Genomic DNA, 229011 nt, shown 5'->3' with positions numbered 1-229011 from the left:
ACCTTTTTTTTTATCTAAAAAAACATATATACAACAAAAAAATAACTAAAATAAAAATGAAAAAAATAAAAAATATGTAAAATATTAACTAACAAAAATAGAAATCCACATTTTTTTTTTAATGATGATGATTATAATAATTATATATGCATAACCTACACTACCTACTATATTAAATATAAGACTCCTTTCACCTTATCTTCTCGTACATATTATATAATGTATATTTCTATGAATTGAATAAAAGATACAAGTAATAAAAATGAATTTTTTTTTGAATAAAAATAAAGAAAATTGAGTGAAAACACAACTTCTAACTGACTTGAAAAAAAAAAAAATTATAAAATTGTGCTTTTTTTTTTGTTTATATTTGTAAAAAATTTCATTTTTATTTTTATGTAGATGCCTTTTAAATATATGTAATAAATATATATATATTAATTAAATAATAATAAAAAAAAATAAAAGAAATCTTGCGATATACATTTTTAAATATTTCTTTTCTTTTTTTTTTTTAATTTCTCTTATAAACAAAAAAATAAAACATTGTATAAATATTAAAATGAATATATTTGAATCAGCGATAAAATAAATAATAAGAAACTAAAAAATATTATAACCTTATAATATAAAATAAAAATGTGTATAAATGAAAAATTTACAGTTCCTTTTTGTATAAAAAAAACATTATTAATTAAAACGAAAAATAAAAGAAAATCAAAAAAAAAAAAATCTATGCCATCTAGTTTTTTTTTTGTTTTCCCAAAAAATGAAGTTGAAAAAAATTGCGTAGAATATTTTTGTTTAATTATTATTTTTGTATTCTATAAATAAAATATAAGTGTATTTTTGATTAATACCTGATAAAAAGAAAACGAAACTAGTTTGATAGGGAAGACGACAAAAATAGGTTCCAAACCAAAATTGTTAAACAAAAAAAAAAAATCGTTATCCCTCTCAAAAGATATAAGTGAGAGACATAGGATGAAAAATAAAGAGCTAGTTTAGGGTGTTTTGATTATGGTACCTTACTAAAAATGAAAATAATGTTTATAAAAATAAGTTCACACTAATATTAAATTTATGTAGTAGAAATGACTGCGTTGAATTCTCAATTTTTTGTCTTTTTTTGGTGTATGTTGTTGTTTATACACACAAACAAAAATAATTACATAAATATAAAAAATATATTCAAAATATGAACTTAAACATAAAAATAATAATAATTTAAACAAAACAAAAAAATCAGGGGTAATTGTTCTTATGCAGTCTTTTTTTCTCGTGAAACTAATAAAATAAACGAATGCTTTGAAATATATAAATAAAATAAAAAAATAAATAATATTTAACCAAATATTTACTAAATAAAATAAAAACAGAATATATTGTATACACAAATTATTATAACAAAATAAAGAGTTTTTTGATGAAAACAACCATGAAAAATTAAAAAAAAAAAAGATATTGGTTAAACGAACTTACAAGTATAATATATTATGAGTAAATATAAAAAAATACAAAATGTTATATTTACAAATTGAAAATAAAAAAATTCTTTATTCGCTCTTCCCATTTATATATATCTATTTTTTTTTTTTTTTTTATAACAATAAGTATTTTTTTTATTTTAAGTTATTTTTCAATAGTCTTAAAAATAAAATGTTTTTTTTTCTCTATATATTTACTTAAAGTTTATTAAATAATACGTTGTTAAGTAACTTTATGTAAAATTTAATAAAACAAAATTATTAAATTACAAAAAAAAAATTAATAAAAACAACTGTTGATAATAAATTTTAAGTTTATTTCGTTTTATATATTCAGTGTAATTAGAGCTTCATTATAACCTTAAATAGTAACAAACAAACAAAAAAAAAGATGAAAAATAAATAAAATTAAATGAAACACAGCATAACATGGTAATTTATATGTTTACTTTTTTTTTTTAATATTTTTTCTTTTATTTCATATATTTTTTTAAAAACTTTTTTTGTGTAAACATTTGCCCAAATATCCTGAAGACACATTTATTCACAATTTCAGTGAGTTTGGCAATTTAAAAATGAGGATACATCTTTTTTGACAAAATGTGTGTCAAAGTGACCTTTAGAAAGAAATACATACATAAATATTACTACAAGCTGCTTTTTTTTAAAAAATGATTTATCAGGAGCACACACAGACACATGAAATATTGTTACATGTTATTAAAAAAAAAAAAAATAACATTAAACTGAATAAGAAAAAAAAAAAAAATAAAACAAAAAATCAATGCAAATCTTAAGACTTCAAATTTTGTTTTTCTTTTTTTTTTATGTTTATTTAATTATATACAAAAAATATATACAAAAATTTTTTATTTAAAATAGAAAACAAAACAAAAATATTTTGAATTAAAAGAAGGAAATCCATTTTAATTGTAAAAATTTAAAATACAATAAAAATGTACAAAGTTATACATACATACAAAAAATTTAATAAAAATGGAAATAGAATATTAGATCTTCCAAACAAGTTCATAGCAAAAATAAAACAAAAAATTGAAAAAAAAGAAAGCAGAATTGTGCCTTTTGAAAACACGTTTGTATCCTTTTAATTTTATAATATACAACAATCAATTTTTTTGTTTGTGACAATAAAAAAAAAAAATAATAAATGTATGAAATGTTTTTTTTGTATTTGCTCCCAGGTGTTTATTTTTTTTTTTACTTTTTTTATTTGTTAAATGTTAAATTGATAGACAAACATTAGCAATACAATTGTGCTGTTTCTTGGTTATCATTTTATTTTTTTTTTGTATTTAGTTACATATTTTTTTTATACCTCGCAGGTGATGATAATATTAATAAACAAAACAAAAAGAAAAAAAATTAAAATAAAACTAAAAAAATGGGCTGCAAAACCGCAACAAAATTAATTTTATTTGTCGTTAATTATAAAAACTTACATTTTATTATTATAAAAATATATGTAAGCACATTTGTTATTACTGAGATGTTTTTTTTTTTATATATATATATAAACTTTATATACATTATAAATAATATTATTATTTTTTTGGTTTTATATTGATGAATTCCTAAGTGATGAAGAGAAAAATAAAATGGAAACTTTAAGAAACCGGATATTTTGTTGTTATTTTTTGTGGAATTTTCAGTTTTGTGAAATTATTTTGGGATGGCAATTCTTTTTTTTTTTTCTTAATTTCAGAGAACTTCGTAAGATTATGAGAACAGAAACTTAAAGGTTTGCAAGAATGAAATCTAAAAAAAAAGTGAAGGTCACAAAAAAGATTGGAAGAAATAATCACCCTTATCATGAATTCCATTGCTATGGGAATGTTCTATGTGTTTACTAGCGCTGGTTATTTTTGACATGGAATTAGTGCGCTTTTTTATGGAAAGATGAAAGTAGGGAGCTTCACCCGCGCTGTCATGGGTGGGACACTTGTAAAAGAAATATAGAAATTTGTCTTGCAGACGAATTCTATACACCGATTACAGAAAGGGGCTTTTTCGGCATTTGTTGATAATGAAATGAAAGTAGTGGAAGTGGATTTTGACAGCGAATAACCCCAAAACAAATTCGATCCACTGCGTTTTCTGAAATCGGCTTACTGTGACCTTTTTTACTTGCGATATAGGTACTATATATCAAGTTATGCATTCGTACAAAAAAAAAAGTTGAGATAATATTTTTCCATGACATTACGATGGTAGACAATGCCAAAAAAGTGGGTCCCGGAAGTCCGTCTGTCTGTCTGTCTGTCAGTCTGTCTGTCTGTCTGTATAAGGAGCTACAGCCTAAACGTATGGACCGATTAATGTCAAACTTGGTATGTAGCGTTATTTGGCGACTCTCCAGAGGGGTTTTTGGAATTAATTTTTTTGGACCAAAAATAACGGTACTTGTCATATACCGATTATAGTAAAATTGAAATATCTCGAAAACGGCTCTAACGATTTTGTTTAAAAAATTCAAGTGTTAGTTTTAAGCTAAGGTCTATCTTTCAATGAAAAATTTTTTTTTTTGAGAATCGTTATTAACGGTACCTGCCATAGAACCGTTTTTTTCAAATCCGATTATCTCCGAAACTACTTATTCGATTTCAACGAAACTTTTTGTGAAGAAGCATTTATATAATTTAAATATAAGCCAAAAATAAGATTTTGAAAAAAATAATTTTTGGATTTTTAAAAAAATTTTGAAAATTTTTTTTTGAAAAATCAAATTTTTGAAAACGGGACATTGAATTTTCTTGAAATTTTGTTTTTAGATGTTGATAAGTGATTTCTAAAGAATGGCATACCAATTTTATTTTAAAACTTTTTTTCCAAAAAATTATTTATAAAAAATTAGTTTTTTAAAAAACGGCTCTAACGATTTTGAAAATTTTTTTTCTAAAAATGCATGTTAATATATCAATCAAAACTGCATACTTGTTTTGCAGGGCAATTTAATTTTAGATTTTATTTTATTTTTTTTTTAAACGAATTTTATTTTTTTTCCAAATTTCTATATAAAAAGTCTTAAAAATTTAAGCAACTTTAACTCTAAGAGCAAGTTCGTGCGACCCAGTCGTGCATTTTATTTTTTTGAGGATTCGTTAAGACGATGAAATTCGTGATGAGACTGATTTTTCTAACTATAATGAATTTTTTTTTTTCAATAGATAGATAAAAGAAAACAAAGTTATACAAATTTTATTTGCGAGTGGAATTAGTAAAATTAATTCATTAACGCATAGTTGCAGATATTATGCTCAATAATTCTCGTCAAACATTCAGCAAGACAGTATAATGCCTGTGTTCAATATCTTTTACTGTATTATTGAATAATAACAAATAAAAGTTGACACCAAACTTCTCCACGACATGAATTGACAAACGGATATATCTTTAATTTCCATAAGATTCACCCATCATGTCGCATGTCATTTGAGTAAAGCTGTGTGTCACTTCTATTTGAAATTAATCAATGCTTTGAACAGATGCACATTGCACAAGTCTTAGCAAAAAGTAAACCAAGAAAAATGTAAAGTGTATAGTTGGTGATGCATCGCACCGGTGTATTAAGCTGGATTGCAAATTAGCATTAGCATCGCAATAAAGTAGTGATGTACAAACGGATAAATTGTTAAATTAGTTCTTACAACAAGTCTCTATTCAATTTAAGAGCTGCAAATTATTGCTTTTAATCAAATCTTTATGTTTCAAATCATTAAAATTGATATTCTTTTTATTTTTTTTTTTATGTTTTAAATCATTAAAATTACTAGTTTTTATGTTGCAAATCATTAAAATTGCTCAAACGTTTCTCGGTCTCCCATAATTTAATTTAATTAAAAAAAAAAAATTTTTAATTTAAAAAAACTTAAAAAATTTAAAAAATTTTAAAAAATATTAAAAATTTAAAATTTTAAAATTTAAAATTTAATATTTAATACTTAAAATTTAAAATTATATACAAATTTATTCCTCATATCTATGTTAATATAAACTTTTGTCTAATATTTTGTGTAATATTTATTTATGTAATTTATTATTTCAAATTTATTGTAAATCTTTTTGATACATAGGGCCGGTTAATTTTGAAAAAATTTCCTCCACATCTATCGAATAAGACATCAAAATAGAGTTTTTTTTTATATCTGTTTGCCGAAATTCTGCAAATAAAGTAGGTATGTATTTTGTTTCTAACATTCGGAAGCAGTTATTTTTGGATTAAAGCCTCGAAACACATTTTGGTGTATGGATATGAGTTCTTAGTGAACAGGCCTATGCATTTAGCTAAAAAATTACAAATCAATTTTTTTTTTTTAGATTTTCGAAAAAATCCAAGGGGTACACCCCTTGTCGGTAAAAAATTAATTTTAAAAAAATTTCTCCAAATACATCGGGATAGATATCTGAAGTAAGGTCTTTTAATCATGAATGAAAACCAAAAGATTCTTCGAGGTTTGGTTGCGGCAAAAGAGATCTGTTTTTTGTTTTTTTACAATCGGAACCAAAAATATTTGAGCCAGTCTCATGGTGATCAGGCATATGTCTGCTTACTTAATTACTTAGGGCTTAGGGTTACCAGTAAACGAGGGTGAGTAGGTAAACGATTTTGCTCATTGAAAGGCTCATAAGTTAATTTAAGTCATATTTTTTTTTCAAAGTTAGCTATCGAAGCTTAAAAATGGTTAAACCAATCAAATAAGTTGTATTAATAATATGGTGTTGTATTGTATTAGTGTGATGAATAGGCTCTTATAAGCCTCTTAACCTTAAGTTATGACTCATAAAATTTGAGCTGAGCTGAAATGTGAGCTTTTTGCAACCCTGGATTAAAGAATACCGGCTTAAATGCATCATATTCACAGTGAAATACAGTCAAGAAGTTATTGACGCTGCTCTGAATGTAATTCACTTTTGACATGCACCTGATGACCAACCAAAATGTCAGACTTCAAAACTACCGCTTTCTAGTAGGTAAGATTAAAATTTATGTGTAGATGAGTAGGTAGGTCCCAAAACCCAACATATATTTTTATAGTTTTTTTTTTTTGTCTCCAAAATAAATGTAATGCAATCTTAAAAGATACTAAACATTAATAATTATTTCACTATCTCTTCTTTATATGAGGTCGGGGGTCTTATCAACTTTGACTGATAAACCTTTTCTAGACTAAATAGATGTTTAAAAATAAATAAAAAAAAGAAATATAATTAACTTTCTCTACTTGGATGTGCACAACATTTCTTTGTAATAAGTAATAACCTTTGGACAGTGTCGGATACAATGGTAAATGATCAAAGTAGCTAATTAAGGCATCAAGTTTTAGAGGGCCGCACAGTGGTGCTTTTTATTAATTTCAGTGTCAAAATTAATTTGCATGGCCATTTCTTGAAAAAAAATTCATCAAATCTCTATTCAATTTAAGAAGAGTGACAACTTTTTTTTTTAAATGGATGCTTGAAAAAAGAGATCAGAATGAAGAATTTGTTGATTAGGCCTTGCCACGAATTCTATTTATATCGGAAATTTTCTACGATTTCCGAAAAAACAATCACAAAATCTGATTGTAGTGTCGATTTGTATGAAAGATTCCATTACGAACGGATTCCATGATTGTTTTTTTCGGAAATCGTAGCAAATTTCCGATACGAATGGAATTCGTTATAGAACCGATTAACTGGGTAAGGTTTGGAGCAAATATTCAAACTTCATGCAATTCTTACGGATTTAAAGTCTAAAAAGAAGAGAATCTTCATACGTATTCTATATCTGTACCTACAACCCTAATCCAGCACTGATTTCTTCATATGAAGATTATGATGGTAATAAATTTATGATTTTTTTTTTTTTTATCTACGATAAAGTCTTGCCAAGATGTCATCCTAATTTTATGTGTCTATCCCCACAATAACTATCCCATAAAAACCAACATTATCCGTTGTCACATCTAACATGTTATAGTTCAAATTATGTAAGCCAGTAGCTTTTGTCAGTGCGTCTACAACATACAGTAACTGTTGATTCTTTAAGTTTCATAAACTAATTAACAAAATGAGTTAATAATCTTGATAATGGTTGTACACATCCGTATTTTTTCTAATTAAACTACTTCCCTCTTAAATTATGCGTAAATGACATTTTACTTAAAAGATTTTTATTCTAATCGTCGCATCGCATAATTTTTTTTTTCGTGTACGAGAGTGGTTGGAAGATACCCACCACTTTATCTATGCAAGCAAATCTAATTCCCTTTATAGTGGAGGAAACTGTTTGATGAAATCCGAAATACGACGAACTATGACATTGTGACAGTGCACCTGAAATAGGAGTAGGAGCCAGCACTTATGACCATTAAGTTATTTTGTTTGACTTTGATGTCAGGTAGAAGAGAAGAGGTGATGCACAGTGCACACATCTGTTGATCTGTTGTAGGTAGTTCATATTTTTTTTTGAACTCATTCAAATGCGGATTTAAATTCTGAGAAGAAAAAAACTATAATCTTTAGGAAAATTTTTAGTTGCTAGGGAAGGCATAATTCGACTTATGTTTGTATGTGTAAAATGTAAGGTACCTAACTAGGTAAAGATAGACAGGTGATGCTAGGTACTTATTTCATGAAAAAGGATGAGATACATTTCATATGGATGCACTTATGTCAAAAAAGGTAAAAACAATTCGCTCATTCATGTCTTGAAATGCATTGTCAAAAGAGCAGATGCAATGAGTGCAACAACATTTACGTTTTTCAATAGAATAAATTAAACAAACAAATTTGTCACGTTTGCTTTTTCTCTTTGCTGTTTGTTTGTTTGTTTATTTATGTTTCTTCATGTGGAATTTCTTAATACATTTTAAATAATTTACCAATAAGCTGGAGACTTTGAATGTAATTCAGAAACGGTAAGTTTGATTTTTTTTTTTGCGAATCCTAAACTTGCTCTATGGTATCTAATACTTCAAGTAAAAACATAAATTTGGTTTGAAAATCACTTAGCAACCAAACCTTAGAGAAACTTTTGGATTTCATTCATGAATAGAGCTTTAAGAGACATTTCTTTTGATTTCTCATTCGATGGGTTTGGATACAATTTTTTGAAATCGATATTTTTTTCGAAAATCTGAAAAAAATAGATTTGAGATTTTTGTACCTAAATGCATAAGCCTGTTGACTATGAACTCGTATCTATTAAAAAAGATATCCGCTTCGGAAGTAAGAAAAAGAAAAAAAGTTGGATTCGAAATATCTGAGGAACCTCGATGAAACTTTTAGTTTTTAGTTATCAGTTATGAATAGAGTTTGAAGAGACCTTTTTATTGATGCCTATATCGACGCACTCGGAGGAAATTTAAAAAAATGGAATTATTTTTGGCAAGGGGTTAACCTTGATTTTTTTTCAAAAATCTCAAAAAAATAAATTTGTAATTTTTTTATCGGAATGCATACATGTTCACTGTGAACTCATATCTGTAAACCAAAACTTGTTTCGAGACTTTGGTCAAAAGATATCGGTTCGGAATGTAAGGAAGAAAAAAAAAACTTTGATTGGAAATATCTCAGGAACTAGACTTCGAAATAACTTTTAGTTTTCCGTTATGAATAGAGTTTAAAAAGACATTTCTTTTGATGTCTCACTCGATAAGTTTGGATACAATTTTTTGAAATCGATTTTTTTTCGACTAGGGGTACCCCTTGGATTTTTTCGAAAATGTGAAAAAAATAGATTTGTGATTTTTGTACCTAAATGCATAAGCCTGTTGACTATGAACTCATATCTATTGGAAAAAAACTTATTTCGAGACTTTCGTTTGAAGATAAAAAAATACTACTAGGTACCTACATACATATGTATTTCTATTGCAAATAACTTATGTAGCAGTCAGTCATGGAAGAAACTTTTCGGTTTCATTCATAAATAGAGCTTTAAGAGACATTTCTTTTGATGTCTCACTCGATGTTTTTGGATGAAATTTTTCAAAATCCATATTTTTCGACAAGGGATTTGGATTTTTCGATTTTTTTCGAAAATCTAAAAAAAAACCTCTAGTTTTTGTATGAACTCATATCCTTAAACCAAAACTCTCAGTATTCCGTTTTCGAAAACTGAAAAAAAAAAATCATCGAAAAATTGAAATTTACAATTGCAAAAAATATGTTTTTTTTTAGAAAATGTAGCTTAATTTTGAAACGGTTACTAAAACTCAAATTTTTTTCCATCAATTGGATTTCGGTACAGCTCCTCATTATTGAAGCCAATTTGTTGGGACAAACGGAGCTAGGGAAAAGCCGCCAGTTTGATTATAAGATTTGCTCGATTTCGAATCACCCATTATAAAATTTGTAGACAGTAAAATTATCTATTAAATGAGTTATCAATTATGTATAGTTAGGGCTCAGTTATAGCTATCAGTAAAATCCATCAGTAAAAATTTTGTTTTGCTATTTTGAATACTTTAAACTTTTATTTTGAGCAAAATATTGATGAAATAGGTTGAAAATATATTTCAACTATTTTTTTCAAAAAGAAACATAGCATTTAGTGCTAAATTTTATTCACAAATCCATTTTATATATTTTACTGATGAAATTTCATTTTACTGAGCAACTGACTGCCAAATTCCAAACAAAATTCCATTTCGTTTTACTGATGGCGTTTCATTTTTTTACTGTTCCGGTGCATCATTAAAAAAATTATTGATGCAATGATCAGTAAAAAAATTGTTTGTTGACGGAATGTAAAATAAGCATTTAGTTTAATGACGTAAATTTACTGGTTGCTATAAACGCTCATCAGTAAAACATTTCAGATTCCTGATGTTTCAATTTTTACTGATGGATTTAACTGATAGCTATAACTAAGGCCTAAGCTGACTGAACTTAAAGTTATTTTGAATCAAAGTAGAGCTTTTTTTGCTTTGTGAACTTTTTTTCAAATTATAAGCACCTTAAATCGATAGAATTATTGTTTCAAAGAATAATGCACTATACAACTCTTCCATGGTTATCAGGAATTCAATTTTTTTTATGTTTTTCAGAAAATCAATCATTTTTATAGTCTTCAAGTAAAGGAATTTCATATAGTATCTAACTAGGCGAAGTGACATTCCGCATTCAATTTACCAAGAAAGTAGAATAGTATGTTCTTATTTGCAAGTAACAAAAACTATTTTGTAATAACAGATGTGTCTCTAAATGTAATTTGTTTACGTTAATTCCAATAAATTGTTTACGTATCTATATTGTTCACGTAATTTGCATTACAAAAATTTGATTAACATACCACAAACCAGTTTATTAGAATCTTGATCTTCGTGATAAAGCACAAAGCTGTGTAACCCATATTATATTAATTTTTCACATAAGTAACTTTCATTTCTATATAATTCTTTATCGAATCGATAGTTTAAAATATTTTCCTCAATCAAAATATCTAGGTAACACCCTTATTGACAATTTGATCGAAATTCTTACGTTTTTCTATGAATCATTATTTTTTCAGGATATAAAAAATAGGTGCAGTTTCTATATAGTTGAGTGCAAAATAAAAAATACGCTATTTCCACGAATTTCGATTAAGCAAAAATTCCCCTGAAATTTCACTTAACACTAACTAACGTATAAGAAAGATAGTTGCAATGTGTAGGGTATCTACAACGTTGGGAATTCCAAACAATCATTAAGATATTTTTTTTTTTTTATTTAACAGAAACTGCACTTTATGCAAATATTTATACTTTGAGTAAAGATATCTACCTACTTTATATGTTGGTACCACTTATTTGTAATTTATCAATGAATTTGTATGCAAGGCGGGTATAAATAAGTTTATTATTTGTTGTTTAACAAAAATGTTTATTACTTTCTGCGGGGAAATAATTATTATGTTCTATAAATAAATTGAAGCCGTAGTGTTGATTAATGGAAATAATTTTAAAAGAACAAAAAATAAGCCACTGAAATGCCTACCAGTATGAATAAACTAAAAAAAAAACCGGTCTAGTAAATAAAAGTTATGGTTGAACCTTTATAAATGTTGCTGTTTAGATATTTAAAATTGAATAAGTGTAATAATAGAAGTTTTTATTAACCACAAATTTATCAAATTTAATTTAAATTAAAAGTCATGAAAATTAAATAAAAAAAAACTAGAGATCAATAAAATTAAATTTAAAGCCCAAAATCTAAATATATTATAACTTAGCAGTATTTTTTATATTCGTCTATCTGGTATTTCAATATTTATGTTCGAATGATAAAATAACGAATCGCAATATCTTCTGGTTACGCCTCAAATCAACAGCTTTCAAGCTATGCTATATGGATGCTACATGCTAATTGGTGCGGCTTAATGCTTAGCAACAAAATATAAAAATTTAAATTTGTGGCTATACAATTTCCGTCTTATAGAAAAGTTTATATATATTTTTTTTGTATTGTATAAAATCAATTTGAAATTTGAATCGCTTTTGCCAATCAATAATGAAAAAAAAGAAAAAAATTAAAGACTGGTATTATGATATTTTTTGTATCATATTTTTTTTTCAACATAATTAAAAATGGCAAAGATTTAGCAAAAGAGTGCTAAATTTTGTATACCTTTGCAAAATTAAACAACACAATCAAATCGATTAGCAAAAGTTAATTAAAAGGCCTAAATCTTTGCTTGTTCATCAATAGTTTATCGTTGATCGTGACTTAGAGAAATTTTATTAATATGGTCACATGCATATTTATTGATATATTGATAAAACAAAATTAATTTAATTAAAATTTGCCGACAAAGAAGGGGCGTAACAATTTGATTGGGTGAAGGAAATAGTTAATTATCGGCTATCAACACCTTAAAAAAAAAACATCAAACTACACTACAAAAACTAGTGATGGGAACTATCGAATGATTTGAACTATCGATAGTTAGTAACTGAATGATTTGAATTATCGAATAGTTCATTCATTCATTCATTTATTCATTCGAATAAAAACTATCGAATAAAACTATCGAATAAAAACTATCGAATAAACTATCGAATAAAAACTATCGTATAAAAAACTATTCAAATGAAAAAACTATCGTTTAAGAAAACTATTTGAATGAAAAAACAATCGTGTAAAAAAACTATTCAAATGAAAAAACTATCGTTTAAGAAAACTATTTAAATGAAAAAAACTATCGTATTAAAAAACTATCGTTTAAGAAAACTATTTGAATGAAAAAACTATCGTATAAAAAAACTATTGGAATGAAAAAACTATCGTATAAAAAAAATATTCGAATGAAAATAGTAACTAAACTATCGAATGAAAAAAACTTTTTTTTGTACAAAAATTAAAATTGAATATTCAATTCAATTCAATTTAGTTTATTGAACTTGTTATTTACAATTGACTTAAAATTAACTTATTTCTAAGATACATTGGTTGATATAAAATTTTGTTGGCACAGAAACGGCCTAACCTTATACAATGACTAAGTTATAAAATATAAATAAATATTATACATGGATAAACTTAATTTAAAAAGTCTGCTGACTAGGTTGTCCTCGGGGTGTTCAGACCCGGATGTCCAGTTGTGGGGTTGGTTGAGTTGGTTTGATTGGCGTTTAGCCACGATAGTATGCCGACTGGGTGTCGGCGTAAAAGTTAACTGCTTCGTTGTCCATTGAAATTATGTGCTCATCCAGTATATCCAAAGCGCAAAGGTACCTAGGTTCCGGATGTCGTTGTTGGGCTATCATTCTTCTCATCAGCTGATTGGGGTGGTTGGCGATATTTCCTACAAGTATCTTCGCCGATCGCAGTAGATACTTGTCCAATGGTATGATTTTTGCTTCCTCGTAGAGTCGCTTGTTGCTGTAGTATTTTTGTCGCTGTCGATCGAAGTAAAGTCCGGTGCACATCCTCAGTATTTTTCTCTCGAACATTTGTAGTTCCTTCATGGCTGTCTTGGAGATGGTATACCATACCAGAAAGCTGTAGGCAATGACAGGTCGCAGAAGCTGCTTGTAGATCAAGAGTTTCGTTGGGTTGACTTAATCCTGTTCTTTTTTTTTATCAGAGGGTGAAGGCGATGGAAGGCAAAGTTGGCTTTTTTGAGGACCAAACGGGAGTGATTGTTGAATCTGAGGAGCTCGTTAAAGTTGATTCCTAAGTACTTGGCGCTGCGTTTGGCTGGCAATCTAGTTCCATCTGGAAGTGTCAATGTGATGCTTCTGCAGCTTCCAGCCGATCGACTGCCTCTTCCTCCTGATCGTCTAAGGCACAATAGTTCCGACTTGGATGAGTTGATCCGGATACCCCATTTACTGTAGAACTCATACAGTTTCCGAATGTGAGCTTCGACTTTCCTGGCAGCTATGTTTGGCGAGATGGACTTGCAGTATGTGAGTGAATCGTCCGCGTAAAGCAGGTTCTCGCACTCACTTGCAGGCGGTTGGTCTGATGTCAGGATGCTGTATAGAAAGGGGCCAAGTTTGGATCCTTGAGCAACTCCAGCTCGAATGACTTTCATTGGTGATTTCCGATCCTCCACTTGCACAAAAAAGTTTCTGGAAGAGAGAAAAGAAAAAATAATTTTAATTAGTGCCAAAGGAAAGCTTAGTAAATGAAGTTTATGGATAAGGGCATCGATCCATACGCTGTCAAATGCTTTCTCGACATCCAGAAAGCATGCGACAGTAACTTGATTGTTGTTTAAAGCTGAGGTGATGTCTTGGTGGAACTTCATGAGCGGATGCAGTGTGGAGTGCTTCTCCCGAAAACCGAACTGCATGTCTGGGATGATGTTGTTATCGCTGCAAAACTTCTTCAGCTTCCTGAGTGTCAGCTCTTCCAAGAGCTTACTAAGATTGTTGAGAAGAGAGATTGGTCTGTAATTGGAGATGATGTTCCTAGCACCTTTCTTAGGAATCGCCACAATTCTTGCAGTTTTCCATTTCTGTGGGAAGTAGCAGTTGTTTATGCAGTTGTTGAGGATGATAGCCAAGAAGATTATCACTGTTTGCGGGAGCCTCTTTATGATGAAGTTGGAGATGCCATGAGATGAATGAAAAAAACTATTCGAATGAAAATAGTAACTAAATAAATGAATGATTTAAAACTATCGAATGAATGAATAATTTACAACTATCGATAGTTTGATAGTTTTTATTCGATAGTTCCCATCACTAACAAACATGCACAATGCTCAGCTCATACGATGTAATTGATGGGTTCAAGTTTATACAAAATAGTATTTATGAATTTATAAAATCAAAATGATTTAAATGTTGTCATTCCAATTGAAATAGAAAATGAACTAGGAATTTCGATCACTTTTGACGGTGTTCATTTTGGAACAGTTTTAATGTAAAAATAGTTTGAAAATAGATTTATTTCCGACTTTTAGACAACAGAAACAGGATTTTAAAAAATCCTGGAAATTTTATTGGTGTTTTCTGAAAGTTTTTTTTTGCGTTTTTTGACAATGTTGAGTTTTTACATTTTTTCGGCAAGGGTCACCTTTTGGATATTTTTTCGAAAATCTAAAAAAAATAGATTTGCAATTTTTTGTACAGGCCTTTTCACTATGAACTCATATTCATAAACCAAAACCTGTTTCGAGAATTTGGTCCGAAGATACCTACCTACTGTTTTCAAATGTAAGAAAATAAAAAACTCAAAGAAACTTTTTGGTTTCATTCATGAGTATGTCTTAAAGAGTCCTGTCTTTTGATGTCTCTCTCGATAGATTTGGAAGTCATTTTTGAAAATGCATATTTTTCGGCAAGGGGTAGGTTAGGTACCCCTTCAATTTTTTTTTTCGAAAATCAGATGTATGTATAGGCGTGGGCACTGTGAATTCATATCCTTAAAGCTTAAACCAAAACTTATTTTTAAATCTCAAAGACTAGAAGTGATGCTAGAAGTCAACAAGAAGTATCTCTGCACTTTGGTTTTTCTTGAGAAAACAAAAAAATCAATAGGTTCTAATTTTGTGCAAATTCGATGTGCAACCAAAGACGAATTTTCTCCTTAATTTGTTTTGAAATTAAAAAAAAAATGGGAAATAAAATGGCGATCCCAAAACAAACATGAAAACAAAAGAAACGTTTTGAACTTATTTCTAAGAACTTGTATTAAAACAAAACAACAAAAAAAAACATGAATAATTAAAATGATCTCCATTTCATTGAAATTAAAAGGAGCCTTTATTACAATTGTTCAAACCTAAACTTCCATTAAATTACCTGCTCAAAAAGTGTGACGAAGGACAAATTTATAATCTTATAGAAATATGTATGTGCGCAGAAATAATTCTGAAGTAGGCTTCTTTCTAACATAAGTATATCTATATTCTATAGGGTACAAATACAAAGCATAAAATTAAAATGGTAAAGAAATTACGGTCTTTCTAAACAAAAGAAAAAGCAAAAACAAAATAAAATTCTTTTTAAACGAAGATGTATGAAAAAAGGTAGGTAGGTTCCTATAGTTTGAAGGTATACCTACAAATGTACGAATCTTATTTAAAATCGTCTTATTTTTCTACCGCATTTCCTTTGAAAAATAAATATACCTAAAATTTGCCCATGACCCCGAAAATGAGAAAAAGAATAAAAGAAGTAGAAGAGGAAAAAAGGATCAAATATCGCGAATCTTTTTCGCCATTCATAATGCGACACAAAAAAAAGTCCTTGAAAAACGCTTGTTTACCATTTCGTCTGTACAAAAATAAATATCTTTTGCCAACCTACAAAAAAAACTGAGAGATGGGTTCAACTACCTCATCCTGGCGTATCCATTCCATATAGGACCTAATGTTGTTTTCTGGTTTTCTATTATGTGTGTATTTGCACTTGAAAAGGATTCAAAACATCATGTACCCTTTTTTGTTTTGCAAAAAAAAAAAAAACCTAAGCCTTCATTCATTCAATGCTGTCCATGAAGGAGACATTATACAAAAAAAAAAAAGTAAATGATTTTGGTAGGATGCGTAAAAATTGCATATATATTCCTTAATTCAATGACGCAGCGCAATCGATGCTATGTTGCACCAAGAATAAAAGAGTGTTTGTTTAATCCGGAAGGGGGATGATTCCAATTTTTTTTTTCTGCATTGTTAACATCATAACAATGTCTGTCTGTCTGTAGAGAATAATAGCTTTAAATAAACAAGTTTTAAAAGTAACAATAAATATGATTTCCGGAAACATTTAAAATATACCTTATGGTGAGTTTCCACTTTTAAAAAATCATCGAGAAAATATTTTTAAACTTGCAACTTACTTGCGATTAAAATAAAAACATGACATTATGATGATAGGGAAAGTGAAATAAGTAGGTTGCGAAAGTCCATCTGTCTCTCAGTCTGTATAAGGAAGTACAGCCTACGGATGAGTTTATCCACTTCAAACTTGGTATGTTTTTATGGGTTTTGGAATTATTTTTTTTAGAACCAAAAATTGCGTTAGGCCGGTAGGTAGGTATCTCTGTCGCTGCCATACACAATTTTAGAAAAATGTAATTTCCCCAAATAGCAGCTACTAAGATACTGTATCAAAAAAAACTTCAAAACAAGGTCTATCTTTTATATAAATCACAATAAAACTTTTATTTAACTTTAAAAAATCGAATTTTCGAAAACGTGACACTATTTTTTTGTATATTTTGGATTTAGACGTTGCGTTGATTAATTTAAACAATAAACACCTTTTTTTATAAAAAAAAAATAGATTTTAAAAAATCGGCTCCAATGATTTTGATTCTTTTTAAATATAAAATTACATATTACTCCAAATCTATCGAGTGAGACATCAACAAAAAATTCTCCTATTTTTTTTTCATTTGGAAAAGTTATCGCCGCGCCGCGTCGGACCAAAGTCTAAAGATCGGATTACTGATATAAAGATACTAAAGTGCAAGTTAAGGACTCGTAAAATCGAACTGGAGCTACTAAATCAGGTATGATAGAGAATGGTAAAAAGTGTGTCTGGTGTTATTCTCTATCTGTATATATTCTAAACGGTGTGGAACGGAACGATACTCTTCAAATTTGATAACAGTTTCGAGCGATTCATCCAGAATAGAAATTTTAATTGAAATTTAATTTTAAGGACCAAAACTTAAGTTATCTGTCATAATAGGTAACGAAAATAGAAAAGATTTTTTATTTAAAAAACGGCTGTAACGATTTTCAATTAATTTATTTGAGTGGTATTTTGTGGCAAAAAAAAAAAAATATTATTTGAACTGTTTTAAACAATAGGGACCTGAGACCGACAGAAACATTTTTTTCATTTCTGAATTTATCGTAAATGATTTGACGGATTTCAACAAAAAAAAAAATTGTAACGAAAGCTTAATAGCTTGTTTTTACTAGAGCCCTAGGCTTTAAAAGAAAATAACCATAAAATTAAAACTTTAAAAATTTCAGAAAATATACATACATATTTTTGGATTAAGAAAATCAAAATTCTTTTTTCAAAAATTCAAAACTAGTTTATTATTATTTTTTTAATTTTTGAGTGTGTGATATTATTTTCTTTTTTTTTCAAAATGTTAATAAATAATAAATTTTAATAAATAGACACATAGCATGCAGCTTAGGGCTTCTAAGAAAGACTGGAGTTCATCCTATACAAATAACATTGGATAAACCCCAGTCTAAGATTAACAGGAGTCTAAAAACGTCTATGAATATGTCCCATTTTGCTGTGTTTTATTTTCCTCGTGATCCGGATCAGATCATTGTTTTTTTAGCTTTACAACAAAAGCCGGATTTTGTTTTGCTATTGTTTCGCAAATAAATCAATGATCTGATCTGAATCACGAGGAAAATAAATTACAACTAATGTTAAAATTTCTTTTCTAAAAATTTCTTTCTATACAAGAAATCAAAAAGCATAGGTACTTTGTTTTGTGGTCAGTCACTTAATATGGTATTTGCGTTGTTATAAAAAACAAACTTCATATATTTTTACAATTCTCATGAAATTCCTCACACAAAAGTAGTATTACCTACTTATTCTTATTCTTTATCATTAGAGTTATTTTTTTTTTTTTTCAAAAACTTTATGGAAATCGGTTCTTAATAATGTTCAAATCAATTCAAAAATTATTTCACATTTATTTTTAAACTTAAAGCTTTATTATTCCTAGAAACATGAACTATTAAATCCCAAAAAATGGGCAGCCTAGAGTCATTCATTTTATTTTTAATATTTTTTTTTATATTTCTGGATTCGGTCTGGAAGATAAATAAATATTTAGTTTAAATGTTTTTTCAAGCAAAAGCAACAAAATCTGTGTGGTTATTATCGTAAAAACAAAAATAAAAGTAGGTATAGAGGAAGATGCATGGAAAAGTTTGTGGACGAAAAAAAAAAACAAAAACTGACGCTGCTTTATTAATATATTTTTGGAGAATCAATTAGGGCTATTCTTATGAGTCAACGTTTTTTTGTTCTCTTAAACTCCCTATGGGATCGATAAATTGAAGTCTTGTTTAAAAGATCACATACCGTCATATCTACTCATATCTTGCAAAAAAACTAGAAAGGTCAAGAAAAAAAATGATTTCAGCATTGGACGTTCATTCACACATAAAGTTGGAATATGAGTCTCACATAAGTTGAGGCATCTTTAAAGATTCAATATTATTTATTATTTTAATCTCTTTTTGATTAAAACCACAGTCAAATGGAATGGAAAGAAGCACTGAACAATTTTATATATATTTTTTTTTTTTTCATTTCATGAGAAACCCTTCACAAATCTCCAGACTACCAATTTAAAGAACCGGAAGCTGTCAATTATAACTTCCAAAGCGAACTTTTTTTTAGGCAGATATCCAATGCAAAACATGTCGCCACAATTTTAAACAATATCTACACTATGTGCCATAAAGAACCTAAACTAAGAGATTTAATGAAGGTACTTATCTTTATTTCAATAAACAAAAAAAAAAAAACAAAAAGATAATAATAATAAAAACAAAGTCACTGGGCTGGCGTATTAATTAAAAAAAGGCATTTGCCAAAGGCGATTCAGAAAAAGGGGCGCTGAAAATACGTTGTTTAATAGTGGGTACAAGACAAATTTTTATAATTAAATTTGATTTTTGCAGACAAGCTTCTGATGTAAAAGATTTGTACATAAGCAAGCCTCCATTCCAATATCAAATTACCGAATTAGAAGATAAAATATGTGTCTTGAAGATACATTCATTGGTGGTTAGTCCTAGGTATGAAAAAATTTGATTATAAATTTTAAAGGCGGCGAGCTTCATTCATACGGCTCTGATACTTTTAGCCATTTCTGATAACATCCGAACTTTTATTCAGCTGTCAAATCCACCAATATTAAGTGCCTCATTATTATACATCGTCTCATAACCTTCACCAGGTAGTTAGGTAACTATACATAAAAATTTTCTGAAAACCTTCATAACACCGGCCGGTGTAGTGTTTGGTGGTGGCCGGTTAATTTTTTTTTCTGTTTGATACCTCAACTTTGCGACTTCATAGTTGCTTAATCAAAAATCCAAGAAATAAAATTCACACACATAAGTTATAGTACCTGCAAGTTCAACAAAAGCCACCATCATCGTCATTTTATACCATCGCGTCGTCGTCGCACCGCACGCTGCCGATATGATGGTCGATCGCAAAAGCCAAGCACGTAGATACTAAGAAAATGAAGAAAATAACAAAAAAAAACTGAATTTTATTTGTTTATCAACTTATTCGTTATTTACCAACATAAAACAAAAAAAAAATACATATAAAGCTTGAGTAACAAAAAAAAACAAAAGTCTTCAAAAACTTCCCTAGCAAGCATTTTACACAACACCGAGGCGTCGCTATTTTTTTGTCTTCGTTTGTTTTTTGTTGTTATTTGTTTTGAAGTTCAAGTTCAAGTTTTAGCACACTAGAACAGTGGGGTTTAACATGACCATGAACCGAGCTTTTGATAGTATTGATGTGAAAAAGTAGGTTTTGTCATGTCAGTATTTTGGTTTTGAAGGAATACATAAACATACGATCCGTCGTCGTCGTTTCGTCGCGTCCGCTAAAGGCATACTTTCCATTTTCAAAAAAGCTAAGCATATACCTTTACCCTCTAATGGAAACACAAAACACTTACTCATCAACTTCTTCATTCAGCTCTTTTTACGACGGGTTTTACATTAAATTCTTATAAATGCTTTGGCTTGGCATATTCATTTGTATAGACATACCTACCTATTAGGTTTTGTATATCCGTTTGCGTTTATAGGAATCCATAATTCAAAATCTCAGCATTTTTTTTTTTCAAACCTACGGATATACATTTACAATTATTGTTAGTGAAGAATTTATACAAAAAAAAAAAAGCTAAACAAAGTTTGTTTAAGGTAGGTATAGAATAGGTATAGGTATAGAAGAGACGACTTAAAATAATGTGCCTTCATAAGCAAGTCCGTAGTCAAGGTATAATCGTAGGGTAGGGGTAGGGTTATGTAATCACTCTCACTCCCCACTGAATTTGCCTTTTTTCATAGATGCACTTGCACATTGGGTACTTTAAAGGCGTGAATCATTGTCATTTCTCTTACGAACATTATATCCTCTCACCGGGCTAGAGGTTTGTTATATACATATGTCAAGTCAGTTTTTAGAAAATACCCAAGATTAAATCAAATTAACGCAAAAATTGCGCAAATACATATTTTCGGGGTGAAACATTCAAGAACCCAATAGCAATTTTTGCTAGATAACCTAAAATTAGAAAATCCCAAACCTCCAGAAAACCCATGATCCAGTAGCTACCTACCTTAGAAAGTAAAAAAACCCTTAAGACCCAAAATCCAGAAATTAGCTAGGATAGCCAAAATATAGAAATGTCAAAATCCGCATAGTTTTAAATTTTCGGATTCAGAATCCAGAAACCCGTCAATCTTCAACTCACGAACTCCAATAACTCAAAAACTATACTCCAGAAAAACCAATTTACTCAAATACATAATCATAACCCGAAAATGAAAATTCCCATGCCTAAAATACAAAAAAAAAGCCATGATTAAGAACATTTAAAAACCGGAAAACCCAAGGAAAACATCGTTAAAAAAATCTTGAAACTATTGTCGGAAAAACTCAAAATCCAAAATTCAGAAAACAAAAAATTTCAAAAATCTAGATACCCAAAAATCCATGAAGGTCGATTAACCATGATCCTAATTTAGCAAGAAAGAAAATCTAGAAATCTCACATTTCAAAGTCAGGGAAACCCAAATCTAGCAATAAAATATCACAAGGACCTTAAAAGTAGATACTGAACACTCATAATTCCAATGCATTGGAAACTCAAAACCCAAAAATGAATCTGCATGAGAAGTTATCATCCTCAAACCGTATATTCAAATAATCATTTTTATCAAAAAAACAAAACCGACTTCCATGGATCAAAACTGTTTTTTTTTTTTTTTTGATTTTATCATAGTTTCTGTAGCCATAACTAAATTGAAATGGGACCACACTTTCCAATACAAAAAGAATTATCAAAATTGGTTCACTTAGTCCAAAGTTTTGAGGTAACAAACACAAAAAGACGAATTAAATACCTTTTCCTTTTGGAAGTCGGTAAAAATCAATGTTCAAAGTCTATTAGAAAAGTATAATTTGGTTTCTATGGCATAATCCGGCTGGCCAATATTAGGTACTGTCATTAACTTAAAAATCGATCTTAAAAAATTGTTTTTTTTTTTATTTTCTGATATAAAAAAAAACGACATACCAAACTTTTCAAAAACCAAACGTTTTTTTCGGTTACTTTTTTATTTAAAAATATAGGCTTTTTTTAAATTAAATTCGTCAAAAATAAAAAAAAAAAAATATTTTGTTGAAATTAAAATAAAAATAAGTAAAAAAACATAAAAAAGTAAGTTCTTACCAAGTTTTATTAAAATAAAAAAAATATCACTATTTTTGAGGTTATACATATACACTTCGCGTCACTTGAATAAAAACAACATTTTTTCTTTAGAAAATAGCGATTGGCGCTTTGGTGAAGTAACTTAGTAGATTTTTGGTTTTGCATTTTCAAAGAGGAACTTTTAACAAACAATGTTGTAAAAACAAAAAACCCAAAACAGAAACCGTATGGCTTCTAGTTGCGTTTTTTCGCATTACCTCACAAAAAACAGTGTTTTTTTTTGCGTCACTTGAATAGAAACAATCTCTTAAATTAGATAAAAATGATGAAAAATCATGGAAAACACTAATTATAGTAAAGCAATATTAAGCTTTGACATTATTTGCACATTATAACCAATTATGGGCTACGAGCTACCAATAGGCACCACAGAAAATGCATAAATAGCAGCTAACATTGGAAATGCACCTGCACTATGCAAAATCGAGAAAGATATTGGAAAATTTGCCAAATTTGGATGAGATAATTTTTATAATATCGTAAACTAGTGATCAAATCAAAAAATAAGACAGGTGAGACCCAAGTCACGAGCAGAGAAAAAAATAACTTAAAAACTAGCTGCAATTTTCTTCACTTTGCCGCTAAAATCGGTCAAAAACGTGGTGTTAGTGCGATGGAAACGTGTTAGTTTGTTCCATCCTGGAAGTTATAAAAGGTGCACAACATTAAAAAAGCCTCAAAATGCTAAATAACAAAATTTTAAGTTCTACTAAGATTACAAAAAAGTTAACTATTTTATAGTTGCATTCGAACTGAAAAGTAGTGAGGTAAAGAGTGGTTTTTTAAAGGAAAACATACCAACTCAGATGGACCACGTTAATATTAGTCCTATTTCATTGGTTTATGAAAGAATAACTTTTATCGCATCGCCACCAAAGGGCACTTAAATGTGTTCTAGTAATACGCTTTTTTTTATGATGTGCAATAGCAAAATTGAAGCTTCATGCTTCAAAAACAGATGCTAACTTTTACAAAGAAATAATGGTAGAAGCTCTTGGCAAGTTTAGGAACGTGGAAGAACAACCGTCTTAGAGATTGCACAAGGATAGTTCAAGAAAAAACAACGCAATAAAAACAAAACAGATGCATTCCGGATAAAAACGAAAGTTTATTTCACTTATTCAATCCTTAAATTGTAGAAAATGTCATTTTCTTAATTTGTAAGAAGTTACCAAACACTTTTATCACTTTCTCCAAATAGGTCCACGATTGTGTACAGTAGAAGTGCATTTTCAATGTTAAATTCTATTTATGCATTTTCTGTGGTACCTATTGGTAGCTCGTAGCCCATAATTGGTTATAATGTGCAAATAATGTCAAAGCTTAATATATATTGCTTTACTATAATTAGTGTTTTCCATGATTTTTCATAATTTTTATCTAATTTAAGAGATTGTTTCTATTCAAGTGACGCAAAAAAAACTGTTTTTTGTGAGGTAATGCGAAAAAACGCAACTAGAAGCCATACGGTTTCTGTTTTGGGTTTTTTGTTTTTACAACATTGTTTGTTAAAAGTTCCTCTTTGAAAAAGCAAAACCAAAAATCTACTAAGTTACCTCACCAAAGCGCCAATCGCTATTTTCTAAAGAAAAAATGTTGTTTCTATTCAAGTGACGCGAAGTGTATATTAAATTATTTGTGTAATAGTTTTAAATCTTTTTACTATAGAGAGCTTTTGTATTTTTAATAAGAAGTCTTTTTTTTTACGGGAAACACTGTTTTTGACACCCACCGTCTTTCCCAATTTGTTTTTGGGCAATTTATAATTTCCATTTCATGTACCATTAATTCTAGATTTTTAAACTTATGTTGCAAATGATTTTTTTTCAACTTTTGCCCTCTAAAAACCGGATTGGCACTGGTCTATAAAGTGAAATCAAAATTCAAAATCCCGAAAAACTACGAAAAATGTTACCTACACAGGAAAAAAAAAATGCAAGATCATAATAAGTTTTCGCGATCTCAATTTTTTGACATTTTGACCCGAATTCTTATAAGAACTTATGACATTTTTGGGTTTGTTGAATTTGAATTTTCAAGATAAAAAATATTCAAGATTTTTTGTATGGTTTTTTTTTTTAAATTTCTGAGACACAAAAATCTAAAGAAAACTGTTTTTTGATTATTAGGTTTTCTGATTTTGGGAGTTTCTAATTTCTATACGGGTTTTCTATAGACCTAATTTTAGATTAGCATATTTTTTTTAGGTCAAAACTATGTAAATAAAACGTCTTCTCACCCCCTTCTCTTTCATTATGAGGTTTAATAAAAAAAAAAATACGTATACGCCACAGTGTATCCGGACAATGTGTAAATAACGTGAATTACCTACAACTTTTGCATAAATTCTAACACACCCTAACCGAAATTTAACAAATACTTCAACTCAATTATCGCACAAAATGTTCATCTTCTTAACCTATAGAATGAGACCCTATACGATCAGTAAAACGTTTATTAAATCCTTTCTATAAAAAGATGAATAATTTTAAGTAAGAATTATCGGGCTATCTACCTCAGTTGCAAATTTGAAAGGAAGTTCTTAGAGTGCATCGTTTTTTTTTAAGTTTCTGACAACATTAAGCTTATGAAATCAGTTTTTTGATTATTAGGTTTTCTGGTTTTTGCGAGTTTCAATACGGGTTTTCTATAGACCTAATTTTAGATGAGCATAGTTTTTTTGTTAGCTTTCCAAAGTATTAGGTAAAAACTAGTTTCCCAGACCTTTGAAGATCCCCGCTTTTAGAACATTTTTTGTATCACTTACTCTGTGTATCTTAGAAAGGCAAAGAAAAGCTTTAAGACTATGATAAAGAAAATTACCCCTACAAATGATTTTCCAAAGCTACGGACTTGGTCATACGTTGTAGCCAAAGTCCAAGAAGGCTTAGTTAATTGGTAATTCTAAGTGACTATAGATACTTTGGGCTAAGACTGAAACCTGTACGCAAAGAGACAGGTGATTGTGCGTATATATGTAAGTGTGTATGCCTATGGTATGGTCTGGTTCAACGATCGCCAAAATTCTGAAGGCCAAAACAATACGTCTATGACTTTTGCTTTCCACGCTGTTTTTTTCTTTTTCTTTTTTTGTTCTTTACTTTTGTATATTTTTGTTTAGATCGTCTATTCAAATCCATTATTTATGTATTTTTGTAAAAAAAAAAAAAAAAGAATTCTAGCTTTGACGATTTTATTGATGGCAAACCATTTCTGATTTAAACGAAGAATAAGATTGAAAAAAAAAAAATATTTTAACACTTAGATCATAACAAAACAAAATATACCCATTTGTATCTCTCTATCTGAGAATTCAAAGCTTAATGGTTTAAAATGTTTTACAATGTGTCTTATATCTTCACATCAATTTAGAATGTAGATAGATATTTCATTTTTTTTTTTTTGGTTTAATTGTATCTAATTAATTTATTCATTCATTGTTGCAGAAAATATGTGTGTGTGTATGTTTTTTTCTTTGCTGTTAATTAGTAAATATGGCATTTATAGTAACATTAATTATATCAATGTCTGAACGTGCGTATGTACATGTGATTACATTAATAAGCCTTATTGTATATTTATTAGATAACTTACTGTAACATAACACGAATGGTTTGCTATTTCTATTAACTTCTATAAATAATGTTAGATAATAATAATTAAAAAAATCTACCATCAGGAAAATTTCAAAATCAAAGACTTATTTATAAATCTATAGCCAGACTTGACAATACGTCATTAATTAAAAAAAAAATGAAATTTTAAACTAACTCAGTTTACTTACTTCTAGAAATAAACAAAAATATAATTGCTCATCGTAAATTATTAACGTGTTGAACGAGGGTGTAATTTTTTTATCAAAATGTTCGATTAGGTTGGTTAATACCTGTTAATTACACTTGTTTGAAAACAAACATTCGTAGGGTGAACTCAGGTAATAATGCACATAGGGTTGTTTGAAATCTCAAAAAATCCCTGAAAACAATTTTTTGATTACTGAATTACCAAAAATTTAATAAAAATGTTATTTATATTTTTTTTATTTTTATTGGTTTTAAGTTTATTTTGTATCTATTATTTTTTCGTTTTCTTATTTTAAAAAAGCAGAATTAGAAAGTTGAAGAAATATTTTTAATTATTATTTTACCTTAATAAATTCAGCAATACAAAAAAAAAAACGAAATATAACTATTTTTAAATTTTGGAAGGATTTTGCTTTTCTGTTTGTTTACAAACACTGGCGAAAAGAAGATGTTTATTTCCTTCAATTATTGAGTGCAAGTGTTTATTTAATTTCGATTACAGTGTGTTTACATCCAGGTCAAAGTTATAATTCACGTTATTTGCCCGATGTTCTTGTGCACTGTGGTGTATACGTACTTTTTTTTAACCGCATATGTAAAAGTAGAGCCGAGAAGACGGTTGATTTCGGTTTATGCAATCTAACCACATGACTCATTATGTAAAACTATTTTATAATTATGAATGAAGTGAGACCAAACATGACCATGACCCAGTCTAAAAAAGTGTATTTAATCATTTTTATAAAAAAGATGAATATTTTTGCGAAAGGAACAGCTTAAACAAACAATGTTCGTACAATTAAGAATTCCGTGAAACAGGTATCAGCCCATATCCTTCAGTTGCAAATAAGATAATAAGGAAGTTCTTAGCGTGGAACAGTGCGTCGCGTGTGTGGGGGATGTGGACAAAAATCAGAATATAAAAAATTTTTGTTTCTTTGAATAAGAAAACCTTCAGAAACACATATTTATGGTATATTTCATCAAAGTAATGATAAATTTCCCAAAAAAGTTATAAATATTTAAATAATATCGAATGAGAGCCAACTCTGCAGGCAAAATTCCTTAAAAAAATCCAACTTTTTTAAATTCAATGTTAAGACTGTTTTTTTTTTTATAATGCTTGATTCCAAAAAAAAAAAAAAAAAAAAAAAAAAAACAAAAGAAAAGAAAAGAAAACATATAAAATAGAAAAAAAACGACGTAAGAAAATTGTCGAAAAAATGACAAAAGTGCAATTAAATTCCCCGATATTTTGGAACAAAATATTTTGAAAGGCACTTTAGTATCCACAGCTTTTTGTTTTACTTAAAACAAACTCATAAAGCACAATTATGTTTGAAAATTTTACAATTAAAGCCAATTTTTCTAAAAAGTCCTTGTTTTTAATACTGAAAATGAGTCTAGGTACCTACAAAAATGTAAATATTCTGAAGATGAGCAAGTATGAGCAAAAAAGGCGAGCATGAAAAGAAAGTAGAAATATAAGGGAACCTTGTGGCATACAAGATTCCGCTACAGCTTGCTACAGTCTGATATAAATTTAGTTTTTGAGTTAACAAAAAAAAAAGTCAAGAACATTTGTTTAAACTTAAAACAAAAATGATAAACATCAATTTGAACCTAAGCTTGAATATTCAAAATATCATGAAAAACACCACTAATCTTTTTGAATCTTGTATTTAAGCAATGAAAAACTGTGTTTTATTATTGTCGAATGTAAGCCCTTCATGTGAAGCACCGGTTTTTCTTCATATAATAAACTTGATTTTTTATTTTTGTCCACTGGTCAACGCTCTGTGTGTGGTGCCAAAAATTAGGTCTGTCAAAAACCCACACCCACACCACGAAGTTTTCAAAACCTGAGCATGCAGGAATTTGTTGCTACTTTTTTAGTTTGGAAACAAACTTTATAATACAAATGACATACATACATTACATACAAATAAATAAATAAATAAATAAATAATAATAAAAAGTTATTAACTTTTTAATTGAATTACATTACATACATATATTATAGCCCATAGTAAAAATTATTTCAATTTTAATTTAATCTTAAATAATTAAAAAAAAAAACATAAATTTGCTTTTTTATATTGTGAAAACATCACTTTTGATATCAAAACCTTGTTTGCCCATTAGTATATTACAAAAAATTTTTAGAAAAAACTTTTCAAAATCTTTGGAAGTGTTTAAAACAAAATATTTTTAAACATTTTTCAAGAGGAAATTTGGTATGAAATTCTATGGAAAGACAAATAAAACAATAAAATTGTAATTTTTTTTTTTTAATCCAAAAATGAGTTTTTATGCGTTTTTATAAAAAAAAAAAACCGGTTGAATCGTTGACGAGTAAGTCAAAGAAAATGGTACCGTCAATTACGGTTCAATAAATATTTGTTTCTTCTTATATTAATATAATATTCGTCACAGTAGGGGAGAAGGGGGTATATTTGACACTTAGTTTTTAAAGATCTGTATTTTCGAAAACTGTTAATGTTTTCCAATGTTTTCTTTTGTATTTGATTTATTGACTATTCAAGATTATACTAACAGTAATTTTTTTTGTTTTACAACATTACAGCATTTAAAAAAATAATGTTTTCTAAAAAAAGTCATTTTGTCAAAAGTGCCCCGGGACCGGGGCACATTTGACTTTATAAGGGGTACAATTGACAATAGTGGATTAAACCCCACATCGTGTGCATTATATTTTTAAAACTATCAGCGGATCTTGCTCGTTTATTGTTTAGTTAGAAAAAAAATAAATTTTTGGTTTTAAACAATCTACTAAACAATATAATGAAAAAAATAAATCAGAAAATTTATTTTCTAAAAAGAAGAAGAAAAAACAAAAAACCATAAAATGTTTCAAAAAATCTTTCCATTTAAATCTTAATCAAAATTAATCGATGTTGATTTATTTTTAAATAATTTATTATATATATAAATCCGTCATAACTGTTTTTCTTTTTTTTTCAATAACTAATACTATTTTTTATTTAATTTACTTAACTTTAAGCATAGTGCTATCAAAATATTGATTCACCATTAAAAAAACTTTTTTATTAGGTTCAGAAATCGCTTACATACCGGTGGTCAAAAATTAGATCAGAAATACAGAAAACACGAAAAACGTGTTACTCCGCGAAAAGTTAATGAAAAACTACGAAATTTCGCAAACATTTTTTAAATCAAACTTAGCTTCTTTCTTCATCCAAACTATTATTGAGTAAGGGCACGATCATACCGAAAAACGCAAAGTCAAATGTGCCCCGGTGTCAAATGCACCCCCACTTACCCTATTCACACACAAAATTAAAAAAAAAAGTTAAAACCATTTTCGAGAAAGTAAGTTTTTTCATTTTGGTTATATGGCAGGTACCGTTAGTTTTGGTCCTTAAAATAAAAATCATAATTTAACTCTTAAAATATTTTAAATTTAATTAAAAACCATAATATTCTACTCTCCACAAAGTTTGTAAATGTTTTAGTTTATTTAAAAAAGGAAACATTACTGACAATTACCAATTATTTTGATCTTGCAACTATAATATGTATTTTAATTTTAAATAAACAAATTGAGGTTTTGAAATATGTAGTATTTTCGTTTCTTTTTATAATTATATTTTATCCATTCCACTAATGTTAAAGAAATAGAGAACCATAAAACCTTTTTAACTAAAATTCTCCATTCCTTAAAAATTTCTTTTTTTTTTCACATCCCATCTAATTTAAATTTTGCAATTTGGCTAGATATTTAAAAATGTAAAACTTAAAAGATTACTCAATAATTCACTTAAAATTTCTTTATGCTTATTAGTTGAAATATATAACAATTTTATGACTTCCTGTATCTGTATAACAAGAGAACAACCAGAAATCTCCAAATTAACCAACTTAAGTTCGTCGTAAAAAAAAAATTCGGTTTGGACCACAACATCATGTCAAGTTGATTTGAAAAAAAAAAAATTATTATTCATCACAAAAAAAAAAATTAAAAAAATTAAATTCTCGTCTTAGATTGACCGGTTCTTTCATCATTTTTTTTTTTTTTTAGAAATAAAAAAAAAAATTGATAATAAATATTTTACTTCGCCTCAAGTAAGATGTACCTACGTCAAATTTGTATTTAATTAATTTTGCTACTTTTCCTCTTCACAATCAAAACTATCTTCTAACAATATTATGATAACAGATACATTTAATCAAAATAAATAAATGTTTAACAAACAAATTTAAACTGTACATTTTTTTGTTTAATCACACTTTAAATTTATGTAGGTAAAGAAGTACTGAGATAATTTATTTTCATGGGTAAACTACGCATTTTATTAAGTTTTATTTTTCTTTAAATTTGAAATAAAAACAAAAAGCAAAAAAAAAAGTCTTTATAGATCACCTTTTATAAAACACAAATTTCAAATTAAAACGCAAAAAAAAAAGTTTTATTGCCTCAGTGGCATTTGAATAAAAAAGTAGTCTTCATCTTTATAAAACAAAAAAACAGTTTGAAGAATAAATCGAATAGATTCAGCACTTTTTGCCTGTGGGCGGATGAATGGGGTTGAATATTTTATTAATAAGTTTAAAATGATCTCAATTTGAATATTTAATCTAAACAATAATTTTGCGCATCTTCATCTTTTTGTTTGTGTTGTCTATGCAAGTTGAACAAGTTATATAGTGTTAATCCTATTTGAAGCAGGTTTAAGGAAACTTTTACAGGTTGCATTAATTTATTTTTATGAATTTAGTTTTGAGATTCTAAAATCTGGTATAATGTGCCCAAACTTTGATGCACTATGTTTATGTTCATAGATAAGGATTATAGTTTCGATTATCATAATTAGGGATTTAAAAAAAAAGTTTAATTAGACTTTGAAGTTTTATGAAATGGGTTAACGGGATGGGTTTAAAATATTGATTAAAAAAACTCAACACAAAAAAAAAAACGCTCCACTGGGTTGCACGAACTTGCTCTTTTAGTTACAGTAACTCCAATGGCCAAACATTTTGTGAACAAAAGTTAAGTGAACAAAGATTAAGGAATTTCAAACACCAATTTAAATGATTGTCTCACTTGTTGGATTGGAGGTAGGTACCTTTTTAAAATGCATTTTTTTCAGCAAAGGATTTTATATATTTTTTTTTTCGAAAGCCTAAAAAAAAACAGATTTGTAATATTTGTTTCTAAATGCATAGGTCTGTTTGCATGCATAAACCAAAACTTGTTTCGATACTTTGTTCTGAAGATAACTGTTTTCGAATGTAGGAACAAAAATATTTCAATTGCAGTTAACTCAGCAACTAGAGCTCAAGGAGACATTTCTTTTCGTGTCACTCGATTGATTTGGAAGAAATTTTTTTAAATAATTTTTTTGGCAAGGGATTATTTCGAAAGTTTGAGAAAAATAAAACATTTTCACATGTCTGTTTGTATTAACCTCGAGCTACAGCCTAAACGAGTGAAGTAAATTTCTTCAAACTTGGTAGTTAGCAGTTTTAGGTCATTCCCTAGAACCTAGAATTTGTATTTGTATTTGTATTTGAATAATTTTTACATGATACAATAAGATTTACATCTTTTGCTAGTATCTAGAGATGCTTACCAAGTGTTTAAAATTAACAGTTATTTAATTATGATCAAAAAGAAAAATATAAATATGTATAATAAAAATATAAATATAAATTATGTACAATTCAATATGAACATATGAGAAATGAAAAAAATTTATAGTAAAAAAGAGAGAAAATTATAAAAACTAATTTTGATTTGAAAGGTATACGAAAAACTTCTTCCTAAAAATGGTTGGTGAGGTAATTCGCTGCATATCGAATGGAAGACCATTCCACAATCGTATAGCAGCTACAAAAAAAGATCGCTCCTCAACGGTATATGCAAAACGCGGCAGAATCAATCGCAAGCCTCTCTGTGACTGGGCATATTGAAGAAATTCCTCCAAATACTCCGGACATTTTTTATTAATAATGTTGTGAAGATTTATGACACTGCGAAACTGAAGATATTTGTCAAGGCTCAGTCCGCACAAAGAAAACTGAATGTTAGATACGCTAACAAATCTTGGGATGTTGTGGATGAAGCGCAAACAATCATTAAATGCAATATTAAGCTTACGCTTGCATTCAAAATCTAATGCTGGATAGACAGAGCAGTTAAAGGTAAAAAAGGGCAAGAGAAGGCTTTTCACAAGATGTTGCTTTAATGCAGGATTCAAAATACGTGATGACGATCTTAAAGAGCGAAGACCAAAATAAATTCGTCTGATAGATTCCGAAACCGCATCACAACAAGTTAATCTATCATTAATTACAAAGCCTAAATACTTTACTTTATTAACATATTCAATTAATTGCCTGTTCAAAATTATTTTTGGGAACCCAGAAAGATTAACCTTGCCTCGACAACAAACCATACTTAACGTTTTCGAGGGATTAAGGTTTAACTTATTAAGGTCAGCCCATTTTTGTATATTAAGTAGGTCTTCATTAATTTCAGCAACACAGTCTGCCATCGAACCCATTTCACGAAAAGAATAAATTAAAACATCATCCGCATACATGTGTACAAGGCAATTAAGAACGATCTCAGGAAGATCGTTAATAAATAACGAAAATAGAAGGGGTCCAAGAACAGATCCTTGTGGAACCCCGCAATTAACAATGTATGGATTAGAAGTACCTTGATCCGTTGTAACTCGTTGCACTCGATTAACAAGATAGTTCCGCAAAAGACAGAGAGAAGTTTTCGAAAAATTAAATTTGTTTCCTAATTTGGAAATCAGAATTTGGTGGTCAATATTGTCAAAGGCTTTGGAAAAATCTAATAGAACCATTATACCTAACTGATTTTTATCAAGAGCACAGCGAAAATCTGAAGTTACTTTTATAACTGCAGATTCGCAACTGTGCTTGTTGCGAAAACCTGACTGCCATTTAGATAGCTTATTACTACTTTGTAGATAGCGTTGAATTTGATCAGCCATCAGCCGCTCAAAAACTTTGCCAAAAAAGGGCAGCAAACTAATAGGCCTAAAATCAGATGGCTCTGAAGGGTTATTTCTTTTTGGAATAGGAATGACAGTTGCGTTTTTCCATTGTTCAGGGAATTCACTGCTATAAAAACAAGTATTCATGATATGCTTCAATGGTGGTAGAATAAAAGGTAAGATTAAACGAATAAATTTTGGCGAGATGTTGTCGGAGCCAATAGCATTTGATTTTACTAAACGTATTGCATTTAAAATCTCGGTTTCATCAACGCAGTTAAATGAAAATACACCGTCATTACCTGAAGTAACAGGAGGCAAGCAGGTATGCGACTGAGATGAAGCATAAAATGACTGCATTATCTGCGGGCTTAGAGAACATTTTGAAATATTTTTACTTCCAGTGACACCAACTTCATTCAAATTTTTCCAAAGTACTTTAGTACCCAGAGAAATATCTAATTTTTGAAGAAAATAAGCTTTCTTACTTGAGCGTATCAGAGATGTAACTTTATTGCGAGCGTAAACGTATTGACGCCTATTGTATACCGAAGGATTTCTTTTATGTTTTCTAAAAAAACGTTCTCTTTCCCGAATAAGGGCTTCAATATCCTTGCTGTACCAAGGGCAAAACTTTGAATTTTTAATTTGTTTATTAACAATTGGGACATATTCATTGTAAAGTCTATCAAGTAAGCTATTCATAATTAAGACCTTACTATTAACATCAACGGTATACAAAATATCATTCCAGTAGTTATTTCCAACATTATTTTGCATATATGAGCAATTGAATGAACGAAACGATCTATAGCTAATAGTTTTGGAACCATTAGTGGGACTTACATAAAACTGGAAAGAACAAAATATAAAGTCATGTATAAAGTCAGATGTAGGTCTGACCTGATCATTATATAATACTTTACTGCTTGAACTAGTTAAAAACAAGTCAATGAGTGAAGGATTGACCACCGATTGAAAACAGGTTGGCCAAAACTTGTTTACAACAGTTAAACTCAATCTTTCACAAAAATAATGAAAAAGACGTGTAGTGGTATTGTTATCAAGCAAGTTCACATTAAAGTCCCCACCAATCAAAATATCCGCGTATTCTGAACCTAATCTAAGGAAAGTGTCTTCCAGCTCTTTTAAATGTTCTTCTTTAAATGTACACGGTGGGCAATACACGACCACTAAGAGGCATTTATCATTACCATTGTAAAGTTCGATACACAAGAATTCTAAGATTGAATTAGTTGACGAATGAATGATTTTTGTTTGTATATTTTCTCTGATGTACATGCAAACCCCTCCACCACGACTGCTACGATCGTTCCTATACAGTTTAAACCCAGGGAAATTAACTAGTTGAGAAGAAATATTTTCATTTAACCACGATTCTGACACCATGATAACATCCAGTTTTGACCCGCTCAACATTTGATATAAAACAGTAAATTTCGAACGAATACTTCCAGCATTAAGATGACACACATTGAGACCATCATACGCATTACACAACACATTGCAAATCGATCTTACATTATCAGGATTTGTACCCATAACGAAAATAAGAACCATAAAAACTCACCCACCATTTAGAAGAAGAAGTCAGTGTATAGCTACAACCTAATGTTAAAAGATAATATAATAAAGAAACTAAAGATAAAAAAAATTTTAAAAATATGTTTGAAAATGAAGAAAATATTAAAAAATTTAAAGAATATTGCAATATAAAAAATAATAAAATTAATATAAGAGAAGGAAGAATACAAATTTCAAAAATAATTAAGTTAATTTCGGACATAATTTAGCATTAAGTGTCATGAACATCCACAAAAAATTCAAAAGTTTAATTCAAGAATATCTATAGCTAACAAAATATTAGAAAAAGTGCGATTAAATGAATTTAGGTAATCATACTTGGTAAGCTTTTTACAAATTAAAATTCGTTAACAACATTGCCTTCAGCAATAACTCCAGCAACACCTCCATCAACAGCAACATCCGGATCACCAGCATCTTCTACGGCAACAACCTCTTCACCAGCAGCAACAACAACAGGAACATTTGTATCAACTTCTAACGCAACAGCATTATCTTTTTCCGATGAATGATTTCCTCTATCTTCACCCTCATCACAATCATTTATCAAAGAGCAGGTCGATTGTAGATGAAACATGTTAGTTACATAGATAGGCCTCTTATCCACACTTACTCTAACAAAAACTCTCCCATATCTAGTAAAAACTGAATGCAGAAGTTTTTGTCTCCGAAAATAATTGGCTTTTCGAAAGAGAGCATGATTTTGTTTAGTTAGGCTTTCATATACTCTTACAAATTGATTACTGTGTGCAAATCCAAGGTCATGCAGAGTAATTGATCGAGAATGTGTTTTGTAGTATTCGTTTACCTTCTTAAGCACAATGTTTTTGTCGTTTTCATGCGGAAGTCTAACGATGATAGCACTAGTGGTAGCGTTGTTTTGTGGTTTCGTGCGAAGAATATAATTTGGCCGAATCGGATAAGTGTTAATTTTAGTGCATAAATTGTTAAAAATTTCACCAAGGTTTTCGTTTTGAACAAAAGGAATTCCATGGAGAACAAGATCCGCAGCAATATTTTTTCTAGCAAGTGCATCAATTTGTTGTTTTAATTGAGTGTTGTCGTTTTCAAGCATTTGTGCTTTAAAGATTGAAAGCTCTTCGGTCAAAGAGTCGATTTCATGGCAGCGGTCATCGAAGCTTACCAACTTGCTTTCACAATTAAAAACCAAGTGATTAATAGATCCACATCTTTCAATGAAATCTTTTTCAAGTGATTTATACTGTTTTTGAAACTTATTATCAATTTCATCCAATCGTTTATCAAAAGTGCGTGTGATTTCACTTAATTCCCTCCTAAAAGTTGATTCAATTGAATTTGTTATTGTTTTAGCAAGAACGTCCAAGCGAGTCTCTATTTTCTCCCAGAGTTTTAACGAAGAAGAAGTGGTTAAAGGGGAGCACGATGGAGAGCCAGGCGGGGAAGAAACATCAACTAGATTGGAACGTAAGCCCTTTCTTCCAAATTTGAGGTTAGTGTTTGGCATTTTCACTTTTAGGGACTTATAGTTATTATATTTTATTTTTACTTTTCAAAGTCTTATTAAGTATTGATGCACAAAATTAAACCAAAATTTAAATGGAAAAATGAGTGCAAATCAAATGAAAGAACTTTTCACAATTAATATTAATTTTTACTAAGAATTAAGTGAATTTAATGTGGAGCCAAATTCTACACTACACTCTGTATAACATTTGCTCTCTAGAAATAAGGGAAATTGAAATTTTTTTTCTATAACCAAAACTAACGGTATCTGCCATATAAAGTTAATTTTTTTCAAAAACGGTTGTAACGATTTTATTTAAAATTTTGGTGTGTAATTTTACACAAAAGAGCAAACTTTTGAAATAAAAAAAAATATTTTTTGTACAGTTATTAACGGCCATAGAACGGTTTTTTTGGTATCTGAATATCTCGTACAAGATTAACCGGATTCCAACAAATTTTTTTTATAAAAAAGCATTTAGGTAAAGGTAATATTAAAATTTTAGAAAATTTTGAAAAAAAAAACACATTTTTGGAAAATTTTTTTTTGAAAAATCAATTTTTTGAAAACGGGTTGGTGAAAAATTTTGAAATTTCGCTTTTATGTTATGTTAATCATTTCTTTAAAATGGCTCACCAACTATATTTATACAGGAAATCAAATGTGATACTTGATTTTGCATATAAGATCATTTAAAACGTTGTTTAGTCAATTATAAAAACAGATTTTTTTCACTACTTATGAAATTCCTTAAAAATATCAAATTTTCCCTAATTTAGTTAACATTAGAATAATTTTTACCATAAGAGGAAGTACATGGTGCGACCCCAGTCGTGCATTTTTTGTTTTGTTTTTTACTTTCAACCATAGAACGTATACTTGCCATAAACCATTTTTGAAGTACTTTGCAATTTTCTAGAGTCAATTTTTTATGAAAAAATCATTAGGTACTATCGTCAACTGCAACAGAATGGTTTTTAATATGTTATTTTTTCTCAAACAAAATCAAAAATAAAATTAAAAAAAAAATTTTTTGGATGTAAGAAAAAAAAAAAAAGATTTTTATTGAAAAAAAAAATAAATAAATAATAAAATAATTTTTTAACGATTTTGAATTTTTCTTCTTAAAAAAATTACATCTTGATCACGGAATCGCTGATTTTTTTTGGAGCTCAAATTCTTACGCGAATTTAAATTTTATACCTAAGACCTCAAGGAACAATAAAATGCAAAGAAAGACCTGTTAATATTTTTTTTTATTTCAAAATCTAATTTGACTGTACTAATAACTTAATTTTGGTCCTAAAGATCAATCTATTTTCTTAACATAGCATGTCTAATTTGAATTTTTTTCCTAATACACGGATGAGCAAAATGCGTACCCAAATGTATCGCAATTTACATCATGAAAAAGTTTGATTGTTATCTGGAGTTCAATTTTTACACGAATTCTTATAAAAAAACTTGCCCTTTAATATGCAATTAAGCACTTATGTCACAATTAGATAACTTCCGAAAATTTTAATCATTATTATGATTTTAGTTTTGATGCCTTTTCATACACCGACACTCATCAAGAAAGGTAAATGCACTATCGTCTTGCTTGTTGCTTTATTTAATTTATTTCCTAAAAAAATTATTATCACCACCGCCGCCGTTCATATTGGATGGGTACAGAAAAAAAAATATGAACCGGAAATAAAATAATATTATATATCTTAACGAATAAAATTAATGCATTTATGATTGCCGGCCGCAGTTCAAATAAATTTTTAATCAATTTGTGTGTGTGGTATGAGCCTAAGCACACCCTTTTAAATGGATATCATTAAAGAAGGTATTTGTTAATGTGAATACATTATACCTTATAGCTTCCAAACGAGACAATTTGTGGTGCCCCATATAAGAATGAGCGACTCATCCATTTGTTACAGGCTGTTAGGGAAAAATGTGAACGTTGAAAAAGTCGACAGAGCGAGAAATTGTTAGGGTTTATGATGATAACAAGGAAATAATTTGCAACTGAAATATTTAAATTCAATTGAACTTTCGATAAGAAGGGATATTCTTTTGAATATTTTTTTTTTTCAAGAGTTTGATAAATTTAGTTTTTGTCTCAATTTGTTTGTATTCTATTTCTTCTAGTTCGAAAAGAATCTACTGAATCTCAGGGCCTCCATCTTCCTAAAATCGGTCCAGGTTTAAAGACGATTGTAGCTATTATTTTATTAATATTTTTACTGAACGTATGACTAATAAAGTTCTGAGGCCAAAAGATTAAACGCCGTCAGTCATCACCGCTAATTTCCTCAAACGTATATACCTGATGACGTTAATTCGGTTAATCAAAGTGTTAGAAATGTTTGTTTATAGAAATACAAAAAAAGAAAACAAAATTTAAAAATTTTATTCGATATTTGTCAACAATCCATATACTAAACACAAAAGTAAAAAAAAGTGTATAAAAATTTAATTTTATAGTAAACATTATCAATAAATAAATCCATTCAAGATATTTTTGTCCTTGTTCAAATAAAAATTTAAAAAGAAAAATATCAAATACAACCCACGAACCAACCATGCAGTCTCCCAGATTGATTGAAGCTCTCTAAGCTGCTAGCTTCCTCATTTAACTCAACAATCATAAATTCTGTGTTTTTATTGCCTATTAGTGTTAAATCGGTTTTCTTTTGGAATCTCCTTGAGACTAAAGAATATAAGAAACGAAATTAGTTTTGAAAAAAAAATCTGATGTTTAGAATAAAATTGTCAATTCGAATTATGTTTTGAATCTATTTTTATAAAAAAGAAATTTTGAAAAGATTTTGAAGATATCTTTAGTCGATTTTATCTTTCTTTTTTGAAAGTGTCTCCAAAGTTTTGTTTTGGTTTTACTTTTATTACATTTATTTATTCTTAAAAAATACGTTCTTTCTTATATTTGGATTAAGAAGAATGAAACCAAAAAAGTTTTAATTTAAATCTCAACAGTCAACAGTCAGTAAAATTGAATTATAAATGGATTGTCCGAATGCAAATACGTGAAGACTAATACAGCGACTCATGATGTAGTATGCTAACTATATTGATTTAACAATAAAGGCATATAATATAAAATGTTTAAAAATTTATAGAAGATGTTCCTGAAGAATCTTTGAAGTCGATTCCATTATTGATGAATTTGACATTTTGTTCTTTACTTTGCGAATAATTTTGCAAACTATTATCGCAAAGCATTCAAAATTCATTCGTAAACCATATCGTGCTAAAGTTAGTCTGAATAAGTAAGAAGCGACTAAATCTGAACTGGTTGAAAAAAATAAGTTTGGCTGGCATCCGAATTTGAGGCTTTGAACTAAAATTGGTTCACCAAAAGAACCTACAAACTAAATTTTTGCTCAAAATCTCCACATTTCCTTACCCCGAAAAACACCTCTTTCATTCAAAATAATTTTATAGCATCCTAACATTCTTGGCTCCTATGCTAATGCCACATTAATACTAGATTACAATTGGGTTAAATTTTTGTTTTGTTCTTATCCCAAAACCCAAATGTAATGTTATAATACTCTTGACTTTGACTATCAATATCTAAAAACAACGGATTACTTTACAGAAAATTCAAGGTTACATTTAAAAATTTCATTCAATTCTCTACAAAAAAAATTAAGTTTACTTCGTTAAAAAAATGTTTTCTTACATTTGAGATTAATTTAGGAAATCTATCAAAATAGGCATTCATACGGTTTTTTTTATAAAATGTACCGCAAGCTTATAACTATGGGTGATGAGATTAAAATGAGAATCAATTTTTAAAGCTAAAGATACCTGAAATAAATCTACACTGTTACAAATATATCATCAAAAAATGTTTCTGTTCTGCGTTCTTCAATTTTTTTTTTTAATTTTTTGGGCTAGTGTATTTACTAATTATTGGTTTTTTGTTTTGTTTTTGCAATAAGTTCACATTTTCGTTTCACCTAAAAAACCTCCCTTTCATTTAAACAAAATGTATAAACTCATTTAATTCGTAATGCCCATGTCTAATGTCCTATTTTTAATGGAGTTCATGAGGATACCAACTACCAACTATACAATTGGTTTTTTGGAACTTATCACGGATTTTACATACCTATGGGTTTACCAAAAAAAAAAAAAACACGCTTTCACCTAAAATAGACTGCCAGATTGTATGATTCTTGCTGGCGAAAAGACACCCTTTTGATCTCTTATTAAAGCCTAGTACGCAACTGAAACGAAAAATTTGTGTGTCAAAGTCAACAGCGAACATGTATATCAGGCATGTCAAACTCAATGGTTATTAGGGGCCATAATAGCGAGATCTTAATTTTTAGGGGCCGCAAAATAGAATTTTTATAAACAGATTTATAAAAATTAAAAGAATTGTAACAATAATGTTTTCTTTCTGATACCTATAGAATCTCTTCTTTAACAAAGCGCTGTAAAGTTATGAACTGCATTCTCCTGATTGTCCAATAGAATTTTCTTTAACAACCTTCTTTTCAAACTCTATATTTTTAAAGAGAAAAAAAAACATTAATGTTGGCTTCGATAAGTGGTATTTAATTTTCCCGTAACCGGCATAAACCAAGCTTAGACATACATATGTCATACAAATTGCTTTACAACATTAGTGATTTTGACTTCCCATCATACTCTATTGGTTGCATGAAAATGTCTGATTTTGTGACAAATACTAGTCATTTGGGACAGGTGCATATGAGCTTAAAAAAAAATTAAGGTAGATGCTATAACATTATGCATGTCGTTGTTACCATGTTGACGACCGTCTACAATAAAAGGTCAAAATTCCTCGAAGGCGCTGAATTCGAGGTATTGCTCGTTGAGAATATGTGTCAAACTCAACAAGAGCTTGATTCAGCAATTCCACCTACTCGCAAAGTCATTTCGAAGTAATTGAATGCGTTGGGAAAAGATAAAAAAAAAAAACGAAACATTTAAAAATGTTTTAACATTCTTATTGGAACTTTTTGTACATGATCAAGTTAATGCAAAAAAAGTCCAGTATTTTATTTTATTTATGAGGACTATAAGCTAAGATTCTTCGAAAGTCAATAGTCAAAAGAGCTTCATATATTTTATAAATCTGTTAATTAGAAAAGACAATACCGCTACATTTTTCAATGTAGCTCAGTTGTAAGAATTCCCTCTACATCAGGCATGTCAAACTCTTTGGTGACAAGGGGCCAAAACAGCGAGATAAAAATTTGTGTGGGCCGCAGAACATGTTAAGCTACAATGATGAAACTATTTTTTTTTTCATTTACCATTTTTTTCTCAGACCAAAGTTAGTTATTCAGGATTTTATAGGTAACTTATTCCTCTTAATGACTGAAACAACTGCTCGCTTCGACAGGTACCTACTGTGAAATTTGCAAACGATTTTATATGGCAGTTTTCAAGTGCACAAAAATACTTATAAAATCGGGCATTTCAACGAATTTGGAACTTACTTCGGAGTCAAATTAGAAATCGCTTTCCTCCATTTTCACATGATTCGGCATTAACTCTATGTTTATGGAACAAATCGAAAAAAATCAAGCGAACTTGTCTTTCAAGAAATATTCTGCAAGCCTTTTTCGTATTCAATTTTATAGTTTAGATTTTTTGCGTAGTATTTTTGATACGTCAAATTCTAGTTTATCTTCTGATGTTCCAAAAGAGCTAGGTTGCATTTGAATGCACATTTGCATTTGTTCACATATTCGTTATATTATGAATTTTCTTCGCAGTTTTGAGTTTAACTCAGATAAATGTTTTGCTACATCTTGGTAGGTATCGTGAATTATTATAAAAAAATTCCCAAGCCCCAGAATCGTTGGTAGGTTAACTCAGAATATTCGCTTCCTAGTTCACTTTAAGAAATCAGATTTAACCCACGAGATCTTATACAATTTTTTATTTTTTTTTGGTTTTGTCCCATATTTATTTGTTGATAAGAAAAAAAGGAGGTGCATGTGTGTCGAACGCTGTGAACATAAAATCTAAATTATAATTTAAAACTCAAAATTAATAAAAATGTGGACTGGGCCGCAAAGTTATTCGTTGTGGGCCGCATGCGGCCCGCGGGCCGCAAGTTTGACATGCCTGATGTATATGAAAAAATACCATCGAGTACTATGTTAAAGTTAAAATAGTAAATATACAAATGAAGTAAATAAAAAAAAACGTCAAAAAATAAGTTTTAAAACAAAAACAAAAAAAGTTAAATTTCCTTTTAGATTTCGTTATGTTATTTATATTTATTGAAAATTTCAACTCGCTTCAGGCTTCTAGGCTTAAAGTAAAAAAAGGCAACGATACTTTTTCGTTATTTTGGTTTTTTTTTTTGAGAAAAATTAAAAATGTAGTTTAACTGCAATTGTTTTGGTCGATGTTCCAATCAACATTTAATATATACTTTTCGCCGGAAGTATCATGGGTGTAGATTCAAGGCTTTAAGCCATACAAATTTATCTGCAACACCTTAAAAGTTTTTTTCATTATTCAGTAAAACCTTATCTATATTTTCCTATATGATTCACAAAATTTATGTTAGAGAAAAGACGGAAAAGTTTTACATACTAAGAATACAAAATAACAAGCTTCTATTTAACAAAACTAGAAATAGAACTCTCCGACTTTTAACTTACAATTATAATTATGTAAGAATGCGCAGTAGTTTATGCAAACTGCATTTCGGCTGGAGTTCAGTGGTCCATATTAGTAAAGTGGTCCATATATGCCGGATGGTTAGTTTTTTTTTTTTTAAATATGTTCATAAACATATCCCAACAATACATAGATGTGATTTATTTTCCTTCTGATCCAGATCAGATCATGAATTTATTTACGAAACAAATAACAAAACAAAATCCTTCTTTTGTTGTAAAGCTAATAAAAACAATTATCTGATCTGGATCGCGAGGAAAATAAAACACAGCTAATAAAGCGAAATATATATACAACATGATACATGAATATTTGATTATTTTTTCAAGTTCAACATTTTTGTTTTGCGAATCCTTAACTTTTGCTAATTGTAGTATTGTAGCTGTATTTCCAACATGTATCCCAATTGAAAATGGAATAAAAATGATAGTAGGTAAAAAATTTGGTCATTCAAGGCAAAACTTTTTTTACGCGAATTTTATGACTTCTCAGATCTCACCAAAGTTTTGCGGAAAAGTGTTAACCATATAAAGCGTTTTATATTTCTACACACCTATCGTAATTCTCTAAACATAAAAATCGCCTGTTAAACTACTTTTTTATGCAAATAAAATCTGTACTCCTCTGTACACTCCGCTCACGCTGATATTATGTTAAAATGACTAATTTTTTAAGTCAATCTCTGATACATTTTACTTTAAACTTCTAGAAATTTTATTTTAATGCAATAGTTTCAAAGCTATATGCGTACTTTTTAAAAATGGCTTAAGCGAATTTGTTTGCATAATTACACTGAACTCGATAAAAGTTTTAATTTTTTTTTTAAATCTCTTCTTAGAAGAACAAATTTCAATCGACTGATTTGGAGTGTTTAAGCTGTGCGAACAAATTGCGTACAAAATATCTAGTTTTTTTTTTATTTCGGTTGAATTACCAAAACATTGTTTGAATTTAGAAAGCACAACAATTATGCGTTGCGCAGGCCCAATAACAGTGTCAGACCTATAGGCAAATCACTTCAAATTCAACCTCTAAGAAAATGGTTTTGAATTTAAATTTTAATCGCATACCTGGTGGATCATAAAACCGAAATGAGTTTAGAACGCAGAATAAAAAAAAAATAAACTAAAAAGACAAGAAACCCTTATGGTCGGTACGCACTTAAAACACATAGCACTTTATTACGTTTTGGTTTTTTTTTTTTTTTGATTTTATTTTTGTCGCATAAAAAAACGCCTAGCACTAAATCCGTCATTGAAGCGTTTATCTTTTATTTTTTTAATACTTTCGGTTAATTTATTCTGGATTGTATCAATGTCATTTTGTTTCGAGGTAGATGGCCTCTTCTGACGATGGCAGGTTCCAACCAGAACAATACTTTTTCTTCCGGCATTGCCTAATGGGAGAAAACAGAGAAAATACTGGAAAAGTCTGCTTGCAGAGTTTATGAAGGTAGTTTTCAAAGTTCATTCTGAGGCACTCTCAGATTAAACGCCAATTAGCTACACCTTCACGTAGTATCATTGTCGGTACTCGTTATTTTCTATCATTTCAAATACTTCTCACATATACGATGGCAATTGATCGGTTTTTATCTACAATAGACAGACTGGGACATCAGAGAAACTATCGGCCTATCGCACACACCATGGTGGCCTTTCTTGGAATTGAAAATGTAACTTAAACCCAACCTTGTGGTTACCTAATGTTGGTAGATTTTAAACGAACTAAGGAAATAGAATTTATTAAATTTTATTTTTGTAAATCCTGATTGTCTGTCGCATATCGATATCCTCCTACATTAGAAATAAGTCAACATAAAATTAGTCATGAGGTTAGTCTTGAAGTGATATTTTCGATAATTTGATTTTTTCTTATATTTAAAAACAATCAGACCAAAAATGTTGAGTTATTTGTATCCTCCTCAAGAATAATGAAATCTGAGATAAAGGTTTTAAAAAAAATGTGGAAAGAGTTTTTTTTTATTGGACAGCACTCAAAAATTTCAAATTGGTTCACTCCATGCACGACGTTCTTAACAGACAAAGTTAATTATAATTTATTTTTAATCAAAATGTAGAATAGGTGTAAACTCAAAGAAGTTTTACAAGGCGTGATGTAACATTTTATTTTATTTTTGCATTGATAAAAATCGAAGAGAGTCTTAATTCTAATCACTCTTACACAGGATTGTAAAAATATCAATTAAAAAAATGCATTTGAAATTAAAAAAAAAAATTTGTTGCAAATAAAAAAAATGCATTAAAAAAATATTTATTGCAACTGAAAAATATTTCCATTGAAAAAAAAAAATTTTACTGCAACTGAAAAATATTGGCATTGAAAAAAAAATATTCATTGGAAAAAATTAAAAAAAAAAAATTTTAATTTCAAATTTTTACTGCAAATAAAAATATTTTGCATTGAAAAGAAAATTTTATTGCAAATAAAAAAATTTCTGCATTGAAAAAAAAAAATTCAATGCAAAGTGTGTGCATTAAATATTTTTTTTTTAATATTCGTCGAATTTCCTAGAATTTTGAATATTTGACCATACATTAGGTTCAGTGTTATAGTTGAAATAGCTAATAAATTTATGGTCAAATAGTCAAAATTGTAAGAAATTCTACGAATACCTATTAAAAAAATATTTAATGCACATATTTTGCATTTAATTTTTTTTTTTAATACAGAAAACTTTTTTATTTGCAATAAAATTTTTTTTTCAATGCTAAATATTTTTATTTGCAGTAAAAATTTTATTTTCAATGTAGTTTTTTTTTTTTTATTTCAATAAAAGTTTTTTTTTATGCAAAATATTTTAAGTTGCAATTAATATTTTTTTTTCAAGTATTTTTTAATTACAATAAATATTTTTTTTTGTAGACCAAATCCATTAAAAATAAAATGATGAAAAACCCTGATGCTTTTCTTACATAATAAAATCTCTTTTTTTTTGTGAATTTTTAGATTTTGATATCATGTTTTGTTGCACTAATTACAAAACGGTATTTTAAAAATTTCGCCCCATTGCTAACCCCCAAAATCTTTATTAAGGGCAAAAAGGTTTTTTGAAACTTCAACCACTGCAGCGCACTGCAAAAAAAAAAAGAAGTTTCTAAAGATATACCTACAAGTTTTTTTGGTAACAGTATTTATAAAATATAAAATGTTTACTCAGTAAAATACTGAGTTACCAAAAAAACATGGCTAAATAGAACATGTAGTTTGGATAAAAAAAAACAAGACTTTCTATTTTATCTATGTACTTCTTCTTCTTCCTTTTTCTCGGCGCTGTTATGATCTCGATGTCGAGGGGATCATAACTATCCCACGTAACTGCTTCACACTAGTGATCCGCCTGTGGGGTTCGCCGGGTTGACCTCAGAAATCGGCGGCAAGCCTCCCGGTTTTGTATTGTTCCATTTCTAAGGCCAACTGAATGCTGGTGGTTTTGCATTTGCTTGTACCAGGAGTTTTTAGGCCTACCTTTCTTTCTATTTCGTGTTGGAACGTTGTAGATATTGCTTTTTTGACGGGGTTCTCAGGATCTCTCCTTTGAACATGGCAATACCAACTGAGTCGGTCGTGTTCAATTTTTTGGGAGATGGTGTTTTTAACATGAAGGCTTCCTCGGATCTTCGTACTTCTAATTCTATCAAGCTTTGTTACTCCTGCTGTCATACGAAGCATCTTCATCTCAGCTGCCGTTAACTTACTCTCATACTTTTTGTACATTGTCCAACATTGTGAACCGTATGTGAGTGCTGGACGCACAACTGCGGTGTAGAGTCTTCCTTTCAGCTTAGGGGGCATTTTTCGATCACAGAAGATGGCAGAATTTTCCCGCCACTTCATCCACCCTACGCTTACGCGATGATTGATATCGTCGTCACAAGTACCTTCGTTATTTATCATAGACCCCAGATATTTAAACTTTTCACACTTGGGAAGCACTACACCATTCAAATAAATGTCAGGAATAGGCCTGTGTGGATCAGAAAATGGGCAGCATAGGTATTCTACCTTCTAGAACATCCACCCATACATCAAGTGCTCGTTGCAGGGATATCGGGTCTTCACTTATGATGGCTCCATCGTCAGCAAAGAATAACTGATGCACTTTTGGGTCCGTCACTTTGCCTTCAAGCAGGTAATCAAGAACGGTAATAAAGAGCAGAGGACTCAAGACGCTTCCCTGGTGTACACCTACTGTGATTTCTATTTTATCTATGTACTTAAATCCAAGAATTTCAAAAATCATTTTTTTCCCACATTTCTTTTATAAAAACATGATATTCAAGTTCAATGAGTAGGTATTTTTATTTTTAATATCAAAATTCAAAAGCGGTTGAAAATTGGGCACGTTCAGGAAATATTAGGGACTAAATATTTAGGTAACGTCATTTTCTGAACGGAAATTTGAGTAAATTGACTAAATTAGTTTGGATACGCCATTATTGTCAAATTTCGAAATTTACTTGAGAATTTTAGAGATCGCATGCGGCAGACACCAAATAATAATAAATAAATAATATTAATTATAACCGATAATGCACTTTTTACTCATTTTCCATACAAATAAATTTAATTCTGCTACCATAATTCTGTAATTAAAACAATTAGCTGTCATGTTGACAAAAAAAAACTTTCCTAAATATTTAGGGAAAAATTTCTTGCCTAACTTTCCAGTCAGCTTTCCAATAAAATTACCTAAATTGGAAGGATTTTTTTTTGACAGTTGACCAATCAGAGGCCGAGAAATTACCTAAATATTTAGTCCCTAACGTTTCTGAACCTGCCCATTGTCTGAGAAATTTTTTTTCAAACAATCTCAATCAACTGCACAAAAAATAAAAAATTTCAATTAAAAAAAAATATATTTATTGCAAATACAAAATTTTCATTAAAAAAATTGCTGCAAACAAAATAATTTTGCAAAATGTTATTCCAAAAAAAAATTTTTTTGCATGAAAAAATAAAAATAAAATAAATGAAGAATGTGAGCATGGAATATTTTTTTTTAACTTCATCGAATTTCTTACAATTCTATTTGACCATAATTATCTATTTCAACTTAAGGTAATATTGAAATGTACTAAATGCAAAACCAAATAGTCAAAATTTTAAGAAATTCGACGAAAAAATATTTGCATAGCATTTTTTTTCTCAAGGCAAGGCAGAAAATTTTTTACGATAACATTTCTATGCAACAATATTTTTTTTATGCAAACTATTTTTGTTTGCAATACAATTAAAAAAAATTATTTGCAATTAATATTTTTTTTTAATTTTTAACGGAAAGCAAATGCATTAATAAGATGACTAGGTAAGAAGAAAATGATTTTTCACAACCCTGGTCCATAGAATAGTATTATTTTATTTTCTTTTATCACACAATTTACCTAATTAATTTATTATTTTTATTCTCCTCTTTTTAAGAAATTAAAAAAAAAAATTAACCTTTTATAAAATTATTTAACAAAAATAATTTGTATTAAACAATACAAACCACAATCCACAAAACCTGCCCCTCTGAATACAGTCCATGCAAACATACGCTTTACACACAAATACTCACACAATTATATTCCACTATTTTCATATGAAGTTTGACATTTCAACCAGATGTTTGCAACGATAAGTAAAATTGGAAACAACAACGTGGTGGCTGCTGTCGGTTGCGTCGGTTTTTGCAGTGATTTTATTCAATTTTAAATTGAAAACTGGAATTAATTAACAAATTAAACGCATTTAGAAAGTTTAAAATGATTCGCAAAGTTCCATTAATTGTTATTTTGGGATCTACGGGCACAGGAAAAACGAAGTTATCAATCGAATTGGCGGAGCGATTCGGTGGAGAAATTATAAGTGCCGATTCTATGCAGGTTCGCAATGATTTGTGTAGTGCAGAATGGAATGAATTTTGTTTTATTTTTTCTATTAATACGCACGTAATTTAAATAATTACAAAGAAATAAAGTGCAATTCTTTTGTGAAGAAATGTTGTTTATGTCGATTTTTTGTGTGTCAAAACAGAAAACGAAACAGAATATCTACTGAAGTATACCTCTCTCTTTTTGTTATTCATTCACAAATCACAATACACGTGAATGTGCAAAGTGTTTTCTTATCCACTATAGAAGTGTTTGTGTGGTATTTGTTTACTTTTGCCTTGCTCTTGTACAGTGAGTCAGTAGCTTCAATGTTACTCTTCTATTTAAGTTTATTTATTTTATTTTTGGTTTAAATTAAAATTATATACAGCCTAATTCTGCTATTCGAAGCGTTTAAAAGGTGGTTAAAATTAAATTTAGACAATTTTTTTTTTCTTTAGAATTTCTAAAACAGACAGGAACATCACTTTGCTATCCAAAGTAAGAAGTTTTTCAAAGCCAATTTGACATGATTAAGAAAGGGTATCATTCGATTCACGTGAATCGAAGAATAGCAGAATAGGGCTGATAAATCTTAAAAAAAAAAATTCGTTGAAATCGAATTAGTAGTTTCGGAGAAAATCGAAATTAAAAAAAATCGGTTCTATGGCAGGTACCGTACCGTTTTTAATGATTAAAAAAAAAATTCATTAAAAGATAGACCTTGTCTTAAAACTTACATTTGAATTTTTTTAACAAAATCGTTGGAGTCGTTTTCGAGAAATTTCAAGTAAATCAGTCCAACGATTTTGTTAAAAAAATTCAAATGTTAGTTTTTAAACAAGGTCTATCTTTTGATGAAAATTTTTTTTTTAAATCATTATTAAACGATACCTGCCATAGAAACGCTTTTTTCAAATCTGATTTTCTGCCAAACTGCTAAATTGTATTAACGAATTTTTATTTACAAAAGCAATAATATAATTATTTTATTATATGTAAATTAGAAATAAAATTAAAAAAAAATAATTTATGGTTTAAAAAAAAATTTTAATTTTGTTTTTTTTTTTTGAAAAATTAAGTTTTCGAAAACTTATTGAAATTTTAGTTTTAGATGTTGATTAATGATTTGTACTTCGTACCAATTTTATTTTAAAACTTTTTTTCCAAAAAATTATTTATAAAAAATTAGTTTTAAAAAAAAATGGTTCTAACGATTTTGAATTTCTTTTTCTAAAAATGCATCTTAATATATCAAATAAAACTGCAAATTCATATTTGTTTTGGAGGGCAATTTCATTTCAGATGTCGTTTCTTTGAAAAACGAATTTTTTTATTTGTATATGTATACATACCTACATTTCCCAAATTTCTTTATAAAAAGTCTTAAAAATTTAAGTAACTTCAACTCTAAGAGAAAGTTCGTGCAACCCAGTTGTGCATTTTATTTTTTCTAGGAATGCATAACTTGATATATAGAACCTACATATATCGCAACTCGCATGTAAAAATAGGGGTTTTAAATGATTTTGTGCAAAAGTACCCTCCTTTTTACTTGCGATATAGGTACTATATATCAAGTTATGCATTCGTACAAAAAAAAAAAAGTTGAGATAATATTTTTCCATGACATTACGATGGTAGACAATGCCAAAAAAGTGGGTCCCGGAAGTCCGTCTGTCTGTCTGTCTGTCTGTCTGTCTGTCTGTCAGTCTGTCAGTCTGTCTGTCAGTCTGTCTGTCTGTCTGTATAAGGAGCTACAGCCTAAACGGATGGACCGATTAATGTCAAACTTGGTATGTAGCGTTATTCTGCGACTCTCCAGAGTGGTTTTTGGAATTAATTTTTTTGGACCAAAAATAACGGTACTTGTCATATACCGATTTTAGTAAAATTGAAATATCTCAAAAACGGCTCTAACGATTTTGTTTAAAAAATTCAAATGTTAGTTTTAAGCTAAGGTCTATCTTTCAATGAAAAAAATTTTTTTTGAAAATCATTATTAACGGTACCTGCCATAGAACCGTTTTTTTCAAATCCGATTATCTCCGAAACTGCTTATTCGATTTCAACGAAACTTTTTGTGGAGAAGCATTTATATAATTTAAATATAAGCCAAAAATAAAATTTTGAAAAAAAATAATTTTTGGATTTTTAAAAAAAATTTGAAAATTTTTTTTTGAAAAATCAAATTTTCGAAAACGGGACATTGAACTTTTTTGAAATTTTGTTTTTAGATGTTGATTAGTGATTTCTACCTAATGACATACCAATTTTATTTTAAAACTTTTTTTCCAAAAAAATATTTATAAAAAATTAGTTTTTTAAAAAACGGCTCTAACGATTTTAAAAATTATTTTTCTAAAAATGCATGTTAATATATCAATCAAAACTGCATACTTGTTTTGGAGGGCAATTTAATTTCAGATTTTATTTTATTTTTAAAAAAAACGAATTTTGTTTTTTTTTCCAAATTTCTATATAAAAAGTCTTAAAAATTTAAGCAACTTTAACTCTAAGAGCAAGTTCGTGCGACCCAGTCGTGCATTTTATTTATTTTTATTTTTATCTTTAACAAAAATAGTTGGAGTTTGATAAAATTTTGTGAAAATGCACACAATTTTTATGTTTCTAGTAATCTTCAATTTTTGAAAATAAAAGAAAATATACTTAATTTTCACCAACAAATGGATGAAAAAAATCTTTGGTTGAAACATTTGCTCTAAGATGGCGTAGAAAACTAAGCTGCTATTTAAAAATAATAATGTTAAACACGAAAACAAAGAAACAAACATTTTTCACTAAATGCAACTATTGAAGTGTTTTATAATTATTATTTTGATTATGAAATGTTAATTTGTTCTGTTAACTACCTAGTTTATTATTTAAAAAAAGGATTATTTCAGCTGCGTTCCTTTGGAAATATTTATCTACTTTTTAGTACTCAAAGCTGCTTTGAACTACTTTTTCATTATAGCAAAAGTAGTTCAAAGTAGTTTTAAGTACTAAAAGTAGATAAATATTTCCAAAGGAACGCAGCTTTCAATAATTTTTAAACAAAAAAAACAACAAATGAAGCCTAAGGTTACAAAAATCATTGCCACGTCGGAAATTCCTGAATCCATATCCAAAATATTAAAAACTTTCTCTTAAAAACTTTCTTTGCTTGCTTTTCTTTTTGTGTATTCTTTAGGTACGTTATCAATAATAAGTTATTTGTTTTCAATATTTTATTTGTAAAGGTTTATTCTAAATTGGACATTGTGACCGCTAAGGCGACGAAAGCTGAACAATCGCGAGCGAAACATCATCTGCTAGATGTTGTTAAACCAGGAGAGGCTTTTACAGTTCTTAACTTTAGAGATGCTGCAGTGTCAATAGAATCCTTTTCAAATAATTTAAACAAAAATTATCATTAAAAAAAAGAAACAAAAAAACTTATTTTCCTTACATAAAAATAAATAAATTGTAGACAGAGGACCTGATGTCGAAATCAAAACTTCCTATTGTCGTTGGTGGTACAAACTATTATATTGAAAGTCTTCTATGGAATATTTTGGTGGAAAATGATTTCCAAAAAAATGATAAACCAGAAACCAAACCTTCAATCAAAATAACAGAAAATGTAAGTATCAATATTTAAAATAATTTTTTTGAAAACATTTTTTATGTTTTTTTTTATGGGGAAAAATATTGGAAACAGTTTTGCTAATTCTACCTTTATCGTGCAATACTATTAATCAATTAAACTTGTCCAAACCTTATGAACTTACTTATTTAAAAATTACTAATTTTTAGAGGTTAAAATGTTAAATTATAATTTTAAAAAAATCAATATTTGTATAACTCAGCTAATTTGTTATTAATAAATTAATTCAAGTTACTGGAAACAAAATTGACATCTGAGGAACTACATACTTTACTAAAAAAAGTGGATCCAACATCAGCAAACCGTATGCATCCAAACAATAGAAGAAAAATTATAAGGTAAGTTCAATTTATTATTTTTTGTACATAATGTCCCTACACTTGATATTGCGTCAGATCCGATGTTGTAAAAAATGTTATCGCAATATTTTTGAACTATGAAAATTAAAAGTTAAAAAAAAATTGTCAGCTTGTAAAAGTTTTTTTTTTTTTGGTGGATGGTTTTGCAAATAGTTAAGGGTTTTTACATTTAAATAATCTTTAAGTACCTACTTGAATTAACAAAAAAAAAAAAACGATTTTAGATAATATTTAAGTTTCTATATTTTTTTGCTAGATTTGGAAAGGTTCACAGTTTCCTCAAGTGATAAGCGACCAGCGCCAGTTTGGTTTTTGACAACTTTGATAATACAATATACAACATTTTGTTGAATACGCCATTTTATTCCCAAGGTTGATTTTTTTTTTCTTAATTTTTTTATTTTACTATTCTTTAATTTAAACCAAAAACAAAATTATCTGCAAGGTCATTATAAAAATTATTTAGAGACGCATTTTTTTTTTTACATTTTGTTAGTGCTTTTGCTTTTAAAGAAATGTCAATTGATTAGGAATAGAAATATGACAGTTTTAAGTAATTTTTTTTTCAGAGATAATGATTAAAATCTTTTTTAGTTGTGTGGCGTGGAAACGCCTTCCTTTAATATAAAAAAAAACCAAGAAAAAAATAAATATATATATTTTATATTTAAGCTATTGAATGATAGTGTCTCTAATGACAACTCTTTTTGCTTATTAAATATTTAGTAAATTGCTTTTTGTAGATTACCTTAAAAACCAGCAAATTTTACCCTCCAGCCAAAAGTTTAGGTTCATAAAGTTGAAGGTTTGTATGTTATTCGTTAATATCTATAAGCAAGTTTTGTAATCTCAAAAAAATTGCAGCAGGAAGCCCATTTTTAAGAAATAAAGATATTAAAGGGATTTTTTAAAGTTCAAATTAACACAAAATTTCATGGAAATGTAAATCCCAATATGATTCATTGTTTTTTTACTGCATTCATTGTATATATAAACTATAGTACTATCATGAATGTGAATTTATTAGGTCCGCTTCCTTGAACTAGGGTGCGCTGCGGTAGCTTTATTCCAGTTTTGGAAAGTAGAATGAAGGAATAAAATACGTGTGTAAGAGGGAGAAAGGTACTTTCATCTTTTTAAAAGGATAAAGAGAAAAAACCGAAATCATATGTTTGAATTTCGACTGCCTGGAAATAGGGAAGGAGAAATGTAAACAAAATATTTTTTGTTTACAACGCTTTGTTTATTTGTTGTTGCCTAGGTGATAGTAATTTGAGTACAGTAAAACCCGGATAAGTACCTCACCTTAAATGCCCCGTTTTAATAGGCACTAAAGCGGGTTAGGTACTTACAAGAACTCGCTTAAGTGCTCATAGGCACTTATCTCTTTATTTATTCAATAATAAAAAAATAACATGTTTGATAACTAAAAAAATAATCTTCACAAACAAAATTTACTTTGAATGTTTAAAATAGCTAACAAGTTAGTTTCTACCTTTAGTAAAATTTTTGAATTTTAAAGCGCTATAGCAAACGAAGTTTTTCTTATTGTTGAAACTTGTTTCAAATGTGTACTTAAAAGAAATTTCTGCAAGTAAATTCAATTATAAGTATTTGAAATTGCAGGTAATTAAGCGGGGAAGGTAGTTAAGCGAAAGGTACTTAAGAGATGAGTTGTATATGAAAAAAATCCTAAAAATTTTGGTTCTAAAAAAACAAAGGTACTTATGCGGGTTAGGCACTTAAGCGAGAGGCACTTATCCGGGTTTTACTGTATATTTAAATCAAACAATTTATTTTTGCGAATTTGAATAGATTTTTGTTTTGGGACTTTTATTTGATATATTCTAAGGCAATGTTGCAACATTTAACTTATCTTGTATCGCTTATTATTTATTAGGTATAGTTTTTACCTTATAATTAAAATTGTTAATATAAAAATAAGTTTTAAACTGCATCATTTTGAGTTATAAAGTAAGTTAAAAACTAAATCATAAAAGGGAGCGTCAACGAGTCAGATTAAATTCAAAGGAAGGTCATTAGTTTTTGGCATAACAAAATGTTAAATGTTTTCTTAAGTTTTATGATTTTTGTCAAGTTTTAAACCTTTCGTTTTAATTAATAAAAAAGCTCAAAAATTTAACAAAAATCTTAAAATAAAAAAAAATTAAAAACTACATTGTATGTGTTCAATGTACCTACAATTGCATACCTACAAATTTTTAATTATAAAAAATCCACTTTTCTAGAATAATCAGTTGTAGAGCGCCCTGTATTAAGAGGGGAAAGTTTTTGTTTTTATGTATTAAAGTACATAAAATAATAATATAGCATTACTCGCTTTATTATTTCATTAATAAAATAAATTACAGTTAAGTTAAATGTTGCAACATTGCGTAAGAAAATATCAAACAAAAATTCCAAAACAAAAATGTATTCAAGTTTTCAAAACAAAATATTCTATTCGACATCAATCACCTAGGAAACAAGGAAAAAATATTTAAAAAAGAAGAATACAAAAAAAAAAAAAAAACATTTTCAAAGAAGAATACAATTTTAAATTTTATTTCAAACGTGATTGCCACATTAGTCAAATTTAACTAAAATATTTAAGCATATTTTTATAAACGCGAAATACATACACTTAAATACAATCATCTTATGCCACATTCACTGCAAGTATTGATAAAATGTTTCGAGACCATGTTTGAAATTTAATGTTTCATTATTTTCTAAGAAGTTAAAAATGCTTCTCACTTATTAAAGAGAGAAGATTCAAACAAATATTCTACAGAATTTACGTTTTGTTAATTTCGCTGTAAAAAAACTGAATCTAAATGAAATTCAAAAATATTAAATGTTTCTGGACATCATTAATCTGATGGGGGAATTTTATAACTCTTTTACGAAACTTAAATATTTTTGCTATTACTATTTATCATAAGACTTTATATATTTGTCTTGGTTAAAAAACAAATATCTACTATGTATTTATTTACAATTTTTTAAATTTATTTGAAAACAAAATAAGTTCTTAGAATCTAATCTGTTTAACTACATAAAAATAATAATTTTTACTTATGGGCAACCGTGGTTGTACGTTTTAAGTTTTTTTTTTTCAATTTTTAATAAACAATTTCCATTTCTACTTATGCATCTTTCTATCTCCCTCTATCTACAAAGCTAAATAGTGACATTCCCCCCAAATTGAAAATTTAAATAATATTCCAATATTTAAATAATATTCCAATATTTTGGTGACTCCTTCATTATCTGATTATTCTTAGTCCCCCATTCCTGCCTAAATCATTCCAGGATTAGGTCCGCTCCCTTGAACCAGACGGCGCACGGTTGTCCAAAATGACTTATCTCGTTGCAAAAATCATAACTTTTGAACGGATTGAGTTAGCGGTACAATTTTTTTTTTTATTTGAAGGACATTTCTAGGGCTGTTATACCAATGAATTTCAATAAAATTATTTCACAGGGTGTTTCGGAATCATCGGCCAAAAACAGATTTTCTTTAAAAAAAAAGTTTAAATTAAAATTGGTATGCCATTTTGTAGAAATCACTAATCCACATTTAAAAACAAAATTTCAAAAAAATACAATGTCCCGTTTTCGAAAATTTAATTTTTCAAAAAAAAATTTCAAAATTTTTTTAAAAATCCAAAAATTATTTTTTTTGAAATTTTATTTTTGGCTTATATTTGAGTTATATAAGTGCTTCTTCACAAAAAGTTTCGTTGAAATCGAATAAGCCGTTTTGGAGAATATCGGATTTGAAAAAAAACGGTTTTATGGCAGGTACCGTAAAAAATCCATTCGGTTCCATTCATTAAGCCGAATAGGGTATGTGTACCAATCAATTGTTGATTCAAAATAAAAATATTTAGCTGCGCATGCTTGCGCACTGCCGAGATTTTGTACTTTGAAAAAAAATGAAGGCAGAAGGAACAGATTTTCTTTAAAAAAAATGTTTAAATTAAAATTGGTATGCCATTTTGTAGAAATCACTAATCCACATCTAAAAACAAAATTTCAAAAAAATACAATGTCCCGTTTTCGAAAATTTTATTTTTCAAAAAAAAATTTCAAAATTTTTTTAAAAATCCAAAAATTATTTTTTTTGAAATTTTATTTTTGGCTTATATTTGAGTTATATAAGTGCTTCTTCAAAAAAAGTTTCGTTGAAATCGAATAAGCCGTTTCGGAGAATATCGGATTTAAAAAAAACCGTTCTATGGCAGGTACCGTTAATAATGATTTTCCAAAAAAAATTTTTTCATTAGAAGATAGACCTTGTTTTCAAACTTACATTTGAATTTTTTAAACAAAATCGTTGGAGCCGTTTTTGAGCAATTACAGCTTTACTGAAATTGGTGTATGACAAGTACCGTTATTTTTGGCCCAAAAAAATTAATTCCAAAAACACCTCTGGAGGGTCTCCAAAAAATGCTACATACCAAATTTGAAGTCAATCGGTCCATCCGTTTAGGATGTAGATCCTTATACAGACAGACAGACAGACGGACTTCCGGGACCAACTTTTTTGGCATTCTCTATAATCGTAATATCATGGAAAAGTGTAATCTGAACTTTTTTTAGATGTGAATTAGTGATTTCTACAAAATGGCATACCAATTTTAATTTAAATATTTTTTTTTTTAAGAAAATCGGTTTTCGGCCGATGATTCCTAAACACCCTGTAAATTCATTGGTGTAACAGCCCTGGAAATTTCCTTCAAATTAAAAAAAAAACTGTACCGCTACCTCAATCCGTTCAAAAGTTATGATTTTTGCAACGAGATAAGTCATTTTGGACAACAGTGCGGCGTTTCAGTCGATCGAATTCATGATAGTACTAATAAAAGAATGTAAATTTTCTATCTGAAGGCGTGTCCGGTATAGACTGGGAGTTGGTAGCTATTTAGTTGGAATGAAAAGGTAAGCGATACATTTTAATACTTATTGTATTTTTTTTGTGCAATTTGAATTTGTGTCGATAAAAAATATTAGGTAAAGTTTCGTTTATTGCAATTTTATACGCAATTACCTAGACTTTTAAAAATTTCATCTGAAGGCCTTACTCTGTCCATATGAGTCCACACTCTGTCTTTTCCGATCCGAAAACCGATTCAGATCAAACTGGATCTTAATTCACGAATTGACCCACTTAATGTAGGTACCTTTACTTTGAAAAAAAAAATTTTTTTAATCCCTTCTATTCTCAATCAATTTTGTTTGTATTACGCAGATAATATGAAAGAATATTGTAAAATTAAATTATAAAGACTATATACGAACTCTTTTAAACCATTGTTAAAATAAATATGTTAAGCCAGCATCTATTTGGATTTGGAACCATGGTGTGTTGTTTAGAAACTGTCGTCAGCATTTTTTATTTCTTTTTTGTATTTTAATTGATTATTATGGAATATAACTTCTCTGCGTGAGTTCATTTTATATGCGTAGCTTATATTCTTGTTTTATTATAATATTATACGCATAATGAAAATAAATTTGCACATATAAACATTAATAAGCTACCTAACTAGTCACGGTAAACATTCATTTGTATTATAACAAAATAATGAATGAAATAAAAAAAATAATTAAAAAAATCTTATATTCAAATAAAAAATTTTATTCCTACAATTAAAATAAATTAATTAGGAAAATATATTTTAGAAATTCTAGTTTCGAGGTTTATTCCAAGTCAACTTCTGAAATATTTTTTTTTTTTTAGGTTCCCAATTATCTGAACAAAAATAACTAGTTACCAGAAAGTTCTAATGGACTCGTTAGTTTTGAAATATCTACCTACTGGAAATACTTCGAGCATGCCCCCTGGCTCCTGCACCAAACTTTTAAACTTTGGTTTTCATAAAACAGTCTATTGCATACATTTTTTTTATCGTATCCAAACAGACGCCTTTAATAATAATTTTTAACTTAATTTTTGGAACAACAGATCGAGTTTTTGGCATAACAGCTCTAGGATAAAGTATTTACACAATCAACAAATTTGTAGCAAGCTAATTCTCGTAAGCATTCTAGTTTAAGAATAATAGGCAATGAGCCATTTTGAAAATATTTTACTACAGCCAATTTTTTGACTTTTTACCAAATTTTTAAAAATCCATTATTTTTAAAGATGGCTCTAAGAAAAAAAAAATAAATAAAATTTTATAGAAAACCTAAAAAATTCCATTTTTTTTTGTGTTGAAACACTTTTCTATAGCATCTACCGTTTAAGATTAGTATGCGAAAAACCATTATTTTTAACATTTTACTTTTTTCTTTTTCTTACTTTGATCTTAAGAGATCTTTAGCGACGAGTTAAAGAAGTACACCTATTTTTGCCTGGAAAAGGTAATCAACAATCATTATAAGAGCAAACATTTTTGAAAATAAAAGCTGAAAGTCTTTTTTGTACTAGAATGCATTAAAAAATTGCCTTCACCTTGAATGAAATGCTTGTACTAAAGAATTGAAACGTAAAATACGATTTGAATTTCATAATTGGCCACTTCTTTTTTCAACACCGTATTTAGGTACGATTTCAATAAAGGTACTTTCCACATTTTTTGTATGTTAAATAGATCCATTCGTTAACTACTAATCCAATTTTATTTAGTAGTGGTAATTTTAAAATTTCGAAAAATAAAAAAAAAAGAATCGAAGCAAAGAAAACGTTTTTTAAATCAATTGATGAGTTTATTTTTGATGCTTCGTTTAAGATTGATTCAAAAAAATGTAGGAAGGTACTTAAATGAAAAAATAATAAAAATAGAAGTATTTTCAATTTTTAAATAATTGAAAAAGAATAATTTCTTGTAAATATTAAAAAAAAAATGTTTGTTCATTCATTTCAAGTTTTTGTTAAATAAATTTTACTAAAAATATGAAATTTTGCTTAAATAAAAAAAAATACTTTTTGAAACTTTACTTAAATGGAAAAGTAATAAAAATAGTAGTATATTTTCGATTTTTAAATACCTAATTGAAAAAGAATAATTTATTGTAAAAATAAAAAAAAAGAAAACATTTTTGTTCATTTATTTCAAGTTTTTGTAAAATCAATTTTGTAAAATTTTTGTAAAATCAATTTTTTTAAACTTTTCTTTAAATAGGACTTAATCCTTCTGCTTTTATTGCACGATTCATATGTTTAAATTACGCTTTAATGATTTCAATATTCTAACTCCTAGAAATACTAGTACTTGATTATGTTTGCATATGTAGAATATCAGCAATTTGAAATCAATAGACTATTTTTCGTGGTAAAACCAATTTGTTCACTATTCGAATACAGAACTTTATATTGTGAAACTTGATAAGAACGCAGGCGCCTTTTGCTAAAAGATATAATACTAATTCCTGGAACTTTGTTAAAGACGGCGACACTGAAGGTAGATAAAGAACCCCCTTTTAAGCGTCTTCCTTTTTTAAATAGATTATGAAGAGTTTTTTAATCACCTCGGCACCTATGAATAGTTGTCGAACATACCGCCAAACTTGATAAGAATGCATACATATTGTTATAAATTTCATACTAATAAACATCATAACGTCATCGTTATACAATTAAGCTGATTGATTAATCACTTTCACTCATAAATACAAAACGTAGACATGCGTATTTTTTCTACTTTAAACTATGCAACTTTGGCATTTATAAAGTCATAAAATTGCATTTTTATCTTAATACCAACTTAATGGTGATATAGATTCTTGGAATTAAAATATCACACAAATAACGAAATTTCGCTCGCCCCCAATTTGCATTATGATAATAAAGCTTTTATTGTATAGTTTTTTTTTTCTATATCGAAATGGAAGACTTTAAATTGATTTTTGTAGCAAACTAATGAGAAGATATTATCACTGCAAAATGTTAAGTGTCTTTCTGAATTTAAAATAATGATAAATTTTAAAGAATTGTATTTTTATGATTAAACCGTTCTATGAATAATTTGAAAACGTCGGAACACAATAAAAAGTTATATTTTAGAGTTTTGATACCATTATTTTTACTTAAATTGAAAACAAATGTCTTAGGTCTTTAATGTTGTTCTAGATGAAATAAAATGCACGACTGGGTCGCACGAACTTGCTCTTAGAGTTAAAGTTGCTTAAATTTTTAAGACTTTTTATATAGAAATTTGGAAAAAAAAATTGCAGTTTTGATTGATTTATTAAGATGCATTTTTAGAAAAAAAAATTTAAAATCGTTAGAGCCGTTTTTTAAAAAACTAATTTTTTATAAATAATTTTTTGGAAAAAAAGTTTTAAAATAAAATTGGTATGCCATTCTCTGTAAAAATCACTAATCAACATTTAAAAACAAAATTTCAAAAAAATTCAATGTCCCGTTTTAGAAAATTTGATTTTTCAAAAAAAAAATTTCAAAATTTTTTTAAAAATCCAAAAATTATTATCTTCAAAATTTTATTTTTGGCTTATATTAAAATTATATAAATGCTTCTTCACAAAAAGTTTCGTTGAAATCGAATAAGCAGTTTCGGAGATAATCGGATTTGAAAAAAAAAACGGTTCTATGGCAGGTACCGTTAATAATGATTTTCAAAAAAAAAATTTTTTCATTGAAAGATAGACCTTAGCTTAAAACTAACATTTGAATTTTTTTAACAAAATCGTTAGAGCCGTTTTCGAGATATTTCAATTTTACTAAAATCGGTATAAGACAAGTACCGTTATTTTTGGTCCAAAAAAATTTATTCCAAAAACACCTCTGGAGAGTCGCCAAATAACGATACATACCAAGTTTGACATTAATCGGTCCATCCGTTTGGGCTGTAGCTCCTTATACAGACAGACAGACAGACAGACTGACAGACAGACAGACGGACTTCCGGGACCCACTTTTTTGGCATTGTCTACCATCGTAATGTCATGGAAAAATGTTATCTCAACTTTTTTTTTTGTACGAATGCATAACTTGATACATATATAGTACCTATATCGCAAGTAAAAATAAAAGGTTCAGTCTTTGTATAGCATTTTTTTTAAGACTAATATCAAATAGGCCATACATTTTTAAAATCTTGAAATCTCTTAAAATCATTACTTTTCAGCTTGATATTGCTTTTTTTTTATTAATAGATTTTTTAATATATGTACGACACTTTTTTAAAGCTATAAGTCGTTTGCAATAAAAGTTATTAATCAAAATCGTTATTAAGTTAAACGACAATAAAAAAAACTTCAAGCTAAAAGATTTTTTACAACTTTTTTTATCAACTTATTTCGCTTAGTTACGAATATCATCCTTCTAGAGGCCAAATTCATATAAAACCTTTAAGAACTTACAAGGAATTCGGATAGACTATTACATTTAAATTTCTTTGGTGTGATTAAAAAATCCAATTTAATTTTAAATTTTTTGAAATAGTAATGGAAAATTATTCGTTGATAACTAAATTATTATTATTTTTTTCATAAATGCCCTAAATCTTTTTGTTAAAAAATTAGTATTTAATCTTCAATGCTGACGTTCTTTATGCTTTTAATTGCATACAAAAGTTTTAGAACCGTGTGCAAATTAATTTAAAAAAAAATTGATAACCTTGCGCCCATCTGTATATTTCTTGACATACAACTTTCTATCTTCCGCATTCACTTAGATTTCCAAAAATAAAACTCGCATTTTTACTCCTCATATATTTATGTATGTACATATATAGTGTGTTGTCATTTTTTTAACACCCGATATCTGTTTTTTTTTTTTGCGAGCTTGAAAATTCGATTATAATTTGTACCTATTTAATTTACAATTATAGAATACTTTTGCTTTGTTTCAATATTTTAATCAATTTTACATTCAGACATTCAATTATCTAATACCTTGCTTGATAGAATCATTTATTAACAATTTAAATTAAAATCGCAATTTATAGATTGACTAGGGCACATACATAACTGCACATGCAATAACATACAATGTTTATGAAATTAGTACAAATTTTACTCGTGTGAACTTTCGCTCTTTAAAAAAAAAATTTCATTCAAAGTTTTATGTCATAGAAATTGAATCAAATCAGTTTCTCTATCGGGAAGTATAACGGCGCCTCACGCTTTGGTTATCAACAAAAGGATTAATATTAATCAGATCATTTAAAAGTATTAGTAATGGGTTTATTTTTTTTTTGGAATGAACTTTGAATGGAAATTTCATCAATCAGATGGTAAACTATGGATCTTTTTAGTTGGTTTTGACAATATATAATGATACAGCATACACTATTAAATTGCTACTTTATAAGTGCTTCATCACCAGTGCTAGAGTCAAAAATTTGAAAAACTATTAGCAGAATTAATATGAGTGATAAGAATATTTAGGATTAATGGCAAAGATAAGGGAATCTATTGGATCAAAATAGATGGCCGCAGAAGGGTGAGAGGGGAAAAAAGGGTGACAAACGTGTTTTTTTTTTTGCGATTTCTGGCAAAAGTTAATTTCTTATCCAAAATATATGTATACAGGGTATTCCGTAAAAATATAAGAAAAATTCAGTGGTGATTCTTGGGAATATTCAAAATTTAAGATAACGCTTACCTACCTTGGTTAACCTTTACTCATGTTAATGATAATTTCTCTAGTAATACGAATGGTTGAAACTTGATAGATGTTAAGGTATCATTTACAAAAAAAATTAGAACTTTTTGACATTTTTGGTGAAGATATCGTATATCTTCGTCAAATTGGTGTACATATAAGCAAGAAACTTTTTGGGAACGGGTCGTTATTCTGTATTCCAAAATTCATTATCTGAATTAAAAATTCAGTATGAATTCTGTATGAATTCTGTATTCCATTATTCTGCTTTTCTCTTATCTTATTCTGTATTTCAAAATTCTGCAAATCCATTATTCTGCTTTTTGGAATTCTGTATATTCCAAACCTATTCATTTTAATCTTGCATGTTAAACAATTTGTATTCAACTAACAAATTAAGTATACCTAACAGTGTATAAGAGCCGTTTGGTCAAAGAAAACTTAAGGCTTTATGTTCTACATAAGACCTAATTGTGGCAGAGGAAAAATTAGGGAATAAGAGTTTATGTTCTACATAAATGGCCTTAAAAGACCTTACAAAAAAAAACACAAAAACAAATTAAAAATAACAAAAAACAAAATGATGAAATATGTATATGAAGATTCTTGGTTAAATATAACTAGTATTTTGGTTGTATGTCCTTCAAAGTCAATCCAATAGCTGTAAGCCATATGCAAATTATTTGGGGAGGTACTTTACTTAAAAGTATTTTTTGCAAAGAAAATACCAAAAATCTTACTCCAAAATTTACAGAATTTTGAAATCCAGAATTTTGTTTTTACAGAATTTTACATAGAATACAAAATTTTGAATTTAAAAAATGTTAATACAGAATTTTGGAATCCAAATTTAGGCACATACAGAATTTTGATCCCAACCCAAACTTTTCGTACTTAAAATTTACCAACTTCAGAAATTGTTCATGTTTTTCTTTGTTTGTTGTTGCAAGCAAAAATTCCTAGTGACGGCAGACTAGTTTTACAAAATGCTTTTATATTAAAGATATAGGAATCCTAATTTGTTTTATTACACTGGTCTGCAAAATTTATCTTTTTTTTTCTCCTTAAAATAATTTTTTGAAACTATGAATCTAAATCTGGTTTCAGAAAAATTCTAGCAAGTACCATTTTTTTTAAAAATGATTTTTTAAAAATATGAGTAGTTTGTAGAAAATAACCCTTTTAGATTCGGTTGACCTATAGTACAAAAATAAAACTATTATTCTTATTAAGCTCAAATTTGGAGAACTTATTTCTCATAACATGATCTTTCATATGACACCAAATTTGTATTTATTAACAATGTATACTTTTCTTACAGTTTTTGATGTGCTGAGTTAGAATCCGAAGTCAAAAAAATTCTATCACGTCAGGATTTAGAGATATACGCATTAAAGGATCACAAAATCAAGTTTTTCCTTAGAAAATCTCAAAAAAACTACTATATCTCAAAAACCAGAGCTGTCCGAAATTTTCTGAGTTTGGTCAAAATATTGCTTAGAAAAAAAAACTGCAAAAAAATTGGTCCCTGAGATTTTCTAACGGGAATATCTAAAAAACGTGACGTGCTAGGCAAATTCTGACCTCGGATTCGCATACAAAAATCCTTTAGAAAAATATAGTTTTATTAAAGGGAGGATTTCCTTGCAGACTAGTGTTATCAGTACCTATTGTAATTCTTAACACTTTGTATGATGTGAAATTAAAGATATAAGAAATTCGACGAATATTAAAAAAAAATATTTAATGCAAATGTATTAGAAAGAAAAATATTTTTTTACAACCCTGAAAACTACACATTTTATCATTTAAAAGGGTAAAATAACATTTATTTCATTTTTTTACTACACCGGTCACTGAGGCGTATGTGCAACTTTTTTTTATTAAGAAAAAGTTTTTTCTTACTATTTTTATTTTTGTGGCGGGTTTTCTGATGATCAAATAAATGAAGTGGTCAGTCTAAAACTTTTAAAATAAATGGTCTTTGTAAACTTCTCAGGATTAGGATCATATTGATTGATATAGCAAAACCATTTGAAAAATAATACCTACTCTTTCCTAAATATAAGTGAACATGGATTTGTTTTCAATAGTGGAAAATTAACGTGGTTAACTAAGTTAAATTTTTAAAATCCGATTGATTGCTTTATGCTTAATAGTTGATTGTTAAACACTTGTTCAATAAAACGAATACGCGGCGTATAAAACGCTCTCTGTATGACGAGGCTCTAAAATAATTAAGTTTTTATAAAAAAAAAAAAAAAATACTTATAAAAACTTATCATTTTCATCAACATTACCTTCTCAAATCTAGAGTTTTAAATGTTAATAAACCATTAAAGAAACACCCTTTATAATGATGAAACTATAACAAAAATCGAATGTGTTCTGTGCCTAATCATGAATCTTTAGCTCTCTCCCGTTTTACGCTTTTATTAGCAACAAATATTAATAATTAGTATAGGTATACCTCAGCAAAATTTGATAAGTCACAGAAAGTGAGTAATTTATAATTACAATCTACTTGACTTTCATTATCAGGGATTGCTACTTTATATACTTTCCATGCTTGCTTTAGCCAATAAATATTATTCCCGCTCGCTATTACCGTGCCAGAGCCGGTGTTGGTGCTATATAACTAAATTGCGCTTCAATCATTTGACCTATTTTCTTGATAAGACTTTTGTTTATAAATTGAAAAATCATATATAAAAAATATAAACACGATAGTAAGGAGCACGTGTGCGCAATATTTATTCTCTGTTTATTTTTTTTTTGTTTTTACTTTCAAACTTTGAAAGTCAAGCGTTAAATTTCACATATTGAACAGAACTACACAAAAAAAAAAGTTGACAAGTAATTCACGTTATCGCGTCATTTTTTGCATCAAATAATTTTTGAAAAAAAAAATCCATTAGCCATGTATTTGATAATCGTGAGAACTTGTTGCACGAGCTATGATAAGAGCTATATACAGAAGAGACGACTACGACGACGCGACGCACTAAGACGATTATACACCACAATTTTTCTTTGAACATTGTTGCCGGGTGGGAACCAAAGTATATTTGCCGATTGCAGGGGTGCATTTGATATTGATCACATTGTGGTACCTATTTTAATTTTGATTTATTTGTAGAATGCAAAACAGAACATAAAACACACAGAGATTTACTAAGTTGAGTGTTGTCCATGCGCTCCACATGAAACTTTACACGTTTAACCTTGTGTCCTTGCAATATCCGTAGACTTTGTTCTATCTTCTTCTAAAATGCAGACTAGACTGTTTTTTATATAGGAATTTTTAATTTCCTTCGGGCAACTATCTTAGTCAGTGCTAAATAAGTCATTATTAATTTCCTCCAGAAAATAAAATCGAACAAGTATGGTTTTTCGATGCCAGATTTAAATTGAGGTAAAACCAATTTCGACGATTGTATGGCCAAACCTTATCTGAAATTTTTTTGACTAAACACAAAAATATTTAGGAAGAAATGCAATAATGAACACCTCCACCAAGATTAAGCTTTTAAAAAATATATTTCTATATCATCAGAAACTAATTACATTAATAAACATTGCTTAAAATTATATTGGGTTTATCGAGATAAAATGATAGACAAGGTAACTTTCAAAATATTACAGAACTGTTCTTTAGAGAAAAAATTTACAAAAACTGAAAAAGAGTACAAAATATCCTTGTTTTTTTTTACTTGCGATATAGGTACTATAGGTACGGTGACCATATTTCTGGAAGCCAAACCCGGGACAGATACAAAATTCATTGGATCGTTTTGAAAATATTGATTTTTCAAACAAATTTCAATTTTTTTAAATGAGTTTTCATAATTTTTCCTTATTTTGATATCAAGAACGATTTTTTGGGAGCTTTTTTGTTGAAATCATTTAAGTCGTTTACGAAATCAGAAATCAAAAAAAATGGTTTTATAAAAATGTCTATTAATAACTTCTGAAAAAATATTTTTTAATCAAAATCGGGAAAGCTGCTTTTTAAATGATTTTGAAATTGTATGATCTTTAACACAACTTTTAACATGTCCTTGAAAGTCTTGAAACTATTCTGGGTTATTTACTCTTCCATGTGTTGTTCTTTATTCAAATACATTTTTTCAATCGTTTGTCACCTCCATTTATTTGTCCAGGCAATTTTTCTTGCAGCAAAAGTTTTTTTGACTTTGGAGACTTTTCTTTTTGCTTCAGCAGCGTACTAGGCCTAGGCTTAGGGCCGGGTTGTTCACAATCGATTATCTTTTAATCAAGGATTTTTCTATGAAATAATCCTTGATTAAAAGATAATCGACTGTGAACAAACTGGTCCTTAATGCTTTATCCAAAAAATTTGAAGAATTTTAATTTCCAACCACCGTTTTCTTGTTTTCCGTACAAAGTATTTAAAATATTGAATACAAAAATCAGAAATTGTGTAAATACGGGACAATCACGAGACAAATTACAAAATACGGGACACTTATACGTCCCGGGTTTCTTAAATAAAAACCTGGGACAAGCTGTAGACATACGCGACAGTCCCGGGTAAACCGGGACGGATGGTCACCGTAACTATAGGGCAAGTTTAGGATTCGTAAAAAAAATCGAACTCGAGATAAAAATTTTACATGACATTACGATGATGGAGAATGCCAAAAAAGTGGGTCGGGCAATTCTGTCTGTCTGCCTGTGTGTCTGTCTCTATCTGGAGCTGCAGCCTAAACAAGTTAAGTGATTTTCTTCAAACTTGGTAGTTAGCAGTTTTTGGTGATTCCCTAGAGGGCAAATTGAAATTTTTTTTTATGAGCAAAACTAACGGTACCTGCGATATAACGAAAATACAAAAGTTAATTTTTTTCAAAAACGGCTCTAACGATTTTGATTAAAATTTTTGTTTGTAGTATTACACATAAGAGTCAACTTTTAAAATAAAAAAAAATTTTTTTGTACCGTTATTAACGGTACCTGTCATAGAACGTTTTTTTTCGTTTCTGAATATCTTGTACAACATTAACCTGATTTTAATGAAAATTTTTATACAAAAGTGTTTAAGTAAAGGTAATATAAAAATTTTAGAAAATTTTCAAAAAACGCATTTTTGGATTTTTAAAAAATATATCAAGATTTTTTTCTTTGAAAATCAATTTTTTGAAAACGGATTAATGAAAAGTTTTGAAATTTAGTTTTTATGTGTAAATTAATTATTTCTTCAAAATGGCATACCAACTATTTTTTTGAAAAATGTTAGAATTTTTTTATATATAAAAAATTATTTAAAAAAAAAACCGCTCCTACGATTTTCGAAATTTTTTTTTCTAAAAATACCTTTTTATACAAGTAATAAAATTGCATACTTGGTTTTTTTTTTCAAAACATCATTTAAAACGGTGTTTAATTAATTATAAAAACAGATTTTATTTTTTTACACTACCTTTGAAATTTCTTGAAAATATCAAATTTTTTCTAATTTTCTTAAATAAAAAGCTTTAAAATTAGAGTGACTTTAAGCATAAGAGCAAGTACGTGCGACCCCAGTCGTGCATTTTATTTTTACTTCTTAGGGAAAACATAAGTTTATGCATATTTTACCCAAAAATTTGGTAGTAACAGCTCAAAACAACGTTTAAGGGTTGAAAAAAAAAAGAAATCGTTAAAATCGGTCAAGTCGAGTTCAATTTAAAACACGGAAAAACGATGTTTATTGGAAATTATTTTGATGAGAAAATTAATTTTGAATAAACTAGCACCGATTTAAATAGTTGGCCTATTAAAAAAAATCGTGTATAAAAATTAGTTGACTAGAGTAAGGGTGGCATATATGGATCATGCGTCTAATATGGACCACCAGATTTTCTCCACACACTCAAATGCAATCAATGTGACAATCGTTTGCATTTACTTATGCGCAAACGCTCTCTGTGTGATCTCACCAGCCAAAGGGGACGCGTAGACTCTTAGATCGTAGTGCGATCAAAACTGAAATCAAGTGTGGTGATTATTTTTTTTGTAAGTGTTTTTATTTTTCTCGGCAACATGCCATTTGATATTTAGCAACTTCTTCTTTTGCTAAACAAAAAAAGTGAATATGTCATTTCAATTTCACAGTAAGAAAATTACTCTAAGCATTACCATTTTCTTTTTAAATAATTTTATTTTTAAACATTGTACTGTGGGAAATATGGACCACCATGAGCTTTATGAATTATGTTATAGAATTTATGGATTATATTACTTCATATTACCGCAGTTATATTAAAATCCATATTTTCTATTTTACATAAAGAAAATGTGCTTGAAAACAAATGAAAATAAGAGGCTATGAAAAGAGCAATTTAGAGGGTTTTGGTCCAAATGTTGTGGCTTTTTAAAAGCAAAAACTACGTTTATAAGATTATACAACATTGAAAACTGGAAGTTTAGTTAACTTTAAGTTAGTTTTCCCTTTGAGAAAATACCTAGGTGGTCCAAATTACCTCCTACTTTTTATTTTAAACGTTTTTGAGTTTCTTCAGTTTTTGTAATTTTTGTATAAAGTGAATTTTTATTTACGTTGTTAATAATTATTCATAAGAATGAGCTATTATTTTGTTTTAAATAAATATCAATGGTAAAATCTTAAAAATATGATTGGCGGTCCATATTCACCGACCTTGCTCTAGGTACTCCGGCTGGTGTGTCGCTAAATTATAGCGACAAGCAGTTCTCCCCTTCCCAAGTGCAGCAGATTTTTTTAATTAAAAATATTTAAACAAATCTGATATCAGTTAGCCATGAGATAACCTTGTTTACTCCTCCATTTCGCACTCATTCAAAGGTGCTTCATTTGAGAAGCCATCATTTGGGGTTGCAAAGGTATTTTTGCTCAGTTATGAATAGATTTTTGTTCAACAATCGCGCCTTTAACTTTTAAATAAAACTACTCTGCCCCTGGAAAGGTTATGTTGAAAAACCAAATCATGGAATTAAAACCGCAATACTCGATAAAGCTGCTTGGGAATAAATAGATATTCTATTCTTTGTATTTTTTACCATTTAAACAAAACTGCGATGTGATCGAACGGAAGTTCAAATTGCTAAACTAAAAGTTCTGTCCATGAAGAGTGAGAACCTTTATATTCTTGAAGAAAACGTTTCACCATAATTTTTAGTATTTTAATGTACCTATTTAAAATTTTCAGTTAAGAATAAATGGATGACTTAATTTTTGACAGCGAACTATAAACTTTTGTATTTATGTTTATCGAAACAAGATTTATCGACTCACGTCAAAATATTTTGGTAATCTTTCACACCTACACATCGATTATAAACTCGCGATCTATAAGTTTTTTGAGTGCACTTTCTGAAGAAAAGTTGATCTAGATTTGTTAAATATTTGATATAATCTCTAGAAACCGGAAATTTCAACAAAAAGCCCACCACAATTTGTACTTTTTCGATTGTCATTCAAACATCTTCAAATCAAAATTAATACAAAACCAAATTTCAAAACCCTACAAATTGCATCTGTAAAAATGAACAAGTAATTTGAACTTTTCACTTTAGAAAGAATTTCTAAAAGTTACACGCAAAAAAAAAAAAAATAAAACATAAATAAATAAATAAATGTTTCTCATTCTTTCACACGCAACAAATTCATATACAGATGCGACAACTTATCTATTTTCGACTTGGTTGCCTAAAACATACAATTTCAATAGTTTTATAATTTGTTTTAAACGAAGTTCATTGTCCTAAAGCATTTATATATTTTGTCGTTGTGTTCTTTTTATCTCGCACCTACAAAAAACATTTTTTCGTCTTCATGGGGTTCATTTTTATCTAGGGAGGCAACTAAATTTAGATGTTTTAAAAATCAAATATCTTTGAACGAGACCTATTTTGTTGTCCATTGCATAGGTAGGCTTTTTTTTCGGTGACAGTTTAATTTTCTATTTTTAGATAATGAATATAAAATGAATGCAGTGGCAATTTAAAAATTTTGACTCTGTGAATGTGTGTGACAGACAAAAATAATTCAAAGTTAAAAGGGCTATTTGAATTCGATAATTTGTAAAGCTAAAAACTTACATTGTGGATTTTATATTAGAACAAGAGAATAGATGTGTGATGTTCTGTTTATATTTGAATACAGATTTTTTGTTTGATAATAAAACGAATTTCAACACAAACTGATTTAAAAAAATTAAAATAAAACTTGACAGATGCAGTGGCAGTTTTGTATTTTATTAATTGTGACTTTACCAACTTTTACCTCAATTTTTTTTTGTGACTTCAGCAACAACTCTATTTATTTAGGTAAATAAAATAAAGTAAAAAACGGATAAAAAAAAAACGAAATTAAAAGTTTTCTTCTTCTTAGAAAGCATGTAATTTACGTCCATGTATTTTGCACGGAAAAAACTGAAGGTATAGTTAAAAAACAATTGTTTCTTAAACGAAAAACAGAAGAAGTTTTAAAAGCATCCTTATTGTATATCCAAATGTTTACCAAAATTGAAAACTACATGTCTTTTGTATAGAAATTTTAAAATCAAAACGCGTCGAGTAAACCTAAAAATTCAATTATGTTAAAAATGAGGGACATCCAAATTTAATATTAAAGCGTAAAATCTGTTTAGTAAAAATACAGAGTTTTGGAATCCGAATTTTGGTACATAGAAAATTTGGACCCCAAACCAATTGATTAAGAAATACATTGAAGAAATATCTACATCCATCTCAAAAATATTGATAAAAATGAAAAAAATCAAAAGTACATTTTTAATTTTCGACTTATTTGAAGACACAGGCTAAAAAAAATAAATGAGAATAAATCGGAGAAAATGCTCTAACTCCAAATATCGTCGGCCTCATAAGGAAACCTCGTAGGATATAACTCCCAAAATCAAAATTTTACAGGAGAGACAAAAGAGTAGAGAAACAACAGAGTAGTTTGGGAGTAAAGTGCTTTACAAAATTTGAATTTAAGTCTATTTAGAGGAGAGACAAAAGAGTAGAGAAACAACAGAGTAGTTTGGGAGTAAAGTGCTTTACAAAATTTGAATTTAAGTCTATTTAGAGTTTTCGGAATGACTTCAAATTTTCTGGGTAGCTCCGCTGACATATTTTCTAAAAAATGGCATCCAAAAGTCATTTTCGAAAAAAGGTTGAGTTACAGGGTTTCCTTATGGGACCGACACAAAAATGATGTTAGAACCAAATTTACAGTTCCATCATAAGGAATCAGTACAGTCTTTTATTCTGACATTGATGAGAGTGGTCCGAAAAAAACTGTAAATTTGGAACGAAATCCTATTTTTTTTTTGTATGAACTTTGTTTCGATTCAAAATATTTCTTGATCACTTTTCATAAAGACTTTAGCTAAAAATTGCCACGTCATGGACCAGGAAATAAAAATCTCTCATTTTTAATGATGATAAAAAAAAAAAATACAATCTAGACGGTTCCTACAGTTTTAACTTTTGACATTGTGTTTTGAGAGACAAAAAAAGTAGTGCAAATGAGTAAAAACTCTAATTCACACGGGCTGGAACCTTATTGTTATACTTATCACAACAAAAACATTACTGTTAAAAAAAGAGCCAAGTTCTCCTATGTTGAAGTTATGCTGTCACAAAAAGTACTGAAATGTAAAAGTGTACCAAGTTCTAAAGCTTGGATTTATAGTACAGGAAAGATAGACTTTTTCGTGGAACGAAATACAGGACGGCTGATTTTTTCAAATCTGAAAGAAGGGTATTGGAAAAGCTTAAGTCCTGGTTTTCGGGACGCCAACCCCCTGGCGAAATCCGCCATTTTGAAAAACGCGAATGTGTCTATATCTCCCAAACTATTGGCTTGATCGAATAAGTTACTTAACCAAAAATGTAGGTAATATAAATATCTTTTTTAGTGCATTCACTGTTTTTCAGCGAGAACAACACTTTTGAGGTTATGTCGTTTTATTTTTTAGTTTTTCGGTTTTATTAATTTTTCTCAGTCTCTATGATAGTTACATAATTTTTTTAACAGTAAAGTTATAGACCATCAAATTTCCAATAATTTAGTATTTTTTTGAAAGTCAGGCGATGAATAAGTTGAAAGTTATTCTGCCGTACTAAGCAAAATGGGCGTATGAGCCAAAAACCCAAAATTGAGTTAAGGGTATTTTTGACATCCTGAAACAATGCCTCATTTATATGTTAACTAAAAATATCGCATTTCCAATTTCAGGTGGCTTAAAATAGTCAATGAAGATGAGCACAACGATATTAATCCGCTGTATTCTCTAATAGAAAAATGCATTTTTCTAACACTAGGAATTAAAAAAAAATATTTTTTTTACACATTTGGGAAGCTTGAATATTATATTATTATTGTGTAAAATAAAAAATATATATTTCCTACTACAAGTTGCTTAAAATCCCTTTGAAACTGAGCACATTAACAATTCTCAACTCTTTCCTTATTCAGTAAAATGCATTTATCTCAAAACTACAAAAATGGATATGCGCCCTTTTTGCTTAGCACGGCAGTATTGATCTGAAAACTATTTTTGTAGTACTGGAAAGTTAGTATAAAGACAGGCATTTTGTGGAACGAAATATAGGAAGGCTGATTTTTTCAAATCTGAAAGAAAGGTATTAGAAAAGCTTAAGTACTAGTTTTCGGGACGCCAACTCCCTGGTGAAATCCGCTATAATGAAAAACGCGAATTGGTCTATATCTACTAAACTTTTGGCTTTACCGAATAAGTTACTTATCCAAATTTGTAGGTATTATAAATATCTTTTCTTGTACATTCACTGTTTTCAGCGAGAACAACGCTTTTGAGGTTATGTCGTTTTATTTTTTCGGTTTTTTTAATTTTTCTCAGTCTATATGATGGTACCATAATTTTTAAGCATCGTAAAAGTTGGATGTTTGACTTAAAATAAAATATGTATACCACAAGTCCACAATAATGTAAGTTTTACCATTATTTTTTTGTTTTTTTAATTTTAAATTAATATTTAGAGGAAACTGCCGGACCCACCTTAATAATGGGAAATACACTCCCTCTCATATCATATTTTTCTTGTTTTTTACATAAAGTACACGATTTAGCCTTTTTTTCATACCTTATGCAAAAATAAATTAGTATATCTATTGAAAATATTGAGAGGGATTGTTCGTTCAAGTTCAGTATTTTTGGTTTGAAAAGTCATAAAGTCTTCAAAAGTATACCAAATTAATGGAAATTTGATGCTCTACAACTTTTGTTATGATAAAAAATTATGTAACTATCATAGAGACTGAGAAAAATTAATAAAACCGAAAAACAAAAAAATTAAACGACATAACCTCAAAAGTGTTGTCCTCGCTGAAAAACAGTGAATGCACTAGAAAAGATATTTATATTACCTACATTTTTGGTTAAGTAGCTTATTCGATCAAGCCAATAGTTTGGGAGATATAGACATATACGCGTTTTTCAAAATGGCGGATTTCGCCAGGGGGTTGGCGTCCCGAAAACCAGGACTTAAGCTTTTCCAATACCCTTCTTTCAGATTTGAAAAAATCAGCCGTCCTGTATTTCGTTCCACAAAATGCCTGTTTTTTTACTAACTTTCCTGTACTATTAAATATAATACTAAATAAAATGTTTATTGTTTGCTTGGCAATTTTTCAATTAGCTTTAAAAATCGGTAATATTAAGAAAAATTGTCAAGAGAACAATCAACCTTTTATTTATACAAATTTTAAGCCAAGCTTTAGAACTTGGTACACTTTTACATTTCAGTACTTTTTGTGCCAGCATAACTTCAACATAGGAGAACTTGGCTCTTTTTTTAACAGTAATGTTTTTGTTGTGATTTCACTACTTTTTGCAATGTATTGCTGTAGAACTTAAAATCTCTATAATTGATGAACACTCAGAGAAAATGGGCGGTTACCACGCCCCTTGTCTAAAATTCTAAAATTCTCAAATTTTAAATTTTTTCTTTTGTTTAAACTACCAGGTCTACCATTCTACCAAATTTTAAGGTTCTGCGACAGGTAGAAATGCTCTATAATATTTGATGAAAATTCAGCAGAAATGGGCGGTTGCCACACCCCCTATCCAAAATTCTCAAATTTTAAATTTTTTATTTGGTATAACTTAATAGCTTTACCATTCTACCAAGTTTCAAGATTCTACGATAATCAGAAGTGCTCTAAAAAATTTAATAAAATATAGTGAAAATGGGTGGTTACCACGCCCCCTGGCTAAAATTCTCAAATATATTTTTTTTTCTTTATATAAACCACCAGCTACCATTCTACCAAATTTCAAGATTCTACGATAATCAGAAGTGCTCTATAATAAATTGATGAAAATTCGGCGAAAATGGGCGGTTACCACGCCCCCTAGCTGAAATTATCAGATTTTAATTTTTTTTTGTTTGTATAACCTACCAGCTCTACCATTCTATCAAATTTCAAGATTCTACGACAGTCAGAAGGCGTTTATAATAATTGATGAAAATTCGGCGGAAATGGGCGGTTACCAAGCCCCCTGAATTGAAAATCTCAAATTTTTCGATTTTTTCCTTTGTATACAAGTCCTATCACCATGTAAAATTTCAAGTTTCTACCATAGCGGGAAGTTCTCCATAATTTTGATGATCTGTCAGTGAGTCAGTTACGGTTTTCGCGATTTTTGAAGTCCTATATCTCAGAAACTACTCATCTTAAGAAGCTTTGTGAGGAATTTGGGTTCGGCCAGCTCAACAAATGTAGCGAGTTTGAATATTCTGGCATCTTTGGTGTGGAAGTTAGAGGGGGGTCGAAAATGGCCTGAATTGTTTCCTGTAAATAAGGGTGTAGTGCCAAAGTTGCTAGAGAACTTGGCTGGGCACTACCGTGCCCCTTGATTTCGTTTATTGTATTGTAAAGTCAAAAACATAAAAGTGCTTTGTTGAAAAGAAAAGTCTTTTCTCAAACTTAATAACTGTTCTAATATTCGGAATAAATCTTCATTCACTGCTTTAAAGCTATAAAGTCATTAGAGTAAAATTTGAAATTATTTAGTAAAATGATAAAGTCATTTTAGTAATTTACTAAGTTAAAAGCAGACTGATTTTTAACTTAGTAAATTTCAAAAATGGTTTTAGCATTTTACTAAATAGTTTAAAAATTAACGCCATATTCTTTTTATATTTGTCCTTAATTTCATTTCCGAAATCATGGAAAATATCGAAATTTTTATCGAAAAGTAGATTACACTTTCGTGTACCTTCAAATTTGCGAATAAATTTATTTTATTCTTTTCGACATTGATTAAATTCGAAAGTTTTTTTCTATACGAAACCAATAATTGACCATTGGTAAAACCGAAAATACAAACTAATTTTTTGAACCTAGTCGTATAGATTTTCTTTGGATAACACACCACACTAATATAAACATTGTTATCAAAATTTAATTTAGACAAGGAAAGTTTTGATTTTGATAATTTAATATCCATACTTAGTAGGTACTGGCTACATATATTTTAATTTAGGTCAAGTATGTAAGAATATTATATAAAGGATCTGATAATAACGTTTGGATAGTTAATTGATAACTTACGTACTTTGAAATTAAATGCAATGAGTCTTACGTTTTAGATCCTATAAAGTGATTTCGATTCGAATTTATACCTACATAATACCAAAACATGTCAAATCAATTGGGGGAATAAAAAATCAATGAAATACTAATTCAATACGTTTCAAATAATCATAGAGTTTATTTCAAAAGCTATACATTATTTAACTTCAAACATTGGACACATATCAGCACTTTAAGTGAATCATTTTCAGGGTTATTATTTTCCAATTACTGTTTCCAATATCATTTATCCATTTTAAGTTTGGTGCACTTATTTTTTTCGTGTTAGGAATATTTTTTCTTAAAACTTTTTGACATTTTTGTTAAAATATTTTAATTCGCTAAATTTACACTTTCCCAAATTTAAATATTAAAGAAAAAAAAAGTAGAACTGTTAACATTTAACAAAGTGGAGTTGATTATGTTAATTCTTTTCTTCTCAAAAGCAATTTTGTCTACGCTGTCATCATATAATGTTGAGTTCGTCAATGATGTTTCTTTGATATCTGAATGTCATATTGAGAATATTTTATTCAAAAAGAAACTTGTTTCTTCGTACATTGAACCATACAACCTGTCGATATTTGAGGGGAGTGTTAAACGAGTTATTTTTTATTTCATAAATTTTTTTTTTTTTTTTTGAGCCATCAGAAGAGAGGTCAATATAGACGACATCAAACTACACATCATTGAAGTTCAGTGAAAGGCATTGGATATGTATGTAAGCTGATAATATCTTTAACCAAATTCCAAATATCAAATATTCCAATAAGAAATATAAAACCAAAACGAAGAATCAACCTGTTCCTTCTTTTTTTTTTCATTTTATTATTATTTTTTTTTTTTCAACTCACGATTTTATGCGCATGTAAATCAGATCAAAACAAAACTAATCAAGCTATTTATGTTTATTTATTCGAAAACGTCTATTCATCTAAGATATAAAATAAATTGGTATTTTATTGAAGAAAAAAAAAAACAGCATACAGTTTTTTTCCGAAAAGAAACGAGATTTAGAAAAATTTTTTGAGAAGACGAAGAACTCATACTGTCTGGAATTTTTTTTTTTTTTTCTTAATTTTCTTAATTACTCTGAAGTAATCTAAATTAATTTCGTTTTAATTTAAAGCACTCTGGTAATATTTAACATGTTTGAGATTTGCGCAAGTTTTTGCAAATACATATTTCATGTTTAAATTTTTTGTTTCACCCTTTTGTTTGTATTGTTTAGAGTCGAAAAATTTCAGGGTTCCCTATTTTTCAAAAATTGAAAATTTTAAATATGCCTACTTTAAAGGTTTTATTGCTCAGAACATAAGAATCACCAAAAACAAAATATTATTCAAAGCAGAGTCTCTCTATAGATATCTTTTTGATAATCTTAATATTTAGGGTAACTTTTTAAAAACGATATCCATTAATTGCCTGATTTTGTTTGGGCCTTATTAACCTTGAAACCTTTTATACACAAACCAAGTTACACTTTAAGAATGAGCGTGGAGGTGACTTGGGTTTTGTACACAAAGTGTTTTTAGCTTATCTACCGCTTATCGTGTCGGCGACTTTGGTTCAATTGGGTTATGTCTAATTGGGAATGAAAGATAGGATCAAAAAAGGGAACCTTTTTCTGATAGTTGAATTATGAGTTTACTTCTGATAGTCAAAGCGAACTTACACTTTATATATTGACCAGCTTACAAAGGTTCTGGCTTTGTAATTTTTAAGTAGAAAAGAAAGGTGGCATGAGTTACAGAAAAAAAAGGAACTACTGGATCACACGTAGATCACACTTGCTTTCACAATTAAAATTAGTAAGAAGGTTTAGGTTTTAAAATAAAATCAAAAGCAATATTCTTCAAAGTAATGTAATTATGTACTTTTATACCCTTAAATATTGAGTTTGGAAAAAAGTCTAAAACTGTAAATATTTTATAGCCGATCACCTTTTCGGCTACCTTTAGTGTAGCACCAAATTGCTTGAAATTAAAAATCTTAGAAGCTGCGAAGTATACAACCTGAAAAATCTACAGTAGGTACCATTAAACAAAAAGAAAAAAAAAAAAAAAAAAACAGAAAATATACAGTTTCTTCAAGGTTTTATTTGGTAAGCCAAAATTTCGAAAGAATATTCATCGAAAAATGTATTTTTCAAATAAAAATTTTGAATACCTTTTAAAAAAAAAATGATTTCTTGAAATTTTTCAAAATTTTATAATTACGTCTATTCAAAAGCTTCAAGAAAATGATACCGTTAATATTGGTTCAAAAAATATTTTTTTTTAATTTCAAAAGTAGGACCTTAGTAAGCAAAACCTGCCGATTTGTTGTAATCAAAATTATAAGAGCTGTTCTTGAGAAAACAAGCTTGTTCGAAATATCTTATATATAAAAAAGAGTTCGTTTAGTGTGTGTGGCCGATAAACTCGCGTTTGGCTGGTCCGATTTTGGTAATTTTTTTTTTGTTTGAAAGGTATTAATATGTAGATGGTTTGCATCAAAAAAAATAATACCTTTTCTCGCATCTTTACATAGCTGTCAATTTGTACGAGTAAAGAAACACTCTCGCTTTTTAAAAATTTTAACTAAGCTTAATTTGTAAACAAATTTATTAAGACAAGCTTTCAAAATAATTACAAAAGCCTGATTTTGAGTGAAATAAATAATTATTCGTCTTGTGACATTAAATCCACGTTTGGACTGCACAAATAAAATGTACAATCAATCTCTGATCTTCATTGAGGACACGTGTTTGATTATTGCGAATAAAGAATTGGCACAGTTAGGATTGGTTGCTCCAAATCGTGGAGACCAAGATGTTCTTGATCAGAAATACTACGTGACAGGCAATACAATTACATTGAATCAATTAAGAATATTTGTGCAAACCAATGTGCCGAATTGAAACGATCAACAAAAGTATGTGTATGACACCATTATGCAAGGTGTCATCAATCAGAGTGGTGGTTTGTATTTCTTAGGGCTCTGTTAAAGCTTTCTGTAAATTTCATCAGTAAAAATTTTGTTCAGCTATTTTTAATAGGTACCTTAAACTTTTATTTTGAGCAAAATATTGATGAAATAAGTTGGGAGTTTATTTTAACTATTTTTTTCAAAAAGAAGCAATGCATTTGGCGTAAATTTTTTTTCACAAATTCATTTTCTAAATTTTACTCTTCAGTAAAATGAAATTTTATCAAATGAATTTGTGACCAAAATATAACACCAAATGAATTGCTTCTTTTTCAAAAAGTTAGTGAAAATGTGTTTTCAATCTTTAATCTTAAAGTATTCAAAATAACAAAACAGAATTTTTACTGATGGATTTTACTGCTAGCAATGGCAAAAGTATTGCAACAGTGTCAGATTATTGTCTGGGATGAGAGCACAATGGCGCACAAAAAGTCACTTGAACCCTTAGATCGCATCTTGAAGGATTTGCGAGGAAATCAAAAAATATTGTACGGTACCGTGTGACTTTCGAAAAACTTTGCCGGTTATATACCAAGTTGCACTGCTGCAGAAGAATTAAATGCCTGTTTAAAATCTTCGATTTTGTTGACCACAAATGTTCGTGTAAAATTTTGTAATGTAAATTCAAAAAATGAGTTGATTCAAAGTGTATTTCAAAGTATAAAGATAAATTACAAAAATCACGCTTGGCTGAGTGAACATGCAATAATGGCTGGTACAAATAAAAATATTTCTAAAATCAATGCAACAATTTTGAACGAGATAAATGCACAATATTTTGCCTACAAATCGGTTGACACAATCACAAATGAAAGCGATGTAGTAAATTAACCAACGGAGTTTTTTAATTCGTTGGATATAACAGGTTAAATTTTTCTTAAAAGTGCACTCAGCGAAGCGGGTGGGGTTTAGCTAGTAGTCATATAAAAGGTGTCCGTAATTTGGTTCCTAAAAAAAAAACCGCAATTCCCATCTATGTATTTTGAACTAGCTAATCAACTAACTATTAGTCAACAGCTAGAAATAAAATACCCAAAGCATAATAAGGTGATTTTTTTTTTATCAAAATCTGATATGAATGAATACAGAAAGTACACCCAATATTTTTTATTTTTTTAACTTATACTTTTAGCATTCAAAAATCTATACTTGCAATTTTCATGTTCATGATAGTTAAAATTCGCGGAAGCGTGACCATCATATGCAATAAGAAATCTTAAATTTTTCTTAAGTGAGGCTTAACCTTACAACCAAATTAGGTAGAGTATAACTTAAAAAAGGTTTTAAGTAATTTTCAACAAATCATATGAGACAAATGATGTCAATATCTTATAATGTTATAGGGATCTTGTTTTATTTTGTTTTAATGAACTCAAATACGCACTTAAATTTTTCATATAGGATTTGGAACAGGTTTGAAATACTTCATTAAACTAAACACACAAAATTAAAGAAATAGAACCAGTTTGAAGAATTTTTTTTGTATATTTAAAAACAGCTACCAACAGCTTTAAACTCTTTTTTTTTTTTTTAGGTTCAAACAAATAATTTGTTCTTGTTATCAAATATGATATGACTATGTATGTATAGAGCTTAGACATGTATCTTTCTTTAATATTGTCAGTGTGAAACTTAGGGGTAACAAAAACTTATGTGTAAACATTAGTTTATGTTTATTTAACAAATAATAAAAGAAAATTAAAAAAAGCCACATATCTATAAACTGGAATGATGTGTGTAGTGTCACTTCCAGATATTTTATATCGTGGCATATTATATTATGCTTTAAAGAGTTTGATACATCACCTCTTATCTCAAACAAAACATCAGAGATAGTAAAAGACAATTGTTTGGGTTTTTTTTTCTTACAATCATAAAAAAAAAAGAATACACATTTTTTCACGGAATAAAAAAATTAATGGGATAAGAAAAAAACAAACAAACAAACGAAATTGTCTGCTTGAACAATTAAATGTTAAATAATTTTAAGAAGCTTAGCGAGAGTAAGAGTTGGGTTAAATGTAAAACGTAAACGTGTAAGCTGTTTTGAGACTAAACCCATTCAAATGCTTGAAGAAAACTTTATAATATTTAATTTTGTTTAACATTTTTATGATTTCGAATGGTATAACAGTTGTTTTTTGTATATTTATGCTTATAAATTCTACAAAACTATTTCAATTTTTTATACATACCAATTTTTATTCTGGAAAATCAAAAATTTCAAAAACTGGTCAATGAATGTTTATGTTTTTTGTATATTATAAGTACATTAAGCCTGCTTTTTATTTGAATTTTGAAACTATAAAACAAAAATTAACTGACCTTGGGTCAGCTAGATTTGTTACGATTTGTTTTTATATCAAAGCATAAATCAATTTAAGAACAGCCAATGATTCATTTAATTAAAGAAATATAGAACCCTAAAAGGAGTCAATTTCTTGGAAATTTTAAGTTTGTTGACTCCACATAATTACATAAAAAATAAAGTAATAAAAATATATAAGAGGCGTTAAAGGAACACCATTTTTATATCTGAACTCCTTCTTTAGACCTCATTACTTCTACTTCATAATTCATATAGTCTAAGCGCTGACCGTCAATTTACATAGCTCATAACATAAGATTAGAGGTTAAAATTGGTATCAAATGATAGAATAAGTTTTCCACCGGTATGGCACACCTATTCAAACGTAAAAAACACTATTTTTCTTACATAAAAATTCAATTTTCTTAGAATCACTGAGATAATTACATACACCAAATTTATCGAAATTGTAAGAGTCGTTTGCCGGAAAATTCCAATATATTTCAATCGTTATATTGGAGTTTTTTGTTTAAATAGATACTAAAAACTACAAAATAGTTAATCTTGAAGATTTAAAAAAAAAGAAAAAACATTTTTGGTTGAGCTGGCTTTGATCAAAACCTCGATTTTTTATTCTACACAAAACGAATACTTTTACCATATTTGCTAACAGTGGCGTACGTTGAGTAGCCGGGGCCCCGGGGCAAGACTAAATTTTGGGGCCAATTTGATATTTGGGGGCCACTTAGATACAAAAAAAGTACGTATACGCCATACATTTTTTTTGTAGGGCTTATTTATTTTTTAGGTTTATTTTAATGTTTTAATATGTTCGTAATGCACAAAATGCCTCTGTTCTGAAGTAATACATATGTACACATTTGATTTTCCATCATCAAACATAGTTTATTTCTTTCGGGGCCCCTGAAAAATTATTTTTGGAGCCAAAAAATTAAGTGTTTAGAGGATCCTAAAATATAATATAATTTTTTTGGAGCCAAGAATTAATAGGTATTAGGGCCTCTGTTCTGAAGTAATATTCGGAATGCCACCAATAACGTAATATTTTTATTTTGGGCCCTGATGTATTTATGTTGGGGCCCCTGAATTGATATTTAATTTTCCATTTGACTGTTTTGAACCACTGAAGTAATAGCTTTTGAGCATCCTCAAATAATATTTGTCATGCCATCAGAAAATTTGATGAATATTTTTGGGCTCCCAAATTAATATTTGATTGCCTCTCAACTAACGGAGTTCCTGAAAAATTATTTTTTGGAACCCTTCATATAATATTTTTTGAGCCCCGAAGTCATATTTTTTGGGGCTCCTAAAGAAATATTTAGTAATCCATCAACAAATGTAATTTAATTTAAAAAAACAACTTTTTTTATTTTAATTTTTGTTGACGCCCTGAAGTAAAGGCTTTTGAGGCCCCTGGCCTGAAGTTGTTTTTTGCTTTTTGGGGCCCCTTATGTATTATTAGTGGTTGCAAAGATTTTTCAAGTAATATTTTTTGGGGCTCTTAGATAAAATTATAATTTTTCTTTTAAAAAGGCAGTTTATTTTTTTTGGGCCCCTGTATATTCATTTTTATTAAATGAATATATATTGTGTGGCTACCAATGCATTATACACTACACTGAATGACATAATTTGTCTCCCTTGTATCCGAAGTGATTTAAATACATTTTAATTTACTTTGTAACTCAATTTATGCTAACAGTTTCCTTCTCTGCATTGTCTCCAGTGGGGGCCCTAGGGTCGGTCGGGGGCCCCGGGGCTCCGCCCCGCTTGCCCCAAGGGAGTGTACGCCCCTGTTTGCTTATAAGTTTTTAGGTATGGTTATGTACAAACCAACTTATAATAAAAAAATCTCTTTTCAACTGATCTAAATGAATTCTAATATTGTACATCAGTTGACATGTAATTTGTAAAACCTTTACAAGAAAAATTGAGAGAACGGTTCAAAGTTTGAGGAGAAGAATACTTAGATATAGATTTACCTCTTTTATGGTGAGTTTGATTTCTAGTACAATAAAAAAGTGAATGGCAAATGAACGCTTTAACTGATTTTATAATTCAAAATCGGTTCGCAGTTTTTTCATAATGTTTCGTAATAATAATACCTAATTAATTTCTTTTCAATTCATGTCAATTCATGAAACATGACTCTTCAGTATGTTTTTTTTTTTGGCGTGGATAATCAAATTTGATTATTCTGATGGCGCTATAATTTAAATTAATTCAAGTTCTTATCACACTTGAAATTTTTATTTGCCGCCGCGCCATACTTCCCGGTTTGATATGGGATAAGATTATAATGATGTCACGTTTTTAAATCGTAGATTTATTAAATAATAATAATTAAAAGAAATTATCAGTTTGCATTTTGACAAGCAAAAAAAAAAAAACCTGTGTTTATTTATGTATTTTTATATTTTGATTTGTTTTGTTTAGTTTTTTTTTTATATCAATTTTGTTTATATAAACATGTTAATATGAACTGAACATGTACATACTTTTTACATGTCTAACTACATGTATGTATATGTAAAGATACATATGTATAATGATATTTTTTAATTGCACACATTACAAGTAGACAACCTAACTCGATTAAAACAATCTTTCACACTTTGGTTAATCAATCTATTTAATATTTTAAAATAGAATCTATGTTTGAAGAGTTTATATCTTCTTAAATACAAACATATGATGTAAAGAAATAAGATTGTTTTGTATTAAATATTTCAACATTAATGAAGAAATGTCTGATAATTATATGAAATACGGCCAAAGCAAAGCAAAATCACATTCATGTTTTAGGTTTTTCTACAGGAAATAGATTGCAAAATTCATTCAAAATAGTCCAAACTTTGATCTGATAACACATTTTAATACAAATATTTATGTAAATTAATTACACCGTGATGTTTTTTTTTTTTTTGTAGCAGAAATGATATTAATTTACTGTAGTCAATTCGGGTCTGCAAAATTTGGTGGTAGCAACTTGGCTCAGATGAAATTTCAAAAAAAAAAATCGTCGTTTATCGTTATAATATTCGTTAAAAAGGTTATCAGCTCTCGGCTGTGATTAAAAAAAAAAATATTAAACAAAAGCTTTTGAAACAATATACGCACGACCTCTAAAATAGTCAAAAAAAGAGTTTTGATTTTGGATTTTTTAACAGTGACAAAAGAAAAACTTCCTTTTTTTCGCATACCACTTGAAAAATAGTGCAGAAAAAGAGGCTTTTTCGGAATCTTTTTTTATTTTACACTCAAGATAGTGCATTAAATCCAGCTGCTACAGTTTGTAGCTGACTTTTTGTCAACAAATGTTAAATGCTCAGCGTTTAAAATTTTTCAATAGTAAAAAAGTTCCACATACACCACAGTGAACCAAAGTAGGTACCTGCCATAGAACGGTTTTCTGATTTATAAATTTCTCGTTAGCGAAAAAGCCGATTTCAAACTAAAATTTTTATACAAAAGCGTTTAAAAAATATTTTTATTATATATACAAAATTTTCAAAAAACACATTTTTGGATTTAAAAACAAATATTTCAAAAATTTATTTTGAAAAATAAATTTTTGAAAAAGGGTTTATGAATTTTATCAAATTTTTTTTAAATGTGTTGAATAATATTTTCATTGCATTTTAATACCAACTTTTTTTTTTTTAATGTAAGAAAATTTTTATACGTAAAAAATAATTAAAAAAAAAAAAAAAAACGATTTAACGATTTTCGAAATTTTTTTTTTTCTAAAAATTCCGTTTTATGTAAGAACACAAATGGCATAGGTATTTGGTTTTGTGTAAAAGAACATTTTAAAAGGTGTTAAAAACACATTTTATTTTTTTTTTTTACATTTCTTATGAAATTCCTTAACAAATCATATTTTAAATTTTCTTTAATTTTGTTCAATGATTGTGCATTTTATTTTTAAATGAAGTAAGTAATTTTTACAATTTTTCTATACTGGGGTCATAAGTAAAACTGCATGATCAAGGCCATTTTAATGACTAAGAAATCAACAAAGAATTTTATCTCTTCTAATAAAATGATGAAAAATAGAACAATTTGCCTTAAAGTTTAATATTTGTAAAAACAAAAAAGTTACACATACACCACAGTGACCCGCGTAGTTCCTATATAACAAGTATGTAATTCAATTCCTAAAAATATAAAATCTCTAAATTTAGATCACTTAGAAACATACAAGGATATAGTTTATTTTATCCAATGCATAGATGATATTGGTACTAATACATTTGATTTTCAAAACTGAAGAATGCAGCAAGCTTTTAAGTTTTAAAAATATGTACAATTTGTTTAAAATTAGAAACTCATCAAATCCTTCCATTATCTTTAATGTGGATAATTTCGATTCACTTAAAGGTCCTAATCAGATCGGTACCTATGATTTATACCTGCTAACATTTCCTTGCAAATTCTTTTGAAATACTTCATATATTATCTAGACCTGTTTTTTCGTCGTTTTTTAAAACAACTCCCAGTAATTACCTCCTCAAGCGTTTAAAATTTGAATTCGAAGCCCCCGAAAACCGTTGAGATTCTTTTTTTTTTTTTTTTTTGAATTCATGTCGGTTTCTTAATTCGACAAAGAGCTGCAAATTCCAAGAATACACATCAGTTAGTATAAGAGCGGATGAGAATTGAAAGCGCTGCCGGAAATTCCTTAATCAAAAAAAAAAAAAACAACCAAAGTTTGCTTCTTCCATAGAACCATAATCACCGTGCCGCTACCGGCCGTGTTGTTGGGCCGCAGCAAGCCAACCTTTTCTGTCGTTTCATTCTTCGATTTTGCAGTCAGTTCTTTTTTTTTAAATACTATCTTCGAGTTTCGCATTCGCACGCTTCACTTGGCTGAGCCGGAGCCATAGCCGTAGTCTCTTCTTTAACACCATTCACATATCACATTCTCGCTCTCTGTTGATATTTCGTATAATTCGTACAGTTGAGTATATTTTGAGTATGGCTATAGTTGTGTAATCTTTGGCATTGGCCTATAGAGAACTGTACATCGCGGGCCGCGATCAGGCCACCACATTCGTACTCACATACAACATCGTTTTCGTTATCGAAGCTCAACCGGCTTCAATACATACATATATATGACGTGTTTACAAATAAAAAAAAAAACCACTCACATGACCAAATACACTTTAAAGCTATTTTCTTTTGGCAATCGGAGAACGGGCTAGAAGAAGGGGGCCTGTCTGTGCTTTGTTGTGCTGTGACACCGCCACCATATCACCATGTGCACGTAACCGGCTTGCAAGTTAATGATTAATACATAAATATATGAAATCAGAGAGAGAGAGAGCCACTCTTATATTGAGATACCATCTGAGAGAAACTAATACTTGCGAGAATCGAGTGGATCGCGTATTTTTGGGGGCATTTTTGGCGCCAAAAACGAGCGCGTAGGAATACATTATTTTTTCTGTATTATGCTTTAAGTTTCTTATTATCAATTCTCTCTCAGAGTTGGCGATCGTTTTTGCTCCCCCACATCTCACCACCCGCCCCCAATCGTAAAACCACCAACAGCAACAGCAAAGCAAAATAGCATAAACATTGAGTTTGTTTATTTATGTATTGACGGTTGGCGCTGATGTCGCCTTAGCTGGAATTGCTGCTGGTGGTGAGAGTTGATTTTCTTGAGGAAATGCTATTAACATGTGTCAACGTCTAGATTAAGTTTTGGGATTGGGTTTATGGGATTTAGGGGAGGTGGATAAAAAGGGGATCATTATTGCGTGAGTAATGATAAATGAAATACGATGTGTGCAGGCGAATTGAGTGTGATTCAAATTTGAGCAGACCGTTGAGTATTAATTAATTTAGTTATGTGAGTTGGTTTGTTTTGTTTATTATGATTTGCTAAGTCATTTGATTTGTTTAGTGTTGCCATTGGAAGGAAATTTTTGAATGTGATATATGAGCGGCTCTATGTTTTGTGCGCAGAAAAAACTTATTTTACTATTGCCTTTTTTGGGGAATCGGAAATAAGTTTTTTTTATTGCAAATTTGTGGGAGAAAAACATAGACATAGGCAATTTTAAATTCCATAATAGTTTGATGTCTATCTATGAGTTAATTGCCTACGTATGAATAGCAAGATTTGAATGTTTTTTTTTTTTATTATTAATGACGAAGGAATTTTCCGAACACCATTTAGGTATATGTAATTTTTAGTTTTTATCTGACTTTTTGGAACGATCATTTAATATGTGGGTAGGTACATATGTCGTATAGGTATTCCTAAACAAATGATCGATCCTATTCTGGAAACCTTTTTTTTGAATCAAAACCGAAAAAATGTAGTTTTTCGCACAAACGATTTATTTTTTTATTTTTAATTTTTATAATATATTTTTAAATATTAAAAAAATTTTAAAAGCAACTGTTCTATTTTTTTTGTTGAAGAGAAAAATGCAACGGATATCCGGTATGCTAGCATTCGCTCGTGTCTGTTCGCCTATTTGGCACTTTTTGAGATAACGCTCAGAACTAAATTTAATCTTGTAATGAAAACAGAAAACAGCTCCGGTTAAACGTCTACGGGTCTGTTCAAATATTAGTGGCACTTTGGCAATCGATTTATAGACTTAACTACTATTAACTATTTTTCTGATATAAGTGATGAAGTCCCAATTTTCATGAAAATGTTAGCCGCGAAAAGTTGTGCTAAAATTCCTGTTTAGGTTAGAGCAGGAGAAGTGGGGGCAAGACCGCCCCTTTAGTGTTTGACTGTCTTAAAAACCAATAACAAACATCTGTTAACTTAAATAAAGTCTTTATTTATTAATTTTAATATGTTTTTCAGGAAATCTTATTTCTATTAAAAAAAAAAAATAAATAAAACATACATATAACAAAATTCAGTTGGTAGTAAAACCGTTTCTTTCTTTAAAAAGGGAAATCTGTTTGCTTTTTCATCGGTTTATTATAAAAACGAAAAAGCTAAAACTTTTAATTATCTCATTGTTAAAAGTACAACTTACTTCTCACATGCACGATATAATAAGTTGATGGTTGATTGAAAAATCTCAAAATTTGGCATTACTTTTCGGGGTTTCAAACCAACTTGCAGATATAAACGATCATACCAGAAACCATTTATTTTATGCTATACAAATGTTGTCAATTTAATATTTTTTTTTATACAACGTAGTAAAAAAACAGTCTTTCCTCCATAGGCGGTTCTGCTCCCACTTCCCCTACAAATAACAATTAATTTTTTAATCAATTGGTCTTATTACTCAACAATAAGCTCGCAGAGATAGAGTGAAAGATTTCGATCCCTATCTAGATTATCTCCCTCTCTATTCAACTTAGATATATTAAATGAATGTGCTGTTTTACTAAAAGTCGGAAAGGCGACCGTCGAGTTACTTAGCTCATAAGGTTAGAGGTTAAAATTAGTGTCAAATGAAAGATAAGTTGATACTGAAAATAAAAAAATAGGGTTGCCACTTCTAAAATGGGAACTTCCATGTGGTAACCCTATTTTAAAGGAAAAACATAACTAATACATTCATACCTTTATTGTTTGACCGGATAAAATTTTTGAAATGCCAAACGAAAGTAACCCTACAAATGTGGCAACCCCTTTCAAATGAAAACAACACTGACAAAAAACTTCTTGGAACAAAACAGTATAACTTTTTATGCACTAGAAATCTAAACTATACAACATATTTTAGATAATACTCCCTTCTATCTAAAAAAAAATTTGGGTGCCACCTCGCAAATGCAGACAAGTACTTGGCAACCCTACTCAAATGCTAAAAAACACTAAAATCACTTGTTTTTTGGCCAAAGTGTATAATAATTGATAAAGTAAAAGGCTATAACATACATAATATTTTAGCTAAGACTCTCATCTACCTAGAAAATATCGGGTGCCACCTCGCAAATTCAGACAAGTACTCGGCAACCCTACTCAAATACTAAAAAACACTAAAATCACTTGTTTTTTTGCCAAAGTGTATAATGGCTGTGTTCCTTTGGGCTCAGCAAAGTACTTTTTAGTACTTCTGAACTGAATCCATTCAAAGACATTTTTTCTATTGAATAAATGGAATTGAACACAACCAGAAGTACTTAGCAGTAGATACTTAAACCCAAAGGAACACTAACACAGCTAATATTTGATAGAGTTAAAGGCTCTATTATTAACTCTATCAATTATTATACACTCTTAAATATGGTGTTACGTTCTTTATATTATTATTATTTTTTTTCTGCTATTTTGACTTTCGTTTGACATTTCTAAAATTTTTATATCCAGCCAAACGACAAAGATATGAATGTATTAGTTATGTTACAATTTTTCCTTTAAAATAGGGTTGCCACATGGAAGTTCCCATTTTAGAAGTGGCAACCCTATTTTTTTTTTTTTTCCTGCATCAACTTATCTTTCATTTGACACCAGTTTTAAACTCTCACCTTATGAGCTAAGTAACTCGACGGTCGCCGCTTGGACATAAGTATGTCCACGATTGCTCGATTTTTTAAATTTTTTGTCACACAGTGTAATTACTAACTAGTAACTACATATTATACTAATCAACAACTCTCATTTCTTGATTGTATTCGCAAAACAAAAACAAAACAAATACTTACTTGAGCATTTTGTTTTTGTAAAAATAGTAAAATAAGGAGCTTCTGAGTTTAAAAAAAAAACACTGCTTTTGTAATTTTTGTAAACCCATTTCATTTCAAATATTTTTCTTTTATTTCAGAGCACTAGAGGTGTATCAAAAATCTGGTGAAACATTAACTTCGATTTTTGAAAATCAAAGAAGTGCTTCCGGTGGCAATCGGCTAGGAGGACCGTTAAGATATCCAAATACAATCCTTTTTTGGCTTAGATGTAATCAGGTAACTAGCAATGAAAAACTTTATAGAAAAGAATAAAATTTAATTTAACATATTAATTAGTAAACCATGGCAAAAAATGCAGATTTGCATTTAGCATGAGAACTAAGAACGAATCAAATCTTAAATAAAGATCTTTTGTTCTGCTATTGAGGATACATTTTTCCGTCAACCCGATTTTTTTTTAAATTCACGATTTTAAGTCTTTATTATTTTGTACTTTTTGTATTTTATATACCTACTATAGTGAATAATTTAATCAAGTTTGATATTTTCTTCTCTGGTGTATGAGATCTTAGTCTTTTTTAACTGACCAAAAAAAAAACCGAAGGAAGATATTTTCATCAAAAGATAAAATATCAACCTATTTTTATCAATATTGAGTACGCATGGAATACAGTTTGTTTTTTTTTTATTTTATAGAAAACTGCAGAGGAAAATTAAAAATAATATGTTTTTATTGTTACCTAATGTTGGGTATGCAAAATTCATGTACCTACGCCAATCTAACAATATAATACAATTATAGTTTAAAATCTAACAAATTGTTAGTAACAATAAGTACAAAACCAAGTACGTGCCTATACGCGCATTTTTACATTACAATTGCCAATCAATTATTATATTTGGCTTAGTTACAATAGCTTTTAAACTGCAACACGAAACGGTATCGCATTCTTTGTTATCATCAGCTTTATTTTTTTGAATTTAAAATTTTCCATTCAATAACAATTTTACAGATTTATTCATTATATTCATGTCAATAAATAAATCATATAGATACAACAAAATGTTTCTTTCTTCCTTCTTGCATAAAATATACTGCTGTGAAATGTCAACAAGAGGATAAAATTTTACGTCTTGCAATAAAATTCTCATACTAAAAACATAATATATGACAAAATTTAGATCTAAAACATTTAAAAAAGATTAGGGTGTGAAAATTATCTCAACAGCAAGTTGTATTTTACTATATGGTTTAATTGCCAATAAGAAGACTGTTTTTCATCAAAATCTTTTTAGAATTTAAACAAGGAATTTGTTTCATTTTTCTATTAGTAACTTTCGCAATAAGTTAAGTTAAAAATTAAACGTGCCATAAATTTGTACTTTAATCACTTTGAAATCAACAGGTTTGTATCGTATTTATCATTGTTTGAATGACAAGAACTTATAAAAGTCTTCAGCAATTTGTCTTATTCATTTTATTTACACTTTACACAACAATAAAAAGAATTTAATTAATAAATTCAATTGGATAATCCATCTTAAACCATCATACCTACAACATTCTTCCCACACCCACATTCTAATTTCAAATAGTCAAAATGCCAAAAACTTTTGCTTGAAGCCAGATAATAAAAAAAAAAATTAATTCTAATCAAAGGCCAAGGCTGAGGCGATTATCAAATAGAATAGAAAAAAAAAAAACCTACTCATTTGTCACCCAAAGCGTGAAATTCAGTCTTTTGAATTTTAAATATTTCAACTTGATGAAGTTCGCTTTAAGTACATATACGCATGATCTGAAGTTGAATTGTTTAAATCAAAATGAAAAACTGGAATACGTGTCCAATTAAAATCAATGATCCAATAAAATACCTACAAGAAAAAGTGGTAGAAACTTCTATCTCTATTAATACTATAATATGCGCAGTTTATTAAAGACTATTTTTTTTTTTTTATGAAAGAACTGAAAGCTTTCAACTTGAAACAATTCAATGGGAAGGGTCCCTTTAGGCTAAAATTGGCAAAATTCTAGAAAAAGGGGTAGTTTTTGACAGATATGGAATTTTGACAATGTTGAAAACTTAATATAAAAAAAAACTTTGAAGGCTAAGATTTAGATTACCTTTCTGTCATGTGAAATATTCTACTTAGTTAAATAATATGCATACAGTCAGATAAATAATGAAAAATCATAAGGTTACCTATCAAAAACTTCATATACGCAGTTTGTTACTGTTTATTATCGAGACTTAAAAACTGCTTTTGATTTCAAGGTGAAAACAAACAAAATTTAAAATGTATCAATAAATAAATTCTAAAATTAATCTTTAAGGTAATTGAACCATAAACTGATCCGATTAAAAATGATCAAGGTTTAAAGGGGGATATGTCAAAATTATTACATAATAATCTAGTTTAAGATTTGATATGTATCCCACATCTAGTATTTAAGAATATTATGTCGAAATGTTAGAGGACAAAATTGATTTGTTTTTTTTTTTGTATTTTTGCTTCGGATAAAGATTTATGTACAGTTACTTGTTTATTACGTAGTAATTTTATGGCTTATGGTTTTGTATTAGCTGCCATACAAAAATGTAAGCCCAAAATCTTAAGTTAAGAGGCCTTTTTGCGTCTTTCAATCCTGTTATACATATACACATGCTGTTAACAGCGTTACCGCTAAGCGACTTTAGTCGCTATTAGCGACCTTTTTGAAGCCTTAGCGACCAAGCGACGACTTTTTATTCCAAGCGACCTTTTCACCAATTTCTTTATAGCGACTTTTTTTCTAAAAATTGTATTTCTTTTTTACCTCTCAACATTTAGAGCTTCAATTTCTTTTTTCGTTCTGAACGTATTCTGAGCTTGTTCAGAGCGCGATCGATGGACTCAGAATAAGTTATCGCTCTCTGAGCAGACCGAGTTGAATGCTGAACAAGCACTTAGCAAATAGAAAAAAATTTCAAACAAATAAAATAATGGTACAAGAGTGCAGCAGTCGGTCTAGTTTTTTTATTTTAATTTAAAAAAATTTATTTAAGGGCTTGAGAAGATAAAAAAGATTGATATTTTTGCTTTTTTTTTATGAAAACTGATTGGGTTCAAAAAATTCTAGCTCTTTTCGTAGATGTCGTTCAGACATGGTTGATATAAATATTTACAGCGGAAACAATAGGCTTTCAGATGGTATAAAATTTATATAATAAAAATGGATTTTTTACCTTTTCTTTAGAAAAAATATTAAACTTTTTAATGGCGTAATTTTTTTGTAAGTTTTTCATATACCTACAAAAATTGATATTATGAGAAAAGAAAAAAAAGGTATTTGATTTAACTTTTTCTTGTAAATTATGATAGGATTCAAAAAGTTATTCCGTTTTTCCACAAATCATACAGTTATACACATATATGTTAGGTCTTAATTTTTAGTTTAAGTAGGTACTTTACTATAAGATTTATTATGTATATTTTATAATTTTTCTTACAAGAAAGTTGGCAAATACATGATTTTTAGATCATTTTTTTAACAAAAGCACACGACCTGTTTTCTTATGACGTTATCACGCAAAATCATCGTCCGTAAACCAACTTTACAGACAACCACTTTTTAGTTTCTAATTTTGTTATTTTTTTTATTGTTAATAAAAACTTTGTTTCAAGACCACTTGTGTTTATTTTTCTATTTAAAAACATATGAAAACGGTTTAGCGACCTTTTTTTTCTCATATAGCGACTTTTTCGACAAAAAAGCGACTTTTTTTCAATTTTTTAGATTAGCGACCTTTTTTTCTGAAAGCGACTTTTTTAGCGACCTTTCAAAAATGTTCAACGGTAACGCTGGCTGTTAATAGTCATTTGAAATTTTCCTCAAGTTAGCCGACTACTTAGGTAAGCAGGTTTTGTTTTGCTATATTTGAGTTCTAAGTAAGTTCTAGTTAAAAGACGAAAAGTAACAAAAAGCATATAAAACTACTAGAAGAAAAAAAATTACGTAATGAATCAACAATTTCTGACTTTTTTTTGAAAATCTTGATTAACAAAATTTCACAGTAAACTCCTTGTCCTTGGGCACCTCGAACTTACTCTTAGACTTAAAGTTAATGTTTTTGAGAAAAAAATAATTCGTTCTTCAAAGAAACCTCCAAAAACATGTATGCAATTTGATTTCCTTGAATTAAGGTAGGTACATTTTGGAAAAAAAAATCAAAATTGTTTTTTAAAAAATGAATTTTTTCAAAATTTTATTTTTGATTTATTTTTGATTTATTTTTATTATTTATTTATTATTTTTGATTTACTAACTTTCAAAATGCGTTTAAATAAAAAAAATCAATAAAATTGAACAAGTCGTTTGGGAGACTAGTGGCAGGAACCGTTAAAAATGATAAAAACATAAAAAAAAAACACTTGCATTTTTATTAACAAAATTGTTGCAGTGACTACTAGATGAAGATAGTTTTAAACCAATTTTTATTGTTTTTAAAAATCTTGCCAACGCGTTTAAAATTGAAATTTAAATCCAACAAATTTTGTATTTAAGTTGTTTTCAAAAGAATTAGAGCATTGAAACAACTTCTTCCTTTTAAAAACTGTATCTGGTTATTCAATTTTTCTCAACATTATGTCTTCCCTACACAAACAACAGGATAATTATTTACAATTTTATCAATACAAAGTAGTCAGTTGATTTTAATTAAATTTTTACAATGAAGTCTTTTGAATGCATCAATCATTTTAAATAAAAAAAAAACATAATTAGATTTAATTTTTTAAAAAATTAGATTTATTTGGATTTAGATCCGGTAAATCTACTGAAGATGCTATTTTATAAGTGTGCTGTAATTTATACAATGGTTTGAACAAAATCAATCAAACATGGAACTTTTCCTTGATATGGGCAAAGCGTTCGACATGGTAAACCATAATTTGCTATTAGTCAAACTTTATAATGCAGGTTTTATAAGTTCCATTTATGAGTGGTTTAAAACTTATTTGGTAGTAGGTAGAGAGCAAAAGGTACTTGTTAATGGAGTTTTTAGTAGATCGCTTGTTATACAGAATGGTGTTCCACAGGGATCTGTATTGGGTCCATTATTGTTTCTTATTTATATGAACTCCCTATTTCATCAAAAATTTAACGGTAAACAAATCGCTTTTGCTGACGACATAGCTTTCACGTACACGGAAAAAACACCTTTCGAGTGCATAGTTAGGATAAATGAGGACCTTCAAACGCTCAGAGTCTGGTTTGCAGTTCACAAGTTAATAATGAGTGAAAAAACTAAAATGATTCATTTTGAAATATCAGGATGCACCTTTAAAGGTGTAATCCAACAAAACAGGGTCTTTCAGGGAAAAATAACAAAGAAAAATAAACAAATTTTCTCGACTGTTGTTTGTTTATTTCTTTCTGAATAAAAGCCTCGATTTTTGTTTGTTATTTTGCTCTGAAAACCTCTGTTTCTTTGCATTCAAATTGTAATATCTTTCGTTCTAATTTCATCTTCGGAAACTTTTATACATTTTTGAAATCTGCAATAACACGGCAAGTTTTCAAAATAATAGACCAGGGTGACACCATAAAAATTTTGTTCAGGGTGTTGCTCTGAAATAAAAGTGAGAAATTGAGTTTTCATAAAACATGGAACTGTTAATTCATTTGCAGCAAAATGGCGAATGAAATAAAAAATATTTTGATTAATTAATTATTTCTTATTATTAGGCACTGTTTTTGTGAAAGAATTGTAAAAAAAAACAAAAATCAATTATGAGCGGAGGAAGCAAAATACTATTGCAAAGTCGGGATTTATCGAAATTTCACAAAAACTGCATTAAATCGAAAACCGTAAAGATTTGGGATGAACAATTTACCAAATTCTGAGAGCCTATCAGCATATTTCGTTTGATCCATTACTTTTGGGACACCCTGTATTAGAAAAGCTGATAGTACCCCATGTCAGTTTTTCTCAGTTAAAAATTATTTGTTGGATCAATCAACACTAACTTTACTAGTTATAGATTGTTTCTTGTTATAGTATTCTTTTTTCATAATTTAATTATATCATTGTATTATATAAAATTTTTGTTAATTAGATTTAAGTGAAAATGAATGCTGAATAAAAATTGAAATTGAAAAAATTGTCATTTTCCCTGACCCTGAAGACATTGATCTTGAAAATCCGACCAATAGAACAAGAATAGACAACAACACAGAGGAATAGATGGATGACTTCAGAGCCAGACATCGTGGGTTCAAACCCAGCGGTCGGCTCAGAAGTTTTTTCTAAATCGCCAGCTTAACTGAAGCCACCTGTGCGATAACATGAGACAATTTTCAACTATGTCTCCTCCTCTGTGCCACGTAGTTCAGTGTTGTATGTTCTTCTCTCGTTCTTTCTCTCTTTGTCTTTCTGTGTTGTATTAATGTCTTGTGTTGTATCAGCAAAATGGACCTAGATTCCGAAGCTGCAGTGTTTCTAGTCCGGAGATTTATCTTCAGACTAGTTTAATATGTAATGTAATGTAATGTTTTTTTTCGACAGTTTTTCAATCTATTCAAACTAACAAAAAATTGAACAACAAAACTCTCAAAATAGGCTTGAAATTGTTGTTTAAAATCGCTAATAGTTTGGGTTCTAGTGGTTGGATATTCAAAATTAAGGTCTTCAGAGTCAGGGAAAACGACAGAATATCATAATATGCATTAAAAAAAAAAAAAAGAATTAGTTCTTTAAAATGCTGTATGAAACCATTTTTTCAAAAAATTAACAATCGGAAAAATATTCATACAAATAAAATTAATTTTTTTCCAATTCCCAATGTTTTTCGACATCATGGTGTCGTTACATTTGAAAGTTTCAAATTAACCACAGTTAAACAGATAAATTGAATTTTTTTGAGAAGAATACAAAATTAATATGAATTATCTCACTTTCAAATTATAACGACTCATATTTTGATGCGAGCATCACCAGAATTTTTGTAAATTTAAAAAATTAAATTCATCTATATACATTAGGGTGGGTCAAAAAAATCGAAATTTTTTTTTTTGATTTGGTACTCCGAAAAATCGATTGCTAGACCCCTCTAGAATATACACACCAAATATGAGCTCTTTATATTAATGGGAAGGTCCTCCGCTTTGCAATTTTCCATTTTTACATCAAGCTTCTGCTAAAAAAAAATAATTTTTTTATTAATTGACTTTTTAGCAAATTTCTTTTCATATTCTTGTAGGAAATTGAACGCTCTACAAAAAAGGCCTTATAAACTTTTTTCGTTTATCTAACCGTTGAATAGATATTTGAGGTCCAAAAATCGAGAAAATCTTTAGAAATTCGTTTTTTGTTCTTAATTTTTTAACAAATTGAAAAATTATAATGATCAAACGCGCAAGACATATTCTTGTTGGAAATTGATTGTTCCACAAAAAAGGTCTTATTAACTTTTTTCATTAATCTAACCATTCTAAAGATATTCGAGGTCAAAGTTAAAAAAAAATATAAAAACATTATATATTTTTAAAAAATTTCTAATTCACTGAAACTTCATTATTTTCAAATTAGCAAGATATATTCTTGTAGGGGCTTAAACGTTCTACAAAAAATTACTTGGAATGAAATTGATTGCTTTAACCGTTTAGAAGATATTCGTATCCAAATCGCAATGCATACGGGTCATAAGAAAACTATTGAAATCAGTGAGCATTGGTTTGGATACGAATATCTTCTAAACGGTTAAAGCAATCAATTTCATTCCAAGGAATCTTTTGTAGAACGTTTAAGCCCCTACAAGAATATATCTTGCTAATTTGAAAATAATGAAGTTTCAGTGAATTAGAAATTTTTTAAAAATATAAAATGTTTTTATATTTTTTTTTAACTTTGACCTCGAATATCTTTAGAATGGTTAGATTAATGAAAAAAGTTATTAAGACCTTTTTTGTGGAGCAATCAATTTCCAACAAGAATATGTCTTGCGCGTTTGATCATTATAATTTTTCAATTTGTTACAAAATTAAGAACAAAAAACGAATTTTTAAAAATTTTCCCGATTTTTGGACCTCAAATATCTATTCAACGGTTAGATAAACGAAAAAAGTGTATAAGGCCTTTTTTGTAGAGCGTTTAATTTCCTACAAGAATATGAAAAGAAATTTGCTAAAAAGTCAATTAATAAAAAAATTATTTTTTTTTAGCAGAAGCTTGATGTAAAAATGGAAAATTGCAAAGCGGAGGACCTTCCCATTAATATAAAGAGCTCATATTTGGTGTGTATATTCTAGAGGGGTCTAGCAATCGATTTTTCGGAGTACCAAATCAAAAAAAAAAATTTCGATTTTTTTGACCCACCCTAATATACATACATTTAAGTCTGCGTAGAAAAAATAAGTGAGTTAAGCCATTCAAAAAGTTAAAAATCTCCCCTTTAGTTTTTTTGTTGCATTCAAAAGTAAAAATTTGTTGTTTAATTTTTTTTGTCATTCCAAGAACGACTCGACGACTATTCATTTCAAAAAGTCAATATGTTTTCGGCATTCGGCAACACGACTTGCATATAAATCAGAAGCACAGCAGTCAATAGATTTGATGGCGCTTCATATATTTTGCAATTCAAAAATAAAAAACTCTGTTTCATTGAGATCTATACGAAAGCTTTATCATTTCAGGATAAAAATATTTAGGTCCTTAACACATTTTGCACATATTTACTCACATATATATGTACATTTGTTTGCAATGCGGCCACCATCAAAAATCAATTTACCGTTGATAAAAAAAAAACAGAACCTTGTTTGTCCCTTTGCTCTATTTTTTTTTTTTTTTTTTTTGTTAATTCCTTCATCCCACATACCAAAACGAGTTCAGATCAATAAATTCGTGAGAAAATTAATTCATTTCAAGCCTTGTCTTTTATACAAGATATATTTGAACACAAAAAATAAGGTCCTCGACGGGGTCGCATTAATTTACTCTCCTGTAGAATTTCGTAATATTTTTGAGGCTTGTAAGGAAATCGATTTGATCTTCAAACGGAAATCTAATGCTATTCAGAAAATCTAATTTACAATGTTTGAAAACCCGATTTTTAATCGAAGGCTATTAAAAAAAAAATTCTTCAAAAGCCATGATAACATACCAATTTATGACCTAATAAGGAATGAATTAAAAAGCAATACGGAACTTATACTATTCTGTGCTACTTCGAAAAGGGAAATCATTCCTTCAAAAAAGGGATTCACATCCTTAGATTCCTAAAAGTAAACCATCATCTTTTGATTAAAAAAAAGAGTTATAAAGTAGTCGTCTGTCTAGTGACTAAAAATACCTTAAACCAGATCAACAAAGTTGCGTGAGAGGAACTTATTGAATTTTATATTAATTTTTTTTTTTCAAATCCATGACTTGCCTTTTTTATTTCAAGCACAAAAAAAATTAAAGGAAAATATATTTTTTCTTAATTTGTTGTATCCTCCTCTCACTTAAATAGTTTAACTTCTTTTTTTTTTTTTTTTTTTTTATTTTGTTATTTGAAAGACAACTCAACAATGTGTTATGTGTGTCGTTATGTTCACAAACACACATTATAAATAATATGGTATATCTTTATAATCCTTTTTTTTTTTTAATTTTGTATTTTCTTCTTTGCAGCGCAGAAAAAAAAAAGTAAGGCGCTGCTCATAAATTTCCAGTTTTTATTCTCAGATTGTTGTGCGACTCCTTTCACTTCGCATACCAAAACCTCTCTGTTGGACTGCAATGAACCTGAACTCGCTTGGAATGCTAATTCTTTTCTTCGTTTGATGTAATCTTTCTTTTCGTCGTGTGTGCTTTTTATGGATATAAGGTAGTGTTCCTGCTTCAGCTCCATTCACTTATTTCGCATCTAACTCAATGGTTTTTGATGGTGGAATTGTCTTTAAACAACCACCGCCATTAATAAGGGAGACTTGGGTGAAGTCGAGTAAGAACAAACACTTTTTTTTAATACTTAAAGGCTATGCTTTCAGTGTTTGCGAAATTAGTTGTCACTTTTGCCTAAATTTTGATTTTAGCCAAAACTGATAAATTTAACGAGATATTTTTGAATAAAATATTGAATTTTAGTGTAAGCGATAAATTTAAACCAAACAGAGCTAATTTCGGTCGAACTTGGTTTCATGCAAATCCCTTTCAACTATTGAAAGGAATTCTTCCTCTAAGAAATTTTAGTTTTAGAAAGATTTAGTCAAGACATGCTCTTCTCAGTTTCTAAGCATTTTGCTTAATTTTTTTTTTGTCAAATTGGATGTGAACTATAAGACGGGTTGGGGTCAAAATTCTGCCGGGGTCAAAATTCTTTTTTCAAAATTCTGCATTCAAAATTCTGCTTTACAAAATTCTGCTTTCAACATTCTGCTTTTAAAAATTCTGTTTTTCAAAATTCTGCTTTTCATAATTCTGTTTTACAAAATTCTGCAAAAAATTAAAAAATGGTTTGGAAAATGTTTAAAAGCGCGCGCTTTTATTTTTTTGCAGAATTTGGTAAAATTATCTCCTTGCTGCTAATTTGATTACTTTACTCACTTTGTCAGTTTTTTTTATGTTCATTGTTTATTTGATAAATCAATAAATTAAAAAATATTAAGCGAAGATTTTTAATGTTAAATAATTTTGAAAAATAATTAGAAATTTATTAATTTATCAAATAAAAGTGAATGTTCGGAAAATTGACTAAGAAAGGAATATGTTGTATCTTTTTTTTTTAGTTTCTAATAGTTTTCAACGGTTCATAATGGATTAATGAGATGTAAACGCATATGCTATGAAAACAAAAAAACAGAATTAGCAGAATTTTTCTGTTCAAAAAATATGCTGGCAGAATTTTGAAAAGCAGAATTTTTAAAAGCAGAATTTTGAAAGACAGAATAGAAAAAAAGCAGAATTTTGAAAAACAGAATTTTCATACAAAAAGCAGAATTTTGAAAAACAGAATTTTGAAGCCAGAATTTTGACCCGATCCCCTATAAGACTTCAAAAAGTAATTTTCTATTTTCTTTTCCGTTTTTCATTATCAGCTGAAAGGTATTCGGTATTGATAAGAATAAAAATCCAAAATTTATTAATGGATTTTATCCAACGTCTAAGTCGACTTTAACTTTTCTTCGGAAATCACCTCTTTTTTCCAGCCAAATTTTCCGACATTACCCCAAATTCCCCTTTTTATCCTCTGCGGTATGTGCTTGTTTGGACCACATTCTCTTTCAGAGCTTACTTGGCTATCACATGAGGAATTGTTTGCCCCGTGATACTTCTTCTTAAAAGGAAACATAAACGATCTCGCGAAAAATAAAAATTATAATTCTCCGAAATTTTGATGATGCTTTTTTCTTCCCCACTTTGCTGCTTGTCATGTTTTGGTTTTGTTGGTTAGTTGGTTCAAGTGGTAACCTAGACATAGCAAAAAAATCATACCAAAAAAAAAAACTAACCACTAATAGATTGGCGATGTGTATAAATCTTTTAAATTTGAATAAAACTCGTTTTTCTGATCACGCATGGATTTATGTTTAAGAAGAGCCAAAAAGGCAACGATTTTTTGTATCTGGAATTTTTAAAGAAATAATCGTTTTGGCATCGAAGAGCAATGGATGGATGATGATGGTTATACAAAAAAAAAAAAAAAAACTGGCAATTAGACAACTTGTTTCTGCGGTTGATTTTCAATAGTGTTTCAATATTTATGCGCTATCTATATAAATGTATCTATCTTCATATTTGACATAATCGAAGCAATGAACTCTGGAATGAAGTAAAGCGCAGAAATGTTGTTTTGTTGTTTATTGTTTACTTTTTATTTATTGTTTTTTTTTTTTGCAATAAAGTTTTTTATTTTCTTTTTGCCAATTTTTTTGTGTTTGATGTTGATTCTAAATTATATAATCAGCTAGTAATCGTTGAGGATCGGCCAGATATTTTATAGCGTTTGTTAAAATAATTTTATGTTACAGCTGCTGTTGAAAATAAACGATTTAGAAATATTTTTTTAACTTTATTCAAAATACAAACCTGAGTAGTAAAAAAATAACTTTATAATAAATAAAAGCAAATAATAATGTAAAATTTTAATGATTTGAACTGTTGCCTTTTTTTCAAATCCTTTGTTATTTACAAAAATCTAAAACACTTATGACTTATGAAAAATATCCGAAATCTCGAAAACTCTAAATCTCGAAAATCGAAAATCTCGAAAATCTAGAATAACGCAAACCCAGAAAGCCGAAAACCTCGAAGACCAAAAATATTGAAACCCCAAAATCCCTAAATCCTAAATTCATAATCCTAAAAATTTTATTTTATTTGCGCAAATTTTTCATTTTGTATAGTTTAATTTATCGGAATTTCGATTTCAGAAAATAATAATTCTTACTACATTTCTAACAGGCTCTGGTGGAACGTCAGCATGAGTCACGCTTTTTTGTACATGCACCCGACGTTCATCAATTTGTAGACGTTATCACGTCAAAAAGTAACAATTGCTTACCTACTTATTCATAACAATTAAACTTAATTTAACAAACAAATAAGTACAAAAATTCAAAAAAAAACTTCAGTTTTTTGACAAAATAAAAAATATGATTTTTTTCAAAAAATCATCAAATTTGTAATCTAAATTCGGAATTTTTTCCGACATTTTGTTTAATTTTAATTTCTTTTTTTTTCAGCGGTGTCAAATCACAACTTAAATTTTGGTGCTATCGACATTCATCTAGTGTCATTAGTTTGCAAGTTAGCTTAAGATCTCTTTTCTAAATCTCTCCCATTTCCCGAAAAAAGGTGTAAAACAAAAACTTTAAACGACGATTACTCAAAACTACAAATTTGGCACTTAACCCCTTCTTCATCCGAAAGCTTCGTATAATTTAATTCCAATTTAATATTTTAACATTTTTATAGTACGCATACGCCCGAGTGTACCAATTTTGAAAATTAATTTTAAGTAATGTATGGTCTTGCTATTGTGTTGGTTTTATAAACAAAAAAAAAAACATTCATTCATTTACCTTTCTATAAGTATTTTTGTAAACTTATCAAAACATATTCTAAAACATGTTGGTATTCCTATTTCGTTATGAAGAACAAAAAAAAATCTTTTTATCTGTTTATAAATATTATTTTTCATTTTTATTTATAGGATGTACTTAACGAACGTCTTGAGAAACGAGTTGATTCAATGTTGGAACTTGGTTTGCTACCAGAAATAAGAAATTTCTACAAGGAAAACTTAATGAATTCATGGTAACAATATACCTGTTTTATGTACAAAATATCTTTCTTCATACAGACTCATTAACCTCTTGTTCTTAGTGAAAACAAATACACCAAAGGCATACTTCAATCGATCGGATTGAAAGAGTTCATTCCATATTTGGAACAATTTAATGAAGAGGATGATCAGAAAAATGAAGCTTATTTAAAGTTGAATAATTATAAACTCCCAGGTAGGTTAAAGCTTTAACACCTTTTATGATTTTTGTTTTTAATTAATTTGTTCTCACTAGATTCTAATGGTATAGATAGTGTTAATGATCGCCCGAAGGGTTTAGATGTTTTAATAAGTTGCTTGGATAGACTTAAACTTGTCACAAATAGATATTCAAAAAAGCAGATAAAATGGATAAAAAATCGATTTTTAGCCAGCGTCGATCGACAAGTACCAGATCTTTATAAACTTGATACATCAGATGTGAGCCAATGGAATTCAGAAGTATATGAGCCGGCAGTTGATGTAATTGAATCGATCATTAATGATGTAAGACCTGAGTTGAAACCACTGGAAAAACTGGACCATCCAGGAAAGGGATTAAATGAAGAGGTTGTTTTATTGTTTGAATAAATTAATTCAGATAAATTATTAAATAAATTGTTTGTTTATTTTTTAGACCTCAAATTACTGCCCCACGTGTGAAAGAGTTTTCATTGGTGAATTTCAATGGAATCTTCATTTAACATCCAATAAACATAAAAAAAGAAAGGAAAGTTTAAAGAAAAAAGAAAAAGCTGCTGCTGCTACTGCAGCTCTTGAAAATCCAAACGAAGAAAGCAAGAAAACACATGATGCGTAGTACGTATAAGATCTTTTTCTTTGTTTATTAAATACATTAAGATAGTTTATACAATTTTTTAATTAATTCAATAAACTTAATAAAACAATTTTCAATGTATGTATTTATATTTTTTGTTTTCATTTTTTTTTAACACATTTAGAACATGGTTAATGGTTAGAGATTATTATCTATCATTTTCTTTATAAATGATTTATATACAATAACACATATGTATAACTATATGTTTTAAAAATTTTAACAATAATTAGGTAGTTATATAAATGATTAAGGTGAAATATATAACCGATTTAATTTAATATACATTTTTCTAATTTGTATTCAGCCTTACCTTTTTATCACCCAATTGTTTTAGAATTTTACTGGTGAGGACTTTTTGGATACGAAGTATTTTAATAATTATGTATTTACATTTTTAAAAATGACTTGTATTGAAATTGCCTGCAATCGAGCTATAATAAATATAACATAATAAAATAAATAAAAATAAAATATTGAAAATCCTCATGATTAAAACTTTTTTTTACAAACTTTACAGAATTATTAATTTTTGTCAAGTAACTGGTTAAAATAAAAAAAAAGAAATCATTTATGACAAAAAAGAAATAATCGTTGCGAAAATACAACAACAAAAAAAGAAAGAAATTATAGAAAATACACCTCGAAAATTATTCTATGTATTTTTTTTTTTTTTTTTCGAATTTTGGATGGTTCTCGATAAGGCTGAATGTATGTACTAATGCATTGTTTTTTTAGTTTTTAATTTCCACCATGTTATTTTTTACAATATCCTAATTAATTTTGTATATAATATCTCTTTAAATATATTATTTAAAAAAAAAATTGTCAAAACCACTAATAAAATCAAACGAAAAATCGTAGGGTGTTATGTTTTAAAGAATCGGTGTTTTTGTTTCAGATAAGTTACTCATAAATAAAAACAATTTATCAAAGTCAACTGCGGCGGGAACAGTTCTAAGTTTGGATAAATATTAATTTATTGATGGTACTATTTATATATTTTGTCTTTGTTTTTAATAAAGTTGGATAATGAATTCGAGAAAATAATGTAAACTACAACTATTGCCACCTTATATTTGGAACCAAAGTATTTCATTGTATTTGTAGTTTGTATCTTTCGGGATTTGGGTTCTGTCCTATCTGTTTGGATATTTGTTCTATTTTTGAAACACTGCATGCGAATTGCAAAACTACTGTAATTTAATATTCTGTTTTTCAAAATCCTGGTTGATAAAAATTCTGCATTCTGAAATTCCTGTATTTTTAAATTTTGTAAAAAGGTTAAAAAAAACAAGTAGGCTACTTTAAATTTATAGAACTTTGGAATCCAGTTTGAAAAAATTTTTTGTTTTTTAATGTTAAAGAGTGCCAATAATTGGAATATGCAAATCAAAATCTAGTCAAGTTTTCGTAGTCAAAATATTATACTTTTAGTTATTGAATCAAAAAACTTTTAATTACATAACATTTTGTATGGTCAACTTAATTGCACTTTATTAATTGAAACTAAGTTGTACTTAAAAAAATAGAGGCTGATACATCATTAAACAAACAAAAATAATTTACAGGGACATGTACATATATCTTATAAATGATTTTATTGTATTAGTTATGGCGCTATAGTTAATTTTTGTTCAAGCAAAATTTATATGCAGGTACTATACATTTTTAATTCGTTAAAATTAAAAGATGTTTTATACCAATCTAAATAACATTTCTCTTTTAAACCTTTCTATCCGGATACATTTTTACAGTACATTTAACACTTAATTTAAAATTTTATACTATAATCTGGTATCATTTTTGGACGTTAATAATGTCACATACTGTTTTGTGTGCCTTTTTTATTGAGGCAGGATTTTTAATTATTGATAGTAATTATTTTAAACTTTTGTTTATCAGACATGGATTACAAAGATATGTGTTTTTTTATTTTAAATTTTTTACTCACAAACACAACAAATATCGAAAACATATTCTATAAATCCTTTTAATCTCAGTAACAATTTATTTAACTTTTGATTCATAATGTAATATACGAGTATGTAGTTTAAATTAAACAAATATAAATATTTTTCTTTACTTTACAAAAGGTACATTTGTGAATCCATTAATCATTGTTTTTTTTTTTGTATTTCATTTAGGTATTCAAATTAAGGCTGGATTAATATACGACTGACAAATTAACATTGATTTGTTTATTAAAAAAAAGACAAATTTATTGTAATTGAAAATTATTATGTTTGAAATTATAGTATTTATGCGATTTATGTAGTTTCATTAAATAAATATAAACACAACCATAACACGGAGTATTTACGTAAAATGTATATGATATTTATTATTTTTTATTTTATATAAATCGATTTAAAGACATTAAGAGCAACATGAATCGATAAAAGGATATTTAGGTAGGTACATACATATTATTCAACAATTTTCAACAGGTTCAAACACATTTACATTTAAAAAAAAAATTGGTTTTGTAAATTATTATACGTTTCGGCTGTATGTTACGATTTTTTACTTTCCATAGTTTAATTTTTTCTTTTTTATTAATTTATGTATAATATTAATATTATTTTAATATAATTTTTTTTTATAATTTATGAGCTTAAAAATAATGATCTTAACCTACACGTTTAAAAGGATATGAAGTATGTTAAGTGCGAAATGTTCAGAAGGATTAGGATGATCGTAATTTTTTAAGGAACAGAACTTTATTAATTTGTATGTTGTATTCCATTGTTATATTGGTAGGTATATCTTGCATTTTTTATTTATTTTTTTTTTTTAATTTTGTTTATCAAGAAAGTAACAGTCTTTTATATTTTTTTTTTCTTGATAATAAATAATGCTTCGAATTGTGATATTGCTGTTTTAGGCTATAGTGAAGGTAGGTTATCATAAGAAAAATTTCGTTTTATGTTAACATGCCTATTTTCAATCTAAACACTGAGTATATTGTAACTTAGAAAAAATGTATTTTTGTTAAACAAAATTAAAAAGAAAAGAACTCATAAGCTCATTTTTAAGTTATTGAATCAGTTAAGCCATTATTGGTGTGGTGCAATTAGGTTTCGACCTGGAAAAACTCAAAACTATTACTTAGGTCTTAAGAGCTTTGTTACACAATCTTAATAAAGTGAGACATTATGGTCAATCTCTGCAAAGGCTTTACATGAATTATATTAGAACTTTGTTGTTAATTTTAAAAAAATCTTCCCTTATCTGGCCAGTCTAGGTTTTTTTCTTAAATAGTTTTAGTAGTTTGGTTTTAGTAAATAGACTGTTATAAATTTACTATAACTGCTTAAAACATATACATAAGAGAATGGAAGAGGGTCTGTAGGTAACTATTTATTAAACTAAAATTTGATTCCTTCAAAAATATGTAACAAAGGTATTTAAATCGGTGGTAAAAATACAGAAAAAGGGTGGGTGTAAAAAGGTTTATAGAACTAAGAAATATACTTGTTTTCTTATCTGATATGGAACTCTTATCGATAATTGTATCCGTTTAGCCTTCTATTTCGAACTTTTCAGCCTTTTCTTAAATTTTATTTTATTAATCTTTACTAAAAATTAAAATCGATAATTTTTGGTAAGTAATTATATCAATTCTGTATAACTTTGTTTCAATAATAAATGTGCGCGATTTAAATATGGTGCGATATAATTTAATTATAAATAGTACTTAAGTTGTTATGTTTTTATGTTTAAAATTTATAAACCGATTATATTATTTTATTATAATTATTCTTAAATTAAAATTTAAACAGAAATTCTCATATTTTTCCTAGATTATTGTGCTATATTGTTTTTGTTTTTGAATTATTGTCATTTGAGTACGAATGTATAATTATTGTCTTTTGACCACTTTTTCGGTGGTATTTATGTTATAATATTACAATGTGTTATTGTTTTTTTTAATTATGTAGATACATGTTTTGTATAGGTATAGGAAAATTATTCTTCTTCCTCTAAAGTCTTCTCAGGAAGACCATATGATGGGCAACACATACCCTCCGTTCCATCCATATTAAAACAAAATATACTTCTCTCTAAATCTGTAGGTTCATGTGGAACGATTCCATGGACTTCCCTAAGCTCTTCACTTGGGAACCATGATGGATCAGTGTCTTCAACTATTTTAACACCACATAACCTAAAATATACAACCGATTCGTATACAAAAAAACAAAGTTATATATTTATTTTTTTTACTTACCGACACAATGCTACTAAGGGAATCCATAATATTGAAGACATTATTAGGCAAAGGGCAACAACAATACACCAGTGAGGCCATTCCATTTGTTCAGTGGTACCCAAAGAACTTATCCATGCTGGATAACTACTGCCTTCCGTAATAAGTTGGAAAAACGATGCTGCTAATATCGACACCATTGCAATTGGTGATATATATTTCCAGCATAACATCCAATATAGTGATGGTCTAGATCCAGTCATCATTTCTATATCATCCGAAAATCTAGCAAAAACGGATGATTTTTTTATAGCTCACTTAAATTATTGAACTTATCGAAATATCCTATACATATATACAAAAACTAAACAATTATTACAAACCTTCGCACTCCATAGATGTAACTGATAGAAAGACACTCCGAAAGTGCAATGATGAGAAGTGGAAAATTACCAGCAAAACTGTCCATCAGCTGGAAAATGTAGCTTCCTGCTCCGTTGGCAAAGCACATGGAAATCATACAGCACGTACTGCAGAGAACCTTTAATTTTAAAAGTAAATATTCATAAAAGTCCACAAAAATAATTCAAAAACATACGGCAATTATTTTCTCCTTGGAAAGGTTTGGAAACAATTTCATATCAACAAGTGAAGTAACAACGCCCTCTAGTGTTCCAAACTGTGAATCAATTCCGAGTGTGAATAACATAAGGAAAAATAATACGGCCCAAATCTGAGCTCCAGGAAATTGATTGATAGCTTCTGTGAAGATGATGAATGCTAAGCCAGTTCCAGAAGCACTCTATAAATCACAGAACAAATTATTACAATTTCATTATAATTATACGAAAAAACTTACATTAGCTAATTCCTTTTGCAAATCACATTCGGGCAAAACGATATTGGTTTTATTATTTGATAACAGATGGAGTCTTTCTTCGGTGCAACGATCAAATGTTGCATGTGCCTTGAAACCAATTATCGAAAATACTACGACACCGGCAAACATAGATGTACCACAATTAGTCAGTGACACAAGAATTGCATCTCGATAGCAATTATTATTTGCTGGATTATAGGAACTGAATGCAATTAAGCCACCAAACGCTAGGCCAAGGGAGAAGAAAATTTGCGTTCCTGCTTCCAACCAAACAACTGGATCTAGAAGAGTCTCCCATCGGGGTGTAAAGAGATGCTTGACACCATCTGAAGCACCTATAGTAAAACATAAAAAATAAAATTAATGAGAACAAAGAGCTTTTTGATGTAGTTTAATGTGGACAGCAATTTCTTACTGATCTACAAAAATTTTTCAAATTTCTTAGATCCTAATCGTTAAGCTCATTTATTATTAGAATGCAACTTTGTTTTACCAAAAACGTTTAAAGATCTCGATTTTGATGGTGAATTCAAATGTGTTTTTATTGAATTGATCATATCATATCCTACACTATTCAAAGAAAAAATAAGTCATATATGAACGACACAAGATTTAAAACTGACCCATAAAACCAAAAAAGTACAATTTCAAAATACCACAAAAGTTAGTATACAGAGAAGAAAAAACCATGAAAATCCAAGTTATAAGTTCACTAAATAAGACCGAGTTGTGATTAAGGTCGTTATCTTTATGGAAGCTAAACATTTTTTGACACTCTGGTGCAGGTTGAAGATGAACATTTTGCTCATTTATTGAGTGCAAGTGTTTATTTTATCTCTATAAGTGTGTGTTGGCAATTAGGCCAAATTTGTAATTCAAATTGTTTGCACGTTGTCCACATGCACTGTGGCGTATACTTGCTTTTTTGATTTCGTTTTTTTTTTTTTTTTTTGTTTTTATATGCAAAAGTAGGGGATATGCTAGATATTTTAGGTTTAGGCAATCTGGCCATATGACAAATTATCTTAAAGTGCTTTACAGTGCTGATTGATGGGAGCCGAAACAACCACTCTAAAAAAGTTTGTAATCCTTTTTATGAAAAGATGTATACTATTATTCAATGATACTACAAAACAATTTCTGCATTAGTAGATAATAGCCATCAAAGAAAAAAAAAAGGAAAAGTGGACAAAAGGGGATGTTTTTGCAAGGTATTTATAAAGTTTTTTTTACTAATGTTAAGAATACATGAGGCTTAAAAGAGAATTAATCAGGATTTGAATATTACTATTTACGAAAAATTGATATTTTTCAGTTTTCATGTTTTTTTTTATAAACGGTAGGTACCTTAAACAAAAATCATGAAAACCATTTGTTAAATTTATAACTTCCACATAGTCATAGTCATTTTTTTAAGTTATTTTAACAATAAGGAGTGAAAAACTGGTATTTTCGACACTAGAAACACTTGCAAAACTTGTAAAGTACGTTTCAAATTTATGGGGATTTTATACAGTTGTTAATTTTATACAACTGTTTTATATACCAGTAAACCTACTTATACACCAAATTTTAGCAAGGTCAAAATATATTTTCATAAACACGACTATGACTTTTTTTAGAGTGGTCTCATTAAAAAACACTTAAAAAATAAAATATTTTGCATCACCATACAATTTTTCACCTTGATAAACCATAACATACGCATACCCTCTTCTCGCGATCTTAAAACTTCAATGAAAATGAAAATTTGGACCCGCTATAGAGGGTAAAATTCCAAGTCGATATCATGATCGAAATGTACCTACATACATTAGGGTGGGTCAAAAAAAATGGAAATTCCTTTTTTTGATTTTGTACTCCGAGAACTGGATTGCTCACCAAATATGAGCTCTTTATCTTAATCGGAAGGTCCTCCGCTTTTAAATTTTCCATTTTTACATCAATCTTCTACATCGATTTTTAAGCATATTTCTTTACATATTCTTGTAGGAAATTGAACGCTCTACAAAATATCTTCTAAACGGTTAAAGCAATCAATTTGATGTCACGGACTTTTTTGTACAATATTTAGGTCCATTTTCTTCACTCGGAGTTGAACAAAACTTGAGAATTTTTATATTAAAAATTCTCAAGTTATGTTCAACTCCGAGTGAAGAAAATGGACCTTAAGCCTCTACAAGAATATTATCTTGCTGAATTAGAAAATTTTGAAAAGTTAAAAAATTTTATATTTTTTTAAACTTTGACCTGGAATATCTTTCAAATGGTTAGATTAATAAAAAAAAGTTAGCAAGACTTTTTTTGTGGAGCAATCTGTTTCCTACAAGAATATGTCCTGCCCGTTTGATTTAATATAATTTTTTAATTTGTTACAAAATTAAGAACAAAAAACGAATTTTTAAAGATTTTCCCAATTTTCGGAACTCAAATATCTAAAAAAAAAAAAAAAAGTGAAGAAGGCTTTTTTTTTGTAAAGCGTTCAATTTCCTACAGGAAAAGTGGGGGCAAGACCGCCCCTTTAGTGTTAAACCGTCTTAAAAACCAATAAAAAACATCTTTTAATTAAAATAAAGTGTTTATTCATTAACTTTAATGTTTTTTGGAGGAAATCTCATCATTAAAAAAAAAATTTTACAATACAGAACAAAAGATAGTACGTTCTGAAAAAACATCTAACAAAAAACGGTCTTGCCCCCACATGGTGGCAAGGCCGCCCTATCAACTTCTGTGGATTTCAACCAAACTTGCTAATACTTACAGACGTAATATATCTTACCAGAAGCCATTTATTTTACATAGGTATATTAAAAGTCAAAAGTCCTGCCAATTTAATATTTTTTCATACAAAATAGTACATAAACCGTCTTTACCCCATAGGCGGTCTTGCCCCCACTTCCCCTATATAAAAAAGTAATTTTTGTTAGTAGAACATTGATGTAAAAATGGAAAATTGCAAAGCGGTGGATCTTCCCATTAAGATAAAGAGCTCATATTTGGTGAGTAGGTATATTCTAGCGGTGTCTAGCAATCGAGTTTTCGGAGTACAAAATTCTTTCCTATCTTTCTATTGCTTCTAACTAGTGCCGTGCAGTATGCATTTAAAAGACCTTAGGTCTTACAGGCATATAGTTAAAATTATTATTATTAATAAGAAAAAAACGAATTCCCATTATTTGACGCACCCTAAACTACATAGTTTAATTTATTTTTCCAGTGCTATATTTCCTATCTTTCCTAACTATCTAGTTTCTAGTAAACCATTTATAAAATTCCAACTTACCTTTAAGAGTTATTCCTCGGAAGAAGAAAATGATCAACACTACATATGGGAAGATTGCTGTCATGTAGACGATTTTTCCAGATGATGTGATACCTTGTACCATGCAAATATAGACTAAGAACCATGATACCAGCAGTGCTATGGCCATACTATAATTGAAACTTTCTGGTTCATTGACACTCTCCGAACATTGAAGAGTTGAACGGTACCAATAGTACTGCGTAGGTGATGATGCCTTTTAAGAATAAACAATACACAACAGTAATTAAAAAACATTTCTGTACAAGTATAATAAGTTCTATACAGACCACACATTCTGGCTCATGGTCATAAGTATAATTGCTATACAATCGAGTTGGACACTCAGCCCAAGGTAAAGGCGATTCGAAGCTATGGAGCAAGTAAATTAAACACCAAGCAATAATCGTGTTGTAATACAATGCTACAATGTAGCTGACAACAGCCGATGAGATGCCAATACCAGCCAAATATGGAGATACCTAGAAGACAGACATACAAAAACAAAGAATCTTGTAGAAATCTTAAACAAATAGCTATGTAACAAAGTGTGTAAAGACTCACTTGACTCCAGACACCGATGGCACCTTTACGCAGTCTTTGTCCAATTGCAAGTTCCAGGTAAAACATAGGTATTCCTTGAATGCACAACATGATAAAGTAAGGAACCAGAAACGCTCCTCCGCCGTTTTTCTGCGCCAGATATGGGAATCTCCATACGTTACCTAGACCAACCGCATAGCTTTTTGAAAAAAAAAAAATATATAAAAAAAACACTATGAGTCATTTCCATGGCCATAAATGTTAATAATTTATTCGATTACCCTATTGTAGCTAGTAAGAACATTACTTTATTGTCCCAACTTTCTCTTTCATCTTCGCCTTTTTCCTGGACCATGTCATCGACGACAGCTGCAGGAGGCTTTGCCATCGTACTCGATGCATAATTATTATCTTGTTCATCAGGTTCTGGTTCATCCAGAATAACGTCTGATATGAATGCTTGATTCGTTGCACCATATAATGGTGGATGGCTAGTATGACCATGGCCGTGTTCATTTTTTACTAAGCGTCCTCGAAGTTCCTATAATAGGATAACAATAAATGCAAACAATAACAAGAAGGAACTTTTGTATAAATTCACAGATTTTTCGAAGATTTGACGTATCAATGAGGAAAAATACAAGCACGGAACTTGTTAATCATTTCGTCTGGGATCTTTATTTTTATAATGTAATGCAATTTTCGGTATAAATTTGTGGAACATACATACTTATAACTTATTCAGACTTTAGATCTATAAAGGTCGGTTTAACAGCCTTTGAAGATACTTAAGGATTTTGACATAAAAAGATAGCCCGAACAGGACATGAACTGGAGCCTATTTCAGAGCTTACTACACCAAATACATCAGCGACCGCCAAAAAAGTTGTTATGGTCTAAATAAGTCAAAAGTACCTCGGTATGTCCAATAGGCTGGAAGTATTAATGTTTAAAGTCTTTAATGTAGCTGATATCACTGATGTAGTTTTGCTGTGAAACAGGCCCCTGGTTAATTGATGGTAAATTCTCCAAAAACAGAGAAAGAAATGGACTTCAGATATCTATTGAAGAATTTTGATTCTAGAATCTTTGTATATTGAATTGATACACAAAGCTAGACTTTAAAAAAAAACTGATATAGAATGGGCAGGAGAAAAATGAGATCGAACTAAAATGGGGTCTGGAAGTTCCTCAAGCTCTGGAGCAACTTGAAACATGGAACATCAAAAAAAAAAAAAAAAAGACTTTAAAATTAGACTGTCTTTGGAGTCATTTGGTTATAAATTTTTTACTCACTTTGCATAATTCTCATGAAAACACAGCTATTGTACAAATCAAATAAGATGACTAGGTACCGCGTTGTGAACTTAATTTCGATCATTGATCATGATTCTGTGGTCTTGAAGTAGTTTAAATCGGACTAAAAAGTTCATACCAAAAAAATGGATTTTGTTTCAATTCAAAATGTTTCTCGACCACTTTTCCCTATGTGAGAATGACAGAACCAAGGCCCTTGTCACAGAAGCTCGATCTAAGCAAAGTGAAACTTGTTATGTAAAATCTAAAGTTCAAGCTGTTGGTGTTGATGGCGCCTTGGTAGCAAGCGATGATCTGCAAAAAAAATTAGTTACGAAGAATGATAGATCATCAAATATTTTTCATCGCTTAAAATGTTTTTTTTCGTTCATACTTAAGGAACACCTGAAATTGTTGCTGACTTTTTCTATGGACTGGGTGAGTGGGCCCCATGTCGAACCTATGTAAAACAATTCTTTAGTGCAAAAGGGAAAATGACGGTGCCAACGTAAAGTAAGAGTAAAAGTCAAGAGCGCGCAAAAGTATTCGTAATCCGAACATTCGCTCAAAGAATGTATGGCCTTAAATAGACCTCGGTAGATATTATTTATTATACATAATAATGGGTATATTATTATTAATAAAGGCTGTCTATTAAATGATCGTGTTAAGGTGCTTGAATTAGTCATTAAGTTCTTTAAATTAAAGATAAAATATATTTGAAAAGAAAAGACACAAGAAACTATAGAAGTGCATTTTGAGGAAAAAATCAAACGTATATAAACTTACCCTTAACTCAAGATTATCTATGCTTTTTTGCGTTTTGAGTGGAATGTCCCTTGAACTTTGGCGACGCAGTAGCTGTGCTGTATTAGCCATACCTTATAATTGATTCTTAATTGACCAACAATTGATTTCCCAGTAGATTTTAAATTATTTGCAGTGCGTTTAAAAATTATACAAAAAATTTTGTGCTGATACAACTGGCAGTGCAAATACCAATTAAACGAACATAATAATAATATTGTGCTGCAGAGCTGCTTCGCTATATTATATATAATTAAATCGTAATGCTTCAAATTTCAATATTAAATTGTGAAATGGTAAAAAAGAAGACTTTTAATAAAAATAATTAAATTATTAAGTGTGAAGTTAGATATTTTCTTTAACATGCATTTTAAAATCTACTTACCCTTGATAGTAAAACAAAAAATATAAACTAAAAAAAGTATTTTAGATCTTATTTAATGTGTTTGCAATGTCTTATGATCTACAGATATTTTTAATTTATAAAAACAAAAACATTTATTTAAATGTATTATTTATTTAAAATTGATAGTCAAATCTTATTTATTAATCAATCATTGATACACAAGCTAAGCGTTCACCTACATAAGTTAAAGGTTTTTTTTTCGAATTGCCATTTTTTTTTTTTTTGCATGGTGACTGTTTCAGTTTCATCTTGTTAATTGGAAGGAACATTTTCAACATTGAAATGCAATTAATACTGTTTAGAGGATTCCATTAAAAATGGTAACTTTTTATAATTAGGAAAAAGAGTAATAGATGGGATTTATATTGCAATGAAAAACTTCTTTAGAGGCAAGAGTTAACAAGTGTTTGCGAACTTAAGTCCTAAAATTGATATTTACAATTCACCCATCCAAACTTTTCATCAAGTTTTAAGTAAAAATAAAAGCTTAAACTTGGTTGATTTATGGTAGCTAAATTTGTTAAATTGAAATTTGTGGACGCTTCATTACATAGGAGGGACGATCTTAAATTATTTCTAAATGTTCAAATCGATCTAAAAACTGTTACGGCACTATAAATCTATTTCAAACACCAAAAAACATGCAAAATTTTCATCTACGTTACAATGGAAAGCTCCTGTTTTAGTAAGGTAGCAGCTTTCTATGAAGATGGCAAAGTAGTCTTGAGTACTTGGAAGCAGAATAGTTATTACAAAACTGGGATGCTTTTCTACTATAAGTGTAAGTATACACAAAAGAATCAAGAAAGATTATGTAGCAATATTCTCTTATATTAGAAAAAAAGCCATTAAACCGTTTTTTTTTATCCAATTTTCTCCAAAACTTCCAATTCGATTTCAAAGAATTTTTTTTTAAGCATTATTACATATAATTTTAATATAAATCAAAAATAAAATTTTGAACAAAATAATTTTTGGATTTTTAAAATAATTTTAAAAAATTTTTTATTGAAAAATAAAATTTTCGAAAACAGGACATTTAATTTTTTTGAAATTTTGGTTAAATATGTTGATTAGTGATTTCTACAAAATGGCATACCAATTTTATTTTAAAACTTTTTTCAACAAATCATTTATAAAAAAATAGTTTTTTAAAAAATAGTTCTAAGGATTTTGAAATTTTTTTTCTTGAAATACATCTTAGTAAAACAAATTAAATTGTAAAGTTACTTGTTTTGGAGGTCAATTTGATATCAGATGTTTTTTAGTATATTTTGAAAAACGATTTTTATGTTTTCTTTTTAATTTTTTTTTTTTTTTTTTGCTTTTAGGTATATATGCCATTTACTTAATTTCTGTATAGAAAGTCCTACAAATTCTAGCAACTTCAACCCTTAGAGCAAGTTCGTGTGACCCAGCCGTGCATTTTATTTTTTCATACATACATAATTCTATAGTCTTTTCATTGTTAAATAAAAATATGTATTTAAAAAAAACTGCTGAATATGCACCATTATCCCCTAAATTAATCTTCTTTTTTGTTTCTGACATCCGAGTTGAATGTGATGATACAAATTGTTTACTACAAACATAATTTTAAATGACCACAATTGTATCCTTTCGGTATTATCAATGAATTTTGACATTTGTGTGTTTTTTTTTTATTTACAAAAAAATATATATATAAAAAACATAGTTGAAAGAAAATTTTTTGTCTATGTAAGTTCAAAGATTGAATAAATCAGTCTTCATACAACGTCTTCTAACTGAATAAGTTCTACGTTTGTATTTATCAAAGAAATGGATTAAACATACAAAAACCAATTATGTATCTATGTATGTTTATAATCTGTGCTTTCTATGAATAAGGATATAGCTGCTTCTAATCAAATAAATGTCACTTGTTGACCTCTACCTACGTATAGAACTTATCTCAAATATCTCTTTAAGCAATGTATACCAAGGATTGAAATTTTCATTCATTTTTCTTAATTGTTGATTATTTAACAAAGTTGAAAAAACTAATTAACTTTTTTTCTTCTAAATGGTGCTACAAAATTAAAATAATACATTTAATCACAAAAAAAAAATAATATTTAAAAAAGAAAAATATATGCTTTATGTTATAATATAATCACCCAAAATGTATAATCGCCGTGAAGAGAGTGTTATGCAATCAACTAATTGTAGTTGAAAATTTGAAGTAACATTAACTTGTATTTATTTATTGAAGATGAATTTTGTTTAGAAACAAAATTTGAAAATAATTTACAATTAATAATAATACGATGCTTTTAAATTTGTTTGACTTTTGGTCATTTTCAATGAATACATTTTTTTATGAAAAATATACATTTATCATCGAATGAAAAAAACACGAACACAATTGAGACTTCACAAATAAAATAGCGATAAAAAAAGACGAAACGTATTTAAATAAAGACTCGAAATAAAAACAGCACTTTGAAATTAATTTTAGTTGTTAAATAACGTTTATTTAAGGTTATATTTTTAAGGAATAAGCATTTTTTTAATATTTAATTGAAAAAACACTCGGTGGGAAAACTAATGAATGAACTCTGACGTTTATTGAAACTAATAGGCAATAACATGCAACATGGATAATTTGTACTAAATATTCCTGGCAGGAAGAAATCAATAAAAGCTATGTAGTAAGCTTTTTTTTTTATACCACATCCGGTTTGAGTCCTTGGAACTTTCAAAAAAGTTTTTTTTAACTAGGTTTATTATGTTTGAAATAAATACCATTCATCAAAACAAAATTAAGAGGTGGGTAATTGTTTCTTATTTGAAATAATTTTAACTTTTGCAGATGCTAGCTTAAGAAAAATAGAACTTCTTACATAACGGTGTATCAGATAATGGCTTAAATCAATGTTTAACTTTTTCTAGAAAAATATGTTACGCATACGCCATAGTAACCACAATCTCAACAACAAAGGGATAAAGGAAAATTTCCTATTAATGAAGCCTTTTATATAGGAAAATTTATAAGGAAAAATGGAAATACTTCCATAGGACAATTACGTCAGTTAGCAAACCAACAATCTACCTTCCGTTCTCTTATTCCTGATCAAAATAAAAACGATATAGTTTTTCGTTTGCATCTCTTTCAGTGGAACAGAATACAATTGAACTTCTTATTAGTGGAACGATTTGTCTATTTTGTTTCAAATATCAATCAGCCGACACGAAAAATTAATTTGTACCTTTAACAAGAAAATGATGCCTAAGTTGAAAATTGGGTTTGATAAAAATATCCTTTGAGTTTTTCCCAATGAAAATACAGTAGTAAAAATGAAAATAAAAAAAAAAAAAAAAACGATTCGAACAGTTTTCCTTATAAACTTTTCTGATTGCTATGGGAGTGAAAACACAACTAGCACAAAATAGTATAATTTCGCTATGATCATTCTTTATTCAGTCTTAAATTGGTATGCAACCTATAGCTTCTTTAATAAATATTATTCTTTTCAAGATATTAATTAGGTGTGTTTGCTTTTACTTAAAGCATTCTAAAATATCTTCATCTTTATTTTATCTTAGATCGGTGCTTTTTATTTCTTAAGTACTTCTTTATTCCTTTTTAAAAAGTTATTAATCGTTACTCCAACTCTAGTATCCCGTGGGATTTTGATTAGTGTGATGAACTATCATGCCAAGGGTTTTGGGTTCATATCCAAGTGTCGTTTGTATATTTTATATGCGTCATGAAATCAAGATATGCATTTTCATAATAAAATTCGAACTTTGAGAAAACCATTGGTTTTGATAATACAATGACAGAGAATACGTAAAATGTTGAACCCACAATTTCTGAAAAAGGATTTAGCGGATAAGTCAATTTATTTCAGTGTGATATCAAGCAATTTTTTGAAATTTCTCCAGAAGGATTTTTTTAGTATATCATTGTTCGGGGTTAAAGTAACGGTACCTGATGACCTAATTAAATAAAAGAAAAACTTTTTTAACAATTCCGAATTGGACGTAATAACGTGTTCGTTCCAAAATTTGAGATCAATACCAATTTTTGTTTGAAAATTATTGATTTATTTTTTTATAAAAAAAAAAATTTTTTCTAAACAGCTAACGGTTTCAAAAAAAAATTCTAAAAAAAATGATATAAGAATTTTTGTTAAATACATATTTCGAATAGAGGTCAAAACCGCTTAAAAAAAAGTTTTTGCAATTTTAAAAGCAAATTTTACATTATTTTTGTAAGCTTTTAATAAGCAACTATTACCATAAGAGCAATTTTGTCCGACTTAGTTGTGCATTTTATTTTTTCCCCCTCCTTGATAACTAACCATATACCACATAGGATTAACCAACTTTACTAAATATAAAATGATGATATAGAATTCAAAATTCTATACCAAAATTATAAAAAAGAAGCATGCAAAACTCTCTACTGTTCAAAACAACATTTTTTTATTTTATTGTAACATAATAAAATATAACTCATTCATTGAAATAACACCAAGCTGAAACGCTTACGGCCGATTTCTTCACAGAGTCCTAACGCTAATACCGGTCCTAGTCCTAAAGTTAGTACTCAAATCAGTACCAACTCATTTCTTCACCCAAGTACTAGGTCCTAAAACTGTCAATTTAGGACCGAGTACTAGTTAGGACCTGGTCCTAGCTAGCTCCTCAAAATCGACTAGTACCTGGTTATTATAAAAATCGTTAGTACTTAGATCGGTACCAAGTGATTTCTTCACAAAAGTCCTAAGCCTTAGTACTGTCAAATTGGTACCGAGTATTAGTTAGGACTCGGTATTTATTAGGACCTCAAAATCGGTAGTCTAGCGGTTAGTACTTCAATGAAAGCAATGAATTTAATTATTTTTAAGAGATATCTGGCAGATTTCTTAATTTCTTGGGTGTTGTTGCGCTTGAAAATTGCGTTTCTATTGATTTTAATGATTTGCATGATTTTGTTTTTATTTACCAAAAACATAATAATCGATTTTTTGCATTAGATATAATTCATGAATAATAACGACAAAGCAACTTTTGAATAAATTATTATGAAAAAAAAATCGTTGGAACTGCATTTCTGATAGGAAAACCATGGTTAAGTATAAATATAAATGGAGTCACCTACATACAATATTCACTCAAAATATCACCTTTCGGTACCATTTTACGGGCAGAGGACAGGTTTTAGAATTTGTGATGGCCGTGTGAAAACCATCTTCCAATTTCCAAAGCAAAATGTATTTGCAAAAGGATTCTATTTACAAATAGCATTGAAGATTATGCTCAAACTTGTCTTCATTCTGTTCGTCCTATGACTGCTATAAAAAAAACTCCACCAAAACAACAAAGCCGCAGTTTTTCAAAAACGTTATTTTTTTAGATATGAATTTACATTATGAACAAACATCCGCATAGTTAACGTCTTTTTTATTACTTATTTTAAAATGATTTTTTTTTTTTGGTCTTCGGACTTTCCCAGGCAATGGCCAATCTATATTCGTTGGTGAACTAGTTACCAGTCTTGCCGATACTTTTGTATACGATCCAGACGTTATCTTCATTCTTGATTGTGACAATTCTTAATAGAATTTATCTTCTGTTCTTGTTGGCCTCTTTTTTAATCTTTACAATATTTAATATTTCATTAATTTACTGTTTTTTTTATATTTTTCATTTGGTTTAATCTGCTGAAATATCAAAATAAAATATTTAAAACATCAAAATATTGTCAGAATGACAGTTAGACCAGTTTTATACGTATTAATTCTTAGGACCACGTTGTGAATTTAGATCAGGTCCTATATATGTGAAGAAATGCTCAGGTCCTAACTTTTCCTTAGGACCGAGTACTAGTGCTAGGACCTGGTCTAGCTAGACCGGGTACTAAGCTGACTTAGGACCTATGTGAAGAAATTGGCCGTTAATATTTCTCTTTTTTTAATTCAATCAAACAAAACGATACATGACATTTGTATTTTTTTTATTTTTTTTTTTTTTTCAAAATTAAAATCCTTTAATGTATTTCTTCTTTTTTGCAGATTTTGCAGTTTTCGATCTAACTGGAATATTAGTTTCGTCTAAATCCGTTTCCTCTTGCGCTTGCGCTGTTGTGTTGAGCAAGTCATTAAAGGACATGTCTGTCATATTAAATTGCGAAGAACTGAGTACATCCGCAGGAATAGTTGTCATATTGAGCAAAGTACTATGGCCAATGTTTTCCGAGGCTTCCAGCCAACCGCTAACTTTAGATTCACTCTTTGGATTTTGATAAAGTGAATTTATATTCAAATCCTTCTCCTCGTCAATATCAAAGTCCCAAATCGAAAACAAATCAGCTGCCAATGCATCTTTGTACTGTGATAGTGCTTTAATGGGTTTCTGCCACCGTCCCAAGTGAGTACGCTTTGTTGGTAAATCAAAGTCTTCCCTTTTTTTGCTATCACTTAATTGTGAACACCGAAATACTTTAGAAATACCTTTTAGATCTACAATTTCTGTTGTTTCTAGGGGAGTTTTTCGTACTGATCGGAAGATATTTTCTTCAAATCCACTCATTACCTCAGCAGCTGTGAGTGTATCAGGTTTTACATCTACATTATCAGGATCATAAACATGCCTGGCAAATATATCACCATTACTGGTTGCTGTAACCAAATACGAACTGGGCCCATGATCAATGAAATCAAGTCCGGTTATACAGGCTTTAACACGATCACATATACCAGTGCCTTGTTTTATGCATTTACCTTCCGAACGAACCTCATGGAAAATGCTCTCAATGGACGGTGGCATATACGGAATGCACATGGATTTATAAACATATTTTTCTGGTAAATCCATACGCGCTTTCTTGGACATGTTTCCATTTAATTCTGTTTCAGAATCTTCAGCCAATACCTGCATGTTTTCACATATTCTTAAATCAGCGTTTAAAGGACTTTGCAAAGCGATATATTCTGTATTTAATTGTCTATTTGCAGCCATCATAAGTGGAAAATTACTCATTTGATGCGTCCACGATGCTACTGCTCCATTTTTAGTTTCAATATTTTTGCCCATATAACGCCGATCGACACAATAGGCCTTGTGATTTGATCCGACGTAAAAAAGATGCTCAAATTTACTTCGAGCAAGACTGGAAAAATTGTAACATCCAGTTTCTGGAGTGACTCCACAGCGATTACTTTGCCATTCTGTATCCGGCAATCGTGTGTCAATTAAGCTTACTTTTTTACACGCCGCGTATAAGTATACATGGCTGTCTAGAGATTTTATCATGTTCCAATTGTTTTCTGTTTTTATCTCTTCTTTGGGCATCATTTTAAAGGTTTTTACTGGAACTCCTTTCTCAATGTCACACACCCGAACTTTGTGCATAAGATCCGATATAGTCAAGTGATGGACATTGACTGGGTCCTGTGTGAAGCTTATGAATGGCACATCTTTGGTTCTGAAATTTTGTAAAACACTGAGTTTGCCATTTCGGAAATTTTGAATGGAAACACAGTGTTTTTGTCGAAGGAAGATATAATCATCGATAGCTACTGAGAACTGTACTTCGAAGATCTCGCTTTCTTCCCTGATGTCGCTCTTAAAATCAACGTGGGTTATCCTGTGGAGTTTTGGAATGTTTTGGTCCACATTTATAACTGAAAGAACTAATAAAGGAAATCAAAGAATGAGTCAATTGAAGATCATGTTAGATTGATAAAACTAATGTCGAATTCCTTTCAAAAAAAGAATCGATTTGTAAGTGATATTTTTTTCAGTAAATCATGCTCGGCACATTGTTTACGAAACGTAAATCGCATCAAGATCAATTTTAATTTGATTTTTTTTTTTTCGTCTAAAGGAATTCGATATTAATTTGTTCTTCTTTGTAGGCTACAGGTCTGTTTTGATAAATTACTTGTTATTTTGTACAATAATAATTAAAAATGCTAATATATACATATAAAATATTATTTTTAACTTTTTTTTTAATTTCAAAAGTTTTTTTTTATAATTCGGAATCAATTTCTTGTCATTGTTTTTTTTTTTTGTTGGCTTAAATATATCAAAACATCAATAAAAATTAAAAACTATTCCAGCCTTTCAAAATTAAATTTCTTAATATTTCCATATTACGATTTTGTGAAATAGATAATAACTATATACAATTTGATAAAGTATTTTATCATCAAAAACAAGGAGCTACGATGGGCAGCTTCTCAAATAAGGGCTGATATAGTAATGGAAGCTATATTGGATAATGTTTTTGATAATATTCGTTAAAAACCTAAAATTATTACAATAAATGACGATGACATTTTTGTTATACTTAAATCTAGTCATGTTAATTCAATTTGAGAATCTAGATGCACTCATCCAAAACTTCAGCTTATAGTTGAATATGAACATAATAAAAAACTTCCATACCCTGATATGCTCGTTTCATATTTGATTGGTATAAAAAACTAATTCATCGGGTCGCTTATTCATTATAATTCTTAACAGTCAACACAGATTGTTAATACAGCCAAAATTTTTATTAGCAGAGTATTAGTTATTAGTGACATTTCCTTTTGTCAGAATTACATGTTAACAATGGGCAGGTGCAGAAACGTTAGGGCCTAAATATTTAGGTAATTTCTCGCTCTCTGATTGGTCAACTGTCAAAAAAAATCATTCCAATTTAGGTAATTTTATTGGAAAGCTGACTGGAAAGTTAGGCAAGAAAATTTTACCTAAACATTTAGGAAAGTTTTTTTTTGTCAACATGACAGCTGATTATTTTCAATAAATGAATTACGTTGGCAAAATTAATGGCGTTTTCGATTGGCAGTCCGGAAGCGTCCGGAATCATTCTGAAAAAATTTTATTCACACAAAACTGTCAGTTTTGTACGAATAAAACGCTTTCAGAATGATTCCGGACGCTTCCGGACTGCCAATCGAAAACGCCATAAATCTATTTGTTTGAAAAACGAATAAAAAGTGCTTTATCGGTTATAATTAATATTATTTGTTTATTAAAGAATAGTGAAATTTGGTGTCTGACCCATGCGATCTGTAAAAATCTTAAGTAAATTTCGATATTTGACAATGATGAAACATCCAAACAAATTTAGTCAATTCACCTTTATTTCCGTTCAGAAAATGACGTTGCCTAAATATCTAGTCCCTAATATTTCCTGAACGTGCCCAATATTAACAATATCATGGAAATTCAGGTTTCAAATTCTTTTCCCATATTTTTTTTTTCGGCTTTAGCTGCCATTAGCTTTAATCTTATTTGATCAACTTTATTTCTTAAAGTCAAATTTGAATAAAAAAAATTTTAAATTTCTTATCAAATAATAAAAAAGTTATTACATATACATATTTTAAAATTTCGATATTTTTAAGACATTTTTATTGAAGTTTTGGAATATTTAAGCGAATAAAAAAATCATTGCAAGAAATTGATTGAGAATTATAAGAAAGCTCTTAAGATTAAAAAAGTTAAAGATAAATGTTTATTTTATATATGTTCATACATACATAATATAAGAATTTTTTAGAATTATTATAATTGAGGCTATGAGAACAATAGTGGCGTAAGTCATAAAATTCAGTTTTGAGCTACGAGAGATTTAAGAAACAGGGTTTTTTAAAACAATATTTTTTGAGTGCCATCTAGTTTTGAATGTAGCTAACTGCATAAATCTATTTTTTGTATTAAAATAGATACATATATTAAGAGACCCATTTTTATGAAAAACTAATTTTTGAAAAAAAGACTCTACTTGTTCTCATAGCCTAAATTACACTAATCGGCAACGAAAATAGAGCTTTAACCCTCTACTGCATGAATTAATATTAGCGGACCAAAAAATTAAAAAATGCTTTACATGGGTTCTTTGGGTTGTTTCAAAACGGTTTTCATTAAAAAAAATTGTTTAAATTAATTTGTTTAAAAAATTTGTTTATAAGCCATATATATAGGCTTCGTATGCATTAAGGGGTAAGAAATTTTACTAATTTTATTTATTCAGATTATGTAAAAAATACAATTAAAAATATCAAAAGATAAATATTTATCATTTAAAAGCAAAACAAAGTAAAATAAATACGTTGCATTACAAAAGGTTAAGAATTAATTCAAATTTGGCTCATTTTAAGGCATGGAACCGAGGAAAGCAATTTGTTTTTGTCCGTTATATATATTTTTTCTGGTTCACATTCTTTCCACTGTCGAAGTTAGTCTTGCTTAAACATTATAGGTGAGCCCCCCTCCCACTAAAATGTTTGTGGTTACGCCGCTGGAAATTGGGTTAACATAAGAAAAATGTCTCTAAAAGCGAAGGGGTTCCATTTCTGAAGTAAAACATAGCTTCCAAGCAAAATAACAATGTAAAAAAACAAAGTTTTCCAACAGAAAAATGTAACAAATTGTGTAGGTTTACAACCCCTTAATGCATACGAAGCCAAATATGGCTTCCGTACTTTTTGCCCTTCCAAGACCAGGCCCATAAATTTTTTTTCAATAAAAATTGCTTCATAGCATACACAATTAGACAATCGATCAAAAATAAATTTTTAATTCCACTTTACTTTACAAACAAACGCAGTAATTAACATTTAAAGTATGAATATATTCTACACTTTCGATTTCAATGCACAAGACTGATCGACTCACCTGTGATCATAAAATACACCTTTATCTTGTGTCTGACACACGAAAAAACTATCTCTATGGGTTCTCAGAAACACAAAGAAGAGGTTTGTATTTAATCTTAACCATTTTTTTGTGACAGAAAAGAGAAAAGTGCATACAAACAGACAAAACCATATTTGGCTTCGTATGCAGTAGAGGGTTAACCAAAACCTACTTTTCAAAAGGATTTTTGTGTTCTGAATCCGAAGTCAAAATATCACTGTTTTTGAAATACTTGAATATTAACAGATCAAAAACGTGTTTTTTGGGTACATTTGAAGTTGAATTATGTAGGTACATCTCTGTTAAGTTTTTTTTTTCAAGACTACTTATGCAGCCTCATTATAACGCCATATTAAAACGTCCTAAAAGATATTGGAAAAAAAATTTATAATACATATCTCAAAATCTTGATTGTTTTTTTTTTTTTTCTAAGTAATGAATGGTTTTTTATACTTGATTGTAGTTTGCGTCTTCTGATTTGGACTAACAAAAAGCAATATATTATGGAAAAAATATATATTTTTGACTAAACATCAAAAAGAAATTAATTGGAAATTGGTTTTTGGGATTATAGCGAAAATAGTGATGTGTGTAGCTCAAAAACTGGACGTGATAGAATAAATCTGTAACGCTTTTGAATTTAGCGCACTAAAGTCTAATAAAATCACATAACAAAGTTTTTACTCACAACTTTTTTTTTTTTTTGCCGAGCAGTGTTATTAGTCCTGAAGAAGCATGTAACCACACGTGAAACGCCGACAAAATAACAATTGATCAAAATAGATCCATAGCGTACGAAGAAGAACAAATAAAGTTTCAACAAACTCACGAAGATACGAATAATAAATTTAATCGATTGATAGAACTTCCAGAACAGGAAACTTACATAAAGTATTCATGTGCGTTCCACCAACATGTGCAATTTGACTTGATCTATTGTTGACACTCAAATTTCCGCCTGTATAGTAAAAGTCATAATCCCGTCCAAAATACTTGTCGGGATGAAATTCGCGCCTCTCTGCAAAGTCTATTAGTGGCCTGACAAATATTCCTTTCTTTTCATCTTTTCGAACTTTTTTATTTTCTGGAAATAAAAAAAATGAAAACTAACAAATATAGAATATAATAAAAAGTAAATTACTATTTCTAGCAGTGTTATAAGCTGTTTTAACAGCTTTCAGTCGTAACATGTAACTATGTAAAGCAATTGTCCGTCGATGGCAGAAATCAATGTCCTCGGGAAACTTGGAATTCACAAAGACCGATTGTGGCAAGGATATTTGCACTTGTGGGAATGGTTTAACATCTTTTAGATTGTATGGCTCAAGTAATACATTGAATGATGGTAAAATATAGTGAGAAATCTTGTTCAGCTTCCAAAGTTTGTCTTTGTTAAATTTTTGGAATTTGCCATATTTTTTATCATCATTGTCGTCGTCGTCGTATTTGGTTTCGCACTTATCAAAGCTGTCTTCATCTTCTTCATTTGCTTCTTGGTCTTCTTCATGTTGAGAATGTTCTTCATTTGCTTCATCTTCATTTGGATTATATTCATCTTCTGTAACCTTATAGTAAAATTTATTCATGGAGGAAGGATTTGAAGTTCACAAAAACAAACCTCTAAATCTTCATCATCGCTGGATTCCCTTTTTCTTTTGTTAGCTGTTTGGGTTGTTGGTTTTTCTTTTTTTGTACTTAAAGGACGACCCATGGCTATCCCAATCCCAATATTTTTTTAAATAATTTATTTATTTAACTGTAGGTTAAGGAATATTTAAAAATATTTCCAACCATAAAAAGTGTAACTACAAAAGCCGTGTTGATATTAAACTGTCAGCTGTAAAATGTGTTCGATTTTGACACATAGGTTAGTTTGTTTGTCCTATTTAGTCCGGATTTATACAATGCGATTTTTGCCCCCGAAATAAAAAAGTAGCAGTGTTCTTTTATCAAATTTTAAAGGAAACGTTTCACAACACCAATGTAGGAAATGAAAGGGTCATTCATGTGAAAAAATGCTCAACATAGTACACGGATGGTTTGTCTAAATTTAAGAAAATTTTTCTTTGTTCTGTCAAATTTTGTTTTTTTTTTTTAAAGAACAAATTAGGTAGAACTAAATTACCGGATGTTAAAAAATAGACGTGTTTTTGTATGAAAAAAAAAATAAATAAATGAATGTTGACGTTCAGGTCAGAGTCGTTTGTAGTCGTCGTCAGTGTGTGAGAGAAAAAAATTTAGCGCTATCGGCATACTGTGCTTAAAACCACAAGCATTATTTTTTTGTGGAAATAGGGTATTTAACGACGGTTCTCTGCAACTCGCCACAGCTGTGAACCAAAATGGAAAAATTTGTATTCCCCATGATTTTTTTTCTCGCAAAACAATGTGCAGACCATTGTTTTTGCGGAAAAAAACTTACAATTGTCATCTGTTTACCACAGATATTTTTTTCAACAAAAAATTTTTTTCAAAAAGAACTGGGGTCGAATTACGGCATACGTTCGTTAACGTATGGTTGCTATGTGTCCCTATCTTCTTCTACTAATTAAATAGAGAGAGCAATAAACAAAACGTTAACGTATGATCGTAATCGTGTGCGGTAATTCGACCTATCAATAAAATCTATAAAAACAATACCCCATTAAAATGAACAAGGCTTATTTATGAAATTCACAAATCGAAAACTTGAAAATAATTTTGAAATCAAACTTACCCACGAACAACTTAAGTTGTAAACAATGGCTGCGTTCACGTACCGATCCAAGGGTATCCGGATACCTTTGTGTTGTAATCCCATATAAAATCTCAGCTGATCGTAAACATGTGTTGACAAGCAAAAAAATCTAAAGGTATCCTAAAAATTTCTGGATTCTCGTGTATCTTATGGGAGATTTGAAGAACAGCTGATTCGTGTTCACAAAGGTATCGGATACTAAGGTATCTTGGATAGGGTATCTGTGCGTACGTGAACGCACCCAATTGTTTAATTTATGTCGAATTCCTTTCAATGCAAAAATCGAATTTTCGGCGATCTCGAAGCGAATTTTTTCTGAAAATCATGTTCCATAGAAAAAAAATTCGCCTCAAACGAAGCAGAATTCGAATTTTTTTTAATCCCTCTCTTTTGAGAGATTTACACGGATTCACACACACACTTGGAACATTTGACATTTCTCAAACGTCAAGCTGAAAGATTCCTTCGTGTTGTTTGTTTATTTGAGAATACCAACTTCAAATATAGAGTAAATTATAATGGAATATCGTGTTTTTATTGCGGAAAAATATGAAATAAATAAAAAAAAACTATGTGCGATCAAAATATAATTTTTCTTGGCATAGTTCTTGTGAAAAAGTCAAATTACTGTGACTTTTCTTCTCGTGATTATCTTCAGGAAAGTTTTTTCTCTGTAAAACCACAGCATACGGCCAAATAATTAACCTTTTACTTCATCTTCACTCAGATCTTAATAATAGGGGTATTCACGATCCGATGCAACTGGTCTAGTATCATTGCAAAAGTGCAAAAGTGTAAAATCTTACAACACTACAACAACAAAAATATATGGATTGAAATTTTACAATGGTCTTGCACTTTTGCTATACCCTAACCCTATTGCAAAATAAAAATACAATGGAGTAAAATTATTTTTGACAGATGGCAGCTCACCATCGCGTCGCCCATGATAAACAGTTTGTGTTTTTTATTCTGTTTATAATGGTTGTCGCTACGCATGTCCCGTAATTTAGTTTCCTTGATGTTAAATAATTAGTGAAAATTAAAAAATTAATTAACCCGAACAAAACAAAGAATTAAATTATAAAAAATGGAAAAAAAGAAGAAGCAACGGTGGAGGAAAACAAAACATTATTCATGCTTCAATATTTACTATAGATAAGAAGAGGGGCGTTCACGATCTATTGTAAAAAAATAAAATTTTACATTTTTACTAGGCCTGTTGCACCAGATCGTGAATACCCCTAATATCTGCAATTTCCTATTGATTTGGATTAAATTAAATTAATATTACCGAAGCAAATAAACAAAATAATTGATCAAAGGAACCTTTGGTTTTATTTTACAGAAATTGTTTTGATTTCAGCTTGACGTTCGTGTAAAATTTGTTGTCAAATGACACACACACAATCGCAAAAAGAATTCGGTTTGTTTTCATGTTCCTTTTTAACACCAAAAATTCCATTTTTTTGAGGCGATTCTAAAAATTGAAAGGAATTCGACATTATTCTCAACATTTCCCAATCTTCAATGGTAAGAAAACTAAAAATACTGGTTACGTCAAAATAACAGCTGTTATTTTGACTTTTCATATTTTTTTCTCGCAAAAAGTCCAACCACAAAAAAATAAATAAGAAAAATTATTTTTAAAAATGTCAATATTAAAGATTACCTCGTTAAGAAATAAATTTTCCATCAAACAACTCACAAAATACTCAACCGCAGTAACAGAAAAACCAACTGTACCAGATCCAGTCAAAACCACAATCTTACAACGATGGAAAATCTATTGGAAATCACTTGTCAACGATTATACGGAAGCTGGCAAAGGTGCCTTCCAAACAGCTAAAGAAAAACCCTTGCGAACATCTATACTAACAACTATTGGACTTGCAATTTACTTCTCTGCTAAGAACAATCCCGATGAACTTTCACTAATGACCGAGATCAAAAACAAGAACGGTGAAATTCTAATGGTTCACGAGTCTTGTCAACGTGCATCGTCGGCCGAACATTTAAGAATGTTAGAACAGTCGATGAATCAAAAAACTCTGCGAGTAACTAATCTAGGTGTCATGACAATAGTGTGGCTCCATGATTTCAGCAGTGATTTGTGCACATACAAAGCCATTTGCAAATGGCTTCAACCAGAATACACCACTTTCCATCAACGAATCATTGATGTGGGATTCTGGAACAAATGGTGGAACCTTGAAAGCAAAATGACTGATTATGACATCGTCGAAACTCAATCTTAGGTTTAGATTAAATAAATAAATACAAATCCAGTTGAATATTATTTAGTTTTAAATATGTAATAGTCTCCAACGTGGGCTTGAGATCAATATTGTTACTTATATATCTTAAGTTCCTAGACGTTTCGTTGGTTATGAAACGATGAAGGTTCTTGAAAGGATGATACATAGTTGGTAAAGTTTGCTACTTCTTAATTTTTTTTTAGGGGCTGTCATAAATACATTGAGCGCTTGGCTGCCAAGCCATGGTGCTTTCAATATGTGAATATTGAAAATTTGCAGTTGGCAAGGGTGCAGTAGATGTAGTGCTTGACTGCTAATCTGGAGGTGTGGGTTCGAGTCCTACCTCAGGCAGCATTCTTTTCTTAATCCCCCAGCTTGGAAGCCGCCCGTGGGATTATATGAGATAATAATCATCATATTCTCAATTCACTGTACCAACACAAATTCTTTCCTATCTTTCTATTCCTTCAAACTAGTGCCGTGCAGTATGCATTTAAAAGACCTAAGGTCTTACAGACATATAGTTGAAAATTATTATTATTATTAAACAGGCATGAAATTTACACGGTAGTGCGGCATGGCAGGCCAAAGAACCCACATCACATCCGGCGAGCTTCAGCAAGCAAACAAGCATGCCTGACCTGGTCCTAGCCTACCGGAAACTCTTCTATCCACATTTTTTTGGTTTAGGATCTGTACCTACTGGATAGAAGAGTTAAAGAAAATTTTCAGCCCTATTCTGCTATTCGATTCACGCGAAATTCTAAAATAAGACGTTTTAAATGTGGTTAAAATTAAGTTTAGACAGTTTTTTTTTTCTATAGAATTTCTAAAACAGACGGGAACAACACTTTGCTATCGAAATTTAGAAGTTTTTTTTTTCAAAAGATTCACGTTAATCAAATAGCAGAATAGGGGTGTTTATACCGTTACAGTTTATTGTTTTCGAATTTAAAAGGTGAACTTAATAAAAGCGAAAAAACTAATGAAGGATCCAGGGTAAAAACAGCACAAGTCCATTCCAACTCATTTCGAGAAAAACGCATTTTAAAATTTTGTTCTCCATACAACTTAGTACTAAAAGCACACAATTTATTTATTTTTTCAGCAAGGCTTAAATTTGTTTTATATCAAAAGTAAGGATGTCATCAGATAGTGCACCGTAAATACTATAAGACCTCATCATTATTTTTGACAAAAAGTGGACATATATGTCGTTTTTCCCCTGGACCCTTCCAATATCGTCTATAAGATAAAATGCGTAGGTGATGTAATAACTAACTGTCCTTCAGTTTATGTAGGAACTTCTATGCAAAAACTTAAAAGTAGTTTGGTCATAGATCAGATAGACATACATAAATAGCCGACATTCACAAAAAACAGCATTAGCCTTACATTGCATAGATGAAGGACATAGACCCAGATTTTAGGATTATTATGGACATATTACAGACAGAAAAACACTATAGCAAACGTATGTTACTAGAAATGTTACATATTTCAAATACAGATAATACGGTAAATAGGAGATCTGATTGCGAAGGGTTGAGCGATATCTAAAGTCAGTTTATTCTACGAAATATGTTAGGCTAATTTTTATATATGACTAAAATTTTAAAGATCATTTTTGATTTTGAGGTTCAAAATTTGAATTTCTTATGAAATGTGAAATTTAGATTGCATTATTTTGAAATTTTGATCGATTGAAACATCTTTTTCAAGACTTCAATAATTGAATTTTAAAATATTAGGTATAAAAATAAAAAAAGAGAATATCCAGCTGCAATTACAAATTTTAAGAAACCTCTTAAAATTTTATACCTACTCAAAAATTAGTCCTGAAGAAGGTTGCAATCAAAACCGAAACGTCGAGGAAATCTTAAGATACATAAGTAACAAAATTGACCTCAAGCCCACTTAGGAGATTATTATTTGTAACAAAAAAGGTCACGAAAATAGAAATCATTATTTAGTTTTCTTTAATACATGTAACTTTGCCATTGATTGGCTGAAATATTCATTGAAATCTACATTTGGTTTGAGAAGCTTTTTGTAGCGCTCCACATATTGCAATCTTTCAGGTTGCATACAAAGTGTATAAAAATGAACATTAGATACCAACTTTATGTGGTATTTGATTAAGTCATCAAGTATTTCAATGCAAGATGAAAATGGAAGCTGAAGAATATTAGCTTTGTCCAAAAGCACAAGATTGTCAGGCCCCATTTCGTCTAAGAATTGTCGAAGCTCCTTGAAGTTATTTGCCACCATCATATGAAATTGGATTAATTTTGCGCTTTTGAAAAATAAGATTAGTTTTATTTTTAATATGTGTTTTGAAATTCATACTTGGATTTTCTAATTAAAAGAAACTTTTCAAAGTATTCAGCTTTTATTTCATCCTCTGGAGAGATATCAGAGGGAAGAATATGTTTCGTTGGTTCTTCTCTAAAAATGGATAAGACTTCTTGGTAAAATGCAACTTATTTTCAAATGAAAAAATTAAACTACCGATCGAGTAAGCAGAATCGTTTGGCAAGCACACAAAGCCTGTCGTGTATGGGTCGTTGAATTTCTATTTCCGATTGAAACAATTGATGATATTCTTTGAGAGAATCTCTAATTGTTATTAAGTTTTTAACCAAGGATTCTCGATAATCTTCTGATGAAACCATAATTTAAACTTTTAAATGAAAATTTATCAGCATGACACAAAACAAAAAAAACATGAGCTCGTTTGCGTTTGTAATTTTAGAACTGTTTGATTGGAATGAGCACTGTTTTGATTTAGATTTGTTTGATTGATATTTTTTTCACCAATTCAAGAAGGATAAAGAAAAATCTGTGCCCCTGTTCTGTAACTTCTATCACTGGTGATAACAATTTTGAATGATTATAAAATTAATTTTATCCCATAAAAATATAAGCAATAAACCTAGTAAAATTGTAAACAAAAGGTCCAACCCATAAAAAATGTTGTCACATTTGCCATTTTTCCAGGTTAACCACCGTTTTATGAATACCCCCTAGTACAAAAAAATCGCAAATCGGAACCGCGACCATCGACAAATTTTTTTTATGTTTTGTTTATGACCTCGACGTTCAAGTGTGGAATTTTTTTTTGTGAAACCACTGTCGGACTGTAAATAATTTTGGTAGGTATTGCCTTTTTTATTCTGGCAAAAAAGAGTTATGATTTGGATTTTATAAACACGACGCCCAAGTAACAATTTTACTTGCATAAGGTCCATTTTGTTCGATTCGACAAGCTATAATTTGTATACGTTTAGTTTAAGGCTTACTTACTCAAGTCATCCATTTTGGAAAGAAAGGAGGTCTCTTTAAGGCTATCTAGAAGTGTTAAGAAGAAGCCTTGTAAATATCAGTTAAAGAAGACCTTTATAAGACCTGTTTGAACCGTTCTAAAGAAGCCTTGTATTTTCAAGTGACAGAAGGCCTCTATAAGACCTGTTCCAAGAGGTTCTTGTAAGTATGCAAAATTTTTATCCTGCAGATATGCAATTTTTGTAACGCATTCGAAAAAAACATTGCATTTCACCTCCCTGGTAAGGCTTGGCTGGCTTGGTATGCAGAGGTACGTGGGATCGATTCCTGGCCGGGCCATGTGATGAAAATAAAAAAATGTGTTCTTTTTCAATTAAAATAATATTCTCATCATTTAAGAACAACAGAAAAAGCAGTGGAATTTCCAAAAAAGGAAAAGAAACAAAATAGGAAAAAATTAAAATAAATAAAATAAAATGTAGAAAATGCAAAACAGAAAAAATCAAAAGAAAATAAATAAAATGAAATAAAATTCAATTAATTCTCATTTTTTATGCATAAATTCAACATTTTCTACAACACCTACAACAACTTCCATAAGGGCCTTATTATAACATCCTACGCAAGTAATCCGGTTTGTGCATTAAGGCCATTTTAAGCTGTTTGTAACAAGCTATCAGCTTGTGGATTACCTGTGAAGGAAAGTCCTATGCAATTTCGGTAAAATGCGCCAAAATGAATTGCATAAGACCTGTCCTTCTTGTTATGAAAGCCAAAAAATAGCTTGCATTGACCCTTATGAAAGCTAAATTGTTACTTGGGCGTTGCTCTGTGTTGTAAAATAAAGAGTCGATCTGTTTCTGGTTGAGCAGAATGCAAACTCGCTTGTAGCAAAGAAAACCGCGGTGGTACAAGATGTCAAATAAAATCGCTCGTAATGTAGAACAGAATATGTAGCGCACTAGTCAAGTGCGTTGAAAAAAAATAATTTTAACTGAGCAACCACATTAGAACGTCAAATAAGTCATTGCGCTTGTAGCTTGAAGTAAAAGTCGACTCGACTTGTACCACAGCGATTTTCCTTACTACAGCCACAGCTACGTATTCTGGCACCATTAGCTGCGTTCCTTTGGAAATATTTATCTACTTTTTAGTACTTAAAGCTGCTTTGAACCACAGTACACATAATAAGGTAATATATTCCGAAAAATGTCAAAATTTGTTTGTCAAAAAATGGGCACCAATCTGTCAGGCCGGCCTTTAATTTTTATATTTCAATCGCAGTAAACAGGAAATTTGTTTTTGTTTTAATTTATAAAATGTCATTTGAAAAAATTATAAATTGAAAAATAACAAATTTTCTGCGTGTTTCGTCTCGGAAAATAGTAAATAACTGTTAAAAAATTAGTTGTGTGCGTGGTTTTTCGGTTTTTGTGCGTTTTTCGTCGGTAATTTAAACAATTAAGAATTACGGTAGTTGACATTGGTCGCCAAATTGTCATGTTTTGACAATTTGGCGACCAATGTCAGTTCGGAATATATTACCTTTTTATGTGTACTGTGCTTTGAACTACTTTTTCAATATAGCAAAAGTAGTTCAAAGTAGTTTTAAGTACTAAAAAGTAGATAAATATTTCCAAAGGAACGCAGCTAATATAAATAGATACTATAAATAGATAATATAAATACATACTTTTAAACTTTGACAGAGCCACAAGACACCAGTAAAAGCCATGGTATAAAAAGAGAAGGTATGATCATTAGAAAAAACTCAGTATCGAGAACTGTCAAAACTTATGGCTACTTAAGGTTTTGACAGCCCAGCCCATTGAAATTGTTGTTGTAAACAAATTTGTCTTGGAAATTGTTGTTGCTTTTGACTTTGCCAAATGCCAAACGTCAAAACCTTACTACCCCATTTTGTAAGATGGCGACTCTAATGATCATACCTTGTCTTTTTGTACCATGAGTAATGTCGTTTTCTATTGACTTTTGAGATTTTTGTGTAAAATTCTCAGATTTTCCACTGCAAATAGAATATGAAATCTAGTTTTGTAATTGTGTGCGAAATCTGTGCGTAGAAAAAAAATAAAACAACAACAAATGTTCAGCCAAATGTCAAACAGAGGAGTGTGTGTGAAAGTGGGTGTGTTTGTATGCGTGAATCTTGATAAAAATCCAGAATCAGATTCTTGAATCTCAGATTCATTTTTTTGTCATTTTTTTGAATCTCAAGACGCAAATAGATCATGGAATCTGAGATTTGTCCACTATTTCCCCTCTTCACCCCCCCTTTCAGCTGTCAAATTCACAAATCTCATTCTGAGATTCGTCAATAGAAAACGACATAAAAGCACCCCAATCCCCAATGAATATGAACTGCATTTCAATTTGTTAACCAAACAAACCGATTAAACGTCAGTTTGAAAATTGTATTTTGAAATCAAAACAAACAAAACTATTTTATTTCCACAGATGCAATTTTAAGAATTTTTATTTCTAAAATTTGTTATTTTCTTTCTATTTTTGAAACGGCAAGTGCAAATTTGACCTATTTTAATAAATACCTAATTTTATAATTGTTTTAAATTAAAATTACTCACATGTTGTCACTTCTAAATGCAATTATTAAGCAATTATTCCCATTATGTAAAATCATAAAACCGGCTCTCAAAGATAGCTGAGAATGATGTTTGTATTTTCTAGAATTCCTAAGAACCTTTTTTAATTTGAATGGTCTTCTGAAGAGGTTTCATGTAGATTACGCATTAAATTCTAATTATTGCGGGAGAAATTGTTCAATTGTGTTCTACTTAAATGCCAATTAGGGGTTTCAGTTCGAGACCATAGCTAGGCAACCTTTTTTATCAATGCCCCAGAAGGGGACTATTCTTGGCCATTTTCAATTTACTGTGCCAACGCAAATTCTTCCTATCATTTTATTACTTCTATAAGACCTTCCTTCCAAAAAAAAACTTAGTTCTTAAAGGCATATTATATTGCCTTTATATACCTATGTAATTAAGCAAAGATTTTTTTTTTTTTTTTTTTTATTTTCTAAAGAATCTTAACAAAATTTTAGGTTAATGTAGACTTTGCTTCACTCTAAACATGGTTTTCAAATGCCAAGAAGACAGTTTTTTAAAAGAGGTAAACCTGCCAGACATTACCAAAAATTAAGAATATTCAACGTATTCATTATTCTAGTTTACCGGAACTATTGTATCTTGCGAACCGGCTAATTTGAAACTCGGTGATTCAGAACTTCAAGGTTTCAATGTCATTTTAGACGACACTATTCTATTTCCAGAAGGTGGTGGTCAAGTAAGATAATCATCTAGTTTCTCACCCCACTTTTAAACCACAAACTTTTATTACAGCCCTGTGACTATGGAACTTTAAATGAAAAACCCGTACGAAGTGTTATTCGTAAAGGCAGTGAAGCCATACACTTTGTTGAACACAAAGATCCATTTGCGACTGGAGAAAGTGTTAAACAAAAAATCGACTGGCAACGCCGATTGGATCATATGCAACAACATTCTGGTCAGCATTTAATAACAGCTCTATTTGCTCGTGATTATAATTACGATACGACATCATGGTGGATGGGAACAGATTCATCATACATTGAATTGTTCACCAATGATGTTACGAAAAAAGAACTAAACGCAATTGAAGAAGCTGCTAATGCTTTGATTGTGGAAGGGAGAAAAGTCAGCGTGACTGTCACCTCACCAGAAGATGGCCTTAAGGTAGGGATATGAATTGGTTTTGATAAAGTTTAAGCAAATTCGATTCTTTAGTTTCAAGATGCTCGTGCACCAAAAGGTCTACCTGCCGACCATGTCGGTCCAGTTCGAGTGGTCAGTATCGAAGGCATTGAGAGTAATATGTGCTGTGGGACACATGTTACCAATCTATCCCAGCTACAAGCCATTAAGCTTCTTCATGCTGAGAAGTCTAAAGGAAAAGTCTACGTGCATTTCGTTGCTGGCAATCGAGTTGTTAAAAAGTTAGGCGAATGCTACGAACGAGAGTTAGCCATGAACAACGTTCTTAAGTGAGTAATCTAGCAGGGTTGTAAATGAATGCAATCTTTGAAATTCAGTTACACAATTCTAAAAAAAAGATTGCATTCATTGACTTATACTTGAGACTTGGACTTCAAATTTTGCAATCACCAGCCATTGTTCGTGAAGTAATTGCAATCTTTTTTTTACCAATCAATTGACTGAATTCAAATGATTGCAGTCTTTTGTGAATGCATGCTGTCTTTGCATTCTTTCCATTCCTTGGCAGTCTTTTGCATTCATATTGGCAGTCTTTGCATTCTCTTTCAAAACAAAAAATCAAATAAATGCAAAAAGAATGCAAAGACTGCCAAGGAATGAAAAGACTGCATGCATTCTCAAAAGACTGCAATCATTTGAATGCAGTCAATTGATTGGTAAAAAAAAAGATTGCAATCATTTTACGGAAAGTGATTGGTGATTGCAAAATTTGATTGGTCATTTAAGATTGCATACAAAAAAGATCTTTTACAACTCTGTAATCTAGTCGAGATGGTCAACATTCAAAACTAAGTTGCTACCTTATTTTTCAGGGGAGGTCCTGCTGTGCATTTAGATTTAATTCAAAAAGTTCAAGCCAACATGAAGACCCTGAACAAGAGCTTCCAGAAGGTGTTAAAAGAAAATGCAACCATGGAAGCAGAGAAACTAAACGCAATGCCTGAGAAACCCAAATACTTTTCAATGCATCGCAAAGATGGAATTGAGCCCGATTTCATAAACACTTTTCTACGAAGTGCTCCAACTGACATATTCTACTTTCTTTCGGTTTCTGACAACACCGGCAAAGGGCATGTTGTATTGAGAGGCGATTCCGAGGTTATTGCAAAGTTCGGTCCTATTTTTATGGAATTGCTCGATGGCAAAGGTTCCAGCAACAAAGAGAATAATCTGCAGGCCAAAGTGAACAATGTAAACAAAATAAAAGATTGTGAAGCTAAACTAAAGCAACACTTTTCTCAATAAAAAAGAAATGCATACTCAAAAAAATTGTGGAAATAAGATTTTGATTTATTTCACACTTATTTCATTCATTTTTTTGATTTTTTATAAAAAAACAAACTTGCCAATCAGCAACCCTCACAAGTGACGATGTTAAATGTCATAGATCTGGAAATGAAAAAAGAAGGAACATCAGAACAATTTCTAGGTTTTTGAACAAATCAAATTAGACTTTACCTCATTCGAAAAGAAATATATAAATTCTTCCTTAACGAAGTCTTCTTGCTTCTCTTTCAGATTCGAGTAGGGTTAAAATATCACCTTCACGCACTGGTCCCTTGACATTGCGGATGATTTGACGGTTTTGTTCTCCAAGGAATTCTACCTTAACTTGGGTACATTGTCCCTGGGAGCCGGTACGACCGAGAACTTTGATAACACGAGCCCAAACAACTGGTTTATCCATATTTATTTAATAAAATTGGTGATTTTCTGCAGCGAAATTCACGTGTGCCAAACACTCAAAGTGACAGCCGGAAGAAGAAAGAGCGAGATGATGGAAGAAAAAATGGCAGCTAATGAGAACTGAACGAAAAGTGAAGTTGGTTGTGGTTTGATATAATTAAAGTTTTACATGGGGAATATTTTTGAGTAGATTTTCGTGCAAAAAATTGGGGTACATTTAACTATAGCAAGTTGTTACTACAGCCCAAATGAGATACATTTTGCAAATTCTCATTTCGAATGTCAAAAAATGGTAGGTATGAAATTATTTTTTCATGTTATTAGAAGAATTTCACATCTGAAAAAAGTATTCATTTATTCATTTCACAACTAGTTTACATGAACGTCATTGAAAAAGGACTTACGTAAAAGTGTGGAAATTAATATGAAAATACATTTTTTTGCTGTTCATAAATGCCAAGAATATAGTAAAAAGTGATTTTATGGGGCAGTCATTTGAAGAAAATGATATTTCATAAATTTATTTATCGGAGTGTATCTTCTGGTTTCCTCATCAAACCTATCCAAACATCAAACGTAGGATACATTTATCTGGGCGTATATTTTGACATTTCGATTCTGAGGAGTAAACAGTAAAAAATTATACCAAACTAAGACAACAGCTTCTGTAAGTTGAAATTTCGCAGGGAATAGCTTTCATAGAACTTGTAAGGAGTTTACTTTAGAACAAAATTGCTATAGAAATTCAAACTTGTTTAAAAATTTCTAATGCATTTATTTTAATACAGAAAATTAACGGAAGAAAGCTTGTTTTTCTCATAAGCTTCGGTTAATGAACGCCCAACTAACATTTTTGCTTCCGGCTTTCGAGCCCAAAGGGCTATTCGCACCTATAAAACTGGTATACTAACCACGGTAAAAAATTATCAGTAAACGCTGATATTTATACTCCTAAGAAATTTCTTAGGGGTATCTTAAGGCTTGGCCACACTGGAGGGTATGCGGTAGCGGTACGGGTAGCGGTGAGGGTACTTGTATGAACAAAATTCCAAACTGACACATCAACGTTCAGGTGTGGAATTTTTTTAGTACAAATATCGTTACCGCTATACCGCATACCCTCCGGTGTGGCCAAGCCTTTATAGTGGGATTATAGGTGCGATGAAAAATTCTCTGTAAGCATTGTATAAAGCTTCGCTGGACTTCTGTTTAGTGTCACACTATAATGATGTTGGGAAGTACTTATAGTGTCACAATATAATAATGTTAGTTGGAAAGTGTTTGAGTTTTATTCACACTTAAAAATTCTCAAGTGCGTTATTGTAATTATTTTTTGTGTTAAATAGTTTAAAATTAAATATAAAAACAGTTAAAATTGGTATAAAGTTTAAAGTATTTCTCTTTTTTACTATTAGTATCAACCTAGCTCCTCAGATAAACTTGGTTTATAAAAATAAATTAATACTAAAATAAAAATCAATATAAATGCAACACAATTTAATTCCTTTTTATTTCTCCTCCTTTTATATCCTCCCTCACTTTTTATTTCTCCTTCACCACTTTCGTTTGTTGATGACAAACTTTACAGTAGTCTTAGGGCCAGTTGTACAAATATTTAATCCGTGGATCAGCAACTTTTATCTTCTGAAATCGATAGCAAGGCTGAAGTTTAGCACTGGTTCATGGTTCATATATGTAGAAATACCCACATTCACGCTTGAACTGAAGTTGACCCGCAGCTAATCCGCCAAAATCGGTGGGTTAAATTCCTGAACCAAGGCTGATCCACGTTTGTACAACTCCCGTCAAACAATTTTGTTGCTATAAAGCTTTACAGATGCAATTGTTGCTTCTGTAAAGCATTATAGAAGCAAAATTGTTAGTAGGGCTGGCACTTACAGGGCTAGTTGTACAAATATTTAATCCGTGGTTCAGCAACTTTTATCTTCTAAAATCGGTGATGAGGTTCCGGTTTAGCACCCGTGCAAGATCCACATATGTAAAAATAGCCAAATCCATGCTTGAACCGAAGTTGATCCGCAGCTAATCCGCCGAAATCGGTGGGTTAAATTCCTGATCCGAGGCTGAACCACATTTGTACAACTGGCCCACAGTGTACTTCTTCCCACACCTATAGGATCGAATACCACTTTCAGCTACTGATGAGAAACTTTACAGGAGTATTTCATTGCACTTCTCATCAGTTTAATAGGAGTGAAAAAAGGGGGCCTTTTTGATGATAAACACGGTTATATGAGTCTTTTAGGTGTGAAATTAGTCATGACGAGAAGCTTCTCACCATCGTTATAAAATCGAAATTGTTAGTTGGGATCTTCCCCCTTCACTCCTCATCCCTACAAACTCACTACTTAGTGCCTGGCTACACGGTGATTTTTCAATCGCCTAAGCAGTCAGTTTGTCGGCAAGAGGGATGAGGAGTGAAGGCTTGGCCACACCGGAGGGTATGCGGTAGAGGTACGGGTAGCGGTAACGATATTTGTATGAAAAAAATTCCACATCTGAACGTTGATATGTCAGTTTGGAATTTTTTTCATACAAGTACCGTTACCTCTACCCGTACCGCTACCGCATACCCTCCGGTGTGGCCAAGCCTTGAAGGGGGAAGATGCTCACGAAATGAATTGAATTTTCTGAGGGTAGTACCATAAACAAAAAATACCAAGACTGCAGTCAACTGACGTTTGCCTACAAGCTGCGAGGAGTGGTGAATGTCGTGAACCTATCGTTGTGTTCGTGTCCGATGAGTGGTGAATGTCGTGAATCTATAAATGTGTGCGTGTTAACGTCATTTACCAACGTGGTAGCTTTCACATCTATTCACAGACAACACTGTACACAACAGGGTTTTGGGGGGAAAGACGTACGAAAGTTTCCAGTCTTGGTATTTTTTGTTTATGGGTAGTACAGTTCCATTGCTAAATTGTTTCTCTTTTTGACGTTTGTTCCTAGAAAATGTAAAAGTGGAACGTGATTGGGCACAACAGTGTTAGCCACCGCATGTGATTTTAAAATCGATTGAAAAATAACTGTGTATCCAGGCACTTAAGCCTACAATGACCTAAAAAGTAAAAAAGTGGGAAATTTACTTAAAATTAAATTTTTTTTATTTCTTTCAACCCCCCTTTTTTTTGGGAAAAACTACAAAAATTGTTTTTTAGGCCAAAATATAAGTTTTCTGCATCACTATTTGTAATTTTGTTGTCGGAAAAACTGTCCAAAATAAGATTAAAAATTTTCACTTTTTGACTTTTTGCAAAAAGTGGGCGTTGTAGTTAAACCTTGCATTTGACAGAATACTCGATGATATTTTTTCGTTAGCATTTTTGTTGTCGACTTGAAAATTTTACGTTTCGCATCAGCAGCGTACTAGGCTTTACCGACAAAAAACGCAAAAAACCACGCACAGCACTAATTTTTTTTAACAATTATTGACAATTTTCCGAAAAGGAAAACGAAGAAAATTTTCTATTTTTCAATATTAGGTGTGTTTTTTTGTTTATCTATATAGATTTTGTGCAAAAAAACGACATCGAGATTTTTGAAATCAAAACAATTTACGTGTTAAAAACAACAAAAACTTTATCTGTATAGATTTTTTAAAAATCCAGATAATTATCCAGATTTTACTTTCTCTCGATAAAAACAGTAGTGCCAAGGTAGTTTAATTGTTGTGTTCATATAGAAATATCTGAAAATATTAACAAAAAAAAAAGCGGAGAAAACGAGGTTTGAAAAAAACTCTCATAGAAAAAAATAATCAAAAATTTGTTTGACATGGTTGCATTGAAATGTTAATATCTCGAGATATACGCAATGCACTTTTCAGATAAAAGTCTTAAATGGATCCTGATAAGATTGTTGAACAGATATGTATATAAAATTACCAAAATTTTTTCGAAAAATTAGAAATAAAAATAAAAAAGTTTTCACATTTGATTTTTAAAAAATCGAAAAAAAATTCAATATGGCTACCTTCAAACGCTTATAACACAAGAACGACGCAACTAATGTTAATGGTCATGGTCTTAAAATGTAGCTAAGAATATACAGATAATTTTTGGTTTTTTGTGAAAAAACAATTTTTTTGAATCCAACATGGATGCCATGGCCATATGAAAATTTTTGTTTGCATCCAACATGGATGTAATGGCCTTCCCACTTCGGAGTTAAAATAAAAAAAAAAAAACAAAAGCAACATTTTTGACAGACAGCTGCCAAAGTATATGTACAGTGGTGCCAAATGTTTGCATGGATTTCAAAAATCCCGATGTCGTTTTTTTGCACAAAATCTATATAGATAAACAAAAAAACACACCTATTATTATAATTTTTTCAAATGACATTTTATAAATTAAAACAAAAACAAATTTCCTGTTTACTGCGATTGAAATATAAAAATTAAAGGCCGACCTGACAGATTGGTGCCCATTTTTGACGAATAGCCCTGTTCCATTGGGAGGTGGCAAAGTACTACTAGCGATTTTCAATGGAACGCACTTTCAACGAATTCAATACAAATCGTATCTACTCGGGAAGAAGAGCATGAGTAGATGACAGTACTAGATTAACCAAAATATCTACTAGTAGTAAACTACCACCTCCAATGGAACAGGGCTATTACCTTATTATGTTTACTGTGAGTGGAAACATAGTATTAGACAGGAAGAGCGTTCTTTAACCGTATTTTACATACGAAAAAATATCCAACCACACACGAGAGATCTATTTTTCATTCGTTTTTGGCATTATTTTTGTTTTCGTTCAAATTCAATTTTAATTTTTCTACACTCAAGCCTGGTACGCTGCTCGAGCTAAATTTTAGCTCCCATACAAATTATCGAAAATTTTTAGCCGAGATAAACTTGTATGGGAATTTTATCTCAGCTAAAATTTAGCGCGAACAGCGTACCAGGCTTCAAAATTAAAAACAAAACTCAACGAATAAAAACATCTACACTCTACGAACACACCCCTACCAACTGTCATCGCGTGGAGACACTTCGGCAAAACGCGGCTCCACGTAATAACAATCTTGTAGAGTTTTCTCTAATGTGACAGTGCCGAGTGAAAGTATCGTCGTTTTTTTCTTACACCACCGCGCATTCACATTGGACACATCGACAGCGCGTTTCAATCTATTTTCGAGGCTTTTCTGTCATTACCGTCTTCGTCTACTAACTACAGTGGTCTCCTGTAAAGAGAATTTATAATTTTAATAAAACAAATTAAATTTTATAAATAAAAATAAAATGAAAAACTATTTCCTTCTGCTGCTGCTTGTCAGCCCACTCATTATTTGCACCTTCAACAGTCGTAAGTACCAATTTTTTTTAACTAATTTATCCACACAAATCTTTTGCTTGGTTCCCCCAAATACGTGGCATGAGTTGTTAGTTGTAATGTGGTACCAATTGAAAGTGGGTTGCAACCGCCCTTTCCCTTTTTTTTCGAATTCTCATCTAAATCGTCTTGATTTTAGCTAAAACATTTTCCGCCTTCGCTGAAGATGACATCGAAGATGACCTTGTTGATGTGGAAGGTGATGATGGAGCAGTCACTGGCGAAGACGTTGAAGTAGATGACGAAGGTGAGACAACAAAGTCTCCAAATGCTGACACTTTCTTGCTCTTTACCAAACCTTTGTACACTCCTGGAGTGCAACTCGATTTGCCTGGTGGCAAACCCGTTGAATTCTTGATTGGATTCTCTAACCAAGGCCAAGATGACTTTGTCATTGAAACTGTCGAAGCTTCTTTCCGTTATCCAATGGATTTCAACTACTACATTCAGAATTTCTCTGCTGTCGCTTACAATCGCGAGGTCAAGTCTGGTTATGAAGGAACCGTCTCGTATTCCTTCCTTCCCTCTGATACCTTTGCTGGTCGTCCATTCGGTTTGAACATTGGTCTTAACTATCGCGACTCGAACGGTGCTCATTTCACTGAGACCGTCTTCAACGAAACTGTCCTCATTTCTGAAGTTGATGAAGGTTTGGATGGGGAAACTTTCTTCTTGTATGTTCTTCTCGGAGGAATCGTGATCCTCCTTCTGGTTCTTGGTCAACAGATGCTTCTTGGAACAGCTGGCAAGAGGAAGCGTTTCACCACAACAAAGAAGACCATCGAAACTGGAACAACCAGTGATGGAAACATCGACTATGACTGGGTTCCAGAGGAGACTCTTCGTGCTCTTCGTAAGTATACTTAAATTTCATTCCCAATAAAACATGAATTAAACTCTTATTATTTTTTGTAGAAAAATCACCACCCAAATCACCAAAATCCAAGACTTCTCCCAAGCCCAAGGCTAGCCAAAGCCCAAAGCAAAGCCAGAGTCCCAAGCAGAGGAAAGTGAAACGCGCAGCTGGCTCTGATGATTAGAAGATAAGAAAGACTGTACGGTAGTGTTCTGTAATTTAAATGAGAATTATGAGTTTTTGTAGAGCTTGAGAAGTTTTTTGTCTTCGTTACTTGAAGACCTTTAAAAAAATAATTTTCTTTATTTTTTCTTTTCTTTTTTTTTTTTGATACTCTTATGTTTATGTTCCATATAATATTTTTTTTTTTTAAATAAATTTCATTTTAAGTTAATCCGTAAAAAAAAACTAAAAAAAAAAAAATTATAATAAAAAAAAGCAATGTTGAGTTTCATCGCCTGTGCGCTACAATAAGATCGACGTGGATATTTGATGTTTTTTTTACTGACGAATTTTTTTGTCCTAGTAGAAACTTATTGTGGCACACAATAAACATTTGATAAAAAGAGAAAAAAATAAAGAAATTCAAAAAGAAAATTTTGAGTTTGTTTTACTTTGAAGGTGGATTTTGTTTGGTAGCAAGATTGGGAAGGTTATTTGAATTTTGTTTGCTATTGAATATTTATACATAAAATTGGTTCAAAATGAATCATCAACTTGAAGAAGAAGTCTATGTAACAAACAATTTGACAGAGCTTAATGGCTTATATGCAAAAAGAATGAGCTTAAACTCTATCTCACTTTTCAGTACATTTCCTAGAGATCTATCTCAAGAAAATGTGATAGATCTCATGAAAGTGTACTGAAAAGTGAGATAAGAGCTTAAGCTCATTCTTATTGCATACGACGCAATGTGTTACTTATTTGAATTTTTTTAATGAATAATAGCGACCAAGTTCATTGGCTATAGTTATAGCTATTTCAAACCGATCATCAGACTCCTTTCAGGGGTGATAAGTCGCTTGTGTTCAAATAATTTTTAAAATTGGCCGAGTGTGGCTTGAACTCACGACCTAGCGATTGGGACTTATTTAGTCTACGTTCTAAAGCAAAGATATTATGTACATTTTTTATAATCTCATTCTTATAGGTACTTTGAGGATCAAATATCCCTCATACATAATTTGATCTTTAAGTTGGTTGTTTATACTAAGAACACTTAAACAGAGTTTTTGTTCAATTAAACTATATGTGAGTATTCTTGCTACCTATAACCGGCTCCTTAAACATTTTTGCAGCAAACATTCAAAAAGTTTCCTATGGAATTATACCTGGGTATCTCTGGAATTAATGTAGGTACTAATGTTTATTTGTAGTGCCACGAATTATGACAATGATAATAATGCAGTTTTCTTTGGACTATGTGGATTTGTCTACGTCTACAGCTTGTATTAAATTGTCATTTTAGAAAATGTGTAGGTACCTACATTAACTTCCTATCACCTGATGACTCAAATTAAAAATTAATTATGACAAACGAAGTAATTACTAATAATGCTGTTTTCTTTTTGCAGTTCAAGAAAATAAAGAATATTGACGGTATCAGGGAAGAAAGGTATTGTATTGCAAACAATTTTGTACTGGTCATAAATTGTTTAACTTCTTTTTTTCCGGAATGGCACTTTTTTTTATAAATACATTAATCATCAGTTTAGAGTGAAAACCTGCTAACTCCACAAACATAAATGATTTCTAAAAATTTAAAATGCAAAAGGCTCAGAAATCTTATCAATTCTTAAATGTTTAGTTAGTATGGAGTCTTAAAACAAATTTATATTGTTTTGAGCAAAAACTTAGAAATGCTTTATTGGTGTTTTATTGATGTCTACTAGGTCTGTTAAACTGGAGTTACATGTTTTGCTCTAGCCGACGATAGGTAGGTATCTATGAATGGACCTGTTTGTAATGGTGATAACAACTGATAACTACTGACTTTTACCCTGCGATCGTATTCAGCGTAACACTATCATATATAACATTGATTTTGGAGGTTAATCATTAATCTTTTTTGTTTATTTAGTGTACAGCTCCCTTAGCCGGACAGCGACACGGTCGCAGCACTTTTGTCCGGCTAACGGAGTTGTCCGTCCATGGGAAAAATTAAAAAATAAGCAATTTTTAAATGGCTTAATAAAGAAATTTTATCTTTATTAACAAAACATAACAAAAACTCAACACTTTGCGTTTTGGTGGTATCCTGAAAAATGATTAAACTAAAATTTACATGAAGACAGAAGAAACAAAATAAAATACAGACCACAGCTGCAGACATATCGACCCCTTCCCACCAAATAATCGTAAGCGTCAAATTAGATTTTGAATTATGGACAAAATTCAATTGAATTTTCGAAAACTAAAGGTATATGTAACTTCAACGGCCACTTTTTGCAAAAAGTGAAAATTTTCAAACTCATTTTGTGACAGTTTTTCCGTCCACAAAATTAAAAATAATGAGGCAGAAAGCTTATTTGTTGGTTTAAAAAACAATTTTTGTAGGTTTTTCCAAAAACAAATAGCGCTAGAAAGAAATAAATAAATCGCACGACTGGGGTCGCACGTACTTGCTCTTATGCTTAAAGTAACTATAATGTTAAAGCTATTTATTCAAGAAATTTAAAATTTGATATTTTGAAGAAATTTCATAAGTAGTATAAAAAAATTAAATCTGTTTTTATAACTAATTAAACTCCGTTTTAAATTATTTTAAAAAAAATAAAAAATATGCCATTTTATTTCTTGTATAAAAAGGTATTTTTAGAAAAAAATTTTCGAAAATTGTACGAGCCGTTTTTTAAAAAAATAAATTTTTATATATACAAATTTTTTAACATTTTTCAAAAAAAAAGTTGGTATGCCATTTTGAAGAAATAATTAATTTACACATAAAAACTAAATTTCAAAATTTTTCATTGATCCGTTTTCAAAAAATTGATTTTTCAAACAAAAATTTTGAAATATTTTTTAAAAATCCAAAAATGCGTTTTTTGAAAATTTTCTAAAATTTTAATATTATCTTTACTTACACACTTTTGTATACAAATTTTCATTTAAATCGGGTTAATGTTGTACGAGATATTCAGAAACGAAAAAAACCGTTCTATGCAGGGGCGTACGTTGAGCTTTCGGGGCCCCGGGGCAAGACCAAATTTTTGGGGCCACTTTGATATAGAAAATAAGAACAAATAAAAAAGTACGTATACGCCCACTTATTTTTTTTTTGGGGCCCCTGATATACCTATCTTTTGTTAGTCACTTAAATTATGTAAGTAATATTTTCTGGGGCCCCAAGATATTATGTAATTTTTATTTCAAAAAAGCAATTTATTTTTTTGGGACCCCTGAGGTAATTCTTTTTTTTAGATGAAATATTATGTGGCTGGCTACCAATTCACTGAAAAATATAATTTGTCTCTCTTGTGTTCGAAGTGATTCATGTCAAGTATCTATAACCAGTTGCCTTCTCTGCATTGTCTCCTTACGGGGTCCTAGCGTATTGGGGGCCCCGGGTCACCGCCCCACTTGCCCCAATGGTGTGTACGCCCCTGGTTCTATGACAGGTACCGTTAATAACGGTACAAAAAATATTTTTTTTTATTTAAAAAGTTGGCTCTTATGTGTAGTACTAAACACAAAAATTTTAATCAAAATCGTTAGAGCCGTTTTTGAAAAAAATTAACTTTTCTATTTCCGTTATATGGCAGGTACCGTTAGTTTTGGTCATAAAAAAAAATTTCAATTTCCCCTCTAGGGAATCACCAAAAACTGCTAACTATCAAGTTTGAAGAAAATCACTTCACTCGTTTAGGGTGCAGCTCCAGATAGAGACAGACACACAGACAGACAGAAAGACAGACAGACAGAATTGCCGGACCCACTTTTTTGGCATTCTCCATCATCGTAATGTCATGTAAAATTGTTATCTTGTATCTCAAGTTCGATTTTTTTTACGAATCCTAAACTTGCCCTATAGTACCTATATCGCAAGTAAAAATTGTTACTTATGTAAATTTCCCACTTTTTAAGTCATTGTAGTTAAGGCGAATAAGATATAACTTTTTTTGTGTTAATGTAATCAGGAATTGTTCAAGAATACATTCACATCGAAATTGTCTCCAATAAGTCTTAAAACCAGAGTTTTTGTCCGCCTAAGAGAATACATTTTACCAAATTGCGGCTGATATGGCAATGGCTGCCCGCGTCCGGGTAAGAGAGTGTCCCTTTAAGGGAACATTAAATATATGAAATTTCAATTCAAGATCCACGGTCGTGAGAAATTGTCCGCTCAAGGGGATTGTCCGTCTAAGGGAGGTGTCCGTTGTAAGAGCTTTCACTGTACATTTGTTTTTGGCTTATCTAAATTCTTTGTCTGTTTTTGAATTTTTAGCTTCAATTAGTTAAAAAAAATCTAAAAGTGTCACTTTGAGTATTGCCCACACCAAATTCAAGCGTTAGAGCCGAATTCGAGAAAATTGTTATTCTCGAAATCATTTTATTGGAGGTGTGGGTTCGGAAGGAGACAGAAAAAAATAATTTTGAAAAAATATTTTTAATTTAATTTTTACAATTACAATTACGAAAACATTCTTGTAAATGGGTTTGACCTAAAAAAAAGTATGCTATTTTCCTACTTGTACATCATAGCATTTTAAAAAAAGTATTAAATCGTAAGATTTTTATATTATTATACAAAAAAAAAAAAACAAGAACTAGCAACTGTCTGTTTATTGCAAAAAAATTAAATGGAAATAAAAAAAAAGTTTTAAAAATGTATCGCAAGTAAAAATATTTTTTATATTGTTGTAAAGGCTGTAAAATAATACTTGCGATAAATATTTTAACTTGTGATCAATTTTCAAACTTTTTCAATTTTCATTTACCTAATTTTTGTTTTGAAATAAAAACACAGAGTGTAAGATTTAACAACACCAATTTATGAAAAAGTTCGAAATTAAAAACTTTTTTTCATACTAGCGCATTGTATTGTGCTTGAAAAAAGAAGAAAACCTAAACATGATTTAAAAAGTTTTCTATTTTGTAATTTTTCTGTATCTACGCCAATGCTGTTAAGGTGAAGTAAAAAAATCCGCCTCCATGAATTTTTTCATTTAAACATTAAACTATACCCTGTAAAAATTCTGTAAAGGACACCTCTCTGTACATAGCTCTTTCCCTGCAAGGGATACAGGCCTATGCTTAATCAACTACAACTGCACTTATCTGTACCTTTCCGATGTTAAAGGTCATTATAAAGTGCCCATTCTTCTTTATAGCACTTTTGTACAAAATCTTTGATGAAAATCTAAAATATCAGCCAAAATTAATAAATGAATTGCAAGTATAAAGATTATAATAAAAAAGAGATTACGTATACACCACAGTGTATGCTAGCGTTGCGACCAAATACATTGCGATTTTTCAAGCGTTTGTATTAAAATTTAAATTATGCATATGATTCATATTTTGTTAAAAAATTGTTTGTTCATTTGTCTCTCAAACAACTGAACGTATTAAAAATATTTATTAACTTTTACAATCAATCTTTTTTTAACTAACATCACTTATTTAATACGAAGAAATTGCATAAAAATTTGATTTAAAGCTTTTTAATAATCGCATGTTGATTGAAAAATGAAAGAAAAACAGGCAGGAACTCAGTTCGTAAGGTTAAATGAAAGTTTGATTGGCGGCTTTTGGAAGGTTATTTTTCACAAACTATGTATAGTTTTTAGGCCTAAAAGTCCTTAAAAGTTCTTAGCAACATTGATCATAAGTGAAGCCATCTTAAAGCAGCCTAACATAATTAAGGGCATTATGCAGATTATTGCAAGCAAATGCATTTTAGGAATTTGTTTCATTTGCTTCAAAAATAAACGAACAAATACATACTAAATAAAATATTAATACAGATATATTATATACCTACAAACGATTTAAATTACTCGCTAGCAAACACTGTGGCGTATACGTAACATTTTTCAAATATCGCTTTTATATCTAGTTTATGTTAAACTAATTATTAACGGTTGGGATTTTTTAAGAAAATCAAACATGGTACATGGTAGACATACCTTTTTTGGTCTTAAAATTTAATTCCAAAAATATTTCTGCACCAGTCTCTGTAAAGATGAATTCAACTACCCGTGCTGTTTCTTTAACAGAAAGATAGACAGACTGAACGACTTTCGGTTTCGGGACCTACTTTATTTGCATCATCTATAATCTGAATGTCCTTATGTACATTACAACGTAACGCAAGTAAAAATAGCGCAAAGTGAAATATGAACAGAATCAAACAATAACCTAATACAAAAAAAAAAAAAACTTCGAATGACAAGAGATATTCAGATCACAACAAAAACATAAATGTAAAAAATGGAGCCAAGTTCTCCCATGCTGAAAATATGATGCCACAAATAGCACTGAAATATAAAAGTGTACCAAGTTCTAAGGTTTGATTTTAAATTTGTATCTGATAAATTTTCATTGTTTTCTTTGCAATTTTTTTTTCTAGTTACCAATTTTTAAAGTTGTTTGAAAACTTATTTTGATTGCCAAAATCACTCTGCGAACAATACTAAAGAGATGACATCTTCTTTTGACTTTTCATATGTCTTCTTCTTCTTCTTCCTTTTTCTCGGCGCTGTTATGATCTCGATGTCGAGGGGATCATAAACTTCCCACGTTACTGCTTCACACTAGTGATCCGCCTGTGGGGTTCGCCGGGTTGACCTCAGAAATCGGCGGCAAGCCTCCCGGTTTTGTATTGTTCCGTTTCTGAGGCCAACTGAATGCTGGTGTTTTTGCATTTGCTTGTACCAGGAGTTTTTAGGCCTACCTTTCTTTTTATTTCGTGTTGGAACGTTATATGATATTGCTTTTTTGACGGGGTTCTCAGGATCTCTCCTTTGAACATGACAATACCAACTGAGTCGGTCGTGTTCAATTTTTTGGGAGATGGTATTTTTAACTTTTAACTTTGACTTTTCATATGTAAGGAGACTAAAGAGTTTATTGAATTGATTTTCAGTACGAATATAATAATTTAAATATATATATATAATTGATATCAATTTAATACGGACAAAATTCTAAAACATCGCGTTTTTTATTTTTTTTTTTTAATGCAAAATTACCAAAAACCTATATAATTTGTAACGTTAGTATTTAACGAAATTAAAATAAAACAGTAAAAATCGTAAAAAATTTTTTTATTTCTTATTTTTTAAATATTCATTAAACCATTAATCCCAACAATGCTTTTATTCGATATGCAGTCTAACCTCTAATGTCTTATCCATTTGTTGTGACAAATTTTGTTGGACAACTTCATATTAATTTTCAGCACCCCAGAAAACATAAATATCGCACTTCTTATCTTCATTCGTTTCAGAGATTGCCTACTTGTAAAAACAATCAAAAAATAGATTTAAAAACAGATGTGAATTTTCATATCACCTTAAAAAAAATCGTACCGTAGTTGATATTTTGTTTTTACTTGCTAGAGTTCACTGTGGCGTATGCGTAACATTTTCTTTACAAATAAAGGTTATACCGCAAAATTGATAGATTTTGGTTGATAATTTAGATCTTCAATTAGATTTTTTTAAATCAAACATCTAGGAAATAACACAAGCGAAATTTAGTATGGAAAACATCTAGACGACTGATTGACGAGAGTGTTTTCAAACAAGATGCTTTCTTTCTTTTTATTTTGGGTGAAATATGATTTTTTTTTCTGACTCGAGTGGGGTTTAAACCTATTAATAAAGAGAGTGTTTTCAAACAAGATGCTTTCTTTCTTTTTTTGGGTGAAATATGATTTTTTTTTCTGACTCGAGTGGGGTTTAAACCTATTAATAAAAAAGGGGCCTTGTACCTCAGAACATCTTTTTAAAATTTAAGAATTTGTATGCCCTCTGCCCTTAATTATCTGCCCTTAATTACCAAGTTTAAACAAAATCGCTTCAAAGGTTTGGGGTGTAGCTCGAAATATAGATAGATGTACAGAAAAATTCCCAGACATTTTATATCACCGTATTGTTATCCCAAGTATGTTTTTTTTACGAATTCTAAATTTCTACTATGTAATATAATAACCCCCTATCGCAATTAAAATTCTCAAATTATGGAAATTTTAAAATTACCCAATTATAGAAAATTCACCAATTTTTAAGTAAAATAAATTTAATTAAAAGTTTGGTATTCTCATATTATCATACTCAAGGTCACCCCAGAGACAAATTCCAAGAAGAAAGGCAAAAAATAATCACAGCTGTACCATGTAGTACCTATTCCAATTGAATTATACATTTTTCTTTTCGTTCGCTAGACTGAGTTTTGAATTTTAAGAACTTATTTAACAGAATATTGTACATACTACATACATTCATCAGTTACAACATATGTAACTGTATAAATACAAATATATTCTCTTACATATAAGCTTTGAAGAGTTTCTCTAAATTTTCATGAAGCCTTTGAGTAAAAAATAAAAATGTTTTTCTAAATCAGTTAATTTTAAATAAAAAAAATCACTCACTTGAGACTTCATATATAAAAATATCATACAATTCAAATAACAGAATCATCAGTCTTCTATATGTGTGAGATATTACCATTGTTTTACCTGGTGCAAAGTACCTATAAATATCAAAAAAGCCTTTTACATACAAATAAGTTCGTAAAATTTGATATATCGTTCAAGTTCATGGTGTTTTGAAAAATTGCATTTTAATATCAAGCCATTCCCATTAAAAGAAAATCCCCTCCTCACATGAACCCATATCGCATCATCCACACAGCTCAAACATATGAAAATGTATACAACAACTTGTAGATATGAATTTCATTTCACATAAGGTACAATGACAAAACCTAGAGTATGGTCTCCTTAGATGGTCTAAAGAGAGAGAGTATAAGGAGTCTCGAGTACGAAGAGGGGTAAAATCTCACTGTCTGTTTTTTGCTTTTGCAGATTTTTCAATCTGAAGGTACATGCAAAATATACGTGCTTATAAGCTATATACCTCCAACTCTATATGTATCATAAATTGTCAAGTTTCATTTAAAAATTTTGAAACTTTACAAATTTTTCCTTTTTTAAGAAATTGAGCTTTTTTTTTGTGTCTATATCCCTACCTTGGTTGGAACATGTGTGTTGTGGACCACAAATGCCATGCGTAGTAAAATTCCCAAAATAGCAACAGATTTTTTTGTGTGTTCAAAAAAAAAACAATAAAAGAAAAGCTTTCTGTTATCAATGTCATCAAGATTATGATTTGACGTCAGAAGGATTTTCATTTTAAGTTTACTATACTACAAAACAACTTGAAGAATGGGAGAATTGAATAACAACAAGTTTGCTACGAAATATGAAAACCTAAATTTAAAGGATTTAAATGTGGGAAAATTAGAAGAAATATATCCTTTTCATTATACAATTCGATATATATTTTTTTTTTGAATAAAAAGTTTGTTTTTCCAAGAAAATACTACTCATAGACTATAGGATACCATTAAAGAGATGGATGCGCAACAGCGAAAAGCATCATTATTAACCATGTCAACAGACTTTCAAGAGCAGAAACCTAAAAAGCACAATGAAAAACAAGGAAAAAAGGACCAAAAATTTATATTATATTTTATACCAGATCATATTTATGTATGTTGTATATGTAGGTATATATACATATATATTTATATATATACAGGGAAATCCATGCTAAGGCCTATATGTTTTACAATATAGGTACCAAGTAAATGAGAGCAGAAACTTTAAGGACGAAGGAGAGCACATCAGGCAAGGCACACGGTTAGGAATAATATACATTCTCGCGTATACCTATACCAGAGAAATCTGCTTAAAGCCATCAACAGCAGCAGCAGCAATAGCAACAGCAGTCCCCAAACGAGGGACGATGGTATCTTCTGTGCTGTGTGTAATGGCATTCCAGAACATCCTTGTTAACTAAACCAGAGAGTGGTTTAACTAAACTTATATAGGAGCGGGTACCCAATATAACTTAGATGCTTTCAAATGAAGCAAGTTGATAAATTTTCGTTTCAAATTCGTTTGTAGTTGTTTTGTGAAATAAGACTAAAGCCACAAGAAAGTTTAAATACTAATTACAACTATTTCTAAAAAAAAAAATTAAGTGAGAGTGATTGTGCATAAAAAAAAGGAAACAAAAAAAAAAAAACAACAGCGTAACCACCGATTAAACACCCCAACCAACACAACAAATCAATTTTCTCGCAATTTAACTTTTATCACCATCTCTGTAATTGAATTTCGCGCTAACCTGCTTACGAGTTTTATGCTTCACACGCTCCCAGTATCTACTATAGGATGAGTGTGTGGAAAAATTCAGGACGTGTGTTTTTGTTTTTCGCGGGGTAAAATCATAACCAGACATTTATAGTTAAAGAGAAAAAAATCAAACGGAAATTAGGATATAAACGAGCAGGAGTACAATCATAAGGTAAGTTTAGTATAATATAAATACAAGGACCTTGTGTGTTGTTAAAAAAAAGTATATCTTTTGTCTTAAATTTTGTTTGAAATAACGATAAATTGTAAGTATTTAGATGTAGATACAAATGCAACAACAGGATTTTTTCTTCTTCGTTTTCCATTCTTTTACCTCAAATATTGTCTTGGGCTGGAACGAGCACTCTTGGGCACAAAGGACTTTATAGTCCAGGGACCTTGTTTTTTTTTTATATATATATATACATTTATATAGGTTTGGTTTTTGTTGGGTGATGCTATATTGACATACCTTTGACTGAAGTGACTTTGTATATTTTATCAGTTTTTGTGAGATGATTTTATGCGCATAATATCAGGATTCTTTTTAATATTCGCTTAACCCGGATTTCTTTATAGAATTCCCCAACACCAATTGCTCATTCTCCCTGATTTGTATTTTGTATGGAAGAAAAAAAAAAAAGTTGTTTTCAAATATTTTCAGAGGAAAAAAAAAAACATTAAGAAGAGAAAGGGAATTCGCTAAGGAAGAAAATCCAAATGATTGTGAAATATGAAAAGGTATGAACAAAAAAATCGACGAATTGGATAATACAAGGTAGAGACAAATATATTCAATTTTATAAGTATTTCTCTCGTTAGTGATGCAATTCAGTGTGTGGCAAGTGCTTCTTTAAAATATATATGAATCTATAATTATCTTTATTCTCATACTTACACATATACAAACCAATCTATCGATTATAGATTGAAAATTCTAAAATAGCTTTTATGGCAACCACCTTGCGTGTATAATAGATTGTTGAGGGATAACCGATTTTAAAGGATTTAACAAAGAGCAATTTAAATTAGTCGAGCGTATTGGGAGACCATTTCGAATTGTGAAAATGGAGCAACAGTTTGAATATATACATACACTATAGTAGTTTGAGTAAAATATATATAAATATAGAAATACGATACAAGACAAGGGCTTTGGAGGTCATTCATTAGTTTTAATAATTTAATTATTGAATTTTAATTAATTTTTGAAACTATTGCGTATTTATAAGAACAAAACAATTTTAATTTCTAATCAATATTAGGTTTTTTATTTCTATTTAAGTTTTTAATTAAATTTCATATAATGCATGGTTTTTGTTTATTTTTGTTTAGCATGATTTTGAATATGCGAATATGCTTACACATTTATGGATGTGTAATGTGTTCATACACATACGAACATTGTATATACCTACTTTTATATGAACTTGAAACCTAAGTATATTTGAAATACAAATTTCCACTATTTTTTTTTTTTAGAAAATAATGTTATTTTAGTTTTAATAATTTAATTATTGAATTTTAATTAATTTTTGAAACTATTGCGTATTTATAAGAACAAAACAATTTTAATTTCTAATCAATATTAGGTTTTTTATTTCTATTTAAGTTTTTAATTAAATTTCATATAATGCATGGTTTTTGTTTATTTTTGTTTAGCATGATTTTGAATATGCGAATATGCTTACACATTTATGGATGTGTAATGTGTTCATACACATACGAACATTGTATATACCTACTTTTATATGAACTTGAAACCTAAGTATATTTGAAATACAAATTTCCACTATTTTTTTTTTTTTAGAAAATAATGTTATTTTTGTGTGTAATAGACGTCAAAACAAACAAAGTTCAATAGGGTTACCTTACCATCCCTATCTTAGATTAGTAACTATGTCTTCAATTTTCCAAAACATCGTAAAAATATTTTTTTTTCATCTCAAAACCTTTGATTTGGTAAGTGTTGCCGTGTTTTTTGTTTAATATTGTTTTTATCTATAATTCTATGGCTAAACGATCTATCTAAAGATTGTGATAAAAAAAAAATACACGACTACTAAAACAAAAAAGATCCTACTTTTGATATAAAAAATATTTTTTGGACCTGTCATATAACCGTTTTCTTGATGTTTGACTCAAGCTATTTAGACGAAAAATTATATAAAGAATCTTCTGAGTAGCCGTCATATTAAAATGAATATAAAATTTTCAAAAAGTTCAGTTTTGGATTTTTTTAAAATATAAAAAAAAAATTTGAAAAATTATTTTTTGAAAACTATCTAAAATTTTGTTTTTATGTATTGAATAATAATTATTTTAATTATTTTAAAGATGACTTTTTTTGGAGATGAGGACAATGTGAAAAGGTGTTTTCGTTATTTAAAAAACATTTTTTAATTTTTACATAATTAGTAAAAAAAATTCATTTTTAGCAGATACACTTAATTTTTTTAAGAAAAAAGTTTGTATTTAAATAATTAAATGAAATTCACTTTGATTTTAACAGATGAGACTTATTTCTATAAGAAATCTTATTATTTTTGAAAGATAAATTTAAATTAAAAATTATTTGTTTACAAAAAAAATAAGTAAAAAAAAAAGAATTCGGCTGTCTGGTGATTCGAAAAGGAGTATGCCATTGGACTTCTTGTATAAAATCGAATGTACAAACATTTTCGTTGAATGCTTTGTCGTTTACGCAAAATTCCGAAATGAAAACTCTTCAATAGAAGGTTCAAAAAATGTTTTTTTTATTTAAAAAATTTGGTCTTATTTGTTAACACACAAAAATTTGATTCAATTGTTAGAGCTGGTTTTGGAAAAATCTGATTAAATCATCCTGAAAACATATTTCAGATTTTTGACATTCAAATATCCTCAACCATTGCCATTACTAAAAAAAACTATAACTATATTTTGTTCCATTTATGAGATTCATTAAAATATATCATTTCCGAGACTTTCTGTCTTTGGTACCTCGAAAACTACGCATTTCCGGACCTTCAGCAGGACGATGTCAAGTACAATACATATATGTATCAAAAATTCAGACAAATCTTCCGGGAACTCAAATCCATATTTTTTAATTGATATTTTTTCCACTCTGCTTTTCAGGAGTACTACTTCTTGCGAAGAATTGACAAAATGACAAACCCTTTAAAGTTATTATTTAAATGATTTTATTTACAATTGTCCATATTCTAAGGACTCTTAAACATTTAAAATCTAGAACTTTAATAAGCTCATTTTTCATAACTACACTTCAAAATTTAAACACAAAAATTGCAAAATATAATAAGAGAAATATCATGAATATTCAAAAACCTCTGGATATTTCATTCTTTAAGTGATCATATTATTACTTCATTATACAAAAATAAATTCAATTTGATGTCCTTCTCTTTTATAACAAAGCTACTCCTGCAAAACTTATTGTATTGTTGCTAAACCATACTGACAACTGACTTCCTTATTTTCTATACAATAATGGATATCTTCATTGTCCATTTGCTTTTTCCTTTTCATTCTCTATCTCTCTGCGAACACATAGGATTTAACTTTTCCATTCAAGTGCACAATTTAATTAAACTTATAAAAGCTTTAAATTAATTTGATTTGGTTGCTTCTCTCTTCTACAAGAGGTTTGAAAAAATAAAATTAAAAAAAAAAAATAAAATCATGGAAAATATTTTATAAAGGTACTAGTATACTTTTTTTTTTATTAGAAAAATCGCCAGCAGCAGTAGCATTATTTAATTTTTTATTTTCTTGTTTAGAATCTAAGAACAAATTAAAAGTCGATTAAGAACACTACCTGCCTTTGGGGGTAATTCAAAATATTATTAACTTCTTCACTGAGGATGATGATACAAACGGTCCCATCATATATTGGCTTGGTTCAAGAACAAGCAGTGAATAATGTGAAAACTTGTTAGGAAACATTATTTCAATTTTGATTCAGTAAGGTTAACATTTCGTTCATGTTTTGAAACGAAACCATGATACCAATTACTGTCAGAATAGGTTATAACTTATAACGAACTTTAAGGGAATGAAGAACTTATTCGTTATATCCAGTGCTTCATTAGAATAGGCTGCTTAGGCTTGAATTAACTTCTATAAGGACTACAAGATAAGTTCTAAATAAGAGGTATTTCGTTGTAAATGATGTAGTTATAACAGGTCTTGACTGTTATTTGTAGGTAAAGGGAAAAGTGGATAGTAATAATACAAAACGGAGCGAAGCTTTCGGGCTCATTTTAAGACTTTTAGGCGAGTTACAGGCTTCTTAGTTCTTCCTATCTCTTAAAAATCAACTTTATGTCGTGCTCCTGAATCCGATTTTGATTAAATGTTAAGTAATATCTCTCAACGTGAACGGTGATGGGGGACCTATTAAATTCTATTTAAATAAAGTCGCATTTTTATCGCTCTCTCAAAAATCTCAAACGAGATTTCTTTGCAATCAACTATTATTTTTCCATTACAATTTCTTGTCTTTGTTAACAATTCCAATTGTCACCGTTTGAAAACATTCTAAGGAAAAGTCTCAACTCTCTATTTCTACAAACAAAATGCCTTCTAGCACTTTCACTTATATGCACTTTAAAAGACTTTTTTTAATTAAAAAATACAACTTTAACATATATCAAAAACCACACCATTCTTAGTCAATCATACACGAACATAAAACTCTTCGGAAGAACAAGTAGTACACGTGACTCGAAACAAGAGTATAGATATGTTGATAAATGCAGGGACATTAAACACCACTACTTTCTACTTGTCATATAACTTAAGTTGAAGGGCTTTCAACATCGATAATGTCACATTTATTGCGAATAATATCGGAAGGTTAATAAAAAGACATTAGTATCAAACATGTGATGATGTTTCAAGAATATACCACATTTCTCTACGAATATGAATACCTACTCTTATAATCAAAACTAGGTCGTATGCTCTGCTGTTTCGTATTTAATTTGAATTGAAAGGTAACAAACTAGAAGCAAAAAAAAAAAAAAAAATAAAAAGGAAAAAATAAATGTTCAATGGCAAGGAATCTTTTATTGCGTTATCCATTTCAAGTGCTTTTAAGTTGAAACCCAACACTGAGAAAAAGGCAAAAGGACGATTAATTTTAAATTGGACTCAATGTATAAAGGACACAAAAAACCAGTCCCTCTTTTACATCGAATAATTAACAAAGCGTAACTTCTTCTTTTAACCCTTAAAATTAAAGAGGTAAAGGAAAACTTTTCAATATAAAAAAAAAAGAAACATTAATAGAGGAAAATAAAGTGTACAGATGGGTTAAAAGAATTTGCTCAATAAATCTTAAATGTTTGTAATAAAAACAAATTGATAAAGTTTAGAGGCATTTGTGTTATGATGTGCAATATCATAATATTTTTGGTGAGAGAACATCCCAGGTATGAAAGTCCTTTCATTGAAATACTCAAACTTGATAAAATTGTGTTGGATTGCATAAAAGAAAATTTGTTTTGTAGATTTATGACCAGGTACAAGTTACTTCATTCCTCAGCAATGCAGAAGGATCCAAAATCATCCGGTTAATTTTCGTCAAAAATTATGCCTCTACACCATTAAGAAGGACTTTATTTTTTACAGGGACAGGAACACGTTAGTTGCTCGAGAGAGGTATTGGTGTTGCCTTCCCAATCAAAAAGACAGCATTTTGCATGAGTAAATCTTCGTTTAATTTCAGTGTTGTTGTTGCCTCTGTTTGTAGCGGTACCTCCCTACAAACAATTTTGCTTCTATAAAGCTTTGCACAAGCAACTATAGCACCTGTTAAGCTTTATAGAAGCAAAACTGTTAGTCGGGCTAGGTAGACAAAGTTGTTCAAATGACGTTTTGTTAAATAAGTTGATTTTGGCCGTTTTCAAGTCGTTGCTAATAAAAGCTAACTGAAATCATTAAATAATTAATTTTATACAGTTACACCGAAAGTTTTTCAAGTTCCAAAAATTTTTTTTCCATGACAAATAAAACCACTGTGCCAAATTTTACTACATTGTTAACAGTTTTTCGTTAATATTTTAACCTTCTTTCAATGAACAAAGTACAGTGCTTTTTAAAAATCAGGTTAGTTTTTCACAGCTAGGATTCTGACTTTACTTCATTTTTAAATTTATTAAATTTTGGTACGTATTAGAGATCATTATTTTCTATTGAAATTGCTTAGCTGATATATAAATGACCTACACAAAACCATATTTTCTTCCAGTTTTGTGTTATAAAATTTCAATTGATGACAAAAAAAAAATCCAGAATGTTTTTAACAGCATGCTTACTACTTTGTCAATTGAAAGAAGGTTCATGATGAAACACAAATATGAACAAAGCCGTATTTCCACACAGAGACAAAATAACGCAGTGATAACTTCACTTCTTCTCTCTGTGCACAGTTTTTGTTCGTTTGAATCAGCTTAACGTTTAAAAAATCATTTTTTGTATATTATCAAAAAAACAAAACCGACTTCCATGGATCAAAACTGGGTTTTATGGTTTTTCTCATAGTTTCTATAGCACCAGCTTTCTAATACAAAAAGAATTATCAAAGTTGGTTCACAAAGTCCAAAGTTATGAAGTAACAAACACAAAAACAAAAAAAAAAAAAAAAATACAGACGAATTGAATATCTCTTCCTTTTTGGAATTCGGTAAACAAATAAACAGGTTAGTTTAAAATTGTTACAACTTGCACCGGAAAAATAAAGCATTATAAAATACTTAAAAATAATGTGTCATATCGCCAAATTACATGAACATACAATTTCTGACTTGATCAACCGTCGTCTCTTCCACTCTTCCACTCTTTCACATGCATTTAAAAAAAATTAATAACGAAATACAAAATTAAATATTACGTATACGCCACACTGCACGTGGACAACGTGCGAATAATGTGAATAACAAGTTTAGCCTTGGTGCCAACGCACTCAAATCGATATTTAATAACACTTGCACTCAATAATTGAACAAATTCTTTGTCGTCAGTATTGATAAATAAACAGAAAAACAAAATCCTAATAAAGAATCAAAAATTTAAAATTTCTGTTTATTTTTAAAATACCTGTTACAAAAAAAAAAAAAAAAAAAAAAACAAATACAAATTTAACACAAAACAAAAAAAAAGACAGAATAGTAAAGGATAGTTAGTCAAAAAACGATGATTTTGTGGAACGTTAAACGAAATATAGGAAGGCTATTTCTTTCTAATCTAAAAGAAGGGTATTAGAAAAGCTTAAGTCCTAGCTTTTAGGACGCGAATAAGTCTGTTTTTCTGAGAGGACTATACTTTTGTGATTGGCTTCTCAAAAAGGCAAACGAAATACTTATTTAACTAAAATCATATCAAAAAAAAAAAAAAAATTCAAAACCAATCTTAAGTTGAAAATTAAAAAAAAATATTTGAAGACCTTTAAAGAGATTTTTTTAACAAACAAAAACCCAAAAGTTCAAAGTTTAAAAAGATGCAAGGCATCCGGCATTATGGTATTAATTCTAAGTTATAGCAGAGAGAGTGAAAGCTTGTAGCGAAATTGTTTTTTTTTTCTCAATTTTTCTATTATCGTTAAGCCACTTTCGATTATTTGCTCGCTTTAGTTTTTTTTTCACAAATCCATTATTTTCATTTGTGAACCTTAAGTAGAAATCCTTTTACCCTTAAGGCCATTTGTAACTTCTACATAATACGTCCCAAGGGTAAACCAGCCTAGTAGAGCTTCTTAATGACAATTTTTTTTTGTTTCAGCTTGCAATCCGATTTTTTCCTTATTTGTATTCCAAACATGTCCAGGGTTTCAATGTGGGATAAAAGCTTAGCTATGTAGTGTTCAAAAATAGAGACGTCAATTACCCATCATTTGAATTCATTACAATCACATTGCAAACTATAAACATACTCAGGTTTCCTTACTAGTAACAAGTTACTCACATGAGGCTAACTTATACAGAATTTCTAAATAAATAAAATAACTTGATTGTATTCTTTTCAAACAAAGATAAACTATTTTGTTAAATTGAAAAAAAAAAAATACATTTTTTTCTTTTTGATTTGTAAATTAATTAAACTTGAATGTCATTAAAGGACAGGTCAAAAAGAAAGTCAAAGAACATTTTAAAAATGTTCACTACCAGATAAAAAAATGTGCTGGATAAATTCTCTATTTCACAGATTTATGTTTTTATAGATTTAAAAAAAAAAGTTCGAAACAAAAGTTAAAGAAACTTTTGTGTGTGCAAGAGTATTTAAGCAAAAAACTTTTTTCATTAGTTTCAAAGGACTCTGGGATCAATGAAAAAAGCAAAAACAAAAAAACTAAGAAAAAAAAAAATAGCAATTTGTTGAAGAAAATCATGAGACGGTTATGATTAAACTTTTGAAAGTTAATACTTATAGAAGACAAAAATAAACACATTGTTACAACAATGTACATAGTTATACAAGAGAAAAAAAAGTTCTTAAATATGGACAAGGACATGGACAGATTCATTTGTAGTTGTGAACAGAAAAGTTTATTCAAAATCATTCTCTTGTAATAATGAGGGAATCAAGTTAATTGTTTTGAACGACAAATAAAAAAGAAAATACGAAAATGTATTTTCAGCCTTTTTTTTTTTAGTTCCAAATGCATTGAGCTATAAACTTGTTTATTTACATGAATTATTGAGTCCAGAAAATTCATACTTTTGAATGAATATAGACAAAAAAGTATATTTATTTTCTCTCCTGGATTTGAAACTGAGGTTCGAAACTTTTATATCCTAGGGCTACGAAGAGAATTTTGCTTTAATCCTAAAATCCAAACGTTAAGAAAAAATTTTTGATTGCAAATATTCTGGAACGGTGTCTTCCGGTCCTGTTGGAAATTTTGTGTAATTAAGAATACCGAGCAAAGGTCCACAATCACATATTATCTTCGTCAATATTTTTTGACTTTTCAATAGACAAAATTAATGTGAGCCATTTTGAATAAGGAATGCGAAAAAAGTTGGGTGAACAAATCGCTTTTAGCAATCTACGTTTTTCTGTCATACTTATTTAAGGTACCTAGTGCTCACGGACCAGTCTTGAGTTAGGAAAAGCCTAACTTTCTCATAATGTTTCATCAATTTTAACGAAAAAAGGTTTTTTTACCTGCCTATAATAGTTAAATCTACACCGAAAAAGAAACCAATATCATTTTAACATTTTTTAAATATCAAATTAACATTTTTTAAATATCAGCAAAAAATGCTCTATAAAATGTGTTTTATGATAATTACAATATCGAAACAATATTTTTATTATCAGGATGATATTTAAATATCACATTTTTGAATTTTTTTTTTCATATTTTACTATCAATTTATCATATCAATTTCTCATTCCAAATTATTGAAAAATATTAAATAAAAAACTCTTAATGTGTAATAATTTAAAGGCGCTTTGTGTTTTTCGTAAAATCTACTCAAAATTGATATTTTAATATTGTCAAAGTGAAATTTTAATTATCCACCTGAAATTAAAAAAATATCAAAATGATATGATAATAATATCAAAATTGATATTTTAATTGTTGGACGACTTTTGTCACTCAAAAATGTTAATTTGATAGCTGTTATTATCAAATGTTTTTTGTCGGTGTAAACATCAAAATTTTCTTCGAGAATTCAATTTTCCGAAAACGTCCAAAATTTTTCAATTCAATTAATTAGTATCACCCATTGAACCACAGGACAGGAGTTTTCTAGCTATCGCCCAGTGAAGACTATAGGCCATTACTGTGTGAATCTTCGTGGCGTGTTGGTTTTACAAGTTATTTACAGTTAGTTGGTTGGTTGCCATATTTTACTAAAAAAATCCTCATTTTTTTAAATTTTTAAATTGAAGTATATAAAACAAATTAAATAGGTTAATATGAAATTATTAAAGTAAAAAGTATAAGTATTTAACTACCCAAAAGTTTAACCTTAAAACCAACATTGTCTTTTAGAATTTTCGGAAAACGTTCAAGTTAGCATTTTTTCAATTTATTTTGAAATGTAGGTATAGTTTTTTGTTCAAGAAGATTTTGACCAAGGTCGTGTATAATAAAGAATTAAAAAAACAATCAAAATCCGTAGGGACTTAACTCGCGTCTAGTAGCATTTGTGTTCTATTTTTGTATGGAATTTTGCATTCTTGTGACTCCGTAAGTTTAGTTCTACTTAATTTTTAAATAAAATAAAAAAAATTAAATATTTAAATATTTCTAAAACGAGCTGATTTTTCTATAAATGGGCACAATAATTGCGTCTTGGTCACGTCTTGATCGTGTCTTGATCGCTGTTTGGTCGCGTTTTGGTCGCATCTTGTTTGTCTATGTCTTCATTGACGCCTATGTCACCCATGTCACACCCATGTCACCTATGTCGCTCTTGACGCCCATGTGAGTATTCAACCTATGAAAGAGTGCTAATAGGCTGAAAGTTTTTGTAAATATCTTTGTTTGGAAATTCTTTACCTTTCCTCAAAAGTCTTATTAAATCTTGTCCACATGCAGCGATTATTCGGGTCCAATCAATCGGGAGGCATATGTTCATAAAAATAAAAAATTGGCGTGTTTTAAACATGCGATGGAATTAAGGTTCTTTTTACTTAAAAATTCAAAGAGATTAAAGTCAAGACGAGCCGACAACCACCACGAAAGTTATATAGTAAAACTATTACCAAAAATCTATTAGAAGTTTGACAAATTGAATAATTTTGGCATGAATATTTAATTTTTCATGCGAAGAAGAACTAAATAATTTCACAAAAATGTAAAAGTAGATGTAGGTAGGTAGGTACTCTCGAAAGGTGTCTTTTAGGAGGAATATCTATATGGATAAGTATCAAAGGGATCGATGTAGCATTTTGTTCGCCGACGCGACGCCTTTGATATTTACCCCACGCAGTTTGTGAAAAGTAAATTTAGGTATAGTTGCAACTGTCACCTGGAAAACAACTTCTTTCTGAAGAAAACCAATTTCGATTTACTGAAACATACAATATATTTGGTTGGACTTTCGCAGATTACCAACTGTGAATAAAAACCCACATACAATTATCCTCCCCTAGAAGCAGTTTGATTTAAGTGATGCAAAGCATTTTGCAAGGCTTAACATTTTTCATTGGATTTGTCTTGAGTTATTAGATTATTAATTTCACATAAAGTCTAAATGGATTTCTTTGAGATTTTAGAACATAACCCTCCAAACAGAAATCGATCGGAATACTATACAATCTTTAACATTCATTAAGTTAAGTACCTACACCGCAAGGCATATATTTCAAATATTAAAAAGAGTACAGTACGCACTTTGAAAAAAGTATTTTCTAGAGGCTGAAAATGCACTAGGATTCAATTTCTAATCAAGAAAATTGATTAAATTATGGATGTGTTATAACTTGACTATACACAAAGAAAAAAAAAAAAATTAGCACATATACCTAAATGTAGATAAATGTACAAAACTGATATACCTATTTTTAGCACACATGAGGCAGACAGTTTATATGTCGGCAGGAGTAGGTGAGTGTAAAAACAATCTGAAGGACTCACGCATCCGAAAATAATTGGATTATTTTGTACACAAGTTTTTCTTTTTTTATTTTCGTTTGAGGACTTAACATTGATTATATTTACGAGGGATATGAAAATTGAAAAAAAAAAAAATTGCAAGTAAAGTTAAATCCCACTTCAAAAAAATAAAAGCAATACCTACCTAAGCCCTATTTTCGTTCGTAAATGGGTATGTTTGTGTAAGTTATAGTTATATTGATGGTGAGTTGTAGTTGCAAAATAGGAAACAGGAAGTAGAGACATATTGAAGGTATTTTTTTTTGCATGAAAACATTTGATCACTGACAGAATTATAGAGATGTAAAAAGTTTCTGTTAACTAAGAATAATTTGTTTTTTAACTTAATTTAGTGAAAGTTTAATAATTTTGTGTTGAAGGTTTTTGAACATGTGCCCGCGAATGTTTTTTAGGTCAACCGTGGTTTATACTACACTAGTAACCGATGCCGAACCTGTGACTTTCGCCGCCCCAGGCAAATTCAATTTTAGCGACCCAAACTTAAATAAAATGCACGACTGGGTCGCAAGAACTTGCTTTTGTAGTTCAAAGTATCTATCTTTATCTTAAGTACCTATTGGAAATTTGACATTTTAAGAAAAAAAAATTTTTTTTTTAAAAATCGAAAGTAAAAAAATTAAATTTTTCAATTTTTTTTAAACTTTATTTTTTTTTTAATTTTACACTTCAATATAATACGAAATATGTGTCTATAATTTTTTAATAAAATTGGCTTATACTTTGATGAAATATATGAACCTAAAAAATATGTCAATTTTTGATAAACGGCAACCCCATATTTCCGTTCTCAGAATTTTTTGAGAAAAACTAAAAACGCAGTTTTATTATAATCAATAAGAATATGTATTATGTACACTAAATTTAATCAAAATCGTTAGAGCCGTTTACGAGAAAATCGCAATACCTCCTAAACATTATATGGGACATATGCGTTAAAAAGGAGATATTAAAAAAATAAAAAAAATGGACCAGGAAATTACCAAGAAATCATCTGTACCAAGTTTCAAGCAAATCCATCCATCCGTTTAGGCCCTAGCTCGATGTACAGATGGACGCACAGACGCACAGACCGAAGGACGGCATGACGAAAACCACTTTTTTGGTCTTCTCCATTATCGTAATGTTGGTTTTGATTAAAACCTCGAATTTTTTTTTTCTACACGAAACCAATACTTGCCCTATACAAGTAAAAAAAGAAAATCGTACAGCTTAATACATATTAATATCTTCTTCTTCAATACGATTCAGCGTGTCTTTTTCAATGGAAATTGTTGCCAAGACTGTTAATCGCTCTTTAGTCATAGTTGAGCGTAAATATGATTTTATTTTTAAGTTTTGGAAAACTAGCTTTCCCTTTTCCCCTGTAGCAACACTTACAGGAAACGTCAAGAGAGTTTTTAACGTAGTCGTTAAATTTGGATATAATTCAAGCAAATGGTTTGAAGCTAAATAAATTAAAACTGATAGCGGTTTGAGATCAGTATGATTTGAAGTTTGATTGAATATAATAATTTCACTAAAGAGATCCCTAGCTATTACATCCTTTTGAACTTCGTCGTCAATTCTTGCTGTTAAAATTGCTAAGTTTCTCGTAATCCTTAAAGTCAAAATTTTTTGAAATATCGCAGAGAAAATCGAAGTTTTCGTTCAACTATTGGTACTGTCCAAAACACTCTTCGATATAAGATAACGTCACATCGATTACGTGGTCGAAGAAATCAACTTTAAATTTAAATTTTCGATCAGTTGATTGAGATTGTTGAGACTGATAAAGGCGACTACGTAAGCTCATCGAATCGGACACAATGAAATTTTTGTAGCAATACCTACCTATCTACAGCGTTCTTGTATAATGCTTCAAATAAAGATTCCTCAAAACGGTTTGCCTGAAAGTACTGCCGCAGTTTATAGAAATGTTCAAAGCATGTTTAAAAGTCCATGGGTTTTGACTGAAGTTTGAACAAAATACAGTGCAATAGTGTATTGATATTGTTAAAGATTCAAGGACATGCATTTGTGTTACTTTTTTTTCAGTTTCAAATTTGTTCCACCAATTTTGCCGCCCTAGCTGAGTGGCACCCCAGGCAACTGCCTGTTTTGCCTTAAGGCAGGTTCGGCACCGCTATAGTGACTAAAGAAACGATTTTCTAAAATAACTGTTTTTAATAAAAACAAACAAAAATGATGCCAAATTTAACAGAAACATGTGTTTTATATTTTATTGCGGTTCATGGCTAGTAATACAGGCTCAAAATTTCCATTGCCGACAGCTTGGGGTTGAACTTACTTGTTAGACATGTAGTGATACATGTTTGGTAGTTATAATATTTTGAATATAATATTTTGTTGGTGTTTTCCTTACCGTTACCTACGTATTTTCGGTAGCCTTTGTAAACGTGTTGCACCCGCGATGTTGCACCCGCGATAGCTTCGAATTTAAATTCCTCTTTGTATTTTTTCCATTGTTTTCTTATTTATTTTTATGTTTTAAAATTATTATTGATTTAACGTCATTCGATATAATGTAATTTTTTTTGAAAATTTTATGTTTTTGTACTAAGATCTAAGAAGGTAGGACCGATTTTGTTGCACCCGCGAACGCACCTTTTTTATATAGCTAAATCAAAAATAAACAGGTTTAAAAATGTACCCGTTCAAGTTATAGTTTCATTTTTGCATTTGTTTCTAAATTGCATAACTTCGAATGTGATATCCAGTCTTGTATTTGTTTTTGTTGAGCTAAGCAAAGGCTTCCAGTATACAAAAAACAATACAGAACATTATCCTTGATTGAACACACATATCATCGTTCCGGTTCTCGTTATCATGAAAACTAACAATGCCTTGCAAAAACAAATAAGACCTTAATCCAACTATAAAACAAAAAATTAAGACGTAGTTGAAGCCCTTTGTTCTAAAAGTTCACATCACACATATCTATATTTTATCAGTATAAAATTTCTCTTACTTTATTTTGTTTCGTTCGCTTTGATCAAAAATGCAAGAAGGAAAATTTATGTAAAGTTAAATATTGAATATTCGTTATATTTTGTAGATTCGAACTTTCAACAAAAGTATCTAAAGGAATTATATCAGCATACTCCCTTGAAAGTAAGAAGACAACGAGTTTATTGGGTATGATAGAGATGCTAAAAGTTTAAAGTACTTTCTCTGAGGCACATCTACATCAACAAATAGTAGGTATATGTATAAAATGTAAATTTTAAAGATAAAATTTTTGAAGATGAGGCAGCTTTTGAAATGTGTTTTTTTTTTTCAGTTTTAAATGAAGAAAAATCACAAATCTGAATCGTTTCTTTTTTTTATAAGGTTCCTTCATGAAAAAAAAAGTAATAATGAGATTCGTGTGGCATTGAAAATATTTAAGGTTCAAATAAAACCATCAAAGAGTTTTTTTTTCAGAAAGATATTCTTTATTTTTTTATATAAACCCTGAAAGACTACAAAGAGAATATTCAAATAAAAAAAAACTAAATAAATTTACAACCAAGTTTATTTGGCTATCAGGTGAACCCACCTACTTTTTTTACTTGCTCTATAGGGCAAGTATTGGTTTCGTGTCGAAAAAAAAATTTGAGGTTTTAATCAAAACCAACATTACGATGATGGAGAATTTCAAAAAAGTGGGTCTCGCAATTCCGTCCGTGCGTCTGTACGTCTGTGCGTCTGTGCGGTTGTGCGTCCATCTGTACACATTTCCACAGCCTAAACGGGTGGACGGATTTTCTTCAAATTTGGTACAGATGATTTTTATAGAATTCTGAAAGTTGGTTTTTTTTTGTTTTTTTATATCTCGTTTAGAACGTATACCTCCCATACAAAAAAATACGATATTGCGAATTTCTCGAAAACGGCTCTAACGATTTTGATTAAACTTTGTATACGTAATATTTAAAGCAGTGGCAATGAAACTGCAATTTTTTTTTTTTCTCAAAAAAGTCAAATAACAAAAAAAAAAATTTTTTCATGCCCTAAATGTCGGCTCTTCCTCAATATCAATTTTTTTTTTAAATTTAGAGCCAGCTTTTAAAATCTACAAGTAGACTAACATAAAAGTGCTTTGAACTGCAAGAGCAAGTACGTGCGACCCCAGTCGTGCATTTTATTTTATTTCCATGACATTCTGAGTTTTAGATAATTTTCCAATTGTCAAGGGAATTCTGAAAACCATTACAGTATATTATACACAGTATACTTGTGTTTCCGTACCTTTATAAAACTTTATGTTTTATTTTTTTTTTGACTCGGTAAGTGGTCGAGAGGTGTATAACCATGGAATTTGAATGAAAATTTTATTTCATTCAAGTGGAAAACTACTTTGTTGTGACTTGTAACTAAAGCAGAAACCTTTGTAAATATTTTGCTTTTTGCTATCCTTAGTAATGCATTGCAAAAAGAAAAAGCTTTTAAAGCTTTAAATAGGTACTTTATTTTCTAACATTCCAAATGTTGACAACTAGTTTTATAATTTACACAAAAACAAACCATAGTGGTTTTGCTTTAGTTTTTTTTTTTTTTGAAAACACTTTTAAAGTTCATGATTTTGTGAGACTTTTACTCAAATTAATTGAAGTAGATTTAAATCTGTTTGTTTGTGATGGTTTGTGAGAAACCTTAAGCCGAATTTGGAGGTAAATTAAGTCTTAAATATTAAATAAAATTAATATGGACTAACTTGGGTTTTATTTTATACTAGTAGTTCGAGTTATTTAAATTTAAATAAAAATTAAATAAATTTTAACTTTATTTAAAACAGCGAGGCATAACAAAAATGTAAACTTAATTTGTCAGTGTCTTATTTAAGAATGGCAATGTTATGTTTGTCAGATGTTGATACTAAGCTCCACTTCCAAGCCAATATAACTCACATTTCACATAATCGATGGATTTTACTATGATGATTAATGATTCATTTGTTTGGGATACTGTAAATTTCAACCAATTCTTTACGAAGTATATTGTGTAGATATTTTGAAATTTTCCTGTGCGGAATTTTTGATAAAAAGAAATATGAAATATCAGTGAACCACCAAGTCCTAAATTGTCCAAATTTTGTCAGAGTCTTGAGACAAAATTGAAATTAAACAATTTAATAAATAAAAGTTTTCAAACCGAAATTTCCTTTTTTTAAGTCTTTATATGACTCCTAAAAAAAGTTGCGGAAAGTTTCACTTATTTTATTATTTGTAGGTTAACAAATATAATTAATGAAGAAACTTATTTTTACAAGCACAAAAAAAGTTCCGGGAAGAAAGATTAAAAAATCTAATTTAAGTTGCTAAAGTTTATGTGTTTATGATGGGCTTATGCCAATTACCAATTTGTTGTCAAAAGCATGCGACGTTAATTCATTTATTACTAAGAGAGGTTTCGATGAAACTTCATATCTTTGAAATAAAAATAAAAGCACCTATATAAAAGTATGCAAAATATTTTTCAAACCCAAATCTAAGGTTTCTGTATCATTAGTTTTTCAGTCGGTTAAAGCATCACAAAATATTGAAAATTTACACTTTTGTACTTTTCATTTTTTAGGCCAATATAGTTAAGGCTTTAATAGTACACTCAAAGATTTTGACATCAACAAAATTAAACAGGACTTTCTGGCATTTTAGTGACCTTTGAAGTCTTATGAAAACAAATTGGTGTACCCCCTCCGCCATTTTTCCCCTTAATTTTTCAAATCGATTTCTTATAATTCCTATAGATGAAAAGTTGAAAAAATGTGACAGTAAAAAATATTCAAAATGAAATTTTAAACATTTTATGTCAAAATTTTTTCACTCTGTAGGTACTACTTGAGAAAATAGAACACGGTAAACTTTCTGAAATTGTTTTTTTTTTTTTTTAATTTCGGCATTAAAGCCTAGTACCTACACAGTTTTTCTAGCAAAACAAATACAATGCATTTCTTATATATTTTTTAACTCACCACAGTTGTAAACCAAAATCGAAAAAAAAATTATACTCACCACGATTTTTTTTCTCGCAAAACAATGTGCATCAGGGATGGAAAATGACATTTTTTAATTGTACTGAAAATTTTATTTGTATTGTACTGAAATGGGTGCAATTGTATTGAAATATATTTTTCATACGAGAAATTAATTTAAAATTTAATCAAAATGTTATATTTGCAAAAACTCTTAAGTTTTCTATATATACAATACATTTCGTTATTTTCTGCGTAAAAGAGTAATTTTTGTTTTATTTCGGTAAAAAATATATATGGGAAAAAGTTATTCACAGAAGACTACAAGAAGTATTAAAAAAAATGAAAAAAAAAAAAAATGCAAAAATGTGGGGACCCAAAAATAAAAGTGCAATTTTGGTTTTAAGATTACAATATTTTTACTGATTTTTGTCGAAAAAATAGAACAGTTTCATCAGAAAAATATGATAAAAAATTGTAACATTTATTTTGGTTAAACAAATCTGAAATTAAACTAAACATAAAAAAAGATCTGTCGTTTGTTATTACTTTCGATTTCCTCTGTTTTTAAAATCTTAGATTGCAAAAGAATTCTTAAGAGACTGATTCAAAAATTGTATCGAATTTAGACAAATTGTATTTTTGTACTCGAGCAAACTCATTTGTATCGACTTTTCCATGCCTGATGTGCATCCCATTGTTTTTGGGGAAAAAAACTTACATCTGTCATCTGTTCACCACAGACATTTTATTCAAGAAAAAAAAATTTTTTTTTACCACAATTTTTTTGTTTATCAAAAAGAACTGTATGTACATATACTAGGCTTAAAGATGTAAATAAAGAAAAACAAATTAAATGCAATGTTAAGGATAAAATCTTTAGCTGAATATTTGCTTCCTACAACACACCTTCATTCTCACACCAACAGCAATTGAAATCTTTTCAAAAAAAGTAGAAAGTGGTAAAATACAAATTTGTATTTATTTTGACCCTTACAGCATTGTAACTGATTCCTCAATTACATTTTAAATGTTAAAACTTAAGAAAATTGAACTTCTGGAATTTTTCTTAATCAGTAGGTATATATCAAAACCATCAAAACTATGGCTTACAATGTTCAAAACGTTGCGATTAATATTTTTTTCTCTCATAATTTTTTCCCTAGAATCTATTGGAATTAAAATAAATCGATTTGAAAAATTTTGGAGGCGGAATACACCAAATTGTATTATTATGCCTGTTTATAATTTGTGTGATGTTTTTTTTTTTACATTTTTGTATAATTTGATTGTTTTGTAAGGCATTGGGCAGGTTCAGAAACGTTAGGGACTAAATATTTTGGTAATTTCTCGGTCTCTGATTGGTCAGCTGTCAAAAAAATTCTTCCAATTTAGGTAATTTTATTGGAAAGCTGACTGGAAAGTTAGGCAAGAAAATTTTCATAAAAATTTAGGAAAGTTTTTTTTGTCAACATGACAGCAGATGCGACCCATGCGACCGGTAAAATTCTTAAATAAATTTCGAAATTTGACAGTAGCATTACATCCAAACTAATTTAGTCAATTTACTCAAATTTCCGTTCAGAAAATGACGTTGCCTAAATATCTAGTCCCTAATATTTCCTGAACGTGCCCATTGAATGTTTTTTATTTTATTTAATTTCATACTTCAAACATCATTAGAGAAATCTCTAAACTTCGTTTGTAATACAAAAAGTGTCCTGTTTTCAATTAATTATGATGTTTTTATTTATTTCGATAGAAAACAGTCATCAAAACATTTGCCATTGCAACGAAAGCTTCAATTTTTGTGTTGATTAAGTATATATAACAAAGGCAGCCTCAATAATACCTATTATATTAGCTTCAAATACGATGGTCTCAGCAATTTCTCTGATTCAAAAAATTTACCCTGGTCATTCAGTAAAAATTATCCTTTGTTCACATCAAACAGTATTATGATGGATTAATTAATTCTAGTACTATACAAGTTTTCCCAAATCTGTTTATAAACGAAATATATGTATTTTCAAGCTCCTAATTAAAAACGAACTTTACTCCTTGAACTAGTGAATCAATTTTGTTCGTAGATTGGTCAATTTTAATTTGTTCATTCTCAAGTCCGAAAACAAGTCTCGGTATGTCTATCCATATAAGATCCCATTTTCTCTCCCACTCAACTTAATATCAGATCTTTGATGAGAGGTATAGAAAGCTTGAATGTCATTTACTGTGATTAGAGTGAAACACAAGTCTACCATTTACGTCACTCTTTAAAGTATACACATGCAGCTACATATATTTACTCTTTTCAATTGAATTTAGAAGATTTTAAATTCAAAAATTTTTTGGTAAGTAGTCTCCTTTAGAGTCTAAAACAATGACGCAAAACTGTCTACTTCTCGGTAATGTTCTTCATTCGAAGTATTTTTTTTCGAGACATTTTTTTTTTTCTAACTCAACTGATGTGTAGGAGTGTGTTGTAGTGTACTTTCCTCAGAATTGACGTCATATCGGTCATTCATGAAATCATGGTTGTTGATTAATATTTTTAACTTATCTTTAATTCAAATTCAATAGGAAGTTACACCTTATAGACTAGACGCAAAAAAAAAAAAATGCGTTTTATAATGACTAGAGTACAGTTAAATTTAATTAAAAACATGACGTCCATTAATGAAAGAGTTTTTACCAGTATTCCATTTTTCAAAAATTCAAGGTGTAATTGATTGTGTGTGTATGTCAGTATTACATTGAGAGGAGAGATTGAGTGGGATATATTCTTTCCTTTCAGTCATGAGCCATGGTAATGAAAAAAAAGGCCTTTAGCATTAGGTTAAACGCAAAACAAGTCACGATGTCATTTTTCCTTTAAAATGTTCGTTCTTGTTGATTCTCATGTTTGTTAATGACCTTCCCTCTACAAATGATGTGAATATTTTATTTACTCTTTATACAAACATGTATAAAATAAATTATAAATGTAAACAATTTTTTTTATTTATTTTTTTTTTTCAGGACAATCGATTTGATTATTAAAAAATAAAAAAAAAAAAATAAAACAAAACAAATACAAACATGCGACGAGCTTCATTTACTCCAGTTTTTAATCTAAGCGCACAAGAGCCACTTATTGTGGTTGAGGAGACTAATGTAGCCGACGACGATGATGCTGATTCAGCAGAGCAAAGAAAAAAATCAACCAGCGATGATAACAACTCGGACTCGGATTCGCCGGTCAATCCGTTTCTCTTGTGTCCCTTTCCGGATATGCAACAAAGGCGAAAACATTCATTGCCATCTTTACAAATAACAGAAGGGATAACAGCTAGTCAGGTGCGTCGTTTATCAGAAGCTGGGGGCGAAAACAACACCCTAAGTTGCAAGGAAGTCGAGTTTTTAGCAACATTGTCACAAAAACAGAATCCGGCTGCTGGCGGTCGTAGGCATTCAGTTGTGACAATTTCAGCTTGTGCTCCCTTGTTTGGTAGAAGCAGAAGGGAGTCCATTTCCGGAGCACCAATTTCATTAAGGTATAACGTTGTAAAACTTTTCTTTCTCTCTGGTGTTTTTTTTTGTCGTATGTGATTAAAAATTCACATTTAATTTGCAGTCGACGCGGTAGTGGATTCCAGGGTCCCCCGTTGACAGACCATCGTGGTAGTATACATAACCTTCAGCTGGATATCATGGATGGCATTGTGCAGACCCGTAAAACTCGCTCTGGAAGCGGTGTGTGGGCAGCAGTGCCTGAAGCTGAAAGCAATGTTCCAGTCGAGACGACATAAGATTAAACGTGAGGGGAATCAGCCACCAAAACTAAAATTAAATAACAAAAAAAAAAAAAAGAAACAAAAAAAAAATTTGCATCAAACAATCGTTCGGAATTTAGCGGATAAGTACTGAAAGGATTTAAAATGGATTAACATTGTGACGGAAAATTTTTGAACATTATACATTTTTATATATAAAAAATATATATATTTAAGTGTTTAAGGTGAGTTACTCTTGACAGTCTATATGTTTTATGTTTTTTTTTTTTATTATATCTCATTCACCATACATACATACATACATTTTGTCTACATCAATGTAGTTATTTTCACTACCATAAGTTTATTGAAATTTTATTTTTGAACAATCACAACAAATTCATTCATATGAATTAAAAATAGACAAAAATAATAGCGGGGGATTTATATGTCGAAATCGAAATAAATACAAAAAAACATTCAGTAGGTATAAAATAAAGGTCATAATGTCCTTGAATGCAATTTTTAAACAAAAAATTGGTTTCGTTTTACAGAATTTTTTTCATAGGCAAACTATAAAATAAGTCAATAAAGCTACACCTATTGCCTGAGTGCATATGTGTGATGATGATTTCTGCCATTCATTGTGTAGGTGTAAATGTAATGATGAAATATCTTATTGACTGTAAGCCGATAAAGACGAAAACTTTATGTCACCTTTCAGTAATTTGTTATTCGTAAACTACCTACTTGTTCGAAAATGTTTTGGGTTATAAGGCTTTATGTATTAAAAAATGTATCCTTTTGTTGATGCGTTCATTTTTGGGCTTGTTTCACAAGATCTTTTTTAAGGTGTGACTAATTCATTTATTTAATAATTAAAATTATTTCAAATAAGAAGAGGGATGGGAAGAGGGAAGCGGCAGGAAGGGGTAGTAGTTTTAAGAAACATTTTCTATAAAAAAAAACATGTTTCATTGCGATTTACAAAAGCCATAATAGGTAGAATAAGTCATTCTAAATTTTTGCAATAGGCTTGCACGGCTCAGATATTAACCTTATGATAAAATATTGTTCCCAAGAAACCTAGGTACCAAATTGACTCCTCTCATAAATTAGAAAACGAAGAAACAATTATACAAAAAAAATGTTTTCAAATAAGGATGATTGATACCTAGAATAAAACCTTAAAATATCATGATACACAAAATTTGAGTTCAAGATGGCTAAATTGTTGTCTTCTGACCGAAAAATTATCGTATATTTTCTGTGCATTTTAATCAAAAATAAGCTTAAAGCGTCATTTAAAAAACAATCTAAGCTTATAGCAAAGGGTATTTTTCGAAGCTGCATTTCATAGAACGAAATCGAAGATAATTTGACTTCGTTAAATAAAATTTTGGCTAAAAAAAAAAAACATTTTATTGTTTGAAATAAAGAATCGTCATAGCAAGTTTTAGGGATGGTTTTTTTGATTTGTTTTTTCATATTTTGTCATATTCGATCGATGCCCTTCCAAGCCATATACAAAGGTCTCATTTTTACCGGTGCTGGGTTTTTTCTCCATTTTCCTTTTTTTGTAAAAATCCAAACAATTTGTTTTTTTTTTTTTTTCAAAATATTAATTTTAATTTTTGATAATCCTAAGCGTCTCACGAAAACATTACGCAATATATTTTATCTTGGAAAAAAACGTTGGAATATTTTATTTACTCAAAATTATTTGTGTAATAAAGCAGAAATGTTCGAAACTGTGCCACTCAGTTTCCACCACAAAAAGAGTCAAAAAATTAAATAGAAATATGACCACAAAATTTAAACATGGCAGAATTTTCAAACTTCATTTAGGAAAAAGGGTCAGACAACAATTTTTTTGTGTTATAGTTTTTGTACCTCGTTTTAATGTTCTCTCATTTATTTTTTCAATTTTTTGACGAAATTATCAAGTTTATCAAGAAATATTGTTAATTTTCGTATGTTCTAATTTTTTTTTCTGGTTTCACAGATCCTTCTATTTAACAATCAAATTTCTAATGTCGTTTTCGATTGGCTTCTGAAAGTGTTTTTTTCGCACGAACATGACATAAAAAAAAACTTCTCAAAAAAGAAATTCTCTTCTTGATTTCAAATCAGAATTCACTCAAAATCAGTAATGTCGTTTTCGATTGGTTTCACTCAAGGATTCACTCATTCTGAAATCCAATAAAACAGTCTGAATCGCTTCCACTCAATTCTTAAGTTTAAAATACCGCCCAATATTAGATTTGGGATATATACACATAGCTCAATAAGGATTGGGATGTCATACTGTCAATGTCGACAATTTTGGAAAAAGATATTCCAATTTCCGATAAATATCCCAATCTGGGAATCTTGGTTTTAAGCTTTCTTAGAAGGTTTCACATGTCATTGTAGGTAGTGTCATTGATTTTTAATATTTTCTTCTTTTTAAGAAAATTGCAGATCCTTACAAATAATTCCAACTTAATCAAATTTTTATTTTGTCTTGAGGCCATCTGCTCTACCCATAATGTATATTTTATAATAATTAAAAAAAAAAACATTTATTATCTCTGAAATCAAACTTAAAAGGACTTGACTTACCGGATTCAAAAGCCTATATTGGCTCAATTAACAAATTTGCGATCTTTATATAATATAACATTTTTTCACATATATACAGATCTTTTAAAACAAATTTATTTATTTAAAAATAATAATGGTTTTAATAAAACTTATCTAATTTAATTTTTTTTTTAATTCCAGGTTAACAAGATATAATTACTTAAATCAGGAATTGATAAATCATTTAAATAACATTATATTAATAAAAAAAAAAACAAAAACACAAAAAAAAAAAAACATTAAAATATTGACGTCATTTTTTTATTGATAAAAATACTATGCAAAACATTGTAACTACATTGACTTGATATAAAACAATAATAAATAATAAATAATAAAATAAAAAAACAACTATTTTGATCAACTGGATCTGAGCAATATTAAATGTCTTCAACAATGTATTGAAATCCTTCAAATTAAGAAACAAAACATAAATTCACAAAATAAGAAAAAAAAAAACCAAAAATTAATAGTTCAAAATAAAATACCAAAAATAGAAAAACAGTTCCTTCTACCGGAATAGGTATACTGACATCATTATACCTTTTTAAAGAAATTGTACTAAAATTATTGTAATGTGAAAAATTTAAGTAAATCATATTGTGTATTTTTATGCATTCCAACATAGTTTATTAATATAGAAAAATCTTCTTAAAAATCTAAAACAATATTACAATAACAGAAAATGAAAAAAAGAAAAAAATATATTTAAATAAAAAAAAAAAAAAAACTAATGAATGTTGTTCTCAAATTGTCCAAATTTAGTACATGGAACTCAATATATTGTTGTTTAGTTTTGAAAGTTTTAGTACAATCGATTTAATTCAATTAATTGGCATTTTCTTTTTCAAAAAAAAAAAAAAACTTAATAAATTGTTCAAAATAAGAAGAAATATTTTTGTTATTAAAAATTATATATCTACATAACATACACCAATGTATTTTGAAGGAAAAATAAAGCAATTAAAATAAGATTATTATGATATATTGAAAGATTATGATGAATATTTAAATAAAAACAAAAATAATTGTACGTGTTTCTTTTATCATAAGTAGATTATATTTAGATCAAATTGTCATACAAATAATAAAGGGTTTAACATTGCATTCTAGTTGAAAGATAATACATTTTTTTGTAGTTCTAAACGTGTTATACATTTAAAAAATAGAATCATTATAATAATCGTAAAATTTATTTAAATAAAAAAGAAAAACAGAAAGGAAACGATTTATTAAATGTCATTCAATGAAAGAATAAAAAAATACAGAAATAAAAATTTCAAAAGGAAATAAAAAGTCTTTGAATAATGTGTTTTATTCTCTTGGAAAAAAATATTGCAAAATATTTTATTTTTCTTAAGAAGAAAAGTATTAAAGTTAAAGTCTTTGTGTTTAGTGGAAATCTGATGTTGATTAGCAGGAACAGAATACTGGTAAAGTACTGACACTTTGGAAAAAAAAATCGAATTTCTTTGAAAAAAATGCTATTCTACAAATCAATACACCGCTTTTTTTTAGCCAATAACTCTTGAGCCATGTTGACAGTGTCTGTTCCCTTCAATCTGGATTCATGATATAATCTTTCTATTTTTGGAAATCTCCAAATGTGTATGTTGAAAAAGAAATTCATTTAAGACTAATCTACCTTTCCAAGAACTACGGGTATAAGGGAAATTTATCCGTTCCTTCCTCTTGTCGACGCACGGTTCATGTTTTAAAACAATATGCCTCAATATTTTTTTTCAGAGTGCGATTTTTTTTTTCAAACAAACTCTTAAGAGATAGATTTCTAAGGAAATCTATTGAACCTTTTTCATTTGATATTTTCTTGGAAATTGACACATAGAGGATCTAACGCCATTTTTGTTTTGAAATAAGTATATATAGGTAATCAAAATTAAAAGACTGTTAAGTTTGTTTGTTTGATCCCGGTTGTCTAGTAAAGAGTCCAACGCGATATGAGAAGACGGGTAACGCGCCATATCCGGGCTAACAGGTGTTAGCTTTTTACAGGCGATATATTAACCACCTCTGAATTTGGTGCTGTTTATTTGAAATATTTATGCCCAAAAGGTATTTTTTTTAAGCTGCTGCCAACAAATATCACATGGTTTGAATTTTTAGTGGGCGAACATTTTTGTACTTTTTTGTATGATGTTTTACTTTGAGGGTCACTGTGGCGTATGTGGAACATTTTATTGGGCACGTTCAGGAAATATTAGGGACTAAATATTTAGGCAACGTCATTTTCTGAACGGAAATTTGAGTAAATTGACTAAATTAGTTTGGATACGGCATTATTGTCAAATTTAGAAATTTTCATGAGAATTTTACAGATCGAATGGGCGGGCCAGACACCAAATTTCACTTTACTTTAATAAATAAATAATATTATTTATAGCCGATAATGCACTTTTTGCTCGTTTTTCAACCAAATAGATTTAATTCTGTTACCGTAATTCTGAAATTAAAAACAATTAGCTGTCATGTTGACAAAAAAAACTTTCCTAAATTTTTAGGGAAAATTTTTTTGCCTAACTTTCCAGTCAGCTTTCCAATAAAATTACCTAATTTGGAAGGAATTTTTTTGACACTTGACCAATCAGAGGCCGAGAAATTACCTCAATATTTAGTCTCTAACGTTTCTGAACCTGCCCATTGTATTGGAAAATTAAAAAAAAAAAAAAAAAAAATTATCTAGTCCATAGTTTATATTAAGTTTATGCTCTGCTCAGGTCATAGAAGCTTTAAAAATAAAAAGTGATTGAAAATGTAGAAAAATCATATATGACGCATTTGGCTTTACCGTCGCCGTGTACTTGGAAGCGTTTAACAAAAATGGTTTTGATAAGTAGGTATATGCATATAAAACTGTAATATTGTTCTCAACCGAGCGGCATTGCACCCCTACATGGCCGCCGATGCTATGTATTTCGAAACGTATGTATTTCAAAAGTATTGAGAGTATCGGGAGAGCTGTTTTTTAACATTTTAATTTTATTTTAAATGATTTTGAAATTGTATGATCCTTAACACAGCTTTTAACATGTCCTTAAAAAGTTTTAAAACTAGTCTGGGTTCTTTACTCTTGCATAATGTTGTTCTTTATTCGAAAACATTTTTCCTGGTGTAGCAACCTGACAAACAGAAGCTGGAACTAAATAATAATTGACGAACATTTAAAAAAAAAAACTAAAGCTTAGCCTAGAGGTGAAACGAAAATTTTTATACAAAACAAGCACAACGAAAGCGTACTAAATCTAATGCTTTATCCGAAAAATTTTAATTTCCAACCACTGTTTTCATGTTTTCCGTACAAAGTATTAAAAATATTGAATATAAAATCAGAGAATGTGCAAATACGGGACAAATTACTAAAAACGTGACACTTATACGTCCTGGGTTTCTTAAATAAAAACCCGGGACAAGCTGTAGAAATACGGGACAGTCCCGAATAAACCGGGACGGATGGTCACCGTACCATATTAATTAAAATTTAACCTCTTGTTTATAATCAGATGACAATTGAGACAAATTTAGTTCGGTTCTACGGTGAATACTGTAAATCTTTTTTTTTTTGATTTGATTGTAGATTATTCAAATTGAATTCAATTAATATTGCATAAAAGTGTCACATCCACAACAATAGAAACAGCCAAATCGTTGTTCTGGTACTTTAAGCAAAATAACAGCAAAAAAGTACCTTCTGCAAAAAATGTGAATACTAAACGAGTTTCAAGATTTGACCATGAGCGAAACATCTAATGCCAATCAAAATGCAATTTGTATGATATTTTTGGGGTGCTTAGCTAAGTTATTCTTAAGTTAGCAAAATTGCAATACAAAGAGCCATTTTCTTAGGAGAATCACAGAGTTCATGGTTGTTTTCAAGATGTCTCTACCTAACAAAGGCGACGCATTACAAATTTTTTCCTTAAAAAATCTATCAACAACTATACGATATCTGCTTTAAAATAACTCACAAAAATAACTTCCCCAAAACATTTACCTACTCCCAATATAAATTCAAATCCTAATAAATAGTTCCTGTTAAAAATATTTTCCAAAATCAAATCAACACATTATTATCATTCGAAAGAACCAATACCATCACATATAAATTATCACCAATACTACATCAGCAACAGGTCGATTAATAACAGAAACTATGAATACAATTTGGTACAGAGATATGAACATGGAATATTTATGAGCTTAAAGATAACAACTATGCCAAACTGACAATTCGATTTATTACCCATTCCCTAAATCATCATGAGATTTCCATAAATTCTGATGTGGACTATGAATTTCGCAAAATGTCCCTATCCTCCAGCACCACACAGCTAGTGTCAGTGATGTGTAAAGTGTAACATAAAACGCAGTATTGCACTGATGGCATAGTATTGCCTCTGACCTTCCTTAATATATTTCGACTTATTAAATTCCCATCATCCAGTACAACACTTACGTCAATGTCATCATCATCAGCATTAAAATCAATGTGCAAATTCAAAAAGACATTCCCACTCTATACAAAGACAACCAGTGTACAGATCAAGGTTGCAGCCATAGCCACACTAAACGAGATTATTCTGTCAAAATACAAACATCTACTCGGAATCCTCGGTTCCGAGGACATTCTCCAACAAACCAACTCCATCAATTTCGCAGCTTTATCTGCAAATGAAAAAAAAAAAAAAAAAAAACTTTTATACCTTTTGTCTGGTTGATTGGGATTGCTTATCGAAGAGCCCCTGTTCAGTTTTTTTTTTTTTTTGGGGGAAAACTACGAAGGATGTGAAAATCTAATCAGCGATAAATAGAAGACCAAAAATTCAGAATCCTGCGCACTATTACCCTGGGGAAGATATTGTGCGAAGCTTAAAATGTCGTCGTCGATGCAAATTACCAACATTCAGCAAAAACAGTAGTGCCATCTCTTGGGAGCTTTTTGATTCACATATAATCAGTGTGCTATTGTCCTTGCTGTTTTTGCAACAGTTAACGGTCTGGTATATGTAATTAGATATGAAGAGGGAATATTTCGGGATAGCATCCTGCTGAAGTTCTGGGTAAAAGAATCGTTTCAATGTTGGATGTTTCTTCTCTTTTCTCACAGGAGTCATCCGGAATTATTATAACTTCAGTTCGCTGAGATACTCCGTGGATTGTACATCGTCTTAACGGAATATAATATATATATACTTTATTCGGTCTAACGGTTAAAAATTCCAAGAACTACCATCATTTAATTAAATATACTTTTAATAAAAATTTGTGTTTTTTTTTATTTATTCTTTAATTTATCAGTTAAAGGTTTTGCAAAAAAAAATTTAAAAAAAGTGTAAGTGAAGTGTTGACTTATATAAAATATATATAAAATTAAAAAATTGTTAAAAAAAGGATACAATAATATCTAAAAAGTGAAAACAAAAATTTAAATTAATACACAATTATTAAAAACAGGATTATTTAAAACAAAAAAAAATATAAATTAACATCAATTTACTGGAAATTTTCGACATTTCGGTGAGTCCTTTTTCTTTTTGTTTTTTTTTTTTGTACCTTTTTGAAAGTTATAAGAAGACTATTAAGGACTAAAAGGGACTAAAAAGTTATTTTCCATGATCTTATAACCCAGGTTTTTATCAGTCATTAAAATTTTATCATAAACAAAAATGATGAACACATTGGCACCCCTCAAAACGGCGATAAAATAAAGAGTCTTTGTTGGTAAAAAGCCAATAAATGAGTCGTCTACCCAAGGTGTCTAACCCTTGAAAAAAATATTCAACCACCTCAAACAGAAACAAAAAATAAAAATAAAAAATCACACCCATAAACTTAAGAAGCAAACAGTAGATATTTTGATTGCCTTGACATCAAAGTTCGCCAAGGATGCCTGTTGCGCGTTCGTGATGTTGTTGAATGTCGTACCACCTAACTCGCATATAAATGGATTTTGCTATTTGTTTTCTCTGCTGAGTTCTTCTTTGCTGATAGATGTTTTTGGATGAAAAAAAAAAGGACAAACAAAATGAATCAAAAATACGTGTTGGGGTTGACTTTTTGGTGATGATTAATTTTTCCATTAATCTCCGGAGCAATACAATTTCTAAAGTTATTGCTCATGTTTGTCTGATGGTATATTGTTGAGAGTGGGCTGAAATAAAAAGGAGAGTGGGAACCAACAAAAAAAAAATAGGATATTTTTTTTCCTGGATGCATTTAAACGGAATAAAAGCATTGATTGACGTCAATTTAAATATATATGTGTGAATATCATTTTATATGCATTCATTTAATGGTATAGTGTGTACAATATAAAAGTTCTTAAGCTATGTACCATCAAATTCAAGGATGAATTGGTTGTATCTAAGGCCATGGTATTGTGTAAGTGCGTAGTTATTGAAGGATTAAGTTAAAAAAAAGTTACACTTTTTCCAATCCTTTTCTAATCTTCCCAGAAAGTTGTAAATAAGTAGAAAAGATAACACTTTAAGACCTAAAAAAAATTCCAGCTTTTGAATTTCAAATGAAAAATAAACAAGAAAAGCCTATTGAATAAAACCTTTTTTTTTTGCACTTAAACACTTTGAAAGACAGATACAAATATGGATTCTTGTAATTTATGTAGCATGGTAATTGGCTATACTAGCGACAAGGATATCGGAGTAGAACGCATATATACAGAACTAATTTTTCATTTTATTTGATGGGGACTGGGGAGTAGTTTTTTTTTACTCTTGTTTTTTTGTATTTCGTCTGGATGAAGATGGAAAACGAAACATTAATTTGATTAATTGCCGATGTTTTGTTTATTTTGGTATTCAAATTGAAATGAATGATATTTATACAAAACTATTTACTTAATTGAAAATTTGATTCGAATAAATACACAAGAATTTGTTAGGTAAGAATAATGTGTTACACCTACATTTCGATTATAGAGATTGAAATTTTCCAGAATTTGCTTTCAATGTTTTTAGTAATAGTTTCTGTTGGTTAAATTATGTAATTGATTTTTTTTGTACCTAAAATGTAGGAGAATATGATTTGATGAACTATAATTTATAGAATTTGTTAAAAAATATGAAAAAGATATACAAAATTAAGAAAAAATAAGTATACAAATGGTCTCTTACAATGCAAGTTCTTAAAATTATAGATATAAAAATAAGAAATTTAATCTTGTAATAGAACAATTTTACTACAAAAAATCGAAAAATGGTTTGATATTTAATTGCTTATTTATTTTTTGAAAAAAAAAAAAAAAAATAATAATAAAAATAAAGTATCTATTTGATATTTAGTTTTTACATATTTTTGCCAAACTGCAAAACAATTTCTTGTGTAAATCAATAAATGTTAAATTTTTTGTTTTCAATATTTTGAAATAAAAGTGTTTTATTTATTTTGCATTGAAAACAAAAAAGTTATAAAATTTTTAAGACTTAAAAAAATAGTTTTTTTTTGGCGTTGAATGAATTACGTTACCGCAAAATATTGTTTTTGCAAAACTGATTACGCAATCTGAAATAAAGCTATATTTAATTTCCTGAAACAAATATATTATTTTACAAAATATTATTTTTTTCTCAAAAATATTGGAAATAGAAATATTTATATATTTCAAAAATATATTTTTATAGACTATGACGGTTAAGAATGGATATCTAGTAAGTCGCGTTTTGTATACTTTACAGGAGACAGAAAAAACTGAACATTTCTTAAAGGCGGTATTTAAAATAAATTATGTTAAGCTTAAATTGCTTGCTCAAAATTGATTGTTTAAGGTCAAACTGAATTTTTTGTCCCGAAAGATAATGAAAATTATAAGGAACTACTACCCAAATTAATTAAATAAATTTTTTTAATTTGGATTAAATGCGTAACTATAAGGGCAGTGTAACACGATGTCAATAAATAAAAATAAAATATAAATTAAATCAGTTGCTCGAACCTCTTTTGCAAAAATATCAAAGATTGGCGAAGCTACTTTTTAGGGGTCCTGTTTAAATTTTTAGGGCGCCTTTTTCTCTGGTATTAATTAGTTATATAATTTAATTTGTTACCTGAGCTATAGGTAAAATAAATTTAATAAGGAGATCACAAAAAATAAATAGCTACAATTAGTTATATTTAATTAAAAAATACAATCAAAAAATAATTAAAATAATATTTAATTAATAAAAATTAAATAAAATAATATTACATTATTAATAAACATATATAATAGATTTGTATTTTGACTTAAAATTATGGTTAAACAAAAAGTCTTCTTTGATCACTTCTCTCCTCTTGTAAAATACCACCCAAATCCTTTTTTTTAATAACAAAATTTCAAAGCTTCAAAATTTTTGATCCCATTGGAACTATTTTGCATTGAGATACAATTTATGTAAAAGCCATACACAGCAACCAATAGAATGAGTCATTTTATATTTGGGAGTCTCCGATACAGTTATTATTAAATCCAATATAAGTTCAAGTGACCTCAACTCCAAAAATTTATAAAGCGTTTCGGCCAGGTACGACAGTTGTTATTATTAAATTTTTTACTTGCGATAACAATCGAGATAACAATTTTACATGACATAACGATGATGGAGAATGCCAAAAAAGTGGGTCCGGCAATTCTGTCTGTCTGTCTGTCTGTCTGTCCGTCTGTAAGTACTTCGAGCTACAGCTTAAACTACTGGAGCGATTTTCTTCAAACTTGGTAGTAAATAGTTTTGGGTGATTCCCTAGAGAATAAATTGAAATTTTTTTGGGACCAAAACTAAAGCGGTATAGGTACCTGTCATATAATGGCAATAGAAAAGTTAATGTTTTTTTTCAAAAACGGCTCTAACGATTTTGATTAAAATTTTTGTGTGCAGTATTGCTAATAAGAGCCAACTTTTGAAATAAAAAAAATATTTTTTGTACCGTTATTAACGTTATTTCCTATGAGCATCGAATCAACCTACTGCAGATCCAAACCTTGTCTCAAAGAAGAGTAAATAACGACCTTATATTTATTCATCAACTTATAACGGGTGTAATTGATGGCCCGTATCTGCTTAATTCTATTAATTTTAACTACCGGAGAGGTGCTTATAACTTTCGTAGCTTAGATTTAATAAAACTACCCCAACACCGTACTAATTATGGTATGCATGTGCCCTTAACTCGCATGTGTAAGCTTGTAAATTTGAATACTAATCTGTTTGATTTTAATATTAATAAAACTAGTCTGAAAAAAATACTAAAAACCAGTGTACCACGCTCATAAACTTTTTTTTTGTATTTATGTTCAATGTTTACTGATTCTTTTCTCATTTAATGTCTTTATACCTAATTGTATGTACTGTACATATGTATATTGAATTATTTTTTTTATCAACACTCTTGACTATTAAAACATTTTTGTTTTAAAATTTTGACACTTTCTGAAAATTTAACATGAAATATTAAATTTATTTTTTTGTTCATTTTAAATTTTTTTTATTTTGCACAGATATAATAAATGCTTGTACTAAGCAGTCCCAATCTTTGACCTTCCTTTGATATTCGTATCACCATTCTCTTTACTTATTTAGTTCTTTTTAATTTGTTTTTACCTTCAAAAAACACTAAAAAGTGCCGATACGATAATCATCCGCAAATGACTTCGTACTCGGTGAAAATGGACCCCAGCGCGTGCGGTATCTGGGGGGAAAGAGGCGTGGGAATTATAAAAAAAAAAAATTTTAGAAAATTTTCAAAAAACACATATATATTTCGATTTTTTAAAAATATATTTTTTTGAAAAATCAGTTTATTGAAAACGGGCTTGTGAGAAATTTTGAAATTTCGTTTTTATGTGTAAATTAATTATTTCTTCAAAATGGCATACGAACTTTTTTTTTTTTAAATGATAGAAAATTTTTATATATAAAAAATTATTTTTAATAAAAATTCCATTTTATACAAGAAATAAAATTGCATACTTGGTTTTTTTGTAAAAGATCATTTAAAACGGTGTTTAATAAATTATAAAAACAGATTTTATTTTTTTTTAATTTCTTGAAAAAATCAAATATTAATTTTTCCCTAATTTTCTTGAATAAAAGCTTTAACATTTGAGTTACTTTAAGCATAAGAGCAAGTACGTGCGACCCCAGTCCTGCATTTTATTAAATAAAATTTCATTTTTTTCGTCCACTAGAGAAGCAAAGGACAATTAACTTGACTTGTCCTTTTTCTAACTTTACAAGCTTATGAAAATAAAATGCACGACTGGGTCGCACGAACTTGCTCTTAGAGTTAAAGTTGCTTAAATTTTTGAGACTTTTTATATAGAAATTTGGAAAAAAAATAAAATTCGTTTAAAAAAAAATAAAATAAAATCTGAAATTAAATTGCCCTCCAAAACAAGTATGCAGTTTTGATTGATATATTAAGATGCATTTTTAGAAAAAAAATTTTCAAAATCGTTAGAGCCGTTTTTTAAAAAACTAATTTTTTATAAATAATTTTTTGGAAAAAAAGTTTTAAAATAAAATTGGTATGCCATTCTTTAGAAATCACTAATCAACATCTAAAAACAAAATTTCAAAAAAATTCAATGTCCCGTTTTCGAAAATTTGATTTTTCAAAAAAAAAATTTCAAAATTTTTTTAAAAATCCAAAAACTATTTTTTTCAAAATCTTATTTTTGATTTATACTTAAATTATATAAATGCTTCTTCACAAAAAGTTTCGTTGAAATCGAATAAGCCGTTTCGGAGATAATCGGATTTGAAAAAAAAACGGTTCTAAGACAGGTACCGTTAATAATGATTCTCAAAAAAAAATTTTGTCATTGAAAGATAGACCTTAGCTTAAAACCAACATTTGAATTTTTTAAACAAAATCGTTAGAGCCGTTTTTGAGAAATTTCAATTTTACTAAAATCGGTATATGACAAGTACCGTTATTTTTGGTCAAAAAAAATTAATTCCAAAAACCCCTCTGGAGAGTCGCCAAATAACGCTACATACCAAGTTTGATATTAATCGGTCCATCCGTTTAGGCTGTAGCTCCTTATACAGACAGACAGACAGACTGACAGACAGACTGACAGACTGACAGACTGACAGACTGACAGACTGACAGACTGACAGACTGACAGACTGACAGACTGACAGACTGACAGACTGACAGACTGACAGACTGACAGACTGACAGACTGACAGACTGACAGACTGACAGACTGACAGACTGACAGACTGACAGACTGACAGACTGACAGACTGACAGACTGACAGACTGACAGACTGACAGACTGACAGACTGACAGACTGACAGACTGACAGACTGACAGACTGACAGACTGACAGACTGACAGACTGACAGACTGACAGACTGACAGACAGACAGACAGAAAGACAGACAGACAGACAGACGGACTTCCGGGACCCACTTTTTTGGCATTGTCTACCATCGTAATGTCATGGAAAAATGTTATCTCAACTTTTTTTTTTGTACGAATGCATAACTTGATATATAGTACCTATGTATATCGCAAGTAAAATGTATTGCTAACAAAAAAGAAAATCAAAACTTAGTTTTAAATATTTTTTTTTTTAATTATCACAAAATTATCGAATAAATAAATAATTTTTACATTGTGAAGTCGAAATCTATTTTACTTATTTGAATTTTGGATCTACAAGTTACCAACTTGTGATTGTGATTTGTGTACCTTAAAAATACTTTATCCATATTATTCTAGGTAACATTTTTCGAAACCGCTAGAATCATATTTTTAAATAAACTTTATCCTAAAACTAATTCCCTTATAAAAACTTTTACCTATTGGAGAAAAAAAAAAAAAAAAAAAAAAACAGACACAATTGCGGGATTCATTTTTAAGCATTCTTCTTCATCGATATGTCATTTTTGATTGTTTCCCCGATTTGTTTTCGAATCTTTTGCTTTCACGATAAAATTCAACGTAAAATCACTCAAGTTGAAAATTGGAAAACTTATACAATTGAAAAACTTATGGCAGTAAAAATTGGTAAATGATTTTTCACCTATTGGAGCTATAAATCAACATATTTTTAAAATAGTGTTAGAAATAGATTTAAACTGAAAAAAAAGTAAAATATTTAAGAAATGGACTTCAGTTAAAAAAGCCACTCCTTTGCTTAATTAAACAAAATTATGCACAAACGAAAAATATTTATCTGTATTGTTTTAAATATAATTTTTTTTAAGAGTTGAAAAGTTTTAGTGCATATTTTGAGAAATTTATAATTTTAGAAATAAAAATTTGAAGAGTCTGAAATTATAAACTGCTAGAAGTCGAATTATATTCCAAAATTGTCTTATTTACTGGAGCTTCAAGCGAAATGTATAAACAGATTTCATAAATGTTGCAGTTTTGGTATGGTTACTAGTTCACCTTATGATTTGATAGAGCTAAGTATTTTTAGGACTCTGAAATCGTACTACTGTTGAAACTACCTTTGTGTATCTAATTTATTGTTTTGTCACAACTAAGATAAGAAGTTACTTCAGGCTGTTCCTGTGATCCAGATCAGATCATTGTATTTGTTAGCGTTACAATATCAAAGTGAGATCCTGCTTTTGTTGTAAAGCTAATAAGAACAATGATCTGATCTGGATCACAGGAGTAAGAAAAATACAGCTATTGTTAATTTCATTATAAATTTCTTTTCAGTTTCAAAATTAAGTTAAAAACTAGGTACTCTATATTTCTCGAAAAGAAAATTCTTAGAATGTGTTCGGTAGTAAATTTATTAATTTAATGCCAACTGCATGTTCTTCTGCTGATGAGACAATGAACCGATTTCTCAATATTCTTAGGAATTTCAGAACCAGAAGTTAAAAAACCATATTAAATGCAAAATGTATTGACCACATTCTGGCCGATATGTATGGATGATTGGTAGAAAATTGATTTCGAAGAATTAATTTTTGGAAAATGTGCTTGAGGTTGTATACGAATGAAATATATCTGAATTATAGCCCGATTTGATATGCCCTAATTAAAAAATTCTCTAAATACTACTCTGAAATGGTAAAATTTATTTTGAGGCCAGACATTTGAATCAAACTGTAAAGAAAAAAATCTTTTTTGGTTATATTTTTTGCTGAATTATTGCCTCTAAAGGCTTTAAATTATCTTTTAAATTGATTTTTCAGCATGTTGCTGTTACTTTGTAAATAAACAGTCATTAAAAGTACGTATATAAAACAAGCTTATAAAATATTTGATTCAAAATAAGAAAATAATGGGAGACGGTCGATTAACTTTTACTCCAAAGTTTGGTTGATATTAAAACTGTATAAACGTTCCTGTGTTTTTTTTTCGTTCATAAATATTATTTAAGCCTTTCGAAATCTTTTAGCTCAATGCATTGGAGTTTTATTGATTTTTTTAAAAATCGTTTATATTTGATTAATTTTCTCATTTCCTTGATCCTTATGTTGATATTGTGTTTACTTTATGGCAGTGAAATTGACATTTTAAATTGCAAACATGGAAAGTTTCATCAATATCATTGACTGACATGGGTCCTTTGATCAAAATGAATTTTGGAATGAAATTAATTTACCATCGAAAATAATTTCGTAAAATGATGGGAAATATTGAAATATATTTTTGTAAACAAAAAATATACGCTGTTCAAAAAGTTGACATCTTCATTAAAATATGTTTAAAATAGAAATTTAAATTTTTTGTCATTAAATAGTCTGAGAATTTTTAATAAAACAGAATTTAGGGCCAGTTTTATGGTCGGTCTGGGACAGGAAAGAAAACTTAAGACGATTTCTTTTTAAAAATGTATGCGAAAAAAAAGCAAGTAAACCTGTAAGGATACAAAAACTTTCTCCTATATTCGGAGTGGGTCACTGGGGTGTATGCGTAATATTTTGTTCTATTAAATTTTGTTTTAGATTATTTAATTTCATTTTACCCGTGTCATAAAAAATAATTCAACAACGTTACTCAGTAATATTAAACCCTCAATATAATTTCAAAACCTAAATAATATTTCAAAAAGAACAACACAAAATTAATAAGAACAAAGCTAAGAAAAGTTTAAGTAGCAAATGAAACGAAATTTTTCTACCAATTATATTTTTGGATATTGAAGGTTAACATCCTCCCTTAAAGTCAAAATCACCTTCAATAACATAAAAGGAAAAAGTTCTAAAATGCCACACCATATACTTTTAAATGAAATTCAATGGCCCGAAAAAATAATTCCTTTGCTTCATAGAATACTAAAGTAGAATTACATCACACTGTTCAGTTGTTGATTTACAAACAAAAGTCACACACATCTGTCGTCCGGAATAGTCTTTTAATTTTGTTTAATGTTTTCCTACCCATACCTAAATTGGTTCAATCGGTTAGTTAAGGTCATGTTAAAAAATTGTATACACTTCCCAAATCATTTTTTTTTGTCTTGTTGCTTTTGAAAAATGCTTATAGAATGAGAAATTCCTTTACGGAATTTCAAAAAAATAAAATAGGATGACAACCTTTTTTTTTTTGCAAATATAAAAAATAAAACCAACCCTTTTTTTCTGCTGATGCGAAACAAAAACTAGCTATGTGAATTGTTTTGACTATTGTATTGTTTGAGCCTAACGAAGTTATTTGATGATACACAATGCCACACATAAAATATGTCAACTGAGTTTTTTTTTCTTTTCTGAAAATGAATGTCTACTCATAGTCCGGTCAATTTAGACATCCGAGGTTACATTAATTCCCAGCAAGCTGAAAATTGGTAGGATTGTTGGAAACACCATCATAAATTAAATCTAAAAAGTCCTCATCGATCCGAGGTGTGGAAAAAAATTTACGGGGGGTCAAAGGTCAAAAAAATGGGTTTTTCACGATTTTAAGCAAAACGGTAAGTCTTATCAAAAAATTTTCAATGCAAGAATTGTAGACCAGATTATTATATATAAAAAAGGTCATGACACTTTTTTTCCTAAGACCCACCGTTTCTTAGGTATAACGATTCAAAAAGTTGAAGTTGAGTTGTAATCGTCCTAATCAGGCCTATTCTGAAAAAAAACTCCTAACTGAAAAGTTCCTGAAATTTCATTATTTTTTTAGCTTGAATTTCGTTCTTCAATGGTTAAGAATATGGGGAAAGCAAAAAAAAATGGAAATTTTCGCCATTTTTCAAAATGGGGGCCCTTCTCCCGAAACCATTTCCTTGGGAATTTTTGTTTAGAATATGTCTGAATATATACAGGGTGTGCAATAGAGAATGGACAACCCTAAATTGGCTGATAGCTAGACTTATGACTGTTCTAAAAACAGATAGAAAAATGTTCTATCGCAACCAGTTCATAAAATATTGGCTTTTTTTCGTTCAGTGTATTTTAAATTTTATCATCTTATGTTTTCGTTCACTACAACCACGAATGAATGAATTTTATTTATTTCTTTTTTTTATAATTTTCTACAATAATTGTATGAGTACATAAACGCTTTAAAAACTGCAAAGCTATTGCACATTTTCGTAAAAAAAATTTTGAAATCTGTGTTTTGATGCAAAATGTAAAAAAAGTATTTTATGAAAAATTTTAAACACCTGTGGTATAAAATAAATCTATGGAAACCTAAGTGGCCAACTTTCTTAAAAATATTCTGGTCTAAGGGGAATATTTTTAAGAAAGTTGGCCACTTAGGTTTCTATAGATTTATTTTATACCACAGGTGTTTAAAATTTTTCATAAAATACTTTTTTTACATTTTGCATCAAAAAACAGATTTCAAAATTTTTTTTACGAAAATGTGCAATAGCTTTGCAGTTTTTAAAGCGTTTATGTACTCATACAATTATTGTAGAAAATTATAAAAAAAAGAAATAAATAAAATTCATTCATTCGTGGTTGTAGTGAACAAAAACATAAGATGATAAAATTTAAAATACACTGAACGAAAAAAAGCCAATATTTTATGAACTGGTTGCGATAGAACATTTTTCTATCTGTTTTTAGAACAGTCATAAGTCTAGCTATCAGCCAATTTAGGGTTGTCCATTCTCTATTGCACACCCTGTATATATTCAGACATATTCTAAACAAAAATTCCCAAGGAAATGGTTTCGGGAGAAGGGCCCCCATTTTGAAAAATGGCGAAAATTTCCATTTTTTTTTGCTTTCCCCATATTCTTAACCATTGAAGAACGAAATTCAAGCTAAAAAAATAATGAAATTTCAGGAACTTTTCAGTTAGGAGTTTTTTTTCAGAATAGGCCTGATTAGGACGATTACAACTCAACTTCAACTTTTTGAATCGTTATACCTAAGAAACGGTGGGTCTTAGGAAAAAAAGTGTCATGACCTTTTTTATATATAATAATCTGGTCTACAATTCTTGCATTGAAAATTTTTTGATAAGACTTACCGTTTTGCTTAAAATCGTGAAAAACCCATTTTTTTGACCTTTGACCCCCCGTAAATTTTTTTCCACACCTCGGATCGATGAGGACTTTTTAGATTTAATTTATGATGGTATTTCCAACAATCCTACCAATTTTCAGCTTGCTGGGAATTAATGTAACCTGACCCCCTTATTTTAGTCTAATTTGACCGGACTATCAGAGGAAGGATGATTTTGCTATTCAAAAGTTGGTGTGTGGCAGAATTTGGGATATATGTGTTTTCAAGTTCAGAATGGTGATATAAAATGAAACTTTTTGCCCTTAGGAGATATTGGGGAAAGTTTTTTGAGAGAGGTTAATACTTTATTTTTTTTTTTGGTATGGAATAATTATTTATTAATAAAAACAAACAACGAAACAAAGTTTTAGGGTTGAGGCTGTATGTAGAGATATTCGGATGTGTTATTGTCAATTAGTTAATGGCGATGGACTGTGTCAATTTGTATCTGTCTGTCTTTGCCAAGTAGAACTTCGTAATTAGTTTATAGCTTAGTTTTATTTAAACTGAAAACTGCTTTAAGAAACTGTAATTTTTTTCTACCACGTAAATATTTCTTACTATTTTTTCTGATATACACGTTTGTTGTAGCATTTTTAAATTTTGTTTTTTTTTTTTTACTTTGGCAGTGCATTACTACTATTTTCATATTTCGGTTGCATTAAGGATTTCGAGATGAAAGGTTTTTAATTAAAAAAAAATTTTTTTTGTTTTTGAAAATCTTTAAACCTTTTCATATTAAAAAAAAGTTTTCTTGCGTAGAATTTTGCAGAGCGTTTAAATGAAAAAGCGATATTATTTGATTTCCTTATTCTATGTCTGCTAAAGGAGATAAGTTTACCTTGTTCCATAAATAATTTAACTTTATTGTTTCAAATAACTCCTGAAATGTGAAATTATAAAAAAATTAAAAAAAAATTTAATTTCAACTTTCAGATTGACATAAGTAGAACTCAGGAGTGATGAATTGTAACAAAATGTTTAGAAAAAAATGTTTTTTTGGAATTTTCATTTTATATCTATTTTTAATAAAGAATTTTTTTTTAATTTAATTTATTTCTTTAAATTTTTCAAATAATTCTACAGAAACAAAACTATAACTGTCGATAAAGGTACTATTGGGCAAGTTTAGGCGTCGTAAAAAAACCGATCTCGAATTAATGCTCACATTACGACGATACAGTACAGAGAATGCTAAAAAAAATGAAGCCCCGCAATTTTAGGTATCTGTCTGTTAGAGAATGTCTGTATGTCTGCTTTTGTTTATCTCGAGTTACAGCTCAAACTTGTGGAGTGATTTTGTTCAAACTTGGTAACTTACGGAATTTGGTGACTCGCTGTTTCTCAAGATTAAATTTTCCAAAAATTAACGGTACCTACATTATTACCAACAAAGGGAATCTTTATTTTGTCTTAAAACGGCTGCAAAGAATTTGATACGAATAAGGACTCATTAAGTTTGTGCTTTTGAAATAAAGAAAAATTTGTTGAATTGAACTACTAACAATAAGCACCGTTTACGATTTTCTCATTAACAAACTCAACTGACTTTGACGAACATTTTTGTACAGAGGTATTTTATTAACTGTTATAAGAAAAAAAAAAAAAATGAAAAGTCTCTTGATATTTTGAAAAGATTAAAATTTAAAAAAAATTAAGTTATTAGTCAAGTTTTGTAACCAAAGACTAAATGGAATGTTTTCGGGTATGTTTTGCAAACTTTTGTGTTTATTTGAATCCCGATATGGTTCGTTAAAAAAGATTCTTGAGTTCTACTTATCGCATCACTACGATTGAGATGTTCAGATTTAAGAAAAATGATAGTGCATTATTTTTATATTTAGAATGTAAAATAGTGTCAATTTAGCTTAATCAATTCACATTAATTGCAAATCTCACGTTATTTGCCAGAATTTTGAATTCGATATAAGAACGCATATAGCTCCACTTTAAAAATTTACTCTTTTTGACTAGAATACTTTGAACTTGTAACCAAAGGGTATTTGCCAGCTTTTCGTGGAAAAAATTATTTTTCCGATTTATCTTCATCGACAAGGTAAAAGCTTGTATTTAGTATTTGAATTAAGTATTTTTACTGTTGATTTCAGTGAAAACATTTTTCTTCCAAAACCAATTTTTGACCAAACAAAAAGTGTCAAGAATGGACCCAAATGCTTTGTTAAAACGCTTATAAATGGAGTTTTATTAATGGTATTGCCAAGATTAAGGTCTTGAAATTTAGGAAAAATTATAATGAATCAGGTTCTGTAATTCAAAAAGTTGAATCTTTAAAAAAAACTTAAAATATGGATGCAGTAAAACAAGGTAAACATTTTTCAAAACCTAAAACGTTTAAGAGGGTCAATTGTGTCGAAGTTGTAATTAGTTGCAATTTTTTTTTACAGATTCAATTAGAAAACATTTAATTTTACCACACTATAATGTGAAATAGTATAACTTGTCTCCTTACCAATACAAAAAGAAAACTATTTTTACGTTTAATTCAACTTATCATTTTTTATTTATAAAGTAATATAACATTTAGATACAGCATCTAGTAGACAGTTTCGTATCTCTTTATCAATATTCCATACAAAAATTTTTCTATACCCACTTAAAAGAAAAGTACTTGCACTGTCGCTAAATTATAAAAAAAAAAATAATTTTATCTTTGGGCTGAAAACTTTGAACCCTAGAACGCTGCTGTTAAGAAAATGCTAAGCAAGTTATCTACTTTTAGTAGGATGTTGATTTTTTACGTTTGAATCAGTTTAAAATTTCATCTTTTGTCCGCCTAAATTGACTAAATACCCCTATGTGCTTCGGCGAGAGATTGCTTGTGCAATATGGTGATTAAAATATCAATTTTGTTCGCTGGCATTTTTATATATAATCTTATCTACAGATTTAAAATATAAACAGATTTGTAAATAAATATGAATTTTGAACAATTTAAAGAATAATTACACAAATGAAAGAATAATCACTTATTTTATTCATATTCTCCCACAAAAGCTTTTATTTCATTTATCATACACATCACAGTTTGTTATATTTATTGATATCATTTATTATTTTGCTTTATCTGATTTGATTTGATGCCTTAATTACACATATCAAAAGGAAATTGACGAAGATACAGTATATTATAATATTCTACATCATAATTATGGGTCACTGTGGTGTATGCGCAATATTTTATGTTTGTTAAATATATTGAAAAAATCTATTCGCACTCAATCAATCTAACCTATTCATCGGTTTTTATTGCTTTGTAGCATTCTTATTAATAGTGATATATGTAATTTAATATACAAAATATGGTATATTTGGAGTTTTTGAGGTGCTAATTGTGTTATTCTTAATTGTGACCATGGCAAATTACTGTCAATGAAGTTAGAAAAAAGATGTAAATGTTTAATGTAATATTTCAGTCGAAAAGTGTGCAAAAGTTATTTTATAAAAGGAAATGGTACGGAATTAAGGTTTCTATTTATATTAACTTAATAAAAATGTCAATTTTATGAGCAAAATTTCATTTTTAGATAACTAATGTTCAATATTCCTCATTTTCCATAAAATTACACACGAAGGAAAATTGATTCCAGTCAATCTTTTATCAAAGCACCCATGTCAATAGCTAATAATATTAATAAACTTTCAATTTGAGATGTCAATTTCACTGGCAAAATAAGTAAACACAATAAACGACATGGGATCGAGCTATTTAACCAAATATATGTACATAAAAGGATCTTAAAAATCAATAAAATTCAAAAGCATTGCTAAAAATATAAACGATGCTTATTGGAAAATAAAAAATGAAAACAACAGACGCATGAATAAATGTTATTGAAAATTAATTCCTCGTCTGCTATAAAAAATGGAGTGGAAGTGAGCAATTCTTTTTTTAATTGATATAAAGTAAAAATAAAGTTAAATGTATTCTGAAACAAGTATCATTTTCACAGTAATTATTTGTATACCTTCTTTTTTTTTTGTGCTGAGTATTTTTAAGTAAAAACAAAAAGTTCTTCTCAATAAAAAAGTAGAGGTATACCTTGCATGGAAAGACTTTTTGAAACAGAAATTTTATTCTACAAAAAATCTTTCTCATTTTAGTAATTCGATCTTTTTTATGCTTTAATTTGCCATTTATTAAAAAAATTGTTTGTCCTCTGCTAACAGGTAAGTTGATTAATTTTACAAAGTCTTTGAAAAGAAATTCTCAAAGTGCTTGGAGAATTGCAACGTCCTTGTGGAAAAATTTTGATTAATATAAAAATTAAATTTTTTTTTCACACAAGAAATGTTCGAAATTATTTTTTTTAAATAAAAGTAAACTACATTTCCTGTCCATTTCCTGTCGATGAAAAATTTCAAAGTGAGTGAGTAAACGAAAATTACGATGACGATGCAATATAGATATTTACTGATATGTGCTTCATTCAAAAATTGCAATGCCAGCCAGGACTAATTAAAAAAATTCGATTACAGAACTCGCTCTTTTAGATCCTTATGTGATGTGTAACTTTCTTCATCGTTACGACAGATGGATATGGTGCTCTTATTTCAATCTTTTTTCTAATATCTTTTTATTTAAATATATTATTTTTTCGAATGAAAATCAATATTATTTATTTATAAAACGTTTCCATGTAATTAATTTTACAGGCAACTTATAGTTATTAATTTCATGAGCATAACTTAATGATTATGTAAAGTATTTTGCCAATTAAAATAATTATTCCGAGAAAAGTCATTATGCTGAAATGAAATAAAATACAAAATCAATCAAAAATTAATTGGTATTTGGTTATTTTTATTTATTGAATATATTTTTTTTTTCATTTTTGTGTGTAACGAAACACTGATTTTAAAATTGTGTGGACATAAAATAAAATTACCCATGTTTTCTACTCATCTGTGTGTTGTATAAGAATCAATAAGAATTTGTATATTTTTTTAGTATCAAATATAAATGCAAGGAAGACAAAAAAAAAAAAAAAAAATCACACACAAAATGGCGTGGGAAGAGGATCTTAAATTCTAAATGGTACCAAGAGATTTAATAAAAATGTAAACCTTAAATTTACGCCTCAAACGTGCTTCGCATACTGTGTTTGTATACACATTTATTTTTTTTTTTTTATTATTTTATATTCCTGTGTAGATTAATTTTGTTTTAACGTAAAATTTTCTTGAATTGAGTTTCTACTCAGTGAAAAAAACATGAAAATTGAAAATGATGGGCTATTCATGGAATTATTATTATTTATTCAAACAAAAAAAAAAAAAAAAAAAAAAAAAGAGATGAGGAACAAAAAAATTCCTTGATGAAAATATTTTTGCTATATGCGGGGGGATGGTATAAATATGTTGGGGTTGGTCCTCTGTGTTATTGGTGAATGGAATGATTTGATGAAAATTACACAGATTGTTTTCAATGAAGCGAAAGCGTTGAAGCAAAGTGAAATAAAGATTATGGCAGTCATTTTGGTGGAGAATACTAACTGAATTTGGAATATTGTGCTTGGTTGTGTTGATTGTAATGATGATTCACTTGAAAATGGAATTATAATTACAATACTTTAGAATAAAAAGTGTGTTTCAATTAAATGCACAATTTGCAGTTTTTACTATAAGGAACGTGGTTTGAAGTTATATTAAGGGAATAGTTAGAAATAATAATTGCCTCTTAAAAACTATTAAAAATACTCAGTTTGACTGTTGGCTTTGTTATTTAATATTGCACCCAAAGGGGATAATTCGATTACTTATTTAGTGAAAATAATTACAAATTCTTTTAAAGTAACCAAACATATTTAATTTTTACCTTGGAAGATGGGTAGATCTTCCCTATTAAAGAAAGTAAATTTAAAAAATAACTCAAAATAAAAAAGTGGCCATATTCTAAAATGCTATTTTTACCATGTTGAAGTGAAGATATAACGTCTTTGCGAAAAAAACGCTCCAACATCCAATTTTTCGTATACATTAACTCTTCTTATCCGTCATCCTTATTGCAAATTAAATTTTTTTACCAATTTTAATGAGGTTATTCAAATTTTTTTTATTAATTTCGTGTAATCTTTTACCTTCACTTGGTATGAATTTTTGATTTTTAATTCGAGGTTAGAATAATAAAAAAAAATACAAAAATAAATTCAGGAAATTATTGCAATCAATTTAATTTATTTTCATGACTGCAGTTTTGATTTCATCAGAAATGATTTCCAAAAGTTTTCAAAAATTGTAAAATTGATCAAAATTCAGAATTCTGGAAAACAATTTCATGATATTTTCAATTTCGGTTTCATTTCATTCGATTTCTTGAAACTAGTTGTATAAAAATTTTTTGCTGATTGGAACACTAGGTGGAGAGCCTTTTCAACGTGTCCTCATGACCTGGTTAAAAGTAGAGGTTTTGATTTGTTTTTCCAATCATTCTCTCATTTATTTTAACCACAGAAAAAATCCCACTGCAGTTGAAGAAAAAATAAAATTCATGACTGAGTCGCATGTACTTGCTCTTATGGTATCAGTAGCTGCTAAGGATTCGTAAATACCTACCTCGAACTTGGAATCTGAAAAAAAAAATAAACAAAAAAAAAAAAAATGCTATAGGGTCCCACTTTTGGAATAAATATAATTTTTTGGACCGTTATATTTAACTATAAAAAATTATAAAATTGATACAAAATTTCAAAAAATTTCTTTTGGATTTTTTTTAAATCTTTAAAATTTTTCAATTCGATTTTTTGTTTCTGTAACATAAAAGCAAACTTTATATCATTTATACTAAAAAAAAAAAACAAATTTATCAATCCTACGTTTTTTGAGTAATTAAAGTGTAAATTTGAATAAATAGGCCAAAATTGTAAACAATGATAAAAAAAAATTTTCGAATACAAGAATTTTATATTATACTAATGTAAATTTTTTTACACCATCAGAAAAAAAAATTTAACTAACGAAATGCCCACTGACTTTTTGAAAAAAGCTGATATTTTGACACGTGAATTTTCGATTGAAAATTAAGGTGTTTTTTTGGTATTAAGTCAAAATAAGGTGAAAAAATTAATATTTTAACTCAAATAAATTACAGTGTATTTGAGATATAATAAGGTAAGTTTTCACCAAATTTGGTAGAAATTTTTTTTTGCAAAAGATAAAAATAAAAAACCAAAAACTCGGTTATTTGAATTTTTCACATAAATTTTGAGGTTATTTAAAAAAATTGTCAATGCAAAAGTTGTAGATCTTTTTATTACCTACAACTTTGCCATACAACTTTTTTCTATAGGACTTGTAGTTTTTCCGGAAATCGAGATATACCATTTTTTACCATTAAAAACTCAACCCACCCACTTCCCGAACTTGGCTCGCCCGTAATTTATTTTTCCTTTAATTTTTATCATTTTTATCTCCTTTTCCAATGGGTTTCATCCTACTATGATTTTTTTTTATTTTTTAATGTTTTTGGAGGCATCGGCACTGGTCTAATATGTTAATCCTGAGAAAATCTGAGAGATCAAAATATCTTGTATCGCAAAACGCTTCAGTATTTGAAGCCAACTATTTGAATATTCGTTTTGAAACATAAACCTTTAAATTTTAGATTTATTAAAATCTTCTTTTTCTTACAATTTTGACTATTTGTTCTCAAATTAGGTTCAATATTTTAGTTGAAATAGCTAAAAAGTATGGTCAAATAGCCAAAATTGTAAGAAATTCGACGAATACTAAAAAAAATGCATAATTTGCATTGAATTTTTTTTTTTACAATGCAGAAAATTTTTTATTTCCAATAATTTTTTTTTAAATGCAAAATATTTTTATTTTTTTTTTTCAGTTGCAATACATTTTTTTTTAGAGCTATTTTTTCTTATTTGCAATAAATGCATTTTTTATTGATGTTTTTATAACTCTGTATATTACCTACGGATTCTATAACATTTTCCAAGAAGTTGGTTTGCCATTTTTAGGAAAACAAAAATTAACATTTAAAAATGAATATTTAAAAAAAAAATATGTAAAAAAAAATATGTTTTTAAAAATAAAAAAAGAATGCTTTTTAGGAAAATAATAAAAAAAAAAAACAAAAAAAAAAAAATTCGTTCAAATCGACCAAATCGTTTAACAGAAATTTAAAAATCAAAAGTACAACGTTATTTGGCACAGTACACACAAACATTGTAATAAATATTTTCGAGAAAATTAAGGTGTGTTTTTTTTTTTTATATTGCAAGCACTGTTGATAAAAATAAAGTTTTAATTTGACCTCTAAAAAATCTAAAAAAAACTCACAACTACGAAGTTGGTTGAAAAACGCTCATTAGATAAAATTGCGGGACCTCATTTTTTTATTTCTCTATCATCGTGACATTATGTCTGATTGTTATCTCCAGTTCGTTTTTTTTTTCCAAATCCGAAACTTGGCCTAAAGTTGTATGTACCTATAAAATACAGGGTGTCCCAAAAGTCAACGTCGAAACGAAAACAGTAGATAGGTTAGGTGGTGACTGTTATCAGAAAAAAAATTTAAAAAATCGCAGCGATATATTTTGGGAGTTATGGGCATTCCAAAATAAAAATCGAAAAATGGTCACCCTGTGACGGTCTTTCATGTGCAGTGACTACAAATCTTAAGTTTTCTCAATTTTTTCTTTTGATACGGAACCTTGAATAACCCTGCTTACAAGTGCATCCAAAAATTTTAACTCAGCTGCATCAGTTTTAAAGAAAATTACATGACCTTAATTCAATGAACGGTAGTGTAAAAAAAATGCACTACGACATTTCGGCAAGTTACCTCAAAAGTTGGTGTGCTCAATTTTCTTTTCAAAATGGTATAAAATTGTTGAGAGTAGACTTTTGGGACACCCTTTATAATACTAATACCATAGCACCAAAAGCTGCATTTCAATACTTTTAATTTCTTGGAAAAATAATTTAATAACTTGATGGAGCTAAATGTTTCCTAATTACCTAAGAGCACTTTATCTCATTCATACCTCTATTCATAATCTATTTTTGTTGTTGTATTAAATCATAGACAATAATCTAATCAATGATCTTTCATACCGTTTTGTTTTAAAATTTCACATTATTCCCACTTATCCTTTTTCCGCACATTAAAATATGCTATTCACTACTCTCGAAGGATGCTTTCCATGAATTATAATGGCATTACCGTTTAAATTGTTGAGTGCGTCGATAACTTACCCAGTTTGAAAGAAGTTACGCAGCAAAATAAATAATACATTTAACGTAATAATCACACAATTACCATCGCATAAAAGGTCTTTATAAACAACTAAGTTGATATACGTGCAGAGACCTGAGACGTACTCACTGATACTGCACCGTATCAAATGAACGAAAGAAAAAAAAAAAAATCAAAGTCAATTTTCCACAATGCCCATAATTGAATAATTTAATAGAGAATCCGCACATTTCCTAAGTAAAATAAAGAGTAGAAAAAAAAAAAAAAAATTAAAAACAAGGACTACAAGCGCCAAAGAGGAAAGAAAATAATTCATAGTGCTACCCACAATTCTGGATCCTTTGATGAAACATGAAGCTTTTACGAGCCCATTTAATTATGCAAAATAATTTCTAATAGGTCTATAGGGCCAGATTTGGTTTCAGTTAGAAAAACACGAGATATATCAGGTAATATTCTGAATTTGACCGCGGTTTATGCTCAAAGGGGATAATTTAGAGTGAATGTAGCTCTATCTGTAGATTTATGGGATACTTACATTATAATTTTAATTAAATATTTATTTGAAAAGATAATTTAAGGATATTAAGTTATTATTTAATTAAAATTGTACAAAGTGTTTCTTGTGAAAAAATTGATAAATTATGAAGCTTATATATTCACCACAATTTCCGATTGTTTTTCGGTTAAAACCACTAGACCTAGCATTTTAAATGAATAATTTGTTTATTATTAACAGTTCACTACATTTTTTGAAAGCTTAGAATGATGTTAAAGTATGTATGTGTTGTGCATATTAATTTCTACAATTATGTTTGATTTTTTCACTATATATTTAGGAAGTGCTTAAACGCGTGCTGGAACATCCTTCTGATAGTTTGAATTTGATTTTTGTGTGTTGAAAAAGCAACAAAAAAAATTCCAAAAAAATAAAAGACTACTCAAAAATTCCCCTAAAATTAGTTGTTTTTCAAAAATTTGTATTTTAAAAAAAGGGCCTATGAAAAATATCCGTATTAGACCCCTAATTCTTTTTAATCTTTCTAATTGTGTAACTCAAATTTTTGTTCAAAATTTTGCGCTCCTGTAATTAGTCTTTTGTCGAAGGTCTATGACTGCAAAAAAAACCTTCACAACTTGGTTTTGAAGTTTTTTTGAATTTTTTCAATACCTTTTTTAACTAAACAATAAATTTGTCTATCATTTAAAAAAAAGTCAACTCTTTACGACTTACCGTTTAGAAAATAGCCTCTTTTTTCAATGTCGTGTTACCCCTATTTACCCTATAAAATCTTAATTTGTTTTGCCTTAAACCTTCTCCTCTTATGCCTCTTTGATTAAAAAATTAAAAATTAAGAAAATAAGTCAGCCGGTTAGCGAACGTACACAAAACCAAAATTTAATATATATAATAGATTTAAAAAAATTTTAAAACTTGTTTATTTTTTTTTTATTACAAAAACATCTTTTTAAATCGAATCATTAAAACAAAACTCCAAAAAAATTGTTCAGTCCATTCTCAAAAAAGAAAATGATTAAAAAAATTATTTTTTTTCCAAAAATCCAAATTTTTTTTTTAATTTTCTAAATCTGGCATGTTGATTGTTATCTCGAATAAAATTTTTTGAGGAATACTAAACTTGCCCCACTTAACCTTTGTATAGCAAGTTAAAAATACATGTGTTGTTGCAAATAAAATCCTACTTGTGGAATAAAAGTTTTTAATAGTACCTAGACCTACCATAAAATTGGTTTCTTGATTTTTAATTTTCTTGAAAGCGACCGATTTCATTGAAAATAATTGATATGGAGCTAAATGTTTCTATGGAGCTAAAAATTCTAAATGACTTTTACTCGTAAGAATTCACCTCTTGTAAATACATATCTGTTGTGCGGTCAACCTCTTTCAAAGAGTTGATAATATGTGCGATCTTGGGGTCTTAATGGACTCTAAACTTAAGTTTAACATGCACATCGATTACATTATTAACCCTCTCTGTCGGCACACGGGTGCGAATTTGGCAGGACAAAAATAAAAAGTGGTAACAAAAAAGTGTCTTTATAAGGATGAAAATACGGTTTTGTTGAATTGTGAATACAATATTCGAATTCCTCCTGTATGAACAAAATACTGACTTGCAAAATTATCTTTTGTCACAAATATGTATAAACTCTCATTCACGTTCATTAGTAGATTTTATTTATCAAAGATTTAATAGAACGATCTATGGTTCACATATGAGCCGTTGTATGCTGCTTGCACTTTGTGTAATAAGTATTTTAATTTAATTGATTTTAATGTGTCAAAAAATTGTTTAAAAACTAAATTTTATATATAATAATTACACTGGTCAGCAACGGATATAGAGCAAGAACCAAACCCTACTTTTCGAGAGAAATTTCGTGTGATGAGTCCGAATCTGAAGTCAAAATTTCACTGGCACGTCGCGTTTTTGAAATAATTGAATATTAATAGGTCAAAAACGCGTTTTTTTGGGTACATTTGACATCGAATTATATCACCATTTATTTTTTTTGTAAAACTACTTATGCAATCTCAAAACGCCATATTAACACGTCCTAAAGGTATTTATATTTTTTCAAAATTATATTTTTTCTCAAAGATATTGAAAAAAGAAATTTATGATCGATATCTCAAAATCTTGATTATTTTTTACAAAGTAATAAATGGTTTTTTTGAATCAAATTCCATCTTGCGTCTTCTGATTTTGACTTATTAAGAGCAACATATTACGGAAAATATATATATTTTTGACTAAACATAAAAAAAAACTCAATTAAAAATTAGTTTTTGAAGCTTTATAGCGAAAATAGTGATGAGTATAGCTCAAAAACTAGACGTGATAGAAAAAATCTGAAAAAATCTGAATTCAGCACACTAAAGTCAATCAAAATCACCTTATAAAGTTTTTGCGCCCAACTTTTTTTTTTAGTTTTTTGCCGACTAGTGTTATTGTAATTTGTAGCTAAATAAATAAATAAACAATTCAATTCATCATTTCTATGTAGAATTATATCTTTAACTTTTTTGTAATCCTGTCAAAATGTCAAATATTTCCGTTCCATTAATGGCATTAATTTTATTCGATGTTCTTGAACGCATTGATACTTTTTATTTTTAGATAATACACAGAATATTGAATTAGTAGAGTGTTCTTTTGACATCTACATCTCAAGATCAAAGGTTAAATATTTATTTATATATTTGCATATACGTAACTTATGTATATACATATATTTAACGACCATTTTACTTATAAGTAACCTACTTAAAAGTCAAAGTTTTTTTTTTTTTTTTTCTAAATGATGAAGTTGATATATTTTTATATTTTTTTTGTTCATATAACTTCCAATAACTGACAGCTAACAAATGTTTAAAACACCCAAACTGTGTAGCAGATTATAATGCTAAAAAATATATATGTAGGAAGTTGTTTATTTGCCCATCACTTCACCATAATGTTTTATGGTTATAAAACTTTTAAAAGTGTCATTAGACTACACTTGGACTTCCTCAATTCTGTAAAGCTTTCGTTCTCTCGTTCAGGGTTTGTTTGAGTGTTGTTAACATAATGGAAAACCATGTTCAATATTTGACAGCCCACATTACAGACCCAGACATGTGATATAAATACTTTTTATACACAAAGTAAAAATCACAAAGTTTTTATCGTTGATAAAGCAAAAAACGTAATTTTTTTACTCCTCTTTTTTTTTGTGTGTTTACATTATTTATAGAAAAATTTCCTATGAAATATATTATCACTGTCAAGTGCATATCATTTAACCAATTTATTTGACTTTTTCTACATTATTTTATGGACATGATTTGGGCTATTCACCACATGAATATAGTTTTATTTGACATTTTATCAGAAACCTGTCTGCCTAGATAACCATTATTTTTGGTTATTTTGTTTTTTTTTTTAGATGTTTTTGGTTTGAGGTTGTCATTTTTTGACATTTCTTGTCAATTTTAAATGAGATTTCACATAAGTGAATGGGTTATTTTGTAACTTGCTTGAATCCATTATTTTTAAATCAAGGCACCCAAAAAGTTTTGTCTGGACTTTGCACTTAAAAAAAACTTTTTCAGTAAACTAAGATCAAATTCCTGTCTTGAGAATTGCTTTCTTCAAGAAAAATTCATAAAAAAGCAAAACACTAAATGCAATATTTTCTAGCATTTAATGAAACTAAATCTTAAAAGTAGGTTCACACAGAAAACTCTTCTCTAACCATTCCCCTAACTCATAAGAATAATGAGAATATAAGGGCAGGATAGCAAAATAAGTTTATCCTTTTTTGCTTTTAGTTAATAAATTTATTTCAAAGAAAGAAAAAACTGAAACAAAATAACAAAAGTATAAAAGTTTCATTTTGCGGAAATAAACCTAAGAACTTTGTTTTAGATAAGTTTCTCCTAGCACTCGTAAGTGACCCTTCGATATAATTAAATATTTTTTCTTTCTATCCACTTCATATCTTTCTTTAGTGATGATATGGTTTTTATGGTGTTGACTATGTATATAGTGATTAAATTGTTTGTTGGGTATGAGTTAAGAAAAACAAAGAGGATTAAAAAGAAGTTATATGAAAGAGTAGCTTTCATATAATTATTTAATTAATTTTGAAAAAAAAAAGAAAAATAAAGTTTTGTTCGAAACTATCAAAATTTAAAGCATTAAATTGGTCAATTTAATGAATATAATCAAATCGATGGAATAACACGTTGTTGAGTGAAACTTGCTTGTACAAATAATATTTTGTTTTTGAGTTAACAAAGCACTTAATAATAAAAAAATATTTATTGCAAATAAAAAACAAAATTGCATTGAAAAAAAAAATTGCAACTGAAAAATATTTGTATTAAAATAATTTATTTATTGCAACTAAAAATATTTTGCATTAAAAAAATAAAAATTTTAATACTCGTCGAATTTCGTACAAATTTGATTGTTTGACCTTTTAATATCTTCAATATTCTAGTTGAAAAAGTTTATGTATGGTCAAAGCCAAAATTATAAGAAATTCGACGAGTATTAAAACACAACACTTACAGTTTTGATTGATACTTTTTTCAAAAGCTAGAATTATAAACTTAATATTAATTTTAAAATGAAGTTATTTTAATCAATTCTTTTTGAAATACCCAATTTCAAAGTCAAAACTTGTAAAAAAAATGTTTAAAAAGCACATTGAGTACAATTTTCACAAAGACTGTGGACTTCAATACGACAAAGTAAACTGCCTTAATTGATTTCTTATCAAATCATGAAAATCATAATGTTCCTGTGCCTTCTACTTTTTGAGAAAATTGAAAAATAGACAAAATACTTTCTTTATCGGAATCACTCGTTTATTTCAAAATAATTGATTAAAATAACTACATTTTAAAATTAATATTAAGTTTATAATTTTAGCTTTTGAAAAAAGTATCAATCAAAAATGTTAGTGTTGCCGTTGTTTTTTAATATTTTTTTTTAATTTTAAGTATTTTTTTTAGAAAATTGCCCCTCCCTCCAAAACGGGGGGATATTGACCCTCAATCCAATAGTAAACAATGATTGTATTTAACCCCTCTACAAAATCTCATTATCAGTTCTTGGTGCTTAAGTAATCGTACTTTCCCCTCAAATGTTTCTGTTTTACTTAAGTAAAACTAAAAATGCGAAAAAAAGATAGATTAAAATGGCCATACTTCGGTCAATTTTCAATGAAAAAATTTAGTGAGTACAGCATTTTGAAGGAAATTTAATCTTCTTTTGAAGCAATGTTTATGTCTATCTCAGCCCAAAAAAAAAAATGTACAACTAAAAAAGCAAAAAAACTCAAAAAATCGATATTTTTGTTATGATTGTTTCGACTATTTTGGTATGAATTTTTTTTTTCAATTTTTAAAAACATTATTCCAATAGGAAATTTAATTCTATACAAAAAGTTGTATGTGCAATATATCAAAATTTTGCTTGGTTTACGAGGTATATTGAAAAAACCAAAGAGGGGGCTTTTGCACCCCTATCTTCAGTTTCCACCCTCTCATTTAATAGCACTCCGCGGTTTTATCTTCTTTTATAACCCATTGAACGATTACTGCAATAAAAACCCGTGAACGTCTTAGTTCCTTATTACCCTGTTTTTTTTTCGACATAATCAATAGCCTATTTCTATAATGAAAACCAAAGAGAAATCTTATTGTTTTTGTTCTTTTGATGTGGTCTATTTTTTTCCGTGTTAAATAAAAACAGTAAAGAAAATGATTCTTTTAACAAAAATTGAGACACGGACTTAAAGTTTAAACAAAATCAAAAATAGACTTTAACATTAGATTTCGACTTTATTTAAAATTTCCATTACATAAGAATAAAAATTTATGAAATCTCTTTGTAAAAAAGTTGATGTACATATTTGTTCGCGAAATAATTTCTAAGGAAATGTCATGTTGCCATCATCTGCTTTTTTTTAAATTTTCATTTTTTCTTAGAAGGATTAGAATGGAATGAATAGTTAAAAAATAAAATGTACGACTGGGTCGCACGAACTTGCTCTTAGAGTTAAAGTTGCTTAAATTTTTGAAACTTTTTATATAGAAATTTGGAAAAAAAATAAAATTCGTTTAAAAAAAATAAAATAAAATCTGAAATTAAATTGCTCTCCAAAACAAGTATGCAGTTTTGATTGATATATTAAGATGCATTTTTAGAAAAAAAAATTTCAAAATCGTTAGAGCCGTTTTTTAAAAAACTAATTTTTTATAAATAATTTTTTGGAAAAAAAGTTTTAAAATAAAATTGGTATGCCATTCTTTAGAAATCACTAATCAACATCTAAAAACAAAATTTCAAAAAAATTCAATGTCCCGTTTTCGAAAATTTGATTTTTCAAAAAAAAATTTTAAAAATTTTTTTAAAAATCCAAAAACTATTTTTTTCAAAATCTTATTTTTGATTTATATTTAAATTATATAAATGCTTCTTCACAAAAAGTTTCGTTGAAATCGAATAAGCCGTTTCGGAGATAATCGGATTTGAAAAAAACGGTTCTATGACAGGTACCGTTAATAATGATTCTCAAAAAATTTTTTTTCATTGAAAGATAGACCTTTGCTTAAAACTAACATTTGAATTTTTTAAACAAAATCGTTAGAGCCGTTTTTGAGAAATTTCAATTTTACTAAAATCGGTATATGACAAGTACCGTTATTTTTGGTCCAAAAAAATTAATTCCAAAAACCCCTCTGGAGAGTCGCCAAATAACGCTACATACCAAGTTTTATATTAATCGGTCCATCCGTTTAGGCTGTAGCTCCTTATACAGACAGACAGACAGACAGACTGACAGACAGACTGACAGACGGACTTCCGGGACCCACTTTTTTGGCATTGTCTACCATCGTAATGTCATGGAAAAATATTATCTCAACTTTTTTTTTTTTGTACGAATGCATAACTTGATATATAGTACCTATATCGCAAGTAAAAAATTCATCTGAAAAATGAAAGTCAACTGCAGAAAGAATTTCAATAAAATAAAATTTGTGACTTTATTGGAAATAATTTATGCCATGATGATTTTTAAAAAGAATTCTTGCTAAATATTACAAAACTCTTGTATGGAAACTAAAAATAAGCTAGAGTAGAGAAAAAAGTAGGTATATTATGAATGAGTTGTTCTGTGAACAATCTAAATTGTGTAAACCACTATAAGCTATAAAAAACTATACATTATCTGTTTTGCAATTTTTTTTTAATCTATTAGTTAAGCCAGTAAGGCCCAATTTATTCACACTCCATTAAATTTAAAGTCTCCATTAAAATGGGGAAATTTTAAAATTTGTATGTGATTTGACAGGTATTTTATTTTTAATGGAGACTTTAAATATAATGGAGAGTGAATAAATTGGGTCTAAGAGTAACGTCTAAGGCTAGGTTAAACTATTAAATTCAATTGAATTTTTTATTTTGTAAAAACTATGTCAAGTGAGTTTTTAAATGGGCATATTTTTTCACTTTCAAATATTTCATGAATTTTTTTCGAACTTTAAATGAATTTTATCTCTATCAACCAAACTATAAGATATTACTTTTATAGTATCATTTTGACGGTTACACTTAACACAATCTGTCGTCATACCTCCATACATTTAAGTTAGCTATAAAGTTGAATGCTAATGAAGCAGTGAGAACATGTTATGAGCACATTACATGGTTTTGGCGTTGTTGTGTAAATTTCCAGATGTAGGAAATCTTCATTGTGAAGGGAAAAAGGAATGATTGAACAGGGAAGCAGACTGCGAATATGTGATGTTGTGTTGATTTATTACTGAAAGGGTTCTTAGCTTTCAGAAGATACATACATATGTGTACATTTTTGGTAGCTATATAAAGATTGAATTTACGAATTGACGATGACGGCAATATGTCACTTGCCATTTCAAAAGAGGATATACAAACATAAATCATTCGACAGAACTTGCATAATAATCTTTAAAATAAATAAGGGATATTATAAACTCTTACATAAAATTTTGCAGTAGATATATCATACGAGTGAATTATTATAGTTTCGAAGTGCAATAGACGAGTGGAAGCTTTAACGAGTTGTTAAAATAAAAATTAACGACGCCATAGCTAATCTCCAAGAGAATCCTTAGTTATAAAGCAAAACAAAAATGGAAGCCAGATGCATAAAATGCCATCATGTTTGTATGTTTGTATGTTTGTATGTTTGTATGTTTGTATGTTTGTATGTTTGTATGTTTGTATGTTTGTATGTTTGTATGTTTGTATGTTTGTATGTTTGTATGTTTGTATGTTTGTATGTTTGTATGTTTGTATGTTTGTATGTTTGTATGTTTGTATGTTTGTATGTTTGTATGTTTGTATGTTTGTATGTTTGTATGTTTGTATGTTTGTATGTTTGTATGTTTGTATGTTTGTATGTTTGTATGTTTGTATGTTTGTATGTTTGTATGTTTGTATGTTTGTATGTTTGTATGTTTGTATGTTTGTATGTTTGTATGTTTGTATGTTTGTATGTTTGTATGTTTGTATGTTTGTATGTTTGTATGTTTGTATGTTTGTATGTTTGTATGTTTGTATGTTTGTATGTTTGTATGTTTGTATGTTTGTATGTTTGTATGTTTGTATGTTTGTATGTTTGTATGTTTGTATGTTTGTATGTTTGTATGTTTGTATGTTTGTATGTTTGTATGTTTGTATGTTTGTATGTTTGTATGTTTGTATGTTTGTATGTTTGTATGTTTGTATGTTTGTATGTTTGTATGTTTGTATGTTTGTATGTTTGTATGTTTGTATGTTTGTATGTTTGTATGTTTGTATATTTGTATGTTTGTATGTTTGTTAAAGAAAACCGCACAGTACACAAATGACAAATGTCTGGAAATCTAAGTTAAAAAGTACCTAACTCTATTTTTCAGTTTTTGCACAAATTGCATAAATCTTTATAGACTTTCATAACATCTTTAACATAATTGTGGTAGTTTTCCATATCAAAAATACCAATTTTAAATTCTTTAAAGTTTTTAAATCCATTAAAGTCGTAACTCAATTTTGAAACTGCATAAATTCAATAAATTTAAGTAAAAATCTGAATCCTTTCGAATCCTTACAATATGACCATTAACGTATGCACACAACTACATCTTAATAAATGTCAAAACTCACCTTCAACTTTAATATGAAATCCCAAAGCAACTGGAATGGGTTTTAAAATTTCATCCAGTTCGTTTTTTTTTTTTAAGTAAGTTCAATAAATTACCCACTTAGTGCTTCACAAGGTAAAAGTTTTAATATTTTCCAAGAATCCATAACTTCTCCATTGGAAGCAGACAAACATTGGGATATATGTATATTCACACACATATGAGCATTTGAAGCAGGTGCTCATAAAAGCAATTCCCTCCTTAGAAGTGTGGGCAACAAGAGACCTCTTTCTTCCTTTTGGCTCTCAAAATAATAATATCCTTTTTGATTTTTGTGTAATTCCCACGTTCATCTCATTCACATTATTTTTTGTTTTTATTATCCATTGCCACCGAAAAGCTCTTCACAAACTGGCACTATTTTCTATATTTTTGTGTTAAGCTGCTTTGCTTAAAGTTGTAGAAAAATATCCTTGATCTTTACTTGGAACATTGATGGATGCAACAATGTGTTAGAAAATACTACTTACCTCATTTTAGCAAGGAAAAAAAGATTATCACCAAAAACGTTGGTGGATTGGCTGAACTCACATTTGACAGAAACGTCCTTAAAATTTGCATAAATATTATGGAATAAAAAAAGAAACACATGAACATAAACACATAAAGTTTTATGTAAAAATTCAGAACAAAAGTCCTTAAATCTGAGTTGTTTTTGTAATCAGAAAAAAAAAAAACACTTACAAACACTCCTTAATCCGCAATCTGAACCCAAATTGAAAATAATGGTTAGCTTATGTGCCGTAAATATTTGAATACACGCAAGCAGCAAAGGCCTCTGTTTATTGCAGACCCTTTTACGACCGAGTGACTATTGGATGCTAAATAGGAAACAATTTCGGGTGTTTGTTTCCGGCAGCCCATTCCATTAAATAAACATTGGAACAAAGTAATAGTATACCTTTATCACAACATCTAGAACCTATAGTTCATCCCAAAAAACTCATTCCTAGATCTGTGTAGTTACATTTGGCTACAAAAAGAAAAAAATCGCTTTTTAAACAAAATAAAAATAAGTTTAAATTTGGTATTTTATAAATCTGATGACCAAACCCAGCTGACATTCCACACAACCAAACCAAGATCCAGAAGTTCAGTCAAATAAATACTTAGAGAGTCCTTTATCAAAAAATCCTATTACTGTCAGTGTTGCAAAGTGTATATGGGGATCTGACCCAAAAAATGAACACATAGAAAGAGAAACTTTGTAATTTAAGGCAATTCAAAAGGTTCTCCTTTTACTAAGTGGATAGTATAAGTTGATTGGTTTCGTGTGAAACCAAGAGATTGTAATCATGTCAAACATCTGTATCAAAACGATGTAGGCTTTGAAGAGTACACTCATAGAAAATAGTTCACCCACAAAAAATGGTTGAAAATACATCGCATAACAATAAAAAATATTTTTGTACACTTTGTCTTATTTAGTGTGAAAAAATGTTTTTTTTTTAATTTTTCCATTTACGTACATTTTACACATTATTTCATATTTTTCGCAAATAAAATTAACCAAATCTAAAAAAAATTACATTTTATTAAATGTGTTAAAACAAAACAGTTTTTTAGATTTTAAAAAACAAAAATTTGGAAAATTAATTTTTTATACAACCTATTATTTTTGTCAGATTTTTGAAAAAAAAAATCAAGGTTAACCCTTTGCCAAAAAAATTCCATTTTTTTTAATTTCCTCCAAATCCATCGAGTGAGACATCAAAAGAAAGGTCTAATTGAGTTCTATTCATAACTGAAAGCTAAAAGTTTCTTGGAGGTCTAGTTCCTGAGATATTTGCAAACAATCATTTTTTTTCTTTCTATTTCTTACATTTCGAAGTCGATATCTTTTGACCAAAGTCTCGAAACAAATTTTGGTTTACAGATATGAGCTCACAGTGATCAGGCCTGTGTATTGTGGTAAAAAAATTACAATTTTTTTTTTTTTTATTTTTGAGAAAAAATAAAGGTTAACCCCTGCCAAAAAACTCCATTTTTTTTTAATTTCTTTTTTTTGAAGGTCTAATTCCTGAGATATTTGCAAAACATTTTTTATCTCTCTATTCCTTACATTTCGAAGTCGATATCTTTTGACCAAAGTCTCGAAACAAATTTTGGTTTACAGATATGAGCTCACAGTGATCAGGCCTGTGCATTGTGGTAAAAAAATTACAATTTTACAGATATGAGCTCACAGTGATCAGGCTTGTGCATTGTGGTAAAAAAATTAAAAATTTTTTTTTTTTTAATTTTTGAGAAAAAATCAAGGTTGCCAAAAAAAAATCCATTTCTGAAAATTTTCTCTAAATCCATCAAAGAGACATCAAAAGAAAGGTCTATTTTAGTTCTATTCATAACTGAAAACTAAAAGTTTCTTGGAGGTCTGGTTCCTGAGATATTTGCAAACAAACATTTTTTTATCTTTCTATTCCTTACATTTCGAAGTCGATATCTTTTGACCAAAGTCTCGAAAAAAAATTTGGTTTACAGATAAGAGCTCACAGTGATCAGGCCTGTGCATTGTGGTAAAAAAATTACAATTTTACAGATATGAGCTCACAGTGATCAGGCCTGTGCATTGAGGTAAAAAAATTGCAAATTTATTTTTTTTTTTAAATTTTTGAGAAAAAATCAAAGTTAACTTGCCAAAAAACTCAATTGTTTTTTAGTTTTCTCCAAATCCATCAAATGAGACATCAAAAGAAAGGTCTCTTTTAGTTCTATTCATAACTGAAAACTAAAAGTTTCTTGGAGGTCTGGTTATTGAGATATTTGCAAACAATCATTTTTTTATCTTTCTATTCCCTACATTTCGAAGTCGATATCTTTTGACCAAAGTCTCGAAACAAATTTTGGTTTACAGATATGAGCTCACAGTGATCAGGCTTGTGCATTGTGGTAAAAAAATTACAAATTTTTTTTTTTTTTAATTTTTGAGAAAAAATCAAGGTTAACCCCTTGCCAAAAAACTCAATTGTTTTTTAGTTTCCTCCAAATCCATCAAATGAGACATCAAAAGAAAGGTCTCTTTTAGTTCTATTCATAACTGAAAACTAAAAATTTCTTGGAGGTCTGGTTATTGAGATATTTGCAAACAATCATTTTTTTATCTTTCTATTCCTTTCATTTCGAAGTCGATATCTTTTGACCAAAGTCTCGAAACAAATTTTGGTTTACAGATATGAGCTCACAGTGATCAGGCCTGTGCATTGAGGTAAAAAAATTGCAAATTTATTTTTTTTTTCAAATTTTTGAGAAAAAATCAAGGTTAACCCCTTGCCAAAAAACTCAATTTTTTTTTAGTTTCCTCCAAATCCATCAAATGAGACATCAAAAGAAAGGTCTCTTTTAGTTCTATTCATAACTGAAAACTAAAAGTTTCTTGGAGGTCTGGTTATTGAGATATTTGTAAACAATCATTTTTTTATCTTTCTATTCCTTACATTTCGAAGTCGATATCTTTTGACCAAAGTCTCGAAACAAATTTTGGTTTACAGATATGAGCTCACAGTGATCAAGCCTATGCATTGAGGTAAAAAAATTGCAAATTTATTTTTTTTTTCAAATTTTTGAGAAAAAATCAAGGTTAACCCCTTGCCAAAAAACTCAATTTTTTTTTAGTTTCCTCCAAATCCATCAAATGAGACATCAAAAGAAAGGTCTCTTTTAGTTCTATTCATAACTGAAAACTAAAAGTTTCTTCGAGGTCTGGTTATTGAGATATTTGCAAACAATCATTTTTTTATCTTTCTATTCCTTACATTTCGAAGTCGATATCTTTTGACCAAGGTCTCGAAACAAATTTTGGTTTACAGATATGAGCTCACAGTGATCAGGCCTGTGCATTGTGGTAAAAAAATTACAATTTTACAGATATGAGCTCACAGTGATCAGGCCTGTGCATTGTGGTAAAAAAATTACAATTTTTTTTTTTTTAATTTTTGAGAAAAAATCAAGGTTGCCGAAAAAAAATCCATTTCTGAAAATTTTCTCTAAATCCATCAAAGAGACATCAAAAGAAAGGTCTCTTTTAGTTCTATTCATAACTGAAAACTAAAAGTTTCTTGGAGGTCTGGTTCCTGAGATATTTGCAAACAAACATTTTTTTATCTTTTTATTCCTTACATTTCGAAGTCGATATCTTTTGACCAAAGTCTCGAAACTAATTTTGGTTTACAGATATGAGCTCACAGTGATCAGGCCTGTGCATTGTGGTAAAAAAATACAATTTTACAGATATGAGCTCACAGTGATCAGGCCTGTGCATTGTGGTAAAAAAATTACAATTTTTTTTTTTAATTTTTGAGAAAAAATCAAGGTTGCCAAAAAAAAATCCATTTCTGAAAATTTTCTCTAAATCCATCAAAGAGACATCAAAGGAAAGGTCTCTTTTAGTTCTATTCATAACTGAAAACTAAAAGTTTCTTATAGGTCTGGTTCCTGAGATATTTGCAAACAAACATTTTTTTATCTTTCTATTCCTTACATTTCGAAGTCGATATCTTTTGACCAAAGTCTCGAAACAAATTTTGGTTTACAGATATGAGCTCACAGTGATCAGGCCAGTGCATTGAGGTAAAAAAATTGCAAATTTATTTTTTTTCAAATTTTTGAGAAAAAATCAAGGTTAACCCCTTGCCAAAAAACTCAATTTTTTTTTAGTTTCCTCCAAATCCATCAAATGAGACAGCAAAAGAAAGGTCTCTTTTAGTTCTATTCATAACTGAAAACTAAAAGTTTCTTGGAGGTCTGGTTATTGAGATATTTGCAAACAATCATTTTTTTTTCTTTCTATTCCTTACATTTCGAAATCGATATCTTTTGACCAAAGTCTCGAAACAAATTTTGGTTTACAGATATGAGCTCACAGTGATCAGGCCAGTGCATTGAGGTAAAAAAATTGCAAATTTATTTTTTTTCAAATTTTTGAGAAAAAATCAAGGTTAACCCCTTGCCAAAAAACTCAATTTTTTTTTAGTTTCCTCCAAATCCATCAAATGAGACATCAAAAGAAAGGTCTCTTTTAGTTCTATTCATAACTGAAAACTAAAAGTTTCTTGGAGGTCTGGTTATTGAGATATTTGCAAACAATCATTTTTTTATCTTTCTATTCCTTACATTTCGAAGTCGATATCTTTTGACCAAAGTCTCGAAACAAATTTTGGTTTACAGATATGAGCTCACAGTGATCAGGCCTGTGCATTGTGGTAAAAAAATTACAATTTTTTTTTTTTAATTTTTGAGAAAAAATCAAGGTTGCCAAAAAAAATTCATTTCTGAAAATTTTCTCTAAATCCATCAAAGAGACATCAAAAGAAAGGTCTCTTTTAGTTCTATTCATAGCTGAAAACTAAAAGTTTCTTGGAGGTCTGGTTCCTGAGATATTTGCAAACAAACATTTTTTTATCTTTCTATTCTTTACATTTCGAAGTCGATATCTTTTGACCAAAGTCTCGAAACAAATTTTGGTTTACAGATATGAGCTCACAGTGATCAGGCCTGTGCATTGTGGTAAAAAAAATACAATTTTACAGATATGAGCTCACAGTGATCAGGCCTGTGCATTGTGGTAAAAAAATTACAATTTTTTTTTTTTAATTTTTGAGCAAAAATCAAGGTTGCCAAAAAAAAATCCATTTTTGAAAATTTTCTCTAAATCCATCAAAGAGACATCAAAAGAAAGGTCTCTTTTAGTTCTATTCATAACTGAAAACTAAAAGTTTCTTGGAGGTCTGGTTATTGAGATATTTGCAAACAAACATTTTTTTATCTTTCTATTCCTTACATTTCGAAGTCGATATCTTTTGACCAAAGTCTCGAAACAAATTTTGGTTTACAGATATGAGCTCACAGTGATCAGGCCAGTGCATTGAGGTAAAAAAATTGCAAATTTATTTTTTTTTTCAAATTTTTGAGAAAAAATCAAGGTTAACCCCTTGCCAAAAAACTCAATTTTTTTTTAGTTTCCTCCAAATCCATCAAATGAGACATCAAAAGAAAGGTCTCTTTTAGTTCTATTCATAACTGAAAACTAAAAGTTTCTTGGAGGTCTGGTTATTGAGATATTTGCAAACAATCATTTTTTTATCTTTCTATTCCTTACATTTCGAAGTCGATATCTTTTGACCAAAGTCTCGAAACAAATTTTGGTTTACAGATATGAGCTCACAGTGATCAGGCCAGTGCATTGAGGTAAAAAAATTGCAAATTTATTTTTTTTTTTCAAATTTTTGAGAAAAAATCAAGGTTAACCCCTTGCCAAAAAACTCAATTTTTTTTTAGTTTCCTCCAAATCCATCAAATGAGACATCAAAAGAAAGGTCTCTTTTAGTTCTATTCATAACTGAAAACTAAAAGTTTCTTGGAGGTCTGGTTATTGAGATATTTGCAAACAATCATTTTTTTATCTTTCTATTCCTTACATTTCGAAGTCGATATCTTTTGACCAAAGTCTCGAAACAAATTTTGGTTTACAGATATGAGCTCACAGTGATCAGGCCTGTGCATTGAGGTAAAAAAATTGCAAATTTATTTTTTTTCAAATTTTTGAGAAAAAATCAAGGTTAACCCCTTGCCAAAAAACTCAATTTTTTTTTAGTTTCCTCCAAATCCATCAAATGAGACATCAAAAGAAAGGTCTCTTTTAGTTCTATTCATAACTGAAAACTAAAAGTTTCTTGGAGGTCTGGTTATTGAGATATTTGCAAACAATCATTTTTTTATCTTTCTATTCCTTACATTTCGAAGTCGATATCTTTTGACCAAAGTCTCGAAACAAATTTTGGTTCACAGATATGAGCTCACAGTGATCAGGCCAGTGCATTGAGGTAAAAAAATTGCAAATTTATTTTTTTTTTTCAAATTTTTGAGAAAAAAACAAGGTTAACCCCTTGCCAAAAAACTCAATTTTTTTTTAGTTTTCTCCAAATCCATCAAATGAGACATCAAAAGAAAGGTCTCTTTTAGTTCTATTCATAACTGAAAACTAAAAGTTTCTTGGAGGTCTGGTTATTGAGATATTTGCAAACAATCATTTTTTTATCTTTCTATTCCTTACATTTCGAAGTCGATATCTTTTGACCAAAGTCTCGAAACAAATTTTGGTTTACAGATATGAGCTCACAGTGATCAGGCTTGTGCATTGTGGTAAAAAAATTACAATTTTTTTTTTTTTTAATTTTTGAGAAAAAATTAAGGTTGCCAAAAAAAAAATCCATTTCTGAAAATTTTCTCTAAATCCATCAAAGAGACATCAAAAGAAAGGTCTCTTTTAGTTCTATTCATAACTGAAAACTAAAAGTTTCTTGGAGGTCTGGTTCCTGAGATATTTGCAAACAAACATTTTTTTATCTTTCTATTCCTTACATTTCGAAGTCGATATCTTTTGACCAAAGTCTCGAAACAAAATTTGGTTTACAGATATGAGCTCACAGTGATCAGGCTTGTGCATTGTGGTAAAAAAATTAAAAATTTTTTTTCAAATTTTTGAGAAAAAATCAAGGTTAACCCCTTGCCAAAAAACTCAATTTTTTTTTAGTTTCCTCCAAATCCATCAAATGAGACATCAAAAGAAAGGTCTCTTTTAGTTCTATTCATAACTGAAAACTAAAAGTTTCTTGGAGGTCTGGTTATTGAGATATTTGCAAACAATCATTTTTTTATCTTTCTATTCCTTACATTTCGAAGTCGATATCTTTTGACCAAAGTCTCGAAACAAATTTTGGTTTACAGATATGAGCTCACAGTGATCAGGCCTGTGCATTGAGGTAAAAAAATTGCAAATTTATTTTTTTTTTCAAATTTTTGAGAAAAAATCAAGGTTAACCCCTTGCCAAAAAACTCAATTTTTTTTTAGTTTCCTCCAAATCCATCAAATGAGACATCAAAAGAAAGGTCTCTTTTAGTTCTATTCATAACTGAAAACTAAAAGTTTCTTGGAGGTCTGGTTATTGAGATATTTGCAAACAATCATTTTTTTATCTTTCTATTCCTTACATTTTGAAGTCGATATCTTTTGACCAAAGTCTCGAAACAAATTTTGGTTTACAGATATGAGCTCACAGTGATCAGGCCTGTGCATTGAGGTAAAAAAATTGCAAATTTATTTTTTTTCAAATTTTTGAGAAAAAATCAAGGTTAACCCCTTGCCAAAAAACTCAATTTTTTTTTAGTTTCCTCCAAATCCATCAAATGAGACATCAAAAGAAAGGTCTCTTTTAGTTCTATTCATAACTGAAAACTAAAAGTTTCTTGGAGGTCTGGTTATTGAGATATTTGCAAACAATCATTTTTTTATCTTTCTATTCCTTACATTTCGAAGTCGATATCTTTTGACCAAAGTCTCGAAACAAATTTTGGTTTACAGATATGAGCTCACAGTGATCAGGCCAGTGCATTGAGGTAAAAAAATGGCAAATTTATTTTTTTTTTTCAAATTTTTGAGAAAAAATCAAGGTTAACCCCTTGCCAAAAAACTCAATTTTTTTTTAGTTTCCTCCAAATCCATCAAATGAGACATCAAAAGAAAGGTCTCTTTTAGTTCTATTCATAACTGAAAACTAAAAGTTTCTTGGAGGTCTGGTTATTGAGATATTTGCAAACAATCATTTTTTTATCTTTCTATTCCTTACATTTCGAAGTCGATATCTTTTGACCAAAGTCTCGAAACAAATTTTGGTTTACAGATATGAGCTCACAGTGATCAGGCCAGTGCATTGAGGTAAAAAAATTGCAAATTTATTTTTTTTTTCAAATTTTTGAGAAAAAAACAAGGCCCTTGCCAAAAAACTCAATTTTTTTTTAGTTTTCTCCAAATCCATCAAATGAGACATCAAAAGAAAGGTCTCTTTTAGTTCTATTCATAACTGAAAACTAAAAGTTTCTTGGAGGTCTGGTTATTGAGATATTTGCAAACAATCATTTTTTTATCTTTCTATTCCTTACATTTCGAAGTCGATATCTTTTGACCAAAGTCTCGAAACAAATTTTGGTTTACAGATATGAGCTCACAGTGATCAGGCTTGTGCATTGTGGTAAAAAAATTACAATTTTTTTTTTTTTAATTTTTGAGAAAAAATTAAGGTTGCCAAAAAAAAATCCATTTCTGAAAATTTTCTCTAAATCCATCAAAGAGACATCAAAAGAAAGGTCTCTTTTAGTTCTATTCATAACTGAAAACTAAAAGTTTCTTGGAGGTCTGGTTATTGAGATATTTGCAAACAAACATTTTTTTATCTTTCTATTCCTTACATTTCGAAGTCGATATCTTTTGACCAAAGTCTCGAAACAAATTTTGGTTTACAGATATGAGCTCACAGTGATCAGGCCAGTGCATTGAGGTAAAAAAATTGCAAATTTATTTTTTTTTTTCAAATTTTTGAGAAAAAATCAAGGTTAACCCCTTGCCAAAAAACTCAATTTTTTTTTAGTTTCCTCCAAATCCATCAAATGAGACATCAAAAGAAAGGTCTCTTTTAGTTCTATTCATAACTGAAAACTAAAAGTTTCTTGGAGGTCTGGTTATTGAGATATTTGCAAACAATCATTTTTTTATCTTTCTATTCCTTACATTTCGAAGTCGATATCTTTTGACCAAAGTCTCCAAACAAAATTTGGTTTACAGATAAGAGCTCACAGTGATCAGGCCTGTGACCAAAGTCTCGAAACAAATTTTGGTTTACAGATATGAGCTCACAGTGATCAGGCCTGTGCATTGTGGTAAAAAAATTACAATTTTACAGATATGAGCTCACAGTGATCAGGCCTGTGCATTGTGGTAAAAAAATTACAAATTTTTTTTTTTTATTTTCGAGAAAAAATCAAGGTTGCCAAAAAAAAAATCCATTTCTGAAAATTTTCTCTAAGTCCATCAAAGAGACATCAAAAGAAAAGTCTCTTTTAGTTCTATTCATAACTGAAAACTAAAAGTTTCTTGGAGGTCTGGTTATTGAGACATTTTTTTATCTTTCTATTCCTTACATTTCCATCAAATGAGACATCAAAAGAAAGGTCTCTTTTAGTTCTATTCATAACTGAAAACTAAAAGTTTCTTGGAGGTCTGGTTATTGAGATATTTGCAAACAATCATTTTTTTATCTTTCTATTCCTTACATTTCGAAGTCGATATCTTTTGACCAAAGTCTCGAAACAAATTTTGGTTTACAGATATGAGCTCACAGTGATCAGGCCAGTGCATTGAGGTAAAAAAATTGCAAATTTATTTTTTTTTTCAAATTTTTGAGAAAAAAACAAGGCCCTTGCCAAAAAACTCAATTTTTTTTTAGTTTTCTCCAAATCCATCAAATGAGACATCAAAAGAAAGGTCTCTTTTAGTTCTATTCATAACTGAAAACTAAAAGTTTCTTGGAGGTCTGGTTATTGAGATATTTGCAAACAATCATTTTTTTATCTTTCTATTCCTTACATTTCGAAGTCGATATCTTTTGACCAAAGTCTCGAAACAAATTTTGGTTTACAGATATGAGCTCACAGTGATCAGGCTTGTGCATTGTGGTAAAAAAATTACAATTTTTTTTTTTTTAATTTTTGAGAAAAAATTAAGGTTGCCAAAAAAAAATCCATTTCTGAAAATTTTCTCTAAATCCATCAAAGAGACATCAAAAGAAAGGTCTCTTTTAGTTCTATTCATAACTGAAAACTAAAAGTTTCTTGGAGGTCTGGTTATTGAGATATTTGCAAACAAACATTTTTTTATCTTTCTATTCCTTACATTTCGAAGTCGATATCTTTTGACCAAAGTCTCGAAACAAATTTTGGTTTACAGATATGAGCTCACAGTGATCAGGCCAGTGCATTGAGGTAAAAAAATTGCAAATTTATTTTTTTTTTTCAAATTTTTGAGAAAAAATCAAGGTTAACCCCTTGCCAAAAAACTCAATTTTTTTTTAGTTTCCTCCAAATCCATCAAATGAGACATCAAAAGAAAGGTCTCTTTTAGTTCTATTCATAACTGAAAACTAAAAGTTTCTTGGAGGTCTGGTTATTGAGATATTTGCAAACAATCATTTTTTTATCTTTCTATTCCTTACATTTCGAAGTCGATATCTTTTGACCAAAGTCTCGAAACAAATTTTGGTTTACAGATATGAGCTCACAGTGATCAGGCCAGTGCATTGAGGTAAAAAAATTGCAAATTTATTTTTTTTCAAATTTTTGAGAAAAAATCAAGGTTAACCCCTTGCCAAAAAACTCAATTTTTTTTTAGTTTCCTCCAAATCCATCAAAAGAAAGGTGTCTTTTAGTTCTATTCATAACTGAAAACTAAAAGTTTCTTGGAGGTCTGGTTATTGAGATATTTGCAAACAATCATTTTTTTATCTTTCTATTCCTTACATTTCGAAGTCGATATCTTTTGACCAAAGTCTCGAAACAAATTTTGGTTTACAGATATGAGCTCACAGTGATCAGGCCTGTGCATTGTGGTAAAAAATTACAATTTTACAGATATGAGCTCACAGTGATCAGGCCAGTGCATTGAGGTAAGAAAATTGCAAATTTATTTTTTTTCAAATTTTTGAGAAAAAATCAAGGTTAACCCCTTGCCAAAAAACTCAATTTTTTTTTAGTTTCCTCCAAATCCATCAAATGAGACATCAAAAGAAAGGTCTCTTTTAGTTCTATTCATAACTGAAAACTAAAAGTTTCTTGGAGGTCTGGTTATTGAGATATTTGCAAACAATCATTTTTTTATCTTTCTATTCCTTACATTTCGAAGTCGATATCTTTTGACCAAAGTCTCCAAACAAAATTTGGTTTACAGATAAGAGCTCACAGTGATCAGGCCTGTGACCAAAGTCTCGAAACAAATTTTGGTTTACAGATATGAGCTCACAGTGATCAGGCCTGTGCATTGTGGTAAAAAAATTACAATTTTACAGATATGAGCTCACAGTGATCAGGCCTGTGCATTGTGGTAAAAAAATTACAAATTTTTTTTTTTTATTTTCGAGAAAA

At 29.2% G+C, this 229011-nt stretch overlaps 9 protein-coding genes across 9 annotated transcripts; 5 read left to right on the top strand and 4 right to left on the bottom strand.

Annotated features, from left to right (window-relative positions):
- The first annotated feature begins 48701 nt into the window (after positions 1-48701).
- LOC129908263 (tRNA dimethylallyltransferase) lies at positions 48702-107488 on the top strand. The gene is given in 9 exon segments (XM_055984645.1): positions 48702-48939; positions 52170-52309; positions 52402-52552; positions 52808-52914; positions 91185-91323; positions 104227-104330; positions 104400-104907; positions 104975-105156; positions 107323-107488. Coding segments are annotated over 9 exon segments (1452 nt in total). The 5' UTR covers positions 48702-48819; the 3' UTR covers positions 107324-107488.
- A 462-nt stretch (positions 107489-107950) lies between these two features.
- LOC129908262 (sodium-dependent neutral amino acid transporter B(0)AT3) lies at positions 107951-119321 on the bottom strand. The gene is made up of 11 exons (XM_055984644.1): positions 118760-119321; positions 116198-116453; positions 114394-114653; positions 114134-114311; positions 113860-114051; positions 113552-113786; positions 110248-110603; positions 109987-110190; positions 109772-109929; positions 109410-109673; positions 107951-109346 (listed from the first exon to the last, which is right to left on the bottom strand). Exons 2-11 carry the CDS (start codon positions 116285-116287, stop codon positions 109148-109150), a joined length of 2136 nt encoding a protein of 711 aa, XP_055840619.1. The 5' UTR covers positions 116288-116453; positions 118760-119321; the 3' UTR covers positions 107951-109147.
- Positions 119322-122420: 3099 nt separating this feature from the next.
- Positions 122421-129163, bottom strand: LOC129912189 (uncharacterized). The gene is made up of 4 exons (XM_055990334.1): positions 128926-129163; positions 128449-128872; positions 128194-128391; positions 122421-124285 (listed from the first exon to the last, which is right to left on the bottom strand). Exons 1-4 carry the CDS (start codon positions 129016-129018, stop codon positions 122631-122633), a joined length of 2370 nt encoding a protein of 789 aa, XP_055846309.1. The 5' UTR covers positions 129019-129163; the 3' UTR covers positions 122421-122630.
- Positions 129164-131616: 2453 nt separating this feature from the next.
- On the top strand, positions 131617-132338 carry LOC129912195 (mitochondrial import inner membrane translocase subunit Tim29). The gene has a single exon (XM_055990341.1). The coding sequence runs from the start codon at positions 131697-131699 to the stop codon at positions 132300-132302; it is 606 nt and encodes a 201-aa protein (XP_055846316.1). The 5' UTR covers positions 131617-131696; the 3' UTR covers positions 132303-132338.
- A 1926-nt stretch (positions 132339-134264) lies between these two features.
- On the bottom strand, positions 134265-135058 carry LOC129912196 (uncharacterized). Its single transcript, XM_055990342.1, has 3 exons — positions 134814-135058; positions 134652-134750; positions 134265-134598 (listed from the first exon to the last, which is right to left on the bottom strand). The coding sequence occupies exons 1-3, from the start codon at positions 134975-134977 to the stop codon at positions 134268-134270; spliced, it is 594 nt and encodes a 197-aa protein (XP_055846317.1). The 5' UTR covers positions 134978-135058; the 3' UTR covers positions 134265-134267.
- A 2960-nt stretch (positions 135059-138018) lies between these two features.
- Positions 138019-140650, top strand: LOC129912191 (alanyl-tRNA editing protein Aarsd1). The gene is made up of 6 exons (XM_055990336.1): positions 138019-138121; positions 138670-138737; positions 138795-138911; positions 138968-139342; positions 139394-139650; positions 140194-140650. Exons 2-6 carry the CDS (start codon positions 138699-138701, stop codon positions 140624-140626), a joined length of 1221 nt encoding a protein of 406 aa, XP_055846311.1. The 5' UTR covers positions 138019-138121; positions 138670-138698; the 3' UTR covers positions 140627-140650.
- LOC129912197 (40S ribosomal protein S28) lies at positions 140651-141162 on the bottom strand. The gene is made up of 2 exons (XM_055990343.1): positions 140840-141162; positions 140651-140770 (listed from the first exon to the last, which is right to left on the bottom strand). Exon 1 carries the CDS (start codon positions 141066-141068, stop codon positions 140871-140873), a length of 198 nt encoding a protein of 65 aa, XP_055846318.1. The 5' UTR covers positions 141069-141162; the 3' UTR covers positions 140651-140770; positions 140840-140870.
- A 4986-nt stretch (positions 141163-146148) lies between these two features.
- Positions 146149-147872, top strand: LOC129912193 (translocon-associated protein subunit alpha). Its single transcript, XM_055990339.1, has 3 exons — positions 146149-146401; positions 146568-147281; positions 147344-147872. Exons 1-3 carry the CDS (start codon positions 146338-146340, stop codon positions 147466-147468), a joined length of 903 nt encoding a protein of 300 aa, XP_055846314.1. The 5' UTR covers positions 146149-146337; the 3' UTR covers positions 147469-147872.
- A 9251-nt stretch (positions 147873-157123) lies between these two features.
- Positions 157124-181968, top strand: LOC129912194 (uncharacterized). The gene is made up of 4 exons (XM_055990340.1): positions 157124-157825; positions 178263-178777; positions 178858-179241; positions 181763-181968. Exons 2-3 carry the CDS (start codon positions 178323-178325, stop codon positions 179030-179032), a joined length of 630 nt encoding a protein of 209 aa, XP_055846315.1. The 5' UTR covers positions 157124-157825; positions 178263-178322; the 3' UTR covers positions 179033-179241; positions 181763-181968.
- The last annotated feature ends 47043 nt before the right edge of the window (positions 181969-229011 follow it).

The sequence above is a fragment of the Episyrphus balteatus genome, chromosome 2 (genome assembly GCF_945859705.1).
Source record: "Episyrphus balteatus chromosome 2, idEpiBalt1.1, whole genome shotgun sequence".
NCBI classification, from domain to species: Eukaryota; Metazoa; Arthropoda; class Insecta; order Diptera; family Syrphidae; genus Episyrphus; species Episyrphus balteatus.
Note: the sequence above shows the minus strand (reverse complement) of the source record. Positions and strands in the feature narration are given on the sequence as shown.

Bases quoted from the DNA above. Each gene is read 5' to 3' on its own strand.
- LOC129912194 (XM_055990340.1), top strand. From the start codon at position 178,323: ATGCGACGAGCTTCATTTACTCCAGTTTTTAATCTAAGCGCACAAGAG. The intron at 178,778-178,857 runs GTATAACGTTGT...TTTAATTTGCAG, and splicing joins GGAGCACCAATTTCATTAAG to TCGACGCGGTAGTGGATTCC.
- LOC129912195 (XM_055990341.1), top strand. From the start codon at position 131,697: ATGTCAATATTAAAGATTACCTCGTTAAGAAATAAATTTTCCATCAAA.
- LOC129912196 (XM_055990342.1), bottom strand. From the start codon at position 134,977: ATGGTTTCATCAGAAGATTATCGAGAATCCTTGGTTAAAAACTTAATA. The intron at 134,751-134,813 runs GTAGTTTAATTT...ATCCATTTTTAG, and splicing joins CGATTCTGCTTACTCGATCG to AGAAGAACCAACGAAACATA. The intron at 134,599-134,651 runs GTATGAATTTCA...ATTTTTCAAAAG, and splicing joins CTTTTAATTAGAAAATCCAA to CGCAAAATTAATCCAATTTC.
- LOC129912189 (XM_055990334.1), bottom strand. From the start codon at position 129,018: ATGGGTCGTCCTTTAAGTACAAAAAAAGAAAAACCAACAACCCAAACA. The intron at 128,873-128,925 runs GTTTGTTTTTGT...TTTTACTATAAG, and splicing joins GCGATGATGAAGATTTAGAG to GTTACAGAAGATGAATATAA. The intron at 128,392-128,448 runs GTAATTTACTTT...TTTTATTTCCAG, and splicing joins TTATAACACTGCTAGAAATA to AAAATAAAAAAGTTCGAAAA.
- LOC129912193 (XM_055990339.1), top strand. From the start codon at position 146,338: ATGAAAAACTATTTCCTTCTGCTGCTGCTTGTCAGCCCACTCATTATT. The intron at 146,402-146,567 runs GTAAGTACCAAT...TCTTGATTTTAG, and splicing joins TATTTGCACCTTCAACAGTC to CTAAAACATTTTCCGCCTTC. The intron at 147,282-147,343 runs GTAAGTATACTT...TATTTTTTGTAG, and splicing joins GGAGACTCTTCGTGCTCTTC to AAAAATCACCACCCAAATCA.
- LOC129912197 (XM_055990343.1), bottom strand. From the start codon at position 141,068: ATGGATAAACCAGTTGTTTGGGCTCGTGTTATCAAAGTTCTCGGTCGT.
- LOC129908262 (XM_055984644.1), bottom strand. From the start codon at position 116,287: ATGGCTAATACAGCACAGCTACTGCGTCGCCAAAGTTCAAGGGACATT. The intron at 113,787-113,859 runs GTCTGTATAGAA...TATTCTTAAAAG, and splicing joins ACCATGAGCCAGAATGTGTG to GCATCATCACCTACGCAGTA. The intron at 109,930-109,986 runs GTATGTTTTTGA...TTAAAATTAAAG, and splicing joins CCAAGGAGAAAATAATTGCC to GTTCTCTGCAGTACGTGCTG.
- LOC129912191 (XM_055990336.1), top strand. From the start codon at position 138,699: ATGGTTTTCAAATGCCAAGAAGACAGTTTTTTAAAAGAG. The intron at 139,343-139,393 runs GTAGGGATATGA...TCGATTCTTTAG, and splicing joins CACCAGAAGATGGCCTTAAG to TTTCAAGATGCTCGTGCACC. The intron at 139,651-140,193 runs GTGAGTAATCTA...CTTATTTTTCAG, and splicing joins GCCATGAACAACGTTCTTAA to GGGAGGTCCTGCTGTGCATT.